Raw genomic sequence first — 288,358 nt, 5'->3', positions numbered from 1 at the left:
AAAATCTAAATTTTGCCTAAACTGGAATAACACATTATGGCCTTTCTCTTGCATTTCAAAGATGATGGAACAAAAAAACATGTTTTTTTTCATTGTATATTATCTTTTACCAGATCTAATGTGATATATTCTACATCAATTTCAAACTTCAAAGGGTTTCTTTCAAATGTTATCAACAATATGCATATCCTTGATTCAGGTCCTGAGCTACAGGCAGTTAGATTTGGTTATGTCATTTTAGGCGAAAATTGGAGGGAAAAGTGTCCAAGCCTTAAGATTAATGAGGTGCCACTGCGCAAAGGCAGCCCTCAAAATTCAGTTCAGTGTTATGACTAGTTGCCGAAGTTTTAACGAACATGAAAGTGGTTTGTAGCGTGAAATCCTGTGGAGGTGGTTGGGCAACACTGGGCTGTGACTGGCGCAGAGATGGCTGGAAACGTAGGGGGGTTAGGAGTTGAGGAAGACGGGATGGAGTGTAGTGGTGGAGTCGTGAGAGTAAAGGTTAAGAAGAGGACGCCTGAGGAGCCGTTGAGGTTCTTGTCGGAGGAGAGTAGTGATGAGGGATGTTCGGTTCGCAGTGTTGTACCGAGATAAGTGGAGTTCATGGTGTTGGTGAAATGTAAGGACAAGGGTGGGGTCACTGCGGTGAGTCCGATCACGATGATTAGGGATTTGGAGAGAAAAGTAGGAGAGGTTGAGTCTGCTAAAGTTCTTTGTGATGGAAGTTTGGTGGTGGGTCGTATCAATACTAAACAGTGCGAGAAGGCGCTGAAACTCAAACAGGTATGTAAACGTGTGGTTTATAGTGGCATTAAGGTGTTAAATATCCCCCCTGCCAGAATTACCCCCCCCTTTCGCGTGAACGCGCACACTCAATTCTTCGTTGCAGCGACTTCCTTGCTAGTTGAGATTTCTGCTCTTCACTCCGTCGTCAGTTTAGCCTACATTTCACTGATTTTAGTAGCTGAAAGCATTTGTTATTTGTGTCCTTCAAGGCAGCTGTCAATGATCATGTTATGCTGCGTTTCATAATTTTTTTAATGGCGGTTTGATCACGGGGGAGGTGCTAGTAATGTCTGCAGTTTTCGGTTTGGCAATTTGTTTCAGGTGCATGAGTCTATAAATACATCGCTTTGCCAAAATTCGTCATATTCGACTAGTATTTGTTGTGAAATATTTATTGCTTGCCAACATTTTACTCCCTCCTCTATGTTTAATATAACACACATACATTAATTATTAATTTCGGTTGCCTATCCCGATGTGAAGTTTGTTCTATAGAAAGTATTTGACTCTGATGTGTGCCACAGAAAGTATTTGACTCTAGCCACAAAATTAAGGAAATTATAAATTACTCTCAGGTTGATCTCAATTAAGATATAGAAACAGTGAATGATGTAGTAAAAGGAGCAATAGAAGGGACTGCAAGGCTGGTGATTCCTATGGGTACGGGGGAGAAAGAGTAATGCAGTTCCCTGGTGGAAAGTGTACAGAAGCTGTGAAGAGTAGGAACAGGGCTTTCAGAATGTTGACAAGGTCCCATAACTACCAGCATCTGATTCAGTATCAACACGCACAAGCAGTAGTAAGGAGGATCATTAGGACAGCTAAGAGGGAGTGTTGGTGCTGGTTCTGTGGAAACATAGGCAGGACCACTCCTGTGGGAGAGGTATGGTAGATGATGAGTGGGGTCAGACGAGATTGGGATCTCCCTGTGCTGAAAAGTGGGTTAGATCGTTGCAGTGAGACATGAAGGCAGAGATGTTAGCGCAGGCATTTTTGAAGGTGTACAGCTCAAATAATCTGACAGAAGAGGGGCAGCGTGGAAGAGAGAGGGTCAGAGGAGAACATCTGGGGGTCCTGGATCAGAGAGAGATGGTGGGGGATGCATTGAATGCACCTTTTACATTGGCTGAGATTAAGAGAGCATTAGCTAAAGCTGGGGTAGTATCTCCTGGGAAGGATGAAATGTTACATGATGGCTTGTCTCAGTGACTGCAATGGGGAAAGTATCGGACCTTTACAATAAGGTGTGGCAGGAAGAGAAACTGCCTGGAAGTTGGAAGCAGGCTGTAGTGGTGCCGATACGGAAACCAAGCTATAGGCCGACAGCGTTGACATCATACGTATGTAAACTTATGGAAAGGATGATAACAGAAAGGCTGACTTACTTTCTGGAGAGTGGAGGACTAATTTCACCAGATTACAATGGGTTCAGAAAAGGCAGGGGAACAATGGATCCTGTACTGTGCCTTGAGTCAATCATATGGAAGGCACAGGCAAATAATAAGGAGCTGGTGGTAGCCATTTTCTTCGATGTAGAGAAGGCCTATGATATGATGTGAAAGGAAGGCCTACTTATTAAGCTGGATATCATGGGGGTTGGAGGAAGGGTTTTTAACTGGATAAAGGATTTTCTTTTTGGGCGATCAATACAAGTGATGTCTATGTCAGAAAGCTATGAGGTAGATAATGGTACTCCCCAGGGAAGTGGCTTTAGTCCTTTGTTGTTCTCCATTATGATTGATGATATATTCTCCCAGGTGAGACCTGATATTGAGAGGTCATTGTTTGCAGATGCCGGGGAACTGTGGAAGAGAGTGAAAAATATTACCCATACAGTCAGGAGAGTTCAAGAAGCAATTAGTTAAGTTTAGCAGTGGTCCCTCAGGTAGGGCTTCAAGTTTTCAGTTGAGAAAACATACTTTTTTTCTAGAAGGAAGGTTGGGGAGGAAATATGCTTGAAGTTGCATGGAAGGAATCAGGAGAGGGTGGTAGTGTTTAGGTTCCTGGTGGTCTCGTTTGACACTCGAATGACATGGGCAGTGCATATTAACAGAGTAGTTGTCAAAGGAAAGAAAATATTGAACATCAGGAATGGAGTGGGGGGCTGTTAAGTTCATCAATGAAAATATAGCATATCGATCAGCAGTTCAGACATCTTTAAAAAAGCTTGGGCCTCCCGACTGGTGCAGTGGTGGTCTAAGGCACGGCATCACAGTTTCTAGCTGTGCCACTAGAGATCCTGGTTCAAGTCCAGGCTCTGTCGCAGTCGGCCGCAACCGGGAGACCCATGGGGTTGGTCACATTTGGCCCAGCGTCGTCCAGGTTAGGGGAGGGTTTGGCCGACAGGGATGTCCTTGTCCCATTGCGCTCTAGCGACTCCTGTGGCGGGCCGGGCGCATGCACGGTGACACCGTCGCCAGGTGTACAGTGTTTCCTCTGGCACATTGGTGTGGCTGGCTTCCGGGTAAAGCTGGCATTGTGTCAAGAAGCAGTGCGGCTTGGTTGGGTCGTGTTTCGGAGGACTCATGGCTCTTGACCTTCGCCTTCCGTACTGGAGATGCAGCGATGAGACAAGACTGTAACTACCAATTGGATACCATGAAAGGGGGTAAAAAAAAAAAGAATATGTAGGGGGCCCCCCTAAGCGACATTGAGGGGGGGGGCACAAAGCTCAAGCCGGTCCTGATGATGTTACTGATTAAGCTTTCTCCACCCTCTCCAGAAGTGGCCTGCTATGACAAGGCATCGGAACACCACGATGCTGACGCGACGAATGCTCCATACCATGTGGTGTGAGTGTTCCCGAGCATGTCCTTATGTTTTGTGTTGCTTTTATCCTGTAACCTTTTAATAATAAGAAAGATATTAAAGAACCGTAAACTGTCTGCCTCCTGCCTGTCTGTGATATTGGGATTTAGAGAACTTTGGTTTTTGACACATATAGTTAGTTAGTGACTTACAGTTAGGCGAGACAACCACATCAGTCACAGTAAGTACATTTGTATTTTTTGTCAAATATTTTTAGAAAGGGATCGTGAAAGGCCTATTATCATTGTCAGATTCCCGTTGATCATGCTGATGGACGACCAGGTAAAGTAGGCGGTGATCAGTTTGGGGTGAACACTGACATACTGGACGGCCGATGTCAGTTTGTATTTCGATAGTCCGAAGCCTGGATCCTCAACGACAAGTGGAGGAACATGCCGGGATCTGAAGTCTACAAGGAAAGACCATTCTGAATTGTAGTTGATGAGGTCCACGTAGCCTATAAATAAATGGTAAGTATGGCTGTGAAGGATAGCTAATGAAATGTCTAGGCTATCGTTATATCAATGAAGATAGTGTTCGAAACCTTACATATACACATCTCATTGCTACGGAACTGAAATAGTTATCATTACTGAGGAAACATTGCATTTAACGTCAGTCAAAGACACTCATCAAGATTCTTTATCTGGTTTGTATTAGGCCTAATCAGGGAAGAGGGTTCAAAAGGAAATCCAGCATTCAGAGAGAACTTTGAAAGGCTTGGTGAGCTCCGGTCTCTCACCAAAAAGGCTGAGTGAACTTGTCACTACTCAAATTGCATAAAAAAGGTAATCCTTTTGAAACAAAGAAAAAATACACAACTTTTATTTGAGTTATTATTAACTTCCTGTCATCTCTCCCTTTTAGTCATTATAGTTTATTTGAAAAGCTTAATATCTATTGAAATATTAACAAATGTCATTTACATTTACATTACATTTAAGTCATTTAGCAGACGCTCTTATCCAGAGCGACTTACAAATTGGTGCATTCACCTTATGATATCCAGTGGAACAACCACTTTACAATAGTGCATCTAAATCTTTTAAGGGGGGGGGGGGGGTTAGAAGGATTACTTTATCCTATCCTAGGTATTCCTTAAAGAGGTGGGGTTTCAGGTGTCTCCGGAAGGTGGTGATTGACGCCGCTGTCCTGGCGTCGTGACGGAGTTTGTTCCACCATTGGGGTGCCAGAGCAGCGAACAGTTTTGACTGGGCTGAGCGGGAACTGTGCTTCCTCAGAGGTAGGGGGGCCAGCAGGCCAGAGGTGGATGAACGCAGTGCCCTTGTTTGGGTGTAGGGCCTGATCAGAGCCTGAAGGTATGGAGGTGCCGTTCCCTTCACAGCTCCGTAGGCAATCACCATGGTCTTGTAGCGGATGCGAGCTTCAACTGGAAGCCAGTGGAGAGAGCGGAGGAGCGGGGTGACGTGAGAGAACTTGGGAAGGTTGAACACCAGACGGGCTGCGGCGTTCTGGATGAGTTGTAGGGGTTTAATGGCACAGGCAGGGAGCCCAGCCAACAGCGAGTTGCATTAATCCAGACGGGAGATGACAAGTGCCTGGATTAGGACCTGCGCCGCTTCCTGTGTGAGGCAGGGTCGTACTCTGCGAATGTTGTAGAGCATGAACCTACAGGATCGGGTCACCGCCTTGATGTTAGTGGAGAACGACAGGGTGTTGTCCAGGATCACGCCAAGGTTCTTAGCACTCTGGGAGGAGGACACAAGGGAGTTGTCAACCGTGATGGCGAGATCATGGAACGGGCAGTCCTTCCCCGGGAGGAAGAGCAGCTCCGTCTTGCCGAGGTTCAGCTTGAGGTGGTGATCCGTCATCCACACTGATATGTCTGACAGACATGCAGAGATGCGATTCGCCGCCTGGTTATCAGAAGGGGGAAAGGAGAACATTAATTGTGTGTCGTCTGCATAGCAATGATAGGAGAGACCATGTGAGGATATGACAGAGCCAAGTGACTTGGTGTATAGCGAGAATAGGAGAGGGCCTAGAACAGAGCCCTGGGGGACACCAGTGGTGAGAGCGCATGGTGCGGAGACAGATTCTCGCCACGCCACCTGGTAGGAGCGACCTGTCAGGTAGGACGCAATCCAAGCGTGGGCCGCGCCAGAGATTGCTGTGACTGAGCTTCCTGCTAAACTATCTTAAACCACACAGCTCCGTTTTGATACCAAATCAAATAAAACAACTGTTATTTTAAGGAGATTCATGATGTGCTGAACACAATGTTCTAAAAACAATCTAACAAAATAAATGCTGCTTTTTTACTGTTGGTGGTTATCTTGAGTCCAGACGCCTGTTGACCAAGATCCTGAATATGATGAGGGCAACTTGAGTAGCTGTTAGTGCGAACATTAGGCTTGGACTGCGGCTTGGACTGCGTCAGGTTCCTGCCAATGACCTGAACTGCCTTGATTGGGTGGTAAAGGAGGTTGAAGAGAAAGGACAGTTCATGTCTCCCATCCTTATTTACTGTAATTCACTCAAGGTACTTGGGCAAAGTGCTTGGGTTGACAAAGATCCTGAACATAAATCTGAACACCTACAGTAGAAGTCGGAAGTTTACATACACCTTAGCTAAATACATTTAAACTCAGTATTTCACAATTCCTGACATTTAATCCTAGTAAAAATCCCCTGTCTTAGGTCAGTTAGGATCGCCACTTTATTTTAAGAATGTGAAATGTCAGAATAATAGTAGAGAGTGATTTATTTCAGCTTTTATTTCTTTCATTACATTCCCAGTGAGTCAGAAGTTTACATACACTCAATTAGTATTTGGTAGCATTGCCTTTAAATTGTTTAACTTGGGTCAAACGTTTCGGGTAGCCTTCCACAAGCTTCCCACAATAAGTTGGGTGAATTTTGTCCCCTTTCTCGTGACAGAGTTGGTGTAACTGAGTCAGGTTTGTAGGTCTCCTTGCACGCACACGCTTTTTCAGTTCTTCCCACAAATATTCTATAGGATTGAGGTCAGGGCTTTGTGATGGCCACTCCAATACCTTGACTTTGTTGTCCTTCAGGCATTTTGCCACAACTTTGGAAGTATGCTTGGGGTCATTTACCATTTGGAAGACCCATTTGCGACCAAGCTTTAACTTCCTGACTGATGTTTTGAGATGTTGCTTCAATATATCCACATCATTTTCCCTTCCTCGTGATGCTATCTATTTTGTGAAGGGCACCAGACCCTCCTGCAGCAAAGCACCCCCACAACATGATGCTGCCACCCCCGTACAGCACGGTTGGGATGGTGTTCTTCGGCTTGCAAGACTCCTCCTTTTTCCTCCAAACATAACGATGGTCATTATGGCCAAACAGTTCTATTTTTGTTTCATCAGACCAGAGGACATTTCTCCAAAAACTACAATCTTTTTCACCATGTGCAGTTACAAACCATAGTCTGGGTTTTTTATGGCAGTTTTGGAGCTTCTTCCTTGCTTCTTCCTTGCTGAACAGCCTTTCAGGTTATGTCGATATAGGACTCGTTTAACTTCACAAGGTCCTTTGCTGTTGTTCTGGGATTGATTTGCACTTTCGCACCAAAGTACGTTCATCTCTAGGAGACAGAACGCGTCTCCTTCCTGAGCGGTATGACGGCTGCGTGGTCCCATGGTGTTTATACTTGCATACTATTGTTTGTACAGATGAACGTGGCACCTTCAGGCGTTTGGAAATTGCTCCCAAGGATGAACCTGACTTGTGGAGGTCTACAATTTTTTTCTGAGGTCTTGGCTGATTTCTTTTGATTTTCCTATGATGTCAAGCAAAGAGGCACTGAGTTTGAAGGTAGGCCTTGAAATACATCCACAGGTACACCTCCAATTGACTCAAATAATGTCAATTAGCCTATCAGAAGCTTCTAAAGCCATGACATAATTTTCTGGAATTTTCCAAGCTGGTTAAAGGCACAGTCAATTTAGTGTATGTAAACTTGACCCACTGGAATTGTGATACAGTGAATTATAAGTGAAATAATCTGTCTGTAAACAATTGTTGGAAAAATGACTAGTCTCATGCACAAAGTAGATGTCCTAACTGACTTACCAAAACTATAGTTTGTTAACAAGAAATTTGTGGAGTGTTTGAAAAGCAAGTTTTAATGACTCCAACCTAAGTGTATGTAAACATCCGACTTCAACTGTACTTATTGAGATGTATCATAGCAAAACTATACCAAAGAACAAGACGAGTGGTGTCTTCTCTTAATGGGGATGAAAACTGTAGAGTTGTTGAGGCAACAACTGCCCTGATAATGGGTTTGGATTTCCATAACATTTCACATGTTATGATGTATGGCACACCAGGGGATGTAGACGATACACAGTGCATTCGGAAAGTATTCAGACCACTTTATTTTTTCCACATTTTGTTACGTTACAGCCTTATTCCAGAATGTATTAAATAGTTTTTTCCTCATCATTCTACACACAATACCCCATAATGACAAAGAAAAAACAGGTTTGTAGAAATATTTGCAAATGTCTAAAAAAACAACTGAAATATCACATTTATATAAGTATTCAGACCCTTTACACAGTACTTTGTTGAAGCACCTTTGGCAGCGATTACAGCCTCGAGTCTTCTTGCATATGACGCTACAAGCATGGCACTCCTGTATTTGGGGTGTTTCTCCCATTCTTCTCTGCAGATCCTCTCAAGCTCTGTCAGGTTGGATGGGCAGTGTTGCTGCACAGCTAATTTCAGGTCTCTCCAGAGATGTTTGATCTGGTTCAAGTCTGGGCTCGGGCTGGGCCACTCACTCAAGGGTATTCAGAGATTTGTCCCGAAGCCACTCCTGCGTTGTCTTAGCTGTGTGCATAGGGTCGTTGTCCTGTTGGAAGGTGAACCTTTCCCCCCAGTCTGAGGTCCTGGAAGCTCTGGAGCAGGTTGTCATCAAGGATCTCTCTGTACTTTGCTCCATTCATCTTTCCCTCGATCCTAACTAGTCTCCCAGTCCCTGCCGCTGAAAAACATCCCTACAGCATGATGGGGTGCCAGGTTTCCTCCAGACGTCAGGCTGGCATTCAGACCAAAAAGTTCAATCTTGGTTTCATCAGACCCGAGAATCATGTTTCAGATGGTCTGAGAGTTCTTTAAGTGCGTTTTAGCAAACTCAAAATGGGCTGACATGTGCCTTTTACCGAGGAGTGGCTTCCGTCTGGCCACTCTACCATAAAGGCCTGATTGGTGGAGTGCTGCAGAGATGTTTGTCCTTCTGGAAGATTCTCCCATCTCCACAGAGGAACTCTGGAGCTCTGACAGAGTGACCATCGGGTTCTTCGTCACCTCTCTGACCAAGGCCCTTCTCTCCCGATTGCTCCATTTGGACGCGCGGCCTAATCCAGGAAGAGTCTTGGTGGTTCCAAACTTCTTCCATTTAAGAATGATGGAGGCCACTGTGTTCTTGGTGACCTTCAATGCTGCAGACGTTTTTTTGGTAACCTCTACAGATCCTGTCTCGGAGCTCTACGGACAATTCCTTCGACCTCATGACTTGGTTTTAGCTCAACTGTGGGACCTTATATTGACAGGTGTGTGCCTTTCCAAATCATGTCCAATCAATATAATTTATCACAGGTGGACCCCAATCAAGCTGTAGAAACATCTTAAGGATGATCAATGGAAACAGGATGCACCTAAGCTCAATTTTGAGTCTCATAGCAAAGGGTCTGAATACTTAGGTAAATATTTCTGTTTTTTATTTTAAAGAAATTGTCAAAAAAGTCTAAAAACCTGTTTTCGCTTTGTCATTATGGGGTATTGTGTGTAGATTGAGGAATATTTTTTATTTAATACATTTTAGAATAAGGCTGTAACATAACAAAATGTGAAAAAAGTCAAGGTGTCTGAATACTTTCTGAATGCACTGTACAGTGCCTTGCAAAAGTATTCATCCCCCTTTGGCATTTTTCCTATTTTGTTGCATTACAACCTGTAATTTAAATGGATTTTTATTTGGATTTCATGTAATGGACACACACAAAATAGTCCAAATTGGTGAATTGAAATGGAAAAAATTACTTGTTTCAAAAACAAATATGTATTCACCCCCTTTGCTATGAAGCCCCTAAATAAGATCTGGTGCAACCAATTACCTTCAGAAGTCACATAATTAGTTAAATAAAGTCCACCTGTGTGCAATCTAAGTGTCACATGATCTGTCATATGATCTCAGTATGCATACACCTGTTCTGAAAGGCCCCAGAGTCTGCAACACCACTAAGCAAGGGGCACCACCAAGCAAGCGGCACCACGAGACCAAGGAGCTCTCCAAACAGGTCAAGGACAAAGTTGTGGAGAAGTACAGATCAGGGTTGGGTTATAAAAAAAATATCTGAAACTTTGAACATCCAACGGAGCACCATTAAATCCATTATTAAAAAATCGAAAGAATATGGCACCACAACAAACCTGGCAAGAGAGGGCCGCCCACCAAAACTCACTGACCAGGCAAGAAGGGCATTAATCAGAGAAGTGACAAAGAGACCAACGATAACCCTGAAGGAGTTGCAAAGCTCCACAGCGGAGATTGGAGTATCTGTCCATACGACCACTTTAAGCCGTACACTCCACAGAGCTGGGCTTTATGGAAGAGTGGCCAGAAAAACGGTGGTGGCAGCATCATGCTGTGGGGATTTTTTTCATCGTCAGGGACTGGGAAACTGATCAGAATTGAAGGATGATGGATGGCGCTAAATACAGGAAAATTCTTGAGGGAAACATGTTACAGTCTTCCAGAGATTTGAGACTGGAATGGAGGTTCACCTTCCAGCAGGACAATGACCCTAAGCATACTGCTAAAGCAACACTTGAGTGGTTTAAGGGGAACATTTAAACGTTTTGGAATGGCCTAGTTAAAGCCCAGACCTCAATCCAATTGAGAATCTGTGGTATGACTTAAAGATTGCTATACACCAGCGGAACCCATCCAACTTGAAGGAGCTGGAGCAGTTTCATTGAAGAATGAGCAAAACTCTCAGTGGCTAGATGTGCCAACCTTATAGAGACATACCCCAAGAGACTTGCAGCTGTAATTGCTGCAAAAGGTGGCTCTACAAAGTATTGACTTTGGGGGTGGGTGAACAGTTATGCATGCTCATGTTTTCAGTTTTTTTGTCTTATTTCTTGTTTGTTTCACAATAAAAAATGTTTTTCATCTTCAAAGTGGTAGGTATGTTGTGTAAATAAAATGATACAAACCCCCCAAAATGTATTTTAATTCCAGGTTGTAAGGCAACAAAATAGGAAAAATGCCAAGAGGGGTGAATACTTTCGCAAGCCACTGTAGTTCACCAAGTTAACAGGGCTGGTCGAAGTGAGACAAAAGCAAGTGCAATACTGTATTTTCCAAATCATTCCATGCGTGTTGACTAAACAGTTGATGAGATCATGCAGTCAGGCACCAAGTCATGCTTAGAAAAGCACTGTATGGCCACTTTGAATATCAACCCATTAATGTAGAGCCAGGGCATTTGTGCTGCACATACTGTCATTCAACATGTTTGTGGGAAGCCAATTCCTAACCATGAAGCATTAAAGGAAGTGGTTTCCACTTGTACAAAGTGTAGAGAAGTAGGACCAAATTACAACATTTTGATTAGACATTTTAAGTTACTATAGGGTTAAGGACACACCACATATTTTTACTGACATAGATGTGTGTACTGGATTTACCACCAAACTTAGATGCAGTGGTATAAAAGAGTGAATATATATTTGATCTTGTTTATATTCAACTACAACACGCGAAAGCGATATTAAACATCATAGTGAGGTGTTTGATGATATTGAAAGAGTTGAGACTAGCTTCATGGGGAAAAGCTTCTCATAGCCAGATCTTTATTACATGGGCCATTTTGATAAAGACTGATGGCCTTGACATGGCCACCAACTACTCCAGCTGAGTAAAATGTGAACTAGTACGGAAATAGCGAATTGAAAGATGAACCTGTGAAAACATCTTGCAGCAGTAAGACTCTGATCTTGCAAGCACTGCAAAGATTGTAGATTGCTGCCTTCCTTTCCCTGCCACACATTTGACACATTCGATCGTATTCATGCTCAACCTTATGTAACCCTAAACAAACCAGTTTTCATAAAGGATGTACTCCATGTTGCTTTAACCCAGCAGTATTCATTTCTCTGAACTGCACCAATGTTCTGTGAGGAGTTCATAGCTTTAAGGACGTTCACATGGTTTTGTTGTATTTGAAGAGCATGACAGAGCTGTACTAACTATGCCTTCTTATAGCATAAGCTGGTACAATCCTTATTTAAATGTGGATATTTTTGTTATGATTACTGTGAAAAAAATCCCCATGAACATTTAATAAATATTTCATAATGTAATCAAATAAGCTATGTTTATCCATTCAACATTTTATTATTGAAAAGGTATTTGATAAGCAATGTATTACATTTGACATTTTAGTCATTTAGCAGACGCTCTTATCCAGAGCGACTTACAGTAGTGAATGCATACATTTCGGGTTATCACATACGACCCAACCTGGACCTCGCATGTCTCTCTCTTTCTGTCTCTCGCTCGCTTTCTTTTTCTCTTTCTTTCTTTCTTTCTTTCTTTCTTTCTTTCTTTCTTTCTTTCTTTCTTTCTTTCTTTCTTTCTTTCTTTCTTTCTTTCTTTCTTTCTTTCTTTCTTTCTTTCTTTTCTCTTTCTTTCTTTCTTTCTTTCTTTCTTTCTTTCTTTCTTTCTCTGTCTCTCACTCCTCTCTCTCGCTTTCTTTTTCTCTCTTTCTTTCTCTGTCTCTCGCTCCTCTGTCTCTCTCGCTTTCTTTCTGTCTCTCGCTATTCTGTCTCTCCCGCTGCTGCTGCTGAGATAATACGGGTCACCCTGTAAAAGGTCATTAAAACACAAGGTTCTGACTTTTTCAGCACAACTCTTAACTGAAAAATCTGTGTTTTTCCAACCAGCCTATCTTCCACAGCTTGGTGTGGAGCAGGACACTTTTTGTTGTTGTAATGTAACGGTTTGTTCTCTTTAGTGTTACATATACTGTATAAGGTTACACAAACATTGAGGCCCTGTCACACACATGGGCAAATAATGATGAATCAAAACATGTTGATTGTTGCCTAGATGTAGTGATATGGGCTAACGGTTTAGCAATCAAATGTGTTATTTTCTGGAAATATGCTACATTCAGTTTCAGACTGAAGAATTGTTCTCATCTCGCTCTGAACATACTGTTGAGTGATAGTCATAGGAAAGGTTAGAGGGTATGTCTAACATGCGTTTCAATTTCTGGTGTAGATACATTTACTCAAGTTGTACATTTACTCAAAGAAATCACATTTGGATATGTAACCTTTTTATTGTGTGAATGTTCCGCTGTCCCATTGTATGATATTCTGACAGTCCGGTTGTTGTTAGTATTGATGAATGACCGAGAGAGATTCTGTCTTGTCAGATTGTTGGTAGTGGGTTGTAGGTTGAAGGAGGGCGGACAACATCCTGTCTGGGACTGTTATCAGATAAGACTCAGTGTTGAGGAGCAACATTAAGGTGTGTGTTTGTCTCAGTAATGGCAAAATGGAAACCCTCTGGTGCCGTTGTAACAAAAGCTGCTTTTACATAGTCTGGCCCTGGCCATGTTCTTTCTGTCGTTCAACTCTCTGGGTCTCTCCCTCTGTGCACTTCCCTGCTAATGCCGTGCCATCTGTTGAAGGGGGTTCTGAGGGTGATTTTTGTACACACACACAAGAATATGTCTGACATGTTTCTGTGGATTGACACAATGGGTATAGCGTAGTGGTTCAGGCTGAGTGGTGGATCAGGTTACTGTTTGTATATTGGGAGAAACTGAAGAGGAACAGTAGCAGTCTATTAGCAAGTCCCTGTACCACCTTGAGTTGCGGGTATTTGGCCCATTGGATTTGGTTTAACAGATGCCCCCCGTCCAGAGAGCTACAACCATTCTGCCATTACTGTGGGTCTGTTAGTTGGGCCTCTGTATCAGCTTAACCATGAGTTACTTAGTGTTTTTCATGGCGTTTCAATATGAGGCTTTTTATTTCAGCTTTTTTTTACGTTCGTTTTAAAAAGCTTTTCCATTTGTGTGTATCCTCTGCACTTTACTTCTGCGTGAGCGAGTCGATGTGAAGGGAGGGACTGACGATGCATTGTGTGAGTGAAGTGATGTGTTGGGTCATGGAGGAGGGAGGTGGTTGGTTTGGTGAGTGGCTGTTTGAGTAAGGAAAAGGAGGAGAATCAATCTGGAGGTGGATAGCGTGGAAGGGACCATGGCATAAGGAAATGTTTTGTTTAGTTCATAAATTTGTTGAATTTTTTTCCTGTAAGTCAATAGACTGGCTCTAATATGGACTCCCAAAGAGTGATCGAGTAGTGTTGCTCCTCCTGCTTTGGCGATTTTTACACTAGCCCCTCCCTGCTTCATCTGATCTGAAATACATTGAGGTGTTTGTCTGCCTCATATCCAGAGGTTCCTCTTTGTTGCATAACATTTTCTCTTCCGATTTACTGTATGATTCTCCTCCTTTCATATTTGTTATATAGAATGCACTTTTGACTAAAATCCTGGCTAGTTAAGAAAAATAACAATGTATATTCTTTAAAGATGTAAAAAAAAATAAAAAATAAAATATATATATATATATATATATACTGCTCAAAAAAATAAAGGGAACACTTAAACAACACATCCTAGATCTGAATGAAAGAAATAATCTTATTAAATACTTTTTTCTTTACATAGTTGAATGTGCTGACAACAAAATCACACAAAAATAATCAATGTAAATCCAATTTATCAACCCATGGAGGTCTGGATTTGGAGTCACACTCAAAATTAAAGTGGAAAATCACACTACAGGCTGATCCAACTTTGATGTAATGTCCTTAAAACAAGTCAAAATGAGGCTCAGTAGTGTGTGTGGCCTCCACGTGCCTGTATGACCTCCCTACAACGCCTGGGCATGCTCCTGATGAGGTGGCGGATGGTCTCCTGAAGGATCTCCTCCCAGACCTGGATTAAAGCATCCGCCAACTCCTGGACAGTGTGTGGTGCAACGTGGCGTTGGTGGATGGAGCGAGACATGATGTCCCAGATGTGCTCAATTGGATTCAGGTCTGGGGAACGGGCGGGCCAGTCCATAGCATCAATGCCTTCCTCTTGCAGGAACTGCTGACACACTCCAGCCACATGAGGTCTAGCATTGTCTTGCAGTAGGAGGAACCCAGGGCCAACCGCACCAGCATATGTTCTCACAAGGGGTCTGAGGATCTCATCTCGGTACCTAATGGCAGTCAGGCTACCTCTGGCGAGCACATGGAGGGCTGTGCGGCCCCCCAAAGAAATGCCACCCCACACCATGGCTGACCCACCGCCAAACCGGTCATGCTGGAGGATGTTGCAGGCAGCAGAACGTTCTCCACGGCGTCTCCAGACTCTGTCACGTCTGTCACGTGCTCAGTGTGAACCTGCTTTCATCTGTGAAGAGCACAGGGCGCCAGTGGCGAATTTGCCAATCTTGGTGTTCTCTGGCAAATGCCAAACGTCCTGCACGGTGTTGGGCTGTAAGCACAACCCCCACCTGTGGACGTCGGGCCCTCATACCACCCTCATGGAGTCTGTTTCTGACCGTTTGAGCAGACACATGCACATCTGTGGTCTGCTGGAGGTCATTTTGCAGGGCTCTGGCAGTGCTTCTCCTGCTCCTCCTTGCACAAAGGCGGAGGTAGCGGTCCTGCTGCTGGGTTGTTGCCCTCCTACGGCCTCCTCCACATCTCCTGATGTACTGGCCTGTCTCCTGGTAGCGTCTCCATGCTCTGGACACTACGCTGACAGACACAGCAAACCTTCTTGCCACAGCTCGCATTGATATGCCATCCTGGATGAGCTGCACTACCTGAGCCACTTGTGTGGGTTGTAGACTCCGTCTCATGCTACCACTAGAATGAAAGCACCGCCAGCATTCAAAAATGACCAAAACATCAGCCAGGAAGCATAGGAACTGAGAAGTGGTCTGTGATCCCCACCTGCAGAACCACTCCTTTATTGGGGGTGTCTTGCTAATTGCCTATAATTTCCACCTGTTGTCTATTCCATTTGCACAACAGCATGTGGAATTTATTGTCAATCAGTGTTGCTTCCTAAGTGGACAGTTTGATTTCACAGAAGTGTGATTGACTTGGAGTTACATTGTGTTGTTTAAGTGTTCCCTTTATTTTTTTGAGCAGTATATTTTAAAGGTCAGTCTGACACTAAGAATTTTTACATTTGAGTCCTTTAGTACATGCTCATTTGCAGAGGGACTTAGTCCATATGTCACGTGTGCCTATGATTCTATTTAGTCCTTTTCCCTCGTGCTTTATTTTGAATTGATTTATTGTGTGTTGGGTTTTGGTTTACTTATGTGACTGGTTTTGAATTGGTTAACCCCCTTTTGTTTTGTGTGAATGAGTGTTAGGGACCTGAGCCGCACCCCAGTAACCTCTACAAGATCGGTGTCCCCCCCCCCGCGGGACGGGTGCGCTAATGTGATTATCATGAGGTTGCCAGGAAATAGACATATCTGATATGGGAAGAAAGCTTAAATTCTTGATAATCTAACTGCACTATCTAATTTACAGTAGCTATTAGTGAAAGAATACCATGCTAGTTGAGAGTGCACAGTTAATAAACCATTTGGGCAGACTTGATACATGTTGAACAGAAATACAATGGTTCATTGTATTTGTATTTGTAACCACTTAATGTGGCATTGCATATTTTATTATTGTGAGTATCTGGTACAAAATTGTGCAGCTTTATACTGTCCTGGGTTTTTTTGGGGGGGGGGGGGGGGGGTTGTATGTTTGTTTTTGGAGATTGAGGAGAAGTTGTAATGTTGGGCCTTTTTTAATAATGTACATTTAACAGACTCTGCTAACTTTCAGAAGTAAAAAACGAGTAGCCATAATTATCACATATTTGTGTGCTGTCGTGTGTTCTTCTCTGTCAGATCCTATGTGGTATTGGTAGCTTCATGTGCATTTGACAACTAATCTTTGCATTAATGGTATCCTGTTCTCACAGCTAATGGAAGAAAATTTCAGTCTTAGCTAGGGCTGCACAATTATTCGAGTTATTATAGAAATTGCAATATTGACATGTGCAATAGGCATATCGCAAGAGGTTGCAATTTATTCTTAAATGCAACGTTCAAATGTAATGAGGGTCCCCTGGGAAACTGACCAACACTGGTTCCTAACCTGTCACAACAACTTCTACATTTACATTACATTTTAGTCATTTAGCAGACGCTCTTATCCAGAGCGACTTACAGTAGTGAATGCATACATTTCTTTTTTTTTTTCATACTGGCCCCCTTGGGAATCGAACCCACAACCCTGGCATTGCAAACACCATGCTCTACCAACTGAGCCACAGGGAAGCCTGTTACAGTACACGCAAGTGTGTTTTGAACAGAACAATTGTTTGGACCAGCCTGCACATTGTAGTTTACACATGGAATATATTTTTCCTTTAGAAACATTATTAATAACATTGGACAGAAATTAGTGCTGATTATTACAGTGATACACACATTTTACCCAAGCTCCCCTGGTTTATGGAGTAAGGTATAACGGATGTAACCTCATATTGAGGAGCACCACAGAGCAAATACTTAGGACACTGCAACCTGGCCTTGAGATTTTCCATAGGTGTCACAAGAATTTTCATCCCAATGTTATTAACTCAAAACTCACTATATGCTTTGACCAATTCCCTGGTGGTTGTGAGACACCAGTTAATAGAAGAATTCGACAAAGTTCCAGAAGTCTGCAAAAGGTTAGTTCTTTATTCAGAGAGCTCTGCCAATCATACAAACACATAGCCTTTTATACCTTACATTTGGTCATACCATATGTCATACCCCTTACAAATGCCCCTCCTCTTCTTTAATACTGCCAATGCTTATTTACAAGTCTTCTCCAACACATACATTGCTTATCATATCCTGCCCCATGTTACATAATCTACTGCAAGCCTTAGCCTTAGCAGTTAGAAAAGTGAGGTCAACAGATGAGGCAAGTGACATTCAGTAAATTAATAGTGTGGAGTCAGTGTTGCTTTTAGGATAACAGCAGAACCAATTTAAGTTTCCCCATAGTTTTCACTTAGCATTTGAACTTGTACTTGTCTTGGATATGTTTGATCTCAACATTGCCTTTACACTATTGTTTTTTACTGAAAGCCACTTTCCTCATCTGTTTACCTCACTAAAACTATTGAACACTTAGCACTTATCCTCACTTTCTACCACTCACTTCTGATTGAATGCCAGTGCTCAAACTTGAGGACAAGGCCCTCCGGTCTATCCTCCCTTGTCTCTCCTTCAGCAAAGGCCCACTGGATATTGCGACTGTTCCTTTCTGTCAGTCGGTCGCCTCCAACTAACGTGCTTGTCACTCCATCAGGCCCTCTCACAATATACAGTACCTGCTCCAAGATAAATGTTAACTACTGTAACCCTAAACTCACACTCACATTTACAACAAAGTACAGTATTACAGTATTAGTACAGTATTCTAAACTTACTCGCTCTGTATGTGCTGTAAAAGGTCCACCAAGTCTCCAGGTTTAGTATTGTCTTTGAATAAAGTCCAAGGGGATACTATGGAGAGAGTGAGAGAGAGAGATAATGTATGTAGCGGAATTAAATTCAGTCTGAGTCATCAGGCAACAAATACATCCGGAGGGGAGTTTATCTCTAATTTCTACCTGTGTTAATCGGTGTGTGTTTTTCTCACTACTGTGTCTAACCCCTGTACTCATGAGGACAGACATGGCATTCAGACTGCTACAGCAAGTCTGCTCCATCCCAGAAAGGCATGTCTCAGCCATTTCACAGTTACAGTGACAATTATGAGCTGGCTCACACCCCCAAAAAGTTAGCAGTGGTGCTGAATAACGGAGAGTAAATTGTAGCCTATAAAAATAAACCACCGAAGTTTTGTCATGAACCTGAAGAAGGCACATTGATGTCGAAACGTTGGTGGTTTACCCAATAAATTACTGGGAGCAAAACATTAGATCATCTTCCTAATATTGATTTGCACCCCCCTCTTTTGCCCTCATAACAGCCTCAATTCGTTGGGGCATGGAGTCTACAAGGTGTCGAAAGCGTTCCAAAGGAATGCTGGCCCATGTCGACTACAATGTTTCCCACAGTTGTGTCAAATTGGCTGGATGTCTTTTGGGTGGTGCGCAATTCTTGATACACACGGGGAAACGGAAAAACCCAGCAGCGTCGCAGTTCTTGACACAAACCGGTGCGTCTGGCACATACTACCATACCCCCATTCAAAGGCACGTAAATCTTTTGTCTTGCCCATTCACCCTCTGAATGGCACACATACACAATCCATGTCTCAATTGAAATAAGGAAATGAAAAACCCCATTGGAAAGAAACTGCTGCCAAAAAGGCAATCTGATAGATTATTTTGGACTGGAAGAAGGCTGTAGAAATACTGCTGTTTGAGGCGGGGAAAACACCTATTGCCATATGAGAGGAGAGGAGCTGCTCTGCTTAGTTATTCCTCCTCTTAACAGTCTCCTGCTATTCAAAGTGTGACTCATTACTGATAGTGCCTATTTAGATTAGTGTGATGGGGACTGTGAGTTCTTTCTTAGTGTGTGCAGTGTGTTTGGGGAAATTGAGTTGTGTGTCAAGTCAAAATATATTGGTCACATACACATGGTTAGCAGATGTTATTGCGAGTGTAGCGAAATGCGTGTGCTTCTAGTTCCGACAGTGCAGCAATATCTAACAAGTAATCTAACAATTCCACAACAACTACCTAATACACACAAATCTAAGTAAAGGAATGGAATAAGAATATATACATATAAATATATGGATGAGCAATGACAGAGCGGCGTAGGCAAGATGCAATAGATGTTATAAAATACAGTATATACATATGAGATGAGTAATGCAAGATATTTAAACATTATTAAAGTGACTAGTGATCCATTTATTAAAGTGGCCAATGATTTCAAGTCTGTATGTTGGCAGCAGCCTCTCTGTGTTAGTGATGGCTGTTTAACAGTCTGATGGCCTTGAGATGGAAGCTATTTTTCAGTCTCTCGGTCCCAGCTTTGATGCACCTGTACTGACCTCGCCTTCTGGATGGTAGTGGGGTGAACAGGCAGTGGCTCGGGTAGTTGTTGTCCTTGATGATCTTTTTGGCCTTCCTGTGACATCGGGTGGTGTAGGTGTCCTGGAGGGCAGGTAGTTTTCCCCCAGTGATGCGTTGTGCAGACCTCACCACCCTCTGGAGAGCCCTGCGGTTGTGGTGTGTGTGTGCATGCGTGCATGCATGCGTGCGTGCGCTAGAGACTATAGAATGTGGTAAACAATCACAGAATGATAGGAGGTCACATGTTTGCATGAAGATGCTTTTCCTCTTTCAGGTTGGGTTCCTTGAAGTGTTCTTCCTGTAACCGCAACGGTTTGCTTTTTACAGTTTATCTATGAACAGGAAACACTTTAGAAATGACTTCAGAGAATTACTAGTATGTGTGTGTACACGGGCGCAAATGCATATAGTTATTCTACGAAACGATCAACAATACAGTAGAATAGTACTGCTCACAGAGAGAGAGAGAGAGAGAGAGAGAGAGAGAGAGAGAGAGAGAGAGAGAGAGAGAGAGATATTGCTCATGGATGTCACACAAAATAACAAACTTTCAACACTATCATGTGAGAGACATTGTGGTCATAGTAGAGTGCATCAATTACGCAATGTGACAAAGTGAAGTGCACCTGTGTCTCATGGACATTACAGTCAGTCTATGTGCACTTGTGTGCCTGTGTGAGTAGTATATTTATTCTCTGATTGTGTGAGTTGCTGTGTGACACAGAGAGAGCAGTAACAGCTCAGACAGGCACCAGGGCACCAGGCCCCACATTAACCACCCATGGAATGCGCCGGGGTCAGCTGTTGCTGTTCCACCTGACCCCAGTGCTGCTCCCCTCAGGTCACTGTGGTCCACTGCACCTCCCTGAGAGCTTACCCACACTCCACACTCAATGACCTGCACTCCAGGGTGACGTTTCCCGTAGGTACAGATCTATGATCAGCTTCCCCCCCCTCCCAAACCCTAACCTTAACTATTATTTGAGGAAATACAAAGCTGAACTAAGATCAGCGTGTAGGGGCAACTTCATTCTACTCCGTGAGGCACAGGATGAATCTACTATCTGAGAGCCAAGGCTTCACTTCATCAAGGGGCAGGTGGGAACCGCAAAGCAGAAATATCCTCTACTGAACACATCATTAGTGAAATGCTCTGTGCATGATTAGTTATTAACTTCATTATGCCCTCTATTAATAGCTGCTGTTCAATGAACTCTCAGGTTCAACATCTCTGACTACTCTGCATTCATAAATCATATTAATGATCTTCAGTTCCGCCAGTCAAAGACATATAATGTGTTTTTCCTTTATCCCGCCTGGTTTTGCTATTCACTTTTTCCAAATGTATTATGGGCGTCACTGATTAACACACACATACACAAGCACATTGATCTTCATCCGGTGTTCTGTATACAGCTTCTGGCCTTTCAACGTGGTCTCAGGGCAATTTGTATTATTCTGTACGTAAATCTGTGACACTCCATTTAGTATGATATGTTACGTTACGTTAGGCTACATTATGAATTGAATAGCGGTCATACAATATCATACGAATTAGTGGACGTATGGTATCATACGTCTTATTCGGTCGTACAATAGCATAGCATAGGAATTGGAACACACAACTTATCATACATCTTGGACGATGTATAGTATTGCATGTCTTCAACCGAGAACAGGTTGCTTGGCCCAGGGGAGCTAACAACAAAGGTTAGGAGAACTAAAACGACAAAGGTTAGGTGAATTTATGTAGCAAGTTAGGTGAATTGGGTTAAGTTTAGAATTAGAGTTAGGGGAAGGGCTAGCTAAAATGCTACCGTTGTCCTTCAGATTGCAAGACTGAACGGATTAAGCCCACCCATCCTCTCCGACCAACCTCCCTACCTTCGTTTCTGTCTCAGGTGACTAAACCTTTAGTGGGTATCATACATCTTGGAGGTGCGCAGAAATACATAAAGTATGTTTCGTATGGCTTTGAGGCCAGGCTGGTTCTCTGGCAGTGACCTTGCCATCCAGGCCAGTCTCATAAAGCAGACACAGGCAGGGAGAAAGATAAGATGTAGCAGCTCTGGTCTGGTTTGTGTCACTCCAGGCTACTCTACTAGGGCCAGTTCAGATCAGTTCAGCTCAGACCAGGGTCTAATGTGACAGGTGTACTCTCTGCCAGCTCTCACAGCACACCCACAGCCACTTACACTTATCAGGTGCTATGGGGAGAAGGTGGGTGGCACTGCCTGTGTGCGTTCGTGCGTGCATGTCTGTGTGTGTTTGTGAATGCATCGGAGGAGGCATATAGGATTATCAGCATTGTGTATGTTAAAGCATTGTGTATGTTAATGAGTATGGATTGCATGGTTATGAGTGTGATTGGCAGGTGGTTGTATTGTATTATTTCTTACATTGTTAGCCCAGAAAATCGTAAGTTTTATTACATACAGCCGGGAAGAACTATTGCATATAAGAGCGATATCAACTTTCCAACATTACGACGAGGAATACGACTTTCCCGAAGCGGATCCTTTGTTCGGACCACCACCCAGGACATTGGATCTAATCCCAGAGGCTGACCCAAAACAACGTCGCCACAGAAGAGGTAGACAGAGTGCCCCCCCCCCCCCCCCAAGCAGACACCACGACGGCCCTCAAGAAACTTCACTGGACTCGATGTAAATAGGAAACCATATATCCCGATGCTGCCTTCATTGTAGCTGGGGATTTTAACAAATTCAATTTGAGAATAAGGCTACCTAAATTTTATCAGCACCTTGATTGTAGCACTCACGCGGGAAATACACTGGATCACAAGGCCCTCCCCTGCCCTCCCTTCGGCAAATCCGACCACGTCTCCATTTTGCTCCTACCGTCCTATAGGCAGAAACTCAAACAGGATGTACCCGTGACAAGAACCAGAATCCGGAATCAAGCGGACTGGGAAATGTTCCGGCTAGCCTCAGAGAATTACATCGATTTATACACTGATTTGTTTAGTGAGTTGCTTAAGGAAGTGCATTGGAGATGTTGTACCCACAGTGACTATTAAAATCTACCCTTACCAGAAACAGTGGATAGATGCCGGCATTCCCGTGAAACATTGCATTTAACCATGAAAAGATGACTGGGAATATGGCCGAATATAAACAGTGTAGTTATTCCCTCTGCAAGGCAATCAAACAAGCGAAATGTCGGTATAAGGACAAATTGGAGTCACAATTTAACAGCACAGACACGAGATGTACACTATCGTTCAAAAGTTTGGGGTCACTTAGAAATGTCCTTGATTTTGAAAGAAAAGCAAATTTTTTGTCCATTAAAATAACATCAAATTGATCAGGAATACAGTGTACAGTGTACAGTACAGTGTAGATGAAACCTCGCTTGAGAAATAGTGTGGTCTACAGCTTATCATAAGATACTCTACCTCAGGGGAGCAAAACCTTGAGAATTCCTTAATATTGTATTTTGTGCACCAGCTGTTATTATTAACAAATAGACACAGACCAGCCACCCCTTGTCTTACCGGAGGCAGCTGTTCTATCTTGCCGATGCACGGAAAACCCAGCCAGCTGTATGTTATCCATGTCGTCGTTCAGCCACGACTCGGTTAAACATAAGATATTACAGTTTTTAATGTCCGGTTGGTAGGTTACTCTTGATCGGACCTCATTCATTTTATTATCCAATGATTGCACGTTGGTTAATAGAACTGATGGTAGAGGCGGATTACTCACTCGCCGTCAGATCCTTACAAGGAACCCCGACCTACGTCCCCGATATCTCTATCTCATGCGAATGATGGGGATTGGACCTTGTCCGGTGTCTGAAGTAAATCTGTGTCCGAATCGTTAAAGAAAAATCTTTGTCCAGTACGAGGTGAGTAATCGCTGTCCTCATATCCAGAAGCTCTTTTCGGTCATAAGAGATTGTGGCAGAAACAATATGTACAAAATAAGTTACAAATAAGGTGAAAAACACACACAATAGCACAACTGGTTAGGAGCCCATAAAACAGCAGCCATCTCCTCCGGCACCATCACCACCATTTCGACCAGAAGTACGACTTTCCTGAATTGGATTCTTTGTTGAACCTCCCAAGGCGATTCCACTTATTCCAGAGGCTTCTCCAAGATGCCACCTGCAGAGAAGAGGCATTCGGAGGGGACTTTTAGTCCAACTCAGGAGGCGATGCCTACCATCCACTGTTTCTGAGTATATTACTCAGTCCCTGTAAAAGGAAGTAGATGAACTCAGGGTGTGGATCTCCTTCCAGAGAAACATCAGGGACTGCAACATACTCTGTTTCACAGAATCATGGCTCTCTCCGGATATACTGTCCCCGTCCATACAGCCAGCTGGGTTCTCGTACATCGCGCAGACAGGAATTGTTCCTCTCCGGGAAAAATAAAGGCGGAGGTGTGTTTCATGATTAACTACGAATGGTCTGATTGTGATAACGTACAGGAACTCAAGTCCTTTTGTTCACCCGACAAAGAATTTCTCACAATCAAATGCCGAAAGCATTACATGCCGAGATCATTTTCTTTGGTCATCGTCACAGCCATGTATGTTTCCCCTCAGGCCGATACCACGATGGCTCTCAAGGAACTACACTGGACTTTGTACAAACTAGAAACCGCATATCCTGCGGCTGAATTTATTGTAGCTGGGAACTTTAATGAGGCAAAACTGAGGGAAACGCTACCAAAGTTTTATCAACACATTGCCTGCGCTACTCGCACATGAAAAACTCTCAACCATTGCTACTCTCCTTTCTGGGATGGCTACAAGGCCCCCGCCCTCCCTTCGGCAAATCAGATCACACCTCCATTCTGCTCCTCACTTCATATAGACAGAAACTGAAGTACCCATGGTAAGGACTGTCCAACGTTGTTCTGACCAATCGGAGTCTATGCTTCAAGATTGTGTTGATCACGTGGGCTGGGATATGTTCCGGGTTGCCTCTAAGAATAACATTGACACTGACACGGTGACTGAGCTAATCAGGAAGTGCATAGGGGATGTTGTTCCCGCTGTGATGATTAAAACCGATCCAAACCCAAAACCGTGGATAGATGGCAGCATTCGCGCAAAACTGAAAACTTGAACCATTGTATTTAACCTCGGCATAGTGACTAGGTTTATGGTAGAGTACAAACAGTCCAGTTAGGCTCTCAATAAGGCAATCAAACAGGCGAAACGTCAGAACAGAGGCAAAGTGGAGTCGCAAATCAACAGCTCAGACACAAGACATATGGGGCAGGGACTCCAAACAATCTCAGATTATAAAGGGAAAATCAGACACGTCGCAGACACTGACGTCTTGCTCTCGGACAAGCTAAACACCTTCTTTGCACATTTCAAAGAAAACACAGTGCCTCCAATGTGGGCCGCTGAAGCGGGCCACCGAGGCTCACGAAGATGGAGAGCTCTTGTTATCCGTGGCTAATGTGAGTAAGACAACGAAGTGTGTTGACACTCGCGAGGCTGTCTGCCCAGACTGCATCCTTAGCCACATCCTTAGAGCATGTGCAGATCAGCTGGCTGGAGTGTTTACAGACATATTCAATCTCTCCCTATCCCAGTCTGTTGTCCCCACTTGCCTCAAGATGTCCACAATTGTTCCTGTACCCAAGAAAGTGAAGGTAACTGAACTAAATTACTATCGACCTGACTCACTCACTTCTGTCATCATGAAGTGCTCTGAGAGGCATCACCTCCACCCTACCCGACACTCTAGACCCACTGCAATTTGCATACTGCTCCAATAGATCCTCTTCTCTGCTCCAATAGATCCACTGTTCACTTGCCTATCCCATCTGGACAAGAAGAATACCTATGTAAGAATGCTGTTTATTGACTACAGCTCAGCCTTCAATACCATAGAACCCGCCAAGCTTGTCATTAAGCTCAGGGCCCTGGGTCTGAACCCCGCCCTGTGCAATTGGGTCCTGGACTTCCTGACGGGCCCTCCCCCCAGGTGGTGAAGGTAGGCAACAACACCTCTACTATGTTTATCCTTAACACAGGGGCCCCACAAGGGTGCATGTTCAGCCCCCTCCTCTTCTCCCTGTACTGAGCCCTGCACCTTAGAGGCTGCTGTCCTATGTACATTGTCATGGAACACTGGTCACTTTAATAATCTCTCATACTGTTTTACCCACTTAATACGTACAGTGCATTTGGAAAGTATTCAGATCCCTTGAATTTCTCCACATTTTGTAACATTACAGTCTTATTCTAAAATTGATTAAATAACTTTCTTTCTCATCAATCTACACACAGTACCCTATAATGACAAAGCAAAAACAGGTTTTTAGACATTTTTGTAAATGTATAAACAAAAAATATATGTAAATATCACATTTACATAAGTATTCAGAACCTTTATTCAGTACTTAGTTGAAGCACCTTTTGCAGCGATTACAGCTTTGAGTCTTCTTGGGTATGACGCTACAAGCTTGGCACACCTGTATTTGGGGAGTTTCTCCCATTCTTCTCTGCAGATCCTCTCAGATCCGTCAATTTGGATGGGTAGCGTGGCTGCACAGCTATTTTCAGTTTTCATCTCGAGAGATGTTCTATCGGGTTCAAGTCCGGGCTCTGGCTGGGCCACTCAAGGACATTCAGAGACTTGTCCCGAAGCCACTCCTGCGTTGTCTTGGCTGTGTGCTTAGGGTCGTTGTCCTGTTGGAAGGTGAACCTTCGCCCCAGTCTGAGGCTCTGAGCACTCTGGAGCAGGTTTTCATCAAGGATCTCTTTGTACTTTGCGCCATTCATCTTTCTCTCGACCCTGACTAGTCTCCCAGTCCCTGCCGCTGAAAACCATCCCCACACCATGATGCTGCCAACACCATGCTTCACTGTAGGGATTGGGCCAGGTTTCCTCCAGACGTAACGCTTGGTATTCAAGCCAAAGAGTTCAATCTTTGTTACATCAGATCAGAAAATCTTGTTTCTCATGGTCTGAGAGTCTTTAGGTGCCTTTTGGCAAACTCCAAGCAGGCTGTCTTGTGCCTTTTACTGAGGAGTGGCTTCCGTCTGGCCAGTCTACAATAAAGGCCTGATTGGTGGAGTGCTGCAGAGATGGTTGTCCTTCTGGAAGATTCTCCCATCTGTCAGAGTGACCATCGGGTTCTTGGTCACATCCCTGACCAAGGCCCTTCTCCCCTGATTGCTCAGTTTGGCTGGGCGGCCAGCTCTAGGAAGAGTCTTGGTGGTTCCAAACCTCTTCCATTTAAGAATGTGTTCTTTGGGACCTTAAAATGCTGCAGGCATTTTTTGGTACCCTTCCCCAGATCTGTGCCCTGACACAATCCTGTCTCTGACCTCTACAGACAATTCCTTCGACCTCATGGCTTGGTTTTTGCTCTCACATGCACCGTCAACTGTGGGACCTTATATAGACAGGTGTGTGCCTTTCCAAATCATGTCCAATCAATTTAATTTCCACATGTGGACTCCAATCAAGTTGTAGAAACATCTCAAGGATGAACAATGGAAACAGGATGCACCTGAGCTCAATTTCGAGTCTCATAGCAAAGGGTCTGAATACTTACGTAAATAGTGTATGTATTATGTATTTCTGTTTTTAAAAACCTGTTTTCACTTTGTCATTATGGGGTATTGTGTGTAGATTGATGAGGAAAACAATTTATTTAATAACTTTTAGAATAAGGCTGCAACTAAATACGTTCTGTATTCTAATCAAGGCCTATCCTATTTAACTATTGCTGTACATATACTATTCTATCCTACGTGTTCTACAGATATACTACATGTTCTATCCATATACTGTCCATAACGTCTATACATCCCATCAAATACATAAATATTTATACTCTGGACTCTGATATTGCTCATCCTAATATTTCTATATTTCTTAATTCCATTATTTAACTTTTTAGATTTGTGTGTATTGTTAGATATTACAGTGCTGTTGGAGCTCAGAACAGAAGCATTTCGTTGTACCTACAATAACATCTACTAATATGTGTATGCTGCCAATAGAATTTGATTTCATTTGATTTGCCGGGGGACAATGGGTCCTTTTGTTGCCGTCTGTCTGTCCTGTATCTGAAAGCTGCCCAGCCATGCCGTGTGATGTCACATGGGGCCAGGCAGGAAGTAACTGCCCCTCCCCTCTATCCCTCCATCCCACCACCACATGCTAAGCTCCTTCTCAGGCTCCCTGTGTGGAACAGCTGGGCTATGTCAGCCTGGAAACATACACTGCGACACTTAACCAACACCTAGACAAACAAGACCAGCAGCACTTATGTACGCCTACACAAATACACAGGCACAAAACACACTCACCTAAATACACAGAAAACCATTCACGATGAACTTAGAACTCTCAAACAGACCTTTATCCATACACAAATCTACTGTAGTAGCTCAACAGTAAACACACACGCACACACACACGCACGCATGCACGCACGCGCGCGCACACACACACACACACACACACACACACACACACACACACACACACACACACACACACACACACACACACAATCACAAATCTTGATCATTTATCAAGAGTGTTCTGGACTGATTCCTCCTCTCTCTGTTAAATAATAGATCCATCACATTAAAGTATACTCAATTTAATTAGTTTGATAATTCCTGAATTGTTCAGTCAGGCGGGGGAGGCGGGGAAGGCGGGGGAGAGCGGGGGAGAGCAGGTTGTTGCCAGAGAGAGAGACTTTAATAAGGTTAGAAATGTGCCCTTAGAAAAAAAGGCATATTTGCTTGTAACAAGAAGGAATTAATGTGGTTTGGAGTGCTGTGTGTGGGACACCATGTAACAAGGAGAATGAGATGAGACTTAGATACTTTGATCAACAGCGAGAGCGACAGAGAGAGAGAGAGAACACTGCCTCCCTCTACTATCAGCATATTATATACTCAATGTTGCTGCCTGCTGCTATTGTTGTTTTTAGGGTTCCAAGCTGGCGCGGTCTTCACAGTCCCGCTCCTATATCATCATTTTTGTGGGCATGCATGCTGCCGTGTACTTCTCCCCATGATCTAGGACTGAGTCATTTATCTGGAGTCTATACAAGGTTCATGGTTCATACAGTCTGAAGAAGACAGAGCTTTTCCAGAACTCCCTCTTCTATCATGAAAGGATGCATATCATTATCTGATGGGAAATACTGTTATCTGTGTATAGGAGATAGAAGAGTCGACGTGTCCGTGTATGTCCGTCTGTCCTTCTGTCTGCAAACAGGAAACGACACAACGGAGCTAGAAGGACACAACATCCACCCCTCCTCCTGACCACAGGCAGTTGCCTATAGGTGTCACTTGTAGGGGGTATGTAAAGTCCAGATGGTACAGCAGGCTTAGGCCAATGGAACACACAGCACACACATAGCACACATTCCCCATGGGAGGCCCAGCTGCTTACATAAATCACTGACTCCATGAGCCTAGCCTAGTATAGAGACACCAGTCATCGTTCACAAAACCATTAGACAACTCACCCATTCACCTCCCTCCCTGCCTGCAAATAGCTAATAACACTGTCAGACTGTTTGTATGCTCCCTCATTGCCTCAATGAGCTCCAACATTAGCTATACTATTAGTCCTAGTGTGTGTGTTATTAACAGACCGATCATCATTATCTTTTATTAGCCTTACTGCACATAATCACAATGTAGAACATTTAGTACTGAACAGGATCTTTACATGGGCAGGGGCATACAGGGGCATACTGTGAGATGTGCCAGGAGAACCTCTCTTAGAGCTCTATTGTTTTGGGAGGCTTAAGACCGCACAGTCCAGCCTACTGGGCAACTTCCCAGATTAACGGTAGTTTATAAGACACAGAGCCCTACTCATAATCAATGGGGCTTTTCCCTAGAAGTTGTTGATAAAATCTCATCGCATACACTACATGACCAAAAGTATGTGGACACATCTCACTCCAGAATCATGGGCATTAATATGGAGTTAGTCCCCCCTTTGCTGCTATAACAGCCTCCAGTCTTCTGGGAAGGCTTTCCACTAGATGTTGGAACATTGCTGCAGGGACTTGCTTCCATTCAGCCACAAGAGCATTAGTGACGTCGGGCATTGATGTTGGGCGATTAAGCCTGGCTCGCAGTCGGCGTTCCAATTCATCCCAAAGGTGTTCGATGGGCTTGAGGCCAGGGCTCTGTGCAGGCCAGTCAAGTTCTTCCACACCAATCTTGACAAACCATTTCTGTATGGACCTCGCTTTGTGCACGGGGGCATTGTCATGCTAAAACAGGAAAAGGCCTTCCCCAAACTGTTGCAACAAAGTTGGAAGCACAGAATCATCTATAATGTCATTGTATGCTGTAGCATTAAGATTTGCCTTCACTGGAACTAAGAGGCCTAGCCCGAACAATGAAAAACAGCCCCAGACCATTAATCTTCCTCCACCAAACTTCACAGTTGGCACTAACTATGCATTTGGGAAGGTAGCGTTCTCCTGCCATCCGCCAAACCAAGATTCGTCTATCGTACTACCAGATGGTGAAGCGTGATTTATCACTCCAGAGAACGCATTTCCACTGCTCCAGAGTCCAATGGCAGTGTGCTTTATACCAATCCAGCCGACGCTTGGCATTGTGCATGGTGTTCTTAGTCTTGTGTGCGGCTGCTCGGCCATGGAAACCCATTTCATGAAGAGCTCCCAACAAACAGTTCTTATGCTGACGTTGCTTCCAGAGGCAGTTTGGAACTCGGAAGTGAGTGTTGCAACCGAGGACAGAAGACTTTTTACGCGCTACGTGCTTCAGCACTCGGTGGTCTCATTCTGTGAGCTTGTGTGGCCTACCACTTCGCGACTGAGCCATTTGACAAACTGACTTGTTGGAAAGGTGGCATCCTATGACAGTGCCACGTTGAAGTCACTGAGCTCTTCAGTACGGCCATTATACTGCCAATGTTTGTCTATGGAGATAGCATGGCTGTGTGTTAGATTTGATACACCTGTCAGCAACGAGTGTGGCTAAAATAGCCAAATCCACTAATTTGAAGGGGTGTCCACATACTTTTGTATATATGTTGTATAATACAAATGATTTAGGTGTGGCCTCAATAAGCTCGGTGTTCATTGTTCATTGCGCCTACGGTTTTCCTAAAGCCAAACCCTGAACATTTTCCTCCACCCCTTTCCTCAAAAAGGTTTCAAAAAGATAAAGGCATTTCAAGTGTTATATTATCAGTGTTTTAGCAATGTGCAAATAGTTGTAATACAAATAGTGGGGGAAGATAAATAAACAGATAAATGTTGGTGGTATTTACAATGTGCCCCTCTGGTTGCCCTTTCCTCATGGCATCAGGCCACAAATCTTGCCGTGTGATGGCACATTGTGGTATTTCACCTAACAGATATGGGAGTTGATCAATGTTTGATTTATTTTCAAATTCTTTGTGGGTCTGTGTGGTCTATTGGAAATATGTGTCTCTAATGTGGTCATACATTTGGCAGGTTAGGAAGTACAGCTCAGTTTCCACTTCATTTTGTGTGCATTGTACACATATCCTGTCTTCTCTTGGGAGCCAGGTCTGCCTATGGCGACCTCTCTCAATTGCAAGGCTATGCTTACTAAGTCAAGGATTTTCTTAATTTTGGGTCAGTCACGGTGGTCAGTTATTCTGCCACTGTGTACTCTCTGTTTAGGAAAAGATAGCATTCCAATTTGCTCTGTTTTTTGGTTGATGCTTTCCAGTGTGTTAAATAGTTATCTTTTTGCTTTCTCATAATTTGGTTGGGTCTACTTGTGTTGCTGGCCTGAACCAGCTGGCTGAGGGGACTCTTCTCTAGGTTCATCTCTCTGTAGGTGAGGGCTTTGTGGTGGCGCTTGTGGGCATCACTTCCCTTTAGGTGTTTGTAGAATTACATTTTGATAACTACCAGGTATAGGCCTAATTCTGCTCTGCATGCATTGTTTTGAGTTTTGCGTTGTACACAAAGTATATATTTCTCTCTCTCTTTCTCTCATCGTCTCACAGGGTGAGAAAAGTTGTATTAATTAATAGCTTCTTAGAACTGATGCCTGATGCTGTAAACAAAGTTGAGCTTGAGCCTGCAAACCACCCGGAAAGTAAACTTGTAGAGCCAGCCAGATATGGAACGGGACAGTCAAAGAAGGGCACGAGATAGAGAACAGGGAAACCGTAAATCTGATTGGTCGATAGGCCTTTCTCCTAGCCTACTCTGACCATCATTGGCTAATGGAAAAATAAATCCCTGCCACACAGACGCTCACACAACACACACACACATACACTACACACACTCATACGCACTCACTCACATAAGTCAAGAGGCAGACCCTGGGCTAATTCAGTACCATGGAATTATATTACTGGCTGCTCTTCATGCAGAGGAGGGGAGAAAAGAGGGGAGAGGGAAATTACAGGAAGAGAGGGAGGGAGGGAGGGAGGGGGAAAGCATAGAGAAGTCTAGGGCTCAGGGGTGGGGTTGGAGAATGCAGACAGAGCAACAGCTTGAGCTCTGGGACTACAGTGAAAGTAAGAACGTGGTGTGCTCTCAATGAAGGAGTGAGAAAGAGAAAGCCAGAAAGAGAGATGAAAGGAAACAAGACACATCAATCTACGTAAAGGAGGGCGTGCGGACAAAAGACTGACATTGTAGTTCTACAGGAGCCTAGCGGAGGGGGAGAAAAGAGGGGGGAAAGGAGAGAGGAAAGGAGAGAGGCGCATGAGAGAGACACATGAGAGATTTTTATAGGGTACAGACAGAGATATGATAGTCTGCTTATAGAAGAGTGTGCCTGGAAACGCTCTGAGAAAGAGACAGAGGGGGAGAGACAGACAGAGAGAGAGGGAGGGAGGGAGAGAGAGAGAAAGAGAGGGCGGAAAATGAGGGGGGAGTGAGTGAGACAGAAAGATTAACCACAGTCAGAAAGAGCGAGAGTGAGCAGTGAAGGACAATCTGGGACAAATAACAAGGGAGGGAGGGGGAGGTAAAAATAAGAAAAGGAAATAGGGGAAAGGTCTGAAACAAACTAATGTGGAAGTGCTGAGTGAAGGACAATAGGAGAGAGGGAGAGAGAGAGAAGAAGAGGAGGGGGCCAGCCAGAGGAAGTAGCAGGGCGAGAGAGGCATGAGGGGACTGTTCTCCTTTATGCTCACCCTGTCCATCCTGGGGACTGTCATGACTGCACTCGTCTGGTACGTCTTCAGCAACCGGTGAGTCCCACTCCTTTCACACCCCTTCTCCCTAACTTCCTCCATCTTGACTGGGCAGGTGTTGGAGCCTTTAGCCCCGGGCTAGGGTGGGGGGATTAGGTCTGGCTGGTGGTAGCTAGCTGCATATCCTCCAGACAGATGCCGAGAGGAAGGGAGGAAGGGAGTGAGTCTCCACACTTCTGATTTTAATAGTGTGATTGTTTCACATCGGTTGGTGTGAGTAGCTGCTCTAGTGGAACAAGGTAAGAGTTGTGCAGGGGGTGAAATATTATATGTTTGGTGTTGGTGGTTATGCCTGTTCACTGGTCCCCCCTCCACCACCTCCCCTTCTCTCTTTCTCTCTCTCTCTCTCTCTCTCTCTCTCTCTCTCTGTCTCTCTCTCTCTCTCTCTCTCTCTCTCTCTCTCTCTCTCTCTCTCTCTCTCTCTCTCTCTCTCTCTCTCTCTCTCTCTCTCTCTCTCTCTCTCTCTCCTCAGAGAAGTGGTTGGCTTTCTCAATGCTTGTTACTGTGGGTATCTTAACTAAACCACTGAAACACCATGATTAGGTGGTGGAAAAGAGAGGGAGAGAGAGAAACGTTTGTTTGTGCCCCAGCAGAGCTGATGGATTTCATACGAGACCACTATTAATGAACTCCGAACAACCCGTACCAATTTTACATCTTGTGTTGAAGCGAACTCAACTGTTTATTTGACAATGTAGGTAGAATAAGTGGAAGGTGTTGCAAAGGCACCTGGATGGTTAAACATTGGTGAATTTTGAAATATCATACTCAAACAAAAACATTATAGCAGATCTTTTCTCCCCTTGACCAGTTGTTTCTAAAAACATACAAACCTAGCATGTGCTTGTAGGTGTGCTCAGTTAGATATTGATTTTAAATAGTGATCTATTTTCTGTGGGAAATTAATAAGTTGCCTGTAGACAGAGGAAGATAAGTAAGTGAAAGGGGAACAGAACATTTGTACAAGAGATCGAGATTGAAAAGTCACTGTAAAATGCCTTCTCGCGCTGTTACCGAAACACGCCTGATGAACACTGTTTTCGCTTAGTGTCTGCCCTTCTGTGACAGTGAAACTTGAGAGCCTTTTTTTCTTTTCTTCCAGCCATGTCTCGATAAAACTAACTGTCTAATTGGTATCTGTCTGAATGTGACTCTAGACTCTCAGATGAATCATAGAACTAAGTGTTGTTTGACATTCATCATCTGCAGGATATGACAATTATCCCGCCATAAATAACTGTCCACAAGAGTGTCGCGTTCTGGAGTGGGGAAACCCATACTTCAAGGGGGATTATCTGTATACAGTAAATCCAGGCTTGCCCTTGGATTTCTTATCAGATCTAAATATGAACAGTCCCCTGTCTTTCCGTTCATTTGCGGTTGTTTAATGCTGCTGTGAAACCACTTCGAAGCATTCAGGGTTTCCTGTTAGATAATCAGTAAAACACCCTAGACTCAGAGGGATAAGGTAAAATGGCTGCCCAGTGTGTTCTGTTTTGGCTTGGATAACCCTTTCGCTCACCAGGTTATTGTTACAGTACGCACAACATTCAGCTATTGATTTAACGTAAACACACTGTAAATGATCACATCAACACAATTCATTCAGCGAAGGTAACATGATAAACTCAAACAATACACTGTAATACAACAGCAAACAATGCAGCTATACAAGGGTTGACAAGATAAGTGGTGTACTGGGTTCAAACAGAGATCTACTCATCCTCGTATTCTCTCTGTCTTTCTCTCTCCCTGTGGGTGTACATAGTAATGTCCAACCTGGCAGACTCCGCCACAAAAGTAATATTATGAACTCTGGGCCAGTCCCCTCCAGAACATGCAAGGGCTGCAGGTGAGACTAGACACACGCCCTGGCAACCCACAATCCTCTCTGCTCAACAACCACCTCATCTGTCTCTCTACTGTTATTAACTTCATTATATGGTTCATAACTGCATGTTCTATGTTTGTGTGTGCGTGTGTGTGTCTGTGTGTGTGTGTCAAAGGGATACAGTCACTGAAAAAGTGGTGGAGCGCTACTCTCACAGCTGGAAGAAGCAGGAGGACAAGTTCAGAAATTTCAGGTGAAATATAAGCACACAATAAACCCAGACTCTGAACCCCACTAAAAGCCAGCCAAGATGAGCCAAAGACCACGTTGTGAGGGTCAAAAACTATAACAAAAGGGATGTTTCCTTTCTACCTTAGCAGAATGAGAAACAAAAGCAGGTGGAAGTGTGCTTAAAAGCAGGAGAAGCGACCTGTGAAATGTTAGCGTTTACTTCTTCATGCTGTTAGTAGCAGCAGTAGCAGAGGTCAGAGTCGTGTGATTGTTGCATCCGTCAGTCAGTCAGTGGGTATTTCTCTTCTCAGCTGTCCTGTCTCCGCAGGCTAACACTGGCTTAGTAAAGCTCTCTCTGAGTATACAGAGACTTCAACAACACCAAACAACACCAAAGAGAACTGCAAGGAGCTTTGTAAATGAATAAACACTTGAAAGGAAGGACACTCAGAGCGGATATTCTAAAAGACAATATTTTTCTATAAACATCCCTTTCCAATTTGTATATTTATATCAAGACAAGACGATGAGGCCTTGTTTATGTATTCCTGTATCTGATATTTTCTTCAATTTATCTCCAGTAGCTTTTTATACCTAACCTATCAACCAGTCTGTTTCAAAACAAGAGAAATGTGTGCATGACGTACGATTCATTTACAGTACGCTTTTAATACTGTCTTTATCTTATAATCAAAAGGTTATTGTTGTGTTCTCAGGTCTCTTCTGAGTAACAGATGTCATGGACTCACCAAGGCTATGGTGACACAGGCTAACACTCCTCTGGGGTCAAAGGTTGTGTACGATGGAGAGAAGAGGAAGCCTCTTCAGGTGACCCCTGAACTGTTCAGCACCTTCGCTAAGGTTTGTTGCTCTGGTCCAGAGTGTCACCTCAATGAATAGTGTGTGTGAGTGTGTGTTTAAGAAAGCGAGTGACATGACACATGTTGTGTTGCCTACAGGAGAATCCTTTTGTGAATACGACATGGGATACGTGTTCTGTCGTTGGGAATGGGGGAATCCTAGCTAATAGCAGCTGTGGAGAGAAAATCGACTCCGCCCAGTTTGTTATCAGGTGTGAGACAGAAAACTTACTCCACAATAATGACCTTTTCCTCTCAAACATTGTTAGACACAAATTCACTGACTACTTCCCTCTATGTCTCCCTCTCTGAGGTGTAACCTCCCTCCTCTGGAGAACGGCTATGAGAGAGACGTGGGCAACAAGACAGACCTGGTGACAGCTAATCCCAGCATCCTCATGGAGAAGTGAGTTTGGGGGTACATTGGGCTTCTCATACTGCTTATCATCTGGTGTTTTATGGTGGATTGAGAAATGATCTGATCATATATTCTAGTGCTGGTCAAATTGATCTCCTCCAGCTGTTCTTCACCTCTCTCTTTTTTCTCTCCATCCCATCCTCTCTCAGATATGGGGGCCTGCAGGAGCGTCGTCGGCCCTTCGTGGAGAGCCTGCGTAGCTATGGCGACTCCCTGATGCTCCTGCCAGCCTTCTCGTACGGCCACAACACACCCGTGTCTCTGCGGGCCCTCTACACCATCCAGGACTTTGACAGCCCTTCGCGGCCCGTCTTCCTCAACCCAGAGTACCTACAGAGTCTGGCGCGCTTCTGGCAGGGCCAGGGCCTGCGAACGGTACGCCTCAGCACAGGACTCATCGTGGCTAGCCTGGCGCTGGAGCTGTGTGCCAACGTGCATCTCTACGGGTTCTGGCCCTTTAATAAACACCCCCACCGACACCAGAACCTCACCAACCACTACTACGACGACAGGCAGAGTAAGAAGACGGTGCACGCCATGCCTGCTGAGTTCGACCACCTGCTAAGACTCCACACCCAGGGCGTGCTCAGGATACACCTGGGAGAGTGTACACCCACCGCCAGGTAGGCCCCACCCCTTTACCGGAAATGTACCTACAGCTAGGACAGACACAACAGGGACATAGGGCCCTCCTGTAGACTCTCTCAGGAGTCTTACCCAGTCTTTGCTACATGCCAGATCGGATGGCCCCGACTGGCCCTGAACACTCTGGTATTCAGCACAGGGGCATGTTTTATGTGTCAGCTGTCTGGTCACAGTGGAGGAGCAAGGTGAAGGCTGGGACGTTTAATCTCCCCAGCAGCCGTTTGTAGATTTTCATTGTGAGAGTCTGCAGAACAGGTTGATCTGCAATCAAATGATTTGTACTGTACCCAAAATGGGTATAAATACATGAAATATGCATATATACTGTATAGATTTACAATTATGTATTTATCGTCACAAGTGTTCCAGCTAGAATCTAGAGAATGTTTTTGTTTTGTTGGACTTTAACTGAGAAGCCATTTTGGTGGTTAAATACAAAGTATTTTAGAACATGAAAGATTTAGATGAGGCCTTCCCAACTACAGTGCAGTGCCTAATATGACTCACCTTCCTGACTATAGCCAAAATGATCACATGCAAGCCTTTAAGAGTTAACTGAATGTATGGTCATGTCAATCTAATACCTCCTGGATTCGACAATCTTCAGCTGGACTGTTACAGTCATAAACATATTTAATATCAATGATGATTAAATGTGTTATATCTCATTATGACATCATGTATAATACATTCAATGTGGTACAGGGTCGTTCCATGAAATGAGTCCCTTTTTTGTCTCATTGATATTTTAAGTAGAAATTGTCCACCAATATTGTATTTTAAAAGACTGTTATATTAAATGAAGTGCCCATTAATATAGACCACATGGAAAATTCAATATATCAGATTTTTAATATGAATAAAGACTTGCTAAAGTACCAGAATTTGTATATCTCCCTCTGTGCACCCTCTGTGACGTCAAGAAAGATTCTAACGCACTTAACACCAACATATTTTTTACCTTCATTGTAAAGCCCTAGCTTTTTTGTTGCTTTCACCAAGTCATTTCTGAAGATTATTATTTATTTCATATGATTTAAAAAAAAGCCTGTTCGTCATTTTAAGGTCAACCCTGTGAACTGAACTCTCGTTTTAATATGGTGAAACTATTCCTTTTAAAAATGTTTTTTTTTTTTAAACGAAACATTGAATATCTAATAGTCAAATCATAGTGTAAAAGCAGAGCTGCTTCTACTCTTTTTGGCAATTTTCTGGTGTTTTGTGATGGAAAACTGAGTGGGTCGAGCATAACATGGGAACAGGCTAGAATTTATTTTACAATTTTTATTTTTTTTGTGATATTTGCGTTCAAGTGCCCTTCTCTGTTTCACCCAACAAGCTTCCATTGCTCCTGTCACAAGGAGGAATGGCTAATTTAAGATTAAATGGTATACCCTCTTGCAGTCAACCCTGATACTTTATTTGGCACTGACTAGTCATTTTTTATTCAAACTCTTAAAATGGGAAAACACATTTTTTATTAAGTTGAACATGTGCTATTCATGACAGAATGTTAAAATTAGGTGAAATAAAAAAAAAATTTCTTCACCAAGTTAGACTACCCAAAACCCAGCTAACAACAAACGTTCCCACAACTTTAGAGAACGTTTCCTTAAGAGTCTCATTAGGTCACCAGAAGGGACTCATTTCCTGGAACGACCCTACTTCTATATAAACACTTTTTGTTTCATAATTTCAAAATACATTTTGGGAAAGAAAAACAGTGTTTCAATGATCCTGTAAACATAAAATAACAATAAAGGGTTCTTACACAGCATGTCCAACTAACTAAGTAATGATGCTGGAGCACGCAATTGTCTTTGCACCTAATTGAAAACAAATGTGAAAATGATCTAGTGAGTGTCATTAGTTCAGTGTTAGTCCAGTGCTTGAAAGTGACCTGGCACAGTATGTTTTATTAATAACATTAATACACTGATGTTACATAACCCTTCAAAGAGAGATCTTTTCCATTCTGGTTCTTTGTACCATTTGACAGTCCTGGATGTAGCTCAAAGATGGCCTGGGCCTCAGCCTCAGTCTCAGGCTTCAGTCTCCCGGTTGGCTCTCTGGGTAGTGCCATGCCCACACTGGTACAACACAACACAACCTCCCAGACCCAGAAGCCTTGGGCTGGGCCCAACATCAACGTCTCTGGACCATCAGGACTGGGGCAGGGTGCTTCTGAAGACCCCATACAGGGTTCAGACTCAGAGCAAAGGACAAAACACAGGAGGGGGAACAGAAGAAGACCAGGGAAGTGATGACACCCATAAACATTTCTGGGGAGTCCCCTTTCATAAAGAGTTTTCATGGTTACTGGCATTCTAGAGCTTGAATTATTTCCCTATAATGCAAGGTATATTTGGAAGGTAGAATTCATTGGTTATTCATTCTTACATGTTCTATGTTTGAACTGCTTTTGAAAGCAAATGTCAAATTGAAAACATTGTCATATTTTTTATTCGATTTTCATAATGGTAAGCTCGGACTAATGGTTTTATTAGCTAAACTAGCAAGTCTGTTTGTTTGGTTACCACGGCAAACTGTAGCTATCTAGTAAACTTGCTAGCTACTTTAGTGGATGTTGAACACATTTCTAGCGTCAAATGTCTTAAATTATAGCCATGGTTGTCACGCCCTGATCTGTTTCACCTGTCCTTGTGCTTGTCTCCACCCTGCTCCACGTGTCGCCCATCTTCCCCACTTATCCCCTGGGTATTTATACCTGTGTTTTCTGTCTGTCTGTGCCAGTTTGTCTTGTTTGTTCAAGTCAACCAGCGTTTTGTCTCAGCTCCTGCTTTTTCCCCAGTCTCTCTTTTTCTCGTCCTCTTGGTTTTGACCCTTGCCTGACCTGACCCTGGGCCTGCCTGTACCTTGGCCCCACTACTCTGGATTATAGACCCCTGCCTGTCTTGACCTGTCGTTTGCCTGCCCCTGTTGTTGCAATAAACATTGTTACTTCAACACAGTCTGCACTTGGGTCTTACCTGAAACCTTATAATGGTATAAAGGGGATAATCAACTCGGGGCTCTATGAGTTCCCTGGAAAATAATGCAACTCTGTGGAAGGTCAGTTCCACTCACCTAGCGTGTCGTGGAACACACCTTCCACCTCGTTCATTATTTTCCATAGAACGCATAGCCCCTAGTTGATTATCCCTTAGCTACATTTCGTCGACCTCACTCCAATATGCTTTCCACACCATTTCAATGTATTTTGCTAGACTTCAAAGATAGACATTAACGGACTCTTATTGTAACGCTCGTCAAAAGGAGTAGACCAAGGTGCAGCGTGGTGAGTGCTCATGATAATTTATTATTCTCAGAACACTAGCCAAAACAATAACCAAAGGAAAAACGAACATCACGTTCTGCATGCTTCACTGAGCAATACAAAAAACAAGATCCCACACAGAAGGAGGGAAAAGGGCTGCCTAAGTATGATTCCTAATCAGAGACAACGATAGACAGCTGCCTCTGATTAGGAACCATACTCGGCTCAACACAAAGAAATAGAAAACATAGAATGCCCACCCCACATCACACCCTGACCTAACCCAAAAAAAGGGAAAATAAACGGCAATCTAAGGTCAGGGCGTGACACTTATGCCACTACAAATAGCATTAACTATGTACGGAAGGCTGTGTGAAAATGTCTTAACATTGAGGCTGGTTTTTGCAAGTATTCAGACCGTTTGCTATGAGAGTCGAAATTGAGCTCAGGTGCATCCTGTTTCCATTGATCATACTTGAGATGTTACTACAACTTGATTGGTGTCCACCTGCAGTAAATTTAATTGATTGGATATAATTTGGAAAGGCACACACCTGTCTATATGACGTCCCACAGTTGACAGTGCATATCAGAGCAAAAACCAAGCCATGAGGTCGAAGGAACTGTTTCTAGGCACAGATCTGGGGAAGGCTACCAAAAAAGGTCTGATTGAACCAAGATTGAACTCCCCAAGATCACAATGGCCTCCATCATTCTTAAATGGAAGACGTTTGGAACCATCAAGACTCTTCCTAGAGCTGGAACTGAGCAATCAGGGGAGAAGGGCCTTGGTCAGGGAGATGACCAAGAACCCAATGGTCACTCTAACCAAGTTCCAGAGTTCCCCTGTGGAGATGGGAGAACCATCCAGAAAGATAACAATCTCTGCAGCACTCTACCAATCAGGCCTTTATTGTAGAGTGGCCAAACAGAAGCCACTCCTCAGTAAAAGGCACATGACTGCCTGCTTGGAGTTTGCCAAAAGGCACCCAAAGGACTCTGACCTTGAGAAACAAGATTCACTGGTCTGATGAAATCAAGATTGAACTCTTTGGCCTGAATGCCAAGTGTCACGTCTGTAGGAAACCTGGCACCATCCCTACGGTAAAGCATGGTGGTGGCAGCATCATGCTGTGGGGATGTTTTTCAGCGGTAGGACTGGGAGACTAATCTGGATCGAGGGAAATATTAAAGGAGCAAAGTACAGAGAGATCCTTGATGAAAACCTTCTCCAGAGCACTCAGGAACTCAGACTGGGGCGAAGGTTCACCTTCCAATAGGACAATGAACCTAAGCACACAGCCAAGACAATGCAGGATCGAACATCTCTGGAGAGACCTGAAAATAGCTGTGCAGCAACGCTCTCCATCCAACCGGACAGAGTTTGAGAGGATCGGCAGGGAAGAATGGGAGAAACTCCCCAAATACAGGTGTGCCAAGCTTGTAGCGTCATACCCAAGAAGACTTGAGGCTGTAATCGCTGCTAAAGGTGATTCAACAAAGTACTGAGTAAAGGGTCTGAATACTTCTGTAAATGTGATATTTCAGTTTTTTTTATTTTTAATGAACTTGTTTCTGCTTTGTCATTATGGGGTGTTGTGTGTAAATTGAGAGGGAAAAACAATTTAATCAATTTTAGAATAAGGCTGTTATGTAACAAAATGTGGAAACAGTCAAGGTGTCTGAACACAATAATGCGCCACCAGTAACCTTTAGCACATATTATTCCTCCTGTATTGTACTATCATTACTGTACCCTGCCAGTCCAGAGCAGATATTTTCACTGTGTCTCCAGCCACTGGGGATCCCTCAATTACCGGCTGGATACTCTTGTTTTTTTTATCGTCCTGGGGCAGAGAACCAACCGGAATTAATCCCCTGGAAAGCACTGGTGTTACTCCTTTCCCATTCCCTTGCTTTCCCCAAATACATAATGTTAACATAGCTTCTTTAATGCCAATTCAGTCAGAAAATACTTTTGTTACTGTTTGAAAGCAGCGGTCCCCACATGTTGTGGTTCAAGAACATGGGTTCATGAGATTCCATTCATGTGGACTGTGACCTCAGTGTAGAACCAGCTGCTGCTCTCAGCTCCGCTCTGCTCTGTGTCCCACTGGCCCTTATCTCTGGGGAGCACTTATTTCAGGAAATTGAACAAACAAGTACACTAACTGAATCTTTCCATTTTTACACTGTAATATTCCCTTGCCACCTCAGCTGTTTACTCACTAATGAACTGACTGACAAATGGAAGGATTAGAGAGAGTTTAAGTTTCTTAGAGTTGAAGTTCTTAGAATTGTGGTGAAATTATGAGTTTTCTGAGATTCTACTTATATCGGATCATAGATGGAATCAAAAATGCATTTCGGAAAGATTGCAAATAGGAAATCCCCTCTATTGGCTTTATACCAGTGGGGCCTCTCTGACAGTCAATCAAGGCTTCCCTGAAGGATCGAAATGTTCTCATACCAACCTGAAACTCAACTGTCACCAAATTAACAACTTCCAAACAAATATGACATAGCTGACATGAGAAGAAGTGACATATCTGACCCGTCTGCTGCATGGGTCCCTGGAATAGTGACACAGCATCAGCCTTTATGACTGTAATCCTTCTGATAGGACCGTACAGCCCCCTGCTCTCCACCAATCAAAATCAAACGGGAACCCGACTGTGAGAGTAAGAGGACAATAGAACAACATCCCAAGAGTCCATGTCAGTCTTGTCTTGTTCTGGTGATATGGTGCTTCTATACTGAAGAGACAGGCATCAGGGAGACATGCAGTACATTGATGGGGATACCAGACTGGAACTCTCAGAAACATCCTTCACAAAAGTCTAGAAAAACACAAATGTGTTATTTATGAAACAGTGCTTTTCTACTATTGGTTTATGATGACATCCCCGAAAGGACCTCTAACAGACTACCCATCATCAGACAAATAGATCCCTGCGTGTACATCAAGTGTTTCACTAAATAGACATCAACAGACACATGCTGAAGGAAGAGAATGTGGCCTCCTGATGAGTAGACACAGTTGACAAAATTTCATTTTGATTCAGTCTGACTGGAGATCTTTGATTTTTTTCAGTTTATATTCCGGGCCTGACATCAACATAATGTGACGTCTGAGAAAAGTATCTGTCTAATGTAGAACCGCCAGCTCCCACACAGTTAGACAAACAGCCTACAAGGCCAATCACAAGCCATTATGTCTCCTGCTGGACTGAAAAGTGCTGGGAAAGCGATGTGTCACATCTGCACTTCTGCTGAATACCCTCGCCTCCTAGTTCCAACCCCACTCACCAAGCACCATGGGACCATGTTGGGACAATGTTGACACAGAGTCTGGAAGAGTGCCCAAATCCACTTGCAGGCACACACACACAAGCACGCAGGGGCGGTCTAGGACCAGAAATCGGCCCTGGCATTTACAGTGCCGTCAGAAAGTATTCACACCCCTTGACTTTTTACAAATGTTATTCTGTTTCAGCCTGAATTTAAACTGGATAAAATTTTGATTTTGTGGCACTGGCCTACACACAATACACCATAACGTGAAAGTGCAATTATATTTTTAGACATTGTTACAAATTTAATACAAATGAAAAGCTGAAATCTCTTGAGTCAATAAGTGTGCAACCCCTTTGTTATGAAAAGACAAAGTAAATTCATGTGCATAACAAGTCACATAATATGTTGCATGGACTCACTCTGTGTGCAATAATAGTGTTTAACATGATTTTTGAATGACTACCACATCTCTGTACCCCACACATACAATTATCTGAATTTCAAACACAGATTCAACCACAAAGACCAGGGAGGTTTTCCAATGCACCGCAAATGGGCAGACAAAAAAGGAAGGAAACCGCTCTGGGATTTCAACATGAGGCCAATGGTGACTTTAAAACAGTTACAGAGTTTAATGGTTGTGATAGGAGAAAACCGAGGATAGATCAACAACATTGTAGTTACTCCACAATACTAACCTAAATGACAGAGCCTGTACAGAATAAAAATATTCCTAAATATGCATCCTATTTTATTTTATTTTTTTTTATTTTATTTCACCTTTATTTAACCAGGTAGGCAAGTTGAGAACAAGTTCTCATTTACAACTGCGACCTGGTCAAGATAAAGCAAAGCAGTTCGACACATACAACAACACAGAGTTACACATGGAGTAAACAAACATACAGTCAATAATACAGTAGAAAAACAAGTCTATATACAATGTGTGCAAATGAGGTGGGATAAGGGAGGTAAGGCAATAAATAGGCCATGGTGGCAAAGTAAATACAATATAGCAATTAAACACTGGAATGGTAGATGTGCAGTAGATGAATGTGCAAAGTAGAAATACTGGGGTACAAAGGAGCAAGTTAAATAAATAAATACAGTAGGGGATGAGGTAGTTGTTTGGGCTATTTACAGATGGGCTATGTACAGGTGCAGTGATCTGTGAGCTGCTCTGACAGCTGGTGCTTAAAACTAGTGAGGGAGATAAGTGTCTCCAGTTTCAGTGATTTTTGTAGTTCGTTCCAGTCATTGGCAGCAGAGAACTGGAAGGAGAGGCGGCCAAAGGAGGAATTGGCTTTGGGGTGACCAGTGAGATATACCTGCTGGAGCACGTGCTACGGGTGGGTGCTGCTATAGTGACCAGCGAGCTGAGATAAGACGGGGCTTTATCTAGCAGGGTCTTGTTGTAACGGATTGGCAGTCGTGGTGAAGGAATGAGGCACAGGAAGCAGCGAGTACAGGGTAGTGGCGTATTTAATGTACACTCACTCATCAAACAAAATATTCCCAAACACAGGGGAGAAAGTACACACGGCGTAAAATAGCGCCGACACGAACATGAACCGTCACAATAGAAATAATCCCGCACAACACGGAAGCGGACCAGCTAACATAAATAGCCCCGCTAATTAACCAAACTAAACACAGGTGCACAAAACCAAAAAGGGAAAACCAAAAAGGGAATCAGTGGTAGCTAATAGGCCGGTGACGACGACCGCCGAGCGCCACCCGAGCAGGAGGGGGCGCCACCGTCGGTGGGAAACGTGACACTTGTAGATGACCTGAAGCCAGTGGGTTTGGCGACGAGTATGAAGCGAGGGCCAGCCAACGAGAGCGTACAGGTCGCAGTGGTGGGTAGTATATGGGGCTTTGGTGACAAAACGGATGGCACTGTGATAGACTGCATCCAATTTGTTGAGTAGATTGTTGGAGGCTATTTTGTAAATGACATCGCCGAAGTTGAGGATCGGTAGGATGGTCAGTTTTACGAGGGTATGTTGGCAGCATGAGTGAAGAATGCTTTGTTGCAAAATAGGAAGCCAATTCTAGATGTAATTTTGGATTGGAGATGTTTGATGTGAGTCTGGAAGGAGAGTTTACAGTCTAACCAGACATCTAGGTATTTGTAGTTGTCCACATATTCTAAGTCAGAACCGTCCAGAGTAGTGATGCTGGACGGGCGGGCAGGTGCGGGCAGCGATCGGTTGAAGAGTATGCATTTAGTTTTACTTGTATTTAAGAGCAGTTGGAGGCCACGGAAGGAGAGTTGTATGGCATTGAAGCTTGTCTGGAGGGTAGTTAACACAGTGTCCAAAGAAGGGCCAGATGGATACAGAATGGTGTGGTCTGCGTAGAGGTGGATCAGAGACTAACCAGCAGCTAGAGCGACATCATTAATGTATACAGAGAAGAGAGTCGGCCCAAGAATTGAACCCTGTGGCACCCCCATAGAGACTGCCAGAGGCCCGGACAACAGGCCCTCCAATTTGACACACTGAACTCTATCGGAGAAGTAGTTGGTGAACCAGGCGAGGCAATCATTTGAGAAACCAAGGGTGTTGAGTCTGCCGATAAGGATGTGGTGATTGACAGAGTCGAAAGCCTTAGCCAGGTCGATGAAAACGGCTGCACAGTATTGTTTCTTATCAATGGCGGTTATGATATTGTTTAGGACCTTGAGCGTGGCTGAGGTGCACCCATGACCAACTCTGAAACCAGATTGCATAGCGGAGAAGGTACGGTGGGATTCGAAATGGTCGGTAATCTGTTTGTTGACTTGGCTTTCGAAGACCTTAGAAAGGCAGGGTAGGATAGATATAGGTCTGTAGCAGTTTGTGTCAATAGTGTCCCCCCCTTTGAAGAGGGGGATGACCGCAGCTGCTTTCCAATCTTTGGGAATCTCAGACGACGCGAAAGAGAGGTTGAACAGGCTAGTAATATGGGTTGCAACAATTTCGGCAGATAATTTTAGAAAGAAAGGGTCCAGATTGTCTAGCCCGGCTGATTTGTAGGGGTCCAGATTTTGCAGCTCTTTCAGAACATCAGCTATCTGGATTTGGGAGAAGCAGAAATGGGGGAGGCTTGGGCGAGTTTCTGTGGGGGGTGCAGGGCTGTTGACCGGGGTAGGGGTAGCCAGGTAGAAAGCATTGCCAGCCGTAGAAAAATGCTTTTTGAAATTCTCAATTATAGTGGATTTAACGGTGGTGACAGAGTTTCCTATCCTCAGTGCAGTGGGCAGCTGGGAGGAGGTGCTCTTATTCTCCATGGACTTTACAGTGTCCCAGAACTTTTTTGAGTTTGTGTTGCAGGAAGCACATTTCTGCTTGAAAAAGCTAGCCTTGGCTTTCCTAACTGCCGGTGTATATTGGTTCCTAACTTCCTTGAAAAGTTGCATATCACAGGGGCTGTTTGATGCTAATGCAGAACGCCACAGGATGTTTTTGTGCTGGTCAAGGGCAGTCAGGTCTGGAGAGAACCAAGGGCTATATCTGTTCCTGGTTCTAAATTTCTTGAAGGGAGCATGCTTATTTAAGATGGTGAGGAAGGCATTTTTAAAGTATAACCAGGCATCCTCTACTGACGGGATGAGGTCAATATCCTTTTTGCAATAAGGTATTAAAGTAAAAATGCAAAAAATGTGGCAAAGATATGAACTTTATGTCCTGAATACAAAATGTTATGTTTGGGGCAAATCCAACACAACACATCACTGAGTATCACTTCATATTTTCAAGTATGGTGGTGGCTGCATCATGTTCTTGGTATGCTTGACATCAGCAAGGACTGGGGAGTAAACAGAATATAGCTAAGCACAGGCAAAATCCTAGAGGAAAACCTGGTTCAGTCTGCTTTCCAACAGACACTGGGAGACAAATTCACGTTTCAGCAGGACAATAATCTAAAACACAAGAGTTGCTTACCAAGACAATATTGAATGTTCCTGAGTTCACCTAGTTACATTTTTGACTTAAATCGGCTTGAAAATGTAAAGCAAGACTTGAAAATGGGGCAGCATTTACCACCGCAATTCAAGAATGACCCTTAAAGAGGCAGGGGAGAGCTGGGCCCCTCTTTGAAATCAAACTGGGTAGAGTATATAGTCTAAATGCCACAGAGAAAATGAAAAGCCCAGAGCACCTGGGTGTGTCGGTACAGGGTCTGTACAGGGTCATAAGTAAATTTAAATGAAGGGAAATAACATTGTACAATTATTATTCATATCACTTTAGTAAATTGTTTTTAAATTATTGATTACCTTAGATTTGAGCACTTGTGGCCTCTATTTCAGAAAATCCTTATTTACCAAAAATGTCTCATTGGTGTCACCATCATTGGTTACTACTCCTACTGGTGTCACAATGTTATCATAATGAAACATAATGGGGAGAAAGGAAAGGGGTCTGAAAACTTTCCGAATGCATTGTGGATAGTCATGGAACACTGGTAACTTGAATCATGTTTACATACTGTTTTACCCACTTCATATGTATATACTGTGTTCTAGTCAAAGTGTATCCTATATACAGTTGAAGTCGTAAGTTTACATACACTTAGGTTGGCGTCATTAAAAATCGTTTTTCAACCACTCCACAAATGTCTTGTTAACAAACAAGTTTTGGCAAGTCGGTTAGGACATTTTTTTTTTACATTTTTCCAACAATTGTTTACAGACAGATTATTTCACTTACAATTCACTGTATCACAATTCCAGTGGGTCAGAAATGTACATACACTAAGTTGACTATATCTTTAAACAGCTTGGAAAATTCCAGAAAATGAAGTCATGGCTTTAGAAGCTTCTGATAGGCTAATTGACATAATTTGAGTCAATTGGAGGTGTACCTGTGGATGTATTTCAAGGCCTACCTTCAAACTCAGTGCCTCTTTGCTTGACATCATGGGAAAATCAAAAGAAATCAGCCAAGACCTCAGAAATAAAATTGTAGACCTCCACAAGTCTGGTTCATCCTTTCCAAACCCCTAAAGGTACCACATTCATCTGTACAAACAATAGTATGCAAGTATAAACACCATGGGACCATGCAGCCATCATACCGCTCAGTAAAGAGATGCGTTCTGTCTCCTAGAGATGAACGTACTTTGGTGCAAAAAGTGCAAATCAATCCCAGAACAACAGCAAAGGACCTTGTGAAGATGCTATAGTAAACAGGTACAAAAGTATCTATATCCATAGTAAAGCGGCTCCTATATCGACATAACTTGAAAGGCCGCTCGGCAAGGAAGAAGCCACTGCTCCAAAACCGCCATAAAAAGCCAGACTACGGTTCACAACTGCACATGGGGACAAAGATCCTACTTTTTGGAGAAATGTCCTCTGGTCTGATGAAACAAAAATAGAACTGTTTGGCCATAATGACCATCGTTATGTTTGGAGGAAAAGGGAGGCGGCTTGCAAGCCGAAGAATACCATCCCAACCGTGAAGCACGGGGGTGGCAACATCATGTTGTGGGGGTGCTTTGCTGCAGGAGCGACTGGTGCCCTTCACAAAATAGATGGCATCATGAGGTAGGGAAAATTATGTGGATATATTGAAGCAACATCTCAAGACATCAGTCAGGAAGTTAAAGCTTGGTCGCAAATGGGTCTTCCAAATGGACAATGACCCCAAGCATACTTCCAAAGTTGTGGGAAAATGGCTTAAGGACAACAAAGTCAAGGTATTGGAGTGGCCATCACAAAGCCCTGACCTAAATCCTATACAAAATTTGTGGGCAGAACTGAAAAAGCGTGTGCGAGCAAAGAGGCCTACAAACCTGACTCAGTTACACCAGCTCTGTCAGGAGGAATGGGACAAAATTCACCCAACTTATTGTAGGAAGTTTGTGGGAGGCTACGCAAAACATTTGACCCAAGTTAAACAATTTAAAGGCAATGCTACCAAATACTAATTGAGTGTATGTAAACTTCTGACCCAATGGGAATGTGATGAAAGAAATAAAAGCTGAAATAAATAATTCTCCATACTATTATTCTGACATTTCACATTCTTAAAATAAAGTGGTGATCCTAACTGAGCTAAGACAGGGAATTTTTACTAGGATTAAATGTCAGGAATTGTGAAAAACTGAGTTTAAATGTATTTGGCTAAGGTGTATGTAAACTTCCGACTTTAACTACCGCTGTACACACTGATTCTATTCATATACTGTCCATAATGTCTATACACATATATATTTATATTCCTGAGTGTCACATTGATTGTTCTGATATTTCTTAATTCCTTAATTTTTTGAAGGATTTGTGTGCATTGTTTTGTATTGTCAGGTATTACTAGACTGTTGGAGCTAGAAACATAAGCATTTTGCTGCACCTGCGTTAACATCTGCAAAATATGTGTATGCGACCAATAAAATGTGATTTGATTTCATTGGGCGGTTGATATAACTCACCTGCGGCTTGCTGGGATCAGAGCAGAGTGAGTGGTTGCCTGGCATCCATGCCAATCAGCCAATCACTGCCAGAGGAGAAGCTGACTGGACGGAGTAGATCCTGTCATTTATGCCTGCCTTATCACCATGGACACATGGCACTGAACATGTGCAATAGAATATAGGATTATTACTTACAAGGAGTGCTTTTTTTTATTTGAATTGGTTACTATAGGTTATGAAGTACTGTTAGTTTACATAGGCTAATGAGATTTAAGAGAGTCCTATCAGGAGAAAGGTCTACCCATTAATAAACCAACACTACAACTAGGACAGAAAGAGCAGGATTATTAGTCCTAAAATTGGGAAAAGTTACTGTCAAGCAGGGCCAAGAAAGACTTGGCAGTTTCTCCCCCATTCCCAAAACCTGGTACGCTTCTATACACACAGCTGGTCAGCACTACTCACTACTCAGAACTTTTTAATAAGATACAGACCAGGGCCCGTATTCACAAAGCGTCTCAGAGTAGTAACGCTGATCTTCAGTGTACAAAACATTAAGAATACCTTCACCCCCCATTTTTCCCTCATAACAGCCACAATTTATCAGGGCATGGACTCTTCAAGGTGTCGAAAGCTGACCCATGTTGACTCCAATGCTTCCCACAGTTCTGTATAGTTGACTATGTGCTTTGGGTGGTGGACCATTCTTGATACACACGGGAAACTGTTGAGCATGAAAATCCCAAAATCGCTGTAGTTCTCGACACAAACCGGTGCACCTGGCACCTACTACCATACCTTGTTCAAAGGCACTCAAATATTTTATCTTGCCCATTCACCCTCTGAATGGCACATACACAATCCATGTCTCAATTGTCTCAAGGCTTAAAAATCCTTCTTTACCCAGTCTCATCCCCTTCATCTACACTGATTGAAGTGGATTTATCAAGTGGGATGAATAACGTATCCTAACTTTCACCTGGATTCAGCTGGTCAGTCTATGTCATGGAAAGAGCAGGTGTTCATAATGTGTTGTACACTGAGTGTAATTACAATCTAAAAGGCCAAACTGATCTTAGATCAGCACTCCTACCCTGAGATGATTTCTGAATATGGGCCCAGAAGTTTGCTACATTGCAAATATGAGTCTATTTCCATACAAGGATACATTTGGCAATTGTATTTTTTATTTTACACATCAACAACATGATACACAACTACTGTACCTATAAAAAATATATTATCTTTACAATTTGAAGGCAATAAAAGAACCAATTCTAGAAGATATCTGTAAATACAATCTTTATTGTTAATTTTAAAAATCTTTATTGAAGAAAAAAAAGTTGTTTGAAAAACACGACTGGTCAAAAAAAAAACGCAAACCAATTTTACCTCTGCTACATTAGACCTCCCAAAACACACCAAAACACACTTACACATAATAAAAAAAATTGCGACTTTTACAAAAAATACAAAGGATTGGTCATACACATGTTCTTCTCCTTTGTGATTCAGGTATCATGGCCACAGTATTCCTTGGCAAAGCTGCATCACAACCTGGCTGCATAGTAGCCTAACGTTGTCTTGGCATTGGCAGTGACGCTGCCTTCATCACACGAACAGTGTTTGGTCTCTATAGCTTCATCCCAAACGGCAACCTATTCCCTATATATTGCAGTACTTTTGACCACGGCCCATAGGGAATAGGGTGCTATTTAGGATCGCATCGCAGCCTATATGGCAGTTCAGAGAAATACTTGGACAGAGGAGAACAGAGAGGCAGATCATCAACACAGCTAGCTTAGAGAGCTGTTTTTATTGCAGCTTTGTTGGTCTCATATAGAACACTGTACGGAAGACTCTTGTAAGGAAGAGGTTGGAAGGGAAACAGTGGCCTACTGTGTAACTGGAGAGACTAACGCAGGTGTTTGGAATGCTGGGTGATCATTGGTAACTCGACATTAGTAAGTACTAGTAAGATAACAAATTAAAGTAAGCAATATTGTACTAAGGGGATGATAAATCCTTAGTTTAAAAGCTGTACCACCAGGGGGCACTCAATAACCAGACAGATAAAATGTCAACCCAGTACTGAGAAACCTTACACAGGTCCAAACTGGAGAGAACTAGAGATGGAGAAACACAGAGAAAATAAAGTGAAAAGATTGCAGGTTTACAGAAGGAGTTGTCAATAAGTGGTATTAATTAATGGTGAGAATAATTTATTCTCATACACATTGTGAAGGAGGGGGAACTCCAGTGGGTACTAGAGTAGCACTCTTCACCAGACTCCGTCTACATCAACCATATCCCTGACCACTTTCATCTGATCAAGCCATCAACTGTCCCTCCACCTGGAAGATGCATGCACTCAAAGACTTGGCCTGGGTCAAATATGAAGTCGCACACACTAAACATCAGTGACCTTGGAGAGATAATAGTTACACAATAGCCTTCAGGGAAGGTGAACATCCACATTATGATTGGCCTTTTCATTATTATCCCTGCATTATGAAGTCATTGCATTATGAAGTCATTGCATTATGATGTCATTTAATTATGATGTCATTGCATTATAAAGTCATTGTTTAAACTGTCTTTGTATTACGATGTCATTCATTGCATTATGATATCCATTCATTCTGATGCCAATGTATTACAAAGTCTGTGACTTTGCAGAAAGTCAGCCAACAGATTAGCTTGATCGAAATCTGGAATGAAATCAGGATCACCAATAGAACGGACGGGATATAAATAAATGCATCAGAAAAAAAAGATGGTGATAAAGATATAGTAATTTTCTCAGCCCAATATCCTCTGGAAGACTTGCCTGGTTGCCCAGAATCCTTGCTCCGGCCAGACGCTATGCCACACCCACGGATGTTAGTTTCTTCTCCTCAATAAGTCTGGATCTGAGCACCCTTCACCGAATGCAAACACATTCGAGGCCATCTGATTGGTCCAGAAACCGATGGGTTGGGCCAGAGCCAGAACACACATGGGTAAAGCGGCGCCCATGGGCTCTGAGTGGTTAGAGACGATCCAGTCGCTGATGACTTTGTTTTGTACAATGCCCCATGTGCCCTTCGTCACCACAAATGACTTCAACGATGGCAGGCTCAGACTAAAGTATGCAGAGAACTACAGAATCATTTAGTGTGAGTAATCAGGCTACTGGAAGACGGGACAGTTGAAAGACAACAGAGAACAAGTGTCTGCTTCAGAACTGGAAGAGTTCAGAAACAATAGAGACTGTTTCAGAGAGTTGTGTCGGGGTGTTTTAGGTTAGACAGCGACAGCCCAGACAAACTGCCGCCTGCTACAAAATCACTAATGTTCCTGACACACCTGTCCTCACCTGTCCACACTGACATACTAAGACTGTAGGCTAGTCTCCTCCAGCTTGTGGGATTTTTAAAGGCACAACATGGTGTTGAAATATCCACAGAAAAACAACATGACATCCCACTACCTCAGCCCTCCATTCAGGGCCGGTCCTGGCGTTTTCGGGGCCAGCCCTTCCCTCACTGACACATACTCTACAGGGATATGGGGCTCCGTCAGTGCTGGCTCAGGCCAGGGCTGGAGTGTGTGTGTGTGTGTGTGTGTGTGTGTGTATTTGTCTATTTGTGTGTGTACAGGGTCAAATCCACACAGAAGGCTTGCCCACCCCTGACTTGCTGCTACTGCTGTTGCTGCTGCTCCCAGTCCCTTCTCCACTGCTGCCCCCCTTGCCGTGTTTGAAGCGGTGCTTGCGCTCCTTGTGAGGGTGCGGCTGGGCCTGGGCCTGGGTGATGTTGCTTCGGGGCTTGTCATCATGGTTGTCCACCAGGTGTTCCTCTGCCCTGTGCTGCTGGCTGTAGGCCTGGATGGCTGCCTCTAGCTGGTCATGGGCATGCAGGATCATGTCCTTGTTGAGGGCCACACGGGCCTCCCCTCCCGTGGGGAAATTGTCCTCGTTGCTCCCAAACTGCTGCTGCTCCTCTTGGGCAATGTTGGCCCGGTTCTGCTTGCACGCCATCTTGGCGTTGCTCAAGTCCGTGTAGGGGATCTGCTCTGGCTTCACCACGATGTTGTAGCCCGGCGGAGCCGACGGGGCGTTCCACGAGAACGGGTACCCCACGTAGTCAGCACCCCCGTCCCCCACCACCCCTCCCCCCGTGCCCGGCTCCGGGACTGGCACCCCCACGGAGACCCCCACGCTGGGTCCCAGCAGCCCCAGCTGGTACTCGTCCTCCTGGGGCGGGCAGCGGCGACGGCGGAGGATGTCACAGATGGTCCCGATGCCCAGGTGCAGCATCTCCCACACGTTGAGGGTGAGGCAGAGCACCGTGACCCCATACATGATGCGCAGGAAGATGGTCTTCTCCGTGGGCCGCGACACGAAGCAGTCCACGCTGTGGGGGCAGGGCTTGAAGGAGCACACGAACACGGGAATGACGCGGAAGCCGTACAGCAGGTACTGGCCCGCCAGGAAGCCCGCCTCCAGCGCCGTGCGAGTCACCAGCTGCAACACGTAAATACGCATCAGCCCGTCACCCTGGATACGCCGCCGCCCGTCATGGCGTACCTTGGGCTTGGGCCGTGGGGCTAGCGGGTCGACCCGGCGAGGGGGCTCGGGCTCAGGCACCTCGTAGATCATAGGGTCATCCTCTTGGTCCTGGTCCTGGTCCTCCTCTATACCCCGGTGCTGCCGCGCCCCGAAGCAGATCTTCTTGGGCCTCCGATGGGTGTAGCCCCCTCCACCCCCTCCCCCTGTCTCAGTGGCCACCCCTCCCCCGCCCTTGTCCAGCCGGGCGATCTTGTTGACGGCGTAGCCCATGTACATGAGAGATGGCATGGCCACCAGGATGATCTGGAAGACCCAGAAGCGGACGTGCGATAGCGGTGCGAAGGCGTCGTAGCAGACGTTCTCGCAGCCCGGCTGGCCCGAGTTGCAGACGAACTTGCTCTGCTCGTCGTAGTAGATGGACTCTCCCCCGACGGCGGTGAGGACGATGCGGAAGACGACAAGCACGGTGAGCCACAGCTTCCCCACGAAGGTGGAGTGGTTGTGGATCTCCTCCAGCAGCCGCGTGAGGAAGCTCCAGCTCATTATGTCACTGGACAGTGGGGCAGACAGGGTCCCGCACTCACCTGCTCACAGACTCTTCACACACAAAGAGAGAGAGAGAGAGAGAGACAGAGACACACAGAGAGAGAAAGAGAGCGAGAGCAAGATGAAGAGGGAGTGATGAAGAGAGAGAGAGAGAGAGAGAGAGAGAGAGAGAGAGAGAGAGAGATATGAAGACAGAGGGAGAGAGATAGAGAGGGAGATGAAGAGGGAGTGATGAAGACAGAGGGATGAGAGAGAGAGAGAGGGAGAGAGAAGAATAGGGAGTGATGAAGACAGGGGGATGAGAGATAGAGGGAGAGAAAGAAAGAAAGAATTAGTCAAATATGAAAGGACATTATACATAACGTACTGTCTACCAATATGTCTCAAAAATTTTGAAGGAAGCAAAGAAATATGAGCGCGCAATTTCTTATCATGAAAGCGGATGAGTGAGAGGATTTTGACAGGGAATGTAGAGATAGTACAGTTAGAATTCAAGTTCAACAGAAGGAGTCACAGATCAATTACGGAGAGGAGACAGATAGAAAAGCCTAAATCCAAACAAGTGTTCTCTCTGAAATTGAGACAGACTGCAATCTCCACATGCATTAGATCCATTCTATTCTCTGGTATACCCCAAATGAATAGACGCTCCAACCCAACAACACAGTTTCAGCACAGTGAAATAAATGGGGGTATTTTGAAGGGCTGTACTGTACAACAATAGGATATCAAACCAAAGAAAAAGATGCTCAAATGTAGCAGAGAGGGGAGCCAAAATAATCCCAATAGGAACTGAGCTATCACAGAACACATTTTACTATCACACAAACACTCCGGGAATAAATCCTCTTGCTCCTCTCTGTGAGGTGCAGATTGTGTTGACTTAACGGTGTTGTTCTGGTGTGTAAATGGCATTGTGTAGTGTAGTGTGGTGTGGTGTTGTGTGTAGTGCTATATTAAAATGGATGTGTGTGTGGGAGAGATGAAGCCTGTCTATGTAAATTAGCCGTGGGCTCCAGGCAGCCAGTCCAACTGGACCAGTTAAACCAGCAGGCGGCCTGGCCAAAACAAGTGGAGCACGGAGTTACACCGTAGACCCACATTAGGCAAGGCACTGGATCAGAACCCTAACCCTCCTGCCTGCCTCCAGGGTAGTGTGAGGGGGGTGAGGGTGGTGAGGGAACAGGTGTCCAGAGCCAGGTTGCCTTCTGCACAGAGTCACACCTTCCTGCTAAGTAGCTCCAATGGTGCATGGCTCATTGTGAGTCGAACTGAACCCAACCATGAAACAAGAGCTTGGGCTGAGGTTTAAAAGGAGCTCCACAGCGCCTGCCTTCCTTCCCCCTCACAGGAAGGTTGGGAGCCCAGATAGAGGGAGGCCAAGAATGGTCTGCTGAACGCTGGAGGGAGTGGAGGCTTGGCTGTTGGCTGTTAGTAGACGTACTGTAGGATGTGTCACAAATGGACCCCTATTCCCTGCTACTTTTCACCAGGGCCCATAGGCACACAACCCTTGTGCTGGAGCTCCTCAGACCCCTGGTTAGTGTCTCCAATAGTGTGAGAGGAGAGGAGAGGAGAGGAGAGGAGAGGAGAGGAGAGGAGAGGAGAGGAGAGGAGAGGAGAGGAGAGGAGAGGAGAGGAGAGGAGAGGAGAGGAGAGGAGAGGAGAGGAGAGGAGAGGAGAGGAGAGGAGAGGAGAGGAGAGGAGAGGAGAGGAGAGGAGAGGAGAAGGAAGGGAGTGAGAGTTAGAGATGGGAATGTTTGAAGCTGCCTTCCTGGAGTCACTATAAAACATGTGCGGTATTGATCACTGTCACCATAAAAGGCCTGCCTTGGATAGAGGAGGTACTGTACATGTCAGGAATGCTGTGCATACTGCTGTTTTAGAGTGGTTTTGTGTGTGTGTGTGTGTGTGTGTGTGTGTGTGTGTGTGTGTGTGTGTGTGTGTGTGTGTACACATCTCCTCCTCATGGACTACACCAGCTTTGCCAGTTCTTGCTGTGAGATGTAACCCCACTCTTCCACCAAGGCACCTGCAAGTTCCCAGACATTTCTGGGGGAAATGGCCCTAGCCCTCACCCTCCGATCCAACAGGTCCCAGACGTGCTCAGTGGGATTGAGATCCGGGCTCTTCGCTGGCCATGGAAGAACACTGACATTCCTGTCTTGTAGGAAATCATGCACAGAACGAGCAGTATGGCTGGTGGCATTGCCATGCTGGAGGGTCATGTCAGGATGAGCCTGCAGGAAGGGTACCACATGAGGGAGGAGGATGTCTTCCCTGTAACGCACAGCGTTGAGATTGCCTGCAATGACAACAAGCTCAGTCCGATGATGCTGTGACACACCGCCCCAGACCATGATGGACCCTCCACCTCCAAATCGATCCCGCTCCAGAGTACAGGCCTCGGTGTAACGCTCATTCCTTCGACGATAAACGCAAATCCGACCATCATCCCTGGTGAGACAAAACCGTGACTCGTCAGTGAAGAGCACTTTTTGCCAGTCCTGTCTGGTCCAGCGACGGTGGGTTTGTGCCCATAGGCAACATTGTTGCCGGTGATGTCTGGTGAGGACCTGCCTTACAACAGGCCTACAAGCCCTCAGTCCAGCCTCTCTCAGCCTATTGTGGACAGTCTGAGCACTGATGGAGGGATTGTGCGTTCCTGGTGTAACTCGGGCAGTTGTTGTTGCCATCCTGTACCTGTCCCGCAGGTGTGATGTTCGGATGTACCGATCCTGTGCAGGTGTTGTTACACGTGGTCTGCCACTGCGAGGACGATCAGCTGTCCGTCCTATCTCCCTGTAGCGCTGTCTTAGGAGTCTCACAGTACAGATATTGCAATTTATTGCCCTGGTCACATCTGCAGGCCTCATGCCTCCTTGCAGCATGCCTAAGGCATGTTCACGCAGATGAGCAGGGACCCTGGGTATGTTTCTTTTGGTGTTTTTCAGAGTCAGTAGAAAGGCCTCTTTAGTGTCCTAAGTTTTCATAATTGTGACCTTAATTGCCTACCATCTGTCTTAACGACCGTTCCACAGGTGCATGTTCATTAAATGTTTATGGTTCATTGAACAAGCATGGAAAACAGTGTTTAAACCCTTTACAATGAAGATCTGTGAAGTTATTTGGATCTTTACGAATTATCTTTGAAAGACAGGGTCCGTTTCTTTTTTTGCTGAGTTTATATACAGTTGAAGTCGGAAGTTTACATACACTTAGGTTGGAGTCATTAAAACTAGTTTTTCAACCACTCCACAAGTTTCTTTTTAACAAACTATAGTTTTGGCAAGTCGGTTAGGACATCTACTTTTGCATGACACAAGTAATTTTTCCAACAATTGTTTACAGACACATTATTTCACTTATAATTCACTGTATTACAAGTCCAGTGGGTTCAGCATTTGTGGGTTCGATTACAGGCTCAAAATGGCTCTAACCAGAATAGAAAGAGGAGTGGGAGGCCCCGGTGCACAACTGAGCAAGAGGCCAAGTACATTAGAGTGTCTAGTTTGAGAAACAGACACCTCAAGTCCTCAACTGGCAGCTTCATGAAATAGTACCCGCAAAACACCGGTCTCAACATCAACAGTGAGGAGGCGACTCCGGGATGCTGGCATTCTAGGCAGAGTAGCAAAGAAAAAAACATCTCAGACTGGCCAATAAAAATAAAAGATTAAGATGGGCAAAAGAACACAGACACTGGACAGAGGAACTCTGCCTAGAAGGCCAGCATCCCGGAGTCGCCTCTTCACTGTTGACATTGAGACTGGTGTTTTGCGGGTACTATTTAATTAAGTTTCTGTTTCTCAAACTAGACACTCTAATGTACTTGTCCTCTTGCTCAGTTGTGCACCGGGGCCTCCCACTCCTCTTTCTATTCTGGTTAGAGCCAGTTTGCACTGTTCTGTGAAGGGAGTAGTACACAGCGTTGTACGAGATCTTCAGTTTCTTGGCAATTTCTCGCATGGAATTGCCTTCATTTCTCAGAACAAGAATAGACTGATGAGTTTCAGAAGAAAGTTATTTGTTTCTGGCCATTTTAAGCCTGTAATCGAACCCACAAATGCTGATGCTCCAGATACTCAACTAGTCTAAAGAAGGCCAGTTTAATTGCTTCTTTAATCAGAACAATAGTTTTCAGCTGTGCTAACATAATTGCAAAGTGGTTTTCTAATGATCAATTAGCCTTTTAAAATTATAAACTTGGATTAGCTAACACAACGTGCCATTGGAACACAGGAGTGATGGTTGCTGATAATGGGCCTCTGTACGCCTATGTAGACATTCCGTTAAAAAAATCAGCCGTTTAGTCATTTACAACATTAACAATGTCTACACTGTATTTCTGAACAATTTGATGTTATTTTAAAAATGGACAAAACAAATGTGCTTTTCTTTCAAAAACAAGGACATTTCTAAATGACCCCAAACTTTTGAATGGTAGTATATATATATATAATATATTTCCAAAACAGAAAAGTGAGTATTGCACCAGTACTAACACTTCATACCCGACATGTATGAATAAGTATCATGAGGTCATATTGAGAGTGAGGAAAGGAGTTGAGCTGACATTAACACATAGAGCAATTAGGCAGTTTGTCCTTCAACCGTCTGGACTCTTGTCTGGCTCTGGCCTTTCCTCTCCTGCATGACATCATTATACACACCGTCGTTATAGAACCCTCACTGTTATCCCTCTGCTATCTGTTATCCCTAGACACACTTAGACACATACCGTACAATCACCCAGTCCGAGGCTAATAAACGGCACTAAGTGACTTGTAATTTATTGCACAGTGCGACACGGACGGGGATCTTTTCATCTGAGGAAGACGTCACTGAGGATCCGTCAGATGTCAGTACGTGTTTGAATACAGCCTGAGCGTAAGAAGATAAATATGTCTGCCTGTTTTTCTGAGTGCTCCAACGCCTGTTGACCCTAAATGAGTTCTTTTTGGAAGTTTCTGCCGTGTAAGCCCAATCAAGTTTTCTGTTTCTTGAATGTGCATTGTGTTTCTCTTATCTGTCAGCGCTAGCCGGGATCTTGAGTGACACCTGTCAATTAGTCATCGCCGTGTGAAAGGAAGATCTGGGTAACAGACCCCTGGATGTTAACATGCTGTCTCTCTGGAATGGGAAGGTGTGTGTGTGTGTGTGTGTGTGTGTGTGTGTGTGTGTGTGTGTGTGTGTGTGTGTGTGTGTGTGTGTGTGTGTGTGTGTGTGTGTGTGTGTGTGTGTGTGTGTGTGTGTGTGTGTGTGTGTTCACACGTGTGCAACTGTGTGTGAGCTAGAGGTGGAATACGTTTATGTGTGACTGTGAAAAAGTAACAGAAAGTGATTGTGAACAGAGAGACGGCACCATGTTAGATGGCCAGAGTGTCCTCTGCCTTGCAGTCAGGATTAGCCTCTTTCTGCACTCAAAGGCCTGGAGCTCCATGGAAAGAACTAGCAGCCTGGAGCCGTCATACCACCACCTGCCCATGCGAGAGCCTCCAACATGGGCATATGGCTCCAGCTGCCTCCCCCTACCATCCTACCAACCCCCCACATCCTGGCCTTCCCTTTCTCAATCATTCTATGTCTATCACTTTCTGTGTTACTAGAATGAGCCAGCCTGCCAACCTCCACACTAACACATACTTGTACAAGCGTGCACAAATGTGCACGCAACCATACCCGTCACGATTCACAACCATACACACATAGAAACAGCTGTCTGCCCCTCAACATACTCACTCAAATACACAAGAGCACAGCTACAGTTGAAAATGACAAACTCACAGCAACCTGGAGTAGTCCTTGTTTACATTTACAGTTGTGATGTTTACAGGTGAGCCTGAGAGAAATTGCAAGGTAGAAATTCCACTCTGTTAAACACTTGCATTCTGACCAAAGAGCTTGGAGTGTATATACTAATTCAGAGAAGTAGAGTACTAATTCAGAGAAGTAGAGTACTAATTCAGAGATCAAACAGAATGTCCCTCCTCATACACAACAGACTCTGGACCATCTGTGTATGTAGTCTCCCAACAGACAGAGCAGAGCAGTGGAGTGTGTGTCCTGGTGAGGACTGAGGGGCCAGCTGTGACTCAATGTAACCTCAGCAGCCAGAGAAACACTGGTCCTCCTGGGGAGCATGGGGCTGGATGTAGAGGCAGGACAGGGGAGCATGGTGCTGGAAGTAACGGCAGGACAGGGGAGCATGGTGCTGGAAGTAGCGACAGGACAGGGGAGCATGGGGCTGGAGTTAGCATGGGGCTGGAGAGTAGGGTCAGGACAGGGGAGCATGGGGCTGGAGGGTAGGGGCAGGACAGGGGAGCATGGGGCTGGAGGGTAGGGGCAGGACAGAGGAGCATGGGGCTGGAGGGTAGGGGCAGGACAGGGGAGCATGGGGCTGGAGGGTAGGGGTCAGGACAGGGGAGCATGGGGCTGGATGTAGGGTCAGGACAGGGGAGCATGGGGCTGGAGTAGGGGTCAGGACAGGGGAGCATGGGGCTGGAGAAGGGGCAGCTAGCCCAGTGGATCTGGGCCGATTCAGGCTAAGAGTCAGGGCACTCAGTAGCCTAGTGGCTAGAGCGTTGGACTAGCAACCAAAATGATTGCAAGATCAAATCCCCAAACTGACAAGGTAAAAATCTGTCATTCTTCCCCTGAACAAGGCAGTTAACCCACTGTTCCTAGGCCGTCATTGAATATAAGAATTTGTTCTTAACTGACTTGCCTAGTTAAAACCTGTTTTGGAGACTGTTTTTTGTTCGGAATTTCGGATGACTGACGTGCCCAAAGTAAACTGCCTGTTACTCAGGCCCAGAAGCTAGGCTATGCATATACTTGGTAGCATTGGATAGAAAACACTCTGAAGTTTCTAAAACTGTTAAAATAATGAGTGAGTATGAGTGAAATAGTGAGTATAACAGAACTGATATGGCAGGCAAAAACCAGAGGAAAATCCATCCGGAAACTTTTCTTTTTTTGGGGTCACAGGTTATTTCAATGGTTTCCTATGAGATATACAAATAGATAGGACCCAGATTGCAATTCCTATGGCTTCCACTAGATGTCAACAGTCTTTAGAAACGGTTTCAGGCTTGTTTTTGAAAAATGAACAAGTAGTTTGAAGAACTCCAAGGAGTCTCTCATTAGAAAAGTGGTCTTGTTGGCGTGGGAATGAGGTGCGTGCACTTCGTTATTTATCTTCCCTATTCAACATACTATTCTCCGTCTTAAATATTAGCATTTATTTAGATATTAGAGTACCTGAGGATTAATTAGAAACATCGTTTGACTTGTTTGGATGAACTTTACTGGTAACTTTTTGGGTTCGTTTGTATGCATGTTGAAAGAGTGGATTACTGAGATCATTGGCGCCAACTAAACTGACTTTTTTGGATATAAAGAAGGACTTTATCGAACAAAATGACCATTCATTGTGTAGCTGGGACCCTTTGGATTGCAAACAGAGGAAGATCTTCAAAGGTAAGGGATTGATTTAATCACTGTTTGTGATTTTGTGATGCATGTGCTGGTTGAAAAAGTATTTTGGTGTGGGGTGCTGTTTTGTGTGGGGTGCTGATAATCACATGGTATGCTTTCGCCGTAAAGCCTTTTTGATATCTGACAACGCGGTTGGATTAACAAGAAGTTAAGCTTTTAAATGATGTATGACACTTGTATTTTCATGAATGTTTAATATTACGATTTTAGTATTTTGAACTTCGCGCTCTGCAATTTCATCGGATGTTGTCGTAGGTGTATACAATGAACATTTAAATGAAATTCTTTAATAGTCCTGTGTAGTATTTTAGTATTTTGATACTTTGTGCAAGGCAACTGATAAGAATGAAAAGCTTTGCATTTTGAACTTTTGCATTTTGAACTTCCCGAGTGGTGCAGCGGTCTAAGACACTACATCGCAGTGCAAACTGCGTTTCTACAGATGCTGGATTGAGACCCGTGCTGGCCGCGACCGGGAGACCCATTAGGTGACGCAGAATTGGCCCAGCGTCGTCTGAGTTATGGGAGGGTTTTGCCGGCCAGGATGTCCTTGTCCCATCGCGCTGTAGTGACTCCTGTGCTGGGCTAGGCGCATGCACGGTTACCAGGTGTATGGTCTTTCCTCAGAGACAAAACATTTTTGTGGACGGGTAAAATTTGTATGTATAAAATGTATAATAGTAATATTGAAAATTACAAAAATCTGGTAATTTTGTATACATTTATTTAAATTTGCATCAGGCTGATTCTGGGGGGATTCTGGTAAGATGCCGGCAAAGTCGGCTGAATTCCAGTAGACGGAAACGGCCCGATGTACTTGGGCCGATTCTGGGCAGTCATTCATTTTGATTCCGGGCCAAGTCCGACACCCGATTCCGGGCCGATTCAATCAGTTCCGGCCCCCCAGAAGAGGACCGCTTTTGGGCCGATTCCTCATTGCTAGCTGGGGAGCATGGGGCAGGACAAAGGAGTATGGGGCTGGATATGGGACAGGACAGGGGAGCATGGGGCTGGATATGGGACAGGACAGGGGAGCATGGGGACCAGGGTTGGGGGTCAATAAAATATTAATTCCAGTCAATTCAGAAAGTAAACCAAGGGCTAGATTCAGTCTGTAGTGTGGAAGATCTGTGTTGTAGCGTGGTTGAAATTTAAAGGTCATTTCCGATTGAGCCAACATATGCAGCATTCACCGTGAATGCAGTATCTACGTACGGGGAAACATTGCCTTTAACGCTAATCTTCTGCGATACGGATTGAATCGAGCCCTAAATTCCAATTCTACATTTTCCTCATTGAAAAGCATTTAATGAAATTGAAATGGATTTGACCCCAACCCTGTCCTAAAGCAGGACAGCTGAGCATGGAGGGTCGTGTCTCCATGTGAGGATGGGGTGGAAGGAGAGCCCAGTGAGAGGGAATGTGTTTGTGTCACTGGATATACTGTATCCAGATATATCCTACATGGGTGTTGTTGAGCAGTGGATAGGCTACATTAGACAAATAACTACATAGAATCACCATAAACTGTAAACTAACATGACGAACAGCCATTTATCTTACGCATGTTTACTCTCTCCCCCTCCCCCTCCCCTTCCCCCTCACACCCGAAGGCAGTGTATTGTGTCTCTCTCACTCTCTCTCTCTTGTGTTATTTCTCTCTCAAGGTTGAATTGACACTCACCCCCAAAGGGAATGAGAGACTTTACATTTGCTTGTCTACATTAACTGCCGCCGGGCTCTGCATATTCACACATAAATACACACTGCTACTGTGTGCGTTAGAAGGAAAATGTGGGCGGGCAGTTGGATAATGAACATAAATTGTATGAAAATACTCCTGAGAGGGAAATAGTGATTGTCTCTCCAGCTGGGGAGGGAAGACTTCACAGAAGTGAAAGTGCTGGAGCATGAAGCCTATATACACAAAACAGACAAACACACCTAAAAACACAAAGAAAAACATTCAATGACAATAGAGATCCCTCCTGCAGCGCACAAATGTCGATACACGCTCGGGGTCACAAGTTCCCTCAACTTCCCTCTCTCTCCCGACACCACGGTCCCAGCCTGGTGAACACCTCCATTCCTCCTTCCTTACACCCAGCTGTACATTTCGATGAAACATGGTGAAGCCCCAAAATTGCCCTCCCTAGAAGCCTGTGTTTCCAACATAAGGAAGTGGATTTGCGGCAAATATTCTACTTTTAACTTCTTTGGGATAGGGGGCAGTATTTTCACGGCTGGATAAAAAAACATACCCGATTTAATCTGGTTACTACTCCTGCCCAGAAACTAGAATATGCATATAATTAGTAGATATGGATAGAAAACACTCTAAAGTTTCTAAAACTGTTTGAATGGTGTCTGTGAGTATAACAGAACTCATATGGCAAGCCAAAACCTGAGAAGATTCCATGCAGGAAGTGCCCTGTCTGACAATGTGTTGTCCTTCTGTTGCATCTCTATCGAAAATACAGCATCTGTGCTGTAACGTGACACTTTCTAAGGCTTCCATTGGCTCTCTAAAGCCGCCAGAAAGTGGAATGGGGTGTCTGCTGTCTCTGGGCAAAGTATAGGAGCAGAGTTTGTAAGTGGTCAGGCTGGGGACAGTGAGACTGGAGATGCGCGGTCACGAGAACTCGCTATGTTTTTCTTTCAGTCTTTGAATGAATACAACGTTGCCCGGTTGGAATATTATCACTATTTTACGAGAAAAATAGCATAAAAAATATTTTAAACAGCGTTTGACATGCTTCTAAGTACGGTAATGGAATATTTTGAAATTTTTTGTCACGAAATGCGCTCGTGCATTACCCTTCGGATAGTGACCTGAACGCACGAACAAAACGGAGGTATTTGGATATAACTATGGATTATTTGGAACCAAAACAACATTTGTTGTTGAAGTAGAAGTCCTGGGAGTGCATTCTGACGAAGAACAGCAAAGGTAATCCAATTTTTCTAATAGTAATTCTGAGTTTAGGTGACCCCGAAGTTGGTGGATGTCAAAATAGCTAGCCGTGATGGCCGAGCTATGTACTCAGAATATTGCAAAATGTGCTTTCGCCGAAAAGCTATTTTAAAATCGGACATAGCGATTGCATAAAGGAGTTCTGTATCTATAATTCTTAAAATAATTGTTATGTATTTTGTCAACGTTTATCATGAGTAATTTAGTAAATTCACCGGAAGTTTTCGGTGGGTATGCTAGTTCTGAACATCACATGCTAATGTAAAAAGCTGTTTTTTTTATACAAATATGAACTTGATTGAACAAAACATGCATGTATTGTATAACATAATGTCCTAGGAGTGTCATCTGATGAAGATCATCAAAGGTTAGTGCTGCATTTAGCTGTGGTTTGGGTTTATGTGACATATATGCTTGCATGGAAAATGGGTGTGATTATTTGTGGCTATGTACTCTCCTAACATAATCGAATGTTTTGCTTTCGCTGTAAAGCCTTTTTGAAATCTGACAATGTGGTTAGATTAACGAGAGTCTTATCTTTAAAATGGTGTAAAATAGTTGATTGTTTGAGAAAATTGAATTGTGGTATTTTAGTTGGTTTTGTATTTCACGCCGTGCTGTTGGCTAGGGGTTCCGCAGGTGGAACGGGGTTCCGCTAGCGGAACGTCTGTCCTCAACAGGTTAAACAAAACAGAGATGCTTGTTCTACGTCCCAAGAAACAAAGAGATCTTCTGTTGAATCTGACAATTAATCTTGATGGTTGTACAGTCGTCTCAAATAAAATGTTGAAGGACCTCGACGTTTGTCTGGACCCTGATCTCTTTTTTGACGAACGTATCAAGACTGTTTCAAGGACAGCTCTTTTCCATCTACATAGCATTACATAGCATTGCGTAGCATTGCAAAAATCTGAAACTTTCTGTCCAAAAATGATGCAGAAAAATGTATCCATGGTTTTGTCACTTCTAGGTTAGTCTACTGCAATGCTCTACTTTCTGACTACCCGGATAAAGCACTAAATAAACTTCAGTTAGTGCTAAACACGGCTGCTAGAGTCTTGACTAGAACCAAAAAATGTGATCATATTACTCCAGTGCTAGCGTCTCTACACTGGCTTCCTGTTAAGGCAATGGCTGATTTCAAGGTTTTACTGCTAACCTACAAAGCATTACATGGGCTTGCTCCTACCTATCTTTCCGATTTGGTCCTGCCGTACATACCTACACGTGCGCTATGGTCACAAGACGCAGGCCTCCTTACTCTCCCTAGAATTTCTAAGCAAACAGCTGGAGGCAGGTCTTTCTCCCATAGAGCTCAATTTTTATGGAATGGTCTGTCTACCCATGTGAGAGACGCAGACTCGGTCTCAACCTTTAAGTCTTTATTGAAGACTCATCTCTTCAGTAGATCCTATGATTGAGTGTAGTCTGGCCCAGGAGTGTGAAGGTGAACGGAAAGGCACTGGAGCAACGAACCGTCCTTGCTGTCTCTGCCTGGCCGGTTCCCCTCTCTCCACTTGGATTCTCTGCCTCTAACCCTATTACAGGGGCTGAGTCACTGGCTTACTGGTGCTCTTCCATGCCGTCCCTAGGAGGGGTGCGTCACTTGAGTGGGTTGAGTCACTGACGTGATCTTCCTGTCCGGGTTGGCGCCCCCCCTTGGGTTGTGCCGTGGGGGAGATCTTTGTGGTCTATACTCGGCCTTGTCTCAGGATAGTAGGTTGGTGGTTAAAGATATCCCTCTAGGGGTGTGGGGGCGGTGCTTTGGCAAAGTCGGTAGGGTTATATCCTGCCTGTTTGGCCCTGCCTGTTTGGCCTCTCCCGACCCCTCCTGTCTCAGCCTCAAGTATTTATGCTGCAGTAGTTTGTGTTGGGGGGCTAGGGTCAGTCTGTTATATCTGGAGTATTTCTCCTGTCTTATCCGGTGTCCTGTGTGAATTTAAGTATGCTCTCTCTAATTCTCTCTTTTTCTCTCTCTTTCTTTCTCTCTCTCTCGGAGGACCTGAGCCCTAGGACCATGCCTCAGGACTACCTGGCCTGATGACTCCTTGCTGTCCCCAGTCCACCTGGCCGTGCTGCTGCTCCAGTTTCAACTGTTCTGCGTACAGCTATGGAACCCTGACCTGTTCACCGGATGTGCTACTTGTCCCAGACCTGCTGTTTTCAACTCTCTACAGACAGCAGGAGCGGTAGAGATACTCTGAATGATCGGCTATGAAAAGCCAACTGACATTTACTCCTGAGGTGCTGACCTGTTGCAACCTCGACAACTACTGTGATTATTATTATTTGACCCTGCTGGTCATCTATGAACATTTTAACATCTTGGCCATGTTCTGTTATAATCTCCACCCAGCACAGCCAGAAGAGGACTGGCCACCCCTCATAGCCTGGTTCCTCTCTAAGTTTCTTCCTAGGTTCTGGCCTTTCTAGGCCACCGTGCTTCTACACCTTTCTGTACAGCACTTTGTGACATCAGCTGATGTAGGAAGGGCTTTATAAATACATTTGATTTGATGATTTGATCCCTCCTTCTCTTGCTCCTCCTCCGAACTAAAAGCACACTGCTGGAGCTCGCCATGTGAGAGCCAGCCTCTCTTTTAGGCAAATTGTGACAATAACAGGAAATCAAAAGGAGACATCCTTTGTCTTTGCCTTTCCCTCTTCTCTTCTCCCACTCATCACAACATCTCATTCTTCTTCTCTCCCTTCCCTTCTCCCACTCATCACAACATCTCATTCTTCTTCTCTCCCTTCCCCCACTCATCACAACATCTCATTCTTCTTCTCTCCCTTCCCTTCCCCCACTCGTCACAACATCTCATTCTTCTACTCTCCCTTCATTCTTTTTCTCTCCCGTCCGTCACAACATCTCATTATTTTCTCTCCCTTCCCTTCTCCCACTCGTCACAACATCTCATTCCTAAACCCATGCCAAATCTCCCTCAGGTTCATTCCTGTATCCACTCCAAACTTCCATGTCCTAATTGGCACTACCATATGGGGAGTTGGCAGTCGACTCCATGTCTGATTGTACGCCCCAAATCAGAAACATGCTTCAACACATGTAAAACACACACATTCCACACGCAAGCAACACACACACATACGCATATGCACAAACGCAGACACGTACACAGAGCCGGCCGGCCCTATACGCTCACTACGCATGTTGCGTAGGACCCTGCAAATTATGCAAGGGCCCCGCCTCCCCCTCATGTCAAAGCGGGTGTTAATGTTTACAACTTTGATGAGAGGATGAAGCGGAACTATCCTTCTGGTCACGAAAAGAGAAAGAAAAAAACACAATGAGAGTGAATTGCGGGAACAGCAATCAGGTAAACGTGTGTTCTCTCCTCTCCAAGTTTGATGTCAGCCAATAACAGTAACGTTAACTTGATCTCCTAGCTTGCAGTGCATCTCTCTCTAGTCTGTCTGTCTTGCTAACCTAGCTGGGCAGTGCATCTCTTGGTCTGTCTGTATCTTGCTTGCTTTCCAGCCACTTCCGGGACTGTGTTCTGTGACTTTGTGCCTGACAAAAGTGAGAGTGAAATACAACTATTTATTAAGTTTGATAAAACGCCAACGGGCAACGGTGTTTATTAACGGCAGCTCGGAAAACATAACCTCGTCGCGCCTGAACATGCGTTCATATGCACGTGCACAAAATGAAACTCACGCGTTCCAGCAGCAACCTCTGTGAGGACCCGTCCAGACCATATACGGGCGTGATGGCACTCCTCATAGGTGCACATCATTTTAAAACAACACAATGATTATCTAGTCTCTCAGTCAAGGTTTTAGTTACAACTCTGGACTAATAAAAGATGGAAATCAATGGATTGACATTGACTATTGATTTATATATTGAATTTAACATGTTGATTAGCTGGGCATACCGGGTAATATGGATACACATCTCTCAGTAAATAATAACCATCAAGTATTCAGCCAAGCCATAGTATAAATAGTATTTCAGATTTGAGAATGTATAAAAGGAAATCTGGGGGAGCCACTTTGAATGGGCCTGATGCAGATGATAAAATTAATAATAGTATTGTTATCTATAATTTATAGGTGCTATGCTTACGTTTGTCAGTAGAGGAGATGCTGGATCATCAGCCAGTACAAGCACAGACTCATTTGATCCACATCCAGCACTAACACAGACCCAGTACAGCCAGCTTCAGCAAGTACTAACACAGACCCAGTACTGGCAGCTTCAGCAAATACTAACACAGACCCAGTACAGCTGGCTTCAGCAAGTACTAACACAGACCCAGCACTGGCAGCTTCAGCAAATACTAACACAGACCCAGTACTGGTAGCTTCAGCAAGTACTAACACAGACCCAGTACTGGCAGCTTCAGCAAATACTAACACAGACCCAGTACAGGCAGCTTCAGCAAGTACTAACACAGACCCAGTACAGCCAGCTTCAGCAAGTACTAACACAGACCCAGTACTGGCAGCTTCAACAAGTACTAACACAGACCCAGTACAGCTGGCTTACGCAAGTACTAACACAGACCCAGTACTGGTAGCTTCAGCAAGTACTAACACAGACCCAGTACAGCTGGCTTCAGCAAGTACTAACACAGACCCAGTACAGCCAGCTTCAGCTAGTAATAACACAGACCCAGTACAGCTGGCTTCAGCAAGTACTAACACAGACCCAGTACAGCTGGCTTCAGCAAGTGCTAACACAGACCCAGTACAGCTGGCTTCAGCAAGTACTAACACAGACCCAGGTGAAGTACAGGCAGCCTCAGTCATTACTAGCACAACCAGAGTTGTACAGCAAGCATCAGATACAAGCAGCTCAGACCCTAATAGAACAGTTGCTGCTCTGGGGGCCAGCAGATTGGCCCCCAGTCTTAACAGACTTTATGAGGACTGAAATAGTGCGCAGAGGTCCTTTCAAACCAGGACTGGATTTTTCTTACCCTAAAGACAATTCTAGAAGAGGTTTCCATTCTGGCTTATTACAGACAGCTGTCAAATGGGGAAAAGACTACCTGACTTTTGATACTCAATCAAAAACAACACTGTGTATTGTTTTTGCTGTAAGCTCTTTTCTACAAAAGACTACAAAATAATAAAGGGAAGTGTGAATGACTGGCCAAATATCAACGCCATTCTGAAACACCATGAGGGTAGTCCTGAACTCACAACAATATGATTAAGTGGAGAGAACTTGATCTGTGCCTAAGTCGGGGACAGACTCTTGACCAGATACAAATTACAATTTTGGAGGCTGAAAGAAAGAGATGGCGGGATGTCCTTACACATTTAATAAGTATCACCCAGTCTCTGGCTGAAAGAAACCTAGCATTCAGGGTTTCAGACAAACTCTTCCAACCAGATAATGGAAACTTCCTAAAAGAGGTTGAATTACTGGCTAAATTTGACCCCGTTATGGAAAATCATCTCAGCAAAATTAAAGATGGAGACACATGCTCATTACCTTGGGAGAGCACACAGAATGAGCTGATACAGATTGTGAGTGACAAGATTCTGGAAGCAATAGTGAGTCAAGTAAGACTCAAAGTACTTCTCCATTTATCTTGGACTGTACACCTGACATTAGTCACCAGGAGCAAATGTCCATTATTCTGAGAAGCGTGGCTTTAAAGGGAAAGCCAGAGATCAAGGAGCACCTCCTCGGCTTTATGAATGTTGAGGTTACAACAGGCTTGAATCTGTCCACTTTCATCTTCGATAAGCTGAATGAGCTGAAGATTCCATTTGAAGATTGCAGAGGGCAAGCTTACTGTTTGATAATGGGGCCAACATGAAGGGCAAGCACCAAGGAGTAAAGCCAGACTGCTCCAAAAAAATCCCAGAGCCGTGTTCGTCCCATATGGAGCACATACTCTAAACCTTGTCATTGCAGATGCTGCCAAATCTTCAAAATATGCAGTTGGGTTTTTTGGGGCATTTGCAAAAGCTCTTCACCTTCTTTTCATCTGGCACACAAAGATGGAGTGTTTTGAAGAAACACGTGAACATAACCGTGAAGTCATGGAGTGACACAAGACGGGAGAGTAGGCTCCAAAGTGCTCATGCAATCAGGTATCAGGCTTCTGAGGTTCGGGAGGCATTACTGGAAGCCAGACAGACGATCAACGATCCTGTGGCCAAAGTGGAGGCACAAGCGCTTGCAGAGGAAGTTTGGTCCTACCGCTTCTTGATTTGCTGTGTCGTATGGTGTGAGATCCTGACAATGACAAACAAGGTGAACAAGCTCCTCCAATCCGCCTCAATGCAGTTGGTTATCGCAGTGAATTTAATATCAAATGCAAAGGCCTCCCTCGCTACATACAGTGAAACTGGATTCTTTGGAGGCTCAGACAACAACCAAAAGCATCTGTGAAGAAATGAATGGGAAGGCTGTTCTGAAAGAGAAGAGACAGAAACAGCAAGAGGCATTTCAGCTATGATGAACCAGTGACTGATGCACTGGAAAACCTTGAAGTTAACTATTTCAACATTGTGATCTACTCTGCTGAGACATCCATGGATGAGAGATTTGAAACACTCAACCAGGTGAAAACAAAATATGTAGTGTGCGGAACTTCAGCACTGCCTCTCAGATGCCCAGTGAATCTTTAAAGGCTCACTGCATGAAAGTTGAAAACAATCTAACCTTCAGAGATGACTGTGACGTCAGTGGAATGGATCTGGCACACGACATTCAGAATTGACCTGATCTGTCATCAGATATGATGACTGCCTTTGAGCTGCTTTCCTTTCTCTGTGAGAAGAACCTGGAGGAACTCTATCCTAACCTTTGGATAGCCCTACCAGTAACAGTAGCATCCCTACCAGTAACAGTAGCATCGGCAGAGAGGAGATTTTCAAAATGAAAGCTCATCAAAAGCTACCTGAGGTCTTCCATGTCACAGGAAGGTTTGAGTGATCTGGCCATCATGAGCAAAAATCATGATGTGGGGAAACACATGTCCTATGACGACATCATTGATGATTTTGCCTCAAGAAAGTGCAGAAGAGGAATATTTTGATGGTAAGATTTTAATTCAAACATTCAAATGTTTACACACTTAGTAACATTTAAGATTGTATGGCAGAAGTGCATTTGTGTAAATGACTGCTTAACTTGTTATGGATAGGGGGCAGTATTTTCACGGCCGGATAAAAAACGTACCCGATTTAATCTGATTATTACTCCTGCCCAGAAACTAGAATATGCATATAATTATTAGCTTTGGATAGAACACACTCCAAAGTTTCTAAAACTGTTTGAATGGTGTCTGTGAGCATAACAGAACTCATTTGGCAGGCCAAAACCTGAGAAGATTCCAAACAGGAAGCGCCCTCTCTGACCATTTCTTGGCCTTCTTTGTCATCTCTATCCAAAACAGGGGATCTCTGCTGTAACGTGACATTTTCTAACGCTCCCATAGGCTCTCAGAAGGCGCCAGAACGTTGAATGATGACTTTGCAGGCCATGGCTGAAAAACAGTAGCGCATTTGGTAAGTGGTCGATCTGAGAATGGAATAATGGAATATTTAGAAATTTTTTGTCACGAAACGCGTCGGGCGCGTCACCCTTCGTTACCCTTCGGATAGTGTCTTGAACGCACAACAAAACGCCGCTATTTGGATATAACTATGGATTATTTGGAACCAAACCAACATTTGTTATTGAAGTAGAAGTCCTGGGAGTGCATTCTGACGAAGAACAGCAAAGGTAATCCAATTTTTCTTATAGTAAATCTGAGTTTGGTGAGTACCAAACTTGGTGGGTGTCAAAATAGCTAGCCCGTGATGGCGAGCTATCTACTCAGAATATTGCAAAATGTGCTTTCACCGAAAAGCTATTTTAAAATCGGACACCGCGATTGCATAAAGGAGTTCTGTATCTATAATTCTTAAAATAATTTTTATGTTTTTTGTGAACGTATATCGTGAGTAATTTAGTAAATTCACCGGAAGTGTTCGGTGGGAATGCTAGTTCTGAACGTCACATGCTAATGTAAAAAGCTGGTTTTTGATATAAATATGAACTTGATTGAACAGAACATAATGTCCTAGGAGTGTCATCTGATGAAGATCATCAAAGGTTAGTGCTGCATTTAGCTGTGGTTTTGTTTTTTGTGACATTATATGCTAGCTTGAAAAATGGGTGTCTGATTATTTCTGGCTGGGTACTCTGCTGACATAATCTAATGTTTTGCTTTCGCTGTAAAGCCTTTTTGAAATCGGACAGTGTGGTTAGATAAAGGAGAGTCTTGTCTTTAAAATGGTGTAAAATAGTAATACGTTTGAAAAATTGAAGTTTTCGGATTTTCGAGGAGTTTGTATTTCGCGCCACGCCCATCATTGGATATTGGAGCAGGTGTTCCGCTAGCGGAACGTCTAGATGTAAGAGGTTAATTAACTAACTATGTGACATACTTTCTCAATTTCTTCCAGACAGTCCAGATAGACTGGTGCCCATGCTGATGCTGAAAATGCCCAGGCTGTAAAGGGAACCAAAGTTAATCACACAGGTGTACAGGTTTTATTTCACTATTTTGAGACATATAGCTGCAACCATTGCCTATAGGCTTATGTTTACATTGTATAGACAAAGATAAGTGTATAATATTGTGAGGACTGGACTAATTACCAGGCAGCAGAGCGAAAGCTCAGTGTAATATTTATTATTTTCTACATTTTATATTTCTACAATTTCTTATTTATGTTAATGTTAATATTCACTTGCAAGCTGAAGAACACCATCCCAACCGTGAAGCATGGGGATGGCAGCATCATGTTGTGGGGGTGCTTTGCTGCAGGAGGGACTGGTGCACTTCATAAAATAGATGGCATCATGAGGGAGGAAAATTATGTGGATATATTGAAGCAACATCTCAAGACATCAGTCAGGAAGTTAAAGCTTGGTCGCAAATGGGTCTTCCAAATGGACAATGACCCCAAGCATACTTCCAAAGTTGTGGCAAAATGGCTAAAGGATAACAAAGTCAAGGTATTGGAGTGGCCATCACAAAGCCCTGACCTCAATCCTATAGAAAATGTGTGGGCAGAACTGAAAAAGCGTGTGCGAGCAAGGAGGCCTACAAACCTCACTCAGTTACACCAGCTCTGTCAGGAGGAATGGGCCAAAATTCACCCAACTTATTGTGGGAAGCTTGTGGAAGGCTACCCGAAACGTTTGAAAAATGTAAAGGCAATGCTACCAAATACTAATTGAGTGTATGTAAACTTCTGACCCACTGGGAATGTGATGAAAGAAATAAAAGCTGAAATAAATAATTCTCTCTACTATTATTCTGACATTTCACATTCTTAAAATAAACTGGTGATCCTAACTGACCTAAGACAGGGAATTTTTACTAGGATTAAATGTCAGGAATTGTGAAAAACTGAGTTTAAATGTATTTGGCTAAGGTGTATGTAAACTTCCGACTTCAACTGTACCTAATTTTGTTCTGTATAGGTCTACTTATTCTTAGACCAACAGATGTTTAAAAGGAGGGAGATTGTAGTGGGAGCACTGGGGTGTCAGGTATGACTGTGTGGCAATGGCAAAGGGTTTACATGTCTCACGGGTCAGGTAGGAGGGCCCCTTAGCAGAATTTTGCTTAGGCCCCAGGGAGGTCAGGACCGGCTCTGCACACACACCATAGTAATCTGCTAAACTGACAGCCGGGATGGCATCTGTAAGAGATAACCCCTTTAAATTGGTATATTTAGGTTAATGTGAGGGAGCCATCTTCTAATACAGAGTCATAACACACAACACTATGCACAGTAGAATGTCCAGTATGGTGTAACAACAATGAACACTAGAGGAAAGTCTTATGAGGACAGACAGAGAGAGAGAAATGAGAGAGAGACAGAGAGAGAGAAATGAGAGAGAGACAGACAGAGAGAAATGAGAGAGAGACAGAGAGAGAAATGAGAGAGACAGAGAGAGATAAATGAGAGAGAGACAGACAGAGAGAAATGAGAGAGAGACAGAGAGAGAAATGAGAGAGAGACAGAGAGAGAGAAATGAGAGAGAGACAGACAGAGAGAAATGAGAGAGAGACAGACAGAGAGAAATGAGAGAGAGACAGACAGAGAGAAATGACAGACAGACAGACAGACAGACAGACAGACAGACAGACAGACAGACAGACAGACAGACAGACAGACAGACAGACAGACAGACAGACAGACAGACAGACAGACAGACAGACAGACAGACAGACAGACAGACAGACAGACGAGACGAGAGAGCGGGAGAGAGAGGGGGGGAGAAAGGGAGAGAGAAGGAGAGAGAGAGCAATTCACATCTGTGTGATTTAATGTTAGTGTGCACAGACCCAACCAGGACTGTTGGAGACAGCTGGCTGGGGGAGGAAGTTGTTTTCTTCCAGCCAGCAGGGGACGCAATGGTAAACCCTTAAGGCAATACACACAGGATTTCTCTCCTGCTTGGTTACCATATCATATCTGAGCTAGGGGGGTTGGATTAGCCCCTTTGTTAAATGTTCAGGAATATTCAAATTATTAAAATCCCTGCATAGTTAATAAAAGAATTCTTATCATGACTCCTTGCCTGTTATTTTGTCTAAGCACCAACCAATAACCCTGGGAGTGGATAAGCAGATATGTAAGAATGTCTGCCAAAAACGACAGTATACAGCTGGGTTTAAACTGAGCCGGTTATCAGTGTTTATGATCACACATTACAAAGAGCTGACTTCATATTCTCAGACAGTCCTTCTCTCCACATCTAACGCAAACATGCTGCTAGATGCCTATATACTTCAGTTACACATTGACATACAGGTAACTGCCAAAATAAAGGAAACCCCAACATAAAGTGTCTTAATCAGGTGTGTTGGGCCACCACGAACCAGAACAGCTTCAATGCACCTTGGCATATATTCTACAAGTGTCTGGAACGCTATTGGAGGGATGCGACATAAGAAATGATCAGTCACTTGTACAGACACACACAAATCAAAACCAAACACAAGGGCCCCAAACACAACAGTTCATTCCACAGTGGAGAGAAGATGGATGGGGAGACCCTCATTTGGGCCTCAACTGTTCTATAAAAAGACCAAGAGGAGGAAAAAGAATGTTTTCACTATGAGACATCAAGAATAACACAGATCTTTCTCCTTAGAGGGTAAATATGGATGCAGCGTTGGACAACCTCTGACCTTTTCTAAGAAAAGCACAGTCTCCCATCCGGTCAGATATATTGGACCGTTGTCCATGTGAGGAATCAGGGTGGAGAATGCGGATGTCTTTGGAGAGATGGCTTGGGACATTTGGGGGAGGAGGAAGGAGGGAGAAGTGTAAGCTTCTCTGTGTTCGTGGGAAAGTAGGCTTACAGATTGTGAGGAATTCTGTCTTTTACAGCATCCTAAAGGGAGTGACGGCAACCATGAAGCTGTTCCATATGTTTGCTAGTTGAACAATCTCTCAGTCTCTCCTTCTCCTCTCTTGGGGCTGAGTGGCACTGTACTGTAGGCATCTGGGATTTCTCCTCAACTTGAGAAAAAAACACTGCACACGTAAACAAACTGTCCGACTGTATCTTCCCAAGAGCTCCAGTATTACATTAACAAGTAAAGACTGAATCTTCCCAAGAGCTCCAGTACTAAATGAACAAGTAAACAAACAAAAGGTCTCACACACACAGTCTGTTTCTTTCACACACGCGTGCACACACACAAACAAAAGGCGCGACAAGGAGAAATAGGGAGGCGACATACTCTCACTCCTAGCCCGGACGTGTCAGCTCTCTCCTTTCTCTCTGAGCCTGTTTCTGTGTTTCCTCTGCATCTCTTTATTTCCTTAACACCATATACACACTCACTAGACAATATATACACCCCATATACACACTCAATAGACTATATATACACACCATATACACACTCACTAGACTATATTGTTATTATTCAGTCTCCTTTAGCAACTTCTTAAATTAACCTGAGCTGGCGTCCCAGTGCCCTGGCCTAATCCCAACGCACTAAACAACACAAAACACAGATGACCACGGAGCCATGTGCTTAAACAAGGAAGCAGTGTGTATGTCTAACCAAGTGTGAGGCACTGATGAAAGAGAGAGCATCCGGTCTCTCTGAGGCAAACACAATGTTCCCCACTTACCATTCATCTCCTCAGACAAGGGTTGTGGATTCTTTATTTAACTAGGCAAGTCAGTTAAGAACAAATTCTTATTTTCAATGACGGCCTAGGAACAGTGGGCAGAATGACAGATTTTTAGCTTGTCAGCTCGGGGATTCGGTCTTGCAACCTTTCGGTTACTAGTCCAACACTCTAACCACTAGGCTACCTGCCAAGATGGGGGTGGGGTGGGGTTCTATGGTAAATCCCCCTGAAGAAGAGGGGGGTAGATAGTGATATGAGAGGGGGAAGAGGTGGTAAGAGAGGGGGTATTGGAAGAAGGTAATATAAGCGGTATAATTGCTAACTGTCCGCGGCAGAAGGAATGACCTTGTAGAATCTATTAGAATAGGCAGTGTATGGGGAAGAAAAGCTTCATGATTGGAATGGTAGGGTACAATAAGAGCATCAAGACAGCAATGAATACAGAGGAGCAAAATTAGCACTTTCATCCTTCTAATCTCTTTTTTCCCACTTCATCTCTCCATCCCTTACTTCCCCTTTTCAAACCTTCATAGAGTTATAATCATTCCCTGCTGAGAATAATAAGATTTTGTTGGTATTGTAGGAATCGACTCACCAGTGGTTCTGGTGTAATGTAAATGAGAGTTAAGGGCTAACTCAGCTCTGTTCTCTCTCTATTGAGAGTGGACAGATTCCTATCACCACATTTTACAGCATCTCCCATGGAAAGAAAAATCTGTGTATTAAAATTCTAATCACATCTCACAAATCCACAAAAAGTGGACTCTGTGTAGTAACCTTGTTTTCTAAGTGGTGATCTGTCACTTGTGACTGGCCCTGGTTAGTTTGCCAGGTTTATTAATAAATAATTATAATTTATAAATGTATTATCTATTAAATAAAGGCACAACAATATAATGGTACAGAAAACCATTACCTTTAAATAACTATACTCAAGTATGCAGTTATGAGTTTATATCTTATAAATCTAATTACTTTATTAGATGCAGACTTTAACCATAAAACTGTAATTTCATGGAAGCCTTTAAACACCAAAAGCTTTTCTGAGATTCTTGTCTGTAGTTAGTGTTCAGGAAATGAGTCGACCTGGGGGTGAAGTGAGGCTAGGAGCACTATCAGCCTGCACTGTAAGCACACACACACACACACACACACACACACACACACACACACACACACACACACACACACACACACACACACACACACACGGAAGTGCACACGCAAACACCTATGCAATGCGAGCTCCGACTCACTTGCGAGCTCCTAGAAAGATATCTCATTAGCAGGCAGGACAGGAGGAGGGGAGGGAGAGATGAAGGAAGGAGGAGGGGAGGGAGAGATGAAGGAAGGAGGAGGGGAGGGAGAGATGAAGGAAGGAGGAGGGGAGGGAGGGGATAGTAGAGTTCATGTGAGTGTATAAGAGAATGCACATGTGCTTGCGTACACTTTGGAGGGTTATTGCATACGTATGTCTGTCCCCTGTCGGAAACCCTATTAATATGGTCTGTGACAGACAGGATCGTAAAGGCAAGGGTTTCATGGACGTTCCACTGGAAGTGTGTAAAAGAGTGCGTGTCTGTATGTAAGTGTGTGTGTGTGTTTGTGTGTCTGTGTGGGGGTGGGATCATGAACGGTATAACGGAAAGCCAGGTACTGTAGTGTATGTTAAGTATTTGTGAGTTGGCTACGTACAGTATGTATAGGCTATAATAAAGAGATAAAGGTCATCCCAGTTGTAACTAACCACAGGCAAAATGCTGTGGATAGAGGGAGTCAACTTCAGGCTGAAAAATACTTTACTGTGTTTGTGAACCTGGATGGGAGTGAGTGTTTCTTGTTGTATCTTGAGGCATGAATAGTGTGTGTGTGTGTGTGTGTGTGTGTGTGTGTGTGTGTGTGTGTGTGTGTGTGTGTGTGTGTGTGTGTGTGTGTGTGTGTGTGTGTGTGTGTGTACATAGTGCTTTGCCTAAAGTGACTGGTATGGGAGTAGAAGGGATGAGTGTTTGTATGTGCTGTACAGTGGAGGCTGCTCAGATGAGGAATGGGAGGACAATCCTACTCAGTGAAAAAAATATATACTGTATCCACAAGTCACCAAATACCAGATTAAAACACATTGTTTTGCAATGAAGGTTTACAGTTGTCTCAACAGCACTCTGTAGGGGAGCACCATGGTGTAGCTGGAGGACAGCTAGTTTCCATCTTCCTCTGGGTACATTGACTTCAATACAAAACCTAGGAGGCTCATTGTTCTTACCCCCTTCCATAGACTTACATGGTAAGTATGACGACTTCCGGAGGACATCCTGCAACCAATCAAAGCTTTTGCAGTATGAACTGACATGTTGTCCATCCAATCAAAGGATCAGAGAATTAAGAGAACTAGGCAAGTCTGATTTAGAAGCTTTGTGAGTTGGTGACATTGTTGGATAGAATGAGATTGAGATAGTGAAGTGACAGTTTAGCATTTTTCATTATTTAACATTATTCAATTCAAATGTGTTTCTTCAAACTACAGGAGACGGAGGGGGTAGATAATGTTGTTTTCTTGGTATTATAACTTTATTTTGGTGTCGAGTTAGTGCCATTAATGCCCTGCTAACTTTAGTAGCAATTAGCTAGCTAGATACTAGAGTGCTGTTTTTCTCGCCAGAATGGCTAGTTAACGCTAACGCTGTAGTGGAACAACATAGTGGAATTTTTGTTGAAGAACCCCCTTTCATTGCCCACATCAGATTCAAGCTTCTGAGAAAAAGATGCATTGATCATGTAATGGACGACGGTCTGCGTATTCAAACTGCGCAACACAACAAGAAGATAAGAAGAAAAAGGCATACTGCATTCTTGGGGTTTTAATTAAGGGACAAGTTGTGAAGCAAAAGAGCACGATGAGATGGAAAGTTCTGCTAACAAGGGCAACTAGTACAAGGAACTTGAAGAGGTAATTCCACGTTAGGATGCTTTACTTGCTGAGCATCTCTGGGATGTAGAAATCAATTCAGAATGATTTGATAACTTCCATCGCATCATCCATTAAAAATGAGATTAAAAGAGTGGTTGACGGATGGCAAATGGATGAAACCACAGACATCAGGTGTCGCGGGCAGTTGTTAGTTATCATCAGGTATGTGGATGATCAGGGCTTTATTCAGAAACTTTTCTTTGGCTACTTTGATGTGTTAAGTGGGCGCCATGTGCAGTCTGTGTTTGAATATCAATTCTGAGTCTAACTCCGTGGAGAAACTTGTTGCCCAAACCTAGGATGGCGCGGCTGTAATGGAATGTATCTTCTATTCGTATTTACAGCCAAGTCCCCTCCTGTTCCCTGATTAAGAGGGGATGACCACTCCACTACCAGTGTCAACTCTCTCCTGATATGAACTGAAACAATGTCTCATCTGGCACATTGAATGTTTCCTCTCAATTTTCTCTCACTACGTGATGTAGAGTCAATCAACAAATCACTTTATTTCACATCAATGTGATTTTAATCCGTGCTTGGACTAACTCATTCTTAACTCTTTTGTCTAATTGTGTAGTGTAATGGTTTTTTGTCTTCCCAGTTAAATCTTGTCCTGCCCTCAGTGGAAGAGTTGAGCTCTTCTCCAACACCATCCATCCATGATGAGGCTGGAGCAACGAACCACCCTTCCTGTCTCTGCCTGGCCGGTTTCCCCTCTTTCCACTGGGATTCTCTGCCTCTACCCCTATTACGGGGGCTGAGTCACTGGCTTACTGGTGTTCTTCCATGCTGTCCCTGGGAGGGGTGCGTCACTTGAGTGGGTTGAGTCACTCACGTGGTCTTCCTGTCTGGGTTGGCGCCCCCCCTTGGGTTGTGCCATGGCAGAGATCTTTGTGGGCTATACTCGGCCTTGTCCCGGGATGGTATGTTGGTGGTTGGAGATATCCCTCCAGTGGTGTGGAGGTTGTGCTTTGGCAAAGTGGGTGGGGTTATATCCTACCTGTTTGGCCCTGTCCGGGGGTTTCATCGGATGGGGCCACACTGTCTCCTGACCACTCCTGTCTCAGCCTCCAGTATTTATGCTGCAGTAGTTTATGTGTCGGGGGGCTAGGGTCAGTCTGTCACATCTGGAGTATTTCTCTTGTCTTTTCCGGTGTCCTGTGTGAATTTAAATATGCTCTCTCTAATTCTCTCTTTCTTTCTTTCTCTCTCTCGGAGGACCTGAGCCCTAGGACCATGCCTCAGGACTACCTGGCTTGATGACTCCTTGCTGTCCCCAGTTCACCTGGCCGTGCTGCTGCTCCAGTTCCAACTGTTCTGCCTGCAGCTATGGAACCCTGACCTGTTCACCGGACGTGCTACCTGTCCCAGAACTGCTGTCCCAGACCTGCTGGAACCCTGACCTGTTCACCGGACGTGCTACCTGTCCCAGGCCTGCTGTTTTCAACTCTCTAGAGACAGCAGGAGCGGTAGAGATACTCTCAAAGATCGGCTATGAAAAAGCCAACTGACACTTACTCTTGTGTTACTGAATTGTTGCACCCTCGACAACTACTATGATTATTATTATTTGACCATGCTGGTCATTTATGAACATTTGAACATCTTGGCCATGTGCTGTTATAATCTCCACCCGGCACAGCCAGAAGAGGACTGGCCACCCCTCATAGCCTGGTTCCTCTCTAGGTTTCTTCCTAGGTTTTGACCTTTCTAGGGAGTTTTTCCTAGCCACCGTGCTTCTACACCTGCATTGCTTGCTGTTTGGGGTTTTAGGCTGGGTTTCTGTACAGCACTTTGAGATATCAGCTGATGTAAGAAGGGCTATATAAATAAATTTGATTTGATTTGATGAGCCTATCCTGCACTGAAGCCTCTGAACACCTCAACCCCTGTCCTGCACTGAAGTCATGCCTCTGAACACCTCAACTAATTTAATCACTGCTGTGGTCCCTTCCCAACAGTGTGTAAGTAGCCCTCTCATTCCCATTCCCCATAATATTTTACTATAAAATGTCTTTATTGAAATGTTTAAGTTTAAAATAATTTCTTAGCCGATTTTTGAAACCCGCTTTGTCGTCTGTGCAGTCCACACTTATACCGTGGGTCTCAAGTCATCAGCCTCCACTGTTGTAGTGGTTATTCTCTATGGTAGAGATGTAGGAGACAGTGTGCACCACACACACACACACACACACCCCTCAGGTCCAAACCTCCATTGCCATTCAAATAAGATTTAATACATCACTCAGCAGTTTCCTGGTTTTGTTTAGTCTAAATTGAAATATACTTTGTATAGTATTTGTGGTGATTTGATTAATAAGCATTAGTTAAAATACCTTCCATTGAACAAATTTTGTTTGGTAGAGAAAACATAGATGTAGGAGGAGAGGCTGTTTTTATTAAATAACATCCCGTAGACTCATTAACGTCAAATCTGTTTCCTAAATGAGGGTGTGTTTTAGTTATAGAGATGGATTACCATCTGGCTGCGTTGGGATGCATAATGTTCAGGGAGTTGGCGGCACAGCCTGGGCGCTGGGTAGGGGGGGGGGATTTGAAGTGCACAGTCTGGCTGCTGGTTAGGGAGGGGGAATTGGGGGCACAGCCTAGGTGCTGGGTACTGTGGCTGGCACCCCCTGGGAGGAAGGCAAGGGGGAGAGGGGGCAGTGGGGGTGGCAAGATTTCCTTCAAACCAAGTCAGGACACAGCTCATAAAATCTATCCTAAACCTAAGAGTTTCGCCCCATATGTCTATCGCAATTGACGTTTACTCAGTGCTAATTTGCTAATATTATGATCATGTAACGCGTTGCAAAACGAATGGTTTGAATGTATGAATACTGTCATTCTGTTTTTCTTCTCAATCAAATGTGAATATTTTCAAAATGGTGTAGATCCTGTATCATTAGATGATTATACATTTGGACATGAATGTGTTGCATTGAAATTATTATTGCTACAGTAGTATAGTAGCTGCATCATTATTACTAGCAGTAGTGTTATTAGCATTAATAATATCATTTGTATTTACAGCTTTTCATAGCTGCGCTCACACGATGACTTGAATTCCGTACCTTATCATATTTTGGTGAAAAAGGAGAACACAGCAACCCAATTATGCAGCTGGATTTCCACTGAGTTAAGTGAAGCGAGAGATTTAAATGGCATCAGTCCTGTTATTAAAGCAAAGCGAAACATCAGACAAATGGGGAGGGGCAGCGAGTGCAGCGGTGGTGTGTGTGCATGGTTTGGGGGGGGGGGGGTGGTTGGTGTAGCAGCTGCAGCAGCTTTCACCCTGGGTCTCTAGTACTGTGAGGGACATTCTGTCATCTGAAAGAAACACTGACAGATTTAAAAGCAGAAATAGGATGGCGTCTCTGAGGACACCATTGCACTGTACTGGGCGTTGCATTTGACTCACACAGCAGTGTGTGAATGGGAATGTACTCTATGTATACAATGCGCGAGTCCGTGCATCGTTTTGGGAAGAGGCACTGCGAGCTTAACGCACTCATCAATGCGTGCAGAAATCTCCACAAGGGCCTGAGGGGTGAAAGACACAGCCTTGATGATAGGGTTTGGAGAGAAAGAAAAAGATAGAGAGAAGCATCCACCCCCTCTCTCCTTCCTCCTCAGTGGTCTTATCTTATCCCCCCATCCCTCCATGCCGACTATCTTTTAAACAAAACCATGCTAACCACAGATAGTGAAATGATGCCGAAACGCATACATACATTTGCAAAGAAAAACCTGCAAGCTGAGCGATTCTCACACATGGCAACACTAAACACACACACGGCGCCCACAGTCTTACGCCAGTAGAGTGTGTATGAATGGGGCGCTGTGTCTGTCTGTGAGCCCATGGCACCATGGACCCAGTAGACACAATGCTGCCCTCACCAACTCATTCACAGCCTGGCATCCAGGGCACAAAATGAAGCTGTCTGTGTGTGGACTCAGAGAGGGGAAATCATCAGCTCTCTAACAACGTTCTTCCCCATCCCCCAACTCCCCATCCCCCAACTCCCCTCGCCACCCAGCCCCCGTCCACCACACCATGTCTGTAGCTGTAGCCCCCCCCCTTCCTAATCCCCCGCTACCGAGGCCTCCTCTCTTCTCCTCTCCCATCCCCCTCCTTCCTCACCAGAACTCCTCATCATCCACCAACGACCCTGAGGAGATAGACTCCCTCCTTCCACATCTAACACGCAGCATCAGTGTGTGGGTGTATGTCTATTGCTCTTTGTAACATGTGCAGTATGTCATTCAACGCTTAGCCTCTGTGTTTAGTATTTAGGTGAATCAAATGTTTCCAAATACAGACCGACACATATTCATTATAGCTGACTTCTGAATTCGGGGGGGGGGTGGGTATTTTTAAGGCAGACATGCCTCTGATGTGAGCTGTGCTGCTAACAATCTGTGGAGGAAAGGCCCCTGGAGATTAAACAGGGCGGGAATCAGAGACTCTGAACCAGGGTCAATACACACACACACACACAGTGGGAAGATTCCCTTATTGAGGAGATTGATTTCCAGTGCTGTGGAGGAGTCCATTACAGCAGAATGTTGGGTATACACTAAAGAATTAGAATGGTGATTTATGACTGGACAAAGAGCTTGCTGTCAGAGCAGAGCAAACCCTGATTAACCTGATAGACAATTGGATGGGAAGGAAAAGAATAGGAGAAATTGGCCATGAGAGTCAGGAGAGAGGCCATAAAGAGCATTAGGATGTGATTTCAGGCTCCCAGAAGCCTGGTTCTATTGTGTTAGTAGTTGGTACATCGCCTGAGGCCAAAGCAGACCTGAGACCTGCCAAATGTGCTCACCCCCTGCTGCTCTGTCACAGAGTTGAACGCTCCCAACTGACCTGGGATCTGAACATATTCACCATCTCTGCTCCAGATACCAGCGGCGGACTGAGGCTAATCTGTATGGGCTGTTTCATGTCCTTTGAAATGAAAGCCAAATGACTGAATGAGAAATGAATACCAAACGGTGTTGCCAATTGCCATGATTGATGACATCGGCATGGTAAAAACGTAACAACACAAATGAGAAATTGATTAGTGAGTGAAATGAGTGTAATATTATTAACAATAGGATGGAGGAGCACCTGACATTTCACCTTATAACAAGTCGTTAGATGAACTTGTCTTTTCACTCGTGCTAAATTGGCAGTAAAGCTATTGCCATGAGCTGTGAACATTTCATTTGGGATGTGAAAATGACTCATCCTTTCAAAACACACATGAGTTATTACAGAATTGAATTAGAATTGAATAATGAATGAATCAATGTTGGCTACTCCCTCCGGCAGAGTCAAAGCAGACATCTTACATACAGGAGGGTGCGTTAACTTTAAGATCCAGGGGTCTGTACCTCTGTTGACTTCACCGACTACAGCTCAGCCTTCAACACCATAGTGTCCCTCCAAGCTCATCACTAAGCTCAGGGCCCTGGGTCTGAACCCCTCCCTGTGCAACTGGGTCCTGGACTTCCTGACAGGCTGACCCCAGGTGGTGAAGGTAGGCAACAACACCTCAATCACGCTGATCCTCAACCCGGGGGCCCCACAGGGGTGTGTGCTCAGGCCCCTCCGGTACTCCCTGTTCACCCATGACTGTGTGGCCACGCATGTCTCCAACTCAATCATCAAGTTTGCTGATGAAACAACAGTGGTAGGCCTGATTACCAACAACGACGAGACAGCCTATAGGGAGGAGGTACTTGCCTTGGTCAAATGGAAAATACCCTCTCCCTCAATCGTGTACAACAGGAGCAGAGAGAGCATTGCTCGTGTACTACAGGAGCAGAGAGAGCATTGCCCCCTCCACATCGGCAGGGCCACAGTGGAGAGGGTCAAAAGCTTGAACTTCCTCGGCGTGCACATCACTGAGTAACCTGAAATGGTCCTTTCACACCGACAGTGTTGCCAGCTTCAGTTCAATGGTGAGTTCCAGATAAGTAGAGACATTCTTCTAGCCATCATAGTGACTGAGCGCTGAGTAGATGCTTATGGGCTGAACTCGCATTGGGGGAGGGTACTTAGCTGCGTGTGCACATTCACACAAGGTTCATATCGCCTTGTACATGTCAGTAAAAACATGCAAGTGTTGTGCAGACGTGAGTACATGCACCTACACACACACAACAACAAGGCCAGTGAGCAGTTCACAGACCTTTCAGGGGGCAGGTGCTCAAACGTTTTTGTCATTTAGCAGACACTTCTATCCAGAGCGACTTACAGGAGCAATTAGGGTTAAGTGCCTTGCTCAAGGGCACATCGGCCAATGTTTCACCTAGTCGGCTCGGGGATTCGAACCAGCGACCTTTCGTCCCAACGCTCTTAACCGGTAGGCTGCCTGCCGCCGTCAACAAAACAAAAGGAGCTGATCCTGGACTACAGGAGACAGCAGAGAGAGCACGACCCCATCCACATTGACGAGGCCGCAGCGGAGAGGGTCAAAAGCTTCAAGCTCCTCGGCGTGCACATCACTGAGGACCTGAAATGGTCCCTTCACACCGACAGTTTGGTGAAGAACGCACAGAACACAGAATCGACTTTTAAAATTCATATTTCAAAATTCATAACATACTAACTGCCTCTATAGCGATTACTGTATTTATTTTTCGCATCGGCCTATTTATTTCTGCAACAACACACTCACCACAAATGGTAAGCAAGCTAGTTACAGTGCCTTCTAATGACATGATTGACATGGGGAAAAGAGGGTGGGCTATCAGGTGATCATTGATGTTGATGATTGACGTAAATCTGCTAGTTAGCTAGCTCACATTTGTTAAATGACTTTTTTTTTTTTTTTTTTAACTGGGCAAGTCAGTTAAGAACAAACTCTTATTTACAATGACGGCCTAGGTACAGTGGGTTAACTGCCTTGTTATTTGGGGGCTGATTTTGATTTATCTTTAATGCTCTTAAAGAATAAGTTCATAATATAGCCTAATATACATCTTCTACCTCATGATACAGTATATGGCTGTCTGGATAGTGGCTTGTGTGGATATTTTAGCATATGGTTGTTAGCTAATCTAAACTACCTGTGTTCAGTGCTTAGGCCCACTTTGTAAATCGGGGCACTAGTGGCATAGAGCAGTAAAGTAGAGGCACTTACAGAAGTTGCACACATCGGGGACAATTTATAGTAGCCTTTTTTTTGCCTTGTGTTAAAGCATTTTTATGCAATTCTATGTAATTTTACATGACTGGAGACTTTAGCAGAAACTTTTTTAACACTGCACAAATGATTGATCAAATGACTGATAGATTTTTAATCCCAGGCCCTTGTCCCCGCAGGAGGCCTTTTGCCTTTTCGTAGGCCGTCATTGTAAATAAGAATTTGTTCTTAACTGACTTGCCTAGTTAAATAAAGGTTAAATAAATAGATAAAAAATTTACTGTATGTGGAGGAAATTATAGTCTGAAAAACATTGCCAGTATCACTGGCTCACTGCCAGCAATGGCCGGTGTGCTCGTGCCAAAATCCTACCTCGCTCTTATTTGACTTTGTAAAACAGTGTTTGGTCAATAGACCTATTTGGAAGTTAATAAAATATTTTGGTAGCCTACAGCAGACAGATTAGTCTTCTCTTTTCAGCAGGAGCCATTCGCTTTCCAACCTGTGTTTTCCCGCTATTGTATTTAAAATATAGCGAAAGGTCTGTTTTGTCTGTATGCTGTTCACTGACAGATTTGCAGTATGTTCCCGACCATAGCTATGCCTTGTTATTGGCTACACAATTTTTTTTAAAGAAGCTATTGATCCTCTGTGGCTAAGTTATAGGCCTACTAAGGTGTAGTACGCTGTTCTGAATCATTTCATTTATTTCTGAATAGACAGCAGTAATTCTAGAACTTCAGCAAATTTATTTCAAATGATCATGGGTGCTGTAGCACCAGCACTGTTGATATTTAAACTAGGTAGATAGCGACACACTCGACCGGTGACCGCATTTCCACCCGTGCATGTTCGGATACTGGGTGCACGCAATCTCTGTACAGGGCAGACTGGGAAAAAGGCACAACCGGGTGCACGTGAGCGCCCTACAGGGCAGGCCAACGGACAGGGTAGGGGTGGGGTGGTGAACTTAACGACGTCACGACGACTTGGGGGCAGTGGGTTCTGAACAACGACAAAAACTATATACAAAAAAAATATATACACTGCTCAAAAAAATAAAGGGAACACTTAAACAACACAATGTAACTCCAAGTCAATCACACTTCTGTGATATCAAACTGTCCACTTAGGAAGCAACACTGATTGACAATAAATGTCACATGCTGTTGTGCAAATAGGGTACACAACAGGTGGAAATTATAGGCAATAAGCAAGACACCCCCAATAAAGGAGTGGTTCTGCAGGTGGTGACCACAGACCACTTCTCAGTTCCTATGCTTCCTGGCTGATGTTTTGGTCACTTTTGAATGCTGGCGGTGCTTTCACTCTAGTGGTAGCATGAGACGGAGTCTACAACCCACACAAGTGGCTCAGGTAGTGCAGCTCATCCAGGATGGCACATCAATGCGAGCTGTGGCAAGAAGGTTTGCTGTGTCTGTCAGCGTAGTGTCCAGAGCATGGAGGCGCTACCAGGAGACAGGCCAGTACATCAGGAGACGTGGAGGAGGCCATAGGAGGGCAACAACCCAGCAGCAGGACCGCTACCTCCGCCTTTGTGCAAGGAGGAGCAAGAGGAGCACTGCCAGAGCCCTGCAAAATGACCTCCAGCAGGCCACAAATGTGCATGTGTCTGCTCAAATGGTCAGAAACAGACTCCATGAGGGTGGTATGAGGGCCCGACGTCCACAGGTGGGAGTTGTGCTTACAGCCCAACACCGTGCAGGACGTTTGGCATTTGCCAGAGAACACCAAGATTGGCAAATTCGCCACTGGCGCCCTGTGCTCTTCACAGATGAAAGCAGGTTCACACTGAGCACGTGACAGACGTGACAGAGTCTGGAGACGCCGTGGAGAACGTTCTGCTGCCTGCAACATCCTCCAGCATGACCGGTTTGGCGGTGGGTCAGTCATGGTGTGGGGTGGCATTTCTTTGGGGGGCCGCACAGCACTCCATGTGCTCGCCAGAGGTAGCCTGACTGCCATTAGGTACCGAGATGAGATCCTCAGACCCCTTGTGAGACCATATGCTGGTGCGGTTGGCCCTGGGTTCCTCCTAATGCAAGACAATGCTAGATCTCATGTGGCTGGAGTGTGTCAACAGTTCCTGCAAGAGGAAGGCATTGATGCTATGGACTGGCCCGCCCGTTCCCCAGACCTGAATCCAATTGAGCACATCTGGGACATCATGTCTCGCTCCATCCACCAACACCACGTTGCACCACAGACTGTTCAGGAGTTGGCGGATGCTTTAGTCCAGGTCTGGGAGGAGATCCCTCAGGAGACCATCCGCCACCTCATCAGGAGCATGCCCAGGCGTTGTAGGGATGTCATACAGGCACGTGGAGGCCACACACACTACTGAGCCTCATTTTGACTTGTTTTAAGGACATTACATCAAAGTTGGATCAGCCTGTAGTGTGGTTTTCCACTTTAATTTTGAGTGTGACTCCAAATCCAGACCTCCATGGGTTGATAAATTGGATTTCCATTGATTATTTTTGTGTGATTTTGTTGTCAGCACATTCAACTATGTGAAGAAAAAAGTATTTAATAAGATTATTTCTTTCATTCAGATCTAGGATGTGTTATTTTAGTGTTCCCTTTATTTTTTTGAGCAGTGTATATCTCCACCACCCAAAAGGGCACTTGGCGAGTGCTAAGGAAAAGGGGCAGGTGCTAGGGCACAGGAAGACCCCTATCTGTGCACGTGCCTGCCAGTGAGTCAAAATCATCATGTGTAGAACATCCATCATGCACTTCGACAGACAGAGTGGAGCAGTCATCCACTGTGCGGGGGGGATCTTTACCAAGGACATATACACCTATAAACCCGCAAGGCTGTGGACTCACCTGACCTCCCATTCCTCTCCCTGTCATTGTCCTCCCTCTCTTCCCCGACATGCTGCCTCTCTCACTCCATTCCTTCCTCTGATCTCTCTCTGCTTCACCCTCTCCAAGTGCTAGACCTTCTCTCAGTCTGGCCGGTAAAATCTTCAGCTTCTACGGGGCTCCCGAGTGGCGCAGTGGTCTATGGCACTGCATTTCAGTGCTAGAGGTGTCACTACAGACCCAGGTTTGATTCCAGGCTGTATCAGAACTGGCTGTGATTGGGAGTCCCATAGGGCGGTGTACAATTAGCTCAGCGTCGTCTGGGTTTGGCAGGGGTAGGCCGTCATTGTAATTAAGAATTTGTTCTTAACTGACTTACCTAGTTAAATAAAAAAATATATAAAAAAGTGATGCCTCGTGTCCTCTCTGGGACTGTGAGCAATGTGTTCCTGGTGCTTTGACGGGGCAGCCAGAGGCTCTAACCCTGAGCAGACGGCCGTATCGATAAATCCTGTGACTGTCTGGCCATGACTGGGCCAGTGGAACTGGGACAAGGATCTCCCTGGCCATTACACTCTAACACCCCGGCAGAAGTTCTTCTCAAAGGACACCCCACATTACCCCGTAATACCAGCTCTTTAATGACCCACTTTAAGTGGCTAGGAATTTTGATCAAGAACCCAAATCTCTTTAAGAAAAAAAGGATCAACATCATTGAATTTGAGAGATATTCAGTAGAGCTGCCCTATAAACTATAGTGTATCTGTTTCTGATGTGAAAGGGTTCCCTGTTTCAGCAAAGACGAAAACACAACTGTTAGTTAAAGGTAATTGATAGTGGCAAACAGAGTAAACATCCCATAGCTAAGTAAGGGATAAAAAAAAAAAATGGAAAAGTGTAGGACTTCCCCTGGAAAAATATTTTCCCATGGATTTATTTAAGTGAGACGCCTAAGGCCCCCAGAGCCAGATTCCAACACCAACTTATTCAATTGAAACTAATTGAAGCCAAATTCAACAGATGGAGAGCATTATGTTGAACTATGCAATCACATTACCTTCCACAAAAGACTGTGTGCGCCAGGGAGGAGAGAGGAATGGAGTAGAGAGTGGAAGAGTAAGGGAGGAGTAGATTCACTCCCAAAAACAGTAACAAAGTGAATTCACAATATAAATAATCCCTTGTTGACCTAAAAACGGTGTAGGCTAAAGCATAAGAGTATACCATGACTACACCATTGTAGGCCTACTGTTGTACATTGTGCTGCCTCACATCCAAGACCACACACACTGATGCTTATTGTTCAGGCAAGCAGACAGATAAAGTCATGTCTCTGGTTTGTTCATTGCCCATGAAGGTCTTAGTTTCCATGTAATCTCATTGTTGGCGTTCTCCACAGTAACCAATGTTTGAAGGAGAAGCGTGCTCCTTTACAATAATGATAAGAGGCACGCTGGAGGATTACAGACTTGGGCTGAAGAAGCACAGTCCTGGCTCACTATGTGTAGCTCGAACTCCAGTTATTATTCATGTGTGTAGCCTAAGTCTTGCCAGGGCTGCCAGTGACTCCACACACACAAACTGACCGGTTTTCCAGCATTGGTCCCTCACTGGGTCAATAATTGGATGACTTGGGGTGGAGAGTGTAGGGGAGAGGACCGGCTGCTCCAGGAGTCCTCTGATGCCAAGTTCAGTAGACGAGATGAGATCCAGACAACTCCACTGCCCCAGCCAAGGACCCCTACTCAGTCTCTCCCCCATGCCCCACACCATAACATACACTATGTCATTACCACCTTCAGATAGAACACATTCCCCATCAGCCCTTCCTTTGTCGTACTGTAAACACTTGAGTTAAGGCTGTTGATGTAAGAGGCCCTTCCCCGAATCCATGCCCTTCCCATTCGACGGTGGAAACCAAGGTGAGGGGACTACAACAAAACAATTACAAAACATTTCAAAAATCCAAACCTATTTAAAGTTAACCCTTGAGCTCTTCTGTCAAGCTCATCTCAAAATTTAAAAAAAAAGGGTATAATCTCAAAGTTTACTTTGAAGCTATCGCCCATTATTAGCTAGCATCTGCACAGCCCTTTGGGCCATTTTCCTATCTATCTCACCACCAGATAATCGCCAGACCCCGTGGCCATAGAAACCCACTCGTATTACTGTTTAAACATGCCTTGGGGAAAAGAGGGAAAGAGACTGGGGCAGGAGAAGAGACTGTGGGGGGGGGGGGGACAGGACCGTCCTGAGAAAGCTAGCTCATGGTGGTGATGTAACAAGGCTGTTGGAAAACGACGAGCGTGCCATTAGTTTGTTTTAAATTCTTGCCCAATCGTTTCATGTTGTTTCAAGCGGCCTCTGTGCGTTGCTGGTGGTAGGCCGACAGGCTGTGCCTGTTCATCCCACTACCATCTAGAAGGCGGTGACAGTACAGATGCATCAAAGCTGGGACTGAGAAACTGGTAGCCTGGAGATAGAAGTTGTTTATCTTAAACAGTCACCACTAGCCGGCCTCCGCCCAGTACCCGGTCCTGAACCTCAGACATTGTCACTAGCCGGCTACCACCCGGTACACTCCCTGCACCTTAGAGACTGCTGCCATATGTACACAGATCCATTGAACACTTTAATAATGTTTACATACTGTTTTACCCACTTCATATGTATATACTGTATTCTAGTCATGGCTCATCCTATATAATATTCTTTATACTCAGGTCCGGAAGCTAATTTCCTGCAATTCTATCCATTTTGCTATGGGGTTTTGTACTGTATTCTCGACAGAGCTCACTCTAATATTTCTACTACTGTACATTGCATTTTAGTTACACTGCTTATTGTATAAATGATTGGAGACAGGCGCAGGAATACGTAATAGGGGGTTTTAATACTCCCCCCAAAAATACAACATGCCATGAAAAGGCACGGGGACGAAGCCCAAAACAAACACGTATACAAAAACACAGGGATGTAACCCAAACAAAAGAGCAAGGTTAAACTTCTAATAAATACACGGGACTAGACCCGTAAAACAATGTACGGGACGAGACCGTAATAACAATTGCACAATACTACACAGGACGAGACCCGTAATAGCAAGTACACAATACACACAGCACGAAAGCCGAAACAACAAAGCACAGGTACTCACAAGACCAACGGACATTGGAACATTAACTGAACACACAATGGCGAACAGAGGGCACATATATACAATTACTAATCAGGGGGAAATAGGAACCAGGTGTGCGTAATTAGACAAGACAGTCCGGGTTTGGTGGTAATGAACCAGTTCAGTGACACCTGGAAGCCGGTGACGTAGAACTCGGGAACTGGTGCACGGAATGAGCAGCAGTACCGGAGGGATCGGTGACAGTACCCCCCACCCCCTGACGCACTGCACTAGCAGCGGGACGACACTGGCCTGAGGGACAACCACAGGGATGAGGTGCGGGTCGGTCAGGGCAGGCAGAGGTTCCGGGTGGAGAGCCAGTTGTAGCTTCAGAGGTAGCGTTGTCAGATGAGATAGTTGCAGCTGCAGAAGTCGCGTCGTCGTTGGACGGGCCAGTTGCAGCTGCCGAAGTTGCGGCAGCGTCGGACTGGCCAGTTACAGCTGCCGGACTGCCAGTTGCCGAAGTTGCGGCTGCGTCGGACTGGCCAGTTGTCGTGGTTGCGGCTGCGTCGGACTGGACGGTTGCCGAGGTTGCGTCGGACTGGACGGTTGCAGCTGCCGAAGTTGCTGCAGCGGCGAACGGGCCATACCCGCTGTCTCCATTTAGGGTCGGTCAATGTCACGTTGTATAAATGACTGGAGACAGGCGCAGGAATACGTAATAGGGGGTTTTAATACACCACCCAAAAATACAACATGACATGAAAAGGCACAGGGATGAGCCAGTTGCAGCTGACGAAGTTGCGGCGGCATCGGACAGGCCATTCCCGCTGTCTCCATTTAGGGTCGGTTATTCTTTCACGTTGCATAAATGACTGGATACTCACAAGACCAACGGACATTGGAACATTAACTCACTACACAATGGTGAACAGAGGGCACATATATACAATTACTAATCAGGGGAAATAGGAACCAGGTGTGCGTAATTAGACAAGACAGTCCAGGGTTGGTGGTAATGAACCAGTTCAGTGACACCTGGAAGCCGGGGACGTAGAACTCGGGAACTGGTGCACGGAATGAGCAGAACTACCGAAGCAATCCGTGACACTTATACACGCCGCATATTTGTTTATATACTGGATTCTAACATATCTACTAATGTATTGTACATATCATTCTTAGAATATCTTGTGTACATTAATCTGGTGTAGATACATACAGATTCCATTTGGATTACTTTTACAGTGCTATTTGTGTTGTTAATTGGATTAATTCTGACATGTCTTAATTTCTTTCTTTTTACTTTTGGATTATGTGTGTATTGTTTTGTATTGCTCAGTATTGCTGCTCTGTTGTTGCTAGAAACACAAGCAGTTCCCTGCACCTGCGATAACATCTGCAAATCTGTGTACCCGACCAATAATCTTTGATTTGATTTGTTCCATGATCTGTTATTGAAGGTTATTATCTTGGAGGGGCCTGACAACTGATTGACAGCTTGAAGAGAATAGGTCAATGAGTGATAAAGAGAGGCCTAGATTAGGGCAATGTTAAACTATTGTTTCTACTGTGATAGCCTTAAACGCAACCCATAGCTAAGACTGACCTCCCTTTCTCTCTCTGCCTCAACTCAGATCATGGAGACAGCATCAATCAGGAAGGGCTTTCAGTGTAGCCTTCCATATGTAGTTGGTGCTGACTCCCTAGAGTTTGAAGAGGAGAGAAAGGGATTAATGCAGAAGAGTGACTAAACCCCCAAAAGTGAAGTGAGAGGACTGAAGAGGAGGACAGAAAAGACGGTCTTCGAGTCATTTTCTAACTGACCCACCCCACCACAGCGAGTCAGACCAGTAAAATATGCATGCTTACAAAGCTAATGGCATATCAGCATATAGATGTAGCCTATTTCAGGGAGAAGAGTTGTGGAGAACGTCAGTTTGGTGATTTGTCTGTGATCTGATCACAGTATAAACAGATCAATCCCTTGTCTCATTGATTGGACTCCAGGTTAGCTGACTCCAGACTCCAATTAGCTTTTGGAGAAGTCATTAGCCTAGGGGTTCACATACTTTTACAACCTACACTGTGAATGTTTAAACGATGTATTCAATGTAGACAAGAAAAATACAATAATTAGTGTATTATTAGCTTAAGCACACTGTTTGTCTATTTTTGTGACTTAGATGAAGATCAGATCAAATTTTATGACCAATTTATGCAGAAATCCAGGTAATTCCAAAGGGTTCATATACTTTTTCTTGCCACTGTAGCTAAAAATAACCTAGTGCCAGCTTGTCTCTCTATCTCTGGCATTTTGGTCGTGTGTACTGCAGACCCTTAAAGATGCTCAATTGACCGAAAGGATTCTCTTGGGCAACTCAGAGTTGCAAGACCCTTGGTTTCAGACTAGACATTTACAGTGTATGTTTTCCGCTGCTCATTCACATCTATTCATGGTAAGATCATTATGTCAGATTTGACATAGACTTGACACAAATTAATACTGTGAATAAGCAAAACAATTTTGGCCTTGAGTGCTTCTGTCAAGCCCATAATTTCTCTCTCTTTTGTTGTTGAAATCTCCAAGCGTTAGCTCTGAAGCTATTCCCCGAGTAGCATGTAGCATCTGTGCAGCCCTTTGGGCCTTTTCCTGTCTATCACACCACCAGATAATCGCCAGACCCCATGGCCATGGAAACCCATTCATGTATGAATGTTACTTTGGTGAAAAATGACTTGGGGAAAAAGAGGGAAAGAGATTGGGGGAGGAGAAGAGACTGCGGGCCGGAGGGGGGAAGAGGACAGGATCGTCCTGAGAGAGCTAGCTCATGGTGGGGATGTAACAAGGCTGTTGGAAAACAACGAGCGTGCCATTACTTTTTTTGCGGTTGTTTTCAATTATTGCCCAATCGTTTCATGTTGTTGTCAACCTGCCTCTGTGCGTAGCTGACGGCTGTGTCTGTTTGTTTGTTTGTTCCATAAATCTGTTTAGATGAAAGGTCATTATCTGACAGGGGCCTGACAACTGACTGACAGCTGATTTGAAGAGAATAGGTCAATGAGTGATAAAGAGATGCCTAGATTAGGGCAATGTTACTGTGACAGCCTTAAATGTAACCCATAGCTAAGACCCTTCAAATTGACCTCCCCTTCTCTCTCTGCCTCAACTCAGATCATGGAGTAGTTCCATAAGTAGTTGGTGCTGACTCCCTAGAGTTTGATGAGGAGAGAAAAGGGTTTATGCAGAAGAGTGACTAAACCAGACAAGTTGAGCGAAAGGACAGAAGTGGACAGAAGAGTAGGGTCAAAACAGCCAGCTTCAGTCAGCTGTTCTAGCACACTCTACTGGTCTTTTTCAGTCATTTAGAAAGTCCTAGAATTATTTGAGTTCTTATTGTTCAAGGTCACGCTACTCGTTCTCCTGCATGAGGTCACATACCTTTGCAGTTTGGTTGTTTTATTGTGACTGCAGCTTAACGCAAGTGCCAAGAGATCTTTATGTCTTGTGGGTTTGGAGCCAAGTAGCGTCTGTTGTCAATAATTATATTGTGTTGAGCTTGTTAGTTAGCTCGCACTCCCATTTGCGTTAGTGCTAGCATTAGAATTTGTATTCAGAATGCATTAGGATTTAGCATGCTTATTAGCCATTAGCAATTTGTTTGCATTTCTCATGCATGGTGACAGGCTATATTATTAGTGTATATTGCTCATGCTATAATTCAGCAATAAGGCCAGAGGGGTTGTGGTGTATGGCCAATATACCATGGATAATGGCTGTTCTTATGCACGACGCAATGCAGAGTTCCTGGATACAGCCCTTAGCCGTGGTATATTGGCCATATACCACAACCCCCCGAGGTGCCTTATTGCTATTATAAACGGGTTACCAACGTAATTAGACCAGTAAATCGTACGTTTGTGTAATACCTTAAGTCTGATATACCACGGATTTCAGCCAATCAGCATTCAGGGCTTGAACCACCCGGTTAATAATCTGTGTTATATTCTAATTATATTCTGTAGACATTTCTACATTGCTGTATTTGCTATATATTTGTTTATGTACAGGACCTCTAGTTTATGGGGCCTGTTTACTAGTTAATTTCTGTTAGGCCTTATTACAGTGTTGTACGCTAGCTTGTACTTTCATGTCACGCATATTATATCAGTGCTACAGCCTAAATGTATTTATTCTTTCTTTTCAGAACCACAATCATTTTCAGACACAATTCATGTCCGTTCTCACTGGATGAGAACCAAGGGTGGTCAGATGTGTGTATGAATGTGGACATCTCCTTCCGTTAAACTCCCCTGAACCTGGACATCCGCCTCATCCTTGTTCTTAAGGCCGGTGGCGGGTTGCTTCCGGCCTTAAACCAGCACCTAAGGTTTCTTTTTGCATTCATGGTCCTTCGATTCTCTACAACCCTACCCATATCTTTCAAGTGTAACATAGTCATTTTCTAACTGACCCACCCCACCACAGTGAGTCAGGCCAGTAAAATATGCATGCTTACAAAGCTAATGGCATATCAGCATATAGATGTAGCCTATTTCAGGGAGAAGAGTTGTGGAGAACGTCAGTTCGGTGATTTGTCTGTGATCTGATCACAGTGTAAATGGAGAAATCCCTCTTGAATATTTCAGCCCATTGGAGAATATTTACCTGTTTGATCAGATCTTGCAAGTGAAGGACTACTGTAATGCTTGACTGAGCATGATTGTTCGACCATTTAACATAAATTACCATCTCTGATATCATCTTGCAGATCTATCCACCTGTTTGCCTATCCACCATATGGAGTTTGGATGGACAGCTACATGACCAAAGGCAGTGGGATGTCTCAGAAAAATAACCCTTCCTGCACATGTAGCAGTGGCTAAAAATAACCCAGTGCCAGATTGTCTCTCTATCTCTTCCATTTTGGTCGTGTGTACTGCAGACCCTTAAAGATGCTCAAATGACCGGAAGGATTCTCTTGGACAACTCAGAGTTGCAAGACCCTTGGTTTCAGACTAGACATTTATAGTGTCTGTTTTCCGCTGCTCATTCACATCTATTCGTTGTAAGATCATTATGTCAGATTTGACATAAATGAATACTGTGAATAAGCAAAAAAAACTTCTGTCAGCAAAGAAGCAAACAAAATGTCTCCCTTTCCCTCTCTCTCTCTCTCTCTCTCTCTCTCTCTCTCTCTGTGCCTTTCCTCCCCTCTCTGTATAGCTGTGTCTGGCTGCCAGGGAGTAACAGGTTGTCTCTGCTGCGGTGGCCCCTGAGCTTGGCTGTTGTGTTCAGCTCTCCTCTCCTGGTGACGAGGACACAGAGAGACAGAGCCCATGCAGCCACGTCTGGCCCAGCTAAAGCAATGGGGCATGAGCAGTGAGCGCTGCTGGACAAATCCGCACAGCACTGTGACACAGATCCCCTATTGGATTCTTATTGACGACCACATCAGTATCTGCGCCCTGCAGATGACCCTTGCGTGTGCTGATATTGTGTGTGTATGTTTGTGTGTGAAAGGGCTTTCTCTGTGTGTTCCACCACAGCAGAGACAACCTGCTGATAATTTGTCACAGTGTGTCACAGCGTGTTTCACCTTAGTATCACACTGTGTGTGTGTGTGTGCTAGTCTAGAGCTACTTATTAGCCACAGAGCTTAGAACTCAGGCAGGCGAAAAAAGGCTTTGGTTTAAGGAGCCAAAATACAGTATCGCAATATAATACGATTCAAGCAGCACCTAGTATGCGGTTATGTTTGAACAGTGTAACTGTGCATCCTCCGTCCTGATTATATTTCACCCTAGCAACAGCTGCACCTCACACGCAAACGTCCACACACACGACACACATAGATCTCAGTTTCATTGAGTGAATGACAAGCGCCTCTGTGTTTAAAGTACATTCCTTTCTACTGTGTGTAGTGCAGCCAGCCTTTAGCTTTGCGGCTCCACCCCTTTAGTGACTTGCGGGCGGGAGTCATGAGACCTGTCGCCACGCGTTACGGCCCGTGCCGTCTCCTCCACGCTTGTATGTAAATGCATCACGGCGTCCTGACACATGAGACTGAGAAATCCGTGTGAATATGTATGTCCCACGATGAACGGCGCGTAAACGTCTCTGTGTGTATGAGCAGTGTGTGAATCTGTGTGTGTTTGAGACGGTGTGCGTGTGTGAATCTGTGAGGTTGTGTGAGAGACGGTGTGTGTGTGTGAGAGAGAGAGAGAGAGAGAGAGAGACGCTGTGTGTGTGTTACACGAGGCACATGTGTCTGAGCGGATCCCCGTGCTCAGCAGTGACATTCCCAGTAGGAAGGAGTCTCATGGCTGTACGCATTTTGCTGTGCTGCTCACCTCCCCTCAGGAGCACACACTGAGGTAAACCAGACATCACAGTCTGTACACACACACACACACACACGCGCACACACGCACAGATGCTCGCACGCACAGATGCACACACGCCCACATGCACACACAGACATTTTCCTTTGCATTACAGACCTTTATAACACTGATATACAGTTTCTGACGTCTGGTCTGACGAACATTCATGGCTCTATATAAGCCCATCTACAAGTCTTCAATATCTGAGGGGTGGTGCAAGTAAATTAACAAATGACAGTTTACTTTTTTCCCCCGAAAAATTACCCTGATAAATATGGTGTATGAATCGTAACGATACAGATTCTCTTAGTTAGAAAAGTGAGCAATTTCTGTTGCTTAACAAAATGACAGACTCATCGTTACACGTGGAATGCCAACTACGGACATTTGTGTTTTAAGGGGGGGGGGGCAGGGGTGACTGCAGGGGATATTCTCCTCAGACTGACGTCAAGTCATCATGAGTCATGAGGACAAGGACACGATCTCTCCCCACTGCTCACTGTGTAGTTTTGTTGGAATGTTCGGAAGGGTTGGGATAAAGCCGAAGTCAAATTTCAGTCGGACCGTTTGTGTACGATTGCCAAATAAAGTGATGTTAATCTTGTGTTTTGGACTACAGCCACCCCACCACGTTTCTGTGTCAGTGTTAAGAACAAGCAAGAACAAAGAAAGTGTGTAGTTGGAGTGCACACTCATTAATCTTACACATTAATTGGAAGGGAAAAAAATGCATTTTTAGTTTAAAAAAAACAGCAAGGTCAAAGTCTTTCTCAAGAAAGGCACTTTCCTTTAACACACTCCCCACACGCATTTCAAAATCCTCTACTCGCTTCCTTAACACACACACACAGTATGACCTTCCGTCAGTGGATAGAGGAATGCTTTGTGTCACAAAATGGTGGTCAAGTGTTCAATGAATCATATCAATATCTTACTGAAATTGAAACAGTTCTAAGAGACTAGCAAAATTCATCATCCAGAGCAAAACAGTTTCACAAGACCAGCTCAATCCATAGCCAAGATGTTCATATCATAACTGTTCCACAAGATAAACCAGATTAAAACCCAGAGACATTTCCTTACCTTTACTTAACTAGGCAGGTCAGTTATACAGGGCCACCCCACCAAAAAAAGAACATACAGTGGGGAAAAAAATATTTGATCCCCTGCTGATTTTGTACGTTTGCCGACTTACAAAGAAATGATCAGTCTATAATTTTAATGGTAGGTTTATATGAACAGTGAGAGACAGAATAACAACAAAAATATCAGAAAAACGCATGTCAAAAATGTTATAAATGATTTCCATTTTAATGAGGGAAATAAGTATTTGACCCCTCTGCAAAACATGACTTAGTACTTGGTGGCAAAACCCTTGTTGGCAATCACAGAGCTCATACGTTTCTTGTAGTTGGCCACCAGGTTTGCACACATCTCAGAAGGGATTTTGTCCCACTCCTCTTTGAAGATCTTCTCCAAGTCATTAAGGTTTTGAGGCTGACGTTTGGCAACTCGAATCTTCAGCTCCCTCCACAGATTTTCTATGGGATTAAGGTCTGGAGACTGACTAGGCCACTCCAGGACCTTAATGTGCTTCTTCTTGAGCTACTCCTTTGTTGCCTTGGCCGTGTGTTTTGGGTCATTGTCATGCTGGAATACCCATCCATGACCCATTTTCAATGCCCTGGCTGAGGGAAGGAGGTTCTCACCCAAGATTTGACAGTACATGGCCCTGTCAAATGATGCGGTGAAGTTGTCCTGTCCCCTTAGCAGAAAAACACCCGCAAAGCATAATGTTTCCACCTCCATGTTTGACGGTGGAGATGGTGTTCTTGGGGTCATAGGCAGCATTCCTCCTCCTCCAAACACGGCGAGTTGAGTTGATGCCAAAGAACTCCATTTTGGTCTCATCTGACCACAACACCTTCACCAGTTGTCCTCTGAATCATTTAGATGTTCATTGGCAAACTTCAGACGGGCATGTATATGTATTCTTGAGCAGGAGGACCTTGCGGGCGCTGCAGGATTTCAGTCCTTCACGGTGTAGTGTGTTACCAATTGTTTTCTTGGTGACTATGGTCCCAGCTGCCTTGAGACCATTGACAAGATCCTCCCGTGTAGTTCTGGGCTGATTCCTCACCGTTCTCATGATCATTGCAACCCCACGAGGTGAGATCTTGCATGGAGCCCCAGGCCGAGGGATATTGACAGTTCATTTGTGTTTCTTCCATTTGCGAATAATCGCACCAACTTTTGTCATCTTCTCACCAAGCTGCTTGGCGATGGTCTTGTAGCCCATTCCAGCCTTGTGTAGGTCTACAATCTTGTCCCTGACATCCTTGGAGAGCTCTTTGGTCTTGGCCATGGTGGAGAGTTTGGAATTTGATTGATTGATTGCTTCTGTGGACATGTGTCTTTTTTACAGGTAACAAGCTGCGGTTAGGAGCACTCCCTTTAAGAGTGTGCTCCTAATCTCAGCTCGTTACCTGTATAAAAGACACCTGGGAGCCAGAAATCTTTCTGATTGAGATGGGCTCAAATACTTATTTCCCTCATTAAAATGCAAATCAATTTATAACATTTTTGACGTGTTTTTTTTATATTTTTGTTGTTATTCTGTCTCTCACTGTTCAAATAAATCTACCATTAAAATTATAGACTGATCCTTTCTTTATCAGTGGGCAAACATACAAAATCAGCAGGGGATCAAATACTTTTTCCCCCTACTGTATGTTATTCAAATTTTGCCAAAACTGGATACCAGACCAAGACTGTTAGTTCCACACAACAAACCCAATTTACAACAACCATTTACACTATTTGATGAAACAGGCCCCTTATTTGTACTTCAAGATTATTCTCAGTTTTTTGTTTTTGACAAGTCTAAAAGCACTAGCCAAGAGGAAAATGGAGGGAATCTAAAGCGTTTGCATTTCAGACACAAAGCCTCAGTCTTCTCTGTCTGTGTGCTGTGTGACCAGGGTTAAATCTGAGGTGTGTTTACATCCGCTAAACTGGATATACACATAACGCCTAGGCATTTCAGTTCTTGTGCCATACAGCTAGAAAATTGGACGGAGACTGAGGAGCCCTCTACAATGACATTCACTATTTAAAGAAGGTGGATTTCAAATCCTTTTCTGAAAGAGCACACTACATTTTCAGGACATATTTTGCAAGATACAGTCCGTCGGCGTACACCATTATTCAGACCTAGACCATTTTGAGGTCCATGATTAGCCTACTATTTTACAACAGCTATGATGTATTTTACATTCTACACTATTACTCAAGGGGAGACGAATCCCTCTCTTCTACCACCTAGCAGACTCTAATATCCACGATTTATTCCATTGGTTTATCCCATTCTTTTTCATTCTCTACAGTATAAGTCTGGCCCAGTGGTTTCCCCCAACAGATGATTGAACAGAGAGCAATGTGTGTGTTTTGAATGGAAATAGAAGAACACATCAGTCATGATAATAAAGAACTGATGGGGGGATGGTGTTCATTTGTCTGCTGCCACGGAGAATCTGCTACTCATCCCCCTCTCAGCACTGGGGCCAGGGAGGCTGGTCTCCCTGCTGACCCCCCTCCCTCATCCCTACAGTGGTCGGGTCTCCCACACACTCTCCAGGGACTAAAATGAGAGCTCAGGATTAAGGGGGCTGGTCCAGGGGTTGTAGAGGGGGACAGAGATAGACTGCCTAAAAAATGTGTACCACAGTCCCATGGTGGAAATGAAGAGAAAGGTCAAAACACACCTAGTAAATCTAAAAAGCAGAGAGGAGGACAGGAAGAGATTGGGGAATAAGGGGCAAATGGGGGGATGACTCAATGGTCATCTCACCAAAGAGGAGACACAGAATAAATACATATCTTCCATATTTAATACAAACCAATAAGTAGGATTCATGACTAGAGCTTTTTCTGTGCTATGTAAAATGTATCTGCATTTTGTAGACAGACATTGTATTGTGTTCCTGCAGCTTGGTGCAAAGTCATTTCTAACACATTGAAGTCAATCCTAGTCTGTCAGTGTTAGATACTACACAGAAACCGGATGTATACTGAACCAAAATATAAAACGCAACATGCAACAATTTCAAAGATTTTACTGAGTTACAGTTCATATAAGGAAATCAGTCAATCTAAATAAATAAATTAGGCCCTAAATCTATGGATTTCACATGACTGGGAATACAGATATGAATTTGTTGGTCACAAATACAGTACCTTAAAAAAAAAGTAGGGGTGGATCAGAAAACCAGTCAGTATCTGGTGTGACTACCATTTGCCTCACGCGACACATCTCCTTCTCATAGAGTTGATGAGGCTGTTGATTGTGGTCGGTGGAATGTTGTCCCACTCCTCTTCAATGGCTGTGTGAAGTTGCTGGATACTGGCGGGAACTGGAAAGCGCTGTCATACACGTCGATCCAGAGCACTCCAAACATGCTTAATGGGTGACGTGTCTGGTGAGTATGCAATCCATGGAAGAACTGGGACATTTTCAGCTTCCAGGTATTGGGTACAGATCCTTGCAACATGGGGCTGTGCATTATCATGCTGAAACATGAGGTGATGGCGGTGGATGAATGGCATGACAATGGGCCTCAGGAACTCGTCTGTGCATTCAAATTGCCATTGATAAAATGCAATTGTGTTCATTGTCTGTAGCATGGGGCACTCTGTTCAGAAAGGTTTGTCATCAGCAAACCTCTCGCCCCCACACAACACCATACACGTGGTCTGCGGTTGTGAGGCCGGTTGGACGTAATACCAAATTCTATAAAACAACGTTGGTAGAGAAATTAACATTAAATTATTTGGCAACAGCTTTGGTTGACATTCAGCATGCCAATTGCACGCTCCCTCAAAACTTGATACATCTGTGGCATTGTGTTGCGTGACAAAACTGCACATTTTAGAGTGTCCTATTGTTCCCAACACAAGGTGCACCTGTGTAACGATCATGCTGTTCAAATCAGTTTCTTGGCAAAGGAGAAATGCTCATTAACAGTTGGACAACATTTGAGAGAAATAAGCTTTTGTGTGTATGGAACATTTCTGCGATCTTTTATTTCAGCTCATGATACATGGGACCAACACTTTACATGTTGCGTTTATATTTTTGTTCAGTGTATATTTAAAGTGCATACAGGATAACGGAACAGGAACTAATTACAGTAACATAAGAATGGAATATCCAGGCTATGTCTGGCGTTAACCATATTAAGTGATGGGAGTGCCTCTGACTGAACCAGTTACAGATCAATTAAACATATCCAGGGAGAGGGAAGTTGTTCAAAATGAATACTTGCATGGATTAGAGAATCAGGTGGTTAATAAAGCAACACCCAGAGAATGGAGAGAAACGGAATAGCTGGCTATGGGAAGGAGGGCCATTTCTGAAAATCAGAGTATAGCTTCTTCCACTGTCTACGACTCACTTTTGCTCCTTTAATAAAAATGTATAATAATTGAATTGTTATATAATACTAACGTCATAACAAAGTAAAGGATAAATAATGTTTAATGTTACCATATTCGCATGAGACAAAAACACATAATTAAGATATTCTGAATAGCCTAACAACCTTTCCAAAAAAAATAAAAAGGTATATGTACATCTTGACAACTACATTTCCTTTGTGTATTGTCTTATTGTGCAAAGGCGCACAGTAGTAAACACCAAACACTATGAACAGTAGCTAACGCTCCAGAGCCTATTGTCCCCAACTCATTGACTGTGGCTAAGGAACGCTTGCTAATCCCATTCATTGAGCGCACTGCACATTATCGTTAATAAATCTATGGAGTAGCCAAGCATTAGTTCCTAAAGGCTATATACATTTAAATGAATGCATACTAAAAAAGATCATCATCCAACATAACTGTCAATATACTGTAACAAAGGCTAATGAAGCGCTTATTATCATGTAAACCAATACACTCATTTTAAATAACCATATATACAATTAACCAGTGGTAGACTATTCATTTGAGATGGGCAAACGGATTGCACGCACACAATAGATTGACGTCGCGCAATCCGCCTCTCCAATCACATGTGCATGCCGGTGTGGTCGGCTGAGAGTTGCCCTCCTGGTGATACTAAGGTACAGTAGGCCTGTAGGCAACATAACGGTGAAACAGGCAATGCAAAATGTATATCACAAATTATGAAGAAAAAAAATAGACCATGCAAAAATGAGCGTTCGATTTGCCATTGTTGCAAAGGCGCATTAGTTACCCAAGGCTAACCAACACGCACTACGGAACACAACCTCGTGCAGACAATGAATAGGCAAATAAAGAGCAGTATCATTATTGAATAGGGAGGAAATTCTTACCGCTATGCGAGTCTGTGAAGATGCTTTAATATAGATACGGTGTTCCCGTGAAATTAGTTGTCGGTTCTGGCTTTACAGACAGTCCAAAATTGAATTTGTCGGTGTTGATATGGTTGGCTCCAATTCTCAAGAGAACTTGAAGAGTATCTCATCACATCAGGGAAAGCTTGTGCATTCTTTGTCCATGTTCCTCGGATAACTAGTATTATCTCGTGATACAAGTACGTCGATTAAAGCGAAGTTCTCTGCTGCGTAAAATGCATGCCAAAATCCCAATGAGCGCATTCCAGAACAGTCTTGTCATTTTGGTAGCCTATTATTGTCGGGTCTAAAGGCTTCTTTGCATATGGAACAGTAGCATCATCTTCTCAGAAAAATTGACAGCAATCGTTATTTTGTTCATGTCTGTCGCAATTGCCGCAATTCTAAATTTCGAACAAAGCCATGAATCGCTCACATCTTATTGTTCCTTCTTGGGTTGGTTCATCGTCGGAAAACCAGAGAGTTGATGTCTTGTGCAAGTGATTTCAACTGGTCTAATCCACCTCAATCCGACAGTGACTTCTCCTCACGTATTTATTATGGCAGACGAACGTTTGTTTACCATTTGGCATGGCATAGTCGCTGACTAGACTTCGAGGTGACACGTTTTGGTTGAAGATACGATGACACCGGAGAGTGACAGCTCGATTTTCTGTCAGAAGCGCAGTGATGTCGATGTGATGCGAAAGAACGGTGGGATGTTGCGCATCTTTGACAGTGCGCGTGCCCGTCAGTTTACACATCTTGGATTTTACACATTTTGGAACTCATCATACAGAACATCGCCGCACATTGCGGAGCCAATTCCTTTGCATTAACAGATAACGATTTAAACATATGAGCTATATCTGGGGGAGGGAACATTTCAATTGAACAAATTCAGTTGTGTAAAACTTAATTACCTTACCTTGAACTGTCTGCAGAATTAGATGTGCATAAAAACAAGGTGAACAATATTGTCATAACCTGTAGGCTATTTCTTCTCCAAATGAACTGTTAGATTTTATGTTAGAGTAACCTAATCCCCATCTAATTCCCTATGAACTCATAAACCCATAGAATGTTAACATTGCCTCAATGGCCAATTAAAAATGGAATTGACTGTACTTACCCTAAAAATGCCTGATGTAAGATTTACGTTTCTTATGAAAGGAGCTGTTGCGCTGACACGTTTTCTACTTCTTCCATCACTGAGAAGCGCGCGAAGAGACACGGAAAGTTCCAACCGTAGAACAATGCAGGTCCTTTTTGACATAACCTTGGGGCAATGAAACGGAGTGTGACAACGGAACCGGGTTCCCGCTGTGACCAGTGGCAGTCCCTCATCCTCTCTCCATAGTGATAGCGCCTGTCAAATCAGGACAGGCTTGACAGGATTGGTTGGGTTTGGGCTCTGCCTGTGAGGGCGCCCAGAGAAGAGGCTGATGCCAGGTTTACACTCGTTAGTTCTGTTCAGTTGCTGCTGCTCAACACCAAGAGCCCGAGGAGAGAGGAAAGTTGGGATTCCAATACGACTTTCATGACTTCACTCTGTTGGATGACCCATAATGCAGAGTGTAATTGACAGTCTCCACCGCCAGGCCCAAGACAACAGTCTACCAAGGAGAAGATTAAGTTCCAAAGAGTCCCTTCCATATCATGATCCCATGGAGTCAAATCTTCCATTCTTGATTCACTGGAAAGAACGTTAACATTCTCACTCCTGCTCCATACTGGAAAGGAACATAGCCACTCCATCCATGCCATTCCATAACTAACTGCTCAGTACTGAGAGAGGTGGGGTCTAGTGTTGACCTGCCTTTGTGAAGCCTCAAGCCAGGGAACACATGGCTAATTTGGCTAATTGAAACAAGGCTAGTTAAGTTTGAGGCCTAATTCTTCAGTGTGGTTCCAATATACTCCACCCTGTCTCGCTTTTTCGGGCAGACGTGTCTGTGTAGCCCTGCCTAGCTGGCTGTGTTCTGCAGTGTAGCCTGACCTCTACAGATCCTGTGATCTCTCATCATCGGAGGATGATGATTCAGTGTTTTGGGTCCTTCAGGTGCCCTAGGGGTGAGGGAGTCACACAGTCATGTGTTTTTTTTTTTCTTCTTTCCCTTTGTTTGTTCAGTATTCCCGACCTTGCCGGACCACCACTTGCCACGGACCGGCCGGCCAGGCAGCAATGGCGCCCCCGTGTGTCTTTAGGACATGTGCGACTTCAGGAAGGGAAGGATGGAGGGGAGGTCAAGGCAGCCACAAACCCTCCACCCCATTAAAGGATTAGGTAATAACCTCTACTTATACATACAGCTCTGTCATCAAGCCACCTACTGTCTACCACTCTCTAGTCATCTGCTGATCAAGGGAGAAATAGATTTAGCATTTAGCCACCAGTCACTGCTCAGTCTACGGGTACTGTGGTTGGTAGCACTAATAAACTAATGTAAATAATATGATATATTATTACATTTCTTATCACAATAGACATATGTTTTCTGCTGGGTGGATGTGAGAGGAATGTATGCGACTGCTTGTGATGGAGAGGTGAGACTGAAAGAGAGAGAGGCAGATGACAGAACCAGAGGTGGAAAAGACAGACCGAGGAAATGAAAGAGGAGAGGAAAAGCGGAGGGATCGAGCAGATGAAAAGAGACAGATGAGAGTGGATGAGAGGAGAGAGGGAAGGCCTTGCTGGGGAGGGGGCCCTCAGCCAGGCCATAGCAGAGAGCAGTCTCTAGCGTCGCTCGTCTATACTTAGCAACAGAGACCACAGATTGCAGCGAGCGCTCAGGGGACGTGCATTCAGACGGGCAGGAACCACTGCCATCCGTCCAGCTGCCCAGGGCCACGTACAATCACAACTCACGCCAGCCAGCATGGGGTATGGAGAGAGATGGGACCACTGCAGAGGGTTAAAAGACACATTCACACACTGTACAGTACATACCAGCAGTGTGGAAGAGGGATTTGACGCCATCGAAGGAGGGGAGGGGACTTGGTTATATAGCAACACACTGACTCTTGTAAATGCCGTGTTTGACACTGACGACACTGATGTCATTGGATGGTCTACATGTGCAAGATACAAAAAGTAAAGTCATAAAACATTTATAAACGCATTTAAAAGCCCAGTGCAGTCAAAAACATGATTTCCTCGTGTTCTATATCTATTTCCACACTATGAGTTTGGAATAATACTGTGAAATTGTGAAAATTATGATAATGCTGTTTGAAAAGAACGGCTGAAATTTCAGCCTGTTTGGTGGGATGGAATTCTGACCTGCCTGGTGACATTAGTAAATTAGTTAATAGGCTAATAAGTAAGAGGGGTCCAAACCTCTCTGCCAATAACAGCTATTTAAAAATGTTCCCATCCAAGACAGTCCTAGCCAAATTCTTGCTTGAGAAATTGCTCTTTGGTAAGAAGCTATTTGCTTATTTTTTTTACCATTTTAATTTAACACAATCACTTGTTACCCAGAAATGATTTGATATCTTAGATAAAAAATGGCTGCATTGGACTTTTAATAACCTGCTGGAACATTCAACTGTGTGGGACCTGGATACATTTTATGTTTTACATGACTATACACAGAAGATATCGCAATACCCATATCTCAATGTACCAGTGTCTCCGCCAATGAAAACCAGACCCACAGAGTTCTCACGATTGACATTCAGTCAAAATGTCAAAGCTACCCGAGACCTTTTTTTAACCCTCCAGGTCCAGTCCCGTCCCCACCCTGCGTCTCCCTGCCCATTCTAGTCACCGTGATGGGCATACAGCTGAGATGTCAGAGCTCTCTAGGTGTGACCGCCAGAGTTAACCACACACCAAGTCATCAAAACAAGGGAATAACCCATTATTAGTCAAGTGTACTGAAACAAGGCCTGCTTCCTAACACTCACATAGTGGTTATATTTACGCTATTATGCAAATATGTCACAAGTTTTTGCCAAATGTTGTATCTCAGAGCCAATTCCTTGTGCACTCAAGACTTTAGTTGGGTCACAGTGGGAAAAGCATTGGGAATCATTGACTTCATACTTACTTTAACATTTATCATCAGGGCACCAAGAGGCGCAGTCAGCAATAAAACCATCAGCCCGTCCATTTGTTTTAACTTCTTTCTCCCATCATGCTACCTTTCTCAATCTGTGCTCGATTCCTTCTCAAAACCCACTGGAGAAGAAGGTCCTACGGGGAGGGACCTTGGACCTTCACCTCCAACTACAGTTGAAGAGATAGAATGTGATGAATCACAGAAAGTCTAAGATAGAGGCTTTGTGCTCCAGCGTGTGTGACCCTGGTCCCGACGTCCATCTTCCGTGCCTGCCTATCCCAATCCAGAGGCCTGTCCATCAGTCACGGCCCACACAGCACCCCAAACAGACATGCCAATCATTCACACGGACGCCTGTGCTCCAACATGGCACTCCGCACTGTACACGCCCACTTCTGCCCGACACCACCGCCCATATACATACAGTGCAACACACCAAGGTCATGAGGTACATACAGTAACTACAGAAAAGGACCCTGAATGTGAACCAAACTAAACGCCTGGAAGGAAGTGAAGAACCTAAAGTTACCTGAGTTGGTTATGGATCCAAATAAAACTAATTTCACAGGCATATTTTTATTTTTTTTACTCAAAACAGCCTTAAGACATCCAATTTCATAATTAAAAAAAACATCAAACACACAAGCCTGCTTTCAAGTCATCTTACATCTACAAAATATTTGGGAATTTATACATGTAAAAAAATAAACAAGACATTGATGAGAGGGGAAACACCTCAGCAGTATTATTCATTGCGCTGATGACGAGAGGCGTCAGAGATGTTGCTATCCCACATCACGCCAACCCCTACAACCTTAGATGCAGTTGTATCATAATAAAAAGTCCCTCCTACAAGGAGAGCACGGGTGGGCAAAGTCTTAACAGGAGGTTGCAGGGTCTGTCGGGTTCCATATCAGTGCTTCATTGATTAACTTAAGTCATTGATGAGGGTAAGTGACTTCACCTGGTTAACAAAGTCCACATAAATCGCCAAAATATGAAGGCAGGAAACAAAACTGGCAGACCCTGCATCCCTCTGTGACAATGTCCACCCACCTCAGTGGGGTTTTGAGTCCCATACGGTGTGGTGCGGGGATGTTGGTTGTGGTGCTGGTGGAGGAGGGTAGCACCCCCGGTCGTTCTCTCCCCGTCTCCTGACGCCTCACATGGGGTAGTTGAGCACCACGTCCTGCTTGGCCAGCTCCAACAACATAGGGTCGTCGAAGAACTTGCTGATGCTCACATCCTCACTCAGACCCTGCATGGAAACCAGGGAGTCAGTCAGTCACATGGTCGTGATGTGCAGGGTCAATAGGTAACAGTACATACTTAAGGCACACCTTCCCTCAGACATGGTGAAGGGGGTGGGCCGTATATGTACCTTGCGCCGGCGGGTCTTGATCATGAACTCTCTGGCCAGGTGAGGGGCAGGCTGGGGCTCCAGCGGCCTGATCACGATACTCTTGTCCAGGGGGTCACCAGGGACAATCTGGGGGGAGAGGAGAGAGAAGAAACAGGGGTCAGGAGAGGGTTGAAAAGAGAAGGGGTGCAAAGGACAATTTCAGTTTGAGAAATTCCACATCTAGTCTACGGCGTCACATTATGGAACAAACAGACAACCAGACATACAGAAGCTGAAACCTGAGTAGAGGCCTCGTATAATAGTCACCACCACTGTCCTTAAAACGTTTCGCCACTCAAACACGTGATTCATTCTCTACTAGTCAGCCGGCGTTCCCAATGTCACTGAGTCAGGGGGATTTACCGTCAACCTACAGCCAGCCAAAACTAACACGTCACTCTGTCACGTCACGTCACTCTTCATCGCCGCGACGTTAGCACATCTAGTTCTGAGTAGAATGGCGTTTTAAAATGATGACTTAAACCTGTCATCTTCACCGACACCTCAATCCCGTTTTCATGTGGAAATGTTACATGGCTGTTGGAGGGAGAGCAAGGGAGTCTCTTGGCCCCAAATCAGGCAAGAGGTTGTTTCGCCAACTCTGCAATCTCTCACTCCCTCCTCCGTGTGGGGCTGCGTTCCAATCCCAAATGGCACCATATTCCCTATTTAGCCCTATGGGCCCAGGTCAATATTAGCGCACTAGCCTAAATAGGGAGTAGGGTGCCATTTGGGACAAATCCCGAGGACTGTGCTGTAACAAAACCCCAGGCCTGCGGGGGGAAAGATTGAACGGGAGGAAAATCAATGGAGCGTCTGCAGCCCAACGAACAGATGGAGCAGGGCCGCTAAACGCCGTCACACCACACTGTTTCTCCACACACTGGGAGGGGGTGATGATCATGATCACGCTACAGAGGAGGAATAGCCTGCGTTTCACTTTACAGAAGAGGGAAGACTAGAGGAGAGAAGCAGGCTGGGGCAAATGAGGGCGACGGGAGCAAATTCATTTTGCCTGACACAGCCAAAGAGGAGGAGAGAGAGAGAGAGAGAGAGAGACAACTGTAGTGTACACAATAGTTGCTGACTCAACACCCTTCTAGTCAGCATCCAAACTAATTCACTCAGTGGCTGGCATCATTGTGTCCGAGCGTGTGTGCATGTGCATGTTAGCACAGCTGGTGGGCATAAATAAAGAGGGCACGTCCGTGTGATCCTACCTGCCAGTGGTGGAAGACAGACAGGGAGAAGGCCTGTCCCTGTGTGTGTGTTCTCAGGTCAGTCTCGAAGCCAAACGAGTCGATGGCTGGGATGAAGGCCTTGATGGTGTAGAGGGGAGACCCGGGGATGGGGGCGTCCTGGGTCACATGACCTCTGGGGCACAACACCAAAACACAGCAGATAGAATTGTAACAAAGAAAATAACACAAAAAACACATCTGAGCAATCAGAACAATATTTCCACGTTCAGCTTTCCAGGTGAAGGTTTAAAAATGTCAGTCAAGAAGTTATGGGTGGGGTAATTGGGATGGTACAGAGGAGACATTGTTATTTAGTGGTTTGCGGGCCTCACCTCCGTCTGGCCAGTACTGTGTACACAGCAGACACACAGTCAGCTGGGGCCTGGACCTCGACAAAGTAATAGGGCTCCATCAACCTGGGGGTGGCCTGGGAGGGACAGGAGAGGGACAGTAATTGGGACAGCCATTAGGAGAACCAGAGGAGGGCAGGAGGGAGAGCCAAAGAAGATAGAGGACAGGGGAGGAAAGAACAGCGGAGAAAGTCGAAGTCGAGAGGCGGGCAATGATGGAGGGATGCAAGGAACCAACAAAAAAGGAGAAAACCCTTGAAAGAGGGAAGCTATCACACTTCAATTCAAAAAAAGAGAAAGTCAGATGAAATCTGCACTTCAATCACGGTAATGAAACTCAGGAGAAAAAGGATAGGAAACAAGAGGGAGCGAGAGTTAATGAAAGGTGGAAGAAAGGAGAAGGAGGTAGAGAGAGAGGGGGATGATCTCACCATGAGGAAGGCAGAGTACACCACTCTCCTGGCTGTGGGGATGACCTGTCCTCCTCCTCTGTGTAGAGGTTCCTGTGCTATGACCGCATCCAGGATCTTAAACTTCACGTTTCTGATAGCTAGGGAGGGGATATAGAAACTCAGCAGCAAAAAAAAAATGTTTCCTCTCACTGTCAATTGCGTTTATTTTCAGCAAACTTAACATGTGGAAATATTTGTATGAACTAGAGGTCGACCAATTATGATTTTTTCAACGCCGATCCCGATTATTGGAGGACCAAAAAAAGCTGATACCGATTAAATCGACCCATTTTATTTATTTATATATATATGTATATATATATATATATATATATATATATATATATATATATATATATATATATATATATATATTTTTTTTTTTTTTTTTGTAATAATGACAATTACAACAATACTGAATGAACACCTATTTTAACTTAATATAATACATCAATAATCAATTTAGTCTCAAATAATTAATGAAACAAGTTCAATTCGGTTTAAATAATGCAAAAACAAAGTGTTGGAGAAGAAAGTAAAAGTGCAATATGTGCCATGTAAAAAAGCTAACGTTTAAGTTCCTTGCTCAGAACATGAGAACATATGAAAGCTGGTGGTTCCTTTTAACATGAGTCTTCAATATTCCCAGGTAAGAAGTTTTAGGTTGTAGTTATTAAAGGACTATTTCTCTCTATACCATTTGTATTTCATATACCTTTGACTATTGGATGTTGTAATAGGTACTTTAGTATTGCCAGCCTAATCTCGGGAGTTGATAGGCTTGAAGTCATAAACAGCGCTGTGATTCAAGCATTGCTAAGAACTGGCAAATGCAGGAAAGTGCTATTTGAATGAATGCTTACGAGCCTGCTGCTGCCTACCACCGCTCAGTCAGACTGCTCTATCAAATCATTCATTTTAATATAATAACACACAGAAATACAAGCCGTAGGTCATTAATATGGTCAAATCCGGAAACGATCATTTGGAAAACAAAATACGGTCAGTTAAAATCAGTGAAATACGGAATCATTCCGTATTTTATCTAACAGGTGGCATCCATAAGTCTAAATATTGCTCTTACATTGCACAACCTTCAATGTTAAGTCATATTTATGTACAATTCTGGCAAATGAATTACGGTCTTTGTTAGGAAGAAATGGTCTTCACACAGTTCGCAACGAGCCAGGCGGCCCAAACTGCTGCATATACCCTGACTCTGCTTGCACAGAACGCAAGAGAAGTGACACAATTTCCCTTGTTAAAAGAAATTCATGTTAGCAGGCAATATTAACTAAATATGCAGGTTTAAAAATATATACTTGTGTATTGATTTTAAGAGAGAGATTGATGTTTATGGTTAGGTACACATTGGTGCAACGACAGTGCTTTTTTCGCGAATGCGCTTGTTATATCACCCGTTTGGCGAAGTAGGCTGTAATTCAATGATAAATTAACAGGCACCGCATCGATTGTATGCACCGCAGGGCAAGCTACATAAACTAGTAATATCATCAACCATGTGTAGTTAACTAGTGATTATGTTAAGATTAATTGTTTTTTTATAAGATGAAGTTTAATGCTAGCTAGCACCTTACCATGGCTCCTTGCTGCACTCGCATAACAGGTAGTCAGCCTGCCACGCAGTCTCCCCGTGGAGTGCAATCGGCCATAATCAGTGTAATTTTTTTTTTTTAAATGGCAGATTACCGATTATTATGAAAACCTGAAATTGGCCCTAATTAATCGGCCATTCCGATTAATCGGTCGAACTCTAGTATGAACATAAGACATAAACTGAACAAGTTCTCAAAGTAACAGTATCTGATGTGGCCACCAGCTGCATTAAGTACTGCAGTGCATCTCCTTCTCATGGACTGCACCAGATTTGCCAGTTCTTGCTGTGAGATGTTAGCCCACTCTTCCACCAAAGCACCCGCAAGTTCCCAGACATTTCTAGGGGGAATGGACTTAGCCCTCACCCTCCGATCCAACAGGTCCCAGGTGTTCAATCCGGGCTCTTCGCTGGCCATGGCAGTACACTGACATTCCTGTCTTGCAGGTAATCAGCCATACTGCTCCTTCTGTGCGTGGTGGCATTGTCATGCTGGAGGGTCATGTCAGGATGAGCCTGCAGGAAGGGTACCACATGAGGGAGGAGGATGTCTTCCCTGTAACGCACAGCATTGAGATTGCCTGCAATGACAACAAGCTCAGTCCGATAATGCTGTGACACATCGCCCCAGACCATGACGGACCCTCCACCTCCAAATTGATCCCGCTCCAGAATACAGGTATCAGTGTAACGCTCATTCCTTTGACGATAAACGCAAATCCGACCATCACCCCTGGTGAGACAAAACCGCGACTCGTCAGTGAAGAGCACTTTTTGCCAGTCCTGACTGGTCTAGCAACGGTGGGTTTGCGCCCATAGGCAACATTGTTGCCGGTGATGTCTGGTGAGGACCTGCCTTACAACAGGCCTACAAGCCCTCAGTCCAGCCTCTCTCAGCCTATTGCGGACAGTCTGAGCACTGATGGAGGGATTGTCCGTTCCTGGTGTAACTCAGGCAGTTGTTGTTGCCATCCTGTACCTGTCCCGCAGGTGTGATGTTCGGATGTACCGATCCTGTGCAGGTGTTGTTACACGTGGTCTGCCACTGCGAGGACGATCAGCTGTCTGTCCTGTCTCCCTGTAGCTCTGTCTTGGGCGTCTCACAGTACAGACATTGCAATTTATTGCCCTCATGCCTCCTTGCAGCATGCCTGAGCAGGGACCCTGGGCGTCTTTCTTTTGGTGTTTTTCAGAGTCAGTAGAAAGGCCTCTTTAGTGTCCTAAGTTTTCATAACTGTGACCTTAATTGCCTACTGTCTGTAAGCGGTTAGTGTCTTAACGACCGTTCCATAGGTGCATGTTCATTAATTGTTTACGGTTCATTGAACAAGCATGGGAAACAGTGTTTAAACCCTTTACAAATGAAGATCTGTGAAGTTATTTGGATTTTTACAAATTATCTCTGAAAGACAGGGTCCTGAAAAAAGGGACGTTTCTTTTTTTGCTGAGTTTAGCTGTTAGGTGATTGTGCGTGAGTGAAAAGAGTGGTAAGACACTTACGTTCGTCACACAGAGGCCCCTCCCTGGTGCCCCATTGGAAGCCCTGGACGATGCTGTCCTTAACCGAGCCCAGCAGAGCCTTGTCCACCTGCACACAACAACACACCGTCAACTATCTGGAGACATATCCCTCACGCAAAGCTTCACACGTCTGAATACAAGTGGACACAAAATTGCCTTCAATACACCCTACAGTGTGATTCAGTGACATAATCAAAGATCACTATGGAGAGATTGATTTATCATCAACGAGAACATATTTCCTTGACTCCAGGTGGCATAACACTAAGAAATACAGAGGTGGTTGCGCCCGACGACCGGGCACTGCTGTCCGTGCCACTCAATGGGTCAATGTCACCACGGTCACACCGGTGTCAGAGGGCCAAACACACTGACACATCCATCGATGCATTTTCACACGTCTGCTGGAGAGCAGTCATTCTGAATCACTTTAACACGCACTCCGTCTGTTTACAGTTTGGCCTAGAGACAGGCAGGCTGACCCCAGAGCCCTAGCCTGCCCAACCCACCTCAGCCCAGGATGACACCAAGACCACCAGCCCTCCACACCACCCATAGCCCAGCCTTACCCATCCCAACCCCAGAGCCCTGGTCTCACCTCAGAAGGCAGGGTGTCATCTACCAGGATGTTAGGCCCGGTGGTGTCGGGCCCAAAGGCCCAGATAGACCTGGCAGCCAGTAGATCCCAGTCATACTTGGTCTGGAAAAACTCTCCCAGCTTCTTCCTGGAACCAGAGATTAAACAGGATGGATTAGTGAGTGGCGTCCATGGGGATGGGGATGGGGATGGGGGGGGGGGGGTGACAGGAAGAGGAACAGAGTTTGTTTAATCAAGTCAAGTTAAAGTGTGTCACTGCTTTGGCACCGTGGCTCATGTTGGCAATGCCAGGCCCAGATGGGTTCACAGATGAGCAGCATACAGCTGGCCGGACACTGCCCACTTCCAAAACACACACACACACTGGGCTACAGCTGCGGATAGGAGGATAGGCCTCAAGGTATGGTCAAGACAGGTGTTCTGTATTGGCAGGTGTCTGTCTGGGTTGAGACACTGACATGTGGACAGGTAGGAGGATACAGCAGGTGAACTCTTCGTATGAATAGGCAGTGTGCAGTTGTGTGTGTGTGTGTGTGTGTGTGTGTGTGTCCCGTACCTGTTCCACGTGATCTGCACCACCTCGTTCTCTATGTCCTCAGCCAGGCCCTTTTCCAGCGGCTCGGCAATCATGGTGATCTTATTCCTGTCAATCAAAACACACAGCCGTCAATCACACAGGCAAACAGCCACAGCACTCAGGTCACCCATACAGCTGGTCTAGACACGTCACACTAACCTCAACATGAAACTGAATACGTCCCCATAGGACACCCTATTCCCTATATAGTGCACTACTTCCAACCAGAGTCAAAAGTAGTGCACCACAGAAGGAAATAGGGTGCCATTTGGGATGCACACAGTCTACACTAGTCGTTTAGTGGTACTGTAGGCTAGGTCACTGGTGACCCAATGGGAGATGATGGTGGATGCTTACTTCTTGTTCGGCGTCTCGGCAAAGCACTTGAGAGACGACGTCTCCACTACCGTCTCACAGAAGGTCACCACGGGGTCAGCCACCTGGGAGAAAGAGGAGAAAGGGAGACATTCAGTACTGGAAAACCAATCAAGGAATAACACTAGACATGAAGGGTATTTTGTTTAAGACGTTACAATCCCGATACAGGAAGATTAGTTTGTTGTTCCAATTGGGTGAAGAGACATGTGAGAGAGCGAGAACTGACCTTGATGTCGATCTCAGAGTACATCTTCCGCAGGTCGTGCATGACACAGTCCAGGTAGAGTTCCCCAGTACCCAGGATAACATGTTCCCCTGACTCCTCCACCTTGGTGGTGAGAGAGGGGTAGCTCTTATTGACCTTCCGCAGTCCGTCCAACATCTTGGGCAGCTCTGACGGGTTGACTGGCTCCACAGCGATCTTGATGACAGACGCCGTGTTGAACTTGAGCGGCCGGAAGATCTGGGCTTCCTCGTTCCCTCTGGGCTCGGTGATGGTGGCCGTCTTGACGATGGGCTGGTCGCAGCCCTCAATGAGAACCCAGTTGCCAGCAGGCACACGGTTCACCTCTATCTGGTACCTGTGGTTTAGAACATGAAGGGGTTTGAGCTACAACTGCTGGGGTAAATGACAAACAACATCTCATACTGAACACAGAGATGACATATAATGACATCTCAGGGGGAGTTGGGATAGGCAAAAAAAACATCTCTAATTCACATGTGTATAATACACACTTGTACATGTGAAATAGGACAATTATCAGCATCCACCAAATTACTATAATATTGAGGACCAGAGACTAGGGAAGAAACACAAAGAGTGGTTAGACTAATGAACACATAACTGACAACTTGCTATAATGAACACTCATGCTTGAACACCCAAATGGCCCCCTATTCCCTATATAGCACGTTACACGGAACCTAAACTGGCTGTGCACGTGCGCCATCGTGCAGATGCTCGTTGACGCGCGCGAGCAGTGTGGGTGCAATAATTGAGTAACATGGATTTCTAAATTTATTTTGCAACACTCATGCACGCGACGTGTCGGGTCTGTTCAGCTTGTTACTTTTGACTAGGGCCCATTAAGCTCTGGTCCAAATTAGTACACCATGTATGGAATAGAGTGCCATTTGGAACGCAGGTCAAGTGATGTGTCCGCGAGGTGGCACATTAACAATGACTCATTACCTGGCGACGTTGATCCAGAGACGTCCCACCGTGCAGACCTGCGAGTCCTCCTCGTCCTCCAGAGTGTAGTTCTCTCCCAGCACCTTGACTGGCTGGCCCGCCTGGATGGTACCGCTCAGCACCCGGCCGAACGCATGGAACTGCACCCCGTCCTCAGTACTGTACATCTTAGTTGTGTGGCACATCAGCGGACCCTGGATGGGAGGAGAGAAGAGGGGAAAGAGAACAAGCAACAAGAAGGGATAAAGGGAGAGGAAAGAGGGTAAAAGGAAATAGATAAACTTAGTTAACCTTGTCTAACAGAGCAACTATTTGTTACATCTCAAGCCTCTCCCTTCATTATTGGCTAGAGGATCTCTGAAGGGCATTTGGAATGTTTGTGATCGATTTATTTCTTCACTCCCAGTCAATTACAATCGCCCGCTTGCTTGCTTAATTGCAATGAGGCTATTGATTAACACTGAAAACAGATTCCACCTATTAGAAAACTACCACCACCCGTCTCTCTCTCTCACACACACACACACACACACACACACACACACACACCCTGTGTTTCCCCCCACTCTGTCACACTCACATCTGGGTCGCATTCTGCCATGGCCTCCCCCAGGTCTGAATCCAGTCCTCCAGTGTAGCTGTGCTCTATCTTGTTCTTGGCGCCCCCCTGTGGTGAAGGGATGTGCTGCACACACATGTCCACAAAGCCTGCAGGAGGGAGGGAGGGAGGGAGGTCATGCTCGGCTTCACATGAACGTGTTTGTCACATTCACCAGAAACATAACATTGTGTGCAATTATACCCCTGATTATCCAAGGCTGTAGGCAGATACACTGGCTAGCGCGGTAACCACGTACAGTGAGTCGATAATGAGAACGCGTACAACAGAATTAAGCTTCTCTAAAAGGCAGAAGATAAACATGGCTCAACTGTAAATGACCTCTGTGAATAAGATTAAACATGAGATACAGTTACTGAGTGGTATATAAGTAGGCAGTGGAGGTCAGAGAGGAAACGGGGGCGGCGGATGGCGTGCGTACCGGTGAACTCTCCAAAGAAGCGCTTACAGACCAGCCTGAGTAGAGGCCTGATGTTGAGCTTCAGCTCCTCTTTGACCAGGTGGATGCCCAGCTCATCTAGCACCCGAGGCAGAGATGTGTCACAGTCACCAACCACCTGGGAGCGAGAGAGAGGGAGAGAGAGAGGGAGAAAAGAGGGAGAGAGAGAGAGAGAGAGGGAGAGAGAGCAAGAGAGAGCGAGAGAAGGGGGTAGTGTAATTTCTAAATGTGCTAGCGCTACTTAAAAGGCTTCTATGGAATGGGGTGGTCATCTGGGTAAAGTCATTCAGTTCAAACAAGAAAATGTGACGGCATCTCCCATGAAAGGCTGCAACAACACTTTTCAATTCATGGTGCTCCGATTGATCTCATAAGCTGACGTGTTTCGCTCGGTCTTTCTCAAAGCTTCCTTTCTGTGACAAAGACCGATCAGGGTCGCAATGCGTCAGCTTTTAAGTAAGAGCACGGTGATCTGAAAAAAAACAGTATGTCTTTTAGGGGAGATGCAATCACCTTTTCCTTTTTGGACTCTCAGGAATAGTGTGTTTTTCAGGGAACAGACATGTCTACCCTAAAGTGCTCATCTGTGCTTTGTAGCGTATACGATTTGTTTTCTATCTAGGAGATGACTGTGTTAGAGGGGTCTTACCTGGGATAGGATCTTGTACAGAGGCTCCAGCACAAACTCCACAAAGCTACGCTGGGAGTTACTGGTGGGGGCTTTCTTAGTGAACTTGCGCCTGAGAAGAGAAGGCAAGACAGGGTTCTTGCCGTGCATTACAGATAAAAAGCCTAAATGACCCTAAATGAAAACCACTTACGTTTTGGGGTTGAAGTAAATGTCTCCCCACAGCCTCTTGGCAAACTCTGTGTAGTTGATGTCACCTGCAACACCAGAGAGAAGGGTTAACAGCGTCATTTTTAACAGTTGCTCTTAGGGTTAAAACGAGAACCTACCAGGTCTGGTCATGTCAGAAATGTGTTTACAGTTACAGATATCAAGAGGTGTGGGAGAAAGTGACCAGTGTGTGGAACTGGGGGGGGGGGGGGGGGTCTCTCACCGTAGGTGTCAGAGTAGATCTTGGCGAAGGAGCCCAGTGTGAAGCAAACGCAGTACTGAGAGCTGGCAAAACACACGTTCCCCAGGAGAGGAGACACCACCAGATTCTCGTCTGTAGAGTAGGTGCTGACGGAAAGGGGAGAGTGGAGCCACAGTCAATGACACACACTGGAACACTATACCACAACAGGCTAATCTCAATGCTAGCAGTTTGTTTTCACATTCATGGTTTCACTCTGCACTGGAATCTTCTTTACAAATGCTCTGTGCTCTGCTTGCTACTCGTCGCAATCTCATCTGAAATCGGTCGATATTTCCTTTCCTCCACACCCCTCAGTGTCAGCCCCGTAGCCATGGTTACCAGGCCCTCCCCACGTCAGTACCTGAGCATGGCGTTGACCTCGTCCACTATGTGGCGTAGTTTGTAGTAGGCGTCTGTAGGGGGCAGCTTGAGCTCCACGATGAGGCGGTCCACCTTGTTGATGCAGATGGTGATGGCCAGACGCTCCTGGACTGCGTGCTTGATCAGACGCTCGGTGTTCAACATCACCTAAAGACAGACAGGGGAGCAGAGGCCTGGGTTAGGAATGGTACATTTGACTTTTTGGGGCCAGGCCTCAGAGGTGGAAACACAAAAGCCTGCGTCTTTAGGCCAAACAGAAGCAAAGTCTGATACTAGAAGTGCGACAAGATGGAGATGCGCCGCGGTGAATGGGGATTTGAGCTAAAAAGAAGAAAAAAAACAAGAGGACTCACTCCTTCTGCCGCGTCGATGAAAAGCACGATGCCGTCGGAGAGTCGGATGCCTGATGTCACCTCATCCGAAAAGTTGACGTGGCCTGCAGGGGTGGCAAAGGGTATGAGGTCCCGCTCTGCCTTTCTAAAGCAGCTGACCTAACGTCACACGCCGTGAGGCGGGAAATTATATCAATCAACCGCCCTTGATTACTCTTTTAATCTCCCCTACGTTTCCTAGGAACACAAGCACTTCGCTACACCCGCAATAACATCTGCTGAAAATGTGTACGTGACCAATTACATTGGATTTGATTTGCATACCTGGTGTGTCCATGATGTTGAAGAGGAAGGATTTGCCTCTGGAGTCTGGAAGAACCATTGTGACGGGGGTGCTCTTGATACCAACCCCTCGCTGTGGAGGCACCACATAGGAGTCGATACAATGCACTTTTACGGGAGAGGCAAAATTCTGCAAGAAATTGACATAGCTCTGAATACAATAAAAACTTACCTCCTGCTCAGTGAAGAGGATATCTGTGTAACGGAGCTGAAATACCACGGGAAAATGCTGTGAGTCAATGGCTCACTTACAGTATACACAGAGTATTTCAGATTACAACTGGTTAGAGGATTTCTCCAAATTCGGATGAAAGGAGAGCAACAACTTTGGGGCAGTTTAGTCTAGCTGGAGAGTAAACTCACATCCATGTCGTCTCTCTTCCTGATCTCTGGGTGTGTCTGTTCAATCAGGCAGTCCACGAAACACGTCTGCAGACAAGAAACAAATCCGTTAAAATCACAATAGCGGGAACAACCTAGCTACTGACATCCATGATCCAGCCAGGTGTGGCTCTAAAGCGGGTCAATTGCTGAGTGTTTGACCTTGCCGTGATGCAGGTGGCCACACAGTGTGACGTTACGGATCAGCTCGGGACTGTCCATTAGGTCAGCCAGAAACCTGCGCAGAGGAGGAGAGGTGGGGTTAAACATCGACCTTTTGTGAGTATAGACAGAGACAGACAGACGCAGGTCTAGTTTACAACAGTCAAACTGGTGACCGGTTAATTACGTACTCCATGTCATAAACAGTGGAAGGCAGCTCTTGTTCCATCAGAGTGAACTGCTTGTTCCTTACAGGCTTGATGATGGGTTCTGATGGGGATGGAGAGAAAATGTGAATCAGTTTATCACTATCGTATCTGAATTAACCTGTTAGGGCTAGGGGGCAGCATTGACACGGCTGGATAAAAAACATACCCGATTTAATCTGGTTACCACTCCTACTCAGTAACTAGAATATGCATATACTTATTACATATGGATAGAAAACACCCTAAATTTTCTAAAACTGTTTGAATGGTGTCTGTGAGTATAACAGAACTCAAATGGCAGGTCAAAACCTGAGAGATTCCTTTACAGGAAGTGGCCTGTCTGACCATTTCTGGAACTTCTTTGCCATCTCTATCATTTACTAAGGATCTCTGCTCTAACGTGACACTTCCCACGTCTTCCATAGGCTCTCATAGCCCGGGAAAAAAGAGAATGTCGTCATTCCAGCCCCAGGCTGAAACACATAATCGCCTTTCTCAAGTGGCCCATCAAGAGACACTAGCTTATGCGCGTGACCCCGACCGCCCCCGCCTTTGGGATTTTTTCCTCTGTTTGCCGAAAAGGAGATTCCCTGTCGGAATATTATCGCTTTTCTACGAGAAAAATGACGTAAAAATTGATTTTAAACAGCGGTTGACATGCTTCGACGTACGGCAATGGAATACTTTGAATTTTATTGTCAGGAATTGCGCCAAGCGCGCGACACTTCTTTACTATTTCGGATAGTGTCTGGAACGCACGAACAAAACGCCGCTATTCGGATATAACGATGGATTATTTTGGACCAAACCAACATTTGTTATTGAAGTAGACGTCCTGGGTGTGCATTCTGACGAAGACAACAAAAGGTAATGACATTTTTATAATAGTAAATATGATTATGGTGAGTGCTAAACTTGCCGGGTGTCTAGATAGCGAGCCCGTGATGCCTGGGCTATGTACTTAGAATATTGCAAAATGTGCTTTCACCAAAAAGCTATTTTAAAATCGGACATATCGAGTGCATAGAGGAGGTCTGTATCTATAATTCTTAAAATAATTGTTATGCTTTTTGTGAACGTTTATCGTGAGTAATTTAGTAAAATGTTAGCGAATTCCCCGTAAGTTTGCGGGGGGTATGCTAGTTCTGAACGTCACATGCTAATGTAAAAAGCTGGTTTTTGATATAAATATGAACTTGATTGAACAAAACATGCATGTATTGTATAACATAATGTCCTAGGGTTGTCATCTGATGAAGATCATCAAAGGTGAGTGCTGCATTTAGCTGTCTTCTGGGTTTTGGTGACATTATATGCTGGCTTGAAAAATGGGTGTCTGATTATTTCTGGCTTGGTACTCTGCTGACATAATCTAATGTTTTGCTTTCGTTGTAAAGCCTTTTTGAAATCGGACAGTGTGGTTAGATTAACGAGAGTCTTATCTTTAAATGGCTGTAAAATAGTCATATGTTTGAGAAATTGAAGTAATAGGATTTTGAAGATTTTGAAAATCGCGCCACAGGCTGGCAGTGGCTGTTACGTAGGTGGGACGAATTCGTCCCGCCGGTCCCATAGAGGTTAATGCATCCATGTGTTTAAGTGTGTATTAGTGAAACTGTATCTGTGTGTGTGTGTGTGTGGTGTCTGACCTGTGAGGGGCTGTGCGTCCTCTTCCTGGACTAAAGTTTCCACCTCCGGCCCGTACACTTCCTCTGCTGTAGGATAGTATTTCTTATCCTCGTGCAGAACTACCTCCATTCCTGGGACATCTTCATCAGCATCAGCCGGCTCATCCTCATCATCCTCGTCAGCCTTCACAAAGCAGAGGGACACAAGCATGTCATGAATTGACCAGACATTATAAACACACCTACTTCATTTTTGTTAGACTGCATTGTAATGTGCATTAACATCTACGCTGTCTGATGATTTCAGTAATCAAACCTCATCCGCATCTCTGTCATCTGCCTCCAGATCATCATCCTCGTCAGAGTCTAGTTCTGGCCCAATGTAGTTCCCAAACTCGTCATACAGGTCCGTCTCCATTGTGAAAGGGACTGGGTAAGATGAAAACATAATGGATTCGCATTAAAATTGCATCACACACACCCACATGATTTATCCTTCTGCAAAGAGTACCTGCTACAAACCAATGAATGTGGTCTACTTTAACTCTGCAATTAGTTCGCTGTGTTATTGGTTCAGATGTTCATGTATAACGTTTCAGGTACATACGCACACACCTACACGTTAATGTTAGCTAGATACTACATGCACTGGCGGGTAAGTTGAGAAAAGAATGAAAAAGAAACCCATCAAACTCACACCTCAAAAACAATGGTTCACTTTAAAAATGCCTAAAATGTGCAACTTTGTAATACAGATATCTAGTAGTTACAATAATTTCTTAGCTAGTTAGCTATGTTTTGGTGGGATCGCTAGCTAGTTAGCCATAGCGGTTACATAGGGAATGAATGACATCCCTAACCAACGTCCATGCTGCGTTGTGGTGGATGTTTCGCTTTTCTACAATAAAGTAGATACCTTGTTCTGGAGAATATATCAGCACAAAAACACTTAACGTTACCTTTATGTGCAAAACGTGCGGTAGTTTCAAATTTGTATCGCTATTTTCCTAATTATTTGAACTAATCACAATGTTTTTCTCTCCTTTTTTCCAAACCATGTACATAAGGGACCCCTCAATGCAAACGCACGTCGAGCGTAGGTGACGCACAAATGTAGACTATCTTCACATTGCCTGATTGTATATTATTGTAAAAGTACAAATGCATAAAAGAAAATTATATAAAAACAATATATATGGTGATTTGTTTTAGGAAAATAATATAGCATTTACAGTCCACAGATATTTTATTTGCTAATATATTTGGAATAAAATGTTCATGCGCGCGGAGTCTGGAGTCTAGGCGACATTTTTTTGTGCAGGCGCATATTTTACATGAACAACAAGCGAGATGACCCAGGATCGATATTTGTGTACTGAAAGGCAATGTCTGTCTGATGGATTTGTAGGTTTATTTTAAAAAGGCCCAGTGCACTCAAATGTATGTTTTCTTATATTTTCGATCCTATTGTACAACTGCTAATGAAACTAACACTGTAAAAAAAAGCATTTTATCAGTAAAACATATTTTATCCGTAGCTAGGTTTCCAAACAATGAGACAGATTTTCATGCAAATATTTTTTTTAATCTGCATAAAACAATATGAGCATTTTCCCACCAGAAATGTTTCCTTCAAACTGTTTCCATCAGAAATGTTTCCATCAAACTGACTTTTTGCCGATAAAAGGCTGTGCCTGATGACATAGTGCACATAAAAATAACTTTTGCTGTTAAATGCACATGTACCGAATGACAAATACAAGTTAAATGGGTTTCCATCGCATTTTCAACTCTACTTATGGTTTTGTCACAAAAACTGTTTCGTTATATAGCAAATGTGTCCACTATGGTCTTGGTACATGCACTCTAGCCAACAGATCACAGATATGCTACCTACATTATGAGATTCTTATTATAAAATAGATATTATTTGTATTTGTCAAACGGCAGCCCAGCATCGATTATCATGTCACAAGAATAAGACCCTTGATATTTATTGGAAAGGAGCATAAAGCTCATCACCTTGCACGTTCGCCACCCTGTTAAGTTAATCGTAACTTATTTAATATTTATTTTATTGAACTAGGCAAGTCAGTTAAGAACAAATTCATATTTACAATGACGGCCTACCCCGGCCAACCCTTGGACAACGCTGGGCCAATTGTGCGCCGCCCTATGGGACTCAGTGATTCAGACTGGAATCAAACCAGGGTCTGTAGTGATGCCCCTAGCACTGAGATGCAGTGCCTTAGACCGCTGGGCCACTCGGGAGCCCAATCTGTAGCCCAATAAACTGCAAGCTTTCCTGAGTTGTCATGGGAGGACCACACAAAATATAATCGCGTGACTCCAAGTGTACTTCAATATGATGGTTATTATATCAATATTTGCACATCAAGGCATTCCACCGCCATTTCCCGCATAATTAATTTCACCGACACAGAAAGATCCCACCATGTCGAACGAACTAACTGTCTGTCAGCATCTATACAATTTTACCGGAATTTCATGTTTCCATTAGCCTGGTCGTGACTTTTTTCATACATCAGGTCATTGATCCACATGAAATGGTTGGATGGAAACGTGGTTACAGTTAGGCTACTTCCTAATAGTTGCTGGTTGAAAATGCAATCTACACAGGATCATCTAATCAGGTTTTTGCATGGGTGGAGTTTCAGCTTCACTGGTGACATCACAAGGCAGCAAATAAGTTAATAGACTAATAACAAAGAGCGTTTCAAACTTGTCTGCCAATAACAGCTAGTTTTCAGTTTTCCCCACCGCACTCAGACCATTCCCAGACGATCCTAGCTAAATTCTTGTTTGAGAAATAGGTTTTTGCTATAAAGCTATTTTTGTTTATTCTTGATCATTTTAATGGAAAAGAATTACAGTAAGGGACTTAAATGATTTGATGTTGATATAAAAACGTCTGCATTGGGCCTTTAATGTGGAGATGGCAGTCATTTATTTGCCAAATGCAGATATATTGCAACCATTATCACACTATATAAATTGTTCAACTAGCTTTCTCTAATAGACCGCTGTTGGTAGACAGTTTAAGTGCTTACAGTCATTATGTGAAACAATACAAGTGACTGTTCTTGTTCTCAAATTCTGTATAATGCCATACATATCTTTTAGATAGGCTAGTGTCATATATATATTCTAGATGGGCTAGGCCTGCTTATAATACAAACAATGGATACATTCTCAGGGACTCAAGCAGTGTTGGCACAATTATAATTATTTCAGTGCTTGTTGTAGAAATTGATAATTGTTCATTGATAATTGCATAGTTCTGGGGTGTCAGATGACTGGCATGAGGGACAAATGTGCCTCTGTAATTCAGTAGGCCTTGTGATATGTTGAAAGAAAGTATGCATTTTATCAGCGATTGCACAGATTAAATTCATAATCTCTTTGGTGTTATGGTCTACTATTTTTCACCCACTTTGGAGACATTATTTAGACCTTTCCTTTATCACATAGGCCAAAACCTATCTCACAGCTAATTATCCTCCGTGGTCTAATGTTTTGAGAGAGGGAGGGTTGTTGCATTGCAGTGGGCATGTATCTAAATGGTGTTCAAGCCTATTGTGCTGCTGCCTTACTCAAGGAACATGGTTTCCAGTGGAATTTATGTGTAGAGAGAAATATAGCGGGGTGCAATTACAGTGTGTTGGGATAAGACAAAGTACAGACTCAGAAGTTTAGTTCATGGCTTTATATTCCTGCTGGTGGTGGAACATGTAGGTACAAGTACGGGGTACATTTAAAAACAGACATGCACAAATAATAATAATACATATGTTTTAAAAACGACAATATTTAGTTATATAGCTATGTCATATGGTACAGTACATTTTCGGTTCCATTTCAATTTATTTTCCTTTAAAACTGGTCTCCATTTGAAATCTGTAAGTCTGCCAGTAGATGGCAATGTTATCACATTACATTTTCCCTGATCAGTCGTCAATTCTCTATTTCACAAAGAGCACTGTTAATGAGTAAACAACACAATTTATTATTGATAATATGAGATTTAAGAATTACACTGGAATAGCCACCCATTCATTTAGCATCGACAATGCCATTGGGTGGACTGGAGAGGGCTATAGTCAGAGAACGGGACACTAACTAACCGGATCTGCTTCCCTACTGACCCAGTTTGACTGTTACAGTTTTTTTCAATTGCTGACATGCATTGTCAAAACTCTTCACACAGTCAGCAAAACAGAAGTGTATGTGGACCAAACTGTGAATAATTTTTCATTGCTTTCACACAAAATGCATTCATTCATACTCCACCACCTGCAAAACTATATATTTGCAGCATGTTTTCAAATGCTAACACAGTTTCCAAAACTGTTAAAACACATTCAAAACAGAATGATGGCAAATGTTATGCATTTCTGCAGGAACCAGATTGAAACATAGAACATCTCAGCAGAATATTTAATCATTCCCAACACAGCTGATTGCAATTTCAACTGAAAGCCTACCCAAGTGTCCTGTTTTTAGTCTCGTTACTAAACAGACAAAAGAGGACGGCTTCGGAATGGTTTAGTTTGGAAACATGGATGAAGGAAGACAGGTTGGTGGGGAAAGAAGAGTGGCAGGGAGAGGGAGAATGCGTGGAGGACAAAGGAGAGGAAGACCAAGAGCAGTGGTCTCTGATTAGATAAGGGCCACAATTGTTGACTATGTTGTAAACCCTGGTCTCTCTTTGAGAGAGGCCGGTTTAAGGGTGCAACCAAATCTGCAGCGTTCAACAGTTGCATCAATAGTACGAATTTTCCGGCAAAACAACAGGTGAGATGTGCATCCTTCAATGATAATTGAACTACGTAAAACAGTATGTTCACATTTTTACATGTACTGACATTTTTACATATATTGACTTGTTTTGTTTTTCAGTAGGATCCAAAAGGTTGCCTCCCACAGGAGGGAGAGGCAGAATATTTTCAGATGTGCAGGAAATTGCCATTGTTGACATGGTGATTGGCAACAATGCAATAAAACTGTGGGAAATTTGGGACAGAGTGCTGGCAGACAATATTACTTTTGGGAATGTGAATACGGTCAGCACAACGACAATTGCCGGAGTCCAAGAGAAACATAAAATAAGGATGAAGCAGTTGTACACTGTACCCTTTGAGAGAAACTGTGAACATGTGAAAGAACTCCGGTATCAGTATGTCCAGGTAAGATGTCTGTTCAATAACCAAACAGGGTACATGCACAGCTATGCATAATGTAAAGTACTGTAAAACTGTGGATTTACTGTAGTTAAGATTAATGGAGATGGAAGCCAGGCAAACTGCACATACATTAATCTTTGTGGATGAAGCTGGATTCAATCTGGCAAAAGCATGCCGCAGGGGGAAGAAATGTGATTGGACAGACAGCAACCGTGGATGTTCCAGGCCAGAGAGGAGCTAACATCAATGTGTGCAGCACTGCCCAATGATGGTTTGCTGTTACACAAACCACTCATTGGCCCCTACAATACAGAGGCTCATTTATTTTCTGGATGAATCTATTACTATTCCTACCTCCATACTCCCCCTTCCTAAACCCCATAGAGGAGTTTTCCTCTGTGTGGAGGTGGAAGGTTTATGACCACCATCCACATGACCAGATGTCCTTACTGGATGCCATGAACGCGGGGTGTGGAGACTCTTCTCCTGAAGACTGCAAGGGTTGGATTAGACATTCCAGAAGATACTTTCCAAGATGCATTGCCAGAGAAGACATAAGATGTGATGTTGAGAACTTGTGGCCAAATGCAGGAGAGAGGGAGAACTAGAACCCTCACAGTACTGTACAGTATGAGTGATTATACTATACTTCTTAAAATGTATTATTATTATTGCAGCCCTGGAATTTCAGGAACTTGTTTTTTGCTTCAACTTTATTTTTCACAAGTAAATTACTATATGTGAAGACATAGGGAAAAAAAGGCTATTGAAGCAAATTGCTGCATTTCTGATTCATTCTTGTTAAATATACTTTAGTACAGTCAATAAAGTAAGGTGTTATTATATAATGAAATACTGATTGTGGAAAATCATTTAACTTCAAAGAGAAGTTCATTTATGTAATGCTCCCTGTCAGTGTGTTATGAGTGACAATTGTTGCCAGCGTTATGGTCAAACAAGATTATTTTGTTTGAGGTGAGATTAACTGTTTGGCCAAGATGCATGTTGGTAATGCAGACTGTGTGAAGAGTTTTGAAAAAGTGGCTTCAGTATTGACCGATGCTTATTAGCAATTGAAGAAAACTGTATTAAACCAATAAAGCTTAGTGTCAACAAAGGAATATAGGTAATACATCAGTCCTAAATGTATCACTGCAGAACACCCTATTCAGTCAATGATGTATGTTTGTTCCTTTTCCCTCTCAGTCCAGCGTAAGAGGATCAATCCCTCTAAAAGATTGACAATACTGCCCTGATTGGTAGGATATCAACTAAGGCATAGGTCTCTGTAATAACTGACAGAGTGGATGCTTTTCCTGGGTTGGTGTTTCTGATTGACTTTAAGCCTAGAGTGTAAGGAGGTGGACTGAAAGACTACAGTATCTCTAGCTCTATGGCTGCGTCCGAGTAAGACAGATGGACTGAGCGGAAGTGTGACACTGGTGCAGGCAATATATCAAAAGCCTGTTCAATTGGCATGCTCTATTCTTGAGAGTAGAGTGGTTTTTCACTGTGTGTCAGTATGTGGTTTTGTGGGTATTTGATCTGGGAATGTGATTTGCCGTGTGTGTGTGTGTGGTCTGAGTATTTGTGTATGTGTGTGAGCAGGCGGTGTACTCTCCCCGCCCCCTAGCTTCATCATTTCTCCTCTGCGTGCTTCCTGAGTCGCTCCACCACATCATCCCCACTGGCCCAGGGCACAGTAACAGCCTTGAACTCCCCCGGCCTTGCCTCGTGGATCTCAGTGATCAGCCGGTGCATGGGGTAGTCCCGCCGGGCAAACGCCGTGTCCCGGGGGCCTAGGATCAGAGACGGGCAGAAGTCGTTGGCTCCATCGCCCACATAGAATACCCTCTGGAACGGCCGCCCACGCTCCTGCGTCCGCCGCATCACATAGTCCCTCAAGATCACCTGCTTGCACATGTTCTCCGGGCAGCGCAGGCAGCTGTGGGAGTGGAAGGGGCGCAGCACCAGCCGGCCATCCTTGTCGAAGGTGGCAGGGTTGGTGAAGATCTTGACGAAGAGTTGGCGGGCCCCAACGCGGCGGAGCCAGGACTCGATGAAGAAGGTGTTGGCATCAGACACCAGAACCACCTCAAAGTCCTGCGGGGGGCGGTTGCGGAGGAACTGGAACAGGGCCTGCATGCCGGGAGAGGCAGGGATCTTCTCGATGACGGAGCGGATGGCGCTCTCTGTCACGCCCTTCTCTGCCATGTAGGCCAGCACCCGCTGCATGTACTCGTTGTAGTGGCCCGGTCGGTAGGTGTCCTTCAGCCAGGCAGGGAGGTTCTGCCCTGGGGCCGCCTGCACCACCACATCATCACTGCTCTCATTTACAATGGTCTCGTCAAAGTCGAAGAAGATGAGGAAGCGCCTGTCAGAGGGGGGTGTTGCTGAGTTGGCGGCCATGTTGTTTGCGGAGCGTCTGGAACGTGGGGGAACGTCCTCGCCTGGGGGAGAGCCAAAGCAGTTCATGACTGGCTGGCTTTGACACAGCCTCTTACTGAGATGAGTGGCACCAAAATCCCTCTTTTGCACCTTTTGGTCCCTCGTTCACGATGAGGCAGGTTGGAAAACACACAAGGTAGGGGTTCTGGGAAGAATTTGTGTATAATAGGCCAGGGAGGAGGAGAGGATGGAAGCAGAGTAAAAAAAGTACAGATTGAAGAGGAAAAGACAAACAAAATACAAACATTTAGAGAAACGTTTTTTTTCAATGGACCTGAATTAGAAAGATTAGAGGTGGAATGAGAAAAAATAATTGTGCCAATATCAGCATGGGTTGCATTTCTGCTTGGTAGCCAGCCAACATGTGTACTAAAACATCAAACACATTTATACCCCTGAAATCACATTAAGTCTGAGTAAGTCCCAAGTCTTGAAGTCCGAGTCCTTTATAGTCACGAGTCAGTGCTTGCAATGCTAAGCTGCCATCCAATAATTGTTTTAATATACTAAATGTTGTTACATTGTAAGGATATCTTGATAATTTAGCTCTCTAACATTTGCTGTTGTTGCTAGTATGTTAAATTATGCAACAAAGAGAGATTTTCAGACACTACTGGTCGACTCCGAGTCACGTCCGGTCCTGGACTAGAGTACTACAACACTGATTTTTTTACCATTTGAAATGCCATAATCTAAAGTCACATTATCGTGTAAGTGATTAGGGGCGATGTTCTGTACCTGTGCAGCTGCAGGACATTGCATTGGGAAATGTAATAAAGAGCAAGTAACACACACGATGAGTCAACAGCATACAAAATAAACTGATATCTTAATATCAGGACAGTTTCAACGTCAGCCTAAAAGTCATGCGATGCTGATATGTTTGAAGCTGCAAGGAATCAGTTAAAAGTGAAGGAAAGGAACATACTGTACTGACCTTCAATGTTCCGTGCTGTCAACAGAGGGTTCCTAGAACACTATCACCCAATACATGGGATCTGTAAAGTGAGGATAATTCGGGTACAAGCCTGTAAACAAACCCAAGAGACGGACACTTCAATGTTGTAATTATCTACAATGCCAGAAAATGCAGCGCGCTCTGCAGCACTTACTGTAGGCTAATAATGTAACCGTCGTCATACAATGTTAGGCTACATACAATGAATATAGTACAGTACCGCATTAAATGATGCCATTTCACAGGAATATCAATTACTTATGCTATAACAATTTGTTCCAAAAACGGAGTAGACTGATGAACATCTAATATATAAATTATCCTTCATGCAAATGTTTCCTAATTCACGAGTGAACGCGCTGTATTTACGCACTGGAAAACGTCCTGAAGGTTTGTTTACTAAATAATTCATCTTATTTGCAGAGCGAATGAACCATAGCAAAAATGTACCAGTAAGAATGTATGTCCACAAACAGTATACCCGACGGCATTCTTGTCCCTCGCGGTCTCTATAAAGTCGCCTATGTTCTTGAATTGGTCACCGACATGCTGTACTTTGTCCAGTCTTGAACATTACTTGGTTATGTACGGGTTTGATTGTCGAGGAATAGAGTGCTTTCAGCTCGTTTTATTGGCTGTCAAAACCACTGAGCTTGCTACGGTTATGACGTCATAGGCTACACAACATCGACCCATTTGGCGCCCGCCTCCAAGATCCTGTGTAAGTGAACCCATAGAAGCAGCAGACAGGTTGGTTGATTCTGGCTTGAATATCACTCAGCACAGCCTCCAGAGAGAACATGGAGAGATTCCGTTTGTTGTGTTCTCTCAATGTATGCTTAACAAAACTGCTTAGGTGGTATGTACACATGATAAGCCTGTTATGTGAGATCATTTACAGCCTTTTTTGCTGTGTGTGCAAACCACACATCCCTAATTGACCCAGGGGTGACACCAAAGAACGCAATGTTCAAATTTATGGTAAAATAAACTGAATGGTTTACAAGTGGTTTAGAAAAAGGTGAAAGCAAGACATTTGCACCTCTGAATGCTCAGCCACTTCGACACAGCAGGCCACCCTCCCCCAACCCCTCCCTCATGTCTCCATCTCCTCTCAGACACACAGCCTCCCTGCTTCTCCTCCACGAGCCAATAATGCCTAGCAGTTGGGAGGTGACTATTTCTGAACGCAGATGGGAGTCCAGACTTATCTGGTGCTGTGTTATCACCCGGCCCTCTCCCACTCACAGTGCAAGAGAATGAACCTGACCACCCACTCACATATTCACAAACAGCATCAGTGCGGTGGTGAGTCAGTCACTCACTCACACTTTCCACTGCTGTCGGTTGTCCAATGGTTATTTTGCATACAACCTTCCCACAACTTTCTGGGAATGTTGCTTTGTACATGTAAAAAAATATGGAACGCTAGCTCCCACCTGGTAGAGTAGTGGACTAATTCCATGGATAGAGAACATTCGATTATAACTTTGAATCTCACAGATGCCGTGTCATAATAAAAAATAAGTGTTTGCATGATTGAAGCCCAAGGAAATTAATTTCCATGTGTCCTATCTGTAAAAATAAAAAATAAAAAGTTTACGATGGAGACTACACCAGCCGTGTTGCGTGCTAAATAAGTGTACATATACATGTTATTCAATCATTTCATCCCAACTGCTCACGTGCGTCTGCGTAGCCAGGCGCTAAAACAGAACTTGGCTCTATTTTAGACGCTTAACGCGCCACCTCACCCACGTGGGTGATTGAAAGACGAACAAGGTCCACGTTCCAGTCCAGTTGGAAGTAACACAACTTAAAGTTGGTTGCCAAACACCATTTAAAATCTTGAGAAGAAAAAGAAAGCTTCAATGAGAGAAATCTTACTCAAATCGAACTAGGTTTCCCAACTTATGGGTGGATTAATTGTCAGAGTAGAAAACCCTTTTTTTTTTGTAGGACTCAAAATGGGCAAAAGAAAAGGACCATAAGCATTTCATCTCCCAGGACAAATTAGCTAGCAACAGCAAGCTATCTAAAATGTCCATGAATGTTTCATTTGTGTTTTGACCTGTCAAATGAATTGGTATTTTAACCTGCATATCATGAACGCATCTGGTGGGGATAGTTCAACTCAACATGCGCAGAAGACTGTTTGGTCAAGGTGTAAAGAAAAAACGTTGAAGGAACCAGAGTAAAACACTCCCAGAAACCTCCCTGCAACCTAGAAATGTTCCCAGAATAGGCTAAAATGTTAACTTCCGTTCTCAGAACATCAAAAAAAACATTCAGTTTAAACGTTTAGAAAACGTATGGCTTTGTTCCCAAAACCAATTGGGAAACCAAAAATGCGCATTCCCACAACCTCCAAGGACCCAAATGTGCTAGCTGTGTGCTGTCTCTTTCTCACTCTCATCTGCATAGAACACAAACACAGACTCACTTCCTCTCATCTAACCCTGTGATGTCAACAAGGAACTGAGATACGATATTTCAGTATCAGTAATACACTATCTCTCATCAAGTTTTTGAAAATAAACTTTGGTAGGTTTTGCTCTAATAGTCTGCTCTGGCTACAGGGTCTCTACAGGATTACAAGTAAACATCTGCAAGCACTTGAACACACAGACACTGATGAAGACAAAAAAACAAAAAAAAAACACGAAACAGACAGCTAGACACGCACTCTAGGGACTAATGGGCGGGGTGTCCTTTAACCTGGTTGATGTGGCGTGGACCCACCTCTTGGCATGTGCACTTTATGATCTTCACTTCCCCTTTCCTGAAGGCTAACATACATTTCATATCCATACACACAAACCTTGTAGCCAAACACACTGCTGTTAGAAGACTTGCTGTTCCCATTGAAAGCTACTTAAAATAGCTTGATTGTATCCAAGATCACGTGTTTTCATATGATTTATGTGGCGTCCTCCATGACAATGTCAACCTTCACGCCCGCTTCCTTCCTGCCAGGCAAACCCAGTTCTATTAATAAATAAATAAAACGGGTGCATAATATTGTCTAGTTATGCACAAAGACTGCTCTACGTGTTCTTGCAGTGCTTACGACAAGGCTTATTAGCGGTGGTCTTGTGGTGCTTCAAATTAAAGCACATTTTTGGAAACCGTCAAGCTGCGTTTGTTGCAAGCCTTTCCTTTATTCATCCCTAGAATGGTTCCTTGAGGAAAATCCCCCCCGGACATTGTGCCATTACGGCTTCTAATGCTGTGAGGCCAGGTAACAACGGAGTAAGTCAGGTCATCTAAAAGGTCAGGGGTGTAGAAGACTTGACCTACAGTATTTGGATTGGAACACAAGGCCATTACTACACACTTACCACAGACCCAGGTCGTAACTACCCACTGTAGCCACAGACAAGGAATTGCCACACAGTTCAATTTGTGAGAAATAAAGGAAAGCCTGTTTGGTAATGCAGTGATTTCAGCCGTTTGATCAGTATCAGCGTCCTTCTGTTGATACAATCGCATCCACTCACAACACTCGCAGAGATCAACAGAGTCGAGCTTGTCAAGTGATCCTAAAACGTCACCAGACAAACACAAAACTGACTGCAACCAGAGATGGAACAATCAGAAGAAAATAGAAAAAGGGAACAAAATATACAGAATGAGCCAGCTTGCAAAAGGAGTGAAAGAGGTCAGTGAGTTGCAGCACCCTGTGTAACAGGAACGACCAGAATCAGAGCTGTAGACGTCTGGAGCCTGTATCGAAAAACATGACTAAGCAATTAGAACACAAAACCCTGTTGATTAAATCAATGTAGTAATGAATAATACAGCCACCTAGGATTAACTCTGGGCAACAGCCCTGTTTCATAAAGCAAAAGCTGACAAGCGGACCCAAACTGTTATAGACCTATATCCATCCTGCCCTGCCTTTCTAAAATCTTAGAAAGCTAAGTTAACAAACAGATCACCGACCATTTCGAATCCCACCGTACCTTCTCCACTAAGAAATCTGGTTTCCGAGCTGGTCATGGGTGCACCTCAGCCACGCTCAAGGTCCTAAACGATATCATAACCGCCATCAATAAAAGACAGTACTGTGCAGCCGTCTTCATCGACCTGGCCAAGGCTGTCGACTCGGTCAATCACCGCATTCTTATCAGCAGACTCAATTGCCTTGGCTTCTCAAATGACTGCCTCACCTGGTTCACCAACTACTTTTCAGATAGAGTTGTCCGGACCTCTGGCAGTCTATGGGGTGTGCCACAGGGTTCAAATCTCAGGCCGACTCTTTTCTCTCTGTATACATCAATGATGTCGCTCTTGCTGCTGATGATTCTCTGACCCACCTCTGCGCAGACGACACCATTCTGTATACATCTGGCCCTTCTTTGGACACTGTGCTAACAAACCTCCAAATGAGCTTCAACGCCATACAACACTTTTTCCATGGCCTCCAACTGCTTTTAAATGCTAGTAAAACTAAATGCATGCTCTTCAACTGATTGCTGCCCGCACCCTCCCACCCGACTAGCATCACTACTCTGGACGGTTCTGACCTAGAATATGTGGACAACTACAAATACCTAGGTGTCTGGATAGACTGTAAACTCTCCTTCCACTCACATTAAGCATCTCCAATCCAAAATTAAATCTAGAATCGGCTTCCTATTTCGCAACAAAGCCTCCTTCACTCACGCTGCCAAACATACCCTCGTAAAACTGACTATCCTACCGATCCTTGACTTTGGCGATGTCATTTACAAAATAGCCTCCAACACTCTACTCAGCAAACCGGATGTAGTCTATCACAGTGCCATCCGTTTTGTCACCAAAGCCCCATATACTACCCACCACTGCAACCTGTATGCTCTCGTTGGCTGGCCCTCACTACATATTTGTTACCAAACCCACTGGCTCCAGGTCATCTATAAGTCTTTGCTAGGTAAAGCCCCACCTTATCTCAGCTCACTGATCACCATAGCAACACCCACCCGTAGCACGCACCCCAGCAGGTATATTTCACAGGTCATCCCCAAAGCCAACACTTCCTTTGGTCGCCTTTCCTTACAGTTCTCTGCTGCCAGTGACTTGAACAAATTGCAAAAAATAAAAATAAAAAATTAATAAAAAAATAAAAAAAATCACTGAAGCTGGAGTCTTATATCTCCCCCTCTAACTTTAAGCATCAGCTATCAGAGCAGCTTACTGATCACTATACCTGTACACAGCCAATATGTAAATAGCACACCCAACTACCTCATCCCCATATTATTACTTACCCTCTTGCTCTTTTGCACCCCAGTACCTCTACTTGCACATTATCATCTTCACATCTATCACTCCAGTGTTAATGCTAAATTGTAATTATTTCACCTCTATGGCCTTTACTGCCTTACCTCCCTAATCTTCTACATTTGCATACACTGTACATTGATTTTTCTGTTGTGTTTTTGACTGTACATTTGTTTATGTGTAACGCTGTTGTTTTTGTCACACTGCTTTGCTTTATCTTGGCCAGGTCGCAGTTGTAAATGAGAACTTGTTCTCAACTGGCCTACCTGGTTAAATAAAATTTTAAAAATAAAATAAAGGCTTGGCGGCAAACCCACTTTTGGTTCTCAACATGGTGCACAACTTCAACCACAGCTTTCCACCTTGGTGATGGATTTGTTTAGTGCAGGACTGATTGTACAGTATTTTGTTTTTAAATATTATCAGTCTGACTCAAAATGGCTGGTTAAACCATCCATTCAATTGGGGGGGTAAAATATTTATTTTTTTGCCACATTCTTAGTGAACATGATGCACTTCCTCAGTTGTGACCTGTCTGTATACAAGACTCCTGTGGTCACCGTTGCAAAAGACAATGTGATGTAGGGCTGAAACTAGGGCTGCACAATATTTAACAAATATTGCGATTATGATTTAACTTGCAATTTAGATCAAAACACTTTGGTAAACTGTTGGAATCAGAGAAATAAAAATAGTATTCCGATTCTATGCTTAGTGTAGTTTGGCATGACAACTAAAGAACAAGCAAGGTACAGTAGCCTTCCATGTGGCTCAGTTGGTAGAGCATGGTGTTTGCAACGCCAGGGTTGTGGGTTCGATTCCCACGGGGGGCCAGTACGAAAAAAAAATCATGAAATTAAATGTATGCATTCACTACTGTAAGTTGCTCTGGATAAGAGCGTCTGCTAAATGACTAAAATGTAATGTAAAATGTAGAAGTTGTTGTGACAGGTTAGGAACCAGTGTTGGTCAGTTTCCCAGGGGACCCTCATTACATTTGAACGTTACATTCATGGCATTTAAGAATAAATTGCAGCCTATTGCACATGTCAATATTGCAATTTCTATAATAACTCGAATAATTGTGCAGCCCTAGCTGAGACTGAAATTTTATTCCATTAGCTGTGAGAACAGGATACCATTAATGCAAAGATTAGTTGTCAAATGCACATGAAGCTACCAATACCACATAGGATCTGACAGAGAAGAACACACGACAGCACACAAATATGTGATAATTATGGCTACTCGTTTTTTACTTCTGAAAGTTAGCAGAGTCTGTTAAATGTACATTATTAAAAAAGGCCCAACATTACAACTTCTCCTCAATCTCCAAAAACAAACATAAACCCCCCCCCCCCCCCCAGGACAGTATAAAGCTGCACAATTTTGTACCAGATACTCACAATAATAAAATATGCAATGCTACATTAAGTGGTTAAAAATACATGAGGGGAAAAAGTATATAGTTTTTTTTTTTTTTTTTTAAACATCTTTAAAGAATATACATTGTTATTTTTCTTAACTAGCCAGGATTTTAGTCAAAAGTGCATTCTATATAACAAATACGAAAGGAGGAGAATCATACAGTAAATCGGAAGAGAAAATGTTATGCAACAAAGAGGAACCTCTGGATATGAGGCAGACAAACACCTCAATGTATTTCAGATCAGATGAAGCAGGGAGGGGCTAGTGTAAAAATCGCCAAAGCAGGAGGAGCAACACTACTCGATCACTCTTTGGGAGTCCATATTAGAGCCAGTCTATTGACTTACAGGAAAAAAAATTCAACAAATATATGAACTAAACAAAACATTTCCTTATGCCATGGTCCCTTCCACGCTATCCACCTCCAGATTGATTCTCCTCCTTTTCCTTACTCAAACAGCCACTCACCAAACCAACCACCTCCCTCCTCCATGACCCAACACATCACTTCACTCACACAATGCATCGTCAGTCCCTCCCTTCACATCGACTCGCTCACGCAGAAGTAAAGTGCAGAGGATACACACAAATGGAAAAGCTTTTTAAAACGAACGTAAAAAAAAGCTGAAATAAAAAGCCTCATATTGAAACGCCATGAAAAACAGTAAGTAACTCATGGTTAAGCTGATACAGAGGCCCAACTAACAGACCCACAGTAATGGCAGAATGGTTGTAGCTCTCTGGACGGGGGGCATCTGTTAAACCAAATCCAATGGGCCAAATACCCGCAACTCAAGGTGGTACAGGGACTTGCTAATAGACTGCTACTGTTCCTCTTCAGTTTCTCCCAATATACAAACAGTAACCTGATCCACCACTCAGCCTGAACCACTACGCTATACCCATTGTGTCAATCCACAGAAACATGTCAGACATATTCTTGTCTGTGTGTGTACAAAAATCACCCTCAGAACCCCCTTCAACAGATGGCACGGCATTAGCAGGGAAGTGCACAGAGGGAGAGACCCAGAGAGTTGAACGACAGAAAGAACATGGCCAGGGCCAGACTATGTAAAAGCAGCTTTTGTTACAATGGCACCAGAGGGTTTCCATTTTGCCATTACTGAGACAAACACACACCTTAATGTTGCTCCTAAACACTGAGACTTATCTGATAACAGTCCCAGACAGGATGTTGTCCGCCCTCCTTCACCCTACAACCCACTACCAACAATCTGACAAGACAGAATCTCTCTCGGTCATTCATCAATACTAACAACAACCGGACTGTCAGAATATCATACAATGGGACAGCGGAACATTCACACAATAAAAAGGTTACATATCCAAATGTGATTTCTTTGAGTAAATGTACAACTTGAGTAAATGTATCTACACCAGAAATTGAAACGCATGTTAGACATACCCTCTGACCTTTCCTATGACTATCACTCAACAGTATGTTCAGAGCGAGATGAGAACAATTCTTCAGTCTGAAACTGAATGTAGCATATTTCCAGAAAATATTACTCGAAAATAACACATTTGATTGCTAAACCGTTAGCCCATATCACTACATCTAGGCAACATTCAACATGTTTTGATTCATCATTATTTGCCCATGTGTGTGACAGGGCCTCAATGTTTGTGTAACCTTATACAGTATATGTAACACTAAAGAGAACAAACCGTTACATTACAACAACAAAAAGTGTCCTGCTCCACACCAAGCTGTGGAAGATAGGCTGGTTGGAAAAACACAGATTTTTCAGTTAAGAGTTGTGCTGAAAAAGTCAGAACCTTGTGTTTTAATGACCTTTTACAGGGTGACCCGTATTATCTCAGCAGCAGCAGCGGGAGAGACAGAGTAGCGAGAGACAGAAAGAAAGCGAGAGAGACAGAGGAGCGAGAGACAGAGAAAGAAAGAGAGAAAGAGAAAGCGAGCGAGAGACAGAGGAGCGAGAGACAGAGAAAGAAAGAGAGAAAAAGAAAGCGAGAGAGACAGAGGAGCGAGAGACAGAGAAAGAAAGAGAGAAAGAGAAAGCGAGCGAGAGACAGAAAGAGAGAGACATGCGAGGTCCAGGTTGGGTCGTATGTGATAACCCGTCACAGTGGCGGTATTTAACTGTTTTGATTACAGAAGACAAAAAAATAAAAAAGAATCTCTTGACAAGCATTTTGTGTGAAGTGAGACCAGTGATGACATACTGCTTTTTGAAGCGTGTGTGTATACATGACGGCACGTTCAGGTTCGTCAGTTTGGTTCTGTTGGGAACGTCTGACCGTGTCAGCTCTAAGGCTGCATGTCAGTCAAGAAGACAAATCCCAGAACTGCATCACAACAACACAACCAATCCCACACTGTTACATTACACTCCAGATGTTACGAGACCTAGCCTATGTATAGAACTGTGTGTAGTACTGCAATGGAAAGCACCAATTAAGCAGAATCTCTGTTGCAACAGACTAGTAGTAGCACTAACAGGCATTTTCTAACCTCCCCACTGTGACCTATGGCAGTGATTCCTGGCCTACTGCTGGTAGAGCCAGTGTGGAATTCCTTAGGGAGACAGTGGGAGACCCAGTTGGCACCAGGATGGTAAACATTCAACAATACCTTGGTGACCCCATGATCCTACGGGTCAGCCTTAGGACCAGGACTTACAACTCCCCCGAATTGTGCAACCGTTGTTTAAGTCAGTCGACGTGAAGGACTAAGTTGATGAAATGGATCTGTTCTGACCCGCTACCTGGATAAGGAAACACTAGTAGAATAATGACATTAGCAGCTGTCAGTGGAGAGGATAAAATGTACACAAACAAGGGATAACTCACATACCGGCACACACACACACACACAGCCTTCTACCATGGGAGGCAGGCTGTCTAAGAACACAGGATTTTTGAAGAATATTTTCACAAGAAAAGATATGAGCAAAGAGGTTGTAAAATCTGTGTCAGTTGACTTGGGTCTCTAGCTAAGTGGGTCACTCACTTATCTAAAGTGTAGACTGAAAGTGTACCTGCCTGTATCCCTCACCCTCTCCCACACACACACTGGTGTGTACTGAGTGTCTTGTTCCTATCAGTCTTCGAGGGGCCGTTCCACACCAGGGGCCAGGGAGAGTTGGGGTGGGGGTAATCGAGGCGTGGCAGGCAGGCCTGGAACCCAGGGCCCACATAGGGTTCAGTGATGCTGGGGGGCCCCAGGCCCTTTGTCCTGCGGTGCCATGTAACGCAGGTAGCTGCTGTCCTCCTGCCCACAGTGGGTGAGGGGCTCGCTCTTGAAGAGGGCGGGGGGAGGGGAGACAGGGGGCACAGGCAGGTGGTGGTGGGGGAGAGGGGGTGGTGGCAGGGGCGTGCCGGGGTGGTGCTGCTGCTGTTGCGACGTGTGGTGGTGAGGGAGATGGTGAGAGGGGGTCATGTGCAGGTGGGAGAAGGTGGCGTGTCCCACGGGGGCGCGTGGGGGAAGAGCCCCTCCTGCCGGGCTGAGGCCCAGAGGGGCGGAGGTGGCGGCAGCTGAGGGGGCGAGGGCCGGGCCGGGGCCAGAGGAGGAGGGGGCAGAGAGGTGGAGAGGCAGGCTGCTGGCCTGCAGAGTCACAGGGCTGGTGACCCGGAAGCACTTCTCCTTGTGGGCCTTGAGCATGTTGGAGAAGCGGAAGCGCTGGCTACACAACTCGCAGGGGTAGGGCTTCTCTCCTGTGTGGGTGCGGCGGTGGCGCTTCATGTTGGGCCGGCTGGTGAAGCTCTTCCCACAGATCTCACAGATGAACGGCTTCTCTCCTGCAGGGGACGGAGAGAAAGGAGAGAGCGAGAGAGAGGAGAGTCAGGGACTAAATCACCCCAATTAGTTTCACTTTCACACGTCACAGAACTTCACGCATGAGAAGAATAATATACAACCTGGCAACCCTTTTTGGTCCTGTGCTGATTAAAGCTCTCTGAACTTCATGAACAAGTTAACTTTGCAATCAGACAGGGTCCCTGTAGGAGAGTACTAGGGGTCATTGCTGTCTAACCACCCACTCAGCGATGCCAGTTTACACTTTGGGATGAGATGTGAAAATGAACAATGGCTGTCCATTCGAGAGCTGCTCTCATTACCCTTTCATTCAGTGTACCCGTTACCGCCCCCATACACAGCATACACAGCATACACAGCATACTCAAAGCAACTCTCAGCTTTAATCTGAGCTGCAGTTTTTATTCCTGAGAGGCTCCGGTAAACCATTTACGGTATGACAGTGGATCATTTAATTGTGACAAATTATACTGGAGCCTTGTGTTAATGTCCTGCAACTTCTGTGAAGTAGGTAAGTTCCAGAGGAAAGGATAAACCTTGGGGGAAGAAGAAAGAAGGACGAAGAAGGAGAAGAGCGTGCATTACAAGGCGTCACTGGGTGTGTCTCCGACCACGAGGCCAAATTGGTCAGCGGTGGCCCGGGAGAGAGGGTCAAATTATTACACCATACAAAAATAACCACCAGGGCAGAGTGCAGGGAATCCAGCCACACTAGGGAGGGAGAGATTACATAAAGACTGAAAAAGAACAGGCCTGCGGCAGGGGAGAAAACGCAAGATGTAATATAGAATGAGTCAGGGTAGTCATTATAAGTAGACATGGAGGAGACGCACCACTGATGTTTTGCCACCCTCTCATTATGTAGACCGGGCAAGGTCTCAGTACCGCTTGTCTTGGGACGCCCTGTTTATAGAGCATCTACGGAGACTCACTGGCTGACTAGGGATCAAGACTGAAGGCCATGCAGACTCTCCAGTAATTGGGATGGCTTTGGTCAGGGAGCATTTCCGAATGTTGAAGACTGAAGAGGTCTGGCTTCTAACATTATTGGAAGACTAGTGTCTGAATATTTGGTTTCAAAACATTTTGATGACCGGAAAAAGTTAAAAAGGCTTTTATAGGAATAGGTCCTTGAGGGTGTGCTTTGTAATTGCACGTTTGTGTCAAACAAATTCCTCAGTGAGTGTGTGAGTGTAAACAGCTGTGTGTGTTCACTGTCTCACCGGTGTGCGTTTTCATGTGCTCGTCAAAGTACTGCTTCATGTTGAAGTCCTTGCCACACCACTGACACATGAACTGCTTGTGTCCGATGTGGACGCTCATGTGGGAGCGTAGCTGGTACTTATACTGGAACCTCTCAGCACAGTTCTATAGGGAGACAGGGAGGAGAGAAAGACATTTAGGGTGTCCCAAACAGCACCCCATTCCCTAGTAACTGCACTACTTTTTGACCAGGACCCATAGGGGGTAGTAGTGCACTATATATGGAAATATGGTGGCGTTTGAGACGTAGCCATTTAGACTACATAGCACATACACAAATCATGCCTGGAATGGAAATTCATAAAGGCTACTATATAATAATATACACATAATACTTACATAAACACACATAATATATACCTAACACAGATGCAGTGGAAGAAGGAGCCCACTACGCAGTACTGGGTCTGCAATACTCTTTAATAACAATGTAATGACACGTTAGTGGAGTTGCTTTATTTAACCACATGGAGCCCCCCACAGCACCACCAATCCAACCAACCACATGTTCCCAGACAACCTTCCTCCCTTTGTGGTTGGCCACACAGAAGCCCCCCCTGGGGGAGGTGGTACCTGCTTCCTACAGAAATGTCCTATAAACCAGAATGCTGGGTATGCAGACGAACACCTGAGGTGAGTTCAACAAGGGTTTTGTTTCCCCCGAACATGTTATTTAGTATCAATTTTAGTGGAACAATTTGAATAAACATTCCAAAACGTTACAATGAAGCCGCAAACGGCTCCTTTTTGTAAGGAATACCGTGGCTTTTTAAGAGGCAATATTCAAACTGAAAATGACTTTGCTCTTAATACTACTACTACTACTACATGTAATTGAACACCTAAATGGCCACTTCATTATTTGTAGTGGCAGTTTAGACCCGACACAGGCACGTACACTTCCGGTCAAAAGTTTTAGAACACCTACTCATTCAAGGGTTTTTATTTACTTTGACTCTTTTCTACATTGTAGAATAATAGTGAAGACATAAAAACTATGAAATAACACATACGGAATCATGTAGTAACCAAAAGTGTCAAACATATTTTATATTCTTCAAAGTAGCCACCCTTTGCCTTGATGACAGCTTTGCAAACTCTTGGCATTCTCTCAACCAGCTTTATGAGGTAGTCACTTGGAATGCATTTCAATTAACAGGTGTGCTTTGTTAAAAGTTCATTTGTGAAATTTCTTTCCTTCTTAATGCATTTGAGCCAATCAGTTGTGTTGTGACAAGTTAAGGGTGGTATACAGAAGTTAGCCCTATTTGATAAAAGACCAAGTCCATATTATGACAAGAACAGCTCAAATAAGCAAAGAGAAACAACAGTCCATCATTACTTTAAGACATGAAGGTCAGTCAATCCGGAACATTTCAAGAACTTTGAATGTTTCTTCAAGTGCAGTCGCAAAAACCATCAAGTTCTATGATGAAACTGGCTCTCATGAGGACTGCCACAGAAAAGGAAGACGCAGAGTTACCTCTGCTGCAGAGGGTAAGTTCATTAGTTACAAGCCTCCGAAATTGCAGCCCAAATAAATACTTCAGAGTTCAAGTAACAGACACATCTCAACACCAACTCTTCAAAGGAGACTGTGTGAATCAGGCCTTCATGGTCGAATTGCTGCAAAGAAACTAGACGTCAAGTTTTCATAACAATCGGTAATCGTTTTTTTTTTGTTTTGTTTACACCTTTATTTAACTAGGCAAGTCAGATTAAGAACACATTCTTATTTTCAATGACGGCCTAGGAACGGGGGTTAACTGCCTTGTTCAGGGGGGATTCGTTTTTTGCAACCTTGGTTACTAGTCCAACGCTCTAACCGCCTGCCTTACATTGCACTCCACGAGATGAGATGATAGGTCATTAATATGGTCGAATCCGGAAACTAAAGGCTCGTATTTCTGTGTGTTATTATGTTATAATTAAGTCTATGATTTGATAGAGCAGTCTGAGCGATGGTAGGCACCAGCAGGCTCGTAAGCATTCATTCAGACAGCACTTTCGTGCGTTTTGCCAGCAGCTCTTCGCTGTGTTTCAAGCTGTTTATGACTTCAAGCCGGGTGGGTATAATTTGTGGAACGTTCCAACAGGAATCTATTCCAAAAACTTCGTAAATAACAAGGTTGCCAAAAAACAATGCATACAAAGTTGTATAGCGGCAGAATAAGATACTGGGTAGTGAGTGGTCTATTTCATTGCGTTTTTCACTCATCACGTTTATTCCGAAAAATGTCTGTCCTCACTCTGGTTGCCTATGGACAAACATTAAGAATAAGCTACGTGGTGAGTTGATGCCTATTCGGCAGCTAGTTAGCTAGGTTTGTATGCGTTGCTACTTTGTATGCGTTGTTGGTTGGCAACCTTTTACTTTACGTTTTTTTGGAACAGATTCCTGTTGGAACGTTCCACAAATTATACCCACCCCTTCAAGCCTATCAACTCCCAAGATTAGACTGGTGTAACCGATGTGAAATGGCTAGCTAGTTAGCGGGGTGCGCGCTAATAGCGTTTCAAACGTCACTCGCTCAGACTTGGAGTAGTTGTTTCCCCTTGCTCTGCATGGGTAACACTGCTTCGAGGGTGGCTTTTGTCGATGTGTTCCTGGTTCAAGCCCAGGTAGGAGCGAGGACAGGGACGGAAGCTATACTGTTACACTGGCAATACTAAAGTGCCTATAAGAACATCCAATAGTCAAAGGTATATGAAATACAAATCGTATAGAGAGAAATAGTCCTATAATTCCTATAATAACTACAACCTAAAACTTCTTACCTGGGAATATTGAAGACTGATGTTAAAAGGAACCACCAGCTTTCATATGTTCTCATGTTCTGAGCAAGGAACTTAAACCTTAGGTTTTTACATGGAACATATTGCACTTTTACTTTCTTCAACACATTGTTTTGCATTATTTAAACCAAATTGAACATGTTTCATTATTTATTTGAGGCTAAATTGATTTTATTTATGTATCATCTTAAGTTAAAATAAGTGTTCATTCAGTATTGTTGTAATTGTAATTATTAGAAAAAATAAAATAAATAAATAATAAGTACGATAAAAAATAGAAGTTTTTTTTTTTATTTAAAAAAAAATTATATATATATATATATATATATATTTTTTTTTTAAATCGGCCGATTAAAATCGGTATCGGCTTTTTTTGGTCCTCCAATAGTCGGTATCGAAAAATCATAATCGGTCGACCTCTAAAAGAAACCACTACTAAAGGACACCAATAAGAAGATGTGACTTGCTGGGGCCAAGAAACACGAGCAATGGACATTAGACCGGTGGAAATGTCTCCTTTGGTCTGGAGTCCAAATTGGAGATTTTTGGTTCCAATCGCCATGTCTGTGAGACGCGGTGTGGGTGAACGGATGATCTCCGCATGTGTATTTCCCGCCGTAAAGCATGGAGGAGGTGGGGGTGCTTTGCTGGTGACACTGATTCAAGGCACACTTAACCAGCATGGCCACCACAGGTGTCTCATAGTAAAGAACATGTCAGGAGTCAGGACGGCAGCGTTTCTCAGTCAGTCGAAATCGGTTGGTATCATTTTATGGATATATACAAAGAAATGTAAATTGAGAAAAGGTAAAAAGACACAAAGTGCAGCTAGTTTGCAGTCTTTCCTGCTTCAGTTTGAAGTGATTGTGTTAGCTGTGTTGTTGACTAGCTTCTCTGAACAATAGTTTCCTGACGAGAGAGCAAATTTTCTATGCCAGGCGAAATTGCGCCACATTACCTCATTGTTATGGATGTGTCCAAATAATTGTCACTAGAAAACAGCTTAAAACAAATACTGTTGTTATTGGATATATTGGAACTAGAGGTTGACCGACTATGATTTTTCAACGCCGATACCAATTATTGGAGGACCAAAAAAAGCCGATACCGATTAATCGGCCGATTCAGATTATACATACACACACAGTTGAAGACAGAAGTTTACATACACCTTAGCCAAATACATTTAAACTCACAATTCCTGACATTTAATCCTGGTAAAAATTCCCTGTCTTAGGTCAGTTAGGATCACCACTTTATTTTAAGAATGTGAAATGTCAGAATAATAGCAGAGTATTATTTATTTCATGATATATTTCTTTCATCACATTCCCAGTGGGTCAGAAGTTTACATACACTCAATTAGTATTTGGTAGCATTGCCTTTAAATTATTTAACTTGGGTCAAACGTTTCGGGTAGCCTTCCACAAGCTTCACCCAATAAGTTGGGTGAATTTTGGCCCATTCCTCCTGACAGAGCTGGTGTAACTGAGTCAAGTTCGTAGGCCTCCTTGCTCACACATGCTTTTTCAGTCCTGCCACAAATTTTCTATAGGATTGGGGTCAGGGCTTTGTGATGGCCACACCAATACCTTGACTTTGTTGTCCTTGAGCCATTTTGCCACAACTTTGGAAGTATGCTTCCATTGTCCATTTGGAAGACCATTTGAGCTTTAACTTCCTGACTGATGTCTTGAGATGTTGGTTGAATATATCCACATAATTTTCCATCCTCATGGTGCCATCTATTTTGTGAAGGGCACCAGTCCCTCCTGCAGCAAAGCACCCCCACAACATGATGCTACCGCCCCTGTGCTTCATGGTTGGGATGGTGTTCTTCGGCTTGCAAGCCTCCCCCTTTTTCCTCCAAACATAACGATGGTCATTATGGTCAAACAGTTCTATTTTTTGTTTCATCAGACCAGAGGATATTTATCCAAAAAAGTACAATCTTTGCCCCCATGTGCATATATATTTGTAATAATGACCATTACAACAATACTGAATGAACACTTTTATTTTAACTTAATATAATGCATAAATAACATCTATTTAGTCGCAAATAAATAATGAAACATGCTCAATTTGGTTTAAATAATGCAAAAACACAGTGTTGGAGAAGAAAGTAAAAGTGCAATGTGCCATGCAAAAAAAGCTAACATTTAAGTTCCTTGCTCAGAACATATGATGGTGGTTCAATATTCCCAGTTAAGAAGTTTTACGTTGTAGTTATTATAGGTATTATGAAGCGTCGACTATTTCTATACCAATTGTATTTCATATACCGTTGACTATTGGATGTTCTAATAGGCACTTTAGTATTGCCAGCCTAATCTCATGAGTTGATAGGCTTGAAGTCATAAACAGCGCTGTGATTCAAGCATTGCTAAGAGTTGCTGGCAAATGCAGTAAAGTTAGAATGAATACTTATGAGCCTGCTGTTGCCTATCACCGCTCAGTCAGACTGTTCTAAACGAGTTACTGGAACTTCCAGCTATAGTTTTTGCTTGTAAGCAGGAATCAGGAGGATAGAATTATTGTCAGATTTGACAAATGGAGGGCAAGGGAGAGCATTGTATGCATCTCTGTGTGTGGAGTAAAGGCGGTCTAGGATTTTTTTGTCTCTGGTTGCACATGTGACATGCTAGTAAAAAGAAAATTGTAAAACGTATACGTTTAACCACATCAAAGTCCCCGGCCACCAGGAGTGCTGCTTCTGGGTGAGCACCCTCTCCCTTGCCCATGGCGTTATAGAGTTGGTTGAGAGCGGTCTTAGTGCCAGCCTCGTTCTGTGGTGGTAAATAGACGGCTACGAATAATATAGATGAGAACTCTCTTGGTAGATAGTGTGGTCTACAGCTTATCGTAAGGTACTCTACCTCAGGCGAGCAATACCTCGAGACTTCTTTAATATTAGACATTGCACACCAGCTGTTATTGACAAATAGACACCCCCCCACCCCTCGTCTATCAGAGGTAGCGTCTCTGTTCTGCAGGTGCATGGAAAATCCTGCTAGGTCTATATTGTCCGTATCATTGTTCAGCCACGTCTCGGCGAAACACAAGATGGCACTGTCCCCGACGTCCCGTTGGTAGGACAATCCCAATCGTAGGTCATCAATTCCACCCTCCAATGATTGCACGCTAGCAAGAAGAACGGATGGCAGTGGGAGCCCACTCGCTCGTCTACGGATTCTCAGAAGGCCTGTTCCAGTGAATGCAGGACATCCCTCTCGAAGAACTCGTGAAAGGAAAACATTTCTTCCAGTCCGCGTTGAGTAATCGTTGTTCTGATGTCCAGAAGTTATTTTCCGTCATAAGAGACAGTAGCAGCAACTTTAAAAAATAAGTTACACAAAACACAAAAAAACTAACAAAATAGCACAATTGGTTGGGAGAATGTAAAACGTCAGCCATGTTCCTCGGCGCCATCTTGTATATTAGCAAACGTTGGAACTCTGTTATTGGTCTATTAACTTATACCACCTAGTGATGTCACCAGGCAAACCAAAACTCCATCCATGCAAAACTTGAGGGGTATACTACGAAGGAAACTAGATCTACTCAGGGTTTTCTAAGGCTAGCCAGCTTCAGTTAGCTTCACATTCAAGCTCAGGCTTAATCCATACTATGATGGTGGATATTGCTCGTCCGCCTGCCACTAACTCTAGCAGGCTTATAACTGCGTGTAAATGTCACACATGGCTAGTAAATGCCGAACTCTTCATTGAGACCATGCTGAAACATCAATCCATGGGCGAGTCGGTACCACATTTTAATTTGTGCCAAAATCTAATTGAAAGAAATGTTGTACTGCAAATTTAGCAGACTATGGTCTGAAATGGGCTTTTAAAAGTGCTGTTTTTATCTTTAATGCCGGCTTTGCTGTGCCTTTCAAAGCATAAGCACCTCCCACTCCAAACGTTATAATAATTGTATTAAGTAATACAAAAAGTTTTACTGCGTGTGAAGTTTCAAATGCATTCTGTCGTTACTAAAATGTGTAATGTGATAGGTATTTTAACATTACAATTGAATATTCAGTCATCTTCCTCACATGAACGGGATGATGCGAGAGGGAAGGAATCTGAATTTATTGGTCCTCAACTCGCAGCTCAGACATTCAGTATAAATGGAGTTACTTGACCCGGGGCAGGTAGTTATGAAGGATTCCTTGCCATAGAAATGTGCCTTGCTAAACGGTGAGCCTCGCTGTACTGGTTATCCCGAGTTGAACTCAGAGTTGACCAGAGTTACCTCTCTAACTGCTCAAACCTGATTTGTTGTATAGGGCTCCACTGATTAGAAGGTCCTATGTAGATAGTTGCTGGTTGAAAAAAAAAAAACCCGGAGGAATTAACACCTATCAAATGTTTTCACACTTTTACAGTGTTAGTTTCATCAGCTGTCATTCAACAATATTGCACAAAACACAGAATAAACAGTTTTGACTGCACTGGTTCTTCAAAAAAAAGTCAACAGTCCAAAAATCCAACTTCACCCATCTGTATTTTTATTCCAGTTATTCTGTACACCATGTGTTTTCATGGTCTGCTAATGTTTGACATGGACATGTTGCATCTAGACCTGGTTGCTTACACCAGCTAGCCGTTGCTACAACTGTGACCATAAACATTTAGGGATAGTTTATATGTAGTCAAGTGTGCCTTGGTTCAATAGTAATCACCATTTTGGAGCAGTCACAGTACAGCAGGCCATATTCCTCTGTTCAAGCAACCCATAGTTGTCTGAATCCTGCCCAATTTGTCTGAGTTAGCAATTCAAACCTCACCAGCTAGAAGTCAATATTTAAGGATTCTAAAACGAATATGAATACATTGGACATGAACACTATTCATTCTCTGTTAAACACTGTCCTTATAAAACGAATATTCATGAGAAAAAAAAGAAGTGTATACACTCTATAAAGTAATCTTGAACTTAGTCTTCTCCAGACAGAATGCAGGTGGATGTTCTATTTAAAAACTCTCCATCCATCATGCATGAATGAAGAATTGTTATTGAAGGGTTTCTGTAACTGGTATATTGTCACTTATCGGTGTTTCCTACCCCCATCTAGTGGTCTCTCTAGCACCCTACTCTATTACAATCCTGTGTTATATATTCTGAGGAAATCATCAGGTGGTATATGTAAAATCAATATTTGATGATATTTCTCTGTTTGCTTTTGTATATAATCTAGATCATGCATTCTATTGTACTAGGTACTGATTCATAGACGTTCTGATGTGTTTTCTTGCTGGATCATGTGACATGCAATTATTCTTGAAACAGAAGCCAGACGTGCGTGCCGACGATTCCAAATGATGACCTGAGGCAGAAACATTTGTGTTTTGTTGTCACCTTTCATTTATGATTTTGAAGGGCACCATGATGGTTTTAATAAACATCTTTATTTTGCTTTCAAGCCTCAGTTTTGGATTTATTTTCTTTATGTTTTTGACAGTGTCTCCATCTCTTCCAATACTCTATAAAGTGAAATAAAACTTCTGTTTCAGTCTGTTTGTGTTTGAGTGTGGGAGGGACAGTGTGACTGCAAGTCTAAACAGCTCACCTCACAGCGGAAGGGCTTCTCCCCAGAGTGCTGCAGCGAGTGAACCTTCAGGGACATGCTGCGCTTGAACGACTTGCCACAGGTCTCACAGGTGAACGGCATGTCCTTAGTGTGAGCTGCAGAGAGAAAGGAACAGGTTAAAGGAGGACAACTACCAGAGAGGGACAGGGGACAGATATTGGGGTGTTAAAACAGTGTTTGATGGTGCTCAAAAGCGAAGAGTATTTATTTTCTCTCTCAATAAAAGAGAGATCTGAATGTAGCTCCACGAAAGAGCAAGAAAGGCAAGCGAGTGAGTTACTTCCAATTGAGATGATGTACAGAGCCCTGCAAAAGTATGCCTACCCCTTGGATTTCTTCACATTTTAATGTTACAAAGTGGGATTTAATTGTCAAAAATCGACTCAACATACTCTAATGTCAAAGTGGAAGAATAATTCCGTGTATTCAGCCCCTTTGTTTAGGCAAGCCTAAATGAGTTCAGGAGTAAAATGTGGCTTAACAAAATCATATAAAAGTTACATGGACTCACTCTGTGTGAAATAATAGGGGTTGACATGATTTTTAAAATGACTAACCCTTCCTCTGTCCCCCATACATACCACATATGTAAGGTCCCTCAGTCAAGTTTTGCATTTCAAGCACAGATTCAACTACAAAGACCAGGGAGTTTTTCTAAAGCCTCATAAAGAAGGGCAGTGATTGGTAGATGGGTAACAATAACAAATCAAACATTGAATATCTCTTTAAGCATGGCTAAGTTAATAATTATGCTGTGGATGATGTATTAAACCACCCAGACAGATACAGTCGTCCTTCTAAACTGAGCTGCAGGACAGGAATGAAACTGCTCAGGGATGTTACCATGGTGATTTTAAAACAGTTAGAGATGGCTGTGGTGTGAGAAAATGGCTGTGATGGGAGAAAACTGAAGATGGCTCAACAACATTGTAGTGACTCCACAACAATGACTTAAATGACAGTGAAAAGAAGAATACAAATATTCCATTGTATGCAACAGGACAGTAACGAAATCCTGCAAATGAATACACTTTTTGGCCTAAATGCAAAACCTTTGTTTTGTTTGGGGCAAATTCAACACATCACTGAGTAACTGCCTCTTTATTTTCAAGCATGGTGGTGGCTGCATCATGGTATGGGTATGCTTGACATCTGCAAATACTGGTTTTCAAGATAATGGCTGTTGACAGAGCTTGAAGAATTATGAGAAGAATAATGGGCTAATATTGCACAATAAAGGTGTGTAAAGCTCTTAGAGACTTAGCCAAGAAAACTCACAGCTGTAATCGCTGCCAAAGGTGTTTGTAACATGTATTGACTCAGGGAGCTGAATACTTATGCAACAACAATATTTTTTTACTTATACATAAAAATGTTAAAAAAAAAATATTACACATTTTCTTCCACTTTGACAGAGTATTTTGTGTAAATTGTTGACAAATTGAAATTAAATCAATTTTAATCCCACTTTGTAACAATAAAATGTGAAGAAATCCAAGGGGTATGAATACTTTTGCAAGGCACTGTATATCCTATTAGGGACATTTGGGAGTTACCAGGAATAGCAGGAACAGACAAACTGGAGTCCACCTACCAACCATGTGCTTGCGGACATGAGCCATTGTGTAGAACTTCTTGTCACAGATCTCACAGGCAAACTTCTTCTCTGCGTAGCCATGCACAATCTTGATGTGCTCGTGCAGCGACCACAGCTTCTTGAAAGACTTGTTGCAGGAGACGCACTGAGCAGCAGAACACCACACACAGATAATGCATTATGAAACAGGTGATGATTGTTGTTGTTTTGTGACAGTGATTTACCCCGATACACCCTGACAGAATCCAAGAACAGGAGGAAGCAGCTGAGACAATCCCAGTGTATGGAGCTGCAGATGGTATTTCCCACACTGCTGTAACAGTATCTGTCTAGGCTGGTTCCTAACGCTCCGATTCCCTCTGCTGGACAAATCGTTTCTTACATCCTTCAAACCCCAGAAATCTGGCCTTGATGACAAACTGAGATTTTAGTTTCACTGTACCTGGTACGTAACTGTAGCCAAAGTACCTAATCAATGGACTCGTTTTGATTGCTCAGGTCAAAAACACATTGTACATCTAATTAAAAAAGCAGAGACCAGGGTTGCGTCCCAAATGGCCCCCTTTTCCCTACACAGCGCACTACTTTTGACCAGGGCCCCCACATGGCTCTGGTCAAAAGTAGTACACTGTATAGGGAATAGGGGGTCATTTGGGACAAACGCCAGCTCTCCTCCTTACCTGGATGTTCTTTTCACAGTCAGTCTGCTGGTGTAAGGCCAGCTCACTCTCCAGGACAAACTTCTTGCCACACTTGTCACAGATTTGCATGCGTCTGTGTGTGACGTTCATGTGCTTCTCCAGGTACCAGCGGGTGTTGAAGACGCGTGGGCACTTTTCACACGCCAGCGTCTCCCGCTCGTCCCCATCCGCTTTATCCCCCGTGGCAGAGCCAGCTGAGGAGGGGGTCCCCTTGCCCTCCCTGGCAGTCCGGCGCGTCCTCTTGGGCGGCTGGGTGGTCTTCTTCCGTCGGCCCCTGGTGGTCATGCCGGTGGTGCTCAGAGCGGTGCACTGGGTCTTCCTCCGGGGCTGGCTGGTAGCGGGGGCCACCCCACGCCGGGCCCTCTTGGCTCTCGTTCTGCGGCTCTCTATTTCTTCCTCCTCTTCCTCTTCCTCCAGATCTTCCTCCTCTTCCTCTTCTTCTTCCTCCTCCTCCTCCTCCTCCTCCTCTTCTTCTTCTTCTTCGCTGCAGTGTCTCTCTGAGGCATCGGTTTGGGGGGCGGACTTGTCCCCCTTTGATACATTAAGTGTCTGATTGTTCAGGTTGACCTCCACGATGATCTGCTCCCGCTTGAAGGACTCCTCCTCCTCCTCTTCTTCCTCAGAGTCCTCGGAGGTGCCCCCATTGCCTGCCTGGGGCCCCTGCGCGCCTCCCTCCTGCCCTACTGTCCCCTCTCTGTAGTACTGCTGCTGGGAGGAGGTGACATGCTGCGGGGACATCTGACTGGGGGTCTGGTCACCCATGGGGGTCTTGGCTGCCATCTTGTTGTCCACTAGCACAGAGTATGGCTTGCCCCCGCCCTCCCGCTTGTACAGCTTGCCCGCTAGGTCCAGGTCTGGGGTGGGGGAGTGGTAGTAGGACTGGGCCACCTGCTGCGTTCTGCGCCCCTCCTGTGACATCCCACCTGGGCTGGACACCTCTCCCTTCAGGCTCTGGCAGGATTTCATGTGTGGGGGAGGGGGAGACTGTAGTAGTGCTAGTTGAAGCACAGCCAGAGATTTGTTAGCAGTGTTGGTATTCTTAAACTGTGAGAGTACCCTCGCTATGTTGTAAGGAGGGGCAGGGGGAACGGAAGCAATCCCCCACCCCTCCCGCCACTGAGGAGACAGGAAGGAGGAAGGGAAGAAAGCGTCACCCAGATTCAAACAGGGCATCCATGCTTAAGACTGAGGACAGACCGTGAGTGCCATTCTGCTACAGCTTTGTTCCATAGGCTTCTGTTGAGCTTGACTCTCAAAGCTTCTCTGGAAGCTGGGGGTGTCTGCTCTTCAACCTCTGAGGTGTCGGTCTCTCTGCAGATGAAGCCTCTCAGGTTAGTCTCTTCACTCGAGGCTGTCAACGTTATATTGTGTGTTAGGGCTTCAGTCTTTAAGCTTCCGTCTTGAGGGGGAGCTTCACGCCGGACTTTGAGCCGCAGTCAGAACTTCTGTGCCTCGTTTCAGGAGCCATCTGCAATCTGCCGCCTGGGAGAGCAAGCGAAAACAGAGAACAAGAGATTAGGCTGAATTTTGTGACAAGCGTGCGGTGCTGCCTCAGAGTGAGTGTGTCTGATGTGAAACTAAAACCTGGGGGAAGGCGTTGTGAACTGAGACATGTTCCACCGCAACTGTTTCACTGGCATGTGTGAACATCCAAACCACACGCATCAGAGCTCTGTGAGAGAGGACTTAACCCCAAAACACACTCCTCCTGTTCCTCACAATCTATTTATGCTTTCAGGTCAAAATCATCTTTCATCAATCTCACCATCTTGTTAACCAGACTTGATATATGCCATCTTAAGTCATTTTTTTTTTTAAATGATACCGTCACATTTAAATCAGAAAACCCCATCTTCCATGTCGGCTTTCAAAACACCAGTTCCACCATACTTAAATCTCAGCGTTCACATTTCAATAGCAGTTAATACACTGCCATATATAACAATATTCGTAAGCTGGTATGAAATATACAATTTTGCTTTATTTACTTTGCCTTTATTTAACCAGGTAAGTCACTGAGAACACAGTCTCTTTTACAGTAACGATTAAATGACGGAGCAATGATAATTGGCAATTATGTAGGCCTATCTTTCCACAAACTTATTGAAAAAAGTAAGCAATTTGCTCATTTCAATTGGCTCCTTGAACTCTGATGAAGGTGTGTGAAACGTCAATGCATGTATGATTTGCACTCGTACCTTAACGCCTATAAATGTCACCCACCCCCACACACACCTATTGTGGCAGTTACAGAGCACCAAATAACCACAGTATGGGAGTTGTAAACGAGCTCAACCACAGGAAACTGTACATCAGCTTCTCTGTGTGAGTGAGTGATTGAGCGAGCCTGCACAGCGCATGTGATCCAAGACCAAATATACTTTGTGTATATGACAGTGTTTGGAAATGTAAACGAAGCTCTTGCATTTATTCTTGTTACTTGGCTTTTGAGGGGTCTTTTACTGCCTGCCCCTATAACACTGTCATGGCAGTGACCTTCGAGGCACAGCGCTCGAGGATATGACACTAGTAAGTCAGACATAGCTACAAATGTAAGCTTTTTGTTATTTCCACATGTACGTTTGACCCCAAATGACCTTGGGCACGGACGCTGACTCAGCACTGGAGTTGGTTTCTTGACTTGCAACGACTTCGAGAGCTACTAGAAAAAAACATTTCCTTTCTCATAAACAACAAACATCCCCTGCTCAACGGCCCAATATAGTCTAACCGTCACAACCCACCTCAAGTATTAGCAAACCCACCCCACCCCCCTCCAACTCAAAACAGGGAGTGTCCACAGCTGCTTTCAAATCAATGCAATAATCAAGACAGATAGTAATATTAGAGAACACACCAGCAATGATTTCATAACTATTCTGCTACAGACAGTCTACAATAGTGATGGGGGGAAAAATGTACAGTTACATATCACTATATTACTGATACTTTGACTCCAAGTAATGATTTGAGATAGATAGATAGAGATAGATAGATAGATAGATAGATAGAGATCTATATCTATACACATACATACACACACACCACACACTCCTAGAAACCTGTGCCAAAACGCTGGTATTTTTCATCCTATAGTTTGTTCCCCCATCTTCTTTTTAAACAGTGAGCGAACATGTTTTCAGCTCTTCTATTACCATGACTGATCAAAACTAATTTTCTCTTGCTCTCTTGTCTCTCTGCAGAAGACATATAGTGAGCAACATGTTTGGAACATCAAATTGAAATTTTTTTTTCAAAAATACATTTGCAGTACCGAATCGGAATGCATATTGAATCGTGAGAATCCCAATACATATCGGTATCTAAGTATCGGGACAATATGGTATCTTCAGGTCCCTGGCAACTCCCAGCCCTGGTCTAAAAGCAGTCTGTTCCGATGATGTGGAGTGTGATTCTGATCAAGTCAAGGAGGCCCTTTAACAGCAGACTCTAGCCCGCTGGACTGTGTCTGAGGCTGAGCTCCCCACACAGTCCCAAACTCTCTGGGCCCACCCCCTCCTCTATCCACTACACTTACGTTGCGAGAAGTACAATTCTGGAACAGACCGACTCAAATACACACATGCAAGCACTCAAACAAAATGCCTACTGCTATGTGTTGACAAATTATTATTATTATTATTATTATTATTATATATATATATATATATATTTTTTTTTAAATCAGAGGACAGACATGCATAGGCATTTAGACAAAAGCAAAACAATACACCCCCACCCACCACCTTTCTTCCGGTGCATGTTGACTTCCTGAGAATTGGACCGCTTTAGGTGCATTACAACCACAAGAGGAGGGAGTGGAGAGCACTGTGCGCCATACAGCACCTCATCTCACCTACCGGAGCATTAAAAACTCCCTCAGATGCTCTCCTGCCCCATGTGCAGACGTGATGTTAGATCTGCCAGAACCAATTCAATAGGCCCTGTACTCTCTTAACAGCTGCTTATGCACAGGAATGTAGTAGGGTCAAGAAGACAAGAGGCCCGTGCATTGATGATCCCTCTGAGTGGAGTGCGTGTCAAATGAGTCACGGCTTTCCTGATGTGTAGTGCAGGCAGATGTAGGCCTACCCTTACACCAAGGGTTTCAAACTCATTCGGAGGGCCGAGCGTCTGCAGGTTTTTGGTTTTTCCTTTCAATTAAGACCTACATAACCAGGTGCGGGGACTTCCTTACTAATTAGTGACCTTAATTCAATAAAGTACAAGGGTGGAGTGAAAACCCGCAGACACTCGACCCTCCGTGGAATGAGTTTGACACGTGCCTTACACCGAAGAATGAGGATTCGTTCTGCTCAGTGAAGATTTGCAAAGAAATTACTGGACCAGAACTTATGACAACTTTGCACAAACTTAGTGCTGTTCCGGTCATTAACATGATCAAACAGAGAGTGGAGGGGGGCCAAGAGAGCATGTGCAAACGTTCCACAACCACACACAGGACAGCTGAGGTTCTGCAACTCGTATTTAGTAAAAATCCTTAGTTAGATGAGTCACAGTAGAGTTTCACTCACAATGAGAGAGCACAGCCCTTTGATGTGGTGAGCAGGAAGAGAGCAGACTTCACAATATCAGTGGTAATTGTACGATTACCTTGTCAGATGTCGAGGTTAAATTCAGTGTAAATTCGGTCGTATATGACTCCGCTTTTTCCAGTTTGGTAGTGCTGAGCGATTCATGCTTTTTGAGGGTGGTCCTGTTTCAGCTTGATTATTAAAAATAAACCGTTTTCTTGATGATTTCTTTATACATTAAATGCACTGTGTATTATGTGAGTTGAATGCTGTAACACAGAATAAAACAATGAATACAATCTGCTGTGAGGTATTGACTACCCATTACTGCTTATCACTTATTAACCATAATTTATTCACATTACTTTAATCAAATACTTATGTTGTGTATATTACATTTGTTTTAATTGATGACTATTATTTCATCCCAAGTCATCTCATCTCTATAGAGCTGCTGCCTATGCAGTTTGACAAAAATCACTATTTCAGTAGTTCTTCAAAGTAAATACGGCATACTGTTATGACTGCTGAATACCAACTGTCAATCACTTAGATCATGTATTTTCAGTTAGAGATACCTTGCAAAGCAACCGCTCTCTATCCCTCACTTTGTAGAATATAGGCCCGTTGGAAACTACAACTCCATACTACATCGCACAGTTCGGGCTTGATCTGATTTGTCTCTAGAGAAACTGCGCAATGTCTGCAATGACCTCTCAGAAAAAAAAATGGAATTCAAATATTTGAACTGACATTGGTCAATTAGTTGTTTTTAAAAAATGATCTAAAGTGTCTGCAAGATGGGCTCAAATCCTGTGCAGTTGGTAATCGCAACTTCATGTTGGTAAATTGCATGTATATAGTGACATGTCGAGGGTATGCATCAAAGTGTGTCAGGTGAATCCTTCGCATAGGTTTAGTTTCAATGCATTATTCTGCATCATTGAATTCCACCCTCCCTCTGTCTGTGGACTTAATGAGCTTTCTCTTTGAGGCAAATGTGTGAGGGTTCACATTCCTGACTCCAAACTCATAAGACCAGCTTACTGTGTTGCGCACAGGAGGAGAGCCCCATGCCCTTGTAGGTATTTGTGCCTAAGCTTTCTATATGTATAGATAGAAGGGCAGCAGCGGTAGGCGATCATGCTTTAAACCTCCACAAGCCTCTGCTCTGTCCTAAACTCTATCCAAATGCATGGCCTACTTTTCTTTTTCGCTCTGTAAAGTAATTAAGTAGTTATTTCAAGTATTTTTACTTAAGTCTTTTTTTGTGGTATCTGTAATTCACTACATCCCTAAAGAAAACAACATACTGTTTACTCCATACATTTTCCCTGATACCCAAAAGTACTTTTGAATGCTTAGCAGGACAGGAAAATTATCAACATTCACACACTTATCATCCCTAATGTCTTTGATCTGGTGGACTCACTAAACACATGCTTCGTTTGTAAATGATGTCTGAATGTTGGAGTGTGCCCCCCGGCTATCAGTAAATTAAAATAAACCAGAAAATGATGCAACCTGGTTCGCTTAATTATAAGGAATTTGAAATGATTTACACTTTTACTTGAAGTATATTTCAGCAATTACATTTACTTTTGATACTTAAGTATATTTCAAACCAAAAACTTTTACTCAAGTAGTATTTTACTGGTTGACTTCCACTTTTACTTGAGTAATTTTCTATTAAGACATTTTTACTTTTACTCAAGTATGAGAATGTTGTACTTTTTCCACCACTGCCCTCTGTGACAACACAGGAAAGGAAGAGGGGGAAGGATCGGATGATGAAATGCAACAACATAGGCTAATGAGACGGTCCATGGTGAGTCTCAGTTTTGACAGGTGAGAAGTCTGTCAACCTTAAAGTAAAAACACTAATACTGAAAGCTCTTAAAATAGATGTCTCCGTCATTCGTGAGAGCTTGCCATTTAGCTACTATTGACAAACACATTTATCTATCAAGTTGGGTCTGACAATGTGATATGAAGGAACTGGAAGCTAATTGTTGTTTTAGAAATTAGGCTATATTCAACACAGCGAACGTGTGCATGGCAAAAGACGCCTCATAAAAGCGTCTGCACAACCGACATATTGTGCTGTAATAAAAGTTGACATTTTGTTTCGCAAGAATTGGCACGGCTGCAGCTGGGCCTAAATCACGGCTGACACACTGCAAAGCAATCCTTTGCCCCCTTCTCAAACATAACAGACTATCTAGCACGAATGCTAACTCGGCTTCGCTTGCAATCAATCTGGCCTAGCTAGCCATTTCGCCAGCTGGCTGGCTAGGTTAACTTGCTAGCTACGTCAATTTGGCGCTAACTTTACCAACCCGCGATATATTTTCCAAATACTAACAATTGATAAAATACGCATGGCTATATTAGTTGAACCCTACAAACTCCAAAACAACGCATATTAACAACTGTTACACGGTTGAATGCAGTTTTGTTGGTAACAACCAACTTAAAAAAATAAGTGCAAAGAAAGGGTTAAACAAAAAGGAAACATTGGTTGGTCAAGACCGTCGGACGGAAGGCCGTTCGGCTAGCTAATTTATTAGGTTACAAACAACTAGCAAGGTAGATTCAGCTTACAGTAGCTATCATTTTACATTGGTTGGAAATCGACATACTAACAAAAGACAGAAACAATTTGACTATATCTACCTAGCTAATCAAGCTCGCTACGCACTGTCCATTTCACCAGAAATAATACTAGCCAACATAGCTAGCGCAAATGTGAATTACCATGGCACACGGCTAACGTTAGCTAGCAAATCCTAGCTAATCACAGACGACTTTCACTTTTTTTAACCCAAAACCTCCCAGATATAAATCGGCTAAACCGATATTTTACACCAGTATACAATCTTGCAGTATCAAATCTTATACAAGGTTAAACATGTCATTATTTGTTAATAAAATTGTTCAACAATCATAGCTACAATAATTTTTTTAAGAAAATCCTATTCCCGATGAAAAACCTAGCATGATAGCGCACAGCTCGTTACATACTCAATGACGGTTTATTGTCAGCAGTCTAGCTTGATAATAACCAAAACAAGAAAATCCTTCATTTGTTTTGCATTGTAGACAAATGTCATGTTTGTAAATACATTAAAAAATCTACAGTAACTTGTAGATAAATTATACCTTACCTTCGGTGAGAGCGCCCTCTTTCTCATTTCGTGCAATCAGAGTTGCAGGGATTCTTGAGTGCTGCAGACGCACAAAAAGAGCCAGCTACTCTTGCGGTTCACCACTGTTTGATAATCCTATTGCATGCTTGATTGCAAATGCGTTTACTAATGCATTTTTAGAATGTATGACACTGATATGTTAGCAGTGCTACTGTAGATCAATCGCTACGTGGCCCAGACAAGGTCTCGCGCGCACTAACGTTACCGACCTCGCTCATCCCAGGCACTGACAGGCAGGCCGCTGTCTGGGTTGGGTAGGCGCGCCACAATTTTTTCGTCTCCCCTCCAAACCAGACAGGGCACGATGCGCGCACTCGTCTGTCCCCATCTTTAGCCGGGAAATTATAAGAAAACCAGAGCTGGATTTCACACGGAATCGGTTACTGGAAAAAACGAACTACTGCATGAAATGTACAGCTAAATGTCAATGCCCAGATGTTGGAGATCTCTGTTGGAGACAGTATTTCACCTTATACATTTTTTTTCATTGCCCATTTCCTGAACATAGAAGCCTATAAGGATGGATATCTGTACTAACCAAACACAGTAGATTGACTGCTCTGTTCTTCACGTCTGTAACCACTCTTAAAACGAAATGTTTAATGTGCAACTGTATATTTAGCAACTTTCCCCTCTCACCTAGGTACTGAAATGTGTAATTGTCATTTGAAGTATGCCAATTATGGACATGCAAATAAGTTAATTATATTTTAATATTTACTGTAGTGCCCATAACTATGACTGTGTGTAAAACGAACAGGAAATCATACTTACATCCCGTGTAAACGAGACAGAAAAAAAAAAAAAACTCCTTTATGCAAATGTGCTAAAATGTCTACAACCTATATCAGGCTGTTGGGCTAGGAGGTGAAAGGCAATAGAACAAAAACATCTGATATGAAACAGAAATATAAACCTAAAACTGGCTACCACTACTTTAGTTTTATCAGTGTATAAACTACATTGTACGTATTTATGCAATGGTAGCCTAACAATGTTTGTTCTCTGTCTCAATGTATACCTCAAAATCAGATGCTTAGGGAGGACTTTCAACCTCTATACAGAATTGACACAATGGCAGACAGAAGTTAAATCTGGTCTACATTTTATATTTATGCACTCAAGTACAGGTATTCAGAAATTGGATGCAAAACTCACAATACATTTACGGGGCCCTCTTGTGGCTATAAATGAGAAAACCGTGTCAGACTTGGTACACACACAAAAAAAGAGCTGTCACTTTGCTGTAGAAATAAGACAATTTTATTGTTAAGTTGAGACATTTAGTGGAATGCGGTGGCTTGCATATCCTCCCTCCAAAATAAAGACACAGCGACATACTTTAAAGAACGAGGGAAGGTTGCGACCCGTGACCATCTTACAGGCACGTTTCATACCAGTGGGCTAGGAAGGCCATGTCACTGAGGACCATGGATGAGGTGATGTGGACAACGTGCTAGTAAACCAAAGATGATTCTGTAGAGGATCCAATCAAGTAGAGGGGAGTGCAGCACTGGGACTCCAGCACTGGGACTCCATGGCAATCAAACTGGGAGTATTTTAGGAGAGCTAGCTGTGAGAGGACATTTGACAGGCCATCTCTACACAATAGACAGTCAAAGGGATGGGTAGAGTCAGAGCCATATTTAGAATATATGGCTCTGGATAGATTACTTCAGATCATTTGTTTGTACGAGGTAATTTAAAGTTATGAGTGGGAAAACAAGGGTGCTTTGGTGTATAGTAGCAGGATCTTATTCACCCAGGGAAGTTTGTGATGGGCTAAGATGAATGTAAATCCAGTTGATTAAATAGCTTGTCCTCTCAGATCAATAAATCCCCAGTATTGTGATTGCTGTGGTGGTTATAATAGGGCTAAAAATGTTCCATCTTTCTCATGACATTCCAAACAGCTCTTTCCCTAAATTAACACAATTACAACTTTGTCATATCACAGGCCCCTCGGTCACTGCGCTGAATTTGCTAGACAAATCCAATATAATTTACTGCATCACGAATTTTGTATTTTTGACAGAACTTACTATATGTAGTTTACCATAGATCAAACCTCAGGCTCCCTCCTCCTCCCCCACACACGGCCAAAATTCAGAACTTTACCACACTCCCAAGCTGAAATTATTTCACCAGTCCATAGTTGGTGGGAGGAGAGTGTGTGAAGGTGGACGCCCATTCCCCTCACCCCACATCCCCTCCATGGCCCATGCATTGGCTGGTCACAGGGAGGGGCGGTTAGGTCAGGGTGTGTGGTTCTCACTGGGGCAGCTGGAGGAGTGTGCCCTGGCCGGCAGGCAGGTAGGTGACGTTGCGGGAGCGGGACAGCTGGAAGGCGATGTCCTCGGCAGCCTCCAGCTTACGCAGCTCTACCAGGCCATCTCCAGCCTCCTGCAGAGAGTTAGCAATGAGCAGGGCAGCCTGGGAGTCACCCTCTGCTGAGATGATGGCTGCCTGTTTCTGTTGCTCGGCCTGGGAAAGTAGAGAAGAAACACTGTTTACTTCTATTCATCCTTTATGAAGGTGTGCAAGGGCAGAATCACTTTGTTGTTTAGGGTCACTTCCAGCTTAAAGTGTATTAAAAATGCACGTTTATCATTCTTATCACCTTACAGAATAAATCTCTGTCAATGTTTCAAACAAACCCTTTCTCCTTCTTACCTTCTCCACGACAAACCTGGCCCTCTCGGCCTCCTGCTGAGCCACCTGTTTCATCTCAACAGCCTCTGTGAACTCCTTACCGAACGTCAAGTGTGTCTGAGGAAGAAGGAACATGATGTCTTCAATTAAAAACACAGAACATGTACAAGTGATGACCAGACCCACTGAGTAAAACGCTGTTGCTTCCTTACTCATTAAAATGGCGAAATGAAACATTTGCGCAGAAAAGTATTCTTCTCACAAGGTAGCGTTATTCAACATAGTAAATCATAGGAATTAGTCGTTTTGAGTGTGTTATCCCTTTAAACAACAGCTTACCAGTGAGACGTCATCCAGGATGAGGCCGAAGGTGTTGGCTCTTTCTGTCAGGTCATCACTGACCTGCCGAGACACCAGCTCCCTCTGGGTGATGAGCTCACCGGCATCAAACCGGGCCTGTGCGGTACACAAACACACCTATATAAATATCCACGCAAGGAAAAAACAGGATAGCGTAGACTTCACTGCAACCAAATGCCACTCAGACTTAGTTTTTTTTTTTAAGAGGTGGAGTCTGTTTTTACCCCAAACACCAGGGTAAAACCTTAAAGGAAATGTGGCATTAGTCTAACACTCACCACCACGGACTTGAGGACCTCTGTGGTGATGGATGGCAGTACCCTCTCGTCGTAGTCCTCTCCGATGCTGGTGAAGATGCGTGGGAGCTGGCTAGTCACCGGCCGGAAGAGGATACGCAGTGTGATGTTCACATTCTGCAGATCTGTGGGGGGAGAATTAAAACATTACAAAAAAAATAAAACTGCAAGAGGACAGTTGACGTAAAAAGGAAAACACTCTTGGATAGAGCTTGAAATGAAACGACAGAAGGATAGGTAGGTAAAAGCTTTTAGTATGCCACTGAAGTGTGAAAGCTATTGTGCTGGTCCGTGACTCATGTTAGTTACCTTTGCTGCCTGTGATGACAGGCACATTGCGCGGACGAGAACGGCAGTCAAAGATGATAGGCTTCTGTACCCACGGAATGAGGAAGTGGGTTCCCTCGCCAACTACGGCGTCTTGCACTCCCCGGAACCTGTCAAATATAACTGCCCGATGACCTGCGTCAACTGAGACATGTGAAGAAATATTAGGTCAATTCAGGTTGATAGTGTTATGGAACTCACAACTTTAAAGCCTCAGATGTGTCATTCGTAATTTCTAGTATTGCATCCAAGTGCTACCTGCCGCCCAAGATCCCCTTTGGGCGGCAGGTAGCCTAGTGGTTAGGGCATTGGGCCGGTAACCAAAAGGTTGCTGGATCGAATCCCAGAGCTGACAAGGTAAAAATCTGTCGTTCTGCCCCTGAACAAGGCAGTTAACCCACAGACAGGCAGTCATTGTAAATAAGATTTTTTTCTTAACTGACTTGCCTAGTTAAGTAAAAAGTTCCACATCAACTGATCCATTTACAGAACTCAATGTCTCACCATTGAAGAGGGCCGAGTTCACAACACCTCCACCAACGGCGAGGGCCAGCCCCAACTTCCCGATGGATTCAAATAGTTTCGCCATGTCCGTAGCCCTGAAAAAATATTAAAGCGATACATTTACTATAATTTCTATTGGAGCTCACCAGATAACTCTAGATCTTAATTATATAATTGAGAATGTGGTGGTATAATACATCTACATGTAGGTAAGTAGCTCCTAAAGCTATCCAAATAAAAGTGTTGTTCGTTTTTCCAGAACTCTGACTTAGTCCCTTCTGACGCGATGGCCTTGGTCTGTCAATGGTGACAAAGCTACATTAGCCACACTAGCTAGCCAAGCAAGCAGACTTTGCAACAAAAACGACTAACACCATTTAACTAGTTATGTGAATTCAAACATTTGTCACGGAATGTCACACCTGGACATGTCATGCCAAGCGATAGCTCTAGATCAAGGTAACAAACACTATCATGACGATCTGTAGCTACATGCTCACGCAGCGACATGAACTTGCAAATCGGTCGCTCGTGTCCATGTTACTCAATGCCTACCTTCCCGGTTTACTGAATAGTTACCCACATAACTAGTCACACAGCATTACAATAGCAATATCTGACTGTTAGGGAGCTTTGTAAATTATATATTTCTACATGTATCTAGTCAGAACGAATTAAATTAGCACTCACCTACTATTTTTTTCAGTTCTGTCTATGACCTCCACCGGAGCCGACGTTATTTTTTCTACACAGCATGGGCATCAACTTCTAACAAACTCCTCTCTGATTGGTTAAGTAGTGCTTCGGGACATATTTATTGATGCAATTCATTGGCTAGTGAGTATATCGCTGAGCATTCTGGTTGCTGAAGTTCACCAACTATGATAATAGTACTATTATGATATAATTAAGCAATAATGCACCAGGGGGTGTGGTGTATATAGCCAATATACCACGGCTATGGGACGTTCTTAGTTGCATCGTGGAGTGCCTGGATACAGTCCTTAGGCGTATTGTATTGGCCATATACCACAAACTCCCGAGGTGCCTTGTTGCTATTATGAACTGGTCACCAACTTAATTTAGAGCGGTAAAAATACGTTTTGTCATACCCGTGGTATACGTCATCCAATCAGCATTCAGGGCTCGAACCACCCAGTTTATAATGACAATTAGATATTTCTGTCATTTGAAAAGGATTGAATCACAGAGTTTCTAAACACTGAGGTGCAACATCGAAAGACTTCCAGGAACGATTGAGAAATAGACCATACAGACCGGGCAAGGATTTGGGTTTGGAGAAGTGAAAAATTCTTCGTTAGTTGTTAATTTTCCCAAAATCTAAAGGTACAATCTATATTTGAACCAAAATCTTATTACTCCAACATCGTGAAACTGACAAACTGACACGTTTTTATGTTCGTCAAAAAAAAATTATATCGAAGGAGTGCCTTTGATCTGACGGTCTACACAAGTGCAGTTCAGCGCTAAACAACCCGTTAGACGCGATGACGTGTTTCTGCGCATGAGCTTGTAGGCCATTGTCGCCATGACATCGCCTACAAGTGTGATCGGGGATTTATATTGGAGAAGCAGTTTCAGCAGTTTCATCTTCATACTGTACTGTCTTTGGTTGAATTAATCATCTCTTTGGCGAGAATAATGCATAGGCCATAATAATGCCATATGTTTGACTGTTTCTTCTTCAGTTAGTGAGACATATTATGAAAATAAAGTTGAACTTACTGTGTATCATTTCAGAACGTTCAGTGGCTGGTTTCACACACACACACACAGAGTCTTGTGAAGGGGGCACGACAACACCATTTCCCCCTCAGGAGACTGAAAAGATTTGCATGGGTCCCCAGATCCTCAAAAAGTCATCCTGACCGGTTGCATCGCCGCCTGGTATGGCAACTGCTCAGCATCTAGGCGCTACAGAGAATAGTGCGTACAGCCCAGTACATCACTGGGGCCAAGCTTTCTGACATCCAGGACATACAGTTACATTTACATTTACAGTTGAAGTCAGAAGTTTCACATACACCTCAGTCAAATACATTTAAACTCAGTTTTCACAATTCCTGACATTTAATCCTAGTAAAAATGCCCTGTTTTAGGACAGTTAGGATCACCACTTTATTTTAAGAATGTGAAATGTAAGAATAATAGTAGAGAGAATGATTTAAGATTTTATTTATTTTATCACATTCCCAGTGGGTCAGAAGTTTACATACACTCAATTAGTATTTGGTAGCATTGCCTTTAAATTGTTTAACTTGGGTCAAACGTTTCAGGTTGCCTTCCACAAGCTTCCCACAATAAGTTGGGTAAATTTTGGCCCATTCCTCCTGACAGAGCTGGTGTAACTGAGTCAGGTTTGTAGGCCTCCTTGCTCGCACACACTTTGTCAGTTCTGCCCACACATTTTCTATAGGATTGAGGTCAGGGCTTTGTGATGGCCACTCCAATACATTGACTTTGTTGTCATTGAGCCATTTTGCCACAACTTTGGAAGTATGCTTGGGGTCATTATCCATTTGGAAGACCCATTTGCGACCAAGCTTTAACTTCCTGACTGATGTCTTGAGATGTTGCTTCAATGTATCCACATAATTTTCCCTACCTCATGATGCCATCTATTTTGTGAAGTACACCTGTCCCTCCTGCAGCAAAGCACTTCCACAACATGACGCTGTCACCCCCGTGCTTCACGGTTGGGATACTGTTCTTCGGCTTGCAAGCCTCCCCCTTTTTCCTCCAAACATAACGATGGTCATTATGGCCAAACAGTTCTATTTTTGTTTCATCAGACCAGAGGACATTTCTCCAAAAAGTATGATCTTTGTCCCCATGTGCAGTTGCAAACCGTAGTCTGGCTTTTCTATGGCGGATTTGGAGCAGTGGCTTCTTCCTTGCTGAGCGGCCTTTCAGGTTATGTCGATATAGGACTCGTTTACTGTGGATATAGAAACTTTTGTACCTGTTTCCTCCAGCATCTTTACAAGGTCCTCTGCTGTTGTTCTGGGATTGATTTGAACTTTTCACACCAAAGTACGTTCATCTCTAGGAGACAGAACGGGTCTCCTTCCTGAGTGGTATGTTGGCTGAAAGGTCCCATGGTGTTAATACTTGCGTACTATTATTTGTACAGATGAACGTGGTACCTTCAGGCGTTTGGAAATTGCTCCCAAGGATGAACCAGACTTGTGGAGGTCTACAATTTTTGGCTGATTTCTTTTGATTGTCCCATGATGTCAAGCAAAGAGGCACTGAGTTTAAAGGTAGGCCTTGAAATACATTCACAGGTACACCTCCGATTGACTCAAATGATGTCAATTAGCCTATCAGAAGCTTCTAAAGCCATGACATCATTTTATGGAATTTTCCAAGCTGTTAAAAGGCACAGTCAACTTAGTGTATGTAAACTTCTGACCCACTGGAATTGTGATACAGTTAATTATAAGTGAAATAATCTGTCTGTAAACAATTGTTGAAAACATTACTTGTGTCATGCGCAAAGTAGATGTCCTAACCGACTTGCCAAAACTATAGTTTGTTAACAAGAAATTTGTGTAGTGGTTGAAAAATGAGTTTTAATTACGCCAAACTCCAACTTCAACTGTATATACTAGGCGGTGTCAGAGGAAGGCCAAAACAATAGTTAAAGACTCCAGACACCCTAGTCCGAGACTGTTCTCTCTGCTACCGCATGGCAAGCGTTACTGGAGCGGCTAGTCTAGGACCAAAAGGCTCCTTAGCAGCTTCTACCCTCAAGCCATAAGACTGCTCAACAATTAATCAAATGGCCACCCGGACTATTTACATTGAGCCCCCCCTTTGATTTTACCCTCCTGCTACTCACTGTTTATTATCTATGCATAGTCACTTTACAAATGACCTCGACTAATCTGTACCCCCTTCATATCGACTCGGTACCGGTATCCCCTGTATATAGACTCATTATTGTTATGTAATTTTCTTGTGTTACTTAAAAAAAAACGTTTTACTTAAGTTTATTTAGTAAATAGTATTTATTGAACTGCATTGTTGGTTAAGGGCTTGTAAGTAAGCATTCGGTGCATGTGACAAATACAATTTGATTTGATTTGTATAACTAACCTTGTGGGGACACATAATTCAGTCCTATTTAAAATTCTAAGCCTAACCTGTACCCTTATCCTTTTTATTTTTTTATTTAACCTTTATTTAACTAGGCAAGTCAGTTAAGAGCAAATTAAGAACAAATTGTTATTTACAATGATGGCCTACCCCGGCCAAACCCTTCCCTAACCCGGATGAGGCTGGGCCAATTGTGTGCCGCCCTAACCCTAGCCTTAACCCGAAAACCTAACCTTAACCGTAACCCTAGCTCCTAACCCTAGCCCTAAAACTAACCCTAACTCCTAACTCTAACCCTTAACCTAATTCTAACCCTAACACTAATTCTAACCTTAGCCCTAAACCCCCTAGAAATAGCATTTGACCTTGTGGGGAACAACAAAATGTCCCCAGTTGGTCAAATGTTTGTTCATTTAGTATTCTTGTCGAGACTTCTGGTCCTCACAAGTGTAGTTAAACACGTCCATGTCCACACACACACACACATACACACACACACACACACACACACACACACACACACACACACACACACACACACACACACACACACACACACACACACACACACACACACTTTGTTGAAAAACAAATGTATCTCATTACTAGACAATTATAATCTAGGTTTTCAATTGACCAATGCATTGATTCATTTTTGGACCTGTGAACCTGGCCTTCTGTTCGCCCCCTGGCGTTTGCAATGAAGAACAACAACAAGCTTAACTCTCAAGTTCCTACGTCATACAGTTTCACTTTCCATCCATGTTTTCAACAACATGCAAGTGAAGTACGTCCACGTCTTTGGTGCTAAACGAGAGACATGAGAGGCTTCTAAAAAGGTAAGGTAAGGATATTTGCGTTGATATCGTTGTGAAAAAAAGCAATGCCTTTGAAGAGCTCTACTTTTTGAGGTCATTTTAAATTGTGTCGTTGGATTTATGCACTTCCTTGAAGTTTCATTTTCTCAGTCTCCGTGGTCACACTTACCCATTCCTTTGATTTTCACAGATGTTGTGATCTGATGGTAAAAGTGATGGTCTCTTTTATAGAGCGGGAAGGGAATTTATTTCTGAAACAGTGGATGAAAGTGATTTGAGGCATACTGTGCCTACTGCTCGATTGCTCTTTGTGGACCCTACTTGAACCTCAAGCAGTCAGTTCGCACATCTCTCTTTACAGTATACTATCAACATCAACGGTATCTCAAGCTGTTTCCATAGCAATGACCTCCGTTGACACAGCAGTTGAATAAAACAACGTTTCTGTTGATTATGTTGATGAAGTTTCGTGGCAACGTCCAGTATAGGGTGTCATTTCATTAAATATCCCGATAACCCCCACAAAAAAATGGTTATGTTGGCCTATTACATGGCAATGACAAATGTATTGACAATTTACGATCAGTGGTTTTGGTTGAAGGGAGACTTGGCTTGGTATACCCACCTATGTATTCCTCCTGTATGTCAGTAACCCGGTTTTGTCCAGCAGATGGCGGAACTGTGCAGGACAGTGAGGGTGAGTGGCCTGCCCACTGATTTAAAGGAGGACCGGCTGACAGACAAGCTGTACATCTACTTCCTGAGGGCCAGGAATGGAGGAGGGGAAATAGCATCTGTCACCATTGTCAAGGCAACACCCGGCTCTGCCCTCATCACCTTTGAGGACATTGGAGGTCAGTAGGTGTGTGTGTGTGCACGTGCATATAATGTGTCTGAGGCTCCAGGGAGGGGAGGGGTGAGGTGCATCGGGGATAGAATGTGAATGATGAATTGGTAGAGAGAAGAGATCAGGAGATTGGAGACTTGATGGTGATAAATGGACTATTTCACCATAACGTAGAGTCATAAAGTAACAACTACAGTATGTCGTTGCCACTGCTAAGTTCCTTAGCAGTAGATTTCCATCTGGCTCGTTGACCATAGCCACTCTTTTTAAACTTCATTTTGCATCCATTTGCAAATGAACTATGAAATGCAAGGTATTATGCTTCATGGCCTGTCACCATCGATTAACTGTGAGCTCGGGTGTTGGCATACATTTCAAGGAGAGGCCAGGGGCAGGAGTGCTTAGTAAGGGTGTTTCTCTGACTGAGATTGATTTAGCTCTTGTACTCTGGTGACCCTGCATAGTGGCAAGGCGCGTGCTTCAACATGGCCGACACATTCTGAAGGTGGACGGGAAGAAGTATGAACTCACCTTGAGTGAACCTCACAAAGACCTGGACCCAAATAAGGTATGTTGTTGACACGATATTTGGAATAAGGCGACACGTTTTGTTTAGACTTACATGTTCTCCCTCTTTCTCCCCCTCTCCCTCTCCCGTTCAGGTCATCTTGAGCATGTCTGTTACTGTGGACTACAGCCAGCTACCTGGAGGAAAGGCAGCATTGACCAGCCTTGACAGGAGTCATGATGTCCAGATCCACTATAACAACCCAGAGCAGCTCTGCACCTTGCAGGGCCTCTACTCCCAGGTCCTGGCTGCACTGGTCCAAATCCTGGGGCTCCCTGTGGCCCTGGCCTCCACAGATACACCCCCACCTGGGGCCAATGATGTTCTGGGAGTCCTTACTAGAGGTACTAGGGGCCAAGCGAAGAGGACTCATACCCAGGAGGCGACAGACTATCACAGGAGAGGTGATGAGCAGAGTGATCTAGGCTCAGGCCCACATAGGGACTTTACGTCTGGAGGTCAGGGCTGGGAGGGGGAGGGGACATCCCAGGCAGAGGGGGGTGCTGTGGGTCTGTGTCTGTCTGAGGAACCCCCCATGGTGGAAGAGGACCTCTCCCTGATCATGGATGCAGACTTGTTCCAGTACCTGCAGAGGCAGTGTGGAGAGGAGTACCAGGAGATCCTCACCCAGCATGGGGTAGAGGTGGTGGACGTGACCGCAGAGGGGGTGACCACCCTGTTCCTACAGAGAGTCCCCGGGGTGGGGGACATTGGGCAGGAGCTGGAGCGTCTGAGGGGGGCTCGTGGGGACCTGAGCCGGCTCTACCAGGAGAACGAGGCCAGGCTCCGGCGAGCCCAGCTGCCCAAGAGCGTCCTCTCGCCCAGGGGAGGCCTGTCCAGGGCCATGGAGGTCCTGCGGGTCAGGCTGCCCAAGCTGCTGCTCAGTGAGGATGATCGGAACATCTACATAGTTGGCAACAGCAGCGATGTGTCCGAAGCTAAACAGTTCCTCCTCCTGGGGGAGAGAGAGGAGGCGGTGGAGGATGTAGCCAGCTTGTTACGATCTCCCTCATCCACATCTGGTTCCTCCAAGCCAGGGGAAGAGGAGAGACTCAAACCCACTCTCTCCTCCACAGCAGGAACACCCCTGGATGCCAGGGTAGATAAGCTGCTAAAGCAATATGAGACGGAGAGGAGGACAGAGGGTGCCCGAGGGTATAAGTTTGCCCCCCGCTTCAAGGCATTAGGGCCGGCTGGGCTAGGAACCAGACCTAGGGACACAGTGACGGTAGGGGACACATCTCCAAGTATACGACCGGGCCTTGGACCCATGTTAGGCCATGACCTGTTTGGCTTAGACAGAGCAGGGTCAGGTGTTGGGGGACTCTCCAGGCCAGGTACACAGAGTAGTGGAGAGGATATACTGTTCAAGAGAGGTGAACCCCTGTTCACCCCCTCCTCTATGGAGAATGGACTCTTCCTGAGCTCAATACCAACACACGTTGGGCAGCAGGGTGAGACAGCCCCATTCACCTCAACTCTGAACACCTTGTCAGGGGGCAGCACCATCCCCACCACCATCTCAACATCCGGGTCAGGATCCACCCTAAAGCGGGCCAGTAGTTTCTCGGGTCGGGCCAGGTCCAAGGTCCAGGACCCAGGACAGAGTGAGGCTGAGAAGGCTACAACCAGAGCCAGGCGGTCCAATAGCTTGGACAGGAGAAATGCCTACAGTGCAGAGTTAACCATTTCCATGGTGATATGGAATTACATGAAGGAGGCCTACGCCACCCGTATACAGGACATAACCTCTGACCTGCATATGAGGGAGAGCCAATCAGACAAAAGCAGTGACATCACTGTTATCCTTATGGGGGCGGAGTCATCTGTGGTGAGCACCTGTCAGTTGGAGATGCAGAAACTGGTTGCCATGGTGAAGACAGACTTCTGTTTGCAGGAGTTGCCTCTGGCTGAGTTAGGCGTGTCTGACCCAGCAGATGAGACGTTAGAGGTGTGCTGTGCTGAGGTCAGGCAACGGTTCAAGAAGGTCTCCATCCAGACAATGAGAGATAGCGTGTTTCTGATTGGCCCCAAACAGCTGTGCTCTCAAGTGGGGGCAGCACTGAGGGAGGTGTTCCCTGGAGAGACAGGCCAGAGGGGGGGAGAAGAGGACTTCTCTGTCCCCTCTACCTCCACTTTGAATCAGTCCAGTTCATTTCAGATGAAGGGGTTCCAGAACTCCACACAGTTTCAGACCAATAGCCCTCAGCGGATGTCTGAGACTCAGAGAGGGGGAGAGGAGGGGCCTGGTGCCAACAGGGAGAAGAAAAACATCCAGAGGAGTGATTCTTCCAAGAGGACGAGGAACAGCGAATCAGAACACAAGAACACAGTTGTTAGCCAATCACCAGTGAGGAAAGACCCTGTCATAAAGGAGAAAGTGGAGAGGGGAGGGACCACGGAGGCAGACGGGCGCAAGACTGACACATTTCTAAGCCATTCAGCGATAGGCAACGGAGGAAGCCCGGGAGCGGTGAATGGCGGCGGTACCAATCAAGACATGGTCACGCCCCCAAACGAAAGCAACCTGAGATCCAGAGTGACCCAGAAGGACAACAACAGACAGTCTAGTGGGGCAGAGAACCAGGAGAGGTCAGGATCAGGGGGAGCTCTAACACGTCACGGCCCGGGAAGGTCTAGTCTGTCTGGGGCACGGACACAGATCTGTGTGTGTGGGGAGAGTGGGGCGTCAGTGAAGAGGACAGGGTGTGGGGTGACCCTGTGCCCACAGTGCCTTCTCAAAGTCCACGTCCAATGTAGGGTTTGCCCCAAGGCTGAGGTGGCAGTTCCACAAGGCGTCCAGGGTAACATGAGCTACTCTGAGATGCCCTTCACCCTGCCAGGCCATGGCAGAGACCCTGTCGTTAAGATCACCTACTGCATCCCAGATGGCATTCAGGGGGTAAGGGCAAGACTTCTCTACCAGGCTATCTGATGAGCCAATTACAGTTGACATTTTAAACGTGTCATGTCAACTGTCCAAATGCACTCTTGGCATTATTAAATCAGCTTACCGTAATTTTCGGACTATTAAGCGCACCTGAATATAAGCCGCACCCACTGAATTTAAAAAATATATATTATTTTGAACATAAATAAGCCGCACATGTCTATAAGCCGCAGGTGCCTACCGGTACATTGAAACAAATGAACTTTACACAGGCTTTAACGAAACACGGCTTGTAACAAAAATAAATAGGCTTTAACGAAACACGGCTTGTAACAAAAAATAAAAAATTAGCAGTAAGCTTTAGTTGTCTTTTTGCACTGAGTCAATTCCTCACTCTGCTGTTTCCAACGTCTTATCATCGACTCATTAAGACCAAGCTCCCATGCAGCAGCTCTATTTCCTTTTCCAACAGCCAGATCAATCGCCTTCAACTTGAAAGCTGCATCATATGCATTTCTCCGTGTCTTTGCCATGATGAGGGTGACAAAATGACTACCGTAATCAGAATGATGGGAAGTTTGAGAGCGCTCGATTTAATCTAATCAGTAAACAAAAAAGTAGTTTGACCTTAACCCGTTCGGCAATTTCACTGGTCTAATGAAAGCTTCATGCCGCCAAAAAACTGAGCACGTCACAGAATGTTTTTTTTTAGCCGCGTCATTGTTTAAGCCGCGAGGTTCAAAGCTGGGGAAAAAGTTGCGGCTTATAGTCCGGAATTACGGTATATCAAAATGTTAAGTCTTAAGTATTCCTTGTCAGTAATTGCTTGCTTTGCATTTCTAAGTTCTGTCATGTTTCTCCTAACACTGTCTGGTGGCTTTTACAATCTGGAACACACCCCACTATCTGCCACATGTCCCTCTCTTGTTGTAGAGGGGCCACCCCTCGCCTGGCTCTGCATTTCGGGGGGGAGTATTTGAGGCCTACCTTCCCCTATGTGAGAGGACCAGGAAACTCCTACCGCGGCTGGAGAAAGCCTTCAGGCTAGGCCTCACCTTCACTGTGACGGGCAGGGAGCCAGGGGCCAGGGTCAGCTGGGACAGCATCCCCCACAAGACCAGCCTGCAGGGGGGCAAGTCTGGGTGAGTACTGGAGTCACAGTACCCATTAGTGGCTCTCGACTGAAATAGCAACAGTAAAGAGCAGAAAGTCAGGGGTCAGTGTTATGTGCTGGTCATTTTATTACCTAGTGTGTGTCCCAAATGCCACCCTATTCCCTTTATAGGTCACTACTTTTGGGAGTATGGTGCCATTTAGGATGTAACCTATGTAAGAAAAGCCCTATTGAGCTCTGGTCAAAAGCAGTGCACTATAGAATTAGGGTGCCATTTGAGATATACGCTATAATGTAATTTTGTGTCCACACAGGAATGGTTATCCAGACTCCACCTATCTGAGTCGACTGTCTGAGGTACTGAGGGCTCATGGGATTGAGGAGGCCCCTGCCAAGTCTCAAGACCAAAACAAAACCTGACAAGGATAGTCTTATCCATGTTTTTAATCAAGGTGTTTGTTTCTATCCGGTGTTGTAAGAATTGAATCTGTATGTATTTTGCACTGTGTCCCTAGACTCCCAAGAAATGTGGAACGCTTGTGTGAGTCTGTATAGTAATAAGCCAACGAGAGAAGTCCTTTTGGTTCTTAAGAGTTTTATAGTTGTACTGTTGTTCATGCTTAATCAGGACCAGTTGATTTACACAGATATTTTATGGATGATAGTGACACAAAAGTGTTTGAGCAACTATTGTTATTGGACCAATATTAGTCCTGGCAGCTATTGTTTATTTGAGCTGTACCGTGTTTTGGATCTCCAGAGATTTCTGACAGTGAACATTCCCGTCTTTATCTTACTGTAACCGCGTACCGTCCATATCTTTTCTGTACTCCCACAGCTGATAGCATTCCCATTCATTATGTAAACACACTCAAAACATGAGCCATGAAATATCAAGGAATTGCAGTTCCATATTGTTTCCTCACAGTAACATCCTAATAACACAGTAACAAAGCCACAGCTCCAGGTCGTCTTTTTTTTTCTTCCCGTTATGCATTTTTATTAGTCCTGGAAAACATGTAAGGCATATGGTAACATTACACATTGAAGCATTACAAGCTCTAGAGCCCATACTGTGGACAGCATGGCACCACGTACGCAGTAAAACCCAGTCAAGCACAGAAGCAGCATCAATTCAAAGGGTTTAAAAAACAAAGTGGGGACAACTTAATAGAAGGAATAGAACACTATAGACAGAAGGAACGAAAACAACACTATAGACAGAAGGAACGAAAACAACACTATAGACAGAAGGAACGAAAACAACACTATAGACAGAAGGAACGAAAACAACACTATAGACAGAAGGAACGAAAACAACACTATAGACAGAAGGAACAAAAACAACACTATAGACAGAAAGAGAGAAGGAATGAAAACCTAGCAAACAAATCAACGTGTAGGTAGAATAGCTGTCTCACAGTAAACCGTGTGTGGAAACTGAGCTGTCTGGACGGGAAAGTGACAATGGACCTGTTTTTCTGAAGCTTTCCCATAGACGGGTTCATGTGCATCTCGTTATGAGGCTGACTTGACAGTGTCAGATGGGGGAAGAGGAGGGGGAATGGGAGTGGGTGCAGTGAGGAGAGGGGGGGGGGGGGGGGGGGAGCAGGTATGGGTGCAGTGAGGAGAGGGGGGGGGGGGAGCAGGTATAGGTGCAGGGATTTGGCTGCTGTTGGCACCGTGATGATGAGGGTGGAAAGGGACTCCCTCTGCACAGAGCCACTACTGAACTATACAGTGGAAGGAATAGTGAACTATACACACACACGTGCCTTTTTTCCAGGTCACCTACACACAGATCCTAGTGTACTATACATATCGTAACAAACCTAGCCAAATGCACCAGACACTCACAGCATTTCTATAGAGTCGTGGAATATGTTGGTAGTTGGCACATGGCAACAGTTTTTAGTGATTGCTAATGAAGAGCCAGAGACAGCCAGAAATGGTTGGGTGGTTTTCTTTTAGGGAAGGGGGGGGGGGGTGTGTGTGGGGAGGATGGGTGGGGGCTGTATGGCTCTGGATGTGGTAACAACCGTCAGACTGGGATTCTCTTTCTAACTAGGAATACACTCCACCAAGCACTGCGATTGACATAAGACTGGAAAGGAGGACGATATAGTGTGTGTGAGAGAGAGAAAAACGAAGAACAGATGTACTCAAATGTAGTCATTTCTGATCAAGAGTAAGGGAAGCTGTTTGGAATGACCTGTGAGAAACCATGTGAAACAGTGACATTAAGACCTGCCAATCAAAGGAACCCTGTTATCTAGAACAATACAGCTGGGAGCTGTGATGTTTTCCGATGCATGAAATGCCCTAGTTTCTTGAAGGATCATCGCTGGTTTTAGAGCTCTTGCATAAGAATGTGTGTCTGGCTGGAAAAGCAATTCAAGCTGACACACAACGTAAATTCACCAAGCTGGAAAAGCAATCGGGCACTAGGGGTTGGGAGGAGTGGGTTAGGGCTCAGGCACAGCCAACATCAGATTCATCCTGTCCTCTCTGACACCCAGTTACACCCCACGCCCTAGCCACTCACTACACCCACCCACCCACCCACCCGTGTGCTGCAGCTGAGTTCATCTAAGAGACCTTTTGGTTTTATCAAACAGGAAGAAAAACATTGAATCAAATGACATATAATCTCTGCACCACATGCCATTGGATGCATGCAATTTAATTCCAGATGTTAATGTGATGTGTGCGTATGGTGTGATGAGTGTGTGTATGGAGAGGGGAGAGGGCGGGGCTTTGGCTAACTGATAATTGACTAGAACCAAAGAGCTCTCGAGGTGCAATAGAGGATAGTGGAATGTCTGAGACCAACAGGCTGTATGTGAACTGGGATCGGCTTTCGGGCGGATATGTTGCGTCTGGGACAGATCTAGAGCTGCGTTTCTATCTGTGCAGCTGTGAAATATGGCCTCGCTATGACATCCGCTACACATCTGCTACCTCACTCTCTCTCATCCCATACAAACCATTTGGAGTCAGGCTAAGAGAAACAGGAAACCGAAGTATGGTGGTGTTCACAAAGCTAAACTAGAGAGGTGGATGAAAGAAATGGTCCATGATTCACCTGGTTATGTATATTTTTGAATGGATGTTTTATTTATCTTTTTAGGGTTTTTTGGTTGCAATTCTAAGAAGATTGTAGTTTGTGTGCTTTGCTGTGCAGCCTAATCGTCCATGCACCTTGTCCATGCACTCATCCCTGTTATGGAGATTACATGGTGTGGTTGTTAACGCATAGGCCTGTCGACTGATGTGGGCGTCAGTTTGTTGTTGTAGACGTCTGAGGCCTGATAATACTCTATTGACACATTTCACTGATCTGAGATCAGCGAGGACTGTGAGGAGTTTGGATATGGAGGGAGGTGCCTCTCAACAAGGTAGTGTGTCTGTGTGTCTGTGTATGTGTGTGTTAGGATCGAGTCATGAGAGCAAGACCCCAACCAATCAGAAATGACTAAAACCTTTTGTAAACTGTAGCAAAATTCTATCATCACCCATAAGCATTTGGGACAGAAATCATACACAGATTGTTTTTGTTTTTCTACAAGGTCATAGGAAAAGTACCCCAAAACATTTTTTTTCCTTCTCCTTTTCATTGAATGCACCGTTGTAGTCAAGGCATTGACAGAGGAGTACATACAGTTTTGGCACAAATGGTCAGGCCCAACAGAAAGGCTCATCACATTGAAAAGGAATGTAGTTAGGCAGGTCCCACCGTAAAGAGTATGAACTTTGAACTTTAAACCCCTTGGAAAACAAACCAAAAAAAAACATAGGTCAAACCAAAAAAAAAGAACATATTAAGTAAAACATCCTTTTACTGAAGCATTAGCTTCTCACATGGCATTCAGAAAACAGAAACACCGTCCACAGGTTCACAGAAGGAGCCCAGCAGATCAGAAAAGAACACTAACCAGAGCCTGACAGAACACAGTCACTCCCCACACCGGCATGGCACTCACACTCAGTCCCAGGCCCACTGCTGTCCCCGCTACACCGGGTCGTCCCTTTCACAGCCCCGGATGAATGAATGGTATGACTTGAGCTGCCACCCAGGAGAAGCTGGCAGAGGGTAGAGGAGGAGATGTGTGCTTGTGTTTCGCGTGCATGCAAAAGTGTCACTTCCGCTGTACTTCCAGTGAGTTTCAGCAGATACAGTATGGTCTCTTTGAGTGGGGAAAGAACGGAGCGGATTCAGAGCCAGCGGGACTGGAGTGGGACTGCCACGCCTGGAAGTGCATTAAGATCAGCGAGCAGAGTGCAAAATACCTATACCAACTGTCCTGTTAACATTGGCCTCATCAGAGAAGGGGAGGAGCGAGAGAAAGAGAGGATTAGAGCTAGACAGCTGTGAAGATAAAGAGTGTAAGGAAGGGGAGGTTGTAATGGGGTTGAGGAGGGGCAGGTGGGAGTCTTTTTTCGTAACCTGACAAACGACCTGAGGACACACACATCTTCACACACAATGACTGACACACAACATGAGGGAGGCCACTCATGCTAACACAACAACCTCTTGACAAAGTCACTAGTCACCATTTGAGACTCTTCACAGACAGACTGGCAGGCAGACAGGCAAGTGTGTGAAGGGCATGGATTCTCACATCTTTCCAAATGGGAGAGTAGTGGGGTGTTTTTGAAGTCCGTACTGCAGGACTCCTGCTCATAACAGGTTTAGCTTCCGTCCATATTGTATTATAGACAATTCATCTCTGACGTGAGAACGAGTATCAGATTCATTCAATATAATTTAGAGGAGGTCGAAAACAAAACCCTGCTTCATTGATACAAAGGGGTCCCCTATAATCAACTTCTGAAAACCAGTCTTGCTGTTCTAAATTATGTCCACAAGGGGCAGCAGTGCATTCGTATGGGAGAGGCCAACTATTGATTGTGGCCCGAGGTGGCCACCCCCACACAGACTATATGGGATTTGAATGTCCTCATAATATAGTGATACAAAGAGAAATATTTCCAGAGTGTAGTAACTAGGATGTTAGCCTGATTTTACTGCTCTGTACTACAGCTTTAATACTAAAGCCGGGGGTTTCATTAGCCACTTTACTGCTCTGTAATACTGCTCACTCACTCACTCGCTCACTCAGATAGACTGAGAAATAGACCACAGCGCCATCTCTGACGAGCCTGTTGCCTGTTGCTATGCCGACCAGAGAGAGAGAGAGCGATGGAGAGAAAGGAGAAGGGGGAGGGATGGGTGAGAATGCACACCAGCAGGAGTTTTTTACCCTTCTAAACCCGCCTGTTCCAGATCAGGGCAAACGACAGGCGAGCGGTCACTGTGAAAGGAGTGGAATGTCAGGGGAGGAACAGGGTCTGATATCAAGGAACTGGGCGGCATTCACTCTATCTTACTCCATTCAAATGTCTTAGTGTCTCTACACAACACTGCCTCTTTGAACACATCGTCCTGTGTGTGTGTGTGTGTGTGTGTGTGTGTGTGTGGGCCCCTTGTTTGAAGAGAAACTATTTTCTCTCCTAATTGGCACTGTGCGCTGCTTGCCAACAGTTGGTTCATTAGAAACATCAGTGTGTGTACAGAGCACCAAAACTAAGCCCTGATTTCTCCCTCCCTATTTAGTACTGGACCAAATGGCTCATTAATTCTCTGTCTGGAGCTTCATCCTGTCACACGCTATTGTCTGGTCTCTAGTGTGTCACCTCTAGGATTATGGGACATGTAGTGTGGGCTCAGCTGTGAGGTGGAGCTGTGTGATACTAGAAGTGCCATGGCATTTAAGGGATGTGCCACTAACCTTTCTTCATATACTTAAATAAAGAGTGGGTAGTGGGGATTGACAGGGGAGTTCTGTAACCACTGGCTTTGGAGTCAAGCATCACACAGCCATGCAAACATCTCCAGGGGAGCTGATAGCCAATCACAGACAAGCAAACACTGACTGACTCATGCACAGTGACATAACACAACACTGGACCGTATGTGAGATGGTGGGTGGGTGTGGTTCTGTCTGTCTGTCTGTGGGTTTATACCACAGGGAGAGGGGGAAGGTAGGGGGAACTCAGTAGAGGGAGAGGAAGGAGAGGTGGCAGGTGGAAGTCAGCGCAGGGCAATCTAGCATAGTGGGAGTTGACATGGAGAGGGACATGGAGGGAGGAGGGGCACTGTGTGAGTTGGAATGGGTCGAATTATCATTGTCTAGGCAACAGTGATGCGCCCCAGGCCTGGGCATTATACCCACACTGTCCCTCTGTGTCTCTCTCTCTCTGACTCTCTCTCTGGGGTCTCAACAGGCAACACCTTCAGACTGTTATGACATGAGTCATAGGAGAGCATATAGTAGTGGTCATTTTCCCATGGTGGCGAGGTGAGGGCGGGAACTGTTTTGTGAGCCCGGCTATCATTAAGGTGCACTGGGGATGAGGGAGGGTGAGGGATTCAGAAATAAAGTGACCCTTGCTTGAGTGGGGGAGGAGAGAGAGGGGAAGAGGGGGAGGGCTGGGTATAGGCCCAGGCCTGAGCATTCGCTGTCAGAGTGGACTGGGGAGGGGTCTGAGAGATGATGGTAGGGATGACAGATTGACTGCTGTGCAATGAGTCTATAAAGCCCACCCCCATCCCCCGCTCTCCCAAGTCCAACCCACACACACCACACCTCCCTTTCCCTCCCCCACCACATTTCCCCTGCCCTGTCACCCCCTCCCAAACCAAACCCCTGCTCCCAGGACAAGAGCTCCCCGATGGTCTGCCTGCCTGACTATCCATCCATCCACCAATCCCTCACTCTCACTTCTCCTCTTTCTTGGGCTCCTCCTTCTTCTCCTCTTTCTTCACCTCGTTTTTCTCCTCGTTTTTCTCCTCCTTCTTCGGCTCTTCCTTCTTCTCTTCTTTCTTGTCCTCCTTCTTGGAGTCATCCTTCTTCTTGTCGTCTTTCTTCTTGTCCTCCTTTTTCTTGTCCTCCTTCTTCTCCTCTTTCTTCTCCTCCTCTGGCATGGGCTCGGTGATGAGGATCACCTTGCCGATGTTGTTTCTCTCCTGCATTCTCCGCATGGCATCGCCCACCTGGATAGAGAAGCAGAGGCAGAGAGACAGACATGAACAAATTAATGATGGACAGTGGGAGAGGGGGAGGGAGAGTAGATATCCGTCTATCATCATGTGTCCAGGACTGCTGGTTTGTCTTTCACACAAATATGCATACATAGCCACATAAACCCCCCACCCCCCACACACACACACTAAAATTGCTCACCAAACCCTTAGAAGGAGATGAGGCCAGGCACCACACGCATAAATTGCCCAGTCTATCACTCCTTAAACAAACTAGAGGCAAGTATCAGAACAAGGGAGAGTGAAGTTTGTACAAACTTTAGTGGGAGGATGTATTAATAACTGAGAGAGATGGAGAAGGATGGAGTAAACGTGAGCCTGAGTCAGTGCTTGACGGAGAGAAAGCAAGGGCAAAAGCTGTAGATGGAGAATCATGTAGATCGAGAGAAAGAACAAAGAAAAACTGGTGGGATTATGAATCAGTATTCTGTGTTTAAAAATTCAAATGCACTGCTAAATTCGACGTTTATTTCCATGTGAAAGTGCTACAGTTTAAAACTGTCTATGTCGTCCCCGTATGTTTCATTAAACCACAGGATAGATAACGCGTAGGGGACTCATTGAGAGCTGGACAATTTATTGATCATGTCACATTACCATCATTGACTGACTGGTTCCTAGGTGCCTGTCACAGCGTCACGTCAGAGGCCGGTCCCCAGGGTTGTGCCACAGCCCGGGTTGATTGACCCATAGGTTTCTTGCCTACTTGTCAGTCATAGTGACAAAGGGGCGGATCCTAGACAGGCCAGCCCCACCCTATATCGACCCGCTCGTCTCTGCCTAATGTCTGCGTCTGTCTCTCCATCAGAGGAGGCTGGTGGGAGGAGCAATAGGAGGACGGGCTCTGTGTAATGGCTGGAATGGAATTCATGGAACGGAGTCAAACGTGGTTTCCGTATGTTTGATGTGTTTGATACCGTTTCATTTAATCCATTCCAGCCATTACAATGAGCCCGTCCTCTTATAGATCATCCTACCAGCTTCCTCTGCACTCCACCCCTCCCTTCTACCCCCCACCCACGCCAGCCCGCACAGGCAGGCAGGCAGACCACCGAAAGACCAATGCCACGGCAACAGAGGGCCATCTCCTAGCAACCCAAAGCCTTGTCAAAGCTTGGCCCTGAGACACACACACACACACACAGGCATGGAAGAGGGGGAGTCATGTCGGAGTTAAGGAGGGAGAGGTGATATTCAGGTGATATTCAGATGGACAGAATGCTTAAAGATGCAGTCCGGGATCTTAAGCACTTACAAATTTGTAACATATTGTATGAATTAGAATTATTAACATATCATACGAATTGCCCAAAAATGCTATATATAAAAAAAATATATATATTTTTTAATATATTTTTTATTTTTCAGGACGTAACATGCCATGATAAATGGTAGTACACAATTGTGCACAATTTCCGGGGACCCATTTTGACTTGTGAACACTACTTTCAAAATTACTGGCTGACATTATACAAAAGCTCTGGAACACCACTTTAATGAAAAACCTATGAAGGGGAGGAGGAGGTGGAGGAGGAGAGGACTGAGACTCTGGAGGTGCGGTAATCAGGGGCGGGGACGCCAGGGATTTATAAGTGTAGCTTGTGTGAATGAAACCACAACGAGCCCAATTACTGAAGCAGCACTGTAATTGTTGTTCGTACTCAAGCATCCAGCCTTCAGTCACTCACTGCTCCGCTCTCTCTCTCTCTGAAAGTCTGCCTCAGCCGTCTAACTGAGTGTTCTCACAGTGAGTGGCTCCCTACCTCCCTGCAGTGTATGCACTAATAATCACAACTAGAAGCTCTGTCTGTCTGTCTGTCTGTCTGTCTGTCTGTCTGTCTGTCTGTCTGTCTGTCTGTCTGTCTGTCTGTCTGTCTGTCTGTCTGTCTGTCTGTCTGTCTGTCTGTCTGTCTGTCTGTCTGTCTGTCTGTCTGTCTGTCTGTCTGTCTGTCTGTGAGTCTGTCAGTCTGAGAACGGTAAGACCCTCTAGACATCAGAGCTGACGAACCGGCACCCCCCTGTATATATTGTTCTTTTTTTACTGCTCCTCTTTAATTACTTGTTACTTTTATCTCTTATTCTCATCCGTATTTTTTTCAACTGCACTGTCGGTTAGGGGCTCGTAAGTAAGCTTTTCACTGTAAGGTCTACACCTGTTGTATTCGGCGCACGTGACTAATATAATTTGATTTGATATGCTCTACAGTACAAAGCCCTGACGGAGTTGCTCAATATGAGTTAACATGTTTAATATAGTGCAGACATGGAGCAGGACAGGATAGATCAGAGGGGGGGGGGGGGGGGGGGGGGGGGGGGGTGATAGATGGAGTCAGGGTGTGGTGTCTGGGATCCCCGGGGCACATTAATCGATAGACCATCTTATTAATTCAAGTTTAAGAGCTGTTTTATGCTGATGATATGTAATAGAATTCACACCAAGAGGAATTGTAACAGCTATTACTACATGCCACTTCCTGTTACAATCATCTTTCCTTGAACTCTATCCACCGCATTTCTCTATCCTTCTCTCATCTACCCTCTTCCATCCTCCACTCCTTCATCCCATTCTGTCTCTCGTTGTCATACCCGGGGCCCCTCCCTAAGACAGAAGCGCTGGCAGACCAACGGGGAGTTACCATGGCAACAGGAGAGAAAATGAGAAAAAGATACACAGAGAGAAAGGGAGGGTGTGAGGCGGAGAAAGAGAGAGTTCAGAGAGTAAGTGAATAAGCTGTGGATACAGACAGACAGAGAGAGAGAGAGAGAGAGACCGAGAGAGAGAGAGACCGAGAGAGAGAGCGAGACAGAGAGACAGAGAGAGAGAGAGAGCGAGACAGAGAGAGCGCGAGACAGAGCGAGACAGAGAGCGAGACAGAGAGAGAGAGAGGCAGACAGAGAGAGAGAGAGAGAGAGTGAGACAGAGAGAGAGTGAGACAGAGAGAGAGAGAAACACTTCTCTCTGGTCAGTATCACAGGCCTAACCATTGACTGGCCCTAGCATTAACCAATGAACATATCAGTCCCCTCTTTCTTCCCCCTCTCTCCCCTTCTCTCACCCTCTCTCTATCCCTCTCTCTGTCAATCTGATTCTGTCTTTCACTCAAAGAGACATCTGATGGAGGGAGAGACTTTTATTCACAGACACATGTGCCTAATCCCATCCAGTCTCATAGAGCCACGCCCAACCATACACCCACACATGCACACACACAAACACGCATAAACACAAACGCACACCCACACACCTGTTCGAGGTGATAGGTGGAGTCGATGCGTGGTTTGATCTTGCCCTGCCTATAGAGGTCCAGGATGGTGGTCATGGCCTGCAGGATGACCTCCACCTCTCCGTCCAGGTAGCCCAGGTGGAAGCCACACACTGACTTGTTGTTCTGGATCAGGCTGAGTGTGTGGATGGAGAACTGGTGGTACCAGGTCTTAGCCACCGCCAGAAGGTTCTTCTTCTGGCCTGCTAGCATGTTAGCTGCGCCTGCAAGGGGAGAGAGCGCAAAGGGTTAAAGGGTGTTAATGCGTTAAAACGGGTTGCCTCTAATAGTGTGTGTGTGTGTGTGTGTGTGTGTGTGTGTGTGTGTGTGAGAGAATGGGGCAGGGGTCCTGGTGTCGGTTTTATTCTCAGTGTAGGGTCAGTTTGGGTCTGTGTATAATTGATTGACTGATCAGCCATTGTTCCCCAGTCCACTTCAGCCCACTTCAGTCCACTTCAGTCTCATCTACCCCAACTCCCTCTTTCTCCCTCTACCTCCCTTGCTCTGGCCTTACCCTCTCTGCCCTCAACTTTTTGTCGCCAGGTCCCCCTCTTTTATCTCTCTTTAACATTATCTTTTCAGTATGTCCCATTTCAGTGCCATTTTCCCGATGGACAGTTCTATTACCAGGCTGAGGTCCTGGCAGGTACCACATAGCCTACAATCCTCACCCACCCACCCACTCACTCACCCCTCCTCTCTTCCTCTTTTCTTTCCCCCGTTCTGCCTCTCTTCCTTTATGCTCTCAGTCTCTTTCCTGTTCCCTCTCTCTGTCCTCGTTTCTCCCTCCCAGCCTCACTTTCCACACATCCCCTTTTCTCTCTCAATCTCTGTTCTCATAACCCTCTCTGCCCTCCTCTCTCTCTTTCTCGCTCTGTCTCATCCTCTCTCTTTCACCATCTCCCTCTCTCCTGTGGATGGGACACAAAAGCGTGCTTAGAGAGAGGAGAGGGAGCTGGAGAGGTATTCAGTCTGCTACAATTCAGACATTCCAGGTTCCGTGTGGATAGAACGCCCATTGTTCCGCCATGCATACTTCTGATAAACTGGTAAGGGAGCAGCAGGGAGGGAGGGGGGAGGGAGTGTTGGGGTGGGGGGGTTAGAGAAGGGTTGAGCGGCTGAAAGGATCAGGGTGGTTAGTCTTCTTTGCAACATGCAGAAGGCAAGGCCCTGTTCTCCAGGCATGCCTCCCAAGCCCACTGTCCCATGCATGCCATGCCCGCTGCAAATTGGCATCATCACAGAGAGAGACTACAGAGGCCTTTCCACACACACACACACACACACACACACACACACACACACACACACACACACACACACACACACACACACACACACACACACACACACACACACACACACACGGACCTCTGTAGGGAAGCAGTGCACCCAGGAAGTGCCTAATAATTCACAACCCTTTGTGTATGTTTTGTGCACACTGTGCTATTTGTGTTCTAAACCACTGGTATTGATATGTCTTGAAATAAAGCAAAGTATGATTGGGGTCTTTTGTCCTTCCTGTCTCACCGTAGGTGATGAGCTTGCCCATGGGCTTCAGCAGGTTGTAAGCCTTGTGGGTGTCTGAGCCTCCCAGAGGATCCAGCACAATATCCAGCCCTGGAGGAGAGGAGAGGAGAGGAGAGGAGAGGAGAGGAGGAGGAGAGGAGAGGAGAGGAGAGGAGAGGGAGAGGAGAGGAGAGGAGAGGAGGGAAAGAGAGAGGAGGTAGTCAGTACAGCTCAATGTTGCTTGGTTGGTATCCTATTAGAATGCCGGTGGTGTAGAGGGAGGAGGGCAGGCCTTGCTATGTTTTTGCAGAACAGCTCATACATATGCCAAATGACGGGAGGGGAGAGAACGCTGGAATTCTACTCATTTTAATGTCACTGATAAGACAAGGAATAAACATTATCCTATCCTAGTCTGTTGGAGTTCCATTCCATTCCCAGGTAGTGATTTCTTGGAGAGAATAAATAATAAACTAAAGCTTGAGACCCAGGCTCATTCAGTTTCTCTGCAACGTTTTATATATCTTTGCTCATGCTGCCTCGATCTTTCCCAATGATGGTTTTTTTTCTGTGAATGTGGGTCTCCTTAAAGTGGGTTAGTCCTCCTCTCCTCTCCTCTCCTCTCCTCTCCTCTCCTCTCCTCTCCTCTCCTCTCCTCTCCTCTCCTCTCCTCTCCTCTCCTCTCCTCTCCTCTCCTCTCCTCTCCTCTCCTCTCCTCTCCCCATTAGCTGATAGTCCCGTTGATTCACAAGGCTCTCAGGAGGACCCTGCCCTAACTGAGCCACAGTCACACAGACCGACAAACTCTTCATCGATCCCTGCCGCTAATTTGACATGTTCTTCTGTCCAGAATATCAGTTATCCCCCCCCCCCCCCCTCTCTGTGTCTCTCTGTCTCTCTCGCTCTTTCTCTGTCTCGCTGCTGCGAGGGGTACTACCAAATGAGCTCCTGGTATAAAATCCTCCACCCTGCTTCTATGAAACCAGAGGTAAGTGAGTAAAGAGTGAGGAATTGGAGGACGTTCTGTTTCGGTGATGAGCGATGAATTGAATGTCTCCTAAGGCAGAAAGCGGGAGGGATCTTAAGAGCCCTGGCCTTGGGGATACGTTGGGGGATGTGATCCACACTGAGTCACAGGCTTCTCAAATACTTTGTCTGAGCGGAAAAGCACTTTTCTGTCTAGTGCCCATTACACCACCGACCGTCTCAAATGCACCCCAGCTATCAGGGCTGAGAGTCGTGACACAGCGAAATGGAAACGTCTAGCAGTTTGTTATCTGCAAATGGAAGACAAACACAACACTGCAACTACAGAGTATTCCTTAGGACAAACGGTCGCATGACTCAGGGCCCATTACCCATCTCAGTATACTTATATCACGGATCATATTGTGGAAAGTATGGGTCACACCATGCTTATGTCCCAAATGGCGCCCTAGTCCCTATGTAGTGAACTACTTTCGACTAGGGCCCATAGGGTGCACTATATAGGCATTAGGGTTCCAATTGAGACGCAGCCCATCTCCGTGCTGTAAGATAGGTCAGATGACCCCTGACCTCTCACCTTTGGGGCTGATCTTGCGGACCTCCTCCACGTAGTCCCGTGTACGGTAGTCAATGCAGTGCGTGACTCCGCCCTGGCTGATGGTCTCGTGCTTACTGGCCGACGCCGTCCCGAACACGGTCACGTCCTTCACTGTCTGGCACAGCTGGGTGGCCGCGATGCCCACACCACCTGGAGAGAGAGAAGTTGTTAGGAGAAAACGTAGAGATGGTAGATGTTGTTGCAGGTTATACGTCCTGCCATGTTATAATACAACAGAGACAAAAGCTCCCAACATGTCATACACATAACCCCTAGTAGATTACATTTCTCAATTGTTGCTTTTTCTGTGTATTATTTTCCATGTAGAATTGTTTTTGTTGATATATTATTATTGTTGCTCAAACATATTGTTCATTTACAGTGTGTAATACTAATATATACATTGTGTGTAATACAGTGTGTAATACTAATATATACATTGTGTGTAATACAGTGTGTAATACTAATATATACATTGTGTGTAATACAGTGTGTAATACTAATATATACATTGTGTGTAATACTAATATATACATTGTGTGTAATAGAGTGTGTAATACTAATATATACATTGTGTGTAATACAGTGTGTAATACTAATATATATACACATTGTGTGTAATACAGTGTGCAATACAGTGTGTAATACTAATATATACATTGTGTGTAATACAGTGTGCAATACAGTGTGTAATACTAATATATACATTGCTTTGGCGACCACCCAGTCATGCCAATAAAGCAGAGAGAGAGGATAGGGAGACAAAGACGGGTGGTTAAGACTTGTGTATGTATCCCTTAGTTTTCTACCTAAACAGGGTAACTATGGGGAGGAAGTATAATACCGAATAACTTCTATCCAAGCTTCACCAATCATTACCTCAAGAGATACTCACTCAGGGAGACACCTCCAACTCAATTCAACTCAGCTGATATAAAAATGTCTTGAGGCACCCATAAATTCCATTATATACATCCATTCTATTGCAGGGAAATGGGATTTGTTTTGTTTACTGGGACAGGCCGGGTCAGTCAATAAGAGGCTGGCTGTGTGTGTGTGGGGGGCTCAGGGGTAAGCAAGGAGAGCATTAAGCACACATCACGTTACCTCCTACCCGCCGCCCTGGGCAAAAAGGAACACCCAAAACTAGACGTAGAGACACACAAACATCCACAACTACAGAAAGTAGCCATTGTACGTCAAATGACAATGGTTGACTTTAGCTCTATGCAAGATGACCTGACTAAGAATCTAGGGTAATTTGGGGTATTTGTTTTGGCTATGGGAGCAATGTGTGACATGGGGTCAAGAAAACAAGAAAACATTGTTTCGTAACTGTGCCAGTTGAAACAAAACCTTCTCATATGGGAATACATCTTTGAAACGACAAACAATGTATTGTCAATGATGACCTTTGTAGACAAAGTGGCAGTTGTGTGAGAGCATTGCTTTCTGTAGGTGTAACTTACATCAGCATGGCTGTTTGATGTAGTATCGGTGTGTGTGTGTGTATGATTCACTGTTTTTGAACATACTGTATGTGTGTGTGTGTATGTCACTGTGTGTGTCTTAAGCCTGGTCTCAATAGGTTACTGTTCAGTAGTGGGGCAGAACAGAGAGGACAGAAGGAGACTGACTGGATGGAGGATGTGAACTGAACGTGGTCCATAAAGGTCACTCATGCCTGACCAAGTAAAGGCCGCGACTTATCTGAGGCCAGAGCCAATAGAGCAACGCAAACAGAGATTTCACAACATGGACATTTACATTCAAAACAGACGCCTGTCTCAAGCATATTTAAACTGCTGTGGTTGACTGTGGTTATCACCAGCAACATGTTGGGATGGGAGTTGTGGTCCACTGCCTTGGTCACACTCACTCACACACCGTAAGCTTGAGTAGACAGAGACAAAGGTAACCAAGGAGAGGTTATATTTTAATCTATTGTAGTCGCTGGTTGCTAAGTCGCACAGGCAGACCTCCTCTCCCCTTTGACTCTTACAAAGAAAAGAAGAGACCTTGAGCCTATGGGAACTCAATAGACATTTCTCACTGTATTCAAGCCTGGCGAGGAAAAAGAGAGAAGGTCGGCGTCCCAAATGACACCGACGTAGAGCACTAATTTTGATCAGGGCCAACATGGCTTTGGTCAAAAGTAGTGCACTGTGTAGGGAAGAGGGTATCATTTGGAACGCAGTCAAGAACTTGATGAAATAACAAGAGCAACGGTGTTTCTGTTGGATGGCCGTGTCAGTGAGTCAGCCTGCCTCCTAACAGCTAGAACTATCTCTCCCTGTCGTTCTGTCCTCAGAGAGAAACCAAGTTTGCGTTGCCAGGGAAACCCAGGCCAAATTGGCGGCGACGACTGAGCAGAGGAGCCATTTTGATTCATTGGCTGTTTTTCCTCCAGGCAAAACAGGAGGCATTTGGTGGCAATCAGAAGCTCATCCAGGGGTAATATGAGACAGATCAGCCAGTAACACCCACCCAATCACCATATAACGACTTACCTAGAGCCAGCTGAGAGTAGACGAGTGTGTATGCGGGTGTGAAGGTGGAGAGATGAGAAATTGCTTAACCTGAAGGGTGCCAAAAAAGGAGAGGCTTTTTATATGCTTCCTCGCCACATGGACTTCTGCTCACAAATATACTTTGGTATTGCAAACCAGTAATGTGTATAGTCAATATGAAGTGTTTAGGCTGTCGGTGTAGGACAGAGTTTTGATATTTCGAGTTGGTGCCTGCCCATATCTTCTGACCACTCTGTCCCACTCTTCCACCTGTGTTAGAAATGGAGGAGGGGGCACCTGTGTCTGGCTGGAACCCCCTGAGAACCAGAGATCCAGGGCCTGTCTGCCCGTCTTGTGACCGATCCCCCATCACAAGACCCAGGCCAGCACTGCCAAGAGCCCCCCCCCCCCCCCCCCCCCCCCCCCCCCAACACACAGAGAGAGAGAGAGAGATAAGCTGAGGTAGGAGAGAGACTGCAGACAGGAACAGCCTGGATGAAAAGTCTGTTCATATCTGCTAATCTTCACAAGTATGTGCTCAGATTAAACAGTTAACCCATCGTTAACCCATTGTTTTGGTTCACATTGTTCTGTTGGTATTTCTCACTAGATTCTCGCAAACCTTCTCCCTCTCTCCCCTGTCAGTGCCCCCTTTCCATCTCTCTCTCTCATCTGCTGTATATGTGGACCAGGGCAATCTGTCTCTCTTTCCATTCCTTGTCTTCCTTTTTTTTCTTCCCTTCATTCTCCTGGCAATGTGACGTGAGGTCGTCCCCTAAACACTAACCCATTGCCTGAACACTAAACCATTGTCTGTGCCAAGATGGCAACTTAAGCAAATTCCCGCGCCTAATTCCATTCGTTCTGCTTGGGATTCAATTGAATTGGTTTCACTGAGAAGATTACGGGCCGTCAAAAGCGTTGTTTTCTCTCTCTGTCTCTCGTCTACTGACCAGGGTGTGTAGGGAGGAACAGCATACACAGTGGACTCCTGTCTCTCTCCGCACACGCACGCACACACACACACACACACACACACACACACACACACACACACACACACACACACACACACACACACACACATTTTTTGGCACCAAATACACTCTGGGGTCTCAATAACACACTCTTCTTGAGTGAATAGGAATTTTGTCCAAAACACTGTGGAATTCACTTTACTATTTAGTCCAGTATGATGTTTGTCCACACCCAGAGTTCAACGTGAGGAGAGGGTGGGGCCACTAAATGTTGTTGAGATTTCACAAAGGGAAGGAGAACACTCAAACCTCCTACTACTGTACATACTCATACCATAGTACAGTCAGTGCACACAGGCCTTTCTCACAGTCATCCACACACTGACCACTGTCTGAACGCTGCTTAAGAGGTAAGCTTGCTAGGCCACTTCCTCATCGAGCGCTAGTTTCTTAGCATAACTCAAACGGAGAAGCTAACGCACCTCAGACCGTGCTTACTGTCACTTCTAACCTAAAAAGGCTAGGTTGTGGTTATAGGTGTGGGCCCTATGGTGCTAGCAATGCTAACACTAGCTAGCACACGTGCTAATGCTAATCACGGAGAGATGTGAGGCCGCTCATGTCACGTCAGGGTTCCATGCTGTCTGCCCCATGTCATTCTCTGTGTCTCCACTCTCCAAGCTTACCATATCCCACACCCTATCATTAGCCTGTGGTGCCTGTGGCTCACAAAGAATGGAATAAAACCATAAACCCAAGAATCCTTCGTTACCAAAGGGACGGCGAACAAGATTAACAAGTCGGACATGATTGAGCAACGTTTCTTTCTCTGTTATTGTGCAAATCTTACATGAGGCTTCTTCCATGAGCATAAAACGGCAGCGGGTGCGTGTCTGTGTCTGCTATAAGGAGAGAGGACTCTGTGTTACGTAACACAGTGTTTTCCCTTGCTCTGTGTAGCTGTGAACTCGATAAGTGTTTTAATATGCTTTCTCGTATGGTACCGTCCACTCTGTACCACGTATAGGATGCACATTTTTTGTGAACTGGGTGAGTGAATTCAAAACACATCCTGTGTGAGAAGGCAGAACCTGCGATTTCCTGAGTGAGAATTCACACAATGCTAACGCACACAGAGACACTAACACACACATACACTCATTGTACACACAAACACAAACAGACATGTTCTCATAAAACCCACTGATAACCATGCACAAACAAACACATTCTTCCTAACACAAACTCACAATGTAGAAAAATAAATACCAACTCAAATGTACAGACAGACACACCTGTGTGTGTGTGTGTGTGTGTGTGTGTGTGTGTGTGTGTGTGTGTGTGTGTGTGTGGGTGGGTGGGTGGAGGGGCTTAAGTTGAATGGGGTCATAAGGCAACGGTTGTGAGTGAGAGTGTATTCTAATTGGAGGGTGGGTTGGAGGTTGGAGCAGAGGGGAGGCTGTGGAGGGGAGGCTGCGGAGGGGAGGCTGCATGCCCTGGTTTTCCTGTGCTATCAGTACAGCTGATCGGCGTCTGGGTATGATGCCAGCCAGCTAGGCCCAGAAAACAAACACAACCAGGACTCCTCTCCAACACAGCCCTTATTAGCATTGACTGAACTAGGGTAAGACCTACAGCACAGGGTAGTCAGACAGTGGGGAGTCATTGTAGACTGCTAAAGGATATGCTGAAATAGAGACGTGATTTGTCTGAAATTGTAGGATAAACTAACAAAGTGATATTCTGTATGTATCTCATATTGAGCGATATCTTCCATTCTTAGAAAAAAAAGGTGCTATCTAGAACCTAAAAGGTTTTGGCTGTCCCCATAGGAGAACCCTTTGAAGAACCTTTTTTGGTTCCAGGTAGAACCATTTTGGTTCCAGGTAGAGCCCCTTTGGGTTCCATGTGGAAACCTTTCCACAGAGGGTTCTACCTGGACTCAAAAAGGGTTCTACCTGGAACCAAAAAGGGTTCTCCTGTGGGGAGAGCTGAATAACTCTTTTGGAACCCTTTTCTAAGAGTGTAGAGTGAGCAGGTAACATCAACATCTCTGTACTTTTCACTATACTCTGTCACCTCTTTCTCTTCTCTTCCATTATCGTCTTCACTCAATCTCCTCTCCTCTCCTCTCCTCTCCTCTCCTCTCCTCTCCTCTCCTCTCCTCTCCTCTCCTCTCCTCTCCTCTCCTCTCCTCCTCTCCTCTCCTCTCCTCTCCTCTCCTCTCCCTAATGTTGATACAGGGTAGTGCTAGTCAAACCACTCAGGCCAAGGCCCAGTCAAGTGTGTATGTATGTGTGTGTATGTGTGTGTGTTAGTGGGCGTGGTGGCATGCAGGGCTGCTGGCCAGACCTAATCCATAAACACAGGGTTCAGTTCAGGGAGAGGTCGCAGGAAAAGGCTCTTGGCCGGGCACAGTTGACGCCCACCCCCCCAAACACATCCAAATGTCACTGCACTCCTTCCCTTGCCCTGTCCCTCTGGAGAAAACAAAGGAGGAAATGTATGCACGCTCTCCGATGACGTGGTATCGAGCACTGATACGCCATGGTCATGAGGAGCCTCCCCGGTGGGAGTCATGTGGAGGGGGGAGGAGGGGAGGTGGAGGACGGGAGGATGCAGATGTGCGAGCCCAGCGGACAGAGAGGGCGGGATGGTAGTAGAACAACATGCCATTGTTCGGGGAGAGGGGACGGGAACGGCCGGCCCACAGGCCCACGAGAGAGAGAGGCAGCTGGGGTCAGTCAACGGTTCACGGTTCACACACAGCCATGACACTGACACACCAGAGGAACCTCTTTATCTCTCTCTCTACAGAGCTCTCTCTCTCTCTGAGTCCCTGTAATAAACGCTATGACAGAGGTACGGTTGAGGTGTACCTTTGACTTCGGTCTCCTTAGCTGAAGTCTCTTCTCTTGGGTACAAGGACAGAGAAGGCCTATGTAATAATCCCCAGAGAGCTAAAACACTGACAGTGGTAATTATTTTGGAGAGGACATACAGTATCTTTCCTTGTCATGAGGTGGGTGGGGGGTGGTGCTGCTGCTGCAGGCAATGAGCTAGACACCTCTCTGCCTGGGTCCTCACAGTGGGAGCCAACAAGTTAGCAGCCTGTTGACAGCGCCAAGCAGCACCCCCATAGAGCCACATAGAGCTCTAGTAGTCTCTCATTCACCAGCATGGCTCTACGGCACCACAGGCCGATAAGAGGGAAGAAACGCGGAGAGAGACGGAGCGCGGAGTGCCACAACAATGACTCTGTGGTCGCCACGATAAGAAGCCGACTGTTGATCTATATATTGATTTTTTGCCAGTAAAAAAAATGACAGACAATTAAAATAATATCTGTCTGGCCATGCCCTGAGACTGGATATGAGAAATGGCTCCTTGTGTCCTCATGCAGTACCACCCACTGTTTTAATATACTATAGCTGTACAAACGGAGACACGGAATCTTATTAAAAAGCTGTCTGTGTTCACTATTAAAGACATGCATCGTGTAAAACTGTAGGTTAGAGATATGATTCAAATAGGTGGTTCTGTTTTTAATCTCGCCGGTGCAAGAGCAAGACAGCCATCCACTGACACACAACGACCCTAATAGAAAAGCACGCACGTACCGTACCATTAGTGTGGTTGCAGTTGTGCACACACACACACAAACACACACACACACAGTTTGATATCTGAAGCCATGTTGATAAAATTTTACATTTCGCGGCCACCGGAGTTTGAAACATGAATACAGTTTTCATTGAATTGTGGGTCATATCAATCCCACAAGTGATCAAAGTTCTCCACTCGCTCCCTTAAGCTAAATCGAGGGCCTAGGGGGCCATTGGACCTCCACTTAAGATGGCAATCAAACTGCATCTGGTTTCGACGGGGATTACCCCGAGGGAAAATGGCTAGCGAAAGAGCTGAGGGGGTAAAATGAACGTGTTTGGACTGCAGGCTTGGTCTAAACAAATCAAATCAAATTTAAAGAGCAGCAGTAAAAAATAACAATATATACAGGGGGGTGCCGGTACAGAGTCAATGTGCTGGGGCACCGGTTAGTTGAGGTAGTATGTACATGTAGGTAGAGTTAATTAAAGTGACTATGCATAGATGACAACAGAGAGTGGCAGTGGTGTGGAGAGGGGAGGGGGCAATGGAAATAGTCTGGGTAGCCATTTTACTAGATGTTCAGGTGTCTTATGGCTTGGGGGTAGAAGCTGTTTAGAAGCCTCTTGGACCTAGACTTGGCGCTCCGGTATCGCTTGCCGTGTGGTAGCAGAGAGAACAGTCTATGACTAGGGTGGCTGGAGTCTTTGACAATTTTTAGGGCCTTCCTCTGACACTGCCTGGTATAGCGGTCCTGGATGGCAGGAAGCTTGGCCCCAATGATGTACTGGGCCGTTCGCACTACCCTCTGTAGTGCTTTGCGGTCGGAGGCCGAGCAGTTGCCATACCAGGCTGTGATTCAACCAGTCAGGATGCTCTCCATGGTGCAGCTATAGAACCTTTTGAGGATCTGAGGACCCATGCCAAATCTTTTCAGTCTCCTGAGGGGGAATAGGTTTTGTCGTGCCCGCTTCACGACTGTCATGGTGTGCTTGGACCATGTTAGTTTGTTGGTGATGTGGACGCCAAGAAACTTGAAGCTCTCAACCTGCTCCACTGCATCCCCATCGATGAGAATGGGGGCGTGCTCGGTCCTCTTTTTCCTGCAGTCCACAATCATCTCCTTTGTCTTGATCACGTTGAGGGAGAGGTTGTTGTCCTGACACCACACGGCCAGGTCTCTGACCTCCTCCCTATAGGCTGTCTCGTTGTTGTCGGTGATCAGGCCTACCAGTGTTGTGTCATCAGCAAATTTAATGATGGTGTTGGAGTCGTGCCTGGCCGTGCAGTCATGAGTGAACAGGGAGTACAGGAAGGGGCTGAGCACGCACCCCTGAGGGGCCCCTGTGTTGAGGATCAGCGTGGCAGATGTGTTGTTACCTACCCTTACCACCTGGGGGTGGCCCGTCAGGAAGTCCAGGATCCAGTTGCAGAGGGAGGTGTTTAGTCTCAGGGTCCATAGCTTACTGATGCGCTTTGAGGGCACCATGGTGTTGAACGCTGAGTTGTAGTCAATGAATAGCATTCTCACATATGTGTTTATTTTGTCCAGGTGGGAAAGGGCAGTGTGGAGTGCAATAGAGACTGCATCATCTGTGGATCTGTTGAGGCGGTATGCAAATTGGAGTGGGTCTAGGGTTTCTGGGATGATGGTGTTGATGTGAGCCATGACCAGCCTTTCAAAGCACTTCATGGCTACAGACGTGAAGGCTACGGGTCGGTAGTAATTTAGGCAGGTTAACTTAGTGTTCTTGGGCACAGGCACTATGGTGGTCTGCTTGAAACATGTTGGCATTACAGACTCAGACAGGGAGAGGTTGAAAATCTCAGTGAAAATACTTGCCAGTTGGTCAGCGCATGCTCAGAGTACACGTCCTAGCAATCCGTCTGGCCCAGCGACCTTGTGAATGTTGACCTGTTTAAAGGTCTTACTCACATCGGCTGCGGAGAGGTTGATCACACAGTCATCTGGACCAGCTGATGCTTTCATGCATGTTTCAGTGTTACTTGCCTCGAAGCAAGCATAGAAGTTATTTAGCTCGTCTGGTAGGCTCGTGTCACTGGGCAGCTCTCGGTTGTGCTTCCCTTTGTAGTCAGTAACAGTTTGCAAGCCCTGCCACATCCAACGAGTGTCGGAGCCGGTGTAGTACGATTCGATCTTAGTCCTGTATTGACGCTTTGCCTCTTTGATGGTTCGTCGGAGGGCATAGTGGGATTTCTTATAATCTTTTGGGTTAGAGTCCCACTCCATTGAAAGCAGCAGCTCTGCCCTTTAGCTCGGTGCGAATGTTGCCTGTAATCCATGGCTTCTGGTTGGGGTATGTACATACAGTCACTGTGGGGATGACGTCCTTGATGCACTTATTGATAAAGCCAGTGACTGATGTGGTGTACCCCTCAATGCCATCGGAAGAATCCCAGAACATATTCCAGTCTGTGCTAGCAAAACAGTCCTGTAATTTAGAATCTGCTTCATATGACCACTTTTTTATAGACCGAGTCACTGGTGCTTCCTGCTTTAATTTTTGCTTATAAGCAGGAATCAGGAGGATAGAGTTATGGTCAGATTTTCCAAACGGAGGGCGAGGGAGAGCTTTGTACGTGTCCCTGTGTGTGAAGTAAAGGTGGTCTAGAATTTTTTTACACATTTAACATGCTGATAGAAATTCCATAAAACTGATTTAAGTTTCCCTGCATTAAAGTCACCGGCCATCAGGAGCGCCGCCTCTGGGTGAGCGTTTTCCTGTTTGCTTATGGCGGAATACAGCTCATTGAGTGTGGTTTTAGTGGCAACTTTGCTCTGTGGTGGTATGTAGACAGCTACAAAAAAATACAGATGAAAACTCTCTAGGTAGATAGTGTGGTATACAGCTTCTCATGAGATACTCTACCTCAGGCGCGCAAAACTTTGAGACTTCCTTAGATATCGTGCCCCATCTGTTGTTTACATAAATGCATAGGCCCCCGCCCCGTGTCTTACCAGAGGCTGCTGTTCTGTCTTGCTGATAGAGTGTATAACCCGCCAGCTGTATGTTCTTAATGTCGTCGTTTAGCCACGACTCGGTGAAACATAAGATATTACAGTTTTTTATTTATTTTCCAGCGATTGAACATTAGCTAGCAGGATGGAAGGCAAGGGCAGATTAGCCAGTCGTTGCCTGATCCTCGCAAGGCACCTGGATCTTTTTCCTCTAAATTTCAGTTTCCTTCTCCAGCGAATCACGGGGATCGGGGCCTGGTCGAGTATTTGCGGTATATCCCTTGCGGCCGACTCATTGAAGAAGAACTCCTCGTCCAACTTGAGGTGAGTAATCCCAGTTCTCATGTCCAAAAGTTATTTTCGGTCATAAGAGATGGTAGCAGCAACATTATGTACAAAAGTTACGAACAACGCGAAAAAACGAACAAAATAGCATGATTGGCTGAGAGCCGATAAGACGGCAGCCCTACCCTCTGGCGCCATCACTACGTCTTCCCCATCATTTGCAACAATGTCAATGAGCGTCATCACTATCTTTCCTTTGCGGTTCTTCAAACTGTCGTGATTACCGGCTGAGATAAGCTTTTATGAGTTGATTTTACTCCTGGCTCAAAGTTTGTCTGAGCAGTGTCTTAACATCCTCCTAAAACACTGTGCTGGGAGTTATATATATTTTTTTTACTTAAAACTGGTTTTATCAGGATACCTAGGATATTTTCTGAGATTCTTTTTGGATACCGGACCCAGGTTTATATCCCGCGTGTCACAATGGCGCCCAACGTGGGGTGGGCTCTCAAAGGGGAGGTCAAAGGGGGGTAAATGTAGCAGACATGAGTCAGGCATGGTCCCGTGATGAGGTCGCCCCACCGACAAACTTCCAAACCAATGTCTGCCCTCGGTCCAAGAGGGAATTTCCTCTTGGTCTAAAGGTCTAAGACGTGGGAGACCCTGTTCATATCCCTTGTGTTCCATACGGACAACAAATGAAACCCTTTCATTGTCTGCACATGCTTGTGGATTGTTGCATTATTCAAGAGCGTAATATGGTTTGGTTGCATTATTCAATATTGTAATATGTTTTAGAAGAAAAGTTGGTGGATTGTTCAATACTTTTTGCTTACTGGCTAGTGGCTACTGTGATATTTACGGTCAATTTGAGCTGCGGACCAAGAATGTTGCGTTGCCAGCCACAACAAAAGGTGAGGCAAGGATGTGATGGGAATTGAAAAGTAGAAATCTCACCACTCAGACTCTCCTTCATCTCTCGTAGTGGGAATAGGGCCTAAATGTGTGTACTCAAAAGAAATGCATATAAAGTACCACTGCTGCTGCAGCTAGTGTACCTACTGCCTCTACTGTTACAAACACAATAACTGCATTTTCAACTAAATTGCCTCTACAAGCAGTGACGAATATATAAATCCATAGATTGTTTCATGACCCTGAGTGGGTGTGTGTAATATCATGAGAGATTTCAAAAATAAAGAAAGAGCTAAGAAGAATTATGCTTCAGGCAAAGAGGCTGTTAGGCAAATGTTTCTGTTATGGATTCAGTAATCCTTTGTTCTAATCCTTACGTCCTTTCAGACAGCTGGAGAGCCAAGGGCTAGCTGGCTGGGAGCCATGAGAAACCAGAGGTCCAGACCTAAATAGACTCTGTCTGAAATGGAATATAATTCCCTATATAGGCTCTGATCAAGGGTAGTGCACTATTGTTATTTTACTGCTGCTCTTTAATTACTTGTTACTTTTATTTCTTATCCGTATTTAAAAAAAAATGCATTGTTGGTTTGGGGCTCGTAAGTAAGCATTTCACTGTAAGGTTATAACTAACCCTGATTCACATGACCATCCTACCCATGCTAGATTACGGAGACATCATTTATAGACACCTGTTGTATTCGGCGCATGTGACTAATACAATTTGATTTGATTTATATAGGGATTAGGGTGCCATTTGGGACAACACTACACTCTACCAGACCTAGTCCACACTTAGTGTCGCACGCCCCCTCTTTTTTTTAACCTTTAATTATCTAGGCAAGTCAGTTAAGAACAAATTCTTATTTACAATAACGGCCTACCAAAAGGCAAAAGGCCTCTTGCGGGGACGGGGGCTGGGATTAAAAATTAAATAAAAAATATAGGACAAAACACACACATCATGACAAGAGAGAAAACACAACACTACATAAAGAGAGACCTAAGACAACAACATAGCAAGGCAGCAACACATGACAACACAGCATGGTAGCAACATAACATGGTAGCAGCACAAAACCTGGTACAAACATTATTGGGCACAGACAACAGCACAAAGGACAAGAAGGTAGAGACAACAATACATCACGCAAAGCACCCACAACTGTCAGTAAGAGTGTCCATTATTGAGTCTTTGAATGAAGAGATTGAGATAAAACTGTCCAGTTTGAGTGTTTGTTGCAGATCGTTCCAGTCGCTAGCTGCAGCGAACTGAAAAGACGAGCGACCCAGGGATGTGTGTGCTTTTGGGACATTTAACAGAATGTGACTGGCAGAACGGGTGTTGTATGTGGAGGCTGAGGGCTGCAGTAGATATCTCAGATAGGGGGGAGTGAGGCCTAAGAGAGTTTTATAAATAAGCATCAACCAGTGGGTCTTGCGACGTTATACAGAGATGACCAGTTTACAGAGTACAGAGTGCAATGATGTGTCCTATAAGGAGCATTGGTGGCAAATCTGATGGCCGAATGGTAAAGAACATCTAGCCGCTCGAGAGCACCCTTACCTGCCGATCTATAAATGATGTCTCCATAATCTAGCATGGGTAGGATGGTCATGTGAATCAGGGTTAGTTTGGCAACTGGGGTGAATGAGGAGTGATTACGATAGAGGAAACTAAGTCTAGATTTAACTTTAACCTGCAGCTTTGATATGTGCTGAGAGAAGGACAGTGTACCGTCTAGCCATACTCCCAAGTACTTGTATGAGGTATACTACCTCAAGCTATAAACCCTCAGAAGTAGTAATCACAACTGTGGGGAAAGGGCATTCTTCTTACCAAACCACATGACCTTTGTTTTGGAGGTGTTCAGAACAATGTTAAGGATAGAGAAAGCTTGTTGGATGCTAAGAAAGCTTTGTTGTAGAGCATTTAACACAAAATCTGGGAAGGGGCCAGCTGAGTATAAGACTGTATCATTTACATATAAACTGATGAGAGAGCTTCCTACTGCCTGAATTATGTTGTTGATGTAAATTGAGAAGAGTGTGGGGCCTAGGATTGAGCCTTGGGGTACTCCCTTGGTGACAGGCAGTGGCTGAGACAGCAGATGTTCTGACTTTATACACTGCACTCTTTGAGAGAGGTTGTTAGCAAACCAGGCTAAAGACCCCTCAGAGACACCAATACTCCTAAGCTGGCCCACAAGAATGGAATGGTTTACCGTATCAAAAGCTATGGCCAAGTCAATAAAAATAGCAGCACAACATTGCTTAGAATCAAGTGCAATGATGACATCATTGAGGACCTTTAAGGTTGCAGTGACACATCCATAACCTGAGAAGAAACCAGATTGCATACCAGAGAGAATACTATAGACATCAAGAAAGCCAGTCAGTTGATTACTGACAAGTTTTTTCAACACTTTTCATAAGCAGGGCAAAATAGAAATAGACCTATAACAGTTAGAATCAGCTTGATCTGCCCCGTTAAATAAAGGACGAACCATGGCTGCCTTCCAAGCAATGGGAACGTCCCCAGAAAGGAGAGACAGGTTAAAAAGGTCGGAGATAGGCTTGGCGATGATAGGGGCAGCAACCTTAAAGAAGAAAGGGTCTGACCCAGATGTTTTTTTTGGGTCACGTTTCAGGAGCTCCTTTAGCACCTCGGACTCAGTGACTGCCTGCAGAAACAAACTTTGTTGCGGGCCAGGGGAGAAAGAGGGAGAAGCATTGGGGATAGTTGCATTAGAAGGGGTGGGAGATGAGGAAATGTTGGCCGGGCAAGGAGGTATGGCTGAGTCAAATAGGAATCCTGACTTAATGAAGTGGTGATTAAAGAGCTCAGCCATGTGCTTCTTGTCACTAACAACCACATCATCAACTTTAAGGGACATGGGAAGCTGTGACGAGGAGGGTTTATTCTCTAGGTCTTTAACCATTTTCCAGAACTTCTTGAGGTTAGACCAACAGAGAGAGAACTGCTCCTTAAAGTAACTAACTTGGGTCTTCCGGATAGCCTGAGTGCACTTATTTCTAATTTGCCAGAACGATAGCCAGTCAGCCTGAGTATGCGTCTGCCAAGCCTTTCACCAAATGGAATTCTTGAGGTGGAGTCATGGTTGAACCAGGGGCTGAACCTGGTTTTAATTCTCATTTTCTTTGTTATACCACTGAAAATATAAAAAAAGAAGGTCCAAGCATCTTCGACAGAGTGGATCAAGCTGATTCTATACCATTTTACAGAGGCCAGGTCATGAAGGAAGGCTTGCTCATTTTAGCAAGCGTCTATGACAAATCAGGTCAGGTCATTTCACTGAGCAGCCATTACGAACACAGGATGTAAAACAGTGATCACTAAGGTCATTACAGAAAATACCAGACTGATACCTATCAGGATTATTTGTGAGGATAACATCAAGAAGAGTAACCTTTTCTGGATGTTTGTAGTCATACCTTGTGGGATTGGTAATAATCTGATAAATATTTAGGAAGTCCCATTGCTTTAGGACTTGGTCAGGTGGTTAATGTCCCAGTTTAGGTCACCTAGCAGGACAAATTCAGACTTAGTATAAGGGGCCAGGAGAGAGCTTAGAGCAGGTAGGGTACAGGCCGGTGCTGATGGAGGACAATAGCACCCAGCAACAGTCAACAAAGAGCTATTTGAAAGTTTAATGCTTAAAACCAGCAAATCAAATTGTTTGGGGACAGACTTGGTGGAGACAACCCGAGCACTGAAGGTGATCCTTGGTAAAGATTGCCACTCCCCCACATTTGGAAGATCTGTCTTGCCGAAAAAGGTTATAACCAGAAAGGTTAACGTCAGTATTCAAAACACTCTTCCTTAACCATGTCTCAGTAATGACCAACACATCTGGATTGCAGCTGTGAACCCACACTTTCAATTGATCCATTTTAGGTAATACGCTTCTAGTGTTAACATGCAGAAAACCCAGGCTTTTACGAGAGCAGAAATCATTGAAGCAGAGATCAGAGCACAAGTCAGAATTGTGGCTAGCAACAGTAGGTGGGCCAGGGTGTACATGCACATTTCCAGATATCATCAACAGTAATACAATCAAGGCACGGCATAGTACAGGGAGAGCTCTGCAGTGCTGATTTATGACATCTGAATGTGCATCAGAGGGCAACAAGATCATATTTTACAGCAATTTCATCCGGTAACATGAATACGAAGCCGGCGATGAGGTGGTTAGAATGGGAATGGGATGGGAGGCCCAAAAGTCTGTGTAACCAATAGACGGAAACCATACACTCTTACAGTGCACAAAATCCCAGGCCAACTGAGTTCCACTTCCACATCAAGTCTCCAAGGTCCAAGTTGATGAATGGCATCAACTAAATAATAGTAATGAAAACAAACACCTGTGAATTCCACGGTGACCTTTCACTAAGTGATTAGCCTGACTCATTAGCCTCTGCTAGCTCTGAAACACACTTGTGTAGATTACAGTAATACATCACTCTCATACTCCATCTTGTAATGATTGTGTTCCATGTCAAGAGGCACACACACCTGCACTGACTGTCGGTACTCAGAGTAGAGTGAGGTGGTTCCTCTCTAACATACACATGGATAGTTCATTTGTGCTTCTCATAGCCATATCTACCCACATACTGTCCCAAACACAGGGGTGTAGTGATGCTGGAGCACAGGGAGGGAAAGGGGAAAGGGGATACCTAGTCAGTTGCACAACTGAATGCATTCAACCGAAATGTGTCTTCTGCATTTAACCCAACCCCTCTGAATCAGAGAGTTGCGAGAGCTGCGCAACCTCACTTTTTTTCAATTTGAGAATACACGGAGGTGGTAACACTATTTCTATAAAATGTACTCTCATCAATTATAAATCTATTATATTGAATTACCACAAAAATGCCATTAATAACAATGGAATGACAAATCAAACACTGTAAACATGTATATGGCCAAAAGTATGTGGACACCTGCTCGTCAAACATCTCATTCCAAAATCATGAGCATTAATATGGAGTTGGTCCCCCCCTTTGCTGCTATAACAGCCTCCACTCATCTGGGAAGGCTTTACACTATATGTTGGAACATTGCTGCTGGGATTTGTTTCTATTCAGACACAAGAGCATTAGCAAGGTCGGGCACGGATGTTGTGTGATTAGGCCTGGCTCGCAGTTGGCGTACCAATTCATCCCAAAGTTGGTTGATGGGGTTGAGGTCAGAGCTCTGTGCAGGGCAGTCAAGTTCTTCCACAGCGATCTCGATAAACCATTTCTATATGGACCTTGTTTTGTGCACGGGGGCATTGTAAAGCTGAAACAGGAAAGGGCCTTCCCCAAACTGTTTCCACAAAGTTGGAAGCACAGAATCATCTAGAATGTAATTGTAGACTGTAGCATTAAGATTTCCCTTGACTGGAATTAAGGGGCCTAGCCCAAACCATGAAAAACAGCCCCCAGACCATTAATCCTCCTCCACCAAACTCTACAGGTTGCACTTTACATTGGGGCAGGTAGTGTTCTCCTGGCATCCACCAAACCCAGATTAGTCCGTTGGACAGCCAGATGGTGAAACATGATTCATCACTCCAGAGAACACGTTTCCACTGCTCTAGAGTCCAATGGCGGCGAGCTTTACACCACTCCAGCCAATGCTTGACATTGCTCATGGTGATCTTAGGCTTATGTGCCACTGCTCAGCCATGGAATCCCATTTCATGAAGCTCCCGACTAACAGTTATTGTGCTGACGTTGCTTCCAGAGGCAGTTTGGAACTCTGTAGTAAGTGTTGCAACCGAGGACAGACAATTTTTACGCCCAACGCGCTTCAGCACTCGGCGGTCCAGTTCTGTGAGCTTGTGTGGCCTAACACTTTGCGGCTGAGCCGTTGTTGCTCCTAGACGTTTCCACTTCACAATAACAGCACTTACAGTTGACTGGGGAAGCTCTAGCAGGGCAGACATTTGACGAACTGACTTGTTGGAAAGGTGGCATTTTATGATGGTGCTACGTTGAAAGTCACTGAGCTCTACAGTAAGGCCATTCTACTGACAATGTTTGTCTATGGAGATTGCATGGGTGTGTGCTCGATTTTATACACCTGTCAACAACCGGTGTGGCTGAAATAGCCAAATCCCCTCATTTGAAGGAGTGTCCACATACTTTTGTATATATAGAGTAGGTAAATGGTGTTTCTTCTCTGTCTTCTCTCTGAGGGTGGCGAGAATGATGAAGAACTGTAGGCTACGTGTGTGCCTGTTGGCTCGACCTCTTTGGCCAATCAGTTTAACATACATTAGATATCTCATTCCCTGCAGCTCGGCGGAGTGTGAGCAGGGTTTACCCACATGAACCTTATCACTCCAAATTCACAGTGTCTGCGACACCGTTCTGCCGAGGACACCCAAACCAGAGCTGCCACCGCAAAGCCCAAGGAGCCTGACTCTCTCTTGAAGTTGCTGTAGCCCTGCTTGGGATATTTAGACGATATTGGCTATTGGTTGAGAACGACGCAGCTCTAGCTTGGTATGTCAGGGTGGGCAATTGTAAATGTGAATTGGGCCAAGTTGGAGGTAATAATGCATTTAGGTTATAGTTTATTGAGATGCATGAATACACTACACCAAAAGCTTGATTTTTATGGCTGTTTTTAAACGAATTTCCACGTACTAATGATTTCTGTTCACTACTTGGTCAATTGACTTGATAGCATGTTTAATCTGTGCAAATAAATTCCATGAATTGATAGTTCACCTCTGTTTTCTTTTATTCTGTAATATGGTATACTGTAACCATGTGTTCAAGCTAATCAATTCAAAGTTGATTTATGATATAGCGTAGTGTACGCTAGACCAATTTGTAAGTCGCTCTGGATAAGAGCGTCTGCTAAATGACGTAAATGTAAATGTAATACACAATACAATGAAATGCCTACTCGCAACGAAAGCTCTCTTCGCCATCAGTGCAATGATAGTAAGCTATATGTATTTATATTTAGATTAGGTTATAGCCTACAAATAGCTATCCCACGTAGTTATAGGCCTATTAGGTTATACTGCAAATGATTGCTGTTTGTTCCTGAACTGGCCGAATGACAGAGCTATCCTTCAGCAAACACAAGTTGGTTCAACTTCTTTAACAACATTGCGCGATTCTGGCGCTGTCCTTTCGCACCAGGAAGGGCTCTCCAATCACTTAAAATACCACTCATCAAGATAATGTTGCCTACGTCTATTAGTCGTGGTCATCACTTGTTATTATTACAAATGAGATATTATCACTTCTCACAATGATGCTCGTTTTGTAAAGTTGGATCAAAGCAGAATCAATGTCTCGCAAGATGATGATTCATTAGCATTTTACTGATGCAGATGCAGCTTGGATGTTTCACCAGGTAAAACCTGAAGAATTATCCTTATCATTCCTATTTTGAAATGAGGTATGCCTAACTTGGTGTTTGAGGATATTACAAATAGAACATTTTCTTGAGACAATATGTGTGGGCATACAGTAGGCAGAAGTTGCAATTGGAGGATGCATTTTATGCATAGGCCTATTGTACAATGAAATCCCATAGGCCACATCTGTCGGTACAAACATTGATTGAGGAAATTATTACGTCATTTAAATATATTTTTTGCACTCCCTTACCTCAACAAAAAAAATGCACTAGCCCTCAACCAAAACAGCACGATACCTCTCTGGTTCCCATACATTACATACACAGATGCACGCTGCATGCATGTACTGTACACACAGGAAGAATTTAAAAAAACTGCCTTCCATGTTGACCAGCTGGCCTTGTCCTTGACACACAACTGAGACACTCACTCTCTTACGCTCAAAAACACTCAAAACCTCAACACACCCATACCCAGGTGCTTACACCCCCTCACTCACCCGTTCCCCCCATTCCTCCACCCCCACACGGTGCACTCTGACCAAAGCCAGGTGACAGGTGCTCCTCCAACCCCAACTCTCACCACTTCTCTGCTCTACTCAGTACTGACACACACAGGGTTGGATCTTAAGTAGTATTTACAATACTCTTACATAGTAGCTACAATTCTACTCCTTCTCATAATTCACATTGTGTATTATAACTATCATAGACAGGAGCTATGGAACAATACTGATTGGCAATCCGACTGATGCATTTCCTAGTGTTCATAGTTCACAACATTCTTGACATGGACTGGACTATGGGTTTTGCACTATACACCATTCAAGACTTATCACTGTGTTTTCCCAATGAATGTATTCATATTCACATTGTATGCATTTATGTTCCTTAGAATGGCAGAGACCTGCCTGCTGGCCTGCGGGTGTATATTTAAGCATAAGGCCCGAGGGGGTGTGGTATATGGCCAATATACCACGGCTAAGGGCTGATCTTATGCACGACGCAACGCGGAGTGCCTGGACACAGCCCTTAGCCGTGGTATATTGGCCATATACCACAAACCCCCAAGGTGCCTTACTGCTATTATAAACTGCTTACCAATGTAATTAGAGCAGTAAAACTAAACATTTTGTCTGATGTACCATGGCTTCAGCCAATCAGAATTCAGGGCTCAAACCACCCAGTTTATAATAACAAATGAGTGTGTCACTGGATTAAAATTACAATAGTACTTACTCTAATTCTATAGGTCCCTTATGATTACATTTTATGGGGTGTGTGCCTTGTTTTGTGTTCTGTCCCTATAACAGTGATGGCGATTGGTTCCTACCTACACGGTGTCTATGGTGATTGGTTCCTACCTGCAGCAGAGTGAATGAGGATGCTCTGGTTGGGCCTCAGGTTGCCAAAGTCAAACAGCATCATGTAGGCGGTGATGTAGTTGACGGGGAGGGCGGCGGCCTCCTCAAAAGTCATGCCCTCTGGGATGAGGAACGTGTGGGTAGCGGGCACCACGGCCACCTCCTGCCACAGCCCACAGCGGTTCAGCACCAGCACCTTGTCACCCACCTGCATGGACGGGAAAGTGTCATGGTTTACTAGAAGGTTGCAAAATCCCAGTACATTTCTGACAATTCCCAAGGTTTCCAAGAATCCTGGTTGGAAGATTCACAGAATCAGGAGGGAATAGGCAGGAAATTCTGCACCCAAACAGGATTTGGGGAAAACCTGGGAATGTGGGTAAAGTTAGTGGGATTTTGCAACCCTAACTAGTGTATATCTTCTGTAGACATGTCATTTAGTTCACAAGTTACAAGTGGATATGTTTATGGAAAGCAAGGGATCAGCTGTTTTGTGGTTTGGTGTCGGGGGAATTTTACAAATCAAAGGTTCACAATGCAAATGACGTGGCGGTCAGGTTAGTTATTTTGTCATTAGTTGTTTGTCATATAGGTCAGCACATTCACTCTGACCACACACTGTGACAACAGTCAACAACATAACATGATATGGCATTAGCCCCCACTGCTACTCCTCTCTCTCTGGCAATTATCTCCTCCCTCCTTATCACCGCAACCCCCCCTCCCCTCCTCTCCCCTGCTTGTCATTTTGGGCGCCGTGTCCCCATTCGGGCTTATCAGAGCAGCAGGATCCTCCGACCCTCTCCTGCCTGTCCAGGAGGAAGAGCCCCATTGTAAACTTCCCCCCCTGCCGAGGGACTGGCCAATCAGGGAGGGAAACACCAGGGACACAGGAAACAGAGCCCACCACCGCATTCTAACATTCTTCCTGTTTTCTTCCTCCTCCCTCCTCCACCCCACCACTGCATCCATCTGACTCCTTCCCTCGCTCCACTCCTCTCCCTTTCCCTCAACCTGTCACTCTTCCTCGCTGTCTGTCCCTCACTCCTTCAGTATGTCTTCTGATTGTCTCTCTCTCTCTGTCTCTCTCTCTCTCTCTCTCTCTCCATCACCCTCTGTCTCACTCCCTCTGTCTTGCACAGTATCTCCTCTACCCCCTCTTTTTTCTCCTTCCCTCCTCCTGTCTCCCTTTCTCTATCTCCCTCCCTCTCTCCTCCTCCCTCCATGGGCCCTGTGCGAGGAGTTGCCCGTTTCCCCTCTTCCTCATCAGTGAGACAGGACAATGGATCCCATCTTCTCCCCTGGCCGCTCTCCACTCATCAGCGGCCCTGCCAGATTCTTCTCCATGGTTGAGCACAAGACAAGCTCTCTCCTCCTAGGAACAAACCCACTCCTCCCGCCCCAGCCTCCCCACCATCCTCCCGCCCACCCGGGCTTCTCTAATGGTCTGGAGGGAGCGATGCGCCTCGCTGTCTGTCTATCCACTCCAATTAGAGAGATCTCCCTCTTCCCTCTCATTCACTCTCCCTCTCTTTATATCCCCCGTCTCAAGCTGATGCGTTTTGAGTCCTTCCTCTTTCTCTCTTTCGGGTCCTTTTCTATCAGTCTACATCTTTAAATCTCTCTCTCTCTTTCCCTCTGCCTGTCCCCTTCTCTCCATCTCCCTGGGTCTGTGGTGAAACTCATTGCCCTCAGTCTGTTAATTGGAGCTCCAGTATGGCAGGTAGGATCAATAGGCGGAGGCTTTGGAGCCAAGCAGGAAACACACTGATGACTCAACCCTCACATTTAACTACATCGGGAAGTATTGTGTGCCCATGTAAGGCATGTGAGTGGCCGTCACACACACACACACATGCGCACACACACACACGAGAAGAACACACACACACACACACATGCACACACGCAAACAGAAGAACAACAGACACACAGAATCCCACTCAAACACACTCTTGGCCAAAGTCCTCCTTGTGACTTGTCTATCACAGCACTCGTAACTGTGTGACCCCCCCCCCCCTTGACTCTCCAGCCTCTAATGAAGTCACCAGACAGTGTATGAGGGGGAAGCTTCTCAAAGAGCCTTGTAGTCAGCTGCTATACACCACTGGCCTTTATCAACTAGTGATTCTGGTTTGGGGGTATGTGGGCCACAAGTCGGAGGTTATGTGGTTTGACGATCTCATCAACTTTTGCCCGCAATTGGTTAGATCATGGATTCTAGTCTCAACCGGAGGAGTAGCTGTGAACTCTGTATGGCACCTTAATGTTCTCATGGGGCCTAGATTAGATTAAAGGACAATGTATTCATCCTACTGTGTTGCGTCAGCAGTGTTGTCGTCTAACGTTGTTAAGCGCATGTTATAGGCGTCCCATTGTGACATAGTTACAGGGCTCTGAGACCGCCGTCCACGGTTGACACACAGCCCATGATTCCCAGCGAACGCATCTCCGGCACGCTTCCTCTTTTCATTTGAATGTGTCGACGGTTGGAGAAATTGCTTGAGCTGTGTTGAAACTTCCAAAGTCTGAAAGGCCAACGGTCCAATATTCTAGAACCCCACTGTGCGTACGCCGACACGTTTTGGACTATGATAAGCCCTTTAGTCTACTGATGTGTGAACTGCGTGAGACTGAGAGGGTCATCCATGGAGCATTTTGTGTGTCAGGATCACGACCCCGCCCTGTTCAAGGAACGAACCTACCTTGAGTTTGACCTATAATCTGTGCTTTCTACCTGCTCTTTCTACCGTTGCAGCTGTTACCATGACTACGGTACGACAATAGCAAGTCTAGTTATTGATAGGCTAGAACTGTTCACCGTGACAAACTTGGAGACAAACAGACATTATTTCGGAGTTGTCGGTCTTGGTCCCTCTCGGTTTTGTTGAGTTTTTTTTTGAGTGTGTGTGCTTTCGTCAGTGTTATAATTAATGCAATAAGGCCTGAGGGGGTGTGGTATATGGCCAATATACCACGGCTAAGGGCTGTTCTTCTGCACGATGCAACGCACAACGCTATGCTATTATAAACTGGTTACCAATGTAATTAGAGCAGTAAAAATAAATGTTTTGTCATTCACGTTTTGCTCTGATATACCACGGCAGTCATCCAATCAACATTCAGGGCTCGAACCACCCAGGTTATAATAGTTGTTATAAACTGGGTGGTTTGAGCCCTGAATGCTGATTGGCTGACAGCCGTGGTATATCAGACCGTGTACCAGGGATATGACAAAACATGTCAAACCAGCTTTTTTATGACAAGGTGCCTTATTGCTATTATAAACTGGTTACCAGCGTAATTAGAGCTGGTAACCAGTTTATAATAGCAATAAGGCACCTCGGGGGATTGTGGATTACGGCCAATATACCACGGCTAAGGGCTGTGTCCAGGCACTCTGCACTCATGCAGAAGAACAGCCCTTAGCCGTGGTATATTGGCCATATACCACACCCCCTCTGGCCTTATTGCTAAATTATAACACCGACGAAAGCACACACACTCAAAAAAACCTCAACAGAACCGAGAGGGACCAAGACCGACAACTTAGAAATACGATGTCTGTTTGTCTCCAAGTTTCCAGGCGTCTGATTCTCTCCTCTCTTTGCTGTTTATGGCCGACTATCAAGACAGACTGTGCAAAACGCATGCTACGAGTGTGCTTCCCATCTGTAGCGAAAAGGAGGACAAGAGGGACGGAACGGAGCGAGGTAGGAGGGACGGAGGAAATACCAGACTGACAATGTGGGCCGGAGGGAGATAATTGAGAACATATGGGTCAGATCCTACCAGAGCTCAGCTAAAGCTTATACTCTCAAAAAAGGAAAGGGTTTAGTGAACAAAAAGTGCTGATTGAGGATTGTCAGTCATGGGTAATAGAGTGCAATTTGGGATATTTCCCTCTTTTTGTCACTTACTCGCTCTTTCCCCTTTCCCTGCACTGCTCGTGCGGTTATTCAGGGTGATGTCACTGTAGCATTAACCTACTTCCAGTCACTGTGTCACTGCAGACTCAGTGACAGTGTGTGTATGTGTGCATGTGTCTGTGAGTCTGTGTGTGTGTGTGTGTGTGTGTGTGTGTGTGTGTGTGTGTGTGTGTGTGTGTGTGTGTGTGTGTGTGTGTGTGTGTGTGTGTGTGTGTGTGTGTGTGTGTGTGTGTGTGTGTGTGTGTGTGTGTGTGTGTGTGAGAGAGAGAGAGAGAGAGCAGAAGCCTCCCAAAAACAGTTACTGCAACTAAGGTCAGCACATTCCCTGTGAGCTCCCTCCTGCCAAAACACAGAGATCTCTATCCATTAGGAAGATTGGCTCTTTATTTAGGGAGTTGGGGGAAGGTAGGGGCAGTATGGGGACTGCAGTGTGTGCGTGTGTGTGTGTGTGTGTGTGTGTGTGTGTGTGTGTGTGTGTGTGTGTGTGTGTGACCTTTTAATCCAATCTGCATGAATAACAAAGTGCAGTGAGGCCAGGGAAGTATATAATAGAACATGGGTCATATCCTATATTATGCTGTCTAGGACCACTGTGCTGTCAAAGACCGAAACAGAGCCAATAACTCTGGTATATAGATGCTTCTATATGCTCATCTTATCCCTACGGATCTTCAGGTCCAGTGGATGTCAGGGACACGACCACTCCCTGCTGAGACAGAGGTGCACTGGTCTTATTAGTGTACGATCCCAAATGACACCCTATCCTCTATATAGTGCACTACTTTTGACCAGGGCCTCTGGGCATTATACAGTGCCATTGGGATGCAGACTTAGACTGATCTGGCACCTTCTCTTTTGTGCTTGAATGGCTCTTGTTGACATGGTGCCAATACAACAATTGCAGAGTGTTCTTATTTTAATTAGTCTAGACTTGGGTAAATTTGCCTTTGCGTCAATGAGTTTTGTAACAAAAGGTTCCTAAATTGTTTAAGAGCAATAAAGGTTTACAACAGGGTTATAACATCAGAACATATGATTGGTGTTGTAAAAATAGCAATGCATATGCATCAAGTCTTTGTGCTTAGTGAACCTTATGGATTTGTCATAGAGTTTATCTGTGATGGTGTACGGTCTCAGGTTCAAATAATATAGCAACAATATCTCTAGGCTACTATATGTCTAAATTGTGATCTTGTTATAAATGTAAGAGATTTAAAGGGTCATTAGGCACAATATGTTGCTATTAGCGCCATTGAAAGGATGTGGTTGGTGTTGCCATGCCGTCAGTAATGTAACTGGCAGTGAAACGTGACTCATCACACTATTCAAACAAGGAGAGGTAGCCTGGAATGATCAATGCATAGGCGATGTTATTATCATACAAGTAATGCTGATTATATGACAATGGATTTCTGTGAAGCTGTCCCACTGTAGCTCAGTTGGTAGAGCATGGCGCTTGCAACGCCAGGGTTGTGGGTTCGATTCCCACGGGGGGCCAATATATAAAAATGTAATAAAAATGTATGCACTCTACTGTAAGTCACTCTGGATAAGAGCGTCTGCTAAATGACTAAAATGTAAAATTTAAATGTAAGCTATACGATAGATAAGCAGATAAGCAAAATAATACAGTCCTTTCAAAATATTCATAGTACAGAAATACACTGAGTGTACAAAACATTAAGAACAACTGTTCTTTCCATGACACAGACTGACCAGGTGAAAGCTATGATCCCTTATTGATGTCACCTGTTAAATCCACTTCAATCAGTGTAGATGAAGGGGAGGAGACATGTTAAAGAAGGATTTTTAAGCCTTGAGACAATTGAGACATGGATTGTGTATGTGTGACATTCAGAGGGTGAATAGGCAAGACAAAAGATTTAAGTGCCTATGAAAGTATCATAGTCTGGGCCAGGCACACTGGTTTGTGTCAAGAACTGCAACTCTCCAGTGTATTTCATGCTCAACATTTTCCCGTGTGTATCAAGAATGGTCCACCACCCAAAGTACATTCAGCCACCTTGACATAACTGTGGAAAGCAAAGGAGTCAACATGGGCCAGCATCCCTGTGGAACCCTTTCGACACCTTGCATTGTCTATGCCTCCACGAATTGAGGCTGTGCTGAGGGAAAAGGAGGGTGCAACTCAATATTAGGAAGCTGTTCCTAATGTTTGGTATGCTCCGTGTATACCCTAAAAACAGATGCTGTTTAATGGGCGTTGTATGCAGAATATAGCAGTATTAATTTTAAATCGATAAAAAAAATCACAAGATTGAATGGTTGGGGATTTGTGACTTCCCCAAAGACATGTCTGTTGACGAAAATCGCGAGTAATCATTTCAATTTTCGTCTTCTCATAGTCTTGCGCCTCGCCCTTTCAGTTCGCTTAGTGCGTGAGCCACTGTCGCTCTCCGTAACAAAGGCAACGGTATCACTACTGCGTGGCGTCGCCCCCCCCCCCCCCTTGATGTTTCTATCACCTAAACGTAGAGATAGCATTGTAATCTCTCCAAATCCACAGAACCGAGTGCTACATGCCATTCAGCAGGGTAGTTGTCTAGCCGCTGGCGCGACTCCCAATTTCAAGCTGTCAATCTCCCGTGCGCAAAGCAACTGATTTTTATTGTCGGTAGACGAGGGGCGCTGGCTTCATTGAACTCACTGCCAATTAAACAATTTCGTCCTTTGCTGGAAGATTTTTTATTTTTTTTGAAATGCACTGCTCGGCTTGTAAATTTCCACTCAGAAGATTGAGTGAGTACTCTAGTGCTCTCCATTTACGCACCAGTGACTGGGCTTGCAATAACCCTCCAAAGCATTAGGAGGGAAATTAGGCTACATTATTCTTGTAAGCTATCATTGTTCCAACTCTCTGGTCGTTTTGAGACTTTGGACAAATAGACAGTCTTATTTTGAAATCAGACAACATTAATATTCAAATGTATTGGTCTGGGCTTTTAGTGTTGAATGTGGTGATGATGATGGCGATGCTGGTAATAGATGACTAACATGAACACATGTGAGACGGAATTGTCAGTTCAAATCAATAGCAAAGACTGACACGCCCTAAATCAAACAGCTTCCTGATATGAACCCAAATATCTCAAGAAATTAGAAATGTGCTTTCTTTGGAACAAAGTAGCCGACAACATATTATTGGTCATGGAAATTGTCAAATGGTCAGGTTTACTAGGCAATCATACGAGTAGGCTAAATCATTTCTAGGACAGTGGCTTCAAAAGCAGGTGAAATGAGAGAGATGGAGAGGAGATAGCGGAGAGGATGCGGCGCGCTTACCTTTCTATCCGTCACCTCTTCTCCCACAGCCTCGATTTCCCCGGAGCACTCCATCCCCGGCGTGACAGGCGGGGACGGCAGCCGGTCGTACAGACCCTGCCGGGCCAGCAGGTCGGCAAAGTTCAGCCCGCATGCCTTGACCCGCACCATGACTTCTCCGGCCTTGAGTGCCGGCTTCCCCTTCTTCACCTGCAGTTTCACCTTATCATAGCCCCCGTAGCCGGAAAGAACCAGGGAGCGGTAGGTGAACTGCTCTTCCTCGGGGACCTTCTCGGTCGCCGCCGGTGTGGCTGCCGCCTCGGTGGAACTGACTGGCGGTGACTCCGGCTTGGACTCAGCTTTCGGCTCCTCGCTGGGTTTATTCTCTTGCTTTTTTTCCTCTGCGTTTTGCTGCTGAGCAGGTGCATCATCGCCAGACATTGTGAAGAGTATTAGTAGACAGCGACAAGTCTTGAAATTAAACGTTCACTTCTTGTTTATCCTCTTGTCTTTAGGAGCTTTGCTGTAATGAAGCGTTGATGAGTCCGATCTGAGTGATTCAGGAGCAAAGAGAGAAGAAAAAAACGGATTCTCAGAGCTTCTTCAGCAGCCTTGCCTGAGGACACAGACCCGAGTCAATGAGAGCTTCAGCTGAGGAAAGAGCAGGCTGCCTCGCAACGGCTAAAGTGGACAGAGGTTGTCAACTCCGCGCTCTGACAGTGTAAGTGAGTTGGACGAGAAGGAGGCAAGCTAGAAAACCCGGAGAGCGGATTTACTGAGGAGGTGGAACGACAAGTGGATTTTATAGAGAAACTGACTGTGTCCGCCTATGCACATTTCGGCATAGCCAGGGGCGGACTGGGACAAAAATTCAGCACTGGCATTTCACCCCCACCCCACAGGCAGTATTTGCTAATGTCAAATAACATAAGCAACTATAGTACAGCGTTTCTCAACCTTTACTCTACTGTCTGTCTGTGTATGTGCTTCTTGTTCTCCTCTGTTGTCACTGTCTGTCTTTGCTTCTCCTTGTGTACATTGTTTTCCTCATTTATCTACACACCATAACCCATAATGACAAAGCACAAAGAAGTTTTTATAAATGTTTGCAAATGTGTATATATATATATATATATATATATATATATATATATATATATATATATATATATATATATATATATTTTTTTTTTAATACCTTATTCACATAAGTATTCAGACCCTTTGCTATGAGACTTGAAATTGAGCTTAGGTGCATCCTGTTTCCATTGATCATCCTTGAGATGTTTCTACAACTTGATTGGAGTCCACCAGTGGTAAATTCAATTGATTGGACATGTTCACCGGACGTGCTTGTTGCACCCTCGACAACTACTATGATTATTATTATTTGACCATGCTGGTCATTTATGAACATTTTAACATTTTAACATTTTGACCATGTTCTGTTATAATATCCACCCTGCACAGCCAGAAGAGGACTGGCCACCCCTCATAGCCTGGTTCCTCTCTAGGTTTCTTCCTAGGTTTTTGGCCTTTCTAGGGAGTTTTTCCTAGGGAGTTTTTCCTAGCCACCGTGCTTCTTTCACATGCTTTGCTTGCTGTTTGGGGTTTTAGGCTGGGTTTCTGTACAGCACTTTGAGAATATCAGCTGATGTACGAAGGGCTATATAAAAATAAATTTGATTTGATTTGATTTGATTTGGAAGGGCACACACCTGATTCGGAAGGGCACACACACCTAAGGTCCCACAGTTGACAGTGCATGTCAGAGAAGAAAACTATCCATGAGGTCGAAGGAATTGTCCGTAGAGCTCAGAGACAGGATTGTGTTGAGGCGCAGATCTGGGGAAGGGTACCAAAACATTTCTGCAGCATTGAAGGTCCCCAAGAACCATCAAAACTGAGCAATCGGAAGAGAAGGGCCTTCGTCAGGGAGATGACCAAAAACCCAATGGTCACTCTGACAGAGCTCTAGAGTTCCTCTGTGGTGATGGGAGAGCCTTCCAGATGGACAACTACCTCTGCAGCACTCCACTGATCAAACCTTTATTGTAGAGTGGCCAAACAGAAGCCACTCTTCAGTAAAAGGCACATGACAACTCGCTTGGAGTTTGCCAAAAGGCACTTAAATGACTCTCAGACCATGAGAAACAAGATTATGTGGTCTGATGAAACCAAGATTGAACTCTTTGGCCTGAATGCCAAGCGTCACGTCTGGAGGAAACCTGGCACCATCCCTACGGTGAAGCATGGTTGTGGCAGCATCATGCTGTGGGGATGTTTTTCTGCTGCAGGGACTGGGAAACTAGTCAGGAAAAGATGAATGGAGCAAAGTACAGAGAGATCCTTGATTAAAACCTGCTCCAGAGGGCTCAGGACCTCAGACTGCGGGGGAACGTTTACCTTCCAACAGCACAACGACCCTAAGCACACAGCCAAGACAACGCTGGAGTCGAACACCCAATCAAACATCTCTGGAGAGACCTGAAAATAGCTGTGTAGCAACGCTCCCCATCCAACCTGACAGAGCTTGAGAGGATATGCAGAGAAGAATGGGGGAAACACCCCAAATACAGGTGTGCCAAGCTTGTAGTGTCATACCCAAGAAGAGGCTGTAATCATTGCCAAAGGTGCTTCAACAAAGTACTGAGTAAAGGGTCTCAATACGTATGTAAATATCGTATTTAAGTTATTTTTATTTTTAATACATTTGCAAACATTTCTGAAAACCTGTTTTGCTTTGTCATTATGGCATATTGTGTGTAGATTGATGAGGTAAAAAAAAAACTATTTCATCCATTTCGGAATAATTATAATGCATATAATATAGAGCGAAAACATCAATAAACTGGCAGTACATGTCTCCAGCTCTCTCTCTCTTTTCTCCCAATGTCCACTACACTTGACTGCTGCAGCTGAGCTGTCTGTTCTGTGCTGGGTAACACTTTATTTTAAGAGTCCATAAAAAAATCATTGATAAGGCATCAACAAAACGTTTTCTCACCATTTATTAATCATGACTTCCCCCTTATAAATACTAGTAAGGTTGTTATTCGCACATGAATATATATTTTCTTAAACATCCTGTGTTGTGTGCTTGTTATTTTACCAGGTACTGCAGGAATGTCTACCAATGGCATGCCCATCTTTTGTGAGAATGGTAATGGTAATAAATGGTTTATTATGGACCCTTAAAATGAAGTGTTACCCATCATAGTTGTGAATGAATACCTTATGACAGCCTAACACAATATTTTAAATTAGAGCATGTCGAGTGTCCCCCCTACTGACTTAGCTTCGTGTTTAAATATTAGGCTACATTTAATTCAATAGAAGAAAACAGAGAGAAAGAGAGTGAGAGAGACTGCCAGTTTGTTAATGTTTTGATTGTATAATACAGCCAATGGCTACATTAAGGAACGGGCAGTCTCCTTCTCTCTATGTTTTCTTCTATTGAATTCAATATTCAACCTTGTGTGTTCGTCAAAGAACGATGCCGGGACTAGTTTATGTGGATGCGGATAGATTTCCAGCGATGGGCTTCGTTTGACAGTGTCGTGCGCGTATATTTCTGCCAAGAAGTGACAGGCCTTTCAGCAAATGAAATAAGGGGGATATAGGTGGGACTTTCCAGCCTTCAGTGGCAGTGGCTATGTAATGTAATCCAACATGAGAGTCTGTAAGTGCAACATTTAATAAAACAACAAACATGGAACTAGACAACAGAGGGACGGCCCCTAGGACAGCCCCAACAGAGGGACGGCCCCCAACCAGAGGGACGGCCCCTAGGACGAGGAGCGGGCCGGTCCGGGCGGCGAAGGTGGAAATCGCGGATGATGATCGGGTTCCAGAATGTCCTCCATCAGAACCCAACAACCCCCCCCCCTCTGGGCCATACCCCTCCCTGTCCACCAGGTACTGGAGCCGACCCCCATGACATCGGGAGTCCAGTAGAGATCTGACGGCATAGGCCGGACCTCCCTCGATGTCCAGGGGGGTGGATGTGTGTCGTGAGGGACAGCATCAGCTATGGGACCAGGAACCACCGGCCTGAGAAGGGAGACATGAAAAGAAGGTGAGATACGGTAGTCATTGGGAAACTATAACCTATACGCCACCTCGTTGACCCTCCAGAGAACTTTGAACGTCCCCACAAACCGGAGGCTCGACTTCTTGTAGGGCAGGCGGAGTGGGAAGTTCCTGGTAGAGAGCCAGACACATTCCCAAGGGTGGTACACAGGGGTCGCACTGCTTTGGCGGATGCCTGCTCCTTTTGACTATGGACGGTGCACTGGAGTCTCACGTGAGCGTCGCTCCACACTTCTTCTGCGCGCCTGAACCACTCATCAACCGCAGGAGCTTCGGTCTGGCCTGGGGTCCACGGAGCCAGGGCCGGCTGAAAACTTAGAACACTGGAAGGGGGTCAACCCAGTGGAGGAGTGACGTAGCAAATTCTGGACGTACTCTGGCCATGGGAGGAATCGAGCCCACCCTCCCTGCCAGTCCTAACAGTGACTCCTCAGGAACCTCCCCAGCTCTTGGTTCATCCTCTCCACCTACCCATTGGACTAAGGCCTATACCCAGAAGTGAGGCTGACCGTGATACATAGCTTCTCCATAAAGGCTCTCCATACCCGTGATGTAAATTGGGGGCCACGGTCAGAGACAATGTCCTCCGGAAGGCCATAATGCCGGAAGACCTGCTGGAATAGTGCTTCAGCAACCTGGAGAGCAGTAGGGAGACCAGACAGAGGGATTAAACAACAGGATATTGAAAATCTATCCACAACCACGAAAATGGTGGTGAAACTGTCAGAGGGGAGATCAGTAGCAAAGTCAATGGGTAGATGGGACCAGGGACGCTGAGGCACGGGAAGGGGAAGGAGCTTCCCAGCTGGAGCGTTCCGGGGGGATTTGGTTTGGGCACATACGGACAGGAGTTGACATAGCGAGTGACATCCTGCGCCAAGGTGGGCCACCAGTACTTCTCAGAGATGGATTGGGTAGTGCGAGAAATACCTGGATGTCCAGCGACAATGGCTGTGTGTGCCCAGGTCAGCAGCCAATCCCTTATCCCTTTGGGAACGTAGATGTACTCGGGAGGACAGATAGTGGGTGCGGGCTACCTCTCCAGAGCCTGGCGAATGTCCACATCTATGTCCCAGTCCACAGGAGCTACGACTCAGGAGGATGGGATTATAGCTGCATTCTGTACAGGACCCTCTCCCGAATCGTAGAGACGGGACAGGTCATCGGCTTTGGTGTGTTTTTAGCCTGGGTGATAGGTCAGCGTGAAGTGTCACGGCTCCTCCTCTGCAGTGCAGGGGTGGTTCCCCCTGCAGGCAGAGGAGGGTCATTAGTGATTGCAGCTGGTGTGATTGGAGCCACCTGGGCTCAGGGTATTTAACCAACTGCTCCACTAACCTCTCTCTGGTCTGGCTGGTCTGGCTGGTCTGTCGGGTCTGGCTGGTCTGGCTGGTCTGGCTCCTCGCTGAGCTTCTGGCTCGCTGGACTTGCTCTCTCTTTCTCCCTGCTCCTCCAGGTATGATCCGGTTTTGTTTGTTCCTTTGTTGATGTATTTAGTTTCCACTCAGTCATGTTTACACATACATATTCACGCATCCATGCACCTTACATTATGACATTTCCACACCTCATTCCTTTTTCTTTGTTTATAGTTAATAGTTTTGTTTTATAATAAAGAACGTTTTGAATTGGCCTATACCAGTTGTCGATGTCCTCTCATTTTTGCCACAGGCTATGAGCCGGCCTGTGACAGAAGTCAAACCTTTCTTGGCGCGGATTCAGTCTCCTTGCTGTCCGTATGTACTCCAGGTTAGGATGGTTGGTGAGGATGACGAATGGTTCCTTGGCGCCCTCCAGCCTGTGTCTCCACTCCTCTAATGCCAACTTCACCGCCAGGAACTCTCAATCACCGACATCGTAAGACCTCTCTGCAGGGGACAGCTTCTAAAAGGCTGACCACACCGCTCGCAACGCGTGTGCGAGCATTGCAAAATAAATGTAGAAATCTGTTATTCAATTATTGCACCCACACTGCTCGCGTGCGTCAACAAGCGTCTGCGTTGCCAAGGGCTAAAATAGAAGTCATTCCTATTTCTGAAGCAGATAGCGCTGCAAGTCCTGCCTCTCCCATCTCCTCATTGGTTTATAGAAACAGGTACCCACGTGCCATCTCCTCATTGGTTATACCCACGTGAGTGATTGAAAGACGAACTGTTGTCGATTGTTGTGGTAATACTATGAAAGTTTAGATGCCAATCACCATATAAGTTAAACAATGAAAAAGCCTGGAAGGAGGAGAGATGACTAGAAACGATTCGGTTGACCGTTTTTATGTATGGATTAATTGTTGCATCTACCTTGTGCATTTCAGGTAAAATAACAACCTAATGTTTATATCCCAGGACAAATTAGCTAGCAACAGCAAGCTAGCTAAATAGGACAAATTAGCCAGCAAGTGCAAGCTAAATTGCCATAAATGTTTAATGCTTTTCGACCTGTCCCCAAATTAATGTCATTGGTTCAGAGTTTGTTTTGATATTTTAACCTGCGTGTCGTGATCGCGTTTGATGTAGGGGGACAAAATACATTTATGCACGATGGTGCACGATGGCGCACACACGCAGCCGGTTTGGGTTCCGTGTTAGAGTAATGTGCACACGGATACAATTTCTGTGGATTACTCTGTCGTTGAGACAGAACTGCCCCCACACCCACCTCTGAAGTGTCCACATCTACCACAAAGGAGATCATGGGATCTGGGTGTTTGAGCACTGGGGCGCAGGTGAAGCGTCCCTTGACTAACTGGAAGGCCTCGTCGGCTGCTGGGCTCCACACCAACCTACGGGGATCACCCTTGAGGAGAGAGGTGAGAGTGGTGGTGACAGAGCTGAAGTTCCTGATGAAACGGAGGTAGAAGTTGGCAAACTCCAGAAATCCTTGTAACACCTTTTTGGTGGTTGGGACTGGCCATGACCTGACCGCATCTACTTTCTTGTCATGCATCCTCACTCCCAGCGGGCTGATTTGGTAGCCTAAGAAGGAGACAGCCTTCTGATGAAATTGGCACTTCTCAGCCTTGATCAACAGGTGGTTAGCCAGGAGGCGTTCCAGGACTGCTTGAACGTGAGCGATGTGATCCTCCAGGGTAGCCGAGTAGACCAGGATGTCATCAATATACACGACCACCTGGCATCCGAGCATGTCCCTGAACACTTCATTAACGAATGCCTGGAACACTGGTGGACCATTGGCTAAGCCAAATGGCATCACCAAGTACTCGTAGTGGCCAGACATTGTGCTAAATGCAGTCTTCCATTCATCCCCCTCCCGGATGCGGATGAGATTGTATGCACTCCGCAGGTCCAGTTTGGTAAAGAACCGGGCCCACGGAGCTGTCCGATGGCTACCGGCACCAACGGGAGAGGTTAACGGTACTTTGTGGTGATTTCATTGAGTCCTCTGTAATCAATACATGGACGTAACCCTCCATCCTTCTTGACCATGAAGAAGAAACCAGCCGACGCAGGAGAAGTGGACGTGCGGATGAAACCTTGTTGGAGCGCCTCTTGGATGTAATCGTCCATGGCCTGGGTTTCAGCCACCCACAGGGGATGGGGAAGCAGGTCCTCCGGCAATTGGGTGACCAGTCCGATTCTCATTCTCGACCGAGATGGTGAGGTTATGGCATTGAAGCCAAGGGAGGCTGAGGATGATATTGTGAACTGGTGCACTGGTGATGAAGAAGGGGATGTTCTCCTGATGAATGGACTCCACGGTGGGAGTGAGTGGTTGGGCGATGTGTGTGATGGTTCCGGATCCTAGTGGCCGATTATCGAGGGCTTTAACCAGGAAAGGAGAGGAGAGCGGGTATGAGATGATGTTAAGAGAGGAGGCAAGGCTCTGGTCAATAAAGTTCCCTGCGGCACCGGAATCCACTAACGCTGTAGACACAGTACAAGAGGGACAGTTAACTAGTGTGATAGACATAAAAATAGTTTAGCAGAAAGTGATGAAAATAGAATACTCACTCCTGCCCCAGGAGGTGGAAGATCACGTGACCGTCTCTCTGCTCTTGTGGATCCCTGATTAGGAAGTGCCGGATACCGCTGGAGCTTGTGCCCTCCATGACCACAACACAGACAGAGCCCCAACTGTCTCCGTCTCCGTCGCTCCGCCGCGGGGAGGCATGTGACCCCACCTCCATGGGTTCAGTCTCTAATCTAGAATGTTCACTGAGGGAGGGAGAGAAGCGATGAGAGTACCTACGTTCCCGAAGTAGGTTATCCAGACGGATGGCCCTCGCAATGAGTGCGTCCAAGAAGAGGTTGTCATTTCGACAGGCAATTCCGTCTGGACCTCCTCGCGCAGACCTCTTCTGAATAGCGTACGAGGTGCCGGCTCGTTCCATTCGCTGGATGCTGCTACTTTCCGGAAGGTGAGAGCGTACTCAGCAGCCGTCTGGTCCCCTTGCCGTAATTGGAGTAGGCGCTCTTCCCCCTCTCTGCCCTCTGGGGGATGATCGAATATGCATTTGAACAGAGCCATGAACCCCTCATATGAATCTAGCTTCTCCTCTCCCAGGCGTCCTTGGCCCATTCCAACGCCCGCCCAGTCAGCAGAGAAATAACAGTGGCAACCTTGGACCTCTCGGTGATGGGGGCTCCCATCTGGTGCGTAAAGTAGATGGAGCACTGAAGTAGAAAGCCATGGAATTTAGATTGGGTGCCGTCATATTTATCCAGGAGGGTCAAATGGGCATTGCTGACCTGAGCGGGTTGCTGAATGGGCTGTTGTACTGGCTCACTGGGTCGATTGGCCTGTAGAGTATCCTCCGCTAGTTGACGGCAACACCTCCTGGGTATGTTCGAGACCTTGCACACTACGAAGAACTTCTTCCATAGCCGTCTCCAGTTGTGCCAGCTGGTCATTGTGTTGACGTAGAAGGTATCCCTGCTCGTCGACCGCCTGGGAGATATTCTGTTTTCCTGCTGCTTCCATTGTTGGAGTCAGACTTATGTAACTGAGACGCTGAGAGTCGAGAAGCAGGTGCAACTTTTAATTAAACAACAAACATGGAATGAGACAACATAACAGTAGCGTCTACGCATAATAAACACAGGAACAATACTGACTGGGGAAAGAACCTAAGGGAGCGCCAGATAGGGGAGGTAATACGTGAGGTAATGGAGTCCAGATGTGCCTCATGATGACGTGCAGGTGGGCATAGTGATTGATGCCAGGTGTGCGTAATGATGGATCCCAGGACCGATGGTTAGTATACCGGTGACGTCAACCGCTGGAGGGGAGGAGAGGGACTAGAATTGACAGAGTCACTTGTTACAACAGCTCATAAACCCACTAGCTGGGCTAAAGAGACTGAGATTCAGAAGAGAATAAACATTGGTAAAACAATTAAAATACACAAGGTCAAATTGACCTTTATTGTAATACATGATGAATTGTGTTTAGTAAAATGCACTGTATACAGCATATGTCTAGTAGATGCTATTGCTTTACCTACAGTACCAGTCAAAAGTTTGGACACACCTCAATCAATGGTTTTTCTTTATTTTTACTATTTTCTACATTGTAGAATAATAGTGAAGACATCAAAACTATGAAATAACACATATGGAATCATGTAGTAACCAAAAAAGTGTTACAAGAAAGTGTTAAACAAAGTTGCCACCATTTGCCTTGATGACAGATTTGCACACTCTTGGCATTCTCTCAACCAGCTTCATGAGGTAGTCACATGGAATGCATTTAAATTAACAGGTGTGCCTTGTTAGAAGTTAATTTGTGGAATTTCTTTCCTTCTTAATGCGTTTGAGCCAATCAATTGTGTAGTGACAAGGTAGGGGTGGTATACAGAAGTTAGCCCTATTTGGTAAAAGACCAAGTCCATATTATGGCAAGAACCGCTCAAATAATCAAAGAGAAATGACAGTCCATCATTACATAAAAGACATGAAGGTCAGCCAATACGGAAAATTTCAAGTCGCAAAAACCATCAAGCGCTATGATGAAACTGGCTCTCATGAGGACAGGAAAGGAAGACCCAGTGTTACCTCTGCTGCAGAGGATTTTTATTTATTTTTTATTTCACCTTTATTTATCCAGGTAAGCTAGTTGAGAACAAGTTCTCATTTACAACTGCGACCTGGCCAAGATAAAGCAAAGCAGTGCAACAGAAACAACAACACAGAGTTACACATGGAATGTCACGGTTGTCGTAGGATGAAGCGGACCAAAATGCAGCGTGATTATCGTTCCACATATTTTATTGAACTGTGAAACTATGCAATACATACACAAACTAAAGAATAAAAAACAACAAACCGTGACGCAGAGGTTAAACATACACTAACTCAAAAACAATCTCCCACAAACCCAGGTGGGAAAAACACCTACTTAAGTATGATCTCCAATTAGAGACAACGATGACCAGCTGCCTCTAATTGGAGATCATCCCAAACAAAACCCAACAGAAATACAAAACTAGAACATAACAACATAGAAAAACTAAAATAGAAAACCCCCCTGTCACGCCCTGACCTACTCTACCATAGAAAATAACAGCTTTCTATGGTCAGGACGTGACATGGAATAAACAAGCGTACAGTCAATAACGCAATAGAAAAAAATTACACAAATAAAAAAGGCTATATACAGTGTGTGCAAATGGCATGAGGAGGTAAGGCAATAAATAGGCCATAGTAGCAAAGTAATTACAATTTAGCAGATTAACACTGGAGTGATAGATGAGCAGATGATGATGAGCAGATGAGGGTGTGTAAGTAGTGATACTGGTGTGCAAAAGAGCAGCAAAGTAAATAGAAACAACATGGGGATGAGGTAGGTAGATTGGGTGGGCTATTTACAGATGGACTATGTACAGCGATCGGTTAGCTGCTCAGATAGCTGATGTTTAAAGTTAGTGAGGGAAATGTAAGTCTCCAGCTTCAGCGATTTTTGCAACTCGTTCCAGTCACTGGCAGCAGAGAACTGGAAGGAAAGGTGACCAAAGGAGGTGTTAGATTTGGGGATGACCAGTGAGATATACCTGCTGGAGCGTGTGCTACTGGTGGGTGTTGTTATTGTGACCAGTGAGCTGAGATAAGACTGAGATATACCTAACATAGACTTATAGATGACCTGGAGCCAGTGGGTCTGGCGACAAATATGTAGCGAGGGCCAGCCAACTAGAGCATACAGGTCGCAGTGGTGGGTGGTATAAGGCGCTTTGGTAACAAAACGGATGGCACTGTGATAGACTGCATCCAATTTGCTGAGTAGAGTGTTGGAAGCTATTTTGTAAATGACATCGCCGAAGTAGAGGATCGGTAGGATAGTCAGTTTTACTAGGGTAAGTTTGGCGGCGTAAGTGAATGATGCTTTGTTGCGAAATAGAAAGCCGATTCTAGATTTGATTTTGGATTGGAGATGTTTGATATGAGTCTGGAAGGAGAGTTTACAGTCTAGCCAGACATCTAGGTATTTGTAGTTGTCCACGTATTCTAGGTCAGAACCGTCCAGAGTAGTGATGCTAGTCGGGCGGGCGGGTGCGGGCAGCGAACAGTTGAAAAGCATGCATTTGGTTTTGCTAGGGTTTAAGAGCAGTTGGAGGCCACAGAAGCAGTGTCCAAAGAAGGGCCAGATGTATACAGAATGGTGTCGTCTGCGTAGAGGTGGATCAGGGACTCACCCGCAGCAAGAGCGACATCGTTGATATATACAGAGAAAAGAGTCGGTCTGAGAATTAAACCCTGTGGTACCCCCATAGAGACTGCCAGACGTCCGGACAACAGGCCCTCCAATTTGACACACTGAACTCTGTCTGCGAAGTAGTTGGTGAACCAGGCGAGGCAGTCATTTGAGAAACCAGGGCTATTGAGTCTGCCGATAAGAATATGGTGATTGACAGAGTCGAAAGCCTTGGCCAGGTCGATGAAGACGGCTGCACAGTACTGTATTTAATCGATGGCGGTTATGATATCGTTTAGTACCTTGAGCGTGGCTGAGGTGCACCCGTGACCGGCTCGGAAACCGGATTGCACAGCGGAGAAGGTACGGTAGGATTCGAAATGGTCAGTGATCTGTTTATTAACTTGGCTTTCAAAGACTTTAGAAAGGCAGGGCAGGATGGATATAGGTCTGTAACAGTTTGGATCTGGAGTGTCACCCCCTTTGAAGAGGGGGATGACCGCGGCAGCTTTCCAATCTTTAGGGATCTTGGACAAAACAAAAGAGAGGTTGAACAGACTGGTAATAGGGGTTTCAACAATGGCGGCGGATAAATTTAGAAAGAGAGGGTCCAGATTGTCTAGCCCAGCTGATTTGTACGGGTCCAGGTCTTGCAGCTCTTTCAGAACATCTGTGATCTGGATTTGGGTGAAGGAGAAGCTGGGGAGGCTCGGGCAAGTAGCTACGAGGGGTGCGGAGCTGTTGGCCGGGGTTGGGGTAGCCAGGAGGAAAGCATGGCCAGCCGTAGAGAAATGCTTATTAAAATGTTCGATTATCATGGATTTATCGGTGGTGACCGTGTCGCCTAGCCTCAGTGCATTGGGCAGCTGGGAGGAGGTATTCTTGTTCTCCATTGACTTTACAGTGTCCCAAAACCTTTTGGAGTTAGAGCTACAGGATGCAAATTTCTGTTTGAAAAAGCTAGCCTTTGCTTTCCTGACTGACTGTGTGTATTGGTTCCTGACTTCCCTGAACAGTTGCATATCGCGGGGACTAGTCGATGCTATTGCAGTCCGCCACAGGATGTTTTTGTGCTGGTCGAGGGCAGTCAGGTCTGGAGTGAACCAAGAGCTATATCTGTTCTTAGTTCTATATTATTTTAAAGGGGCATGCTTATTTAAGATGGTGAGGAAATTACCTTTAAAGAACGACCAGGCATCCTCGACTGACGGGATGAGGTCAATATCCTTCCAGGATACCTGGGCCAGGTCGATTAGAAAGGCCTGCTCGCAGAAGTGTTTTAGGGAGCGTTTGACAGTGATGAGGGGTGGTCGTTTAACCGCGGACCCATAGCGGATGCAGGCAATGAGGCAGTGATCGCTGAGATCCTGATTGAAAACAGCAGAGGTGTATTTGGAGGGCAAGTTGGTCAGATAATATCTATGAGGGTGCCCATATTTACGGATTTAGGGTTGTACCTGGTGGTTTCCTTGATAATTTGTGTGAGATTGAGGGCATCTAGCTTAGATTGTAGGACTGCTGGGGTGTTAAGCATATCCCAGTTTAGGTCACCTAACAGAACAAACTATGGAGATAGATGGAGGGCAATCAATTCACATATGGTGTCTAGGGCACAGCTGGGAGCTGAGGGGGGTCTATAACAGGCAGCAACAGTGAGAAACTTATTTCTGGAGAGATTAATTTTTAAAATTAGAAGCTCGAACTGTTTGGGCATAGACCTGGAAGGTATGACAGAACTTTGCAAGCTATCTCTGCAGTAGAACTGCCAAAGGGGGAGGAGTTGCAATCTATCTTGACGGAAAATGTTGTAGTTGGGTATGGAAATCTCAGAATTTTTGGTGGCCTTCCTAAGCCAGGATTCAGACATGGCAAGGACATCAGGGTTGGCGGAGTGTGCTAAAGCAGTGAGTAAAACAAACTTAGGGATGAGGCTTCTGATGTTAACATGCATGAAACCAAGGCTTTTTCGATTACAGAAGTCAACAAATGAGAGTGCCTGGGGACACGCAGGGACTGGGTTAACCTCCACATCACCCGAGGAACAGAGGAGGAGTAGGTTGAGGGTACGGCTAAAGGCTAGCAAAACTGGTTGTCTAGTGTGTTGGGGACAGAGAATTAAAGGAGCAGATTTCTGGGCGTGGTAGGATAGATTCTGGGCATAATGTGCAGACAGGGGTATGGTGGGGTGCGGGTACAGTGGAGGTAAGCCCAGGCACTGAGTGATGATAAGAGAGATTGCATCTCTGAACATGCTGGTTATACTGGGTGAGGTCACCGCATGTGTGGGAGGTGGGACAAAGGAGGTATCTAAGGCATGTACAGTGGGACTAGGGGCTCCACAGTAAACTAAAAAAATGATAATTATCCTAAACAACAGGATAAGTTCATTAGAGTTACCAGCCTCAGAAATTGCATCCCAAATAAATGCTTCACAGAGTTCAAGTGACAGACACATCTCAATATCAACTGTTCAGAGGAGACTGCGAGTGAATCAGGCCTTCATGGTCGAATTGCTGCAAAGGACACTAATAAGAAGAAGAGACTTGCTTGGGCCAAGAAACATGAGCAATGGACGTTAGACCGGTGGAAATCTGTCCTTTGGTCTGATGAGTCCAAATTTGAGATTTTGGGTTCCAACTGCTGTGTTTTTGTAAGATGCAGAGTAGGTGAATGGATAATCTCCGCATTAGTGGTTCCCACATTGAAGCATGGAGGAGGACGTGTGATGGTGTGGGGGTGCTTTGCTGGTGACACTGTCATTGATTTATTTAGAATTCAAGGCACATTTAACCAGCATGGCTACCACAGCATTCTGCAGCAATAAGCCATCCTATCTGGTTTGCGCTTAGTGGGATTATCATTTGTTTTTCAACAGGACAATGACCCAACACACCTCCAGGCTGTGTAAGGTCTATTTGACCAAGAAGGAGCGTGATGGAGTGCTGCATCAGATGACCTGGCCTCCACAATCACCTGACCTCAACCCAATTGAGATGGTTTGGGAAGAGTTGGACTGCAGAGTGAAGGAAAAGCAGCCAACAAGTAATCAAGAAAAAGGGTGGCTACTTTGAAGAATCTAAAATCTAAAATATACTTTTTTGGTTACTACATGATTCCATATGTGTTATTTCATAGTTTTGATGTCTTCACTATTATTCTACAATGTAGAAAATAGTAAAAATAAAGAAAAATCCTTGAATGAGTAGGTGTGTCCAAACCAATCTAACAACTTGTTTGTCCAATCTAACAACTTGTTTGTCCAATCTAACAACTTGTTAGTCTATATTCTAACTAGCCTATTGTCTAAATGTTCCCCCGAATCCCCATTCCCTAATTAGCCTACTATAGTAGGTATGAAATACATTCCATACAATTTACAGCCAAAATGTTTGGCCTAACTGGCAGTATTAGGTTACATGAGCTGTGTCAGTGTGCCTGAGTGTGTCTTTCTCTGTTTTCTTCCTACCTCGACTGCACCACAGCAGCTGATCTGTCATTTCTCACAGACACATACACAGCACTCGGACCAGCAGAACCAGAACATTTAGCAAATAAGTTGGTTAATTTCACACATTTAAATCAAATCAAAATGTATTTTATTGGTCACATAGACATATTTAGCAGATGTTATTGCGGGTGCAGAAAAATGCTTGTACATTTAGCAGTGGCGGCCTCAAGAGCCCTTTTTTTGGTCTCAAACTTTTTTGGCACCACCTTTTTTGACTGAGTGACTGACAGAGTCAGAGCAGGTCTCGCTCTCTTTGATGTGCGTTTGACTTTGTGCATTTGACATTCAAAGGAAAGGTTGTGCAAAAAAAGTTTGAGACCAAAAAAAGGGCTCTTGAGACCATCTTGGTAGGCGGGCCAGCCATTGCCCACTGGTCAGCCAAATGCTCGACATAGATGATTATGACAACAGAGAAATAACACAAAAGTAATGTAAAAACAGGCCCATGGGCTGCCGGTCTTGTCCATACATTTTTTGTTTATATATATATATATTTTTTGGTTTGTTTGTTGTGAATTTCGACCAGCCCAGCCCAATAAAAGATGCCATTTGCAAAGCAGAGATCACTGGTTCGAGCCCAGTGTGGAGCAATCAGTCAGTGAAGGAAGCTAAGCTATTTGCAGCACACTGACCCCCATTACATTAGCAAAGAGCAATTTCTCAAGCAAGAATTTTGCTCGGACAGACGGCGTGGTCTGAATGAGGAGGGGAAAACTAGCTGCTTTTGGTTTGGAACTCTCTTTCTTATTAGTCTATTAACTAATTTCCTGCCTGGCTATGGTGGTAAAAACTCCAAAACTCAATCCCACCAAAACGTCTTTTCAAACAGCTCTTACACTAAAAGCGCATTATCATAATGTTCACAATTTCACAGTATTATTCCAACCTCAGTGTGGAAATATACAGTATATACGGAAATATACAGTATATACTCCATAATACTGGAAAATCAAGATTTTTACACCACTGGGCCTTTAACAAATTGTGTGCTTTTCTCAATTCAGGTCAACAGCACAGACAATGACATCTCAATTAAATTATGCGATTGGAGATTACAATGATAAATGTTCCCAGGGCTCAAACCAGAGTCTGTAGTGACACCTCTATCACTGAGATGCGGTGCCTTAGACCGCTGTGCCACTCGGGAGCCTAAGACAAGTACTGGAAACAATAGAACATTATGAAAAATCTGGGAAACCAGGCCTGGTATTCATAGCTGACTTTGAAAAGGCCTTTGATAAAGTACGACTGGAGTTTATCTATAAATGCCTGGAATATTTCAATTTTGGAGAATCTCTTATAAAATGAGTTTAAGTTATGTATAGTAAGCCTAGGTGTAAAATAGTAAATAATGGATACTTCTCAGAAAGTATTAAACTGTCAAAAGGAGTAAAACAAGGTTGTCCACTATCGGCATATCTTTTATTGTTGCCATCGAAATATTAGATGTTGAAATCAGATCCCAAAATAATATTAAGGGGTTAGAAATCCAGGGCTTAAAAACAAAGGTGTCATTGTATGATGATGATTCATGTTTTCTTTTAAATCCACAATTTGGATCCCTCCATATCCTCATAGAGGACCTAGGTACTTTTTCGAACCTCTCTGGATTACAACCAAATTATGATAAGTGTACTATATTATGTATTGGAACACTAAAATACAACTTTTACATTACTGTGTAGTTTACCAATAAAATGGTCTGACGGGGATGTGGACATACTTGGTATACATATACCGAAATAAAGAAATGATCTCACTCCAATACATTTTTATAGAAAGTTAATCTTGCTACCATGGAAAGGAAAATACCTGTCTATTTGTGGAAAGATCACCCTGATTAACTCTTTAGTCATATCCCAGTTTAGCTATTTGTTTATGGTCTTTCCTACACCTAGTGACCTGTTTTTTTAATTATATGAGCAAAACATATTCAATTTTATTTGGAATGACAAGCCAGACAAAATTAAAAGGTCCTATTTATATAATCAATATGAATTCAGGGGGCAGAAATGATTAAATATTGAAATTCTAGACCTCTCACTAAAGGTGTCAGCCATTCAAAAGTTATACTTAAAACTGCATCACTAGCAAATTAGTAAGAATATCTCACCCCATGTTCAAGATTGGCCTTTTTCCCTTTATTCAGATTACAACCTCTCACTTTCGGTTATTTGAAAACGAAATCGCCAAAATATAAAACAAGCCATAGAAAGTTGATTGCACTTTCAGTGGAGTGTCATGTCAGGATGAGCCTGCAGGAAGGGTATCACATGAGGGAGGAGGATGTCTTCCCTGTAACGCACAGCGTTGAAATTGCCTGCAATGACAACACCGCCCCAGACCATGATGAACCCTCCACCTCCATATCGATCTCGCTCCAGAGTACAGGCCTCGGTGTAACGCTCATTCCTTCGATGATAAACGCAAATCCGACCATCACCCCTGGTGAGACAAAACCACGACTCGTCAGTGAAGAGCACTTTTTGCCAGTCTTGTCTGGTCCAGCGACGGTGGGTTTGTGCCCATAGGCGACGTAGTGAGCGGGGATGTCTGGTGAGGACCTGCCTTACAACAGGCCTAGACAGTGAGCGGACAGTGAGCGCTGATGGAGGGATTGTGTGTTCCTGGTGTAACTCGAGCAGTTGTTGTTGCCATCCTGTACCTGCCCCGCAGGTGTGATGTTCGGATGTACCGATCCTGTGCAGGTGTTGTTACACGTGGTCTGCCACTGCGAGGATGATCAGCTGTCCTTCCGGTCTCCCTGTAGCGCTGTCTTAGGCGTCTCACAGTACAGACATTGCAATTTATTGCCCTGGCCACATCTGCAGTCCTCATGCCTCCTTACAGCATGCCTAAGGCACATTCAGAGTCAGTAGAAAGGCCTCTTTAGTGTCCTAAGTTTTCATAACTGTGACCTTAATTGCCTACCGTCTGTAAGCTGTTAGTGTCTTATTAACGACCGTTCCACAGGTGCATGTTCATTAATTGTTTATGGTTCATTGAAAAAGCATGGGAAACAGTGTTTAAAATCTTTACAATTAAGATCTGTGAAGTTCCTTGGACTTTTACGAATTATCTTTGAAAGACAGGGTCCTGAATAAGGGCCTTTTTTTTTTTCCTTTTTTTTTAGATTGCTAAATATTTGGGAAGAGATTTTGAATCTACCGATTCCATTGCACATTAACTGATATGCTAAAGAATGGCAGACTCAAAATAATTTTTAAATTTAAATTATTCTACAAAATTCTTGCAACCAATAGAATGTTATATTCATTTGAAGTTGGAAATTTACATACACTTAGGTTGGAGTCAATAAAACTCGTTTTTCAACAACTTCTTGTTAACAAAGTATAGTTTTGGCAAGTCTTGAGATGTTGCTTCAATATATCTACATAATTTTCCTTCCCCGTGATGCCATCTATTTTGTGAAGTGCACCAGTCCCTCCTGCAGCAAAGCACCCCCACAACATGATGCTGCCACCCCCGTGCTTCACAGTTGGGATGGTGTTCTCTGGCTTGCAAGCCTCCCCCTTTTTCCTCCAAACATAACAATGGTCATTATGGCCAAACAGTTCTATTTTTGTTTCATCTGGCCAGAGGACAATTCTCCAAAAAGTATGATCTTTGTCCCCATGTGCAGTTGCAAACCGTAGTCTGGATTTTTTATGTCGGTTTTGGAGGAGTGGCTTCTTCCTTGCTGAGCGGCCTTTAGGATATGTCAATATAGGACTTGTTTTACTGTGGATATAGATACTTTTGTACCTGTTTCCTCCAGCATCTTCACAAGTTCCTTTACTGTTGTTCTGAGATTGATTTGCACTTTTCACACCAAAGTACGTTCATCTCTAGGAGACAGAACGCATCTCCTTCCTGAGCGGTATGACAGTTGCGTGGTCCCATGGTGTTTATACAGATGAACGTGGTACCTTCAGGCATTTGGAATTTGCTCCCAAGGATGAACCAGACTTGTGGAGGTCTACAATTTTTTTTCTGAGATCTTGGCTGATTTCTTTTGATTTTCCCATGATGTCAAGCAAAGAGGCACTGAGTTTGAGGGTAGGCCTTGAAATACATCCACAAGTACAACTCCAATTGACTCAATGATGTCAATTAGCCTATCAGAAGCTTCTAAAGCCGTGACATCATTTTCTGGAATTTTCCAAGCTGTTTAAAGGCATAGTCAACTTAATGTATTTAAAATTCTGACCCACTGGAATTGTGATACAGTGAATTGTAAGTGAAATAATCTGTCTGTAAGCAATTGTTGGAAAAATTACTTGTGTCATGCACAAAGTAGATGTCTTAACAGACTTACCAAAACTATAGTTTGTTAACAAGAAATTTGTGGAGTGGTTGAAAAACGAGTTTTAATGACTCCAACCTAAGTGCATGTAAACTTCCGACTTCAGCTGTATATATAAATATATATTTTTACCCCGAAAATATTTGGGGGATTGGAAATGATGCGGACAATTACATTGATGGAAGCTACAATCTATCTGCAATATTAAAACTGATCTACCCCCTGAAAAAAAAAATACATAAAATAATAATCCCACAGCTCAGTTACTCTGTCACACACACACACACACACACACACACACACACACACACAGGTCTGAATGTCGGAGGAAACACAGCACCCAGGTTATCCAATCAAATCCTTTCCCTTCTCCCCTACTCTCTCTTACTACCTCTACTCTCCTCATCTGTCCTCTTTACTTGCCTGCTATCCTCTTTCTTCCTACCCTTTCTTCATCTCATCTGCATTTCTCTTCTGGGTTCACCACTAATGTCTTAGCCTGTAGAACAGAGCGAGAGTAGTGGAACACGTGGAGTTCAGAGGAAATGTCTGTTTATGCTGCCCATTCTACTGTGTGATTGGCCGGAACTCACAGGATGCTCAGGACTCATTGTTGCTACTTCCCAGTAAAGTGCAGGCGCCTCATGAAAACAAACTGCCTGTCTTTTGATCCTGTCACACCTCCATCGTGTGGGTATGTTGACTGACATAATGAAATTGGCTCACCTGCCAGATCTAATAATCTTCCCCTGAGGTGTTGCGGGCTTAGAAAGGTTTGTATCCATACTGGTGGTCAATAAGGCCTGTGTCCTGGAGAGACCTACTGGGTTAATTTATTGATCTGCAAAAGTGCTACCTGGCACTGAACCCAGATCAGTAGAGCAACACTTACCAGGGGGAGCCCCTGAGTGGATGTTGAGCTGGATGCGGAAGTGAAACAAGCTGAACAGACGGCAGAGCCAAAGGTACTTTTGTCTGTGAGAGACGTAGATGTTTAACGGGATGTGAGGACGTCTCCGTCAGGGAGAGCCACTGCTCAACTGGATGCTCCTCAACTGGACGGATTCCCCAGTGATCATTTTGCCTGTACATTTCATAATAAATGTTTTGTTCTAACAGGTTTATATGTTGTTTTGGACTGTTGTTTAACCCTCCTGTTGTGTTCGTTTCATGTTAATTCATTCTGTGTTCCCAGTCTAAAATGACCACCCCATTATAGCTGATTATAAATCCATAATAATGAATATATTATCACCTGATGTTGTGTTAGATCTTTATATCAACTTAAGTTCTTGTGAACATTATACGTTTTGAACTTCTATTTGCTATTTATGGCCTGTAGGCCTCATTGACCTGAGCTCATACAACTCGTTTTTGCGTAAAAAAAAAAAAAAGCATAATGTATGTATTATTTTGACTATAGAAAATACTCAGATTAACATATTGTGCTATTTATCACAGACTACTTTGTGTCAAAGTTTAACATGGACGCTCTCCTCCTCACCAGTGTCATGATCAAAGATCATACAGTATATTGTTTGGTCATTGTGCTGCCACAGAATGTATTGTGAGCAAGGCCTCAAAAAAGTTTTATATACCAAAGCTGCGATGAAAGTTCTATATATTATTGAATCAATGTTGTGATTGTTTGTGAGAATGCCAACAGGTGTGGTTCCCGTGGGGGAAAGATTCTATTGGGGAAAGGTTCCCATTCAAATTATTTTGAGTGTAATGCATTTAATTGGTCACAATGGTATGAACAAATATTCAGCATTATAGTCATGTGAGCATTACAATAAGATTATAACCCAAAAGAAAGCTAAGGCTAGCTGGGACATGGTACAAGCTTTTACGGTTACAGAAGTCAACAAATGAGAGCACCTCGGGAGTAGGAGTAGAGCTAGGCAATACAGATCCTGGATTAACCTCTACATCACCAGTGGAACAGAGGAGAAGTAGGATAAGGGTACGGCTAAAGGCTATAAGAACTGGCCGTCTAGCACGTTTGGAACAGAGAGTAAACGGAGCAGGTTTCTGGGCACGATAGCATAGATTCAAGGCATAATGTAGAGACAAACGGTATGGTAGGAAGAGAGTACATTTGAGGTAAACCTAGGCATTGAGTAATGAAGAGAGAGATAGTCTCTAGAGACGTTTAAACCAGGTGATGTCATTGCATATGTGGGAGGTGGAACAACATGGTTGGTTAAGGCATATTGAGCAGGGCTATAGGCTCTACAGTAAAATAAGACAGTAATCACTAACCAGGACAGTAATGGACAAGGCATATTGATATTAGGGAGAGGCATGCGTAGCCAAGTGATCGTATGGGTCCAGTGAGTGGTTGGGCTGGCTGGGATTCAGACAGTTAGCAGGCTGGGGCTAGCAAGCTAGCAGTTAGCAGGCCGGGGCTAGCAAGCTAGCATAAGGGCCTTAGAGGGACGTCGCGATGGGGGAAAAGTCTGTTTTTGCCTCCTCGTGCTGCGACGTCGATAGACCAGTCGTGGAATTAGTAGTGTTCCAAGTAGCACAGGGGTCCAAGTCCAATTGGCAAAATTGGTATAGTGCTCCAAGAAACTGGCCGGTGGATCAGCTAACAGTCCAATATGCTATAGATAGCTATCAGGCCATGGTTAGCAGAATGGGCCTTCAGGGGACGTCGCGCCTGAGGGGCCTGTTGGGATCTTCGGGCAGATTATGTCGGTATTCCAGTCATGAAGGATCGGCGGGGTTCCGTGCCCCATACCGGCAGTAGAAGGGGTCCGGATGTTGTAGCCGAGGAGTGGGCTTCAGGAGTAGCCCAGGAGCCCTAGCCGAGAGATGGGTCTAGCATGGGCTAGCCCCAGGCTAATTGGTGCTTGCTCCGGGACGGAAACGTTAGCCAGGAGTAGTCAACCCGGGTTGCGGTTAGCTAGCTGCCATGATCCAGATGAAAGGGTTCAGAGTTTGCGGTTGGAATCCGGGGATATGGAGAGAAAAATAGGTCCGGTATGCTCTGGTTTGAAACGCTTTGTACGAACTGGCGAGAGCTTTCCGAGTTAAAGGTTAGCTGACTGATAGCTGGTAGCTAGTTAGCTAGCTAGCTTCAGTTGAGATATTCCAGTTCGGAGGTAAATAAAATACGTTTAGAAAAAAAACAGATCCACACCACATTGGGTGAGGCGGGTTGCAGGAGAGTATTTTAAAGTTGAGGTTTAGGAAAAATATTAAAAAGAATGCGAAGAAAAAGATATAAAAAGATATATACATGGGACGAGAGAAGACAAAGACGTCTGACTGCTACGCCATCTTGGATTGACATGTTTGACATTGACATGTTAACAAAGACATAAACATGTGAAGATATATACTCGAAACAGTGATGAACTTGTGACTGTTGCAAAATGTGCTGTTTACTCAAGAATTTGTCAGCTAATGTTGCTAGCATGCTAGCTATGGGTTAGCAGCTAGCTAGTTAGCTAAAGGACATTCAGACTGGTAGCTCACTAGGTGTTGTGCCAGTAGACCTTTTGTTTTTAGCCTGTATTACATGTCTACAATTGAGAGGCGTATTGATAACCTTTTAGTTATGTTATGAACTTGTTATGAATTTCATGACTAAATGTAGCTTCATATGTATGTGCTATTTTGGAGTTTGTAGCTACATTTAGCTAATCATTTTTCTTGCTAGCCACTAACTAAAACGCATCACTTGCTGTATGGTTTTGGAAACGTAAAGAACGTATCTTTCATGTCAGTGATAAATCATATATTAAAACCAAAAGGTTAAATTACTACATACCTTTTAAAGGTTTTGGGTTAGTGTTCCACACTGCCATATCTCCATGAGACATGTCTTGGTCACGGAAGACATAGCCGGCCACCTGTGCTAATTAGTTATCTAGCGTGCTCCGCACATCTGAGTGTAAACGTAACTGGGGGGGAAGTGTAGTTCGTCAACTGGAGGCACACACAGCTTATGGATCTGTGCAAAACTGCTACAGTAAACCTTTTTTTTTACTGCTCTCAGTATCACTGAAGTTCTTACATGTATTGACTCACACGGGCTAGTTTTTTTCCCCCTTTGCATGGGTGAGCTGGTGGATTCCACACACCACTAACTCAAGCTGAACTGGAAGATGTGGCTGCAGCTATTGGTCCATGTTGTGTCTACAACTGTCTTCACACTGACAGGAAAAGACATGCACTGCTGTGAAGGATCCTGCCCGACCGAAATGCTTCAAATGGCACAATTACATAATAGGCTGTCTGTTTGACAGGTGTTTATCAAACATTATCCCTCACAAGATAGACTAAAAACAGTTAAGAAAGTGATTGCTTGATTGAACCTGTTTAATCATAAACTAATGATTGATTACGTGTTGACTACATATTTTATGTTACCCTTTCCTGATACGATTTGATTACATCCTGACTGCTGCCTCTAGGTTAGTCTTGTCTGGCACAATCACTTGCTAGCTGAATGCATTGCTAATACCGCCCCTCCAAAAAATTGCTATTCCCATGCGGTTTCATTCTGTGCATCTCATTAATCATTTACATAAACGTCTGTGTGTGCTACATTGTGTCCCCCTCCCTGTGTTGACAGTTGCAATTGTCAAAATAACAAACATTACAAGTGTATTTATACATTTTCTTTCTTTGATATTGGTCTAGGTGCCAGTTCCCACATCATAAGTTGTGTACACAAGGCCAACTACATTGGAGTTACTTACCAAGACAACATTGAATGTTCCTGAGTGGCCTAGTTACAGTTTTGATGTAAATCTGCTTGAAAATCTAAGGCATGACTTGAAAATGTCTGTCTAGCAATGATCAACAAAAAACATGACAGAGCTTGAAGAATTTAAAAAAGATTACTGTGCTAATATTGTACAATCCAGGTGTGTAAAGCTCTTAGAGACTTACCCAGAAATACTCACAGCTGTAATTGCTCACAAAGGTGATTCAAAGGTCATTATTGTGTGTAGATGTGTGAAAAAAAATAATATTTAATCCATTTTGAATTCAGGCTATAACACAACAAAATGTAGAATAAGTCAAAGGGTATGAATACTTTCTGAAAGCACTGTATATATATACAGTGCCTTCGGAAAGTATTCATACATTGCCTACGGAAAGTATTCAGACCCCTTGACCTCCTCCAAATTTTGTTACATTAGACGCATTCTAAAATGGATTTAAAAAAATTGTCCTCTTTAATCTACACACAATACCCCATAATGACAAAGTGAAAACAGGTTTTTAGAAATTTGTGCAAATTTATTACAAATAAAAAACAGAAATAACTTATTTACATGAAAATCGACCACATACTAAATTAAACCAAATTGATATTGACTACTTGTTGATTCCCCACTGAGCCAGGTGTGAATGCTCTGGGGGCATAAAGGCGTCTTGCAGGCTTTCCATCCTAAATAGTTACGAATCATGCATGTATTATGATGGCATTTTGAGACGTTTTTTTGTTCGCTTTGGTCTTCAGCAAGGGTTTTGCTGGCTGTTCGTGCACACATTTTTTCTTGAGGCAAGCCGAAGTTGGTAGCCGAAGTCTACGCCCCTCACCGGTCATTGGACAGCAATAGGGATTCTTCAATTAAATGTTTGTTGTCATTCAACGAGAGGCTAATCGTAAAAATTTTTACTTGAGAAATGCTTAGATGTACAATAAGGTATTCTATGCAAAAACATCCAAATTAATGACAGATTTCTTGAGTTGTCTTAGACTAATTCAGACAATTTTTTTTACGTGACTTGTCAACTGTGTCTCAAGATGGACAAAGTACTATTGCCGCTTTTTTCTCATTTTTCAAGCGGTCTTTGAAGGGAGTATGCGAGCACACCAAGTTCGGCAAGGTGCCAGTCGAACCGAATCATGCAGAAGGCTTAAGCCTCCCCTTAACCAGCTTGAATACAATCCAAATCAAATGTATTTGTCACATACACATGGTTAGCAGGTGTTAATGCAAGTGTAGCAAAATGCTTTGAACTCTCAGGGCACCTAGTTGTTCAGGAGCACAGACAGTGCTGCAGCAGTGACAACACTTTTTAACATTTGTTCTGCGACTTTGGGCCTTAGTGGAGCTTTGCAAATACATTAATAATGCAATGCACACTACTTGACTGAAGCATACTGAAAACAATTCATTCTGATTGATGATTCCATAAAAGTCAATTGGCCTCAATGAAGACGCCATCAACCATCAGCAGTCTCTCTCTCTCTCTTATGCTGTGCTTACTTCTTGAGGATAAAACTCCTATGAGGCCAATTGACTTTTATGGAATCATCAATCAGAATGAATTGTTTTCAGTGTGCTTCAGTCAAGTAGTGTGCATTGCATTATTAATGTCTTTGCAAAGCACCACCAAGGCCCAAAGTCACAGAACAAATGTTAAAAAGTGTTGTCACTGCTGCAGCACTGTCTGTGCTCCTGAACAACTAGGTGCCCTGAGAGTTCAAATCAAATCAAATGTTATTAGTCACATGCGCAGAATACAACCGGTGTAGACCTTACAGTGAAATGCTTACTTACGAGCCCCTAACCAACAGTGCAGTTTAAAAAAATATGGATAAGAATAAGAGATAAAAGTAACACGTTATTAAAGAGCAGCAGTAAAAAATAACAATATATTCAGGGGGGTGCCGGTACAGAGTCAATGTGCTGGGGCACCAGTTAGTTGAGGTAGTATGTACATGTAGGTAGAGTTAATTAAAGTGACTGTGCATAGATGACAACAGAGAGTGGCAGTGGTGTGGAGAGGGGAGGGGGCAATGCAAATAGTCTGGGTAGCCATTTTAGTAGATGTTTAGGAGTCTTATGGCTTGGGGGTAGAAGCTGTTTAGAAGCCTCTTGGACCTAGACTTGGCGCTCCGGTACCGCTTGCCGTGCGGTAGCAAAGAGAACAGTCTATGAATAAGGTGGCTGGAGTCTTTGACAATTTTTAGGGCCTTCCTCTGACACCACCTGGTATAGGAGGTCATGGATGGCAGGAAGGTTTTGTCGTGCCCACTTCATGACTGTCATGGTGTGCTTGGACCATGTTAGTTTGTTGGTGATGTGGGCACCAAGGAACTTGAAGCTCTCAACCTGCTCCACTGCAGCCCCGTTGATGAGAATGGGGGCGTGCTCGGTCCACTTTTTCCTGTAGTCCACAATCATCTCCTTTGTCTTGATCAAGTTGAGGGAGAGGTTGTTGTCCTGGCACCACACGGCCAGGCCTCTGACCTACTCCCTGTAGGCTGTCTCGTTGTTGTCGGTGATCAGGCCTACCACTGTTGTGTCATCGGCAAATTTAATGTCGTGCCTGGCCGTGCAGTCATGAGTGAACAGGGAGTACAGGAGGGAGCTGAGCACGTCCCCCTGAGGGGCCCCTGTGTTGAGGATCAGCGTGGCGGATGTGTTGTTACCTACCGTTACCACCTGGGGGCGGCCCGTCAGGAAGTCCAGGATTCAGTTGATGAGCTTTGAGGGCACTATGGTGTTGAACACTGAGCTGTTGTCAATGAATAGCATTCTCACATAGGTGTTAGTTTTGTCCAGGTGGGAAAGGGAATTGGGTCACATAGTTGGGTTATTTTCTTTTGGTACTGGGTTATTGAGAGATGACCCAGCGGGTCAGATCAGAGAACTGGAGGCGTAGTTTTGTAGTTATTTTTAGCCATTCCTGTTAGTTTGTTCTGTTGTATAGTTATCACATGTTAAGGTTGAACATTTACATTTTTGTATCTTAAATGAGACTTGCAGAAGTTTATGAGTTCCATAACAGTCTATGAAAATTACATTTTTAGGATATATACCACCTTATTATAATATGTAATACATAATATTAATATTCTCGAAGAATGTGTAAAATGCAAAACATTTTAAGGAACACTTTTATTTGCAGTATGTTAACTTTACACAATGAACAGGAATTACATTTGCTCTCAAGGGTGGCCAATAAGATCGATCTGAAGGCCACGCCTGCAATCAGCCATGCCTCCTGAAAAAACATATATATTTTTTTACATTAGCAGATGCTCTTATCCAGAGCAATTTACAGTAGTGAGTGCATACATTTTTTGTACTGATCCCCCGTGGGAATGGAACCCACAACCCTGGTGTTGCAAGCAGCATGCTCTACCAACTGAGCCACACGGGAGGATTAGTCATACATTATAATCCACATAATAATTAACATTTCCTGTTGCTGCAGGATTATTTTCCTGCTGTAGCAAACTGGCTCAAATTAAGATCCTAAGATCCCTGTATGATCTTCTGTTCTCTATCCAAGCAAATATTCCACTGCACCACCAGGATGGAGCTAGCATGCCATGTTTCTTTTTTAACTTAAACAAAGCTTTTCGTCTTAGTCTATTCAAATAGATCCCATTTCAAAGTAAACAAGCATTCAATAAGATCAGGCGTGGCCAACACACCTGAGGCGAGTTCAACAATGCTTCTCTTTGCGGCGAACATGTTGCCAAAGTAACAATTTCAGTTCAACGATTTGAATGAACATTTCAAAATGTTAATTAAGGTGAAACATCAAACAGCTACTTTTTGTAAGGATTACGGTTGTCTTTTTAGGATTCAAACTGAAAACGATTGAGCTATTCCTACTAAATATAGTAGAAAGTCTACATGGCCACATTATTATTTTTAGTGGCAGTTTAGAGCCAAAACAGACACTTACGTTCGCCGTACATCATCTTCTCAGACTGTTCGCTAACATTAGCGAACGGTCGTGGCTAACATAAAACAAATGGGATATGTTAAGTAACGTTAGCCAATGTTCGCTAATTATTTCCCTTGTTGAATGCACCTCTGAACACACTTAACAAGATAGAGGATAGAGAGAATTTTGTTGACGCTAAGAACAGAGTGTACTGTATATGTTTTTAAATAACAATAATTCTTAGAATGTTCTAATGTTTTTGGGGTTTTTAAGGAAAACTTGACTTCAAATTGGAAACCCGTAGGAAAATTATGGTAAAGTATTAAAATTCCCACAGAAGAACATTGTTTGAGAATATTCCCAAATGTCAAACTAGATGGAATAGAATATTACCAACAATGTAATTAAATGTAACCATGTTTGAACTTTTAGGAAATGTTCTGTTAAAGTAATGAAATACCAAGAAAATAACGTTATTTTGTCAAGTTCCTTAAATGTGCTAAGAATGTTCCAAAGCCAAGCAGCTATCCTGCACCATTCCCAGAATGTTGTGGGAAGGTTGTATGCAAAATAGCCATATGACAACCATGCTCTCACCAAGCTCTAAGAGCATTATGTGCTAGCTGGGTAGCTTGTCTAACTATCCTAGCTGGCATGCAAAAAATGCTTTAATTATTGGGTTATGATACTACAGTATAGCTATACCAATGTGGCAGTTATACTAATCTCCTAAGGCTTAAAAGTTATTGAAGAATCAATGGGCATAATTAATTAAAATGACAACTGAACAGGTAAAGAGGTATGCTTGGATAACCTATGCAGAAAAATATAAACCTTTTTTTCACATAGAATTTAAGGAAAAAGCTGTTTCAGGTGTTTGAAAAATTGTACATTCTCAGACTTGCAAACCAGCCTCTGGAGCCCAGACTTGCAAGCCAGCCTCTGGACATGGAAGGACCCCAATGTAGCACTGAGTCATGAGAAGGGCTATCATCCGACCAAACACCGACATGTGTTTCTCTGTCATTTAGGCTACATGGGACCTAACTGTCCCTCCCGAAAAAGCGAATATTCTGTCAACTCAAAGGCCCACCCAAATAATGTTGTTGACTCGTCCTTTACTTGTATTTGTGGTCAAATCATACATTAGAGAAAAAACATTGGGTAATAGGCCTCTCCCTCCATAATCTGTCTGAAACAGATGTCTTCAAAAATGCTTTCCATTTCCTATGAGGTGACCTCACATGCTTTGGCCGAGACAATTCATTGGCTCAGTGACTGAGCTGGAAAATAAACTGTTTACTTGTCATGGATATTTATAATGATTGGTAGGCTGCAGTGCCTTCAGAAAGTATTCATGCCCCTTGACTTATTCCACATTTTGTGGTGTTACAGCCTGAATTCAAAATGCATTAAATATATTTTTTCCATCACCCATCTACACACAATAACCCACAATGAAAGTGAAAATATGTTTAGATTTTTTTTTTCAAATGTATTGAAAATTAAATACAGATATATCTCATTTACATAAGTATTCACACCCCTTAATCAATACATGTTAAAATCACCTTTGGCAGTGATTACAGCTGTAAGTCTTTCTGGGTTAGGTCTCTAAGAGCTTTACATACCTAGATTGTACAGTCTTTGCCCATTATTCTTTTAAAATTCTTCAAACTGTCAAGCTGACTGTTGATCATTGCTAGACAGACATTTTCAAGTCTTGCCATAGACTTTCAAGCCGATTTAAGTGAAAACTGTAACTAGGCTACTCAGAAACATTCCATGTCATTACATTTACATTACATTTAAGTCATTTAGCAGACGCTCTTATCCAGAGCGACTTACAAATTGGTGCATTCACCTTATGATATCCAGTGGAACAACCACTTTACAATAGTGCATCTAAATCTTTTAAGGGGGGGGGGGGGGGTTAGAAGGATTACTTTATCCTATCCTAGGTATTCCTTAAAGAGGTGGGGTTTCAGGTGTCTCCGGAAGGTGGTGATTGACTCCGCTGTCCTGGCGTCGTGAGGGAGCTTGTTCCACCATTGGGGTGCCAGAGCAGCGAACAGTTTTGACTGGGCTGAGCGGGAACTGTGCTTCCTCAGAGGTAGGGGGGCCAGCAGGCCAGAGGTGGATGAACGCAGTGCCCTTGTTTGGGTGTAGGGCCTGATCAGAGCCTGAAGGTATGGAGGTGCCGTTCCCTTCACAGCTCCGTAGGCAATCACCATGGTCTTGTAGCGGATGCGAGCTTCAACTGGAAGCCAGTGGAGAGAGCGGAGGAGTGGGGTGACGTGAGAGAACTTGGGAAGGTTGAACACCAGACGGGCTGCGGCGTTCTGCGTGTCATCTTGGTTAGCAACTCCAGGTTATTTTTGGCCTTGTGTTTTAGGTTATTGTCCTGTTGAAAGGTGAATTTGTCTGCCAGTGTCTGTTGGAAAGCAGACTGAACCAGGTTTTTCTGTAGGATTTTGCCCGTGCTTAGCGCTACTGTTTATTTTTATATATCAAAAAATGTGTTGCCGATGACAAGCATACTCATAACATTATCAGAACTCAGGATAAGATCCAGATGCAGACAGCTAGAGTCACAGATGACCCAAAAGACAGGCAAAAGACAGGTCAAAGGCAAACAGGAAACAAAGGGTCTTGAGAGATAGGTTTAATCCTAGACACATGAAAAGTGGGATGAATACGGAGGGTACAGGGCAACAGAAGATGAGCAGCAGACCGTCTAATGATCTTGCAGATGTGGAAAGGGCCAATAAAGTGGGGAGAAAGTTTGCAGGACTCCACCCGGAGTGGCAGGTAAAGAGTGGACAGCCATACCCTCTGTCCGAGACAATACCGGGGTCCGGTACTGGTCCGCTTGACGTCGATACCTGGAGGTGGTCTTGAGAAGAGCCGACCGGGCTCTCTTTCAGGTACAGTGACAGCGGAGGACAAACATCTGGGCCGAGGGTATGCCAACTTCTTCCTCTTGCTCTGGGAAGAGCGGGGGATGATACCCCAGGGAACACTCGAAAGGCGAGAGCCCAGTGGCAGAGCAGGGGAGTGTGTTGCGGGCGTATTCAACCCACACGAGTTGCTGGCTCCAGGTGGTGGGGTTGGCGGAGACCAGGCAGCGAAGAGTCGTCTCCAGGTCTTGATTGGCTCGCTCCAACTGACCATTGGACCGCGGGTGGAACCCGGGGGACAGGCTGGCCGACGACCCAATGATCGTGCAGAATGCCTTCCAGAACCGGGACAAGAACTAAGGGCCCCGGTCGGAGACCATGTCCACCGGGAGTCCATGGATCCGGAAGACGTGCTGCACCATGAGCTGGGCTGTTTCTTTGGCAGAGGGTAGCTGAGGAATGAAGTGTGTGGCTTTGGAAAACCGGTCCACTACTGTCAGGATGGCGGTGTTGCCATCAGACGGGGGAAGACCCGTGACGAAGTCCAGGGATATGTGAGACCAGGACGGTGAGGGACAGGCAGTGATTGAAGAAGACCAGCCGGAGCTTGCTAAATAGTAGACCACCAAAAGCATTGTCGCACAAAGGCCCACTCCAGGACCAAGGAGCAGACAGTGTCAGGCACAAATATCCGGTTATCTGGGCTACCCCCGGGGTTCGGCTGGGAACGCTGCACCTCACAGACCAGCCTCCCTATTCCCAAGCTGAGTGCCTTCACCAGACACGAGGTGGGAAGGATGGTCTCGGGGTCCGAGGGTATAGCCGCGGGGCTATAGCGGCGTGACAGCGCATTCGACTTGATGTTCTTGGATCCTGGTCGATAGGAGAGGGAGAAGGTAAACCGGGTAAAAAGCAGGGCCCAGCTAGCTTGCCTGGAATTGAGACGGTTGGCGGTGCGGAGATATTCCAGGTTCTTGTGGTCCGATCACGCAATGAACGGATGTTCCGCCCCCTCCAACCAGTGTCTCCACTCCTCCAATGCCATCTTCACTGTGAGAAGCTCACGATTCCCCACATCGTAGTTCCTCTCCGTGGCGTTGAGGTGATGGGAGAAGTCGCAGGCATGTAACTTGAGGTCCAGGGCAGAACTCTGGAACAGGACAGTCCCCACTCTGACATCCGAAGCATCAACCTCCACCATGAACTGACGAGACAGTCAGGATGAACCAATATGGGAGCAGTGGTATAGCGGTGCTTGAAGTCCCGGAACGACTGGTCAGCAGCTGGGGACCATGTGATCGGAACCTTGGGAGAGATGAGTGCAGACAGGGGGGAAGCCAGGGTGCTGTAAACCCAGATAAAGCAGCAATAGAAGTTGGCAAATCCAAGGAAATGTTGCAGCTGCACTCTGGACGTAGGCTGGGACCAATCCACCACCACACTCACCTTCCCGGAATCCATCTGTACATTCCCTGCAGCGATGATGTAACCAAGGAAGGGGATGGTGAAGCAATGGAATTCGCATTTCTCTGCTTTCACAAAAAGCTGGTTCTCCAGGAGGCGCTGGAGGACCTGTCAGACATGGAGCACATGTTCTTGGGCTGAGTGGGAGAAAACGAGGATGTCATCAAGGTAGACGAAAACAAACTGGTTCAACATGTCACAGAGAACGTCATTAACCAGGGCCTGGAACACAGCAGGGGCGTTGGTAAGTCCAAATGGCATGACCAGGTATTCAATTTTTTGTCTGAGGTCTTGGCTGATTTCTTTGGATTTTCCCATGATGTCAAGCAAAGAGGCACCGAGTTTGAAGGTAGGCCTTGAAATACATCCACAGGTACACCTCCAATTGACTCAAATGATGTCAATTAGCCTATCAGAAGCTTCTAAAGCCATGACATCATTTTATGGAATTTTCCAAGCTGTTTAAAGGCAAAGTCAACTTAGTGTATGTAAACTTCTGGCCCACTGGAATTGTGATACAGTGAATTATAAGTTAATTAATCTGTTTGTGAACAATTGTTACTTGCGTCATGCACAAAGTAGATGTCCTAACCGACTTGCCAAAACTATAGTTTGTTAACAAGAAATTTGTGGAGTGGTTGAAAAACGAGTTTCAATGACTCCAACCTAAGTATATGTAAACTTCCGACTTCAACTGTAAGTAAAAATACTTGAAATTACTACTTAAGTTGGTGTTTTAAGTATCTGTACTTAAATATTTATATTTACTTTATTATTTATATTTTGGACAACTTTTACTTTTACTTCACTACATTCCTAAAGAAAATGTGGTACTTTTTACTCCATACATTTTCCCTGACACCCAAAAGTACTTATCAAACCACTGCTTTGTAGTGACTGGTTTTAAGTGTTATTAATAACTTCACCATGCTCAAAGGGATATTCAATGTCTGCTTTCATAAAAGTTTACCCATCTACCAATAGGTGCCCTTCTTTGAGAGGCATTGGAAAACCTCTCTGATCTTTGTGGTTGAATCTGTGTTTGAAATTCACCTCTCAACTGAGGGACCTTACAGATAATTGTAAGTGTGGGCTACAGAGATACGGTAGTCATTCAAAAACCATGTTAAACACTATTATTGCACACAGAATGAGTCCATTCAACTTATTATGTGACTTGTTAAGCACATTTTTACTCCTGAACGTATTATTTTGACTTGCAATAACAAAAGGGTTGAATACTTATTGACTCAAGACATTTCAGCTTTTCATTTTTAATTAATGTGTAAAAACGTCTAAAATCACAATTCCACTTTGACATTATGGGGTACTGTGTGTAGACCGGTGACACAAAATCTAATTTTCATCCATTTTAAATTCAGGCTGTAACACAATTTGTTTTGGAAAAAGTCAAGAATGTGAATACTTTCTGAAGCCACTGGATATTCTCACACCATTCTGTTGTTGTGACCAGTCCAAGCAGGGGTAGATAAGCTGTTTTTTTAACATACTTAATTACAATTTTTGGGAAGGAAAGCTATTTAACTCATATTGTTTTTAATTATAAGTCATATTTCATAGAAATATGGAACACTGGAAAAGTTACTTTCATACATTGCCACCACTGGACCAGAGAGAGACTGTGCTCTGTGTCCACCTCCTGCTCAGAAGAAGCACTGCACAGCTCATTGCGTTTAACTCTGGTTCAAATATAAGACAGTATCAGAGAGTGGAGTTAAGTCATAGACAGGAGGGGAGGGGAGCTCACACAGCCATGTCATGGTACTCTCTGTACCTCATGTCTGACAGACTGTTAAAGGCCGTCTGTATCATACAAAGTGAAACACTATTACTGCAATTATATTATATATTACTTATGAATAATTTAGGCCCATTGAAACCCCCCAAAACAGTATATTCTTGGTTCAGTTATCTTTCGAGGAGATGCACAGGGGTTTATTTTCCTATAATTAAAATACCACTCCTCACCAAAGGGAGGCAGTAAAAGCCTGTATAAAAAGGTAAGTAACAACCAGTATGTGACCTCACTGAATTGTAAGCGGGTCTGCCTCAGGTGGCATTTATATCTCACTTGAAACAACAACGTTACCAGAAACATGGACGTTTCAGTCGAAGAGCTTCCAAATGAGGCAATTCGAGTTTTGGATAGGGAAGTGATCCATTGATATGTATAAAGACAGGGTTGGGCTGAGTGGGTTAAGACTTTCAACTTCCCCAACATGATGCTTCAAGATACAGTGATAACTGATCATTTTACTTATTACCAGTGGCTTTGTTCGCTGTCCTCTAGCTATCGACTTAAACCCCGGTCCCCACCCTGACATGATCCATCACACCATATACGCTTCATCCCCCATAGTTGTAGCCTACCTACTTTATTTATTTCACCTTTATTTAACCAGGTAGGCCAGTTGAGAACAAGTTCTCATTTACAACTGCGACCTGGCCAAGATAAAGCAAAGCAGTGTGACAAAAACAACAACACAAAGTTACACATGGGATAATCAAACGTACAGTCAATAACACAATAGAATAATATATGTACAGTGTGTGTAAATGTAGTAAGATTAGGGAGGTAAGGCAATAAATATGCCATAGAGGCGGAATAATTACAATTTAGCATTAACACTGGAGTGATACAGTTGAAGTCGAGTCATTAAAACTCGTTTTTCAACCACTCCACAAATTTCTTGTTAACAAACTATTGTTTTGGCAAGTTGGTTAGGACATCTACTTTGTGCATGACACAAGTCATTTGTTTACAGACAGTTTACAGACAGATTATTTCACTGTATCACAATTCCAGTGGGTCAGAAGTTTACATACACTAAGTTGACTGTGCTTTAAACAGCTTGGAAAATTCCATAAAATGATGTCATGGTTTTAGAAGCTTCTGATAGACTAATTGACATCATTTGAGTCAATTGGAGGTGTACCTGTGGATGTATTTCAAGGTCTACCTTCAAACTCAGTGCCTCTTTGCTTGACATCATGGGAAAATCCAAAGAAATCAGCCAAGACCTCAGACAAAAAATTGTAGACCTCCACAAGTCTGGTTCATCCTTGGGAGCAATTTCCAAAGGCCTGAAGGTACCACGTTCATCTGTACAAACAATAGTGCGCAAGCATAAACACCATGGGACCACGCAGCCGTCATACCGCTCAGGAAGGAGACGCGTTCTGTCTCCTAGAGATGAATGTACTTTGGTGCGAAAAGTGCAAATCAATCCCAGAACAACAACAAAGGACCTTGTGAAGATGCTGGAGGAAACAGGTACAAAAGTATCTATATCCACAGTAAAACAAGTCCTATATCGACATAACCTGAAAGGCCGCTCAGCAAGGAAGAAGCCACTGCTCCAAAACCGCCATAAAAAAAGTCCTCTGGTCTGATGAAACAAAAATAGAACTGTTTGGCCATAATGGCCATCGTTATGTTTGGAGGAAAAAGGGGGAGGCTTGCAAGCCGAAGAACACCATCCCAACCGTGAAGCACGGGGTGGCAGAATCATGTTGTGGGGATGCTTTGCTGCAGGAGGGACTGGTGCACTTCACAAAATAGATGGCATTATTATGGAAAAATATTATGTGGATATATTGAAGCAACATCTCAAAACATCAGTCAGGAAGTTAAAGCTTGGTCGCAAATGGGTCTTCCAAATGGACAATGACCCCAAGCATACTTCCAAAGTTGTGGGAAAATGGCTTAAGGACAACAAAGTCAAGGTATTGGAGTGGCCATCACAAAGCCCTGACCTCAATGCTATAGAACATTTGTGGGCAGAACTGAAAAAGTGTGTGTGAGCAAGGAGGCCTACACACCTGACTCAGTTACACCAGCTCTGTCAGGAGCAATGGGCCAAAATTCACCCACCTTATTGTGCAAAGCTTGTTGAAGGCTACCCGAAACGTTTGACCCAAGTTAAACAATTTAAAGGCAATGCTACAAAATACTAATTGAGTGTATGTAAACTTCTGACCCACTGGGAATGTGATGAAAGAGATAAAATCTTAAATAAATCATTCTTTCAACTATTATTCTGACATTTCACGTTCTTAAAATAAAGTGGTGATCCTAACTGACCTAAAACAGGGAATTTTCACTAGGATTAAATGTCAGGACTTGTGAGAAACGGAGTTTAAATGTATTTGGCTAAAGTGCATGTAAACTTCCGACTTCAATTGTACATATGCAGATGATGTGGAAGTAGAGATACTGGGGTGCAAAAGAGCAAAAAAACAATATGGGGATGAGGTAGTTGGGTGTGCTATTTACAGATGGGCTGTGTTCAGCTGCAGTGATCGGTAAGCTGCTCTGACAGCTGATGCTTAAAGTTAGAGGGGAGATATACATCTCCAGCTTCAGTGAAGTTTGCAATTCGTTCCAGTCATTGGCAGCAGAGAACTGGAAGGAAAGGCGGCCAAAAGAGGTGTTGGCTTTGGGGATGACAAGTGAAATATACCTGCTGGAGCGTGTGCTACGGGTGGGTGTTGCTATGGTGACCAGTGAGCTGAGATAAGGCGGGGCTTTACCTAGCAGAGACTTGTAGATGACCTGGAGCCAGTTGGTTTGGCGACAAATATGTAGCGAGGGCCAGCCAACGAGAGCATACAGGTCGCAGTGGTGGGTGGTATATGGGGCTTTGGTGACAAAACGGATGGCACTGTGATATACTGCATCCAATTTGCTGAGTAGAGTGTTGGAAGCTATTTTGTAAATGACATCGCCGAAGTCAAGGATCGGTTGGATAGTCCGTTTTTCGAGGGTATGTTTGGCAGCATGAGTGAAGGAGGCTTTGTTGGAAAATAGGAAGCCGATTCTAGATTTAATTTTGGATTGGAGATGCTTAATGTGAGTCTGGAAGGAGAGTTTATAGTCTAACCAGACACCTAGGTATTTGTAGTTGTCCACATATTCTAAGTCAGAACCGTCCAGAGTAGTGATGCTACTTGGGCGGGCAGCAATCGGTTGAAGAGCATGTATTTAATTTGACTAGCATTTAAAAGCAGTTGGAGGCCACGGAAGGAGTGTTGTATGGAAATGCATAATACAAAAATACTTTCCTTTTTATTTGTTTTGAGAATGTATAAGACACTCCCAGTTAACATTAAGATATACTTTAGACCTATACATAATTTATAAAGAGTTTATAAGCCGTTTATAAACTGTTAGGCTAATTATTCATATAGTTTATAACTATGTAATAAACAGTCAATACATTCGTTGAAATGTGTACCGGAACACAATCCTCAAAGCTATAAATAAAAGGCCAGGGGATGTAGCCCAATCATAATATGAATCATCTTTCGACAACAAATAATGAAGACTTGTGTCACTGAAGGACAAGTAAAGAGACAAGCTATCAAACAAGTAAATGATCACAGAGGTACGAGGACCAACTGGCCCTCGTCGGGCGCGTTTACGGGCAAGGCGTGGCCAATTAAAAAGTCGAGTTTGAAGGGAGGGGACCCGCGTGCTGCTGCTGAGTGCCGAGGCGAGCAAGGCGGGTGTAAACAAGCATAGAGAGGATAGCTAGTGTAACGGTGGGAACCGAGGGCTGCACGGGGTGGACAGGGGAGGACAACCGTGGGAGGACACATAGTAGGGCGCGCCACAACCGGGGCATGTACCTGCTGGTTTTTCCTTGAGTTCCTTATATCCACATCGGATGGTGAATGAAACCGATCCGCGTCCAGAACAGACACACTGACAGACAAAGATGGAAAGTCAAGGCAGCCGCTGTAAGATCGTGGTGGTCGGAGATACGCAATGTGGTAAAACGGCGCTCCTACATGTTTTTGCGAAGGACTGCTATCCGGAGGTAAGTGTCCTGGTATATATAGGCTATGAAGTCTTGCGTTATGAACACGACTGTCAACACTTGAAGACAGGTACCTGGATCATTTAAGAGTGGTAGGTGTACTGTAGGTCATCGCAGTTTGTGAATGAAGCAAAAATGAATGTCAAGACAGACACCAAACCAAATAGAACAAGAGCTTTTTTTATTCTAATCATTTAACCCCAAATGTCTTGATTTAAATTATGAGCCAGAGGTGTGCACGCACCTGCGTTAGACATTTCTCTAGAGAGAGAGAAAGAGAGACGGAAACTGAAAGACAGGGAAATAATGAGCACCTTTAAATACAAAATGGCTATTATTATTAGTGATTAAACAATATAGACTCATATAATGTATTTCGGAGTGTATTCAATTTCCTCTTTTGATTAATATTGTATCTTGGTGTCATTGGCAACTCGGCCTACATTGTTTTAATATAGTCTATATATTTGTATGATACATTACATGTACGTAGTTGAACGTCTAACCTACGTTACGTCTATGCTATTAGTGCTTTACTAATCAAGATGCACCCCTTTTTCAGAACTATGTCCCCACCGTTTTTGAAAACTACACGGCCAGTTTTGAAATCGACAAACAGAGGATTGAGTTGAACATGTGGGACACGTCAGGTAAGACTATTTCTGCTCTCTGCATCTATCTCCTAAAGGCTGATGACAGATCCATCCCTCTGCCTGCTCATCTTGGCAGTGACTACAGTCCTCTTCTGCCGACGTGGGAGGGCTGCTTCAATAAAAAAAAATGTTGGGGGGGGCGGAGGGGTTGAAGCAGCCATCTCTCTGACGAATTGCTTTGACTGTGCCAACTTACACTGACTGACAGGCATACTTTTGCTTGAGGCATCTGCTTTTTAGGATTGTTGTCTTTGCTGAAAATCTCCGGTGCCAGTCCTTTCTCTCAGCGCTGCACTCTGTTTGCATTCCTCTCTCTGCGCATCGCTCTGTGTGGCTGGGCTGTTCCCATGCTCTGTCCAGGGCCAGAAGACTGCTAGGGGGGGGGGGGGAGGGGGGAGGCTGAAGCAGAATGGCCGACTGACTGGTCCGCAGGAAATGATCTCAACCCATCCACACTGTTTCTGTTGTGTTTGACAGTGGTTACAATTGTGCTAGCTCTCAATCCACTCCTATCAGTGCCAAATGGCTGCAGATAGTGTTTCTCTGGACGTTAACTGACTTATTATGCCTCTTTGTCTATAATGGATTTGGTTCAAGCTATGGACCTTCTGTCTGAGGGGTTTAGAATATGGATGCCCTCCATGGTGGGAAAGCAATTTGGGGTTTCCCCCTTGAGACCACATCTCCAGACTTGAGAGGGGGTGATTGTGGCCCGTCTGTGTGGAATGCCATTCTCTAGTTTCAGCTCACAGCCCAGGGCCGTCAAACTGAAGCTGTAAGTGCAGCTCAGAGATCCACTGACTGGTCAGAACAGTATCTGAAACATCTCAGACTGCCTGACTGAGTGACTGAGAAGCCTGGGTATGTAATTGAACCCCCACGGGAATCCCTGTCTAATGCCTTAAACATTCCTAAACCTAAAAACATCCTCACCACGGATGATGATGATGGAGGTATTGCCGTTTTACACGGTCGTATAGCTGAGAGTGTTTTCTTTTGAGGGGATTTTCTGTGTGTGGGAGGGACCTGGTGTTGACCCTGACAGTAAATCTACTTGAGTCTGTCAGTGAGGGCTGAAGAGGTCTCTGTGGCTGAGAGGCAGGACTGAGTGGGTCAGAAGTCCTCCTTATCTCCTCAATAGCTTTGGAGGGGGAGGGGGGTGTCTTCTGTAATGGTAGCAGGGTTGTGCTTTTGTCTGTCCATATCTAACCCCTTTGATGATCACTGACGATGGATGATTAGCCTTTTATCTCATTTAAAGAGACCATAACCCCCCTGCCTTTACTACCAACATGATATCACCCACCCAGCCTACCAGCCTCAAGCAAGTTACACTCAATAGTGTGTGCTCACATGCCTGCCTATTTACTCTTTGGTTCGTACCAAACACAGATGCTCATGTTTTCACTCCAGATGTAAATGAGTTAATGGATGTTCTCCCATGGTAAAAACACTCAAACATTTAAATAAAGAGAGAAAGGTCAGGTTTCTGCCTCGGACTTCCTGCCCTTCATTTTTCCATACTTTTAATTCCACCTTTCTCGTAACCCCCTCTTCTTCCCTCTCCCTCTTCGTCCCCCCTCTCCCGTGCGCTGGCAGCAGCAGGGTATTGCCAGGGACCATGTGTCTTTTCCACTCCATTTGTCTGGCTGCATGGGTACTATCTAGACCCACTATGTAATTACTGTGAAGAAGCATTTACATATGTAGTAGACCCCCTGCTGGCCTTCATAAACTACAGTCAATATGGCCGCTATACCACTTACCCATTTGTAGCACAGGACCAGGGTCTGTATAAAGCCTCCTGTAATCTATAACAAGTGGTAGAAAAAGGAACCAATTGTACCCATACTTCAGTAAAAGTAAGATACCTTAATAGAAAATGACTCAAGTAAAAGTGAGTCACCCAGTAAAATACTACTTGTGTAAAAGTCTACAAGTATTTCTTTTTAAATATACTTAAGTATCAAAAGTAAATGTAATTGCTAAAATATACTGAAGTTCAATAGTAAAAGTATAAATAATAAAACAATTCTTAACATTAAGCAAACCGGACAGCATGACGTTCTTGTTTTTTAAAATTGACGGATAGCCAGGGGCACACTCAGACATCATTTACAAATGAATCATGTGTGTTTAGTGAGTCCGTCAGATCAGAGGCAGTATGGATGTCCAGGGTTGTTCTTTTAATAAATGTGTGAATCGGACCATTTTCCTGTCCTGCTAAGCATTCAAAATGTAACGAGTACTTTTGGGTGTCAGGGAAAATGTATGGAGTAAAAAGTACAATATTTTCTTTAGGACTGTAGTGAAGTAAAAGTTGTCAAAAAACATAAATAGTAAAGCAAAGTACAGATACTCAAAAAAAAAAACAGTGCTTTCAAGTATTTTTACTTATGTATTTTACACCACTGTCTATAACCACCCAGCTCTGTATAACAGGATCGGCTCAGTTGGTTTCACTCGATCTGCCATCCACCTAGTTAGTGGCGGGTAATAAGATGGAGAGTGCATTAGTAATAACATATCAGTTGAACAGAAGAGACTCCCCCGTGGTCTCTGAATATCACTGATTCAATCATTATTGATGAGTCCTTGAGGTGTGTTCTGTTTCAGGAGCTGGAGTCTAGCCTCCTCATTTACACTTTTACAGCCTCTGTGGTCTGATGGGTCTCAGGGGGTTTGGTAGGACGTGTATTGCCATTAACAAGGTCACGGTGCCTATTGTTTTAGTGTGGCAGTAGACCATTGATTAGTTTAGCCTCGGTGATCTGTTGTTCTCCAGACCGGCAGGGTTTCTAGTGTTCACAGGATGGAAGAAAACAGAGGTGAGGTGTTGATGTAATTAGGGCCATGACTGTGTCTAGGTACTGTGTGTGTGTGTGTGAACCGGTGAATAGGATGTGAATAGGATGTTTGTTTTAAAGAGGCATCAACAGAAACAGGGCCGCTATGGCTGTCCAGAACCAGAGGAAAACTCGCAGCTGCTTTGTATTCCCCCTGCATTACGCTACGGACCATCTGGTGGATTAAGTCAATTAGAAACTGATTGAGTGGAATGCAAATGAGAATGTTTGTCTGTGTTTGTGTGTGTGTGCGTGTGTATATTGTGGGAGAGGGCATAGAATGTGTATGCATGTCTGTTTATCTGTGTTTGGCATCTGTGTATTTGTATATCTAAATAGCATTAGCGAGGACTGATATATAAAAAGCCAGCGATGACTGACAAGCCGTTGCTCCTTGAGTTCAAATGTCACCATTCCTAACCCCATTCCAAGCTGTGATTGGCCAAGCTAACTGACACTGGGTCACAATAGGTCTGTGCACCAATCAGTGACCAGTACTGGATGCTCACTGTCACGGGTTCTAATGCTTGTCAGCCAAACTGTCCTGTACTATGTCTCGTCCCAGTGTGGTGGTGCTGCACCATGGGAACTATCTCATCCAAGTCAGGCCTGGAACATTCTCCCACTCACAGCACAGCAAGGACTGTCCCAGGGAATATCTTAAGTAACTCATGACAGTCAGTCAGGCTTCTCCCACAGTCCCACACCGCAGTCACGTCTCTGTTTATGCTCTCTGATTGACTACGTCCGATTCCCATCTTAACAGTTGAAAGACTTGTCTGTTGCGGGTCAGAGAACGTTCTCAGTCATTCTGTAGCTTCACACATATTTTGAATGATTCCTAATTTCGTTAAAGGCATTAGGCAATGTCAAATACCTCTCAAAAAAAATTATCCGCTTGCCTACTTGACCCTCCACATGTATTATAATGATTATTTTATAACACTTCTACTCACATCAGGTGTTTCCGTAATTAGTGGTGTGATATATTTTGGATGTGAGAGATAATGCCAAATAGCTTCAAACACCCACACAACCACTACACACACACACACACACACACACACACCATTTCTGGTGACCGTTTTTAGCGAAAAGCCACATTCTCAGCGCAGAGAACCATTAGGGCATCAACAGCCCTGTATAAACAAGCTTAGTTCGCAGGGCCTTCCTGTCCCTAGCCTTTTCCACTTGATTCTTCTTTAATAGCATCTGCACGAGCTACAAACCAAAACAGAGATGAAATAAAACCAACAGCAGCCCCCCATGTACTCTATTGTGGCTGGCTGTAGGTCCTTCAGAAAGCACAAACATGAAATGAGCAGCTCGCCCGGATTGCCATGTTGATTTACAGTTCTAGACAGAGATGACTGGGGAAGACGACCTCAATGAGGTGCTGCATCAGTCAGCCTTTAGTTTGCCCTTCCTCGTCGCGCTGTGATGCCATCCTCACACGTTTTCATCTTCTCCTACCTGCACTTGTCTTTTAGGACTTGTGCGTACACACTTATTGTACAAAGCTTTTGTTTCGTTTTGCATGACGTTTAAAAATCGATCACAACCCTTGAATCGTACTAAAAATGTTTCCCCTTAGCTGCTGTTGACTTACCCTCACAGCTGCGCTAGCCTGACCTGCCTGGGGTTAGAACTGCCAAAACGCAAACCAGTTTTTATGATGATTAGCACATAGCAGGCACACCCGACGGTTATGCACAGACGGTGAGTGTACTGTGCACCTGTGTGTGTGTGTCTGTGTATGGAAATGAGTGGTATGAAGGGTTGTTGTGCCTTCAAAAATGACCCTTGTTGACACCCCCCCAGAGGAATTATTTTATGAGAAAGGTGTTAGGATCGCACATGGAATCACATTCCAGATGACCTACCCATCCCCCCCTCTCGCCCAATTTATCTGTTTGAAAAGGCTCTATGATCATTTCCTCTGCCATTGGAATGTCAAAAACGGCACGATGTCGGTTTTAGAACGACTGTTTCAGTTAAGCACCATTATGGAGAATAGCTGAATTCCTAATATAATAGGGAAGGTGTTGCCCAATACCCAGACTGTATTTAGGACGTGAAATGGTACGTCAGGACTATTTAACCCGAACATGTCATCAGAGCACTTAAAACGGAAGTAGTTAGGAGATCTTGTAAAAGATTCACCCTATCCACCTGCGCTTAGTTCCTCTGTCTGAAGAACACTGCCTATATTGTTATACACATCCAATTCAACCACAAAACACCAAAGACCAATCACTAATAGTGTTGTATAACGCAAACTACCAAATGAAGATGGACGGGGCGTTTGAGCAGGAGCCGGACATAAACGCGTGCTACTGCCAGGTCTGCGCCTACAGACAGACAGGACAGACGGACAGACAGCGTTGGACTGTATGTGGAGCTATTTCTGGACAGGGGTTGGTGATCTGGCTCCCTGGCCTCCCTTACGGCTCCCCGTCCCTGGCCTCCCGTTCTGGAGCACCTCATACCCACTGGAGAAGAGCCTCCACAGTTGCTGCGTCTCTTTTACACATAGATCACAAGTAAAAGATGTATGTGGTACCGCTGCAAAAATTCCGGAAACCAAAATACCGATTTTTCAGATATCCTGGTTGGAGGATTGATAGATTTCCTGCTAATTCCGTACTGATTCCAGGAATAATCCAACTGGGATTTCGGGAACACCTGTGCATTTTGGGAATGTAACTGGAATCTTGCACCCTAGCATGTGGACATGTACAGTAGATATCTTATTCATAGATACCGTAGCCACCTCACCGCTCACCGCTCCACTAAATGTCTGTGACAGTGTAGCCACCCAGAGGTCCAGGCTGCAGGGCTTTATGTCTACCAAGTCAGAGTGGCCCCTGTCTGGGTACACGTCTCTGACTCTCCCCCTGGAGCCTTGGGGTCTCTTGGTTTGAGTCACTAACACTAACTGTTACGCTACCGTCAGGGTGTTGGAGGAGACCTGGGTGCCCGTATGCTTCAGCCAGAGAGACAACAGGACCCTGGTGCCCGTATGCTTCAGCCAGAGAGACAACAGGACCCTGGTGCCCGTATGCTTCAGCCAGAGAGACAACAGGACCCTGGTGCCCGTATGCTTCAGCCAGAGAGACAACAGGACCCTGGACAATTGAACGAGGGAAAAGAGGAAGAAAACGTGAAGGAATGAAGAGAAAGGCAATAGTTTCTCTTTCTGTCTGTCTCTCTCTCATCCTCTTTCTCCTTTCCATGTTCTCCCTCTCTGCGATAGCTCATTAGTTTGCATAACTCTGTTCTGACCTGGAGTCAGCGACAGTGTGTAGGAGAGGAAAGGAGGAGAGGAGCAAAGGGAGGGTAGGAGTTGTGAGAGGGCCAGTCAGCCTCACTGACAGGAACACACAGCCTATAATTAAAACACACAGAATATCCAATTTAAGTCTAACACACTCGCTCAGACATACACACAGATGTGACTATGCAGGCACGCATGCAAACACACACTTTTTTTGAATAACCTAACACAAAGGAAACGTGCATACGGTACACCCAAGGTCATGATCCTAGCTGGGATTATTATGTGCTGTGTCCTTTCAGGTGGTATACTACACAGCCCCATGGTGAGCCCACTGCCCACCTGCCCAAGTTCCTCTGCCCTCTCACTGCCTCCCAGCTCCTAATCTACATTTTAGTCATTTAGCAGAAGCTCTTATCCAGAGCGACTTACAGTAGTGAGTGCATACATTTTTCATACGGGTCCCCCATGGGAATCAAACCCACAACCCTGGCATTGCAAGTGCCATGCTCTACCAAGCGAGCCACACGGGACCAATCTAGTCACATGGCGGCTTTTGGGGGATTCCAGCCAGACAGATCTGTAATGACATCCTCCCCTCTGATCCCTCTGCTCTCTGATGATCTCTGTGATCTCCGTATGACCTTGGTCACAGACAGACAAAGGCCCTATGATAAGTCTCCGTCTGTACTGCCTCTCTTAAATATGACTGTAGACTCATGGGGAGGTGCTAGACACTGGGGCTTAACATAGAATCTGCTTAACATATTCACATAGTGATGATTGGTGCACATATGGCTCTTATATACACTTAGGTGAATACTACTTATTGTTGTATTTTTTGATTGAACCTTTATTTTGACAGGGACTCATGCTGAGACCAAGGTATTTTTTACAGCCTTGCATTGATAAATCAATACACATCAATATCCTGTACACATCAATAATGCACATCATTATACTGTACACATTAATACACTAAAAGCAAAACACAATCATAGAAAACAAACCCATTTTTCAGTAAGAAATACCTCAGCCTTTTGAATTGTCCTAGAGCCTCCAATTCATCCAATTTTAGAGACCCTTGAAGATTATTCCACAAGTAAGGTGCAAAAAAACTAAAAGCAGATTTACTTAACTCAGTGGAGATCAAAGGGACCTCCAGAGATAGCCATCCCTGAGACCGTGTCACGGATGTCGTATGAAAGAGACCACGGCGCAGCGTGCGTATCGTTCCACATCTTTATTTCTATGTGAATCTATGCAAGACGGACAATAAACTATAAACAAAAACAACAAACCATGACAAAGCGGCGCTACCTGCATAAACTCAAAATAATCTCCCACAAACACTAGTGGGAAAAACAACAACTTATATATGATCCCCAATTAGAGACAACGATGACCAGCTGCCTCTAATTGGGAATCATACGAAAACCCCAACTTAGAAAAAAGAACCTAGAACACAACAGAAAATTTAAACTAGACAAAAACCCCAACATAGAAAAAAGAAACTAGAACCAAACATAGAAATAAATAAACTAGACAAAACCCCCCCAGTCATGCCCTGACCTACTCTACCATAGAAAAATACGAGCTCTCTATGGTCAGGACGTGACAGACCAGGCCTGGTATCTCTTACGTCTATAAGTTAACAATGAAGTAAGGTACAGCAGAAGTTTATGCAGGAGGGATTCATAAATGAAAAAGAGTGCAATGCATCGGCATTTCAAAGAGGGCCAGCCTACTTTCTGATACAGAATGCAGTGATGTGTACTGAACCTATCGACCTTATGGAAATTACATGCTAATGATCAGTACATACTGCTAGATATCTTCAGTACCAGTGGTCTGTACACATGCTAGCCTATTTACATTGTAGTCATTTAGCAGATGCTCTTATCCAGAGCAACATACTTGAGCAATTAGGGTTAACTGCCTTGCTCAAGGTCATATCGACAGATGTATTTCCCACCTAGTCTGCTCGGGGATTGGAACCAGTGACCTTCTGGTTACAAGCCCAACCCTCTTAACCGCTAGGCTATCTGTCGACCCTATCAACTGCTGGGGACCGCTAGGCTATCTGTCGACCCTATCAACTGCTGGGGACCGCTAGGCTATCTGTCGACCCTATCAACTGCTGGGGACCGCTAGGCTATCTGTCGACCCTATCAACTGCTGAGGACCGCAAGGCTATCTGTCGACCCTGTCAACTGCTGGGGACCGCTAGGCTATCTGTCGACCCTATCAACTGCTGGGGACCGCTAGGCTATCTGTCGACCCTGTCAACTGCTGGGGACGATCCAGAAGCAAAATGTCAAAGTGAAATGTAAAAAGATGGGGGGGGGGGTGAATCGGAGAGGGCAGGATGGAGAGAATGCTCTCAGAGCTAAGAGGGGATCGTGTTTCGTGCCAGTGAATAGTGGGAGAAGGGACAGAAGGAGGAGAGGTATACTTCTGGATCAGGGACCACTCTGGGCCCAGCCCTCTGGGCTTTGTGATGTGTTATGGGACAGGCTTGTTTTTAGCCCTGAGGGAAGGATTTCCAGTCCCGTGGGAGACGTTCACTTACACACACATACACAGACTGTTTACAAACTGTACTTCACACACACACTCCATCTCTTTCCCAGATACTCACAAGTACTCACACACATTATTTAGACATTTGCCAGCAAAGAATAAACAGCCAAAGACACAGGCCTATACATAGGAAGTTCATTCGGAGCATGCCAGTATAAATCATTGGTCTTCAGTGACCCGTAGTAATGTGATCCTCTGCATGATCCTGTGACTCCAGTGCTACAGTGGAGCGTTGTTGATCCCAAATAGAGTCAACTAAAGGGCAAGCAGTAACAGTATGAGCTGAAACTAGTATTAGTCAGTTGCTTACTTTGGAGTTTCTGAGTGTCATACGATTTTCTCAGACTTTCCTGAAGCACTTGTTCGTTATCCTCTGCCAGCAGTGAAGGAGTGTTGATCTCCCAGGCTGGCAGGATGCAGCTCGCATGGGGAACTCTGGGACATGGAGTTTCCGGACATGGAGTTTCCGGGCCTGTCCCTCCGGGCGGCAAGCGTAGCGCGGCAGCATAACTCGCTGTAGCGACAGCTTTGATGACGCCACTTTGAACAGCACGGTGACCGGCCCTCGCCCTCACCGCCGCATGGCTACCACCACCTCCACTGGATGACATCCTGTCTCAGCGTAAGGGGATATGGCCTGTCTCTTACCCCTGTGGCCCCCTAACCCGCATCCTCTCCCACTTCCCTTCCACAGCTCCCATCATTTATGGATTACTTTATTTAAAAACAGGATCAGATGCTCTCTCTCTCTCTCTCTCTCTCTCTCTTGCTCTCTCTCGCTCTCTTGCTCTCTCTCTCTCTCTCTCTCTCGCTCTCCCTCTCTATCACTCTCTTTCTCTGCTGTCTTTAGGGGGAGTGGAAGTGCACTCAAAGGAGAGAGGGAAATTGTGCCCATCATCTCCACTCGAGCCCTCCCTAGGGACCCTGCAGAGTGGGCCAAAGATGGATAGGGCTATGATAGGGATGCGCTTGGATGGATGTGGGGGGGGGGGGAGGATAGAAGTGGAGAGGATGTCCATTTCCTCTCACAAGCTGCCTTTTATGTGACCGTGATAGATGTCTGAACATTCCTATTTAATATCCAACAGACAGCCTTGGACAGTAATAATCCCACTCTTAGTAGTATTCCAACACTCTAATGAATTTCCCTCAGCCAAGGACAGAAAGAGATAGAAAAGAGATGACTATAAAAGGATGTGATGCATGGTGTTTTACAGGTGAAAGGGAATCTAAGGAGGGGTATTTTTGATTGTGTGTGAGAGGGAGAGAGGAGAGATGGTAATCACGGAATGAAATGCGGGCTGTCAGTGAAGAAACCGAATACTGGCCACCACCATGCCTGCAGTCTGCAGTATACCTCCCTCCTCCATCCCTCCGTTCCTTAGCCGTGTCTCAGCTGTGGACTGTTCTGAGGTGCTGTGAAGGACCAGGGAGGGGGGCGGCCTGCCTTACTACCTGTCTCCCCGGGCCCTTTGTCTAATCGGATCAACACGTAATCTCTTCAGGGAGTGAAATCGGATATTCCCAGGTCTTCTCAATTATAAAATACCCTCTTTCCCTCTCCTCCTTTCCCTGTGGACCCTACTCTGCTTTCACATGCCCAGAGCAACAACAGAGAAGTTATCTCAAGACGTGACGTGAAGCTGGGTGTCGGAAAGGGGATGTTAGAATCAGCGTGGTTGGCATGAAGAGGTCTAAGTGGTGGAGGTGGTGAAACAAAAAATATTTTATTCTCCTGGCTGTCTTTAAATGCCCCTTGTCTGTTTGAATGGTGTTATTTGGTGTGACTCGTCTAACCAGCTCGTACCGCTTCGTAGTGACTCACCGTTCCTCGTCATTTCTGGTGTGAGGGAGGCTATGCTTGATCAAACCCAGACAAAGCGTGTGCTTGTATTGTGCATAGACGATCAATCACGGATACATATTCTGTCTAAACAAAGGGCCTGGACAGAATACAGTCTTAAGTACTGTATTGCAAACAGAACTCAAAGAATGGGTTACATGATAAACAAGGAATACACAGTAGTTCATTGGAAAACATTGGTTCCTCGGTTGGACACTAACTGGGGAGGAAAGACAGAGAGAGAGAGAGATGGGAGAAGAGAGAGAAAAACAGCAATAGAAGGAAGAAGATTGAAGGTTTCCGCCAGGGAGAATCATGTCATATACAGAGAGCCATAGTGAGACAAAGACAGTGGGAGAGAGTGATTAGAAAGCAACACAGCATGACTTAGTCTAAACAAAAATATTGAGAGAGAGAGAGAGAGAGAGAGAGAGAGAGAGAGAGAGAGAGAGAGAGAGAGAGAGATCAAACAGCGGGAGATGAAATGCAGAGAGGGAGGTGAGAAAGGGGAGGCTCCATCACCATATCCCCCGAGGCCCAGAGAAGACAGACAGTAATCCAGCCCTCGGCTGGCGGCCACGTCCCCCTCTGTCCCCAAGCTGCTCTGTCAGCGGACGGCCCTGCTTTTGAACCTGCGAGTGGGAGAGACACAGGCATTAACTCCACTACAGTGGGGCTTTGAGTCAGATCCTTGCACTGGGGCTTAGCCATCGCCCTTCGAAGTCTCTATTTCCCCCAGAGAGAGAAAGAGGGAGAGCGAGAGGGAGCCAGTATAGCTTTGATCAATATCCTTGGCGAGGGGACCACGGACTGGGGAGGTTAATGGCCATTTAACCCACTGTTCACTGTCCCACCTGCACTTTAGAGCCTTTGACAACCTGACATAGCACACTGTATTTCAGACCACCAGATTCTTTATCGGTGTGTGTGTGTGTGTGTGTGTGTGTGTGTGTGTGTGTGTGTGTGTGTGTGTGTGTGTGTGTGTGTGTGTGTGTGTGTGTGTGTGTGTGTGTGTGTGTGTGTGTGTGTGTGTGTGTGTGTGTGTCAGACTGGGAACAGTGCAACACCCACAGTGCTCAAACCTTACAACTAATGGAGGGGAAACAGACCAAGCCAGCAGAATGCTTTGTAGGACATGATGAAAGGATATTGTTTTTGGATGCACTATATAACGTCCTGGGTTGGCATCTCGTAGCCTGCAGTACAAGCCCTCTCTAAAGGTGTCCGTTCTGGCAAGACATAATGCTTTTCGAGCATGAGGTTTGCTTGAGTGGAAGGCTAGAGGCCAACCCCCCCATTCCTAAAGACTCAGGGTATCCGCAGTGAAAGCTCTCATGTTCTCTCAGCCACTTATAGGACCAAGATCCCCAACCCCCCTCTCTTTCCTCTCTTCTTCCCCCCTCCCCTTCTCCTCTTGGTTACCTCTTTGCCATCAATGCATCGGCTCCTTGTGGATACGCTCCGTCCTCGCTCTCTTTCCCCGTCTCCGTCGTTCCTCTGCTCTCTCGCTCCCTCCGCCTCTTACCTCCTTTCAGGGCAGCACAAAGAAGCCATTTGCATCGCTGCAGGTTGCTATGATACTCAGTCAGCACAACTTGAAATGTTTTGCTGCACTTTGAAGGTGGTATTAAAGGGGGAAACAGCTGCGGGTGTTAGCGAGAAAGAGGGAAAGAGAGAAATAGAGAGTGGTATGTGTGAGCACATTTGTGTCTATGGGCTGTGGCTGGTTTGATAATGCTGTTTCTATGGACCCAGCACAGTATGCACCAGTCACTATATTTGAGAAAGGGGGCGTGTGTGTGTGTGTGTGTGTGTGTGTGTGTGTGTGTGTGTGTGTGTGTGTGTGTGTGTGTGTGTGTGTGTGTGTGTGTGTGTGTGTGTGTGTGTGTGTGTGTGTGTGTGTGTGTGTGTGTGTGTGTGTGTGTGTGTGTGTGTGTGTGTGGTCTAATCAGCCGGTGTTTGTTGCTGTGGATTCCCTGCCCTCTGCTCATTAGACGACTTCTGGGCAAAGGCTGCTCTTTCCCCGTCTCTTTGCTGGAAGCCATTACAATGGCTTCTTTCTCAGCTGCTTCTGCATCCAGCAAAAACCCCTTAACCATGATTCATGTCTCCACTAGAAACCAGACATGTCCCAGTTCAAAGAGGCATAATCGTCCTGGTGATGGTACAATACAGTTCTTCAACACGCAAATTAAATTCTATACAATTCTGTTTTGATACTTTTATACTTGATGAAGAAGTTTTCTCTCAAAAACTGGTAAGAGAATTGGACAGTGTCGTCCCTATCCACAGCAACAACAATCAAGGCTCGTATCAGAATACATTTTTCCAGCACAGACTGACTTGTTATCAAAGTTCCTAAAAACATGAACAATATAACGACTGTATCTCATCACAATACGGTCTGATCAGGAAGTCAAGGCACACGTCTCTTTGTGGCAGCAGTCCCTTGCTCACAGTTATATCCAGGGACTTAACAGTCCCTCAAGGCTTAAATGAAGTCATAGCAGAGGCCATTAGGCCTGGATAGTGTGCGTTAGCGCTCCAGTGAGTCCGTGCCTGTATTCTACTACTATATTGTAAGTCCCTTGGAATGTTAATGGGCTTTGAGAAGGCTGGCCTCTTGGCTTCTCTGTATCCTCCATTCAGACAGAGGCCTTTCCCTTCTGCCATGCCTCTTGTTCTCTCTAATTAGTACAGTGGACATAAAGACAGCCATCCTTACTTCCTGTCGGAGGTGGCTAGTGCTAAATCAGGATAATGCTAACGCTAGGCGTTTTGTTTTGGGGTGTTTTATGCCCGTCCTTGGTATCGAGGGGCAGGTTTGCTTTGGCAGTGCCAGTCCTGAGTGGGCTGGGCCAGATTCTGCCTGTACCCCTCCCCCCTCTTGCCCCATCCGTCTTGTCCCTCCTCCCGCCCCTGGCTGGAATTCACTTGACCTTTTGTTCTATCTCACAGCCAACGGCGGGAGCCTCCACCTTCTCGCCTCTCGTAACGGTCCAATACCTCTTTTTTTGTTCTGTCCCGTCCAACATTTTCATTACCCATCTGCACAGCACACCCCCCCCCCTGTTCTCTGCACCATCACACCGTATCTCTCGCACCTATCACACTGGCTTTTGGCAAGAGGCACTGAGGAATTTTGTGAATGCCGAAACCGGCATCTCTCCTCCTCCTGCTGCGGATGATGGTTAAGGTGATTGGCTTTTATTTGTGTAAGTACATTTCCTCCTTCCTTGTTTTCTCCCTCCCCTTCTCTCTCTGAGGACTTTTTTGACTTTGTAAAAGTGCTGAGGAGGCTTCTCTGTTGCTCTGAGGTTCTGTGACTAGGCCTGCCGCGCCCGTCGCCAGTCAATCATGTTGATCTGTAGGATTGACTGATTGATCCCCCAAGGCCTAGTCCTGCTCACTTTATCAAGGCCGTAATTACTTTAAAAGTCAAACAAGCACCTTGGTTTCAACTTATCATCCTACTACATCAAGTCTACATCGTTATCCTCCCGTTTTATATTCTCTCTCTTTCTCTCTCTCTCATCCCTCTGCTCTTTGCCCTAGCTTCAGCCCAGTGTGAAAGTCATTAAATATTTTTGTTGCCCTCTCCTGCTCTCTCCTCTCCCCTCACACACTCCTTCCCTCTCTCCTCTCCCCTCACACACTCCCTCCCTCTCTCCTCTCCCCTCACACACTCCCTCCCTCTCTCCTCTCCCCTCACACACTTCCTCCCTCTCTCCTCTCCCCTCACACACTCCCTCTCTCCTCTCCCCTCACACACTCCCTCCCTCTCTCCTCTCCCCTCACACACTCCCTCCCTCTCTCCTCTCCCCTCACACACTTCCTCCCTCTCTCCTCTCCCCTCACACACTCCCTCTCTCCTCTCCCCTCACACACTCCCTCCCTCTCTCCTCTCCGCTCACACACTCCCTCCATCTCTCCTCTCCCCTCACACACTTCCTCCCTCTCTCCTCTCCCCTCACACACTCCCTCTCTCCTCTCCCCTCACATACTCCCTCCCTCTCTCCTCTCCTCACTGCAGGCCTGTTGTGGTATGATACATACTAAACATCACCTTTGGCATCACAGCACCTTGTGATCAATCAGGGCCCTGCATTGTTTGATACACTGCTGAGTGGTGGACCTGCTGTCCTTGTGATAGGGCTGGTGGGGAGTTAGTTTGTGTGTGTGTGTGTGTGTGTCTGCGTGTGTACGTGTGTGCGAGTCTGTGTGCGCGCATGGGAATGTGCACATGTGTGTGAATGCGTGCATATGTGTGTGTGAGTGTGTGTGTCTGAGCACAGCTCTCTCAGCAGTAATCTTGTGACTGTGTTACGACGTCTCTAGCAGGGTGTAACACTGTTTCCTAATGACTGACTTCCTGCTGCTGTGAGGACTGCTTCTTCTCTGAGATACGCTCCCTGGCTCTGTCTGGGACCCCACTGTTTGTATTTGAGATGTCACTCTGTTCTGTGTTACTCTGTTGCTCTGTTGAAAAGCAGGACGGGAGAAACAGGAAGTGTGAGCTCTGGCTGCAGAAGCTAAACGAATGAACGTCTAACAAACGTTTCAATGGTTATATGAAAAAGAAGACATTTGTAAAGCTTCCTTCCTGTGCACTCGTAATCTCAAGTGTACAAAGGCCATCCCTCGCACAGGCACATTCTCTCTCACTGAAGGGTAACAGCCTTTGACCCTTTAGGACAGGAGGCCTGTTGCATTGTCCTGTGAGGGGATGGCTCTGCTCAGGGCAGGGTGCCTAGCTGAATGGGTAGGGTTATGGACCGCGTGCAGCCATTGTGCAGGCCTCATTCCACCACAAACAAAGAGAACATAGCGCTGCTAAAATAGGCGCTACTACCGTTGTGTCCAGCCCAATTCACCGGCACAGAAAGCCTGTGCTGCTTCAACAGCCTGCCATGGCGTTATGTTGAGGCCATGTACAGTAACAATGTCTACATCACTCTACTCTACATGCCAGACATCAGGTACAGGCTGTTTGTGTATAGGCTTCTACTGCTCTGACTTGGTGGCATTTCAGCTGACAGTTCAGTTTAAAATCAAGTCTACATCTTTATCCTCCCCTGTTTTATATTCTCTCTCTCTCTCATTCTCTCTCTCATTCTCTCTCTCGCTCTCTCTCATTCTCTCTCTCTCATTCTCTAATTCTCTCTCTCTCTGCTCTCTCTCTCTCTCTCACCAGTCTCTCCTAACAAAAGCAATAGCAGAGTCAGATTCCTTGTTCCCATGCTCTAGAGGGATGTAGGCTTGTGTTGCCTATATCTCAGGGGAGGCAGGAAGGAACCCACAGCCACATCCCCGAACCAGGATCCCTCGGAGCCCAGGGAGTTTTACGAGCCTCCTAATGAAAGCATTAGGGGAATGGAGAGAGGGAATGGAGAGAGGAGAGAGGGGGAATTGAGAGAGGGAATGGAGAGAGGATAGAGGGGAAATTGAGAGAGGAGAGAGGGAGAGGAGAGGGGGAATGGAGAGAGGAGAGAGGAGAGACGGAATGGAGAGAGGAGAGGGGGAATGGAGAGAGGGGGAATGGAGAGATGGGGAATGGAGAGATGGGATGGAGAGAGGGGGAAAGGAGAGAGGGAATGGGAGAGAGGAGAGAGTGGGAATTGAGAGAGGGAATGGGAGAGAGGAGAGAGGGGGAATTGAGAGAGGGAATGGGAGAGAGGAGAGAGGGGGAATTGAGAGAGGGAATGGGAGAGAGGAGAGAGGGGGAATTGAGAGAGGGAATGGGAGAGAGGAGAGAGGGGGAATTGAGAGAGGGAATGGGAGAGAGGAGAGAGGGGGAATTGAGAGAGGGAATGGGAGAGAGGGGAGAGGGGGAATTGAGAGAGGGAATGGGAGAGAGGGGAGAGGGGGAATTGAGAGAGGGAATGGGAGAGAGGAGAGAGGGGGAATTGAGAGAGGGAATGGGAGAGAGGAGAGAGGGGGAATTGAGAGAGGGAATGGGAGAGAGGAGAGAGGGGGAATTGAGAGAGGGAATGGGAGAGAGGAGAGAGGGGGAATTGAGAGAGGGAATGGGAGAGAGTAGAGAGGGGGAATTGAGAGAGGGAATGGGAGAGAGGAGAGAGGGGGAATTGAGAGAGGGAATGGGAGAGAGGGGAGAGGGGGAATTGAGAGAGGGAATGGGAGAGAGGAGAGAGGGGGAATTGAGAGAGGGAATGGGAGAGAGGAGAGGGGGAATTGAGAGAGGGAATGGGAGAGAGGAGAGAGGGGGAATTGAGAGAGGGAATGGGAGAGAGGAGAGAGGGGGAATTGAGAGAGGGAATGGGAGAGAGGAGAGAGGGGGAATTGAGAGAGGGAATGGGAGAGAGGAGAGAGGGGGAATTGAGAGAGGGAATGGGAGAGAGGAGAGAGGGGGAATTGAGAGAGGGAATGGGAGAGAGGGGAGAGGGGGAATTGAGAGAGGGAATGGGCCACTCTGCCTCCAAAATGGATGAAGGTACAGAAAAGAAAGAGAGAGAGTGAAGAGTGAGATGTGTATATGGACAAGATTTAGTTTCAAGAGGAGAAAGAGAGAGAGTGTGTGTATGTGTGTGTGTGTGTGTGTGAGAGAGAGAGAGAAATCTCAAGAGCGGCATAGAAAGTGAGAGCAAGAAAGCGCTTTGCCCTTTTGTACCGGCGTCCATTGTCATTTGGGATGGGGGATGTAGTATGTGCAAAGGGACCTAGCTCCTCTGACAACTACAGTTCATGCGTGTGTGTGTGTGTGTGTGTGTGCTTATCACAATGCCCCTCCCTACCCCCTACCGCCTCTTAAACTGGGGGGGGTCACAGATTAAGGACACTCTCCCATCTGCCCACAGCTATTTATATCAACAGGTGTTTGCATCAGCAGAGAGTGTGTGTGTGCTGTGATGCTGTGATACTCCCTGATGGAATGGTTAAGTGTACAGTATGTTAATGCCCATTTGTTAAATAGCTACGTCCTCCAGAGTGTACAGGGGCTGCCAAGCGTTCACATTCTATTAGAATCATCTGGGTTGAATGAGGTAAAGGGAGCTTATATAAAGTGTTTAGTGTACTGACTGGGACTAACTGGATGTGTATCCGTGTGTCCGCAGGTTCCTCGTATTATGACAACGTGCGGCCGTTGGCCTATCCTGACTCAGACGCTGTGCTCATCTGCTTTGACATCAGTCGCCCAGAGACTCTGGACAGTGTCCTGAAGAAGGTCAGTATCTTCCTCACTGATCAGTCACGACCAGGGTATATAACCAACATGCCCTGCCTTCAGAGAACATGGTTTATTACTGTTGTTTGTGATTGCTTACACACTTGTTGCGGAATTTGTCTCATTGTGTCAAAACTCTAGACACAAGCCAAATAAGAGAGATAAACATCTCACTTCTGTGTCAAATGAAACTCTGCCATCAAAACCTAACAATCTTTTCTCAAAATGGCATTTTTGCAACAAAATGAGAAACTCCTGCACCATTTGAATTACTCTTTCAAAGCAGCAACACACTGATGTACTTTATACAAATCACTGCTGTCTTTAGTACTTTTTTCATTTTCTCATACAGGCTTCTGTGAAAGATTGTTCCAGCACAGTAAATCTACTCACACTTCAATGAACACAAAAATAGAAAGGCTTCAGAAAAAAAGATATACAGCTTATTTTTTTTTGCCATTGCAGGTTTTTACAACAAAAAACCCCCCAAAGAAAAGTAGAATTTGTAAGTCGCTCTGGATAAGAGCGTCTGCTAAATGACTTAAATGTAAATGTAAATGTAGAATTACAGTACAGTAACCAATACAAGATGTTACTGTAAACTCACGGAAACAAAAATAATTACAGTAAAATTACAGTGCAGTGGTAAACAAAAAGTATTGTAAGGGATTGTAAGGGATGGGGTGGATGGTTTATGGATCCCGCCTTCTGTTAGGGTCTGGCCACATTACCACATCACAAGCAATGTCATCCCTGGCTAGGCAATGGGGAAAATATCGCCTTGTATCCAACCCTGGACTGACCCCACCTCAATGTCTCCGCATGCCTCTTCCATTGCTTGCAGAAGAGGCAGTCGTGCATGTGGTTGGCGGTCATACACTTTCCAACGCCAAGCCGAAAGTAATTCCTCAATCGGATTGAGAAATGTAGAGTAAGGGGGCGAGTTTACAACTGTGAAGTTATTGTGGTTGGTGAACCAGTCCCTGACCAGAGCAGTCCGGTGGAAACTAACATTATCCCAGATGACAACAAACCTGGGCTGCTCTGGTCCGTCCTGTACAACTGCATTATGTAGTGCATCCAGAAATATGATTATGTGTGCAGTATTGTAGGGACCTAGGGAGGCATGGTGATGGAGAACTCCTTGCAGACTAATGGCGGCACACAAGGTGATATTTCCCCTGCGCTGCCCAGGGACATTCACAACGGCTCTCTGTCCTGTAACATTTCGGCCCCGATGCCTGGTTTTAGCCAGATTGATTCCAGCTTCATCAATGAAAATGAACTCATGAGGCTGTGCAGCTGCATCAAAGTCCGGGACACTGTAACAGAAAATGCATACATTGTACCGTGAATATGGTGTAACTCAAAACACAGAACTACAATGTCTATGGGGGTGGGGGGTGGGTTGGGTCAGACACATTCAGTGAAAACTACAAGCTACAGGCAAGGCAGGTGCCCCCACAGACAACCCCCCTCCCCCAGACAGGGCACCTGCCTAGGTCACATACTGCTTTGTCTGAATGTATCTATGCAGTTCCAATAGGACACAATCTACTGCCATTACTGTATTAGAGTACAGTACAGTGACAATTACTTGCACGTCGTCATAGCGAAGGTCTTTGACTCTAACGCTGTTCCTCTCAAATGGAACCCTGGACAGCTGCTTCATCGTAGGTTGGTGTTGAAGCAAGACGCGGCGGAGTGTCGACATACTGACACGGTTGATATTATGGAATGTTGTGGGATCTGCGATGATTTGCTCTCCTAGTTGATGTAGGTGGATGGTGTTGTTTGCCAACACTAGGTTGACAATGGCCAGTTCCTGTTCATGGTGAACAGACGTTTCCTTCCACCCTCAGGAGGTCGTCTGGCAGTTCTGTAGAAAATGTTAGAATATGATGTCATTGGTTAGGTTCTTCTTTACATACTGTACACAGTAACATCAAAACTGTATTACATGTACTTCATAGTACTATACCTATTTTTTTTGTTCACTGAGGAGCATAGACCTAATATTGTAGGACTACATTGTATTGTACTGTGATGCAGAATGATGTGCAGCAATTCCATAGGTACAGTCTAGTGTAGAAAGTTGAAGACATACCTGTTCTCCGATCTAAATGTCCGTATTATGGATTCTACCGTGTAGCGACTAAGGTTGGGCTGGACTCTCTGCCCAGCCTCCCTCATCGTCAGGTCATGATTTATGACATGGTCCACCAAAGTGGCCCTAATGTCGTCGGAAATATGTCTCCGTCTATTGCCTGGTCCCCTTCTTTGTTCTTGTCCTCGTCCTCCTCCCACTCCTCTCTCTCTTCCTCTTCCTCTCGCTCTCACTGCCTCCATGTTTGCAAAGTTCTCACAAAAGAGGCGATCTTACCTGAGGTCTATTTGTACTGCTGAGGCTAAGACTAATTGGTGTTCAATTACTGTAGAAGTGTTTTCATGTGTGTGTGTGGGTGTTACCAACTTCAGGTATGTTTTGCATTTTGAATAAAAGTGTTTTCCCGATGATTGCAAGAGATTTCATTCTTGAACGAAGTGTCTAATGTAAGAAACAGTGTGCAATGTTTTGCAAGTGTGTTGCAGAATTGCAAACAAAGTGCAAAGTGTGTTTCAGAATTGCAAATGAAGTGCAAAGCAGATAATGTGTTTGTACTTTTGGTGCCTTTGTTTAAGGCATGATTACAAAAGTTAAGGTTTTGACGCTTTTGTCTAAGCATTCACTTTCAGTGTGTAAGCAATCGGCAAAAACTGTCACATTCTCATCCAAAGTGTTCTGACTTCTCTTCTCATATAGAGTTCCCATGCTATCTATAGCCAATATACATTCTGACCCATCAACAATAGAAGAAATCACGATGGGGGGTAAGAGCCACCCCCCTTTATCTCCATGAAACAAGCAGGGCTACTTGACCCCTGACCCCTATAGGAATGGGAGGTCAGACTGGAGAATGAGAGGAGGCCTTGGAGCCCGGCTGGGGTGGAATTTGGAGTGGAGCTCCAGCAATGGCAGATTAGCTATGCAACAACCAATGAAAGAACAGGTGTTTAAGGGGACTGAGTATTTATGTGAATCTGGGCATTTATGGGACTTTCATACTAGATGAGAAGCCAGGACAGATGCTAGTAGTTAACGTTTTTATGGTGGCTTTTGGGTGTGATATTTTGATACTGGGCTTGGGAAGGGAACCAGCGTGTGTGGTAAGGTGGTGACGTGATCATGGGAATGTTTTCCAGCTATTCTCATGAGAGAATTTGTGTGTGTCAGTAAATTTGTTATATGACTTGTTTTATATGTGTAATGTGTGTGTGTGTTTGTGTCATGAAAACCAGTCTCGCTGTCCCTCGGCAGTCTCTCAGTAGTCCTCCATCTTGAGGCCATGTGTGGCGCATCTCTTTGAAGGTCTCCTCCTGTGAGCTCAGGACATGTAAAAGACATTCCCACGGCGGCTCTGTTGACGTGTTTAGTGGTCTGAGGGGAGCTGGTAAAACACGCCCCCAGCCACAGGCTCTGTAGCGCTAACCCACACCACACCTTGGTTCTACCCACCCGTCTCAGTCTCAGGGCTCAGTGCACCCGTCTGTCGACATGGCTTTTGGTTTTCCCATGAATCCCCTGGTAGGGGGTTTGCCATGACCCCCAGACCCCGAGCTGTCGCCCCCGGTCATTTAAAAAACCCGCGGTCGAATGGAAACCGGTTGCCCAATCACCGTCCCAAATTGGACTCTTGACCTCTGTGACCTTGCCTGTCACCAATGTCATCAGATGGCAGGAGCGGGGGGGGGGGGGGGGGTTGAGAATGGGGGTGCAAAGTTATTGGATGGTATAGAAGAGATGGGGGTGGAGCATGGGGGGGTCAAAGGTTGTTTAACTCTTGACGGACGGCTGCACACCCCTGCATTCTGCATGTGGCTCCTGGATGAATTCAGACGTGCTGAATGTTTTTGGGGGGAGTTATTTGGTATTTGTGAGGCAGAATGTTTTATTTTCCAGCTGAAGTCTGAACGATGACATTTCATCTCACAGGGTGTTGTTTCAACTGGACTGCACAGGGTTCTCTCTTCTGTACTCTACCTAAAATAGCTCTATTGACTCAAGCCAGAGAGTGGAAAGAAATGAAATGAATCTCATACCGTTGCATTATATCCCACAGAAATCTCTCTCCTCCATTTCTAGTGGATTAGGAAGTCTTATCCAAACCACTCAATTGGCAAAGAGAATTTAGGGCACTGATTTAATGGGGAGCTCATTGAAACAGTTTCCCAGTTATTGTGAAATGATAGATTCCTCTGAGATCTAATCATAGATCTGCATATTCATCTAACCGCGTGAAGCTATATTGGGAGACCCACAGAAATATACAGGGAACAGAACAGAAGTCTCACAGGGAGACCACGGAAGCAAAGTCATTCATTTACATTCGTTTAGACTAATGAGATAACCTAATGTCTATTACAGAGAGATTTAGGTGAGACAAAGGAACGGTTCATCCTCTTTGGTTAACAGGGGCCAGGGTCAACGCTCCTCCTCTATGAGCTAACTGGCCAGCGTAGAGTCCTGGGGGTCGCAGGTCAGGGTAGTTTGGGCCAGAGAATGTAAAGGTCCTCTGTGCGGAGTCATTCCACTGTTTTCATAGCAATGTCTTGCTGGTGAGGTGACCTGACTGATGAGCGCTGCTGGCTATTTACTGATGCACTGTCTGTCTGTCTGTCTGTCCCAGATCTGGATCAAATACTGACCTCGGTCCAATTGAGGTGTGCTTGAGTTGGCTTGAAATTTGCACTTTTGGAACTATTCCATTGGTTCCATAATTGTAACGGGGGAAAAATGAAATCAATTCGAGTTTTAGTATTTGACATGTACAGTGTTTCTACTAGGTTTGAACTGTCCGTCTACCTCTCTCTTTCTGTTTCTTCGTTAACCTCTGCCTGCCTGTATGTCTGCCTGTCTGCCTCTCTCTTTATGCGTTCCTTGTTAACATGCTCCTGCCTGTGTGTCCATCCCACAGTGGCAGGGGGAGACCCAGGAGTTCTGTCCCAATGCCAAGGTGGTTCTGGTGGGTTGTAAGCTGGACATGAGGACAGACGTGGGCACCCTGAGAGAGCTGTCCAAGCAACGCCTCATCCCCATCACACACGAACAGGTGAGCACAAGGAAGAGCAGTGGGGAAAGGATGGAGGGAGGAAGAAATGAAAGAGTGAGAGAAAAGCCATAGCAGGAAGGAGACGGGTCTTTAAAAAAAGAGAAAGAGGAAACCAATCGAGTTATAATGAGACACTCGCGGGAGAAGAGAGAGACAGAGCCGACCCATTGTCAAACTAGCTTTTAACCCTTAACCCAGCATCGATGTAGCCACCCACAGTTGCTATATCAACACGCACATATATATTATGTACATATTACCCAATACATAGAAACACACTGAAGCAGACATTTTGCAGAGGTTGGCGTTCTGACTCTAATAGGCTGACAGCGATGTGGAGGTTGGTTATTGTAAAGGGGGTTTAGGGGGTGGCAGGGTGGGGGGTAGGTATGTATAGGATTTATGTCTCAGGAGTCGAGACACATTTTACCCTGAGATTAAATATTCATGCAGATTTAGGGATTTTGAAAAGGCGGAATAAATAGAAAAACAGACTTTGATAAACAAGGCCTTTTATCGCACGCTACCACATCCTCTTAGCCCGGGGCATGGTAATGATGGAGGGAACGAGGGAGGGGGTGATAAACAGGTCAGTAAATCTTTGAAATAATCCGCTTTTTGCGTGTTTTGATGCTCTCCCATGTCTGACATACACAGAGTGGGGGGGCTGTGGGGCTGTTTCACCCCCCCCCATACACACACAAAGCTCAGGGAACCGAGGCCCTTTTCCACGGCTGGCTGTGAGCTTGCTGTGAGCTGGCTGTGGGCCGGCTGTGTGCCGGCTGTGAGCCGGCTGTGAGCTGGCTGTGAGCTGGCTGTGGGCCGGCTGTGTGCCGGCTGTGAGCCGGCTGTGGGCCGGTTGTGTGCCGGCTGTGGGCTGGCCACTGGGGAAAAAACAGAAAGAGTCCCCCCCCCCAAAAAAAGCAACGGGAAAAAAACAAAGCATGTAAATACAATAGACAAACAAAAGATAGAGTGGGATACCATTAAGCTCATGGACAATGTTTCAAAGGTTCATGTTAGGGCTGTTGTGTTTTTGTTCTACGTCATACTCTATTTCTGTCTGAGGGAGCTACTGTACTGTACTGTTCTGACCTGTCTATAATTGCCAGGGAATCTGTGTCACATACAGTACAAGCGCCAGGCAGGCTCCCAACAACCAACTTTTGCTGATCTAATCCAATATCCCCTAGTTTGTTATCCTGTTGTTGATCTCAAATGGAATTCCGGTAGCAGAGTTGAGGAGTCACAGGCGAGGTGACCAGAGGGTGAACCCTACACATTACACACTCATCTGGCCACGGTCTGATAAAGCTTTTCTACTTGTCAGGCCCATCTCTCCCTGTCCCTTCGTTTCTCTCAACCTTCCTCACCCCCTCTCTCGCTCTCTCTCTCTCCCTTCCTTAATCTCTCTCCCTCCCTTAATCTCTCTCGCCTATCGCTCAGTCTCCCTCCCTCTCAATCTCTCACTTTCTCTCTCTCTCTCTCCCTTCCTTAATCTCCCTCCCTCTCAATCTCTCTCTTTCTCTCTTTCCTCCCTCGCTACCTCCCTCCCTCCCACCCTTCCTTAATCTCCCTCCCTCTCATTCTCTCTCTTTCTCTCCCCTCCCTCCCACCCTTCCTTAATCTCCCTCCCTCTCATTCTCTCTCTTTCTCTCCCTCCCTCCCTCCCTCCCTCCCTCCCTCCCTCCCTCCCTCCCTCCCTCCCTCCCTCTCTAAATTGGCGTTTCCACCTAATAGAGACGTTTCCTGTGACTGGGTGACTGTGTGACTGTGTAAGGAAGGAGCCTTGATAAGATCACACCAGGCCTGTGGTTCTGAAAGGCCCCATCTGTGTGTCAGTGCATGTGATCCCCAGAGAGGGCCATTGGAGGTGTAAAGACAAACCAATGTAAAACAGGGAAACCGGAATAGGCATAATCCAATGCAGAATAAGGAAAGATAGCCAGAGAGGAGAGGGCAAATACAGTACCATAGAATTCTAAATTGAAACTTAATCTGTTCGATGTATCCTTTCAGTCAGTGAGCTTTGGTAACGCTGGACCTGGGGGGAAGCAGGCAGCAGACAGTGCCAGGCAGGCTTTGGGCAGAGAGTTAGTTTCTCCTCTCCAGTCTCCCATACATATACATGTACCAGACAATGGGAGGAAAACTCTAGCTCTCTGGCTCTCTGTGGTGGGCTTTCTGCTCAGTTTAAACAGCAACAACAGAACATGGAAGGAGAGAGACAGTGAGATAGAGAGAGTGTCATGGATTAGTCATTAGATGTGGCAGGTTCAACTGTCTGCACTGTGGACATGATGTTGAGACCAGCAGCATCTCTGTGTCTCCTGCTTGTCTATCACTACAGTAACGTGAGATCATTGGTGCTAGGTTATGGCGAATTAACTGTCATGATACCTCAAGAAGAACAGTAGATACTATTCACAACAGCAGGATGTTGTTGACGATGATGTTCTTGATGTTGTTGTTGATGAGGGTGTTCTTGATGTTGTTGACAATGATGTTCTTGATGTGGGTTGTTGATGAGGGTGTTCTTGATGTTGTTGATGATGATGTTCTTGTTGTTGTTGATGATGATCTTGATGTTGTTGATGTTGTTGATGATGATGTTTTTCATGTTGATGATGATGTTCTTGATGTTGTTGTTGATGAGGATGTTCTTGATGTTGTTGATGATGATGTTCTTGATGTTGTTGTTGATGATGATGTTCTTGATGATTATTTTGATGTTTTTGATGTTGTTGTTGATGATGGTGTTCTTGATGTTGTTGTTGATGATGATGTTCTTGATGTTGTTGATGTTCTTGATGTTGTTGATGTTGATGATGATGTTCTTGATGTTGTTGTTGATGAGGATGTTCTTGATGTTGTTGATGATGATCTTGATGTTGTTGTTGATGATGATGTTCTTGATGATTATTTTGATGTTTTTGATGTTGTTGTTGATGATGGTGTTCTTGATGTTGTTGATGTTGATGATGATGTTCGTGATGTTGTTGATGATGATGTTCTTGATGTTGTTGTTGATGATGATGTTCTTGATGTTGTTGATGATGATGATGATGTTCTTGATGATGATGATGATGTTCTTGATGTTGTTGTTGATGATGATGTTGTTGATGATGATGTTCTTGATGTTGTTGATGATGATGATGTTCTTGATGTTGTTGATAATGATGATCTTGATGTTGTTGTTAATTATGATGTTCTTGATGTTGATAATGATGATCTTGATGTTGTTGTTGATGATGATGTTCTTGATAATGTTCTTGATGTTGTTGATGATGATCTTGATGTTCATGATGTTGTTGATGATGATGATGTTCTTGATGTTGTTGATGATGATGTTCTTGATGTTGTTGTTGATGATAATTTTCTTGATGTTGTTGTTGATGATGATCTTGATGTTCATGATGTTGTTGATGAAGATGTTCTTGATGTTGATGATGATGTTGTTCATGATGATATTGTTGATGTTGTTGTTGATGATGATCTTGATGTTCTTGATGTTGTTTATGATGCTGTTCTTGATGTTGTTGATGATGATGATGTTCTTGATGTTGTTGATGATGATGATCTTGATGTTGTTGATGATGATGTTCTTGATGATGTTCATGTTTTTGATGTTGATGATGATCTTGATGTTCTTGATGATGTTGATGTTCTTGATGTTGTTGTTGATGATGATGTTGTTGATGTTTTTGATGTTGATGATGATCTTGATGTTCTTGATGTTGTTGATTATGTTGTTGTTGATGATGTTCTTGATGTTCTTGATGTTGATGATGATGTTGATGTTCTTGATGTTGTTGTTGATGATGATATTTTTGATGTTGTTGTTGTTGATGATGTTCTTGATGTTGTTGATGATGATGATGGTCTCTAACCCCCCTCCCCTTCTCCCTCCCCTCAGGGTAGTGGGTTGGCCCGTCAGATAGGTGCGGTAGCCTACGTGGAGTGCACCTCCAAGGTGTCGGAGAACAGTGTACGGGACGTGTTCCACATCACCACGCTGGCGTCTGTGCGGCGGCCACACAAGCCTCAGCTGAAACGCAGCAGCTCCCGCCGGGGCCTCAAAAGGGTGTCCCAGCTGCCCCTGCCCCCCCTGCCCGGTCGGACTGATACCCTGGATCCTGCCCCTGCCATGCAGAAGGACCGGGCCAAGAGCTGTGTGCTCATGTAGAGACCCACCAAGACAAATCTATATATATATACAGTACAGTATGATACACAGAAATATATGACAGACAGAGGAACTCTATTTATTGGTTTTGATTTGTTCAATTTTATTTAATTTTTTAAAAAGAAATCCTCTATTATTCTCGTTTTGCACTGCTGAGGAACAAGGACAAAAAAATAAAAAATATGCTTTTGTGTGTGTTTGCGAATCTTTTTGGAGCTGTTTACATGTATTTTTTTTTGGACTGATGGACGGTGAAGTGGACTGGTTCTACTGAGACGAAGTCTCAGGGTGGAGAGAGGAGAGGAGGGGAATAGGAAGTGCTGCATGGTCCTGGGGTAGGGTTTGTGGAGTGCACTGACTGGAGGATCAATCCTTAACACAAGGACGGCACAACAGCCATCTTTACTGGATGGCTGGAAGAGAAGACTTTCCTTCTGTGGAGAAGGTAGTGGAGGAGTTGGATCAGGAAGATGGAACAAGAAACTTCTCAGTGGACAATGGACATGGTTGCTGTTGCTATGCTATATTGTGATGATACTTCCTGTTGCCATGTATGAATAGAAACGTGTGTAAAAAAAAAAAAATGCTGAAAAGGGACTCTTATTGAGTGGGTAAATGATGGGAGTAGGTCAGACAGAACTACAGAAGTCAGTTGGATATTGCTTTTGTAACCAGAGTTAACATGAAGAATGTGTGGAGTTTTCCTCAGATTATTCGAACCACAAGTGCTTTCTAGAAAAAAGTCACTTTACATATCTGTTTTTGTAATAATTTAACACTATTCTATGCGTCAACTCAGATCATGTCAACTTGATTCACTGAAACTATTGCTGTTGTCGTTATGTGAAGATGTTACTTTGTGGGAAATTTAGCTGTAAAATGTTAGGGCTATTTTACTGTATTTTCACATACTCTAAAAGTCTAAAATAAAGCAACAGCTTGACTGTAGGGAAAAGAGACTTCCTCTCTGACCCATGTCTCTTCATTGTGTTTGAGAATACATCAGTGCTGTCAGTCACTAACATTACATGCGGTGCTGCTTGAAAGTATGTGAACCCCTTGTGCATTTACAGCTTTTTTTAGTTTTTACCATGAAATCTTCATTTAATCAGAACCAGTCTTTTTGATCTGACATACAGTTGAAGTCTGAAGTTTACATACACTTAGGTTGGCATCAATAAAACTTTTTTTCAACCACTCCACAAATTTCTTGTTAACAAACTAGTTTTGACAAGTTGGTTAGGACATCTACTTTGTGCATGACACAAGTCATTTTTCCAAGAATTGTTTACAGACAGATTATTTCACTTATAATTCACTGTATCACAATTCCAATGGGTCAGAAGTTTACGTACACTAAGTTGACTGTGCCTTTAAACAGCTTGGAAAATTCCAGAAAATTATGTCATGGCTTTAGAAGCTAATTTACAAGCTAATTGACATCATTTGAGTCAATTGGAGGTGTACCTGTGGATGTATTTCAAGAACTACCTTTAAACTCAGTGCCTCTTTGCTTGACATCATGGGGAAATCAAAAGAAATCAGCCAGACCTCAGAAAAAAATTGTAGACCTCCACAAGTCTGGTTCACCCTTGGGAGCAATTTCCAAACGCCTGAAGGTACCACGTTCATCTGTACAAACAATAGTACGCAAGTATAAACACCATGGGACCACGCAGCCGTCATACCGCTCAGGAAGGAGACACGTTCTGTCTCCTAGAGATGAACGTACTTTGGTGCGAAAGGTGCAGATAAATCCCAGAACAACAGCAAAGGACCTTGTGAAGATGCTGGAGGAAACAGGTACAAAAGTATCTATATCCACAGTAAAACGAGTCCTATATCGACATGACCTGAAAGGCCGCTCGGCAAAGAAGAAGCCACTGCTCCAAAACCGCCATAAAAAAGCCAAACTACGGTTTGCAACTGCACATGGGGACAAAGATCGTACTTTTTGGAGAAATGTCCTCTGGTCTGATGAAACAAAAATAGAACTGTTTGGCCATAATGACCATTGTTATGTTTCGAGGAAAAAGGGGGAGGCTTGCAAGCCGAAGAACACCATCCCAACCATGAAGCACGGGGGTGGCAGCATCATCATGTGGGAGTGCTTTGCTGCAGGAGGGACTAGTGCACTTCACAAAATAGATGGCATCATGAGAACAGAAAATTATTATTTGGATATATTGAAGCAACATCTCAAGACATCAGTCAGGAAGTTAAAGCTTGGTCGCAAATGGGTCTTCCAAATGCACAATGACCCCAAGCATACTTCCAAAGGTGTGGCAAAAATGCTTAAGGACAACAAAGTCAAGGTATTGGAGTGGCCATCACAAAGCCCTGACCTCAATCCTATAGAGAATTTGTGGGCAGAACTGAAAAAGCGTGTGCGAGCAAGGAGGCCTACAATCCTGACTCAGTTACACCAGCTCTGTCAGGAGGAATGGGCCAAAATTCACCCAACTTATTGTGGGAAGCTTGTGGAAGGCTGCCCAAAACATTTGACCCAAGTTAAACAATTTAAAGGCAATGCTACCAAATACTAATTGTGTGTATGTAAACTTCTGACCCACTGGGAATGTGACGAAAGAAATAAAATCTGAAATAAATAATTCTCTACTATTATTCTGACATTTCCCATTCTTAAAATAAAGTGGTGATCCTAACTGACCTAAAACAAGGAATTTTTACTAGGGTTAAATGTCAGGAATTGTGGAAAACCTGAGTTTAAATGTATTTGGCTAAGGTGTATGTAAACTTCC

At 44.6% G+C, this 288,358-nt stretch overlaps 9 protein-coding genes across 18 annotated transcripts; 3 read left to right on the top strand and 6 right to left on the bottom strand.

The window, feature by feature from the left end:
• The first annotated feature begins 32,222 nt into the window (after positions 1-32,222).
• Positions 32,223-39,934, top strand: LOC106607255 (alpha-N-acetylneuraminide alpha-2,8-sialyltransferase). Of its 4 annotated transcripts, none has more exons than XM_014204039.3 (8): positions 32,224-32,979; positions 34,751-34,834; positions 34,989-35,066; positions 35,761-35,905; positions 36,004-36,116; positions 36,218-36,310; positions 36,472-36,945; positions 38,967-39,934. In XM_014204039.3, exons 1-8 carry the CDS (start codon positions 32,894-32,896, stop codon positions 39,229-39,231), a joined length of 1,338 nt encoding a protein of 445 aa, XP_014059514.1. In that variant the 5' UTR covers positions 32,224-32,893; the 3' UTR covers positions 39,232-39,934. The 4 variants fall into 4 exon arrangements, with proteins under 4 accessions (XP_014059515.1, XP_014059517.1, XP_014059514.1 ...); XM_014204041.3 differs by lacking the exon at positions 32,224-32,979 and adding an exon at positions 33,073-33,221; XM_014204040.3 differs by lacking the exon at positions 34,751-34,834 and having other exon boundaries at positions 32,223-32,979.
• Positions 39,935-51,108: 11,174 nt separating this feature from the next.
• On the bottom strand, positions 51,109-108,494 carry LOC106607256 (gap junction gamma-1 protein). Of its 2 annotated transcripts, none has more exons than XM_082976634.1 (2): positions 107,616-108,494; positions 51,109-55,092 (listed from the first exon to the last, which is right to left on the bottom strand). In XM_082976634.1, exon 2 carries the CDS (start codon positions 55,036-55,038, stop codon positions 53,587-53,589), a length of 1,452 nt encoding a protein of 483 aa, XP_082832760.1. In that variant the 5' UTR covers positions 55,039-55,092; positions 107,616-108,494; the 3' UTR covers positions 51,109-53,586. The 2 variants fall into 2 exon arrangements, with proteins under 2 accessions (XP_082832760.1, XP_082832759.1); XM_082976633.1 differs by lacking the exon at positions 107,616-108,494 and adding an exon at positions 106,463-107,597.
• A 2,616-nt stretch (positions 108,495-111,110) lies between these two features.
• LOC106607257 (116 kDa U5 small nuclear ribonucleoprotein component) lies at positions 111,111-126,566 on the bottom strand. The gene is made up of 26 exons (XM_014204045.3): positions 126,414-126,566; positions 125,771-125,883; positions 125,476-125,638; positions 123,809-123,887; positions 123,618-123,693; positions 123,438-123,503; positions 123,247-123,282; positions 123,057-123,147; positions 122,754-122,836; positions 122,381-122,547; positions 121,999-122,123; positions 121,759-121,822; positions 121,587-121,677; positions 120,920-121,055; positions 120,460-120,587; positions 119,880-120,073; positions 118,911-119,265; positions 118,664-118,746; positions 118,286-118,372; positions 117,730-117,856; positions 117,111-117,198; positions 113,975-114,093; positions 113,526-113,620; positions 113,173-113,326; positions 111,932-112,039; positions 111,111-111,808 (listed from the first exon to the last, which is right to left on the bottom strand). Exons 2-26 carry the CDS (start codon positions 125,870-125,872, stop codon positions 111,713-111,715), a joined length of 2,913 nt encoding a protein of 970 aa, XP_014059520.1. The 5' UTR covers positions 125,873-125,883; positions 126,414-126,566; the 3' UTR covers positions 111,111-111,712.
• Positions 126,567-129,166: 2,600 nt separating this feature from the next.
• Positions 129,167-135,030, bottom strand: LOC106607258 (putative phosphatase phospho1). 4 transcript variants are annotated; one of them, XM_045720599.2, is made up of 3 exons: positions 134,515-135,030; positions 134,044-134,104; positions 129,167-133,108 (listed from the first exon to the last, which is right to left on the bottom strand). In XM_045720599.2, exon 3 carries the CDS (start codon positions 133,065-133,067, stop codon positions 132,297-132,299), a length of 771 nt encoding a protein of 256 aa, XP_045576555.1. In that variant the 5' UTR covers positions 133,068-133,108; positions 134,044-134,104; positions 134,515-135,030; the 3' UTR covers positions 129,167-132,296. The 4 variants fall into 4 exon arrangements, with proteins under 4 accessions (XP_045576555.1, XP_014059524.1, XP_014059523.1 ...); XM_014204049.3 differs by having other exon boundaries at positions 134,044-134,134; positions 134,515-135,029; XM_014204048.3 differs by having other exon boundaries at positions 129,167-133,251; positions 134,515-134,964.
• A 5,396-nt stretch (positions 135,031-140,426) lies between these two features.
• LOC106607259 (zinc finger protein 652) lies at positions 140,427-164,560 on the bottom strand. Its single transcript, XM_014204050.3, has 6 exons — positions 164,215-164,560; positions 156,492-157,994; positions 155,809-155,956; positions 154,194-154,309; positions 145,783-145,927; positions 140,427-144,540 (listed from the first exon to the last, which is right to left on the bottom strand). The coding sequence occupies exons 2-6, from the start codon at positions 157,683-157,685 to the stop codon at positions 143,945-143,947; spliced, it is 2,199 nt and encodes a 732-aa protein (XP_014059525.3). The 5' UTR covers positions 157,686-157,994; positions 164,215-164,560; the 3' UTR covers positions 140,427-143,944.
• Positions 164,561-165,344: 784 nt separating this feature from the next.
• LOC106607260 (prohibitin 1) lies at positions 165,345-169,209 on the bottom strand. 2 transcript variants are annotated; one of them, XM_014204051.3, is made up of 7 exons: positions 169,086-169,209; positions 168,396-168,490; positions 167,874-168,035; positions 167,547-167,689; positions 167,248-167,364; positions 166,930-167,025; positions 165,345-166,740 (listed from the first exon to the last, which is right to left on the bottom strand). In XM_014204051.3, exons 2-7 carry the CDS (start codon positions 168,478-168,480, stop codon positions 166,528-166,530), a joined length of 816 nt encoding a protein of 271 aa, XP_014059526.1. In that variant the 5' UTR covers positions 168,481-168,490; positions 169,086-169,209; the 3' UTR covers positions 165,345-166,527. The 2 variants fall into 2 exon arrangements, with proteins under 2 accessions (XP_014059526.1, XP_014059527.1); XM_014204052.3 differs by having other exon boundaries at positions 169,090-169,205.
• Positions 169,210-173,242: 4,033 nt separating this feature from the next.
• Positions 173,243-179,714, top strand: LOC106607261 (uncharacterized). 2 transcript variants are annotated; one of them, XM_014204053.3, is made up of 6 exons: positions 173,243-173,356; positions 174,006-174,189; positions 174,647-174,750; positions 174,845-177,652; positions 178,574-178,782; positions 179,069-179,714. In XM_014204053.3, the coding sequence occupies exons 2-6, from the start codon at positions 174,006-174,008 to the stop codon at positions 179,172-179,174; spliced, it is 3,411 nt and encodes a 1,136-aa protein (XP_014059528.3). In that variant the 5' UTR covers positions 173,243-173,356; the 3' UTR covers positions 179,175-179,714. The 2 variants fall into 2 exon arrangements, with proteins under 2 accessions (XP_014059528.3, XP_014059529.3); XM_014204054.3 differs by having other exon boundaries at positions 173,267-173,361.
• Positions 179,715-179,727: 13 nt separating this feature from the next.
• On the bottom strand, positions 179,728-220,217 carry LOC106607262 (NADPH-dependent quinone oxidoreductase VAT1). Its single transcript, XM_014204055.3, has 6 exons — positions 219,482-220,217; positions 212,250-212,457; positions 192,199-192,369; positions 190,656-190,745; positions 189,108-189,349; positions 179,728-185,814 (listed from the first exon to the last, which is right to left on the bottom strand). The coding sequence occupies exons 1-6, from the start codon at positions 219,899-219,901 to the stop codon at positions 185,539-185,541; spliced, it is 1,407 nt and encodes a 468-aa protein (XP_014059530.1). The 5' UTR covers positions 219,902-220,217; the 3' UTR covers positions 179,728-185,538.
• Positions 220,218-257,543: 37,326 nt separating this feature from the next.
• On the top strand, positions 257,544-285,792 carry LOC106607263 (rho-related GTP-binding protein RhoN). The gene is made up of 5 exons (XM_014204057.3): positions 257,544-257,875; positions 258,438-258,525; positions 276,151-276,260; positions 281,276-281,410; positions 285,327-285,792. The coding sequence occupies exons 1-5, from the start codon at positions 257,774-257,776 to the stop codon at positions 285,594-285,596; spliced, it is 705 nt and encodes a 234-aa protein (XP_014059532.1). The 5' UTR covers positions 257,544-257,773; the 3' UTR covers positions 285,597-285,792.
• Positions 285,793-288,358: the final 2,566 nt, after the last annotated feature.

The sequence above is a fragment of the Salmo salar genome, chromosome 06 (assembly GCF_965601325.2).
Source record: "Salmo salar chromosome 06, fSalSal1, whole genome shotgun sequence".
NCBI classification, from domain to species: domain Eukaryota; kingdom Metazoa; phylum Chordata; class Actinopteri; order Salmoniformes; family Salmonidae; genus Salmo; species Salmo salar.
Note: the sequence above shows the minus strand (reverse complement) of the source record. Positions and strands in the feature narration are given on the sequence as shown.

Bases quoted from the DNA above. Each gene is read 5' to 3' on its own strand.
- LOC106607255 (XM_014204039.3), top strand. From the start codon at position 32,894: ATGAGGGGACTGTTCTCCTTTATGCTCACCCTGTCCATCCTGGGGACT. The intron at 34,835-34,988 runs GTGAGACTAGAC...TGTGTGTCAAAG, and splicing joins AGAACATGCAAGGGCTGCAG to GGATACAGTCACTGAAAAAG. The intron at 36,117-36,217 runs GTGTGAGACAGA...TCCCTCTCTGAG, and splicing joins TCCGCCCAGTTTGTTATCAG to GTGTAACCTCCCTCCTCTGG.
- LOC106607256 (XM_082976634.1), bottom strand. From the start codon at position 55,038: ATGAGCTGGAGCTTCCTCACGCGGCTGCTGGAGGAGATCCACAACCAC.
- LOC106607257 (XM_014204045.3), bottom strand. From the start codon at position 125,872: ATGGAGACGGACCTGTATGACGAGTTTGGGAACTACATTGGGCCAGAA. The intron at 123,148-123,246 runs GTAAGTTTTTAT...GTGCCTCCACAG, and splicing joins TCCTCTTCACTGAGCAGGAG to CGAGGGGTTGGTATCAAGAG. The intron at 113,327-113,525 runs GTGAGGCCCGCA...GTTGTGCCCCAG, and splicing joins ACAGTACTGGCCAGACGGAG to AGGTCATGTGACCCAGGACG.
- LOC106607258 (XM_014204048.3), bottom strand. From the start codon at position 133,133: ATGAACTGCTTTGGCTCTCCCCCAGGCGAGGACGTTCCCCCACGTTCC.
- LOC106607259 (XM_014204050.3), bottom strand. From the start codon at position 157,685: ATGCCCTGTTTGAATCTGGGTGACGCTTTCTTCCCTTCCTCCTTCCTG. The intron at 155,957-156,491 runs GTAAGGAGGAGA...TCTGCTGCTCAG, and splicing joins ACTGTGAAAAGAACATCCAG to TGCGTCTCCTGCAACAAGTC. The intron at 144,541-145,782 runs GTGAGACAGTGA...CGTCCCCTGCAG, and splicing joins GCACATGAAAACGCACACCG to GAGAGAAGCCGTTCATCTGT.
- LOC106607260 (XM_014204051.3), bottom strand. From the start codon at position 168,480: ATGGCGAAACTATTTGAATCCATCGGGAAGTTGGGGCTGGCCCTCGCC. The intron at 168,036-168,395 runs GTGAGACATTGA...CACATGTCTCAG, and splicing joins GAACTCGGCCCTCTTCAATG to TTGACGCAGGTCATCGGGCA. The intron at 167,026-167,247 runs GTAAGCTGTTGT...CTTCTTCCTCAG, and splicing joins TCCTGGATGACGTCTCACTG to ACACACTTGACGTTCGGTAA.
- LOC106607261 (XM_014204053.3), top strand. From the start codon at position 174,006: ATGGCGGAACTGTGCAGGACAGTGAGGGTGAGTGGCCTGCCCACTGAT. The intron at 174,190-174,646 runs GTCAGTAGGTGT...GACCCTGCATAG, and splicing joins CACCTTTGAGGACATTGGAG to TGGCAAGGCGCGTGCTTCAA. The intron at 174,751-174,844 runs GTATGTTGTTGA...TCTCCCGTTCAG, and splicing joins AAGACCTGGACCCAAATAAG to GTCATCTTGAGCATGTCTGT.
- LOC106607262 (XM_014204055.3), bottom strand. From the start codon at position 219,901: ATGTCTGGCGATGATGCACCTGCTCAGCAGCAAAACGCAGAGGAAAAA. The intron at 192,370-212,249 runs GTAGGAACCAAT...CTCTCTCTCCAG, and splicing joins CCTCATTCACTCTGCTGCAG to GTGGTGTGGGCATCGCGGCC. The intron at 185,815-189,107 runs GTGTGTGGGTGT...TTCTCTATCCAG, and splicing joins CCACCTATCACCTCGAACAG to GTGGGCGATGCCATGCGGAG.
- LOC106607263 (XM_014204057.3), top strand. From the start codon at position 257,774: ATGGAAAGTCAAGGCAGCCGCTGTAAGATCGTGGTGGTCGGAGATACG. The intron at 258,526-276,150 runs GTAAGACTATTT...GTGTGTCCGCAG, and splicing joins GAACATGTGGGACACGTCAG to GTTCCTCGTATTATGACAAC. The intron at 281,411-285,326 runs GTGAGCACAAGG...CCCTCCCCTCAG, and splicing joins TCCCCATCACACACGAACAG to GGTAGTGGGTTGGCCCGTCA.